We start from the raw sequence: 288,358 nt of genomic DNA on the forward strand, positions 1-288,358 counted from the left end.
TCAATATAGTCTCTTTACAATCACAATCAAAAATGATACCTAACAAGAACAATTGTGGGGTAAATTTTATCCTTCTTCTGAAAATTCTTTGAATATTCTACCATATCTTAATCCAAAAAGCTTTTATATTTTTACATGACCACCAAATATGATAATAAGTAGCATCCAAACATCCACATCTCCAACATTTAGGCTGCAAATCAGGATACATACGAGACAATTTTTGTGGATCAAGGTGCCATCTATAAAACATTTTATAAACATTTTCCCTTAAATTTTGGGCTTGTGTAAATTTAACATTCCTCACCCAAATAATCTCCCAAGTATCTAATAGAACCGGTTCATCAAAATTTTGTGCCCATTTAACCATACATTCTTTAACTAAATCTGCTTCTGAATCCAATTCTACTAACACCCCATAAATTCTCTTAATATGAATTCGTCTTTGATCTTTTATTTGTTTTAACAAATTGTCATCTTCTCTAAGCAATCCCACGTTGCGATCTATCTTCCACCTCTCCACTATTTGTCTATACTGAAACCATGAGTAAATAATATTTTCTTGTGTTAAATCTTCCAAAGATTTTAATTGCCAATTTTTACCATCCCATCTAAGTAGTTGTGCATAAGAAACACTATCCATCTTAACTCCTCTCCTTATCCCTTCTATAGCGTGCCATAGTATAGCCCATAATGGAATTTTAAAATCACTTCTATAATATTTCTTCCAAACCTGAAGTAAAGAAGTCCTTATAATATGAGATTTAAAAACCCTATCAACCTTTTTATTAAAAATTAAATAGGCATGCCATCCAAAAAGTAAATCCCAGCCCTCCAAGAGGAGTATTTCTATATTTGTTAAATTAACCCAATCACTAATTAATGTTAAAACAGCAGCATCATAATACAATTTCAAATTCGGTACCTTGAGTCCACCTCTCTCACGAATATCTTGTATGATTTTAAGTTTTACTCTTGGTTTTTTTCCCTGCCCAAATAAATTTGTTGATACCTTTCTGCCATTCATTTAAATTAACCTCATTCTTTAAAATGGGTATCATTTGAAATAAAAAAAGAAACTTTGGCAGAACATTCATTTTAATCGCTGCAATTCTTCCCAATAGGGATAATTGCAGCTTCTCCCAATTTTCCAAATCTCTTTGTATTTTGACCCACAGCCTTTCATAATTATTTTTATACAATTTTACATTAGAGGCAGATAAAATAACCCCCAGATATTTTACCTTATTAACAACCTCAAAATCTGTCAACCTAACAAAGTCTCCTTATCCGAATTGGTCATGTTTTTAGGCAATATCTTAGTCTTATTATTATTAATTTTGAAACCCGAAACCTGTCCATACTGATATATCAATTGTAATAACTCTATTATAGAATCAGTTGGTTGAGATAAAGTAACAACCAAGTCATCTGCAAAAGCCCTTAATTTATATTCTCTTTAATTAACTTCTATTCCTTTTATCTGCTGTGATTCTCAAATTTTAATCAACAAAATTTCCAAAGTTAAAACAAACAGCAATGGGGACAATGGACAACCCTGTCTAGTCCCCTTCTGAATTGAAAACACCTCTGACAAACCCCCATTAACTATAAGTTGTGCTGTTTGCTTTTGATAAATAACACGAAGAGCTTGTAATATGTTTTCTCCAAAATTCATTTTCTCAATTAATCTTAACATGAATTGCCAATTCAGCTGGTCAAAAGCTTTTTCAGCATCTAAAAATATCAATCCTGCAGAAACTTGATTGTTTTTATCTAAATATTCTAATAGGTTAATAATTTGTCTAACGTTATTCTTCATGTACCTTCCAGTTATAAAACCCGTTTGATCCATATGTATTACGTGATGCAAGACCCTCATAAGTCTATTAGCTAAGATTTTTGAAAAAAATCTTATAATCTACATTTAAAAGAGATATAGGTCTATAATTCTTTGGTAAAGTGAGATCTTGGTCTTCTTTTGGAATCAAAGATATAAAAGCTCTACCCCATGACAAAGGGGTCTCTAAACCCTGTAATATATTGTTGAAAAGCTCCCTTAAAGGTTGAATCAACTCTTGTGCCAAAGTTTTATAATAAATAGATGTCAATCCATCAGTACCCGGTGCTTTACCTAATTTTAATTCTTTAATTACAATCTCAATTTTTTAACTAGTAATCAGGCCATTAATTTCTTGTTTCTGATCTTCTGTTAGTTTAGGAAAATTAGCATCTTTTAAATAATTATCTATATCTGAAGCCTGTACTTTAGTACTTGTATATAATTTTTGATAATATTCTAAAAAAGATTTCTTAATCAACTCCTTCTGATATACCAATTTACCACTATAATTTATCTATAATTCTCTGTTTCTGCTTCTTTCTCAATTGATAAGCCAACCATCTCCCTGGTTTATTAGCGTTACAAAATGTGTTTTGTTTCATATACAGTAAATTGGTTGCAGTTTGATCAGCCATCAACATATTAAATTGTGATTTAAGCAATTTTATAGATTCCTTAATCTTCTCATCTGTGGAGTTTAAAATCAAAGCTTTTTCTTTTAATTTAATCTCATCTTCCAACTCTTACGTTTCTGCACCTGCTTCTGTCTATGAACCTTATTCATTTGTATCAAAATCCCCCGCATGTAAGCTTTACCTGCATCCCAGACCATTGACATTGAAGTTCCCTTATACATATTTAAAGCAAAATAATCCTTTAATTGCTCCTTTAATTTTTGAACATTCTTTTCTTGTCTAAATACATTTTCATTCATCCTCCAAGATCTCCTCTCCTCTTTTTCATTAACCAATTCCATCCAAACTGGACTATGATCCGTCAATGTCCTAGGAAAAATCTTAACATTCTTCACCCTAAAATATAAATCCGTTGTAATCAAGAAAAAGTCAATTCTTGAGAAAAATTGATGTCTGTCTGAAAAGAAAGTAAAGTCTCTCTCCTCCAAGTTATGTTCATGCCAGTAATCTCGCAGCTCCCAGTCCTCTTTCAAATCAAAAAAAGCTTTAGGTAATTTAGCCTGTTTAAAAGAAATAGAGGGTCCTTTTTTGTCTCTTTGTGTATCTAAAACACCATTCCAGTCTCCCATTAATATAACAGATCTATAGTCCAACAAAATTAGTTTTTGATGTAACAGTCTATAAAATTGTTCCTGTTGTTGATTTGGTGCATACAAACCCACTATAAGTACTTTCTTGCCATACAGACCCACTTCAATCATAACATATCTCCCTTGGGAATCAGATTCTACTAAACAGGCTGGTTAATTTTGCTTAACATAAATAACTACTCCCCCTTTTTTCCCCGGGAGCAGAAGATACAAAATGAGATCCCAAACGAACATTAACTAAATATTTTTGATCTTTAGAAATAATATGTGTTTCCTGCAGACAGATAATATCATTGTTATGTTGCTTTAGGTAATGAAATATTTTCTTTCTCTTTTGGGGGGAGATGAGACCATTAGCATTCCACGTCAGGAGCTTTACCATCTCCCTTGACCCCTATACTGGGCCTCTTGTCAGTTAACAGGAGCGCTGATTTACCACCAGCTTATCAAGTACTTAAGAGTAGAGGACTTGACAGCAGAAGGAAAAAGCCAATAGCCAGCCAGCCATACACCAATCAGCCATGGAAGGCATCATATAAACATGACACACAAAATAGCCCAAAGCATGTATTCCAATAGAGTTCTCTGAAGATGGGCTCCAGCATGAGTCCTAAAGCTCGGAAGAGTAAATCTCTGATCCTGGTGATTTGATTTTGCATCATTATCCTGGGACACACATATTTGACTTCAAAAGTAATACAGTTTACCTAACAAATGGTTCAGATTTAGTATATATGATTTGTCAGTATTTAAAACTGATGAGCATGCAGTACTTCATCTCTAGGAGCTAATAACTTATTGTGAAAAGGAGATGTGGCCCAGAACAATGTTGCCTACCAATCAGTTCATGTGTTTGTTAAATCCATGATTTTAACTGTGCATACTGCATTTTGTACTGTAGTATTCCAAGGTTCAGAAAAAAATCTAACTGAAATCTGTGCATGTCAATTTAGAAATAAGCATCACTAACTTCAATGGGGTTTATTGATAACTACAAGGGTAAGCCATTTTAGAATGATAAAACTGATAAGTTCTATTGAAATACTTTGAGTAATAAATATTTTTGAGTGAAGTGATGGAGAAGGGCACAGAGAAGAGGATCTGTTTCGTCTTCTGGAATGGTTACTTCTGAAGACCAAACATGTTACAATCAGGGTATTTCAGAACAAATCTAGAGTCTGTGCGGTTAGTTAATTTCCAGTGAAACTTGAAAAGGTTTTATCAATTAAAAAAAGGGAAAACCCAATTCTCTTTACTTATTTTCTGTGCTAATTGGTTTTACAGATATTCTTATATTCTTGTTTCTCACCATTCTGTGGTGGTATCCTTCTGGTTTTCAGAGTTCTCTGGCACATGCCATATTGATCTAGGCAATCCGTGTCCTGCAGACTGTTTGAAACACTTTTGGGAGCAGTACTAAGAATTTACAGAGGTAGACCTCTATGAAATCCTGATGGCTTTATCAAAACATTTTAACTTTCTGCAAAATCTTTTCCCATTTTTTTCTCCCATAAAATTTCCACAATCTGTTCTTGGTGACAGTTCTATATTGCTTATTGCCACTAGATGGAGGTAGTGCAGTTTCAGAGAGGTACTTGGAAGACCACCCTGTTGTGATCTTTCCATAGTATCATGCAGTATGGAAAATATAGATGAACGAGCAAAATGTTTCTTTAAGAATCTGGTTAAATATTCTACTACAATAAAATGTGATGATTGCCAAAATAAGTAAAAATGGGATTTTGCCAACTGGACAGCAGGAACAGATTTGTTTCATTCCAGCTATATCCACAAGCATGCCTTGTTAAATTTTATAACAAGTATGTTGCTATTTATGCACCTCTGGACAAAAATAACCACTTGAGATAGAATAAAATCTGCCCTTTGTCCCAGGTACTGGGAGAGCCAAACTTCACTTTGCTGGTGAGAGAGAGAGACAGCTACTTCACCCTTAACCTTTGGAAGAAATGACTAGCTCACCTCAGTGTGTGGTCAGTTCCTGTCTGGCCCTACCTAGATTTGGAAGCTAGATGGAGTTAGGTCTGAATGAGTAACCAGAAAATTCCTGATCTAGACTGGGAAGTCGAAAAATGTTCTGGAAGAAGGCAATGGCAAATCATTTTTGTGATCTTGCTAAGAATTATAAGCTGCCTAGAGTAGCCACATGGCAACATAGGCAGCAAGTAAATTCAACAAATCAATAATAATTAAAAACTACATGACTGCTCATTACGTTATAATGAGTTAAATTTAAGTTGAAGTAGAAATTAATATTACGATCACCTAATCAGATTCTAGGTGATTTACAAGGAAAATACAACAATACAAAATAATCCAATATGAACATCAAAACGTTTGATTCATCTTCACCTCAGGATGAAGACTCCAGGCCAAGTAAGAACAGCAAAGAAAAAAATTCATTAGGACTAATGGACATTTTAGTACCTGCAAGTAACAACTATCTAGAGTAACAATTGAAAGAACTGTAAAATTTTGAAAATGAGAAAGGAAAGCTGATAAAATAATTGAGATGCCATGCAGTCACATTTTTAAAATTCTATTGTGCTTCAACAGAATTTTTATTCCAATAAAGGCAAGACACTTTAGATACCACTGGAGAGAGGTATTAACTGTCCTTTTATGGTTTTATGAATATCTCTCTTAAAATACAATGATCTCCAAGGCCCAACTGCTTTTCCATAACTACCTCTTCTGTTGCACTGATACAACAGTTTGGACCTTCTGTATTCCTCAAAGAAACTCATTTTACATGTTTCTAAAGCAAGAACAGCTTTTCCCCCATTCATTAATTTCCTATTCATACCACAGGCTGATATTCAGAATCCTATTTTTACAGCCCTCATTTTAAATAAAAGACTAATTTCAAGAATTACAACTTCAAAGTGTGCACATATAATTGCAATACTTATAAATAACTGAGCACCATATAGCATTGAGCCTTAAATAATTTGATAGCTGCTGGTACATACAATGAGGGTAAAAATTACTTGATCCCTTGCTGATTTTGTACATTTGCCCACTGACAAATTATTAGTCTATAATTTTAATGGTAGGTTTATTTTAACAGAATAACAACAAAAAATCGAGAAAAATGCATTTTAAAAAAGTTATAAATAGATTTGCATTTTAATGAGTGAAATAAATATTTGATCCCCTATCAATCAGCAAGATTTCTGGCTCCCAGATGTCTTTTATGCAGGTAAGGAGCTGAGATTAGGAGCATTCTCCAGCATGGAAGGAATGTAGAATCCACACATGGGTATTAGAAGTCCTTTAGCCCAATCAGACCAAAGAATCAAAGTTGCCACGCCCCACTGGGCTGGACCATGCCCCAGTTTCTTTTTGGTCTCAGCCCAGAAGAGAGCACTTTGGCTCCCGGTTGGAGAAAAAGGCTTAGAACAGGTAGTATTTGCCTTACTTTTGGGTGGATTCTTCATTCCCTTGGCCAGATAGTCAGCGCTGGGCTCAGCGCTGAACTAACCGGCTATCAGCTTGCTTCCTTGCCTTCGGCAAATTCGCTAACTGATCAGCGCAATCGGTTTTGTTCTTTTATAGCCTCTCCTGGTTCCCTTTGCCTTGTGAATTTTGCCGGTCCCTCTTTGCTTTGCTTAATTCTGCCAATCCCTCTTCTGCTGTTTGCTAACAGATTTGTTTCTTTCACTTTCGCTTTCTTTTTCTACGGGCCATCGTGGGTGCCATTTTGAAGCTCGCCACATGTTCGTTGCTTCCCAGCAGAGTTCTATTAAAATTTTGCTGTTCACTCCCTTGGTCGGGGGGGGGGAAACCCCTTCCCTAGAAATTTGAACAGTGAGGGACAGGATTTCCTCACCTTTGCTGGGGTGTAGGGGCTCCTATATCCCCCATTGCGTCCCAGGCCCTTTACTTCCAGGATGCCATTTTAAGCCACCACGTGGCTGATAGTGGAATCTCTGGTTTCACAGTTTCTCTTGTTTCATCTTTATCTGTGCATAGATGTTCATTGGCATTGATCAATTGCTATCTGTTTTCACACATACAGTGTTAAACACCTTCCAGATCCTGCCTGCCAGATTGCTCTGTGTACTACAAACATTTGGGCTGTTTCTTACATTGCCTGTTCCCGCTGTCTGCATCTAGTGGACTGATAATTGCTGTCCTAGCCGCCACTAAGTGAGACACAAGGGTCACACATAAAATAATAATAATAATAATAACAACAATAATAAATAAATTGTTTACAGTACAAAACACCAAGGGCACTGAACAATTGAAATGGGAGAGGGCAGCTCTCTTGGGTGGAGTGTAGCTTATATCACGTTGTGTGACTCCGCGCTTAACGGTGGGCCGGATTTCGCAAACCCTCATGCAGGCCTGTACCACCTGGGTGGGCCGTAGCCTCATCTCCTGCAGACCAGGACAGCTTCAGAGATCTTCTGGAAAACTCCTGTTTTTTTATTCAAAATGGCGGATAACACCATTCCACAGGCTTCCACTTCCAGTGGAAATAAAAAACGCAAGTCGCCCAACCAAGAAGCGGCCGCAAAGATCAAGGCCAACACTAAATGGGCCTCTAAGACGGCTGAAAACCAGGCAGGTAGCAGGCATAGGGCATTGGAAAGACAATTTTCCAAGACCCAACCTGCCTCCCCCCCTCTTACATCTATGACGGGGCCCACAGCCTTCACCCTTGGCATGGGCTTGGTCCCCTGAGCAGGCTCTAGGAGAGGGCCCCTTACTTGGATTCAACCTGGATCACCTTTCTCTTTTTGAACAGGATCTGAGGATGCAGATTCAAGATCCGGTTCCGGCCACCGAAATCATTTCTCCTTCAGTGTCTGGTGAAGCTCCGGGAAGTTTCTCTATTACGGGTCCTCAGATCCCATCGGCATCTTTCATTCCTACAGCGGTGGGGCTCCGGTCCTCGGAGCAGCCTCCATTACGGTTCAGCTCCAGGACATGATTGCGTAGGTAGTGGCTCAAGCCATGGCCTCTTCTGCGAGGGCCATACCGATCCTGGGACCGTCAAATCCCCTTCCGTCTACGGGATTACAAGTTCTCGGATCCGGCCTCACCACCGCATTCTGGTGGTAGCGAGGTATCTGAATATTCTGAGCAGATCCTCGAAGAGGGACTGTGGTCAGATGACGAGGACACCCCCTTGGAGGCCACTCTCCTGGTAGGTGTGTTCAATCCTTCTTCTTTCCCTTCGCTCTTGCTAAAGGCCTGCATCACCAGAAAGGTCAAACCAGTAAAACCACAAGCGCCTGATCAAGATTCTGGCCAGAGTTCTGAGCCGTTGTTTTCGGAACCAGTCATAAAGAGCCAGCAGATACCTTGCCCTCCCATGTTCTTAAAATCCATTCAGGATCAATGGGGTTCTCCTGGCACCTTCTTGGCCCTTGGGGGAATAGACCGCAAACTTTTAGATACAGTCTCTACCCTCAATGATGCACTGGAGGTCCCGGGAGTAGACGAGTCTCTTTCTGCCATTTTGTCGGATTCTAAGATCCCGGGGGATATGTCCGAGGCTATGAAAGCTGAGGACAAAAAATCCAAGGTTTCTTTCCGCAGAACACACCAGGCCTCGGCGTGGGCAATAAGAGCTTCCACATCAAACTCCTTTTTCACCAGGATTTCACTGATGTGGCTTTGTGAACTTCAGTCCAGGATCTCCCCAGACGATGTAAGAGTACACCAGGATGTCACAAAATTACAGGCAGCACTAGAATACATGGCGGACGTATCTTTGCAATCAGCTAGATTCTCAGCCCGTGCCATAGCCTCTAATGTAGCAGTGCGTAGGTTATTTTGGCTCAACAACTGGCATGCTGACACTAGGCACAAATGGAGGGTGACAGCTGCCCCGTATCAGAGCGGTCGTCTCTTTAGGGAGGCCTTCACCCCTTATCTGGTAGAAAACAGGGAAAAGAAGAGAGTACTCTCTCATCTTTTCAAAAGGACTGGTAGGCGTTTTAATGCGTATAATCGCCGTCCTTCCTTTTGGGCAGGCTTAGACCAGACTTTGGGGAGCGTATCTCGGCCCTTTCCAGCAGGGCCGGACCGTTCCTCGGACCGGTCCGGCTACAGAGACAGGCCAAAACCTCAATTTCAGAACAAGCGACCATTCCGTGGTAGGGGAGGTCGTCCCTTTCATAGGTCAAAATGACTCGGAAAGGACTCCTCCCATAGGCGGCAGTCTGGTTTATTATTTCCACAAATGGGAAGAAACCACCACGGACACTTGGGTTCTCACCACCATCAGGGACGGTCTGTCCCTGGAATTCTTAATGCATCCCCCTCGGCAACTAATCGCCTGCCCCCGTCGCGAAATCCCATAAAACAGGGTCTTATGAAGGAAGCCATTCAACATTTACTAAACATAGAGGCCATAGAGCAGGTATCGTTGGATCAATTGGGACAGGGGTTCTACTCCATCCTCATTTACAGGCCCGTCTGAAGTTTGCCAATGAACATCTGAATGATTCAGAGGAGAACTGGGTGAAAGTGTTGCGGTCAGATGAAATCAAAATCGAGCTCTTTGGCATCAACTCGCAGTGTTTGAAGGAGGAGGAATGCTGCCTATGACCCCAAGAAAAGCATCCCCACCATCAAACATGGAGGTGGAAACATTAAACTTTGGGGGTGCTTTTCTGCTAAGGGAACAGGACAATTTCACTACATCAAAGAGACGATGGACAGAGCCATGTACCGTCAAATCTTGGGTGAGAACCTCCTTCCTTCTGCCAGGGCATTGAAAATGGGTTGTGGATGGGTATTCCAGCATGGCAATGACCCAAAACACACAGCCAAGACAACAAAGGAGTGGCTCAAGAAAAAACACATTAAGGTCCTGGAGTAGCCTAGCCAGTCTCCAGACCTTAATCCCATAGAAAATCTGTGGAGGAAGCCGAAGGGTTCAAATACTCATTTCACTCATTAAAAGGCCAATCAATTTATAACTTTTTTGAACTGCGTTTTTCTGGATTTTTTGTTGTTATTCTGTCTCTCACTGTTAAAATAAACCTACCATTAAAATTATAGACTGATCATATAATTTTTATAAACATATAAAATCAGCAGGGGACCAAATAATTTTTTCCCTCACTGTAGCTGTTACCATGTTGACATGCATATTTAACGATCACAAATGATGCTTTGGGAGCTCTTACATGAAGGTTGCTTGATTGATCCAATGAGTAGACAATTGAAAGTGAATGCCTATATATTTTAAAAGTCAGCACTTGCTCAATAGGTCTGTCATTAATTTTCCAGCTAATCAGTGCTTTAGGGTTATTGACCTGAAGCCATTCCCCTATGACAATAAGAAGAGAATACTTCAAGGCATCCAAGTAGCCCTACCTGGGTTATGGAAAGTATGGAGGTATCATCAACAGAGAGATGGAGCGTGAAATTCTAGTTTAGCAAAGGCTTCAGTTACAGCATTAATATATCCATTTAGCAATAATGGGGCTAGTATGCAACCTCGTTTTATACCTTTTAGCTTGGGAGTAGGTTTAGTTAGTTCTCCTGTACAATTTACCTTAACTTGCATGGTACTTTCTAAGTACAATCATATTAATTTAAGAAGGTTGCTATCAATCTTATAGCTAATTTTCTCTGAAGTCTCTCGCATGCTATAGAATCAAAGCCCATCTTTAATTCTATGAAAGCCACATAAAGGCTGCCTTTGGTAAGGCTATTTATCACTTGGGTAATGTAATTTTGTGCCTTGATTCAAAGTTGAATGGCTGGGTGTGAACTCTGCCTGCTCTGATGCCAGGATGCTTTTGGAAAGCCCCCCAACCAGTAAGTTTATAATAGAAAAAACTGGTATATAATTTACTGATTACAGATAAGGGACTGATATGGTGATGGTTTGCATAATCAGATTTGTCTTCTTTCTGTATATTAGAAGAATAATGGAATTATTGTGGAATTGGGAAAGTTAGTCAGGGTAGTGAAGAAAAGAGCCGGAACAGATACCATTGGGTGAAATTAGATTTTAAGAATTTGGGTAAAACTGTTTACCACTCTTGGATGGGGGCTTTGTTATTTTTCAACTGAGAAATTAGTTTTTGAACTTCTGTTTATGAGACCAGGACTATTACAGTTTATTATTATTTTCAGATAATTTTCTTGTTTTTATGATGATCTGGATTGCTATCTGCTCTGAATATTCAGGAATATGAAGCACATAAAATAAAGGCATATAAATAAACATAAGGATCCTCTCCTAATTTTCCTTATAATACACTTTTCTTGTATTTTGATATATTTACAGCTCTTTGTGCTGTAGAAATGACATCATGATGAATAAAAATAGGCTAGCCAACAGAAGAAATAATGAGAGCTTTAACTCACCAATGTCTGGTTTTCCTTCTTTGAAACCTCTGCAAAGTGTGTTAAGGTAGAAAAACATTCCCTTTTAGCAAATCTAGTTACAGGTAGTTCTCAACTTACAACCACAACTGAGTCCAAAATTTCTGCTGCTAAGTGAAAACATTGGTTAAATAAATTTTGTCCCATTTTACAACCTTTCTTGCCACAGTTGTTAAGTGAATCAATGCAGTTGTTAAGTTAGTAACATGGTTGTTAAATTAATCTGGCTTCCCCATTGACTTTGTCTGTCAGAAGGTCACAAAGTGATCACATGACTTGGGTCACAGCAACAGTCATAAATATGAACCAGTTGCCAAGCATCTGAATTTTGATCATGGGATCATGGAATCAAAATTCAGATGCTTGGCAACTGGTTCATGCAACAGTTGTAAGTGTGAAAAACAGTCATAAGTCACTTTTTTCAGAGCTATTGTAACTCCGGTCACTAAACGAATGGCTATATGTCGAAGACAACCCCTATTCAGTCAGGCAAAAGGATGTGCTTGCTAAATTGCAGTGCAGGCACAGTGCAGATTAGTAGCCAACCGGGTGATAAAGCAAGTGTAAGCAAAATCCCAAGATTCGTCAGATCCAATACTCATCTAATCCAACTAATAATTCAGTAACATTGATGTTACCAGCAAGAAAAGATGTATTCAGAAAACATGAACTGCTATCATTTTGTTTATTAGATTTGCAACACACAATTGGTTCAGGAACTCAAGGTAGTATAACAAAATGCCCTACCCTCTCGTATTTCCTCATAACCCGTAAGTTAAGTAAAATGGAAATAACTGAGAATGAGCTCCTCCCTCCTAGTCGTAACGTTAACACTTTAACCACTAACCATAATAGGTCTTTTTTTCTTTTTATTGTCTAGCCTAGGAGGGAAAAAACCTTATAGAGTTCTTTGCAGTTGATTTTCAATAATACACTAAACAATATGGTATTATCTCCAATGCTTCTGTATATCAGATGTTAAAAACAGGAACAGAATTGTTTTGTTCCTGCTTTTGTTTAGATCTTGTGAACAAGATTTTTGGTTGATAATTTATATATGTTCAGCTACAGGTCTTATTGGATTCAGATGCAGCATGTTTCTTCCAGGTAAATTGGCATTCAATTGCAGCTTAAATGGACCTTTTATTTTATCAAGCAAAGCTATATACCCTTGTCATGAAGCATGATTTATATTGCAATAAATTGATTCTCAAAGGTGAGGTGCTATTATTCAACGAAGGGAAAATTAATAACCATTTGCAAACATATTTATGTTAAATAGCCAATCACTGGAGAAATGTACAAAGGTGCTTCCACTTCAATAGAAGAAAATGTGCTTCAACTGTCCTTTAATTATGGAATTTCACAATGGATTCAGGAATCGCATTTTTTTTTAATTTGCAAACTTTGCTTTCTTTAACATTCTTCCATTCTTTTTTGCAGACAAACGTTGTTAAAGAGAACAAAACAAAACAATTTTACCACACCTTTTAGTGAGTACTATCTACAACTGCCACTCTGGGAAAGTAACAGGCCAGGGATTTTGGACAGCTCCTGGCACAATCTAAAAATACTGCGCTATGTATTGCTGCGGAGTTACATCTATGTATCCTTTAAATAAATAAATAATATAGCTTATTGTATTTTTCGGAGCATGCTTGCCAATAAAGCTTGTATGGGGAAATCAATCTGCCTCATTCTCAAACCAGACACTGCTGCTTTCCAGTCACCTCCCATTTCCTACCCAGTGCAATTTTCTCTTATCGCACACAGATCATTGTTCGGGAGGGAAATCTAGACAAGCTGCACCCTCCCCCTCCCCCCTCGGGAATAAGCATTCTAAGATCTGTCGGTGTAGAAACTAAAAAAAAGCGGGAAACGTCACCTAGGGAAAGATACTCTACTCTGGACTCCTTGTAGCATTTGGGGAATGTTGTAAGGTAAACTACCTTCGCTTTTCAACAGCGATACAAGTAAAATTTGACCGGATTTTCACCAGAGGAGGTTAGTTTCTGTCGGGGATAGTGGCGTTCTTAACCTCGCTGCGGATCCCGGAGCCGCCCGCGCTGACCGTTCCGATCCGCTTCCCTTTGTTCCCACTTTGTACCGGATTCAATCCCGCGCTGCCCCCTCTGTAGAGCTCGGAACACTTGTAGCCACCGCCACGCCTCTTTGCGCAGGAAAGGCACACACACCTAAACACCGTGCCCGTTAAAGGGCCTCCGGAGCCGCCACGGCCCGCCCCCTCCCCTCCCTCCGCTGGTTGCCCCCGAGCTTGGTCCACCGGGAGGAGGTGGTTTCCACGGGAAAGGACTCGGCCCTTCGAGGCTGAGGCGGAGCTGTGCTTCTGGGAGGAGGCGGGGGCCGAAGCTGTGTGGCGGGGGCAGGACGCGCCCACGGACGCTGGAGGGGGCTCTACACCGCCGCGGTTCCCCTCCCCGCCTCCCCTTTAGGCGGGGGCCGGAGCGCTAGTGGGAGGAGAAGGAGCAGGAGGCGACGGCAGCCACAGACACCCGGAGCAGCTGCGCCGGTTCCCTGCTCTTGCCTCGACTGGACATCTCGAGCTCCCGCTCCCGCCCCTTAGCCGGGGCGCCTTTTCCCTTTCCTCTGGCGCCTCAGCCATGGCGACCTCGGTCCCATCGCTCTCTCGATATTGCCCCTGTTGCCCTCCTTCTGCTGCCGTCGCATCCGCCCCCTCCTCTGTCTTTTCGAAGACCCTTTAATGGCTCGGACCCTCCAGCGACCGCCACCCGACTTGTTTGCGCCGCCGGTGGCCGCCACAACGAGCAAAGCCTGAGAGGAGCGCCGCGCACGGTAAGGGAGCGCAGGACTTGGAAACAATGGGAAGAAGCGGCTGGGGTGCGCGCGCTTCGGCTGGTTGGCTTGCTTGCGGAGAGGGGGGGAGCCCTTGGGGGCGCGCGGGGAGAGGGGCTGATTGGCAGAGGTCGGCCTGGGGCGGGGAGAAGCAGACGGCGACACTTCAGCGGGGGTGGTGGGGGGGAATCTCTTGCCCTGGAAATCCGCTTTAAGAAGGCTAAGGTGTGTGCGCTGTTCTCTTTCCCCCGCTCTCCAGAACATCTCCGCCCCGCCTCGCCCCGGGCTTGATATCCAAAGACTACTTTGCGAAGTTGGTGCCTTTTGTTTCTTCGGGATTTGGAACTTGTTCGCGCAAAAGGCCTTCGCTCCCTGCTACCCCTTACTTTGCTCTCCCCGCCCTCTTACTCTTTGCAGGATAGACTGCCGGTGGGCGGGGGAGGAGCGGCTGGGAGGGAGGGTGGCATCATCCGAGCCCCTTGTTTTCCCAAGGCGCTGGAAGCGAGCCATTTACACGTTATCACTCTCCAGACAGAGACACTCATCTTTGATCATCCCGACGATCACTCTCTCAGTCAGGTGGGCTGGGCACAAAGGAAGGTGAGGGAGAGTGTCCTGGGTATGAGAAACCAGACCTGGATCTCTTTGGTATCATAGTGAAAGGTCGATTATCGCCCCTGGGAGGCAGAGCGGATCAGGACTTTGGAAAATGTGTTGTGGGAAGGGCAGAAGTGGCCCAGGTAGTGGGACTGAGCAGAATTGGCAGTGTATAAAGCGGTCGAGGTAAAGGGTGGAGGGTTTGGGTTCAGGTCCCATGGGTGGGTGGTGGAATTTGAGTGTTTCTGGGGGCAGGAGAAGCCAAAGGGACATACTAGTTGTGAGAAGTTTTATATGTAAATATATTCTTTGTACTGTTTCCATCTTCCCTTAAAATATTAACAGAATCCACAATGGTCTGAGAATCAGTATCTCCACTAGATAATTAACAGTCAAGCTGAAACTAAGTTAATCAACTAAAATTAGCAAACTTCCTCAAACCCCAAATAAGTTACCCAGACCTAATCCCTATAGCAAAGAATAAGATCTGCAAACATGGAGTTAATTAAATTAGGACTTCCAGAGGAATTGCATGTTCACAAGAATAAACATACCTACATACACATGCCCTCAAGTGTCACCCTAGAATCAGCACATAACTGTCATCCCCTAACCTCTGCTGAAGGTGTTACCTAGCCTGGTAATGAAACATTCAGAAACCAATCCACAAGCTCTGAGAACTAACTTCACCCTCATCCTATACCCTGAGGTGTCCTGCTCCATTAATTATTAGGCAAAAGATGCATTGGGTTGTTCTGCTTCTGGTATTGAAACCTTTTAACTTGATCTTGAAGGGATTGACCAGGAGCCAAATATTTCCTTTAAAAGAAACCATTCCACCCCCCCTCCCCCAGGAAGCAACGGTGTAGCCCAATAAAAGTGCAACAGCTCTCAGTTTAGTGATATTTGCAATAGACATTTAATACCAGTGATATTTGTAAATTTCAAAACTGAGCAGAACAATGGTGGAAGAATTCCTGTAATTGCATGCAGTGGAATAGAATACACACCTGTATGTCTCTGCTGCAGATCAAAATAATGGGTGTATTTCAGTAGAAATGAAATATATTTCATTGGGCAGCCCTTCTGAACTTGATGCCCTTCAGAAGTTTTGGACAACTCCCTGTTATTAGATTAGATGGAAATTAATAAGAATTGAACTCCAAACATCTGGAGAACACCAAGTGAGACTGCATACATGATGAATTGTACAATGATACACAGCTCCTAAATCAGGTGAGCTACTTTCAGATCTATCACAAATAAGCTGTTCTCTTATCACTCAAGTTATCCTATGCCTGATGAATTGTAGCTGATTGGATGGATATTTTATTTATCTAAGTGATTCTGGGCAGTTTACAAATAATTGAATAGAATGGAAAAGCACTGTGACAAGATATAACATGATTTTTTTTTAAAATTCTGGTGACTTAATATTATTTGCAAGTTATCAATGCATTCTTATGTTTTGAATGCCTTTCACTTCTCATTTATTTTATTTCTTTACTGGGGCTTTATGCTACTCTAGTCCAGCAGGACTTTTGGAAAACCCTGCTTGCTCTTCTGCCAGTTATCTATTTTACTCTTTCTCAACTGAATGCTCTTCATCCCCAACAGTGTAACCGGCAACATTTGGAGCATAGTAGATTGAAGAATACTGAAATTTTTAACACTTAGGCATACAATTAATAGAATACATTCACAAAAAATGCATGTTTCTCATCTATCATGGTGAAGAGGTTTTGGATAGCTAGAATGTTTGGGATTAAGGTATTTGCTGTGTTTGTATTTGTACTATCATTGATATGCCTATACCAGTGGTTCTCAACAGAAATTTCTGTTTCTAATGCTGTGACCCCATAATACAGTTCCCCATGTTGTGGTGACCCCCAACCACTTATACATCACCGGGTGCCAGGGGTGTGGCCAAAGAAAAGGGGGAAAAATGGCGGACAGCCTTGTTTGGTGACCCCTGTGAAATGGACATTCGACCCCAAATGGGGTCCCGACCCACAGGTTGAGAACCACTGGCCTATACTATGAATGCAAATCATACATTTTGCCATTCTGTGCAGCCCTGCTCCTTAATAATTGATATGTTATGATGACTTCTGCATGTCAGAGATACATTCTATAAATTAATCCTTTCCCACATATATTTAGATAGCAAGTCAGTGTAATTGCAGTTTGTCATATCTAGGATACTTCCCATATGGCAAACTAGTGAGGCACCAATGCAAAGAAGGTTGAAAGCAAGACAAGACTAGAGTTTCTAGGATGATGCAGACTAGTTTCTTTGCAGCCAAAATGCATACAGGTTTTGAATCTCCTTGAAATAAATTCCGTTTTTTCTTTTGAAAAAATAAGTGGCTCTAGGCTTGGATTCCCTTATGCAATTTGCTGTGACTGGGTCAGTCTCTCTTCCTTAGCCCAACTTATTTTGCAGCATTCTTGTTTCAAGAATAAAATTAAGAGGAAAGCCTCTGTATAAATTCCCTCAGAAAAGGTAGGATATAAATGCCACCAAGAAAGTAATGAGTCAGGACAACCGCTGAATCTATTGAATTTGCTTTTGGGGGAGAAAAGATGTGATAAAGAAACAGGGGTCTTCTGAAGGACAAAAAAAGAAACTCAAGGAAGAGCCAGCAAAGTAACTGCTTTCATGCACTATGGTGGCTCCTCTGGCAGGCTAGAAGGGACTTCACTTTGCTGAGTCCTATCAAGGCATTGCTTTATGAAAGGTATGATTGAAGCAAAGCACCTCTTGGAAGGTTCATGATACTTATTTTAATATGAAAAATACATATTGTTTAGCTTTATTCCCTTCCTTTAAAAAAAAGCATTTATTGCTTTTGACACTCTTTAACCAAAGCATGTAATGAGCTTTTCAGTCATGATCTCAAGTTTACTTTCAAATTAATAGGACTCTGGGGAATGAGAAGATAACTATTTAGGCCCTAGGATTATTTAGTTATTTGTATTTTAATTTTTGGGTATGCATTTTTTGTTGTAAAGCATCCAACATAAATGTTGGAAGAAGCCGTTGATATTGGATATGACCCAGTTTAAATAATATTATAATGCTGTTTTTAACAGTCTCTCCAAACTCTCTTGTTAGTAGAAGTAAGGTGAACAATTATGTACTCACATTAAAATATTACCCTGCAGTTTGGTGTTCAATTAATCAGATTACATATAATGTAGTATCATGAGTCTTAAGGAAGCTTAACTGAATTAATTAATTTAACTGAATTCAATGTTTAACTGGACTGAAATCTGCATTAACTATAATATATAATCTTCCAGCAAACCAGAACTGGCATCTTGCTTTAAAATGACTTCATAAACATGGACTTGTGCTTACTGCTTTGATGACTAATACCTAAAACCATTACTCTTCTCAGCAACAATAGCAGAAGAAAAATGACAAGACCAAGGAGATGAAAATCATAACTAGCTGTAAATTGTTTAGAAAGTTCAAACATGGCTTTATTCTGTCTCTGGAGCAACATCAGCCTATTGCAATATGTGAACTGAGCAAACTGAATGGTTGAGAATAGATTGGTGTATAGCTGCTATTCCCTTGGACATCTTGGGAGCACATGAAAAGTTGCCCTGATAATATTAATTGTATAATATGTGTTTCTTGAGCTTTCTCTTTTTTAAAAAATATTTTATCATTATGTAAACATTGTACAAAGTGGAAGATCAAAAGCAGAGATAGATATTACATAATAAAATATATTGTTAAGAAAAAGATTCAACATTCATTCTTTTTTCCCCTAACAATTAACCACTATTTAGATATTTATACTTTGCTCAAAATCTTTGTAATTGTCCATCTGAGTTATTTTTTTCAGTTCTTTTTCATCTATTTCTCTCTTTTCTTCAAAAGCCATATTCTAAATGTCTTGGCTTATTGTGTGGCATAATATGTTGCATCTAAGGCAGCCATTCCTACCAGAGGCTGGAAGCTTTCTTTAAGGAACCTCACTGGAAAAATGTTTTTATATTATCGGACTGTTTTATAGCATCACTTTATTGCAGTTGGTGTAAAAGTGAATGGGATAATAATTTAAAATACTTCACAATAATGAAAAAGGAGAGAATCTGCTTCTTAGCCCTTTCAGAGACCAAATGAGGAAACAGAGTAAGAGTACTTCAGGTCTTGAATATAGACCAGAGGTCTGCAACCGTGACAACTTTAAGACTTGTGGACTTCAGCTCCCAGAATTCCTCAGCCAGCATAGCTGGCTGAGGAATTCTGGGAACTGAAGTCCACAAGTCTTAAAGTTGTCACGGTTGTAGACCCCTGATATAGACTATAGCAGGGGTGTCAAACGGCCGGCCCACAGGCTGGTTGCATCATTCAGAGGCCACGCCCATCCCAGCTCCAGCAATGCAAAGAAAGTTGTGATACATTGCAGCACGTCACGTGACATGGCGAATTTAGACTATAGTAACCAAATTTTGAAAGTATGGCTGTGTTTGCTCTTCCTTGGGAGACCAGGGAGTTCAGGCAGAGTCAGTTTCTTTCTAATGTTTTCTTCACTAGGAAAAAGAAAATCTATTTCTTTACTGGGCTTTATAGGTATTTCTCGACTACAATTGAGCCCAAAATTTCTGTTGCTAAGCAAAACATTTGTAAAGTGAATTTTACCCCATTTTACGACTTTTCTTGCCACAGTTATTAAGTTTGTAACACGGTTGTTAAGTGAATCTGGTTTCCCCGTTGACTTTGCTTGTCAGAAGATTGCAAAAGTTGATCACATGACCCTGGGACACTGCAACTGTCATAAATATGGGCCAGTTGCCAAGCCTCTGAATTTTGATCACATGACCTTGGGGATGCTGTAATGGTCGTAAGTGTGAAGATAGTCATAAGTCACTTTTTTCAATGCTGTTGTAACTGAACGGTCATTAAAAGAACTGTTATAAGTCAAGGACTACCTGTAATTGTAGTTCTGTACCAGTCGCCATATAATTTCTCTAAGATCGTCCCTGTATATCACCACACTATGATAGAAGAACTGCTAATGGATCACAGGGCAGATGATGGGGATGAGTTTTTCTTTTTCTTTTCCTTTCCTTCCACCCACTTGCAGACCTTGCATCTTTCTTAATCTTTTCTGGAGGTAAAGTATATGGAAGGAATGTGTAGATGTTTTCTTTAAGAAAAATTACATTATTTTATTTAAATCTATTTGGTATGGCTTCAGAAGACCAGGACACTCAATTTCCTATTGAATGCAGCATTGAACTTGGTATTACCTAATTCAGTACATGTGCTATTGATGTAAGACTGATGATTATGAAGATCAGACTGTTAAAAACTATTTTCAAGCTTATTGGTAATAGTGGCAGTAAGGTTAATCAGTTGTTATCTAATGAGAACCAGTATTTTTTTTTATTTATTTAGGTCTCCTCAGTAATATAAGAAGGATACAGATATCCCCCTATTGTTACTTTCATTCTGCTGATGTTTAGTCTTGAAGGGCTGTTCTAGAATTTTTGGAGGATTCAAAATCAGACTTAGCTGACACCCACCATGGAATTGCACACTCAGCACAGAGTTATCCATGCTTCAGTGTTGGTAATTTATGTAGAGCTGATGGCAATCTGAATGAAACTCACTCTGTCTTCCCCAACACTTGTGTATAGGTTCAGCATTTTCCCCATATTTCAAACAAGTGACATTACAAACAAGTGACACTATCTTTTTAGAACTGTATGCATGTTTTCTAAATAATGTATATGCACAATAGACAGAAGAGCTGTGCCAAGAGGCATATAATTGAATTCTTAGCCCAGCTCGTAATCCACAGAAATGAGCATGGAAATGAACTTTCCAGTGATATGACTCTCACTGGACTTAAAATTGCTTAGCTGAAGCAACTGCATTACCTTTAATTATAGCATAAAGAAGAATATGTTCCCAGTTAGTTTTTTAAGTACATTTGTCCAGTGATTGTTGAATTGCAGCTACTTTATATTTCCTCTCTTTTGAAAAAAAGGGATCAACCAAACACAAGTGTACATTTTCCTGCATGAAGTGGGAATGTTAGATTTAGTGGAAAAAAATGTGGGATAATAATAAAACCTGATGCTGTGAACTACTATGAGACTTGGAAAATAGTTGAAAATATATAATCTTGAATTTTGTTAATGTTTTATTTTAACATCCTTTCATTGACCTGTATTTTGTATCATCCAACTGTGATTCATCCTGATATTCATTATGGATTATTTAATTTTAGAAGTGAGTTTCTCGAGTTTTTAAAAATTGGCATAGGTTAATTTGCTGTTCATGTGGATAAATATAGTCAGATTTTTGGACATTGATGGTCATCTTGATTTATTTTCCAGTTTTTTCCCAATCACTGCACTTATTTCCTGTTGTCAAGATTCATATGTAAATGGAAACATCATTTTTTCCCTTTTATTAGGCTTTCATGTTGATCTCTGTTCTCCTGTTCTCAGTTTAAGAAATAGTTTTGGTGCCTGTTAAACTAACTAACTTCCCACTCCTTATAAGTTTTTGCTATTCTTGCCTGGTGATGTCACTAAGTGCTCTATTATCCAGTATGATACATGTGAAATAGTTTACCTCCATATAGATCCAGGTTTTTGTACTCTTAAAATGCAATTTATATTGTAGTCTTTCTTTGAAAGTTCCATTGTTCCTTTCTCAGTGCTGCTTTTGATACATTATTCTCAAATTATTTGAGAGCTGATTTGTAGCCCAGAGCATCCTTTTAATTGTGGAATGTAGAAAGAAAATATGTGCTGATGCAATTTTTATTCAGAAGCCAGATAATGTTAGATTTGTGTTTTTGCACTGCTGTGTTTACACCTTGGTTATATTTGTTACTGATTTGCAATGTTTTGGAAATCTTTAACAATGCAAGGATGGCAGAGATTTTATACTGGTATTCCTTACTTGGAAGTCAGAGAAAACCAAGCTGAACTGAGTGTAACCATATTTCCATGAAAAGCATACTTAATATTTATGGAATGATATTTTCCAACCTTCTCAATCCCTTTGGTGTGCTTGGAAGTGATAGAAGGAGGGAGAATTGGCAGATTTCCCCCTGCTATTGTGTAAATTGAGGTCCTGGAATCAAACACATATCTTTTCTGAATCTTAATGAATGAACTGATTATTGCTCTGGCTTGCTGTAATTTCCTGCAAATTCCAAACTTCTTTCAACAGAAACGGTTATAAACAACGACCACTGAGCCAAATATCGTTTTGGCAAGCTATATAACTATAATATGTTACAGACAGCTTTGTATGCTACCATTAGTGGTGAAATGTTTTTCCCATGGCATACTGTGATATTGGTGAACTGAATAAAGACATTGTGTGCTGGTTGGATAGAGAGGAAAACTAGCATCTTAGTGCTATCAGAATGTGAATTTTGGATTTTCTTCCTATGGCATGCTGATTTGCTGTTCTTGCCTTTCTTTTGGGTAGTCCAGAATTCATGTCACAGCAACCTTGGCTATTTAATGGAAGAGGCTGGAGTTGGTACAAATGGAATTATGGCGAAGAAGCAATAAGGCTGTGGCTAGAAATGAGTGTCTCAGCATATAAAGTATCCTAATTTAGACAATCTAAAATTACATAGTTATTTTCCATTTGAAGTTGGGGCTGATGGGCTGAAGTAGTCAGTGGGTTGTAGCCAGCTGACTGTTGGAAGCCTCCACATGTATTGACACCTATCTAGCCAGCTGATAACTAGAGATCTCCCCACATACAATGACATTTGCCTTGCTACTTCAGCCCCATCTGAACCAACAGTCAACTGGCTTTCTGATTGTTGGCAAATGCTGAAAGTCCCAGATGAGGTAGCAAGTGATTCTGGCTAGTGAATTTAGGTAACTTCTGACAGAACTCCTAATTGACCTTGCTGGTAGACTAGTCTTTGAGAATCTCTGACTTAGAGGGTCTGCTCTTCATCATACAATTTTAATTCCATCCAGCTTGAACAGATTTTGTATCTAACTTGAATTTAACTAAGGTTTGTTGGTTCTGAATTCTTGCACAAGTGGCCTTTCTTTTCCATCCTCTCACCTTTTTTCCATTTTCTCACTAAAGCTTCAACTCTGCATACACTAAAATGAATAAATAACATCTGGGTTCAGAACTCTTTATATTACATTGAAGGATTTCAATTGAAGAGATTGTAGGGAAAAAAATAAAACTCCTGATTGGCCTTAATGGTGATTGTGTCTGAAAGATCTGGTCAAGAATCATAATGTTTCTAGATTTTCTTCATTGCTTCTTCCAACTTCTATTTAGCATTTTATTGATTGAAGATTCTGGAGGCTAGTGATAGTTAATGAGCTGCTTTTGAATAGAAATTCTAATAAAAAAATATTCCTGAAGTAACTATGAATTTTCTCAGCTAGAGCTATTTATTTATTTGTTGAAACTATTCTTAGTTGATCATATAACTTTATGAAATCTCTGTTCACTTATGGAAAGGACATAGCTTTGTTGGTTTTAATTAGAATGACAAAGTTTTAATTTGTTTTGATTGCAACCTAGTTTAATTTGTTTGCTTGTAATCCAGCTCATTCAATCATTATACTTTGAGCAGGCAGCCATTGTAAAAACGGAATATGGAGACACAAAATGATTCAGAATTTGAAAAGGCACTTGAAAAGGTTGCATCCTGTCACCTATGCTATTCAACATGTACACGGAAATAGTTATGAGAAATGCACATTTGGAGGAATCTACCATTGGGGTTAAAATTGATGGTAGAAATAACAATTTCTGATATGCAGATGATACAACATTGCTTATGGAAAGCAAGGAGGATCTGGAGTGACTACTTCTGAGAGTCAAAGATGAAAGTGAAAAATTTGGATTGCAACTTAACATCAAGAAAACAAAGATAATGACAACTGCAGAGAACACACAGGTAGGAGTATAGATCAACAATGAGACCATCAAAACAGTAAAGGAATTCATCTTCCTGGGGTCTAAAATTGACCAAAGTGCTGACTGCAGCCCTGAGATCAGAAGGCGTATAGCACTTGGAAGAACTGCATTGTCCGGCATGAATAACATCTGAAAGAGGAAAGACATCAGCCTCACAACAAATGCAAATTAGTTAACGCAATATTTTTTCTAAATTATTTGCTTTTTGATATGGTGAGCTAAAGAAGTGCTATTACAGTATAGTTGTTACACTATAAGTGTTGAGAAAAAGAACATTCTATTTAGTTGTGTGAAACAGCTGTGTTTAGTCAAAGGATACTGACATTTTTTGAGGATAAATTTTAAAAGAAAAACATATTTTCCAGGAATTCAAAGGAAATACTTAATATGACTGCCAAGTTGGACATTTGCAAACACACTCCCATACTTGTTCTGTGCAATAGAAAATCAATCCAGATTGAATTTTAAAGGAAGTGCTGAAGATGATCTTCATTTCTTACTAATTTTTAAAATATTATGAGATGCTATTAAAGTTTTGGGCTGATTTTTTTTCTTTTGTAGCAAATGAGTTCAAATTGATTTCTGAATTTTGCTGAACGTGATACCCACTGGGGCCTTTTCAAGCAGTTCTGTTGCCAATAAAACTATATTGGATAATGTGAAAGATCCATCTTTTGTATGGAAAAAATTCAAGGAAGAAACATAAAATGCTTCTTAAGGAATGATCAAATATTAATTTATTATAGGACTTGGAACCAGTGTATATTTAGTTTGTAATCACTTTGTAATTAATCAGATTACAAATACATGAATCAAAGTTCCTTGGCTAGGTTGTTGATGAATACAAGAATCTAGTATGCCTTCCCAAGCCAAATAGGCTAACTTTATTAATAAAGGAAAACATTTCAGGTTTTAAGGCTGGGGGAAGCTAGTACTGTACTTTGTATATGCTGTAGCTTCTTTGTGGACCAAGCAGCACACTCTGTAATAGAGCACATGCTTTGCATGCCAAAGGCCAGATCAATCACTGGGATTTCCAAACAAGGTAAAGACTTCCTTGAGTCAATCCTAACCATACTTTGTTTGGCTCCTTTTGCAACAGTATGGAAGTGCATTGTCATTGCTGCCTTTCCAGATCCTGCCCCCTCCTCCTCAGTTTAGCCAATAGCTTTAGGATTTCAAGGCAGGTGGTAACTACCTCTTGACTTTGCTTAGTTTTGGGGATATAAGTCAAAGTTTGCTAAATAGAGCCACCGATTCTGAAATCCTAGAGTTTTACTAGCAGTTCAGATAAAACAACACAATACTTTCCAGATGTGGACCCTGGCATCTCTAGCTCACCATACATGAATACAAAGGGTAGTTTGGCAATATGTAACTAAATAGATTGACAATATGAGTAGAAAGCAAATTTCTATATCACGATTTGTTGAGTTACATATAGCACATATACATCTGAACTATACACTTCTTGTATACCCAAATATTCAAAGTAATTATTTATTACAATGATCAGAAAAGGATTAGTTTAAAAGCATCTCAAACAGAATGTATTGATTTTTTTTCTGGCAAAACTCTATAATTGGGAAATATTTCTTACTAACGTTTTTGGATAAATTTAAAATAGACTGTTAGAATTATTTTTCTTATTTTTTTTAGCATTTAATCAATGTTTCTTATTGTGCAGTTATAGATTTATTTTTCAGTCAGAAAGAATGAAATAATAAGGAGTGATTAGGTGTGTTCATTAGCCACCTAATATAATCTACTGTAAAAAGAGTTTAAGCAACTCTTAAAATTAGCTGCAAATGTTCCAGCAAGAGTGATTTGTATAAGGCTACAATCCTGTTTGGAGTTTCCACTGAATTTCCAAGTTTGTCATGTTTCTGAGTGACATAATATAGCATACCCAGAATCTTTGGAGAGTAACATAGCCAGATGACTGTGAAAACTGGTCTTAAAAGCCTGATTTGCATTTGTATCCATCTTCATAACAACACTTGATTAATAATGTATCCCATCAAAAATATTATATGAGACTTAAAGGATTTTTAAATAGCTGCAAAATTGGTAATATCTAGTGTAGGGCTTGGTAACTGGTTTCTATCCTTTCGCAAGCTTTATTGATTGATTTTGTGCATTTTAAAATATGGATTCATTTTACATCTTAACTTTTTAAGTATTATTTTAAAGGACACTAAGAAATACATTGCAATCTTTTTTCTTTGGCGGAAGAAACCCCCAAATAAAACAAACAAAACAAAAGGGAAAGGAGAGGAGAGGAGAGATTTCCTCTTAATTTTTTCTCAAGTTTTGCTCTCTGAATTTTTGCAGTCAAGGGCAGGCCAAATTTTTGGAGTAGTGACCATTACAGAAATCTTGAAACCACAGTGACTGCCCCTCAGGAGGAGGAGAACATGGCAATCTAGAAACTGTGAGGTGGATGCGGAGAGCGATAGATCTATAATTTATCATAAGACAAATAGCTGAGTTTGCACTCTATTATCTGCTCTGAGTCTGTTAGGGACTTTGTACCACATTAACTTAGCTTATCTCATTTTTTTTTTAAATTTTATTTTCTAAGAAAGATCTAAGACATGTTTTTTAAAACTTGGCAGGTTTCAGTTGTGTGGACCTCAACTCCTAGAATTCTCTAGTCAGCATGCTGGCTTGGGAATTCTGGGAATTGAAATCCATTACTTCTTAAAGTTTCCAAGTTTGAAGAAACATTCATCTAAGCCAGTGGTTCTCAACCTTTTTAATGCCGCGACCCCCAACCAGTCGTAAGTCGAGGACTACTCAACCAGTCGTAAGTCGAGGACTACTCAACTGGTGCAGCACCGTTTGCAGAATGGGACTTTTGGTGGGCTCAGCAGGGCAGAGACAGCCTGGACAATTCCTATTGGCTTTTGAAAGCCAATAGAATTAGACTCTATTCAAGAGAGTCTATTCTATTGGCTTTCAAAAGCCAATAGAATAAAAGGGAGTAGCACAGCTAAGGAAAAGGGGGGGGAAATGGCAGACTGCATTGTTTGGCGACCCCCGTGAAATGGTCGTTTGACCCCAAATGGGGTCCCGACCCACAGGTTGAGAACCGCTGATCTAAGCTACCTGTGTTGGCTGAGTGGCATTATTACAAATAAAAATATGCAAGAGATTTATACTCTACCAGCTTTCAAAATATGTTTTAAGTTAAAAGGTTAAATTAAAGTCAGGCTTCCTAGAAATTCCTAGGAAGAGACGTGTAGATGCTGCAATGTCAGTGAAGGAATAAACTATAGCTCATGCAACCTCCTGACATTATACCTTTTAGCCTTTAAGTTGCTTAATCCTTAAGGATTATTGTAGTGTTTTGCAACTGCAGACTAAAATAACCTCAACAGACTGGAGTGAATTAATAAAGGCAAACATTTCAGATAAGAACAAATGTTTTAACTAAATTTGTGTATTTGATAGGCAATATGTAGTCTTCCAGATGATGTCAGAAGCTGAAAGGATTGATGGTCGAAAGCAATGAAGCCAAATAAAAATTCAAACAGTGCCAATTTTCTTGTATTTCCCAAACTGAAAGTAGTCTTGAATTGCCTCCAAGAATACATTTTGGCTGTTGTTGTTTTTTCAAAATTAATATCTTTCATTGGGGTTCTTTTTCAGATTGCTTCTGGAAGGCATCAGGTCTATATTCCCAACTTTAGGATCACATAGAATAGAATAGAATAGAATAGAATAGAATAGAATAGAATAGAATAGACAACATATGTATCTACAACTGTGTTATAGTTGCAAAAAACTGAAATTAGGTTATTTTTTTCTTAATTTAAATGTTCTTGCCTTTACAAAATGGTGTTTACATTATACCTAGGCAATGAGCCTGCTTATTTTGATATGCCATGAATTATTTTATTGAGAACTGTTAAGAAATTTTAATTCCTTTATCTTCCATGACATTTACTTTAAAGCAGTGGTTCTCAACCTGTGGGTTGGGACCCCATTTGGGGTCGAACGACCATTTCACGGGGGTTGCCAAACAACGCAGTCCGCCATTTTTTTCCCCTTTTCCTTAGCTGTGCTACTCCCTTTTATTTCTATTGGCTTTTGAAAGCCAATAGAATAGATTCTCTTGAATAGAGTCTAATTCTATTGGCTTTTAAAAGCCAATAGGAATTGTCCAGGCTGTCTCTGCCCTGCTGAGCCCACCAAAAGTCCCATTCTGCAAACGGTGCTGCACCAGTTGAGTGGTCCTCGGCTTACGACTGGTTGAGTAGTCCTCGACTTACGACCGGTTGGGGGTCGCAGCATTAAAAAGGTTGAGAACCACTGCTTTAAAGGACTACAGATAGTCCTCAACTAAATACCACTCATTTAGTGATTGTTCGAAGTTACCACAGTAATGAAAAAAGTGATTTATAATCAGTCCTCAGGCATACAACCATTGCAGCATCTCCATAATCACATGATCACAATTTGGGTGCTTGGCAACCAGCATGTATTTTCAATGGTTGCAGTGTCCCAGGGTCATGTGATCTCCATTTATGACCTTCCCAGTTGGCTTCCAACAAAGAAAGTCAATTGGAGAAGCTGGATTTGCTAAATGACCATGTGCTTCACTTAATAGCTGGAGCGATTCACTTAACAAGTGTGGCAAAAATGTTGTAAAATAATGCGCAATTCACTTGACAACTGGCTTGCTTAGTCTTAACTATGGTCTTAACTATGGTCATAAGTCAAGAACCACTTGTACGTAGTTGAATGAATGTGATGTTTTCTAGCTGGTACAAGAGTCTTATTTTGAATAGGGCCGGTGTTACAGTTTTCATATATCTGTGCTTTAGTTAATCTTATCAAAGGAATTGAAAAGTTTGGCTGCAAGTGTAAGCCAAGACTCTACTTCATCTTTTCGTATTCTGGAATAACTGCGAAGTGTTTATTGTAGCTAATGGGTTGTATTAACTACTCAACTGCCTGAAAGTGGAAATTTGTGCTTAATGGTATAACCCAGGGGTAGGCAACCTTGGCTCTTTTATGACTCGTGGACTTTAACTCCCAGAATTCCTGAGCCAGCATGGCTGGCTCAGTAATTCTGGGAGTTGAAGTCCACGAGTCATAAAAGAGCCAAGGTTGCCTAACCCCTGGTATAACTTAAGAGCATTCAGCCAGGAGTTTATTTTATTTAATTTATTAAATTTATATGCTAACAAGTGACTCTGGGCAGCTGAGATCCACAGAACTCAATAACACTGGATTATAATTAAATATTAAATGTTTATGGTTAAACATTTTTAAGCTCTTTAAATGGCTTACTTTGTAACAAAATGTGATACTAAAGAACAATTAAAATATTCATAATTTAGAATTAAAGTCTTAAAGTGTATTTTTTCAAAGAGAATTAAAATAATATACTATGTCAGTTCTTTACATTTGAAATCATCAAGACTTGAACCAGTAAGTGAATACAGATTTGAAAATTATTTTTCTAGAAGCTATGTAAATAAAATAGATTAGTTACCTTTAAATCAATAAAGGGCTGTTTTAGCTATCACTACCTCCAGTAAGCTTGAAAATAGTTTAACTATTTTAGCGGATTGTTCTTCATGTAATCAATCATTTATCAATGTTACATTATTTCAAATTTGATAATGAAGTCCAGTACCATACTGCATTGATTAGGAAATTGGGGTAGGGTTCTTCAATGGTTAAAAAAATAGACATAAAATATGTTGCTTTTTAAAATGTCTTCTATTCTTAAAGAGGAAAATATGGCAAGAGTTACATTTGGTTCATACATGATGAGTGTTAACACAAGCTCATTTAATAAATGTTAGGGTCTTATCTCTTATCTATGTTCTGTTGGATAGTCAGGTCTTCACATTGCTTGGATGTGTGCCATGGATTTACTCTGATAGTTGATTTCCTCCATATGGATAAACTCTTACCAGAATGTATACCTTCTTGTCTGATTTCTCTTATTGTTTATCTTCAATTTCTAACCATGTTTGTATTTCAGAGAAATATTCCATGTATCTGATCATTGTAATACATAAAAGATTACTGATAGATGAAACTATGTTACCATGAAGATGAAAATGTGTATTTTGATAGATACATTTACTCCATCCATCTGAAGAAATAGTCTTGATCCATGCAATCATTATGACAGAATAAAAATAAGTTTGCTTTAAAAGACCTATCAGTGTCCTTATTATTCTTTTACAAACATAGTGTATGAAACAACTTTTTTAGCTTCCAGTTTTAAATAATTTCACTGAAATAACTTGGTGACGTTTAGATATTTTGCATTTCCCTTAAGCTTGGCTATAGTTATGACATTTAGGTTTAGTGGAATTTGAAGGTCAAAGTTTATGGAAGATATCAGGTAGCTTATTGCTTAGATAGTTGAAATGCTATAATTAAGAGAGAGAGCATAGCCTAATATTTTATAATAGGTAATCACTTCCCTATATTGAATGTTCCAGTTGACAGAAGTTAATGTCTGTGGTTTTTGTTCTATGGAAAGTTGTAGTCAGGAATGTAGAATGATTACTCCCACACCTCCAAACAATACATACATTGGTCTAAATCAGTATTCAAACTTGTCACTTTATAGGAGAAATGGGTGGCATAAAAATTTAATTAATAAATAAAATAATAAAATTTACTTCATCATCATTTTAGCCACTGTTTATCTACTGCACGATGAAGGCCTCTTCTGCCTGTTTCCAACCAATTTTCCAAACATAGAAACATGGAAAATTTACATACATTTCTCTAAATCAGTATTTCTCAATACTGATAGCTTGAGATATATGTGGGCTGGGAGTTCTAGGAGTTGAAGTCCACACATCTTAAAACCATCAAGGTTGAGAAACCCTGCTTCCATTTTGCTTACAATGGGTTGAACTGTGAAGTCTTTGGTGTTCTCTGAACTTGGTTGTTTGTTTGCAGACATAGCCAACTAGGTAATATCATCAGTGCAAGCAAGTGTGGTGTTTGCTCCTTGTTTATATACAGCAGTGTGCCTTATCGATGTGGTGGGGATGTTTTTTCTTGATTAGGATATTTTCTGTTTAATGGTTTGTCTGTGTTAATCTCCGTTTATTTCAGTTGGCTACTGAAGAGAATGTGTTCTGGTTGTTTTTTTGCTGCCTATCTTTTTTATGGTCTCTTTTTGAATGGTGTGTAAATGTATCTGCTTTTTATCTCTGTGTGTCTGTTGGTGACTGATATGTCTCAGTGACAAGCTTCCACAAATACCTTAGCATTTTTGCATTTAGCTTGGTCTAAGACACTGACAGTTTCCCATGTGTTGTGAATAAAATGAGATTGAGTAAAGTGACAGGTGGTGACATTTGTATAAGTTACTTTCTTCTTCTAGGCTCTTCCGGTGGATCTGCGCGCGCGATGGCGGCTACTTTGTAGCCGTCCTCCTGGGAAAGTGTTAGAACTGCTATGAACAGCAGACATCAGCTGTTCTGCGGTTCAAAACCTCCTTCCCAGGCTAAGGGAGGAAGGAGAGTATCGTCTGAATAGTGGTAGAGCCTCTTATGCACCCGCAAGGTTTTCTTTTGGGGGGGGTGAAAAGAGTGCTCCCACGGAGTTCAGATTGTCTCCGCTTCCCAGCTGTTTTTGTCTCTGGGGACAAAACAAGCCGCTGCAACCACCTCCGCGATTAAAGTGATCTGGTGAGTTTTTTTTAAAAGCGGACAGAGCTGAATAGAGGATTTTGTTTTTTCCAATTTTATTTGGATTTTAAATTTAAAGATTTACTTTTATTCCCTCTTTTTGTTTTCTTCTTTTGTTGAAAGGGAAAGTAAAATGGCGATCGGTAGGTTTTTGGGTGTTTTTTTGTTTTTTTTTTTAATGACTGGAACGGAATGGAACGGATTTGATTATTTATAATGATTTTCTGATATTGGGTTTGGATTTTAGGAGGATTATTTTCCCTTTCTGTTTAACTTTTTTTTTATTTTTTGAAGGATTTTTTTTGTTTTTTGTACTTTTAAAAAATAACGGAACGGATTTTTTCTATTTTTTCTTAACTTTTTTCTTTTTATTATAATGATCTCCTTTTGAAGGAGTTTTTGATTTTTGGGAGTTAATCTCCCTTTTTTTCTTTTGCTTAACTTTTTTTTCCCCCTCCTTTTTTTGGGTATTTTTTAAGAAGGAGTAAAGATTTTCTAAGATGGCTCCAAAGCGTCCAGTAATTCCCACAGCTCCTAAGGTGGTTTCTTCTTCGGTGATATCATCAGTGCAACAATCTAAATCAATAGTTTCACCCTCTCCTTTGGCACAGTTATTAATGGTAAAGGATTTGCAAGACATAATGGGAAATGCTATATTTCAAATCAGGGGAGAAGTGAAAGAGATTTTAGCAGAAAATAATAGGATTCTGAGGCAAGATATAGTTTTGACTTTAAAAGGATTTGCCTCTGTTCTTGAAAAGTTGAACTTTCGTGTAGAAGAGGTCGAAGACAAAGTGGAGCTGTTGGAGGGAAAACTTGAAGGTATGGAAAAAGAGATGGAAAATTCTCAAGATGAGATTCTTATGCTTCAATATAGAGAAATGGAATATGCTTTAAGAATTAGAGGCTTGAGAGAGTCTCTGCAAGGAGATCTAAGAGAGATGGTTGCAAATGACTTTGCTGTGATTCTGGACAGAGAAAAAGAGGAAATATTTAGTGAAATTGAAAAAACATTTAGAGTTAACTCTGTGGTGGCGAAGCAAAGAAATCTGCCAAGAGATGTGGTAATTTATTTTGGGAAAAGATCCCTGCATAATGAAATTATACAAGCTTTTTACAATAAGAGGTTTCAGATTGCTTCACAAGACGTTATAATTTTAAAGGAGATCCCATCTAAAATTTTAAGAAGAAGAAAGGAGTTTGCTTTTTTAGCAGATGAACTTAAAAAGAGGCGAATGTTGTTCAGATGGGATGTCCCGACTGGAATGGTGGTGAATTAACTGGGGACACGTTATAGACTTAATACTGTTTTCAAAGCAAAAGAGTTTTACACTTCGGTCCTGGGGGTATGTTCATCGCCACCTATCATGTCTAAAACTTTGGAAGAGAAGAAGGCAGAATTGCAGTCTGAAGAGCCTATATTGATGAAAATTGGGAAATTTCAGACTGAGTTGAGATGAAGGAGCAGAGGATAACCTGTGTAACACATAAATGCAAAGAAAAGGAGCAACAGAAGAAGGAGGTTAAGGAAGCTTCACAAGTATCTGTTTCTGAGTCTGCGGGAGAAGCAAGGTCTATAAACTTTTTGGAGCAACCTTTAAGGGCAGATTTCCAAGCACTTCTCTCGAGGTTTTTGGATAAGAGAGATTGACAAAGAATGTATAGATTGTTTTCAGGTTATTGATAGATTACAGTTCACGGTGGATGGAATTGGTTATTGGTAAAGAGGAGAGAAGATTATGGAGATTGAATGAAAATTTTAGATAAGAAGTTTAAGTTTAGTAATTTAAGGAGTATTTAAAAGAGTATTTTGCTTTAATGGTATAATTAACGTTTATATGTTTATTTTTGTGTTTGATGATAAAGAAAGGGATAGATTAGATTTTATATAAGTATGATATTACGGAGATTGAATGAAAATTTTAGATAGGTAGTGCATGTTTAGATATCTAAGGAGCATTTAAAGGAATATTTTGTTTTAAATATGTATAAGGGAATTTCAATGTTATAAGTAATGTTTGTATGTGTGTTTTTGAGGGTGTTTATAAAGAATGATGGATAAACTTTAAATAATATAAGTATGATATTAGAAAATGTTTAGTTTTTTTTCCGAATAATTTACACTTAAAGCTCATAAAATTTTAAGGGTGGTTTAATTTTCTTATTAATTTTTTTGGGGGGAGGTTCTTTTTCTTTTTTTCTTCTTTTAATTTTATTATTATTATTATTATTATTATTATTATTATTATTATTATTATTATTATTATTTCTCTTAGTTTTATATTGGTGTTAGAGTATTTTATAATTTGTCTAATGATTGTAATCATAATTTTTTCTGCTTTTTATATATTGGTCTTAAAGTATTTTATAATTTGTTTAATTATTGTAATTAATTGTTTATGGTTTACATGTGTTTAAAATATTTTCTTTTAAGTTTTAACTAAGCCTGTATTCAGCTCTGGGAAGGTTGGGGGAGGGTTGGGGTGGGTTGGGAGGGTTTGGGGAGGGGAATCTTTTTTTTTTTGTGAAATTTTAAAAATTTTCAATAAAAAAAAAAAAGTTACTTTCTTCTTAGGCCAGCAAAAAACAGAACCTGAGAATACATTACCTTTACACGAGTCCCAAAACTGCACCAACATTTTGTTTTACTATGTTTTTTAGACAGCGAAGCTACCTAAATCAGTAGATTTTTAAAAATCATAACAAGTATAGTTTTTTTCTTTTGCTATTCTTTTCACTATTTGTTCCTACTTATTTTTCTTTGTAACCTTGGAAATAGGTCATTTCAGTTAGGCATTTTTCTTACTTAATATTCTATTGTATTTCTTCATGATTTCAATTTAGGATTTCATAAATATGACCACTGAAGCCTAATTGTAATTGGCAATGATCTCTAATAGTTATAGGAAAATTATTTTGTCCTTTGTTTATATAAGAACACAACGCTGGCTTTAGCTGCTGTGCCTTTAATATTTTATATGATCAGTTCATATTGTCTTTTGGTGACCAGAAGACATTGTATTTTTTTTACTTGTAGAAACTTACAGTATTTTGTACATGTCCTTCTTGTATAAGAGTTATTTTTCCTAGATTCTGGAGACCAATTATTGATATAGTTTGACCCTGAGAGATTAAATTAATTATGCAAAAAAAAAAAAACCCAACCAACCCCAAAAGAACTAACATTCAATCAGTAGTCAGCCTGCAGTTCCAAGTCCTGAAAGCATTCACAGTAACAGATATTCTGAAATTATGAATGTTTTTGTATATTAATAAACGTTATGTGATTTTCAAAGACAGTCAGCCAGGAAAACATTTTATTTCTTTCGTATCTTTCATTTTGTTATATTCTTGGGAATTATAATTCATGAGTGCATAAAAGACATAAAGGATGGCTTATGAGTAACAGCAGAAGACTTTGCGTTAAGATTCGTTTTGGCTATCAGAAGAGCAAAAGAAAAGATGAAATAATGATCTGATATATCAAACAAATAACATTTACATCCATCAATTATAGGGCTAATAGTGTTCCATAGTATCATCTTAACTGTTACCCACAAAGAGTCGAAAATATATAACCTTGCTGCTAAAAAAACCCCAGAAAGTTCAAGAATCAATTCACTTTCAGTAAAATCAGTGGAACAGTTCCTTGCCTGGAATTCCTTTTCCCGTATAAATTAATTGAATTTGCATTAATTAAAAAAGGAAACCACTATTTTAGGCAATATTAAAGCCAAAAAATTCTGATCACCCCTTCATTAATTTTCATGATTTTTCTAGGATTCCAAGCACATTACAACCAGTGACTTTATCATCACTCTTACTTTACATATTTTTGAGCAGTTTTTGTTGTGAACTCTGATTAGTGAATAATTTCATCTCAGACAAAAAATTTTTTTAGCTTTATTGCAAAATATTTCTTTTATTTTTATTTAGATCTACTATGTAACCTGTGTAGCCTTGACTTACAACTATTCATTTAGTGACCGTTCAAAGTCACAACAGCACTGTAAAATATGACTTACAATCAGTCCTCACACTTGCAACCAACCTAGAATCTCCACACAATCACAATTTGGTTGCTTGGCATCCAGCATGTATTTAAAATGGCTGCAGCATCCTGGAATCATGTGATCTCCATTTACAACCTTTCCAGCCAACTTCTCATAAGCAATGGGAAAAGCTGGATTTGCCTAAAATTATATAATTCACTTAGCGACTAAAATGATTCACTTAACAACCATGGCAAAATTGGGCATGACTCACTTAAGAATTACCTTGTTTAACAAAGAAATTCTGGTCTCATTGTGGTCGCAGGTCACTTGAAGTCTTGAAGTAATTGAACTAACATCGTACCATATTTTCTTTGTCTTTGCCCCTCTCTTAGAAGTAGAAGCTTGTCTCTTCAGATATGGGCGAAGTGGAGCAAAAAGCGACAACAGGATCTCGGCTAGGAGTACAGGAGAATGCTGGCATCAGTACTTTGGAACATGGACAGAAACTGCCTTCAACACCTACAGGAAAACTTATTTCTATCAAAGTCCAAATGCTGGATGATACACAGGAAACATTTGAAATTCCGGTAAGGTGATATTCTGAGTCCACGGTTCCTTCTTAGCTGGGGGTAAGGAGGAAAGCAAAAGGTTCACCCAGGCAGATCTGCCTCTAGTTTTGTAACTTTGTATAATGTGATAATAGCTCATATACGTGAGCAGTGTTAAAAATCTTAATATTTAAAAGATAGTTAAAATTGCAATAAGGGTCCAACATCTCATATGTTCCTGGTATCATCACAAACTATTTAGAAAAAATATATTTTTAAGATGCTATTAATTATCTAAATCACAACGTTTTAATACTACCTGAAACTGTCAGTTGCAATATATACTACCATAAACTAGTTAAGAATTATGAAATAACTGAATAATTAGCCTCACAGAGAAAAAAAACTAATATTAACAAATTTAGTTATTTCATTTTAACTATTCTGTAGATACTCTAAAGGTAATTTTGATCTTTGTTACATTTTAAATCTTAGGTATTATATCTAAATAAGGAAATTACATTCTAATACTAGTACATAATTAGTGCACTATCACTTGTTTTATTTATTTTGAAATTTTCTTGTAACAGAATGTGCCTGCTTTAATCGCCTGAAATCATTGGTTTTTAAAGGTTATTTGTACATTTAAATCCATCTTGTCTCTGGCTGCTCAAGACTATATATAATAATTCTCTTCTTGAAAAACCTACAATAGATCTGTGAGATAATATAGCCTTAAAAAATAAATGTAAAACTTTGTGTTTGGGACGTTAGGGCCAACTTTGATTAAGATGCATATTATCTATATGAGTGTGGTTTCTGAATTACTAAGATGTGTTCTTTTACATGCTCAGTTAAAGAAAAAGCATCCCTGTGATAATTGCTGAGCCATGCAGAATTAATCAAGAAAGAACTAACAGATTTTATATCTGTTTTAAACAAGTTCAGCTTTGGTAATAATGTTGTCATATTACAAAACTTATTAGCATTTTTAAGATGTTAGCTTTATGGTCCATTATGTCATTAGATGTTACACTTTAATCTCAGTCTCAATTAATTAAATTTTATGCTCAAACAAGCATCTGTAAAAAAAAACAGTAGCTGATATATTGATGTTATTTGATCCATTGTCATCCAGCGTTCATAAGGACACTAACTTCATTATGTTCCTACATTAGTCAAGCAAAAGTCAACAGTTGTCATTAGTAGAAAGGCTGTATTGCTTGTACCTTGATTGGTTCCTCATAAATACATTCTCTCTGACCTATAAGTGGAGAAGGTTTTTTTTTATTATTCATAAAGAATCTCCTGCATTTTGTCATCCTGAGCAATAGCATATAATGGAAAAAGTCTTTAGGTTCCAACATGAACTGGCTGAGAATTAATTCTCAGAACTAGATCAGTATTTTTAATCAGACAAGAAATGTGGTTTGGGACGGGAGTTTCTAGATGCTCTTCCACTACAGTGTGTCTCTCCCATGGTGCTGCATCCCTTCTTCTTGATAGTATCCCTTAAGGACTAATTCTTGTGCTTCTTTTAAGCCAGACTAGGGAGATGGGTGGGAGAAGAAGCCACAGATAGGATTGATTTATGTCTGGCTGCTGACATCAATATCAGATGAGATGCCATTCTAGTATGTAGGAAACCCCTAGATCTGATAAGTATGTCATGATTTATGATGATAAATCCCTTTTAAAGTTCCTGTAGTAAGAGTGAAAATAGAATCAAGTTAAGCTTTTATAGCAGTAGACAAAGATTTTGAGTTAATTTTAGAGGGGAAAAAAACTCCTCAATCCTCAGTTCCTATAAATAAGTGCTTCAGGGACAAATTGCCTTCTTTGGGATGCACATCTGTAACAAATCTGTCCTTTTAGTATCACATTAAGGTTCTCCATCACCAAGTGTTCAAACATGTTTTTCCTGGTTTCATTTTTAGTAACTCTCCATATGGATTTTAAAAATCTTCTTTGCTTGTATCACTTCCAGTGTATCAACTCTTATATTGTATGCCAACCTGACAGTGCCGTTGAAAGAAGGATATTTTCTAAATTTATTGAAATAAACTTAGAAAGCTTAAGTACATGGTTGAGCATGAGACATCAGGAGTGTTAAGTTATTTTGATGTCATCTTTGTTTCTGTCAGATATTATGATAGCTATTTACCTATGGCTCAGTAGTTTTTTTCATGCAGTTTTACTCACTTCTTATCCTTTACCTGCCCTGTCAAGCTTGAAACTCTAAATCTGGCAAAACTATCAAGCAAAATTTTGTGAAAAACCCATGAAGCAATCTTTTAAACTTTCTATTCCTGTTTCATTGTGGTGTAAATTGATTCTCACTCTAACTTTAGAAGTGAACAGTAAGTCAGGTTCCACTTTTGTTTATCTTTGGCTTTTCTTCACCACACCTGAAAGAATACTATTCATATTCTCCCAATAGATCAAACATTAAAATAATTATGAAAGCAGACCTGAGAACAAGTTTGGCCTATGAAATTAAGAATAAAATCAATGATATTTTTTCCTGTTTATTACAAGGATTATGTTACTATTAATTCTTCTTAGAATGACATAATAGATTTTCTTTAAAGATTGATTTTTCACTAAAAGTTAATTGTTTTACTTAAAATGCAGAGAATTTATGCCTTATCTTTTAAAATGTCAGTTAAAAAACATGCAGTATTGAGAGATTTGATTGTTTAGCTTCACTAGATATGGCAGCATTGTTTTAAATAATTTTATGGTCAGGGATATGCATTTCAGAACTGATGTGTAAAAGGTGTCAATAATTTTCTGTTGTTATCTCCTCTGATTTTCTTTTATGATGGCTCTAACTACTACTATGGATAAATTATTGTTCCCATTTACATTAAGATGTCAAATGATATCCATATCTTAGGATATATCTTGCACAAGAGATTGTAGATAATTTTGTATATATGCTGCAGATGATAAAAATGGTAGCTAAGTAAACTGTAACAGACAAGTAGATTTTTATTGTCAGCATTATTCACAAACAATATCAGTATTATGGTACAAATAGCAAATGTTAGGTTGAAATTTGTGCCAGTTAGCTTCTTAATGCCAAATAGAATAACATGCATAAAATTATCTGACAAAATAATAGCTGCTGTTTTAAAATTTTCTAATCTGTCCCCTTCATCATAAGAGCTTGTATCTTACTCATTTACATGGATTTATTCCATTGATTCTGTTGTTTGGTTTTCTTTTTTCTTGATCCACATATTTCTCATGAAGTTTGTAAAATGGAATTGGTTTACATGAATTATAGATACTATTCCTATTATTTGAATAATTATTATTAGAATTACTTTTTCCTTCTTGATTATTTTTTAATCTATGTTATGCTGGATCCTGCATCTAGATAGAGAATTTTCCCCTGTTCAGTCTTTTTAAATTCCACATAGTATTTGGAAATGGCTGCAGTGTAACTAAGCTTGCTCAGGGCTAAATAATAATATTGGGTCACATTCTGGCAAATCAGCAACATTTATATATTCCTGGATATTTGTTTTAGTCTTCTCGGTATAATCTTGGTTTCACCTTTTGTAAATTTTTTAGTATGCTGTATATAAACATGTTTTATAACCCTATATTGTGTTATATTATTTGTAAGGTGACCAACCATCCTCCTTTAGGGAGGACAGTCCTCCTTTTGTAAGTTCTGTCCTCCCTCAAAAAGTGTCCTCCTACATGTCCTCCTTTTCGATATTTGTAGACTAATCTGCAGAGCTTTTTTTTCCTTCTCATAGAACGCTCAGAACGGCGTTCTGGCACCTTTTTTTGATGGTTTTTTTGTTCAACTTTTGCATGAGCTGTGCTACTCCCGCTATTGGCTTTCGAAAGCCAATAGGAATTGCTGCTGAGTACGCCAAAACACCTGGCAGACTATGCACATGCAAGTTGTCTGTATTATTGTTGCAATGAATAAAATGTTTCTTTTATTTACGATATTTTTTTCTTCAATTTATTTGTGTCCTCCTTTTCATTGTAACAAAGTTGGTCACTTTATTATTTGAAAACTTCATTTAGTGACTGCAACTGGGACCGACAACTTAGTAGTTAAGTGAAGCGGTTGCTAAATGAAAATGATTTTACTTCAATTTTTATTCACTCCTTGCTACTTTCTTCAGATGAATAGGTGAATTCTTTGAGGACATCTTGTTATGAGTTGAAAATACCTGCTGTGAAAGTCATAAATATGAGGACTGGTTGCTAAGTTGTTTTTTAGCATCATCATAACTTTGAATGGTCACTAAACAAGGCAGTCACTAAGCAGCAACTATCTGTATAAATGTTATATTTTGTGGGGGAGGGTCTTTGTGTTTATAGAGCAGTGGTTCTCAACCTTTTTAATGCCGCGACCCCCAACCGCTCGTATGTCGAGGACTACTCAACCGGTCGTAAGTCGAGGACTACTCAACTGGTACAGCACCGTTTGCAGAATGGGACTTTTGGCGGGCTCAGCAGGGCAGAGACAGTCTGGACAATTCCTATTGGCTTTTGAAAGCCAATAGAATTAGACTCTATTCAAGAGAGTCTATTCTATTGGCTTTCAAAAGCCAATAGAATAAAAAGGAGTAGCACAGCTAAGGAAAAGGGGGAAAAATGGCGGACTGTGTTGTTTGGCGAACCCTGTGAAATGGTCTTTCGACCCCAAATGGGGTCCCGACCCACAGGTTGAGAACCACTTTTATAGAGTGTAGACCCTGTATGTTTTTTCAGTTTTCACTACTGCTCTTGGTTGTCAGTATAACCAGCGGCATTTAACAATCACTCAGTATTTCTAAGATTTAAAATCTCCAGTCCTTATTTAAGTTATGACAAGTTACAAAATAAGTACAAATTATTTGATATGCTAGTTGATTCAGATCATTCCAGTAAATTCCTTTCTGTCCCAAAGACCAAAGCAAGGTTTGGAAAATTGGCAAAGTATATTTGTTTCCTCTACAAAACACTTTTTAGAAACATGCTGAATTGTGGGGGAAGGACGTATCTAAAAAAAGTATTAATAGCGCAGACAAGTGGTTGCTTTCAGTTTTAGGGTGCTGAACTATTCTCCCAACCAGCTAGTTATATAAAGAGGAATTCTGGGTTGAGTTAGACCGGGGATTGATGGTGTAACATAAATGTAAAATAATCATGGTGATGCCATTGTGTATATTCTTTTGTTGATGCTGAGAATAATGAGAAACTATAAGTTTTATTTAGATTAATCCCAGATAAAAGCAATTCAGTACTCACTTATTTGCCAGAGCAGACAGAATGGAACCCTTTAAGGCAGGCATGTCAAACTGCTGGCCCACAGGCCGGATGTGTCACGCCAAAACCGCGCCCACCCCATTGCCGACAATGGGGAAAAAGTCCCAATACATCACACAATGTCACATGATATCGTGAATTTGACATGCCTGCTTTAAGGGAAGGGGAAAGGCAGAAAGATCAAGCAGTTCATCATTTTATTTATTTTTTCACTGAGTGAATCTATTATTGGAGTCACTTAAGTAGAAAATAAATGAGAAGGGAATGAGATTCTGGTTGAGAATGCAGAAAGAATATATGGAACCATAATTTGGTAAATTGAGACTGGGTCAGGTGTACTACTTAATGTATCATTTAGGCTTGGAATGTAAATGGGGTTGTCCCTTATTAAGGAAGTTGGAAAATACCCTGGAAGAAGGCAGTGGTAACCCACTTTCATGTTGCTGACAATGAAATTACATGGACATGAAGAGTCCAAGAAACCAATTCAAAGGAGACATAGTCCAGCTAGATAGCAGCACCTAGCCAATCTTGGCTAATCCAGAAAGCTAGGCCAGGTTAGTATTTGGAAGGAAGAAATCCAGGACTGTGGGCTTGACAGTCTGAACAAGAATTCTTGAAGATGACACTGGTCAATCATCTCTGTATCACCGTAAAAAAATTACATGGATTTCTCCATATAAATCACAAGGAGTCATGCTAAATCTGAAGGTGGTTTGACTTTATACTAGGACCAGGAAAATAAAGGTTGAAGTTTACATTGTCACTTAGCTACTTCTCTGAGTAGTTTCTACCACGTAGCATGCTCAAACATTCTCTGGTGAGGGGTAGTATAGCACACATTGCCTTCAGCTCTTGGAAAGAAAAATGACATGAAATAAATTATGCTTCTTTCCTTGTTTCTTACTTCCTTTCTCGCACCACCTCATGAAAAAGAAGCAGTGATGTTCTATAAACAGAACGTTTCTTCTCTTTAGATTTACAAGATGTTTGACAATAAGAATTACCCATGGCCATGATAATAAAAATTGACAATAATTATTAACATGGAATGGAAGTGGTCCATTCTGATTATCTGTTACTGATAGGAAACAGCTTCTGGCTACTGTTTAATGGAGGCAAAATGTGGAACTAGCTTGGTCATCCAGATAATATCCAGCAATGTAATTCATGAAGTTGTGACAACTTGTATAATATATGATCAAACACTGAACTATCCAGCATGGGAATTTTGAAATCCTATCCAGTTATGAGTATTCTGAATATTTTATTTTTTGTGCCTTTGAGTCAGTGTCAATTCCTGGTGATTGCTTAGACCAGACATGTCAAACACAAGGCCCAGGGGCTGGATGTGGCCCGCAAAGTGGTTTTATGTGGCCCGTGAAGCCATCCTGGAAACAGTGAGGGAATGGCCTCCGCTGCGTTGGCCCTGGCCCTGGCCCTGGCCCAGGCCGGCTGGAGCCAATGTACAATTTTGTGGTGGCCATCTGTGCTGAAACACATTCAGTCTTAGCTCCACAAAGCCGTCTAGAAACAGCAAGGAACCAGTCCCTGCCGTGTCGGCTCCGCCCCCTGGGTGCATGCTGGGGAAGTGTCACCCTTTGTGAGGAATGAAGAAATGGACCATGCCTTGGCGCTTGCCCCGGTCCCACCCCTTCTGCCAAAGACTCTCAGATCTGTCCACTCCTGCCCAGACCCCCACAGGCACCCTTGATGCGAACGATGTAGAGCTGGCTATGCCCACCCAGTAAGCCATACCCACTCCATCCACACCCATCCAGTAGAGTGCACCCACCCTGGCCACACCCACCCGGCCCCCCGAGGGCAACCGCAATGCTAATGAGGCCCTCAATGAAATTGAGTTTGACACCCCTGGCTTAGACAGGTTCCTAAAGAGTTCCTGGTATGATTTTCAGAAATGGTTTCCTTCAGAAGTGACTGGCTTAGGGTCACCCAGCTAGCTGGCTTTGCGTCTAAGATAGGACTAGAACTCACAATCTTCCATTTTCTGGTTCCCTGTCTTTGCCACTACACCAAACTGGCTATCTTGTAACAGAGAAAATATTGTATATAATACATCAAACTGTATTGTGGCTTAACATGTTCTGTTTATGGAGTTATTAAAATTCAGTACCAGCTTTGACATAGCTTTATGCCCATGGATTGTGCTTATCTGCTTCAAAGTATGTCCTTTTTCTCCCTTCCTTCTGATGAAACCTGAAATAATGTTAATGTATACTTTGTGAGTTTACAGCTGCATCAGAGATTTCCTTTTCTCCCTGGCCTGTAAATATGTGAATAAAATAATTTCTGCTCTGATGTTATATATTTCTGTCTTTCTCAAGACTTCCTTTCTGAACTGCCACCGAGTCCAGCTGGAATTGGAGAAAGATTTTCTTTCAAAAATCAGATGGTGACATTTGAAAGATAGTTCAGACTATTCAGTTGCAGTCTTTTTGTTTGTTGTTTACATTAAGCTTTACTTTTACAAGTCTATAGAGAATGTGATGTTTGTTTCTATATTGCTCAGATAAATGTGTTGTTAAGATTTAGCTTTAATAGATCCCATCTGGTGCTTTTTGTATATTTTACTCTATATATTAAGAAAAAAGACACAGGCTGCTCTTCCAGTATTTACTTTTGGGATATACTTTTCTAAAACCATCCTGGCAGATTGGGCAGTTTTTCAGGTTTGGTTTGAGTGTTTCTTTTGCTCAGACTAGAATCCATTGTAGACTGTTCTGTTTTATAACAATAAAAAAGCCTAGGAAAGCCATGAAAATCATCACTGTCTTGTTCCTCAGGGGCATTCAGTAACTGAGAAAAGTTTTTTTAAAAAAATCTGTCAGTACCTGATTATTTTTTCCCTAGAATATGAAGTATAGATTTAATAAGTAGAGGTATTATGTCAGGTGCAAATAACCAGGAGCATTTATTGAGTTCAAACCACAGAAGAGTGTATTATTGCTATCTCTAATGAAAGAATCTAGTGAACTAATGGTCAAAGCTAAATTGGCGCTAGATAAGGATCAATAGAATCCAGGAGGGGCTGGACTTGGGTCTTTTGTGGTAATGCAATGACTCCAAGCAGATGACACATTTAATTCTATCTTCTCTTCTCCTACACGTGCTTGAACTTCCTCCTCCCATGATCATTCATTCTGATATATGGTAATAAGGCTACTATCTTACTTAATCTTATTAATGAACCTCTGATAAAACTTCACAATGCATAGAGCAACATGTTGGTCTTTCCATGTGATCATTTTTTCAAGATGTAAACTGGGAGACAAATCCTTCCATTAATCTGAAATTATGTTCCTGCACTATAGGTCCACAAACGGTATCACAGGAAGGACATCCTATGACAATGATGGCGAACCTTTTAGAGACTGAGTGCCCAAAAACCACCCCGCCCCCTGGCCTGCCCCTGGCCTGCCCACTCTGCCCCACCCCGCTCCTACCCAGCCCCCCCCACTCACAGGACCACCCACCGCCTCCATGGCCCACAGCAGATTGCCCAGGCAACCCTGCAGCGCCATGGTGGCCACGCCCTCCGCCTGCACCCCACAGCATCATCTGCGCGTGACAGGGCGCGAGGACAGTCTTGTCCCCTCTGCCCGTCTGCCATGTCCTTGGCTGCGCTGCTCTGCACGGGCTGAGGAGTGGCCCGCGGGAGGAGGCAGGGCTGGGGCGATGGCACAGGTGCCCACAGAGAGGGCTCTGAGTGCCGCCTCTGGCACACGTGCCATAGGTTTACCACCACTATCCTATGAGATGGTGGCACAGGAGGCTGTACATAGGTAAGCACCATCTGATGTTTTAAAATTTTATACCATAAACATTGGATAAGTAAAAAAAAGGGAAGCATTCAGTATCAGCTGTGGTTTGACTGCCAAAAGCTAGGTTATTGTAGAAGTGTGATATTCTGATAACAAACAATGTAAACTAAAGATAGAACTCTAAGCCTCTTATCTCCCAAAACTTACTTAACTTCTCTAATGGCAGCCTGCTAGTAAAGCTGAGAGCACTTATGGAAGAAGGATAGAAGAATGATTGATAACAAGGGGGAGAATTGTTGTTATTATTTAAATACTCAAAATGGCCCTCACAAGAAGTGGCTATCCTCGGCTAGGATTAGGACATCACAATTTTTGTTTAAGCAGTGGCTCAATTGCCCCAAACGAGGCCCTACAGTGTGAAGCCATTCCATGACTGTTCATTAGGGCACTACTGTATATTTTCGACAGAGCTGGTTGAAAGTGGAGGAAACCTAGTTAAAGAATTTGCCCTCATGGATCAACAATCTTACGTATTGATAACAAATGACACTTTCATAGAGAAGAACTGGACTATGCTGTGATGTAAGGAGACTGAGAATAAAAATGACTCTCCAACTGGAAGATTAACGATTGAAAATTCTAATGAATTATTACGATTAGGATTACTAATCTTAACAGACATATTTAGCAAACAACAGAAGCTAAATAGCCTAGCCTACACTTGGGCACAGACCATCTCCATGATGAAATCCTTTTTAGCAGAATGTAAATAATTACTGCAAACATTGATAGAATTGTCTCTTAAAACAATAAATGGAAAAGAACATAAACCAAAAAAATCACAGAACCAGAACTGGAATATCCACAGTTACAGTAGGCTACATTTTTAATTTTGAAAGAGAGGGGATAAAAAGAACTTTCCCACCCCCTAAGCCCCACTCTGAGGACGCTGGCAGAGGACCAGCGAAAGCTAAGTTGTTTTAACCTTGTATATAACTGTTTTTATTGTTTTTAAATGTTGTTTTAACAATAAATAACTGGAGTATACTCTTCCCGGAGATCGAAGATTACATCATTGAATATATATATATATATATATCACACACACACACACATATACATATATATATTTGTTTTGTAGGTAGGTCTTTGGTTATTCGGGTTTTCTCCCGCGTAAAATTGGAAGTGTCTTGGCGACATTTCGACGAAGTCCCATTCGTCATCTTCAGGCTGGTGTTTTCAGCTTCGTGCTTCGAGGGCTAAATTTAGCCCTTTGCTCTGATGATGTTAACAGGTTGTTAACAAAAGCTCAGCAATTAATAAAAAAAAGCCTTTTATCTTACATCCCAGAGCTCTTTATTTTTATTTGATTGACTTTAAACGTCCATACCTAGGATTCCTATATTCAAAATTATTAAAGATATATATATATATATATATATATATATATATATATATATATATATACACACACACACACACACACACACACACACACACACACACACACACACACAGATAGTCCCCGACTTGCAACCATAAATGAGCCCAAAGGTAAGTGAGACAGTTATTAAATGAGTTTTGATCCATTTTACAATCTTTCTTGCCACAGTTATTAAGTGAATCACTGCAGTTTAGTAACACAGTTGTTAAATGAATCTGGCTTCTCCATTGACTTTGCTTGTCATAAGATTGAAAAAGGTGATCCCAAGACATTTCAACAGTCATTAATACATGTCAGTTGCCAAGTGGCCAAATTTTGATCACATGAACATGGAGATGCTGCAATGGTTATAAGGAGTCATGAGTCCAGGAGAACATCCAGATTACACACCAGGTCTGTCTAGGAAAGTGTCACCCCATCCAAGACCAGAGATGGCAATTGTCCATGGATAAAGAGCCCCAAACCCAGAGTCATTCCATCTTGCCAGGGTTCAGTTTCAGCCCGTTGCTCCTCATCCAGCCCTTAATAGCCTAACAGCATCCAGGCACTGCAAGAGGGAGGTTGTGACATCACTTAAATCACCATGGGTTGAGACATATACCTGTGTATCATCAGCATATTGACGATATCTCAGCCTGTGGTAGCAGACATAGTCCATCTGATCTTGGATACAGATAGCCAGTCTCTGTGGGTTCTTTGGTCATTATATTGATTGGGACTGATTTAAGTAAAGAGCATTTGGTATGCTGGTGAAAGTAGGTCCAGTCTTTATCGTTCATTCTTTTCAGATGAATTTTCCCTCAAAACTTCTCTGACAGTTCATTTCCCTTTCTAGTTTTATGGTCATGCCATATTTGATGGCTTGAGAATTACATTTGAAGAAGAAAATATGTCTTGCCAAAATTCCCTGTATTTCAGCTGCAGCTGTGGAAGCTTATGAAGCCAAGTCTCTGAGGACTGAAGGCAGCCAATTGGCTGCACAAGAGGAGATGCTTACTTTCCCCCTTGACCTGAAAGGAGGGAGGGTAATAAGCCAAGTAAGCTGTTCTTCTCCTGAGAAAAGGAGAAAAGGAACAGACTCCTCCTGCATTCCAGAGAGTTTCAAATAATCCCTCAAGTCAAAGGAAGAAAAAGAGGGTCAGGATCTCTCTCTATAGAAATCCTGTCCCTATCCTCTTTTCAGATTTTTGCAGTTCAGTTGGCTGTTGTGTATGACCTTTGTTTGTATAACTGATGCTAATACAAGATTGAGATTTTATCCATCTTTGCAAACTTTCGGTTGTTATCTAGACAAGAGAAAATGGTGAAGGGGATGATAAAAAGGATGGATGGATTTGCCGTAGGAGTATAAAGGCATGGACAAAAGGTCTCATATTGAAAAGATGTGCATTCGAGTCTTGTGTGAGTAACTCAAATTATTATTTTGTTGTCTATGCAAGGTTATGACATTTCCCATGCAATCTTTTTTCCCTTTTTTGGTGTCATTTGAGGATGATTGCATATAAATACAGGTGTTCATTTATATCTTTCCTGCTCTAAACAAACAAGTAATTTTTAAACTATTAATGTTTACTTAAATACTGATGACTAAGAACTGTCAACATTATTTTCCACTATTGAAGGAAAGATACATTTGTTTATCTGCATTGTTATTTTATGAGTGTATTAATGAAATTAAACAAGCAAATTGTGAATATACCTTGTTAAGCATTGCTGGGTAAAGTTCAGTTAGAATTTATGTATATAATTGACAGGATCATGCTAACAAAAGAAACAGAACATTTTTAAAAACATGAAAGAAGCCATTAAAGGTCTGTAATATTGTAAAAATACTGGATCTTTGGTGGACTTGCATAGAGATTTACCAAGCAGTAAATTTAAGACTAGTCAGGTTAAGGAAGTAGATTCTTGCTATGCCAGTTCTGGTCAAACTATCCAATGAACAATTTTTTCAACTGCTTTGAAATTTGAACTGCCTGAAAGTATTTGGATTGAAAGGACAGTGAAAGGTAGAGAAAGGGAAGAAAAAACATTTAAAATACTCCCTGATTTTAATGATATTAATGTCAATAATCAGTTTTGTTTATTTTAAATGCCCATTCTGCTATGGAATAAAAAACAAAAATTGTTAAGAAAACTTTAACTCTTTTAAAATCAGGAATTCATTCTAGGTTAAAAGGAATGCAATATTTTTGTCAGCTGAGATTTATTTGTTTGATTGAATCAGAATGTGCCCATCTTTCCATGCTGTGATGTATTAATATTTAACCAGCATGAGACTTGCAAGTTTTGTGGAAGATGAGATGGCATAAACAACCCAAATCATTTTGCTGAAATTGAGTGGCAAACTGCTTTATATTAATTGATGTGGGAGAAGGAGTGGCAGAACCTGGGGCAAAATTAAAAGAGGACTCAGCCTAGAATCCCCACATACAGTAGCTACAAGCAGACTAAGTCCAACTCTCCTTGAGTGCTGTTGACCCTTATTCTAACTCTAAGCAGGGTCTGACCGTGAGTTAAGAAGATTTTTGTGCAAAGACTATAGCAATAAATCATGTGTGAACCTGGTCTTTTGTGCCTGGCATTAGTATAGCTTTCTGCCAAATACTGGCAAGGAAACAAGTGAGATATACAAAAAACTAGCATTGGTTTTACAGTACCATGGAATCCTCTCAGTCAAAAGCCATCCTCTGACAAATTGCTGAACTTGATTTCATCTTGTTCCCAGCCTCCCCGATTCTATTAATATTTTAGTTCCTTCAACATTACTTACTTCCTGGAACCTTAGGAAGCAAAAGATTTACAATCTCACTTTTAAAAGGTAAGGCTTAAGGAATTCAAGCAATGGAAATACTTCCCTTGAGCATTTTGCTCACCATCCCCCCCCACTTTAAGTGTATTCATACTCTCAGTGGAAAAAAGAAATTAGATTAGAATAGCAATTGTAGGATATCTGATGGGAGAATACAGCAAGAAATGACAGCACCGGATAAATTCCAAGGACCTCTATGATTTTTCAGGAAAAACAGACTTCTTCATTTTGAGCTTCAAGGAAGGAACTAAAGCTAATAAAATTATAGAGTCCTTGTTCTTGTCCTGCTTTATAAGAATTAAGAATAGCATATTTCAGTGAGGGCGAACCTTTTAGAGACCGAGTGCCCCAAAATAGCCTCCCACCCCCACTCCGCCTCCCACCCTGCCTGCTCCACCCCCTTCCCTGCCCACCTGCAGGGTCACGCACCGCCTCCATGGCCTGCAGCAGATCGCCATGGCAGCCCTGCAGCGCCATGGCGCCATGGCAGCCATGCCTCCGCCCATACCCCGCAGCATCATCTGCATGCTATGGGGCACAAGGGTGGAGTCTTGGCCCTGCTGCTCAGCTATGTCCTTGGCTGCACTGCTCCGTGCGGGTGCACCCGGGGGCGACTCTCCTCCAAGGGGGTTGCTGGTGAAGAGGGGGCCGTGGGGGTAGGTGGGGCTGGGGCAACGGCACACATGCCCAAAGAGAAGGCTCCAGGTGCCACCTCTGGCATGCATGCCATAGGTTCGCCACCACTGGCATATTTTTTAAAAAAATATTTAAATGTGAAAGTCATAATAGATATTATATCTGATGTTTAGTTAGAAGCTAGAGCAGGGGTGTCAAACTCAATTTCATTGAAGCCCGCATCAGCATTATGGTTGCCCTCAAAGGGCCAAGTGGGCATGGCTGAGTGGGCGTGGCCAGCTTGGCGTGGCTGGCTCGACGTCGCTCACTTGGTGCAGCTGAAGTCTTTAGTGGAGGAAGGCAAGATCAAGGTAAGCACCAAAGACTCGTCCACCAGAGGAGCCTTGCGGTGGTGGGGCAGGCCTGGCAGCGGGACCCCGAGGTGCAGTGCAAGGGGGGCAGGGCCAAGTGCTGCTTATTGCATATCCCAGGCTCACATCCAGCAGGCCATTGCAGCTGGCCAAGGAGTGGCTGAGAGGCCAAGGAGCTGCAGCTGCTGCTGGGCACTGCCAGCCCCTGTGTGCTCGCTGCCTCCTTTGTGCATGCCCAAGGGGTGGGGCAGGGCTGAGACGGTGAGGGCCCGCCCCTCACAGTCTCCAGGGTGACTCCGCAGGCTAGATCTAAACCCATAAGAGGCTGAATCTGGCCTATGGGCCTTGATTTTGACATGCCTGACCTAGAGTATGTTCAGAGATGAAACCTATTAAATTTTGCTCAGTTTTATTTGATTCCAGCCCTTGCCTTCCTCAAATTGGTATTTTATTTTTATAACTCTAACAACTTACTTTATTTAACCTGGAAGATTAAAATATCGCTGCTGTTTTGTTTCAGGAAGATCCTCTCTCTTTCCCACAGAGTTATGAAACATTTAGTGAGGAAACAAAACCAAAGATTTCACACAGGCTATTAAAAGAGATTAATGCATCCTGTTAGATTTTGCATGTGGAAGTTAGCATCTTTTGTGGCAAAAGAAGACCCAGAACAGCAGTCTTTTTTTAGCTTCTGCAGGTGGTAAAAATAACCCTGTTTCATAGCTCATTCCTTCAGTCAAGTAGGAGACAACAAACTAAGGCAAAGGTTGGATTAATTTATTTTAACTGCAAAGAACCAAAGAAGTAATCCTTAACTTTTCAGACCAGCAAGGATGATCTGGACATTGCTTGTAGCATGTGTTTGCTGGCATTTTGTATTTTGGAAGAAGCTCATATTCTGTCTCGAGGTGTGAAGGATTCAGTTCTGCAGCTGTCAACAGTACTTCAGATCTTGCAAGAGCACAGCACTGCATCTTTTTCAGGGCTCAAATTGCTCTCTCACAGACTCAGGAAAATGCATATTTGAGTTGAGAAAACAGGAGGATCATAAGGTTTGGTTGTATCTTCTTGCCACCACCACAATGGACCCTGAACTCAAATGATAGCAGCATGCAGTTTGTCATGCAGAAAATTGTTTATTCAGGTGCAAAACTTTGCATCCCCTTTGCACAAGGACTGAAATGCTCTTCTCCATCTGCCAATAGGCTTGCAAGCAGAGTTTGTGCTTATATAAATAAATCCTTTTGGACTCTCATTTTCCTGTTACATTATAGCTCGCCATGCCCCTCCTTCAAGGCTTCTATGCATTTCCTCCTTAGGACTGGTATGGCAAGTAGTTTTAGCCAGAGAAATTCCATTTTGAAAAATTCCTTCATTTTGCTTTTAGATGTTTTCTCTTGGGGTCTCACATTTCTTGGATCTCACACCCTTGTCCTAAAGTTCCCAGAAGGCTATCTGATAGCCTTATTTTACCCATCACCTCCAGTTGTAAAAGTTGTTGCCAGATTGTAATGTTCAGTGTGACAAATAGGGAGTATTCCTATTAGCAGTACCTAATTAATTATATTTTAACTTCAAATTCAAAATTAGTATTAATTCGCATAACAGTTACATGAGAGGGAGATAGGAGATGTGTATCCACATAGCTTCCACATTGCTGAGTTAAACTCACCTGATATAATTATTTTACTTATTTTAAGTTTATAAACCAAGTTTTTGGAATTCTATTGCACAAGAACATGATTGAAATGCCAGTGATGATAGATGTCTGTCTTATTTCAAGAAAGTTTACATCATTGATTAGCTTTGAGCTGCGATATTTATAATCTGATGCCCTCCACCTGTTTTCCACAAAAGTTCCTACAATCAGTTGCTATTGGCTAAGACTAATGGAAATTCAACCATAGCATCTGGAAGGCATCAGGTTATGTATCTTTCATCTAAAAGTACAGACTACTGCCAATGGTTGCTTCTGTTTTTAATACCAAGAACAGGACTACTGCAGTTGAGAAATCAGTCAGTTTTTCTTCCAAGACTTATCATCTTGCCTTAGCTAAAATGTTGTATGTCATTGTCTTATTAAAATAAATAACATAATTAAACTAATTAATCTTTTGAAATAAATTAATTTTAGTGAGTTAGATGTAAGAGCCATCATGTTAAGCATATGTTAAAAATACTTTCATGTTAAGCATCATTAATATTGCATTATGCTGTTATGTTAAGAGTATTTTGGTGCATTCATGATACAAAACCATAATGTGAACTTTGTCTGTTTATGGACCCATCAATTATGACTTGGCTATATATGTGTTAGACCTCTATGGCTTATTCAACAAACAGTGGACTCTTGCCTCTTGAATTTAGCTCTGTTTTGATTTTTAAAGCCATAATGTGGCTTGTCTGGGTTTGGCTCTGTACCCTGTATAAATCTGCTATTGTGTCCATGCCATAGTTTATGATTAAATGTGTAAATCCAGCCAGTTATGGTAAGGTTAAATGATTGTTTAACATGAAGCTTAAATCTTGCCATTATGTCATGAATCTCTGTGACAGATTAATAAGACATTAATATCACTGGCATTTATTAGTTGTTTTGTAATAGGAGTAGAAATATTGTAAATAAAAGCTGCAGAAATTAAGATTTGCCACTTGTCTTTTAGTAACCACTACTTAAATTTGATTTGATGGCATATTGATCTTAATTATGTCATGCTATGGTCACATCATGATGAAGAAAGCAGGCAGATTATTATTACATTGTGTTTTATTTCTGAGACAACTGACAAACAATGATTTGTTTAACTACTACCCATGCTGAGTAAAATTTTGCTGTATGTCAAGGTGCAAAAACACAATGGAAGGGTTGGCATATTAATACCACTGCACACATTCATTTGCTGAAGACATCAATGGAGTTAATCAGAAGCTTTTACTGTGGGTTTCATCTGAGATGGCAACATCTGAGCTGAAAAGCTAAGAAGGATCAGGCATGTTTAATACTTCAGTGAGACACCAACAAGGGAAGCTAGACTGAAGGAAAATCCCAGAAGGTGGGTGGTTATTGTTGTTATATTGATTATTCAAAGTTTGAACAACCTTGCCTGAAGGGAAATATGAATTAGAAAGTACATATGTGTGTATGTCTGTGTGTGTGTGTGTGTGTGTGTATTGCCAATTAGAAAGTGCAAGCACTTTCCTTTTATTTCCAAAGCAACAATTGCTTTTTTTAAAAAGTTCTTAGATTACATTGTTATGTAAGAAGAATATTTTGGGGGTTAATAATATTTTGGTGTTTTTTATTGGAAGTACAATTTCCAGAATTCCCAGCTAGCTATTATTATTTTGTTCTCCTCTTGAAAATAAATAAATTTGTTCATATTCCAAAATGACACTACACTGCAGATATAGCAAAGTTTTTAATACACTCAATGATGAAATGACAAAATACTGGAAAGCTGTTGTTGTACAATCATATTTGGTTTTCTTGCTGCCCAATTTCCTCAATAAATCTGTTCTTTGACTGTCCATCCTTTAGAATTCATATTGTCCTACAGATGGTTGAATTATTTCTATTTCATGTTTGTTTATTTGTTAACCCTAGGAATCCTCTAGGCCAGAGATCTCCAACCTTTTGGGCACCAGGGACCGGTTCCATGGAGAGAGGTTTTTCCACAGACCGGAAGGTGCTTGGTTTTGTGTGCTGCCTGCATCCAACAGATAGGGCTTTGCTTGTTTGTGCGTACCAGTTGCTGGCATGCCACAGACCAGTACTGGTCCACAGACCAGGGATTAGGGACCCCTGCTCTAGGCAGCCAGTTAGCTGCAGAGAGATCAATCCTAGCAGCAAAGCAGAATTGTGAATTCTCAGCAGTTTTTGGAATTCATGCTTTTGTATCAATTCTATTTATATCAAAGTTTGATAAGAACAACTGCTTGTATTTAACAAGTTTTTTTTAAGAATCTGACTGAAATTTTCTGTTGGATTAGCAAATAAATATTGAAAATGTCAGCACTGTTTCATAGGGTTAATTCACAGCATTTCATCTTATGTGATTTTTAAATAAATTATACCTGGAAACACTTTTACATTTTCATATGGATAAGATCTCCAAAGATCTCAATCAGTTCTTTTATCTCACGCTTGTGTGAACCACGATTGGCTGGTACTTCTTTCCTATACTTTCTTGTTATTTAAATATGGGGCATCTGAACTGCAGATGAGGGGGAATAAGTAGTTGTAAACCGGCATTAGTCAGAAAACAACAAAGGTAATTTCTTTCAATCATTTCACTTGAGCCACTTACATTTTTGTGCATAAAAACTCAGGCACACATTTTAAATAGCATAGTGCCTGTTGAACATGTGGAAATGAATGCCACTGATGTTTTCAAAGAGATAGCTTATTGAAAGAGAACTAATACATATTAGAGAAATATATTTTAAAAGTTCTGGGTCTATATATAGAAAGTTAAAAGGTATTTTTTTAAAATGGTCTTATTGTTACATGACTAACACCTCATAATGATGTTTGATGTCATCTAAAGGTTGTCTGGATTTGTGCAACCTAAATAATTTTTCTAATCCAGTTGCTTTTTTTGCACCATCAGTATATTACATAGAGCTCTTGTATCACATCTTTGGGCGTTCTAATGCAGTGTTTCTCAACTTCAGCAAATTTAAACCATGTAGACCAACTGCCAGAATTGTCCAGCCAGCATCAACACATTTTAAAATTGGTCAAGCTGAGAAACATTTTAAGGGAGGGGTCTTCAACCCCTGGGCTTCAGCCTACTACCGGGCCATGGCCTTTTTGGAATTAGACCGCATGAGTGGCTGGCCGGAGCATGCATACATGTGCACTCAGCTCAACTTGCGCAAGTGTTGGGCTGGTGGGCACTCATGCGCGAGCTGCAAGTGCACACCAGCCCGCCGCTTGTGCAGCCCAGTTCCCCTCTCCCCCCCCCAACAACCAGGCTGCCAAACCACAAAGATTGGGGACCATTGTTTTAAGGGACCAATTGCTTACATGGAAGCACAAAACTTTTAGTGCACTGGGTCCTGAAGTAGCAACTGAAGTCAGGAAGTTGGTACATTGAATTGCACGATTAATCCATCCACAATAATGTCATGGAGTACCATAGTTCTTTTTAAACTATTCTCTTTTTAACTATAGATCTGTATAAAAGTGATTACTGCCAAGAAGTTTCTTTTCCTATAGTAACCCAAACAAGTTCTTACCTTGATTAAATTGTGCTAATAAAGTCATTGAATGTATTTAAGAATTCTTTAATTCTTTAAATAATTTAATAATTAATAAAATTAATAAGTCAAAATAAATGTATTAAAACAATTTAATAAAACAACTCAATTATTTAAATTATGTAAGTAGTGAAGAATCTCAAAGTATCTAGATAAATTTCTGAGAATCCAAACCAAATGTTTTGGTTAAAGCATAAAATGATAGATTAATTTAATTAATATATTCAATACAATACAATAAAAGGAATTCCAATTTTAGGGAGGGATTTGTATAAGTACTCTACTCTAGATTCAGTGGAGTTGATTTGTTTTCTCCAATATTGAGAACTCTGCTAAAGAAGGATCTTAATTCATAAAAATAATTAAATACCCTTGAGCAGTTCTGAGATAAAACATGCTGATTGCAAATCAATAGTGAAGTACTAACTTCATTCATTATAAATCTGCTAATTAGCAATTAAGTAACTAAACAAAGATTTTTAAATTAAAAGTTAAAGCTTTTAGTTAGTATGTCATTCCTAGAGGGAAATAATAACTGGCATAAATAATGAATAAGCAAAGAGTTATATTTTGTTATTCAGCAAAGCTTGAAGAGGCATGTATGCTGTTAATCCTTTAAAGACAGAAACTTGGAAAGCTGTATACCATGAGTACAATTTCTTTCCATGGATTTGTCTCATGGTTCTTGATTTGCAGTAAGCCAGAATGCCCTTTTATATCTCAGTTGATGAACTCTGAGTTAGTGTCAATTTTTCATTAACATTAACAATATTAATAAGGTACAGAACAATTAGAGAAGGGCAAATAAGGAACGTGTGCTCATTATGATAGTGGCTTCATATATTCTAAATATCTAGAGTGAACATGGTAATATTTCTATTCATTTATTTATTTATTAGCTCACCTTTATTATTTTATAAATAACTCAAACTGGTGAACATACTTGATACTCCTTCCTCCTCCTGTTTTCTCCACAACAACCAGCCCTCCAGGTGAATTGGGCCAAGAGAGAGCAAGTCATCTAGCTGGCTTTCATGTTTAAAACGTGAGTAGAAATCACAGACTCCTGATTTCTATCCTGGTGCCTTAACCATTAGACCAAGCTAGTTCTTTAAATATAGTCTCTGCTTTAGATTGCAATTGTTATATAGTACTAAACTTATTCTTACTGCTTTGGAATTAGATTCTTATTCTGCCTGATCAACATGTAACTGTTACTGTCTTTATTTAAGAACTTATCAATTGTGTTTTAGTAAAAGTTATCAAAGATATTAAGGAGCCAGACCAATAAAATGATTCAAACCAGGAAAAAAGTCTAAATAAATCATGGAATTATGGCATAGCAGAAACAAATTCAGTACTAGTATTTTTACTTGTTTTATTTATATTACTATTGCATTGTATTGTTACATTTACATTATCATTTTACCCATCATGGCACTGGAATGATAGCATTTGATCAAGCATTCGGCTCATTTTTATGCACTTTGTTGTCATTGTCATTGAAAGAATAGCTCGGCATTCAATAGATGTTTTCTACTTGGGTGTAGAGCAGTGGTTCTTAACCTTTTTGAACGAATCACCCCCTTGAGCCAATGAGGAAGTTGTCATCGCCCTCCTCCCCCAACATAACCTCTCAATCACAACATAGGAAATAATTCTTCAATTTATGCAAACACTTTTTTTGTTTTCTTTAAAATTGTCATCAGGACATATGATGCAAATAATTGATTTCCAGTCTTTTCCCCATATCTCAACTGTGTGAAAAATTTTGGTGCCACCCGTCATTTTATTCCCAAACTTCGTGATACATGTATTTCATTATTATCTTATTTATTCAAGACACTTAAATGTAATGACCACTGAAAACAAAACACTGGGAGCCAGAAAACTCTTTTCACATCTAAAATGAAGATAACACTGCATATCTCTCTCCCTCTCTTTCTCTCCCTCCCTTGCTCTCCCTCTTTCTGCCCTTGGTCTGCCACTCCTCTTCCCCCATTCAGTATGTGTTTGTGTGTGTGTGTGTGTGTGTGTGTGAGAGAGAGAGAGAGAGAGAGAGAGGGAGGGAGACACTTGCGCTTCCTCTCTCTCTCTTTCCTCTCTCTTTCTCTCTCTTTTTTGTTCTTTCCTCTCCCTCCCTCCCCACTTATTTCTCCAGGTGAGGAGAGAGAGAGAGAGAGAGAGAACGAAAGGCAGAGGGCACCGAAGGGGCGGGGACGGGGGCAGGAGGCAGCAAAAGCTCCCCGTCGCTACTAGAGGCACCCAGCTCCGCTGCCCTCTGGGCCTGTGGGGAGCCCCAGCTCACGGTCACATTGGCAGGCCATCCCACATGCTGCTGGCATCACTGGGCTCAAGTTGGGGCCACAGGGCAGCTGCAGAATGCCCCGCCTATCAGCTGCATCGCCAAGCCTCCCCTCACACTGCCAGCGTCCCTGGGCTTAAGTCACCGGGCATCCGCAGAATGCCCCCCATCAGCTGCATCGCCAAACCTTCTCCCGCCACTGGCTTCCTCGGTCGGAACTGGGGCAATGATCCGCCTCCTGCCAGGACCAACACTGGAGCCTCCCATGCTGCTGGTAGGTCAGTTGTGCTGGAGGAGCTGGGGCCGCTCCACACCGTGCGGTGCTCCTGGCGATCCACGACCCATCAGCATTGCCCAGGGACCGATGCCCCCGCTGACCGCCGCCCCAGCCGGGGTGCAGCAGGGGGAAGAAGAGGAGGAGGAGGAGGGCAAGGAAGCTGGTGCCAGGCCCCAGGAGGAGGTGCTCCCATGGGTCTGGCTGGGGCTCTTCTGCTGCTGGTTGGAAAATGCCTCCCCCTCCCTTTCTCTCCCTCCCATCTTCTGCTCACCTCACATTCTTCGCTGACAAAGCAGTCGGGATTCCGGCACGCCTTCCTGGCCAGCTGGGTCAACAGTCCCGTGGCTGGGGATCGCAGGGGCTGCTCTCCCTCGGGGCCGCAGCTTGTGGGAAGGGTGGCCCGCTCAGCTGAGGTATGGCAGGCTGCTCCCAGCAGGGATCCCGGGGCTTCCCTGCATGGTTCCCCATCCACATGCACCTCAGACGGGGCCAGCCAGGGAAAGGGACTGACAGAACGTCCTAACTGTGCTTCAGGAAAGCCAAGAAACAGGAACGTTGCAGTATCCAACAACTTTTATTCACTATGTTGAAAACGAAGTTAACACTGGGAGGGACCTTGCTCCAGCGCTCTAAATACATCACATCACCACGCCCAGAGTACACACCCCAATTACCACTCATAACGAGATTCCACCCATGCTACGCCCAGCCACCCCCCGTGATAAAACTCCACCCACACCACGCCCAGCCTAACCACCATGTAAATCCATTATTACATTGAGTCCAAGTGTTGCATTCACACCGTTCTCCTGCTATCCCAGCGTCCAAACCTGTCAGACCCAGCGTCCCAGCCAAAACTATGACATATTACGCTTCCCTAATTCGCCCCCTCCCACTCACGGCAATGCATAGCGGTTGTCCGAACGTCTGCTATCCATGTTAGGTGGTCATATGGTCCGCTCGCCTGCCGCTGTAGAGGCGCCAGCAACAATCTTGTAACAGCGTTGGCGGTGCAGTTCACGACGCCATCGAGATCGACTGGGAGTGCCTGGATCACCCGTCATAACAGTCGACGCTGGACATAGGGATATTAGCAGGTAGGTATCACGCTGGGTCTGACAGGGACTTCCTGGCCGCGCTTCTCCCAGGGGATGGGCACCCAGGAGCAGGGCCAATCAGGAGCCCTGCGAGGGGGCAAATCCTCATGAGAGAGAGGGGGGGCACAAGTGCCTCTTTCTGTCTCTGTCTCTCTCTGCAAATGGTGGAGGAGGCTCGGAGCCTCAGGGGAAGGCTCAAAAGTGTCTCCAAAACCTCTCGCTCCATCACCCCCATGTCACCCCCTTTTCGTTCCTTCACCCCTTTTCGTTCCATCGCCCTCCTGAAAAATGAAATTGCCCCCTGGGGGAGCGATATCGCCCAGGTTAAGAACCACTGGTATGGAGCACCTAATAAATGAAATGGGGGAAAAATAGGGGGGAGGAATCTGGCATTAGTATATGTTGGCCACTATGTAAATAAGCTCATGATTGGGCTATTACTGATTTATTTCAAAAAGCTCATTTCTACTGGCTCACTACAAATTTCTTATCTTCCATTATGTACTGACGTCACAAATCATTTGAATTTATTTATCACATAAATAATACAAAGAGCTTGAGCCCATCCATTCATATCAACACTGAGTAATGCAAACATGCATTTCCATAGTATGTACCATTATGTTTAATAGGAATATTGAAGGAATGTTAAATTGTGAGATTTGAAATGGGTGTTGTTGTAAAGTGCAATGTTTGAATGTAGTCCCCCAATAACATTTTACTCTTTTTGTCTATTTTAACTATCAGGTTCTGGGCATTACATTTTAAGAAGTTAGAAAAGTTGGAGGAGGTATAAGAGAAAGCTATAAGGATACACAGGGGACTGTAAACAGTCTTATGAGAAGGGTCTGAAGCAACTCAGTGTGTTCCGTCTTTAACAGAGATGATTGAAAAAGTATATGACATGTTTTCCAAATACCTGATGAAGCATAATAGAGATGAAGGCAATCTTTCTTGATGCAAAGTGTAGGCAATGCGGTGATACTCTTTTGTTGTACAATTTGACAGTGGTACCAATTATAGAGGGACATAAGGTCTCCTTCATTGTCCTGGGAAAAAAAAAGCTGTCAATTACTAGTTACGGATGCTTTAATTGGGATTCCTGCCCTAAACAGAAAATTGATCTTGATAAATTCAATGGTGGCTTCTAATTCTGATTGTAGGACTCAAATTTTAACATAATCAATGTTGCCAGGAGGAATTTGTTGAAAATTTGGTTGTGGGCCTTTGGAGAAAATATCAGTGGATATTCAGTAACTTTCTTTTATGGTCTAATAGCTTTCAACTATCAATTATTCATAGAATTAAAGAAGAAGAAGAAAAACGAACATTTTCTAAAGTCTGCCTACATTTTTGGTCAGCAGTTTTTCTTTTTCATCCATTTTTTTTTTTGAATTAGCAAAGTTTAATACTGCCTATATCTTGGTTCATTGAGTCTGGTGCACTAGACCATAGATAATGTTTTAGATTGCAGTGACTGGACTCACAAAATCTGCTAAACAAGAGCCAAACCACAGCATGATTTAATGTGAGCTATAAACCAATGATGATGCCTAATAATTTTTCTTTTCTTGGAGTGATTAATCACTGTTTCTCTAGTGCAGTTGTTTCCTTAAATCCCATTTCCCATGTATTATTGATAATGTGCATAAGTAAACTGTTGAAGTATACCTGTTGGGGCCAGAAACTATCAAATATTGTTACCAATTGCACTCTAAGGAGAAAAAAAATAGCCATAGCCCTTTCCAGAGTTTCAGCACAGAAAAAAACAATTGACAGTTGAAAATGCATATTAGGAGAAAACTCTGTTGGGATACCGTAGATTATTGTGAGTAGACCATCATATTTCAATTGCTTGTCTTTCTGATGACCATCCAGAGCAACGGTTCTCAACCTGTGGTTCGCGACCCCATTTGGGGTCGAACGACCATTACACGGGGGTCGCCAAACAACGCAGTCCGCCATTTTTTTCCCCTTTTCCTTAGCTGTGCTACTCCTTTTTATTCTATTGGCTTTTGAAAGCCAATAGGAATTGTCCAGGCTGTCTCTGCCCTGCTGAGCCCGCCAAAAGCCCCAGTCTGCAAACGGTGCTGCAAGTTGTCTGCAGTGAAGGCGAGCTGTCTGGAAGCTTCCACCCCTCCCTGCTGAGCAACTACTAAAAATGTAAGTAAAAGAGGGGCCGGGATGGGAGGTGGAAGGCCGGCGGGTGCAGGGAGGGTTGCTGGCGCACGTGGGGCCCAGCGGGTGCCTTACCTCCCTTGGGCTGGGCCAACTGGTGGCCCAGCCGGTGGTCGCCCTGCGCCATCGCTGCCCCTTGCCAGCTATGCCTCGGCCGGCGTAGGGGGCGGCACCATGCATGCGCGGCGCTCCCGGACAGGGAAAGTCCTTGACTTACGACCGGTTGGGTAGTCCTTGACTTACGATCGGTTGGGTAGTCCTCGACTTACGACCGGTTGGGGTCGCGGCATTAAAAAGGTTGAGAACCACTGATCCAGAGTGATCCTGTTAGCTTTATTGTTAATGTCATTTACTGAATAACTCATGGTATATGCTTCTTGAACCTTGAACATTCTTGATTATAACCAGGAGTCTCCAAATTTGGCAACTTTAAGACTTGTGGACTTCAACTTCCAGAATTCCTCAGCCAGCATGACTATTATAGCCAGACCCCTGATTATAACCAGTGCGTTGTATCAAACCAAATGGAGAATTATAGATGCAAATAAATCAATATAAATATAAATCAATATAAATCAAAAAATGCACTTTCCCCCCTCATCCCTACAAATAACAGTGGCCAGCTTTATGTAATACAGTGATACTAAACCAGACAAACAATAGTATTGATTGACATGATATTGTAAAACATTCAGCTGTTTTACTTTCCCCCTTGTGTCTTCCGATGCCTTTCAGTAAGTTGTTGCTAGCTGAATGAAGGTATTGTTCAACTATATACTCACATTAACTAGGATTAAATTACATCTAAACAAATATGCATACGTAACAGACTTTTTTAATTGATATCCCAGCAGTTTTTATGATGGCTGTCTATCTGTTACTTCTTGTTGTTTTGCTTGTAAATGCTGTTTTGTAAACAACAGGAATTCCACCTTTCCCAAAATTGGGTTGGAAGGGAGAGGGGGAAGAATATTGGTTGTTGTTGTTGTTAATTGCGAAGTCGTGTCCGACCCATCGCGACCCCATGGACAACGTTCCTCCAGGTCTTCCTGTCCTCTACCATCTTCTGGAGTCCATTTAAGTTCACACCTACTGCTTCAGTGACTCCATCCAGCCATCTCATTCTCTGTCGTCCCCTTCTTCTATTGCCCTCAATCTTTCCCAGCATTAGGCCCTTCTCCAGTGAGTCCTTCCTTCTCATTAGGTGGCCAAAGTATTTGAGTTTCAACTTCAGGATCTGGCCTTCTAAAGAGCAGTCGGGGTTGATCTCTTCTAGGACTGACCGGTTTGAACGCCTTGCAGTCCAAGGGACTCGCAGGAGTCTTCTCCAGCACCATAGTTCAAAGGCCTCAATTCTTTTGCGCTCAGCCTTTCTTATGGTCCAACTTTCACAGCCATACATTGCAACTGGGAAAACCATGGCCTGGACTATACGCACTTTTGTTGGCAGGGTGATGTCTCTGCTTTTTAGTATGCTGTCTAGATTTGCCATAGCTTTCCTCCCCAGGAGCAAGCGTCTTTTAATTTCTTGGCTGCAGTCCCCATCTGAGGTGATCTTTGAGCCCAGAAAAATAAAATCTGTCACTACCTCCATTTCTTCCCCATCTATTTGCCAGGAATTGAGAGGGCCGGATGCCATGATTTTGGTTTTCTTAATGTTGAGTTTCAAGCCTACTTTTGCACTCTCCTTCTTCACCCGCATCAAGAGGCTCTTTAGTTCCTCTTCACTTTCTGCCATTAGAGTGGTATCATCTGCATATCTTAGGTTGTTGATATTTCTCCCGGCAATCTTAATTCCAACTTTTGATTCTTCTAGCCCTGCCTTTCATATGATGTGCTCTGCATATAAGTTAAATAGGCAGGGCGACAGTATACAGCCTTGCCGGGCTCCTTTTCCAATTTTGAACCAATCAGTGGTTCCGTGTCCAGTTCTCACTGTTGCTTCTTGAACGAATATTGGTTAAATATATATATATATATATTTCAGGGATGCTACACAAACAATCTATTCTGCTATTCCTCCTCAGAAACACATTCTTTTCCTGGATGACTAATGTCTGTTTACCTATCAGCTGACTAGCAATCTTAAATACTCATTACATCCTATACTTCAGGGGTGTCAAACTTCCGGCTCGCAAGCCAGTTTCATCATACCGAAGCCGCGCCTACCCCATTGCCGGCAATACAAAAAGAGTCGTGATACGTCGCGACACGTCACATGACGTGGCGAGTTTGACACCCATGCTATACTTAATCAAAAACTATCCATTCTATAGGAATTTCAGAATGTTTTGAACTTAAACAAATGTATAGCTAATAACTGTCAATAGGAATTCAAGAGAACATTTTCTTAAAATTACTGAAGATGCTGATCAGGAGGAATGCAAATTCAAGTTGGGTTTAGGTAAGATAAAACCCAAGGCAACATTTTTATTATATGAACTAATAAGCTGCCATTCATAGACCAAAATTGCTTAGCTGGCCTTATATTTCTGCAAAGCTTGACTATTGTGCTAATAGATATGGTGTAAATATCTATGTTTAGCAAAAAAAAACTGAGTAATGAAAATTAGAGGATTATAGGAGAGTGAGATTAATTGTCTAGACAACTTTCCCACTTTTTAATAATTTCATTTTGGGCATACCAAATTTGTATGGTTAATTAAAATTAAGCTTTACATTTGATTGCATAGTATATTGAATTTCTGCTTTTCCAAGATTTCCTTTCAGTGTCATGGTATTGTTAAAAACAAAAAGTAAAGAATTATTATTATTATTATTAATAATAATAATAATAATAATAATAATAATGTTGGAAGGGACCTTGGAGGTCGTCTAGTCCAGTGATTCTCAACCTTTCTAATGCCGTGACCCCATAATACAGTTCCCCATGTTGTGGTGACCCCCAAGTGGGTGTGGCCACCAATAAGAGGGAGTAGGACAGCTAGGGAAAAGGGAAAAAAATGGCGGACAGCATGGTTTGGTGACCCCCGTGAAATGGTCATTCGACCCCAAATGGGGTCCCGACCCACAGGTTGAGAACCACTGGTCTAGTCCAACCCCCTGCTCAGTCCAACCCCCTGCTTTTATGCTGTAGAGCATTTAAGATATCTTGTGGAAGTTTGCAGTAAGTATCAAATGCCATTACTCAAATCTATCTGTTCTTACCATACAAACAGAAATAATCAAGTTAAAAAAAGATTTGCAAAACTAGGGAACAGCTATAAGTATGCCTATATAACACCCTGAAATTACAGCTTTGTGCATTCTACTTACAAATAAATTCCAGTCAATTTGGTGGAATTGCACTCTAGCAAATGAACATAGGATTATATTTTTAGTTATTTATAGACATCCCCCCCCCACACACACTCATTATTTTAGTAAAACATTCAGACATTAATAGCAATAATATTAATAAATCTTGCTGATATTTTGTATTATTATCTTGTCCTCAAATGCTCAAATTTTTCACATGAAGGCTGTAGTTGTCATCTTTTTTACAGAAATCTTTCAAGGTATGTCAACAGTATTATCACTCTGTTATAAATGGGGTAGGAAATTCAATATCTGATGTGAGATTGAAGCTTAGTTTAGACCATCGAAAAACATCATGGGTAAGGTACAGATTGAACTTTGCAATTTGATTTGGAAAAGTTAAGCAGAGTTATTAAATTTTAAATGAAAGATCACTAAGAAATCCTAGGGCTTGAAAGAATATTGTGAAAGAAAGTAGTGGCAATCTACTTCTTGGCAACCTACTTCTTAGCATAGATGCAAGAACCAGGTGACTAACTCTATTTGTTGGGTTTAGTTTCTACTGAACTTGGGACTTTTTGATTCACAGCCTATCACAGTGGCTTTTACACTAAGGGTAATTACCCCCCCCCCACAAGACACTTGTGCAAAACACCAGAATATTTTTTGTGGGGAGAATCTCAGGTGTTTTTCCAAAAGACAACTGGACTGTTTTTTCCTTGAGGAAGAAGAACAAAACATTTCACTTCTCATCCAACAAGCTTCATCAGTTGGATGGAAGGATAGTTACTGTCTGTTGAGACTGGATGGTAAGGGGATGGAAGGATAGGTTTTGACCAGATGGTGGGGAGGGATGGAAAGAGTGGTTTTTTTTTTGCTGTCATCTGGTCGTTAGCACTCTCCCTGAAAGCTCTTGAGGCCACATGCGGGTTTAGCTTTGCACTCAGGGTCACCTGAATCATAGTGCAATTGGTTGTGGAATCTTTTTGGAACTGCTGCAAGAGCTGCATGGTAGACTGAAGATAGGTGGTGCCTTATCCCTCCCCCTGATAACATTGAGACAGGGATGCTCAATGCTAAGATAAAAGGCCTCTTTTACCCCTCTTTAAAATCCATCTCCACACCATCCAGTCTCAATGATCAGTACCTATCTTTCACAACTGTTGAAACTTCTTGGATGAGAAACGAAACATTTTGTTCTTCTTCCTCAAGAAAAACAGTCCAGTTGCCTTTTGAAAAAGCACCTTTGAGACAATTATAACCAGGATGATGGAGAATCTCCACAGACTTGTGAGGAGAATTATTAGACACTGATAAAAGGAGTAATTAGACAGACAATTAAAGAACCACTGGTCTATCATTTACCCACTGTGTATTCTCATGGATACAGATATTGCTGTTTTCATGCTCACAATGCATGGAGTTTGGCTTTGACCATCTCAGGTAGGAAAGTGTCATGACTGCACTTTCTGGTCTTGTTATATTACTGTAGAAGAAGGAATGGCAGAATCTGGGAGCAAAGTGAAAAGGGGTATCAGCCTAGAATCCTTATGTAGCCACAAATGAACTAAGTACAACCTCCCATTGAGTACTCTTGACCCTTATCTAACTAGACATGTGTTGATTGTTAGCTGAGAAGTTTTCTGTGCATAGGCTTTTAGTAACAAATCAGCAGCTTAAAATATGGACCTTTTGTGCCTGATAATTACCATTCCAGTTTATATCCAGTTTGTTTTATTTTCCAAACAGAGACTAACCTCAGCCACAGGAGGCACTCAGCATTTGTCCTGTTATGTGAAATGCTGATACTATGGCACTCATTAAAGCAGGGATTCCTTTATACAACAGATCATGCATAGCTTCACAACAACAGAGCAGTTTGTCCATACAACGTCATAATCAGGACAAGTAAAAAATCTCAACTCCAGAGTTAGCAAGCAAGCAACCTACTAGCCGCTTATTTTTACTTCCTCCTTGTAGTCTTGCTGTGAAATTGAAACCAAACTCACTCAATCAGTGCTGAATTTAGTTGCCATGACAGCGGATGTGTCACAGAGGAGGCTTGTGTGCTAAAACTTCCTGCCTCATTATTAGATTATTTTTGCTGCAGATAAAAGTCTGTTTCACAGTAGATACTAATACAAAGTGCACAGTGCAATGTTGCATATTGAACAATATAGATAAAAACATATTGTAGAAAAATAATGCACTAAATAAATGACAATATACAGACATAATCCTTTGGGTAGAGAATAGAACTTTTCAGGGAAAGCTTTTATATTACACTTTCAATTCTCTCAAGATTTCAGGGTTCTGTTTGCTGCAAATACAGAAAGGAGTATTGAACAATAGTGGTGATGTCCATTGATATTATCCTAGATTGAAAAAAAAATGTGAAGAGACTTCTTATTGTGAGGGTTATTTGGTGCTCTCTGAGCTTGGTTGGGTTTTTGCAGACATTTCATTACCCAAACTAGGTAACATCATTATCAGCACTGATGACGTTACCTAGTTTGAGTAATGAAACGTCTGGAAGAAAACAATCAAGCTCAGAGAGCACCAAGGACCCCTCTTTTCAAGCCTGAGCTACAAATATTCTCCTTTATTGGTACTTCTTGTTTTAAGAATTGGTCAGTTCTAGCTTTAACCCAGTGCTTCCCAAGCATGGGTAAATTGCCCAAAATTAAAAGTGGTTTTTGGGGAGGTTAATGCCCATCACACCAGGGACATTTTAAAGTAAGAGATCGTGAGTTAAGGTTCTGCCTTAGCCATGAAAGGCAGCTATGTGACTTTGAGTCAGTCACTCTCTCTCAACCTAATCCACTTCACAGGGTATTGTTTTGGGGGAAACAGGTGAAGAAATCTGTATTGGAACCTCATCTTGAGTTACTTGCAGAAATTATAAAGGCAGGATGCAAATAAATAAATATAATTGACTTAGATTGCCATATGTACCAAAACATATTTGGAAACCTTATTTAGTATTTCTAATATCCATTTTAAATTAACTTAGTTAAGACAAAAAAATTACCAATGATAATATTGAAATGACATAAAGTCCATTCAAGGATATCGTTTTTATAATACAGGTAGTCTTTAAGATGTGACTGGTCCTTGAAGTTTGATAAGACTTTCTGAACGCGGTTTTGGTTAATGAAGGAAAAAAATTGGGAAGCACTGCTTTAACCACTCAACATTATGCTTCTTCGCATTCTAGATCAGGTCAAGAATTCCACAAATTTGGAGTCCTCCATCCAAGCTCCTTATCATTTATTGTGTCACTTCTGTGAGGGACTTGATGCTTCTGAGTGGCAGAGGTTATCCATTGCTCTGTAAGTCTCTGCCTTCATCATTTCACTCTGTAGCTCCCATATAGAACAACAGTTGTTTTCTCTCCATCCTGGCCCACACAGTGTTTTAGTCATGCCTGGAGGGCTTGTCCTCTGCCCTAGTGAACAAGGCCTCCTTTATTCAAGTGTATAAAAAGTTTTTAGCTTTTTTTCTTTAATGGCACCATGTAAAAACAACAACCCACAGTCTAGCTTAGCTCATTCCTTTTTAAGTCTCAAACAGTCTCCTTTCTAACGTGGCATGTTAAAATTGTAAATGAGATGCCTGAAAGAATTTTTTAGAGAAATAATCTAGTATAAGATGATTCAGTGTGGCAATGTACATAAAAAGGAACACATTTTCAGTTTTAAAATTGGGGTAAGTCTGTCAAAGAGGACCTTCTTTTATTCCTACAGTCCAGCCAGAGAATTCGATGGTGGGATTTTACTCCCTTAATTAAGAGATTCCCTTGAGGGTCTGTCCTGCAGGAGAAGATGGCTCTATTCCCATTCCGTTTTCACTTTGGTTTGGAGAATATAGCAAGTTTACAAGCCATCCATTTGACCAGTGAAGCTTCCAATCTCTAGATTTTTTTCTTATTTCATGCTTTTAAAAGTGTATTTTTTCCTTAGTTCATTTTCTTTGTAAAAATATTTTTAAGACCAGATTTCTTTACCATACTACGTATGTAGTTCCTGTATTTTTTTAGTAAACAATTTACCTCTGTGGGTGTTTAATTTATGCAAACTAGATACCTACAAAGTATTACAGTACTTTAATTTTAATGCTAGTAAAATTATTACACAAATATTATATTGATAAGTTGTGTTTTAACTTGCTTTTTATTATGTCACTGTGTAGCTTGTAACAACTTAGCTTGTCTTGCTGCAGTACAATAATTAAGGTCATCTTTTCATTGTCTCAAATCTGTGTACAGATATGAAGTGGTCATTTAGTGAAGAGATGCAGAGATACAGACCAGGAGTTCTTTTGTCAATGAGATTAAGTTATTTACAATAAAATTATACATGTGGATTTATACCACAGTCTTCAGGCGCAAGAGTCATTTTCCTGAGTTGGGTTATCTTCCTGCCACTTTTCTAAGAGCTAAATTAAAAAATTCTTTGTGCTGTTTTAGCTTTAAAGGTCTCTCAGGGACTTCGTGTCGGGTCTGCCTGAAGTAGCTTGTCTGCCAGCTTTCCATTTGTAGTTTTATAATCCTTCTTAATTGAGATTACATTTGGTCCCTGGATTGTCTGTTCCTAAAAAGCTTTAAAATATCCCAAAACATAGTATGCTGTATAGTTTTGTCCAAATCGAAGCCACAAGGAGACAGTTCTTTGTTAGGAACATATAAATCTATGATTCATAGTGTCATGTTTTTTATAAAAGGTCTGTTTGTGAAATGCACAGAGGAAATACCTGACATTGTTTGTCTACAAAATATAAAAATAAATCCATTTTATGCATGTCAGGAACAGGAAACTTGTCTGGCAAAAAATTCTGTTTCAGCTCATTTGTTGTCATTTCAGTACAAACACTTGCAAAGTATTTTTTCTTAAAAGTACATTCCTTTTTATGGCTTTAGAATACAGAAAAAAAGAACAAAAGAAAAATATGGTTTGTAATACATATAGAAACCATCTCAGATTTTAAATATGGCAGGAAATCTTAACTACAAGACACCAAATGATATTGATTAATATTTCCATTTTATTGATAAACAGTCAGTTCATAAAGATATGTAATCCTGGAATGACTCTGTCTGTCTGTCTGCCTGCCTGCCTGTTTGTCTGTCTTCTGTCTGTCTGTCTGTCTGTCTGTCTATCTATCTATCTATCTATGGGTTTTATACAATTCGAAATCACATTCATATCTTTAAACCATTTTATTTTTCCCAAAACTAATTTAGAATATAAGCAATTAATGAGATATACCCATATCATTTGTGTATATGTATGTGTGTTTCTGTATTCCTGAAATATATGAATCGTCACTTATCTCCTGTTTCAAAAAAGGAACTAGGAAGTTATAACAGTCTTTGTTGTGCAATAATTAAATATTGCACAACATTACATATGTGTGTGTGTGTGTGTGTGTGTGTGTGTGTGTGTGTGTGTGTTTTCTGAGGTTTTCGCAGGTGTTTGTATGTAGGTCTTTGGTTATTCGGGTTTTCTCCTGCGTAAAATTGGAAGAGTCTTGGCGACGTTTCGACGAAGTCCCATTCGTCATCTTCAGGCTGGTGTTTTCAGCTTCGTGCTTCGAGGAGCAATGTGTGGTCTTAGCTGTTTCTTCCTTTTAACTGCCAGTGGGGGTATGAACTGATTGGGTGGGAGCTTGGCTGTGTTCTGATTGGGTGGAGGTATGTTCTGATTGGTTAGGGGCTTGGCTGTGCTCTGATTGGCTGCGGGTTTGGCTGTGCTCTGATTGGCTGGGGGAGTGTTCTGTTTGGGTGGGGGCTTTGTTGTGCTCAGGTTAGTCTGAGTTGCAGGGGGATTTAAGATGGTGGGCTGCCTTGCTATTTTTTGGCTTCGCGTTCATGGTCGTGCCTCATCTTCATGGAGGGTGTCAGTTTGCTTCATGTTTGGATTGGAGGGGTTTAAAGTGGCTAATGATGCAGCTGTGGTCTGGCTTCTGGTTTGTGGTCGTGCCTCATTATCGGTGTGGCTTTGGGTTTGCTTTTTGCGTGGATGTGTGGTGGTGACATCCTGTGTGGTTTTTGTGAGTGTGGGTCTGGTGTCATTTTTTGTGTTAGGGAATCGTTTGTTAATAAGGGCGGGTTTCCAAATGGCTGGTAGGCGGAATATATCATCTCGTTTGTTCATGCTGTGTGGGCATTTTTCTATCTCAATGGCTTCTCTGATTATTCTGTTATTAAAATGTTCAGGATTTTAATGACTGCAAAGGATTCAACTTTGCAGTCGCTCCCAAACACATCCCCACTGAAACCATTATATGTGGAGTTGAAACCAGCCTGACCAAAATCAACCCCGACGACGCTAACAGAATCAGACTCGAAATCACCAACATCCTCTGCACCAGCAAGCCACCCAAAAGCAACTTACCCAAAGAGGAACAGACAGCACTACATAACCTGAAAGAAGATACCAGCATAATAATCCTACCAGCAGACAAGGGTAACGCCACGGTGGTTATGAACACATCTGACTACCAAACCAAATTAACCAACCTACTCCAAGACTCTACATACAAACCCCTAAACACAGATCCCACCACCTACCTGGAAAAAACCACCAGATCCAAAATAAAAGCCCCCCCCATTAGCGAAGAGATCCAGCAAAGAATAATTCCCAGAGAGAAATCATCCAGATGCCCCAAACTCTATGGTCTCCCCAAGATACACAAAGAAGGAACCCCACTCAGACCTATAGTCAGCTCCATAGGCTCACCTCTACAAAACCTAGCCAAATTTCTCGCCAAACAACTACAGCCCTATGCAGAATCCATCATCTCACACGTAAAAAACTCATTCCAGTGTATAGAGATCATAAAGAAACAAAACTTACAGCCCAGCGACCTACTCATGAGCTTCGATGTCATATCCCTCTTCACCCAAGTGCCTATCAAAGAAGCCTTGACAGCTATCCACGACAAATATAACCCCCCCAAACACATCTTAGATCTGACCAACCACTGCCTATCCAACACATACTTCATCTATAATGGACAAAAATACAAACAAACAGAAGGAGCACCCATGGGATCACCCCTCTCACCTGTCATTGCTAACCTCTACATGGAACACTTTGAAACCCAATCTAGAAAAATCGGATCACAAACCCAAACTCTGGCTCAGATACGTAGACGACACCTTCATAATCTGGCCACATGGGAAAGAAAAACTGGACAACTTCCTCACGCACCTCAACAGCCTACACCCCAAAATACAGTTCACCATGGAAACAGAAGCTAATAAATAAACTTCCCTTCCTGGATGTCTTAGTCTACAAGAAATCCAATGGCTCCCTAGGACACACCATCTACCAGAAGAAAACACACACAAACCGCTATCTGCACGCTCTCTCACACCAACACCCAGCACAGATCAACTCTGTAGCCAAGACACTCATCTCCAGAACAAAACGCTTAGCTGACGAACAACACCTAGAAACCGAACTACACACTCTCACCAATGTACTAACATCCAATGGATTCCAAAGAAAAAAGATTACAAACCTAATCCAAAAAGAAACCCCCACTAAAATCCAAGACGAAGAACAAGAAAACGGCAAAGCCCTCCTCCCATACATAAAAGGGACCACAGACAGAATCAGTAAGATCCTCCATAAACACAACATCAAAACAGCATTCTGCACAAACAGAAAAATATCCACCATCCTTAGAAACCCCAAAGATAAAATTGAGTTAGAAAATCAAGGAGTATATGAAATCCCATTCACTGCTTGTCCCAACACATACATCGGACAAACCAACAGAAGAATAAGTGCACGCATTGAAGAACATAAGAACTCAGTAAAAAAAGAGGAACCAACATCTTCCCTGGTCCAACACCTTAAAGCCACAGGACATGAAATTGACTTTAAAAATACCAGAACCATTGCCAAAAGTGAACATTTTAATAACAGAATAATCAGAGAAGCCATCGAGATAGAAAAACGCCCACACAGCATGAACAAGCGAGATGATACCTCCCGCCTACCAGCCATTTGGAAACCCGCCCGTATTGACAAACGACTCCCGAACACAAAAAATGATACCAGACCCACACTCACAAAAACCACACAGGATGTCACCACCACACATCCACGCAAAAAGCAAACCCAAAGCCACAACGATGATGAGGCACGACCACAAACCAGAAGCCAGACCACAGCTGCATCATTAGCCACTTTAAACCCCTCCAATCCATACATGAAGCAAACTGACACCCACCATGAAGATGAGGCACGACCATGAACGCGAAGCCAAAAAATAGCAAGGCAGCCCACCATCTTAAATCCTCCTGCAACTCAGACTAACCTGAGCACAACAAAGCCCCCACCCAAACAGAACACTTTCCCAGCTAATCAGAGCACAGCCAATCCCCCAGCCAATCAGAGCACAGCCAACCCCCCAGCCAATCAGAGCACAGCTAAGCCCCTAACCAATCAGAACACACCTCTACCCAATCAGAACACAGCCAAGCTCCCACCCAATCAGTTCATACCCCCACTGGCAGTTAAAAGGAAGAAACAGCTAAGACCACACATTGCTCCTTGAAGCACGAAGCTGAAAACACCAGCCTGAAGATGGCGAATGGGACTTCGTCGAAACGTCGCCAAGACTCTTCCAATTTTACGCGGGAGAAAACCGGAATAACCAAAGACACACACACACACACACACACACACACACATATATGTGCTAAATACTTTTTATATTCTATATTTGATCAGTTCGTATTACATTCTGCTCGGAATTGGAAGGTTTAAATATAGAAAAGTTGATGGCTATTATATAGTACATTTAAAACATCATAACTCTTGCTTTACATAATAGGGTTATCTTATTATTCTCTTCATGCAATATGCTGACCATTACTTAAAAATAGGACTTTAGAATTTTGTTTATGCTTCTATATAACCTTTAAATAATGTAACATTTTTGGTTCATTTGCATGTTTGAGAATTTGTGAGGTAGACTGATTCTGGTCAGAAGATGTATTAAACAAATCATAACAATGTACATGTCTGTCTATGGAATAAGTAATTTGGCAAGTCAAATGGATTTCTATTTCCACTGTGAGTACAGTCCCATATAGCTACGTGTAGTACTTACATGCTTCATATTTTCTGGCGCTGGGAAAATAATTCCAGCTATTGTATATTAATCTGCACACTCTTTAAATCTCTTTTTCTTTCTGGAGGAGTTATATTCAAATGTTGGCCTCTTCCAATTTGTTAGCCATTGTTTTGTTCTCCAGATTTGCTGGTATGGCTTGTTTAGAATTATTACTGACTCTCCCCTGTTGTTTGGGAAATTTCATCAATTCCTGTAGCTTTCTGATTTGGTAATGACCAGCATGTTGATCTAACTTTATCTTCTAGTATTAGAGGTTCTTGAAAGTAGGGAACATCTTCTAATGTATCTTGGTTATTGACATCTCTAATACACTTGTGCCCTTTAACGTAAGAATTTAAAGTTGAAATCTCCTGATTTTGGAGATCTTTTAGAAGTCTTCCCCTTTTTTTCCATATCTATTTCCATCTTTTTGCTTCACTAATGATCTTAGGAATTCTTTGTTAAGTGCCTTCCTAAGATCTTTGTCTTTTTTGTTTTGTCTTCTTGGCAACTTTCAGGGTTTGTTTTGACATCACTTTCTTTTATTTTTTGATCTTTAGCAGTCTATTTTCACATTCATCTTTCTCAACTTCAAATTCATGCCTCATTCCTTTGGCTGTCCACTCAATGAAGTTCAAAACTTTAACGCAATTTCTAATGAAATGATGGGTATATATTCAAGATCATATTGTGGAAACTGATTGGCTTTCTTATTCTGCTTTAACCTAACTTGAGTTTGTACATGAACAGTTTGTGATCTGTTCCATAATCTTTGCTGAGTATGAAGAGGCATAGTTTTTAAACAAGTTTGCAAATGAGATCAGTATTACCACCTTTTGATTGAAGATGATACTTAAATTGTCATGGCTGTTGTAATGAATTCATCACAGATTGGTTGTTCAAATATCTTCTAATCCAGATATCATTGACACAGTGCTCCCAATATATGTTAGGACTGCAGTTTCCAGGTTTCAAGAATTCTCAGACAATATATCATTCTGACAGTGAATTTTGTAATGGCTGTAATCACTAAAATATACTAGTTATCATCATGTGAATATGTATCATCCCTCTGAGGTAGACCAAGGAAAAGAGAACGCTACAATATTTTATAATATAGACTGAAGTAACAATATCTTGAAAGCCTGGCAGAGTTTCTCTCTCCTTCCCTCTTAGACGAAACAGAGGGAAGGCAGAAGGTCTTGGGTTTCTTTCTCATTATGCAAAGAGATGCCCTCACCATGGGCCAGGCATTTGGAAATTATCAGTAATTGTTAAAGAAAGGATGAGATTAGGGATATCTTTAAAAGACAGCTAATTGTTTGTCTGTTTCTGGATGGCTTCTGAATTACACTAAGCTGTAATATGATTTGATTTCTGCCTAATATGGTATGTGAATGTGACATGCTGCAATTTATTTATTTTTTTAAAAAAAACTATATACATATGGGTAGTGTCATGCATACAATAATCTCACTGCAGTTATCATGTAAAAGACTGTCCATCAGTCCCAAAAGAAAAACCTCTGGCTTCAATTATATAAAGGTAGTTCTTGACTTATGACTGGTTTTTGACTGTTTTTCAAGTTATGACAGCTTCAGAAAGGGTCCTTTGCAGCATGTAAAGCACTTACAGCTGACATAAAATGTTGTGCCATTTCCCCTTCCCAGTCACATGACTGCATTTGAGTTGCTTGGCAACCGGCTCACATTTATGCCTGGTTGCTGCAACTTGTGGTTACATGAGTACCATCTGTAATGTTTTCTGCCACTTTCCAACAAAAAAGGCCCATTCAGGAGAATTGGTTTGCACTTAAACCCCATGATTTGGACTTATGACTGTGTGATTTGCTTAATGACCACTGTAAAAACGGTCATAAAATTGTGTCTGGTCACATGGGTGCCTTAACTTATGACTGTCAGCGCCCCACCAGTGAAAGAAATATTTTGGGGAATATTAAAAAAGCAGAATATATTTTTCCAAAGGAATGATGGAAAATCTTAGGCAGACCCCCCCCCCAAGTCTCTCTGCCCCAAACAGAAACCAGGTCTGTAGAAATGCAGATTTGATAATCCTTTCAGAAAGATTGGAGCCAGGAAGCTTAGAGCTGATGAGATTAGAAAGACAAAGACCCCTAAAATCTACATCCCCCACCCAAGCTCTAAGGACAGGAAACATGAGCTTTAGGACGTAATATATTAACCCACCACCATCAGAATACAAAAAGGGCACACTCAGTCCATGACACAGGAAATACAAAGCCTCAAACAAGAACAACTCCAAACACAAAAGCCCAAGAAGTATAAAAACCCACCACTCCCAGCAACATGTAGTCAGCTGCTCTGGAGCCTCAGGACTTGTGGTTCTGCTCTTCAATAAACTACAACCTTCTTTCTAAAGCAGTCTCCATTTTGTTTATTACCGGCTTGGACTAGACCAGGGGTAGGCAACCTTGGCTCTTTTATGCTGGCTCAGGAATTCTGGGAGTTGAAGTCCATGAGTCATAAAAGAGCCAAGGTTGCCTACCCCTGGACTAGACCCTGATGAAGATTTTTCATTCAACAATTACTTTACAGATACTGCTTATTGCATTTATGAGAAATCCTGTTATTTTCTAAGCAATTGTATTCTGTTGGGTTTTTGCCTTTCTCTCTCCTATGTGGTTGAGAAAGAGATTTCTTTCTGAAATTCTATGTAATTACTGCTAATAAATGGGTCATGGTTGGACGTATCCAATTGTCTGTATTAACATGTAACCACATATTCCTGGTATTTTCCTGTTTTTAAGACACTTCTTTCAAAGCTCAGGACAAGAAATTCAATATTTTTATGAAGTTTGATACTACCATTATTCTCTCTGACAGAGAGTACATATTTCTTTTTTTCTGGTTTTTCACCAAGTAGACAAATATGAAAAGAAACTAAGAGCTATTAGCACAGAAAAGCAACTTGTTAATTTTGCACTGAAGCAGAAAGCAAAACTCAACAGTGCAGATTAATGCCTCAACTGGTTCTGCAGAAAATCCTTCCGGGCCGAAACATATCACATTTCAATCTATTCTAATATTGTTTCATTTCCATTGTCAAGAGAATAGTGGTTTTACTTTGCAAAATGTAAAATTTTGATTCTTCTACAGCATGTCTCCAGAGATAGATAAATAGATAGATAGATAGATAGATAGATAGATAGATAGATAGATAGATAGATAGATAGATAGATAACACACATACCGGCCTGCCATATTTTTTAGAATATAGCATGCTTTAAAAAACAGTTTCTCTTTTTGAAAAAAGAAAAGATTTGAAAGAGAGCTAATATCTATGATGGATATAGATTGTTAACTGAGAAAAGCAGCAAATATTCCTTAATTTTTTAAAACTGCATCCTAATTGTTCCATTCCTCTCTAATTGTTAAATAAATTCATGCTGTGGGGGCCGTCTAATTGCAGAAAACCAGACTTCTGAAATGTACATAATTCTATTGGCTGTTCTTCAATTATATTGGACTGTTGTCTGGTTTGCATTTACCCAGTCATTTTATGTCAGTTAAGGGCACAATGTTTGAAGAGCTGATCAGTATTTTTCTCCTCTAAGATAAGAATTTACTCTTAGCCTTATGCAACATGTTTGCTAATTTGTGAATGTAACAAATGTGTTTCCTGAATGTGAATTAAAATTTTAATTCAATAGAATTGGAACTAATAACTAGTTATCTTATCCTTCCTGTGACTTGAATATATATTTCTGTTTTATAACTTTCCAAATTTAGTGCTGTTCTTCATCTACTTCATGATTGTTAATCATTAAAATCCACCATTACTGAAAGAGTGTTGCGCTATAAATGATTAATCCAATTTTTTAGAAGGTTTTCAACCACGTGATTTATTATTAGTTGTTAATGATAGGCCTATAAAGATAACCACATTGCTGACTGTTTTACTTCATGTTTTAAAACAACAAAATCTCTTTTCTTTGGTGATGCAAGCTGGTACACATGTTTTTGTTACATTATTTTTAATACAGACTATAAGTCTGGAAGCTGTTGTGATTAATAGATTGAAAATTGTGCATTATGAAAAGAATGTAGAAAAAGTAAAAAAAAATCTAAAATGGTCAGTTCTTATTTGTGAAATGTCTATCCTGCTTTTTCATGATTAAAAACAATCTCTAAAGTACAGTATGTTAAAAGATCAGAAAAATCTCTAAAAACATGTTTAAGGTCTTAAATTTGTATTTTAAAAAATTCTAAACATGGAACATGCTCAACGAAGCAGAGCTGCATCTGTTTAACCCAAAGCATGAATGATTTTATCTTAATCTGGCTCCAAATTAAGCAGCATGCCACATAAAGCTGCAGATATGCAATTGTGTGTTTGCATGTCTGAATTTTCCCCTAGCTAAACCCCATTTAAGTATAAAATTAATATCAGGTGGATGAGTTCAGTTTAAATCAAGCATGTATGCAGTCCATGGACTGCATTGATTTTCTGTTCCCAATCTCTGCAATTCCTTAATTCTGGAGGAAAGACCACACCGAATATCATCTTCTCCAGCATGAGGATGGATAATCCACAGATGGGTTTTCCTTACGTTCCTGTCCAATCAGACTAAGTCTTGAAAAAATTTGCCACGCCTCCTGCTGGATGGATTTTGTCCCAGTTACAATTTAGTCCAGTGGTGGCGAACCTATGGCATGCGTGCCAGAGGCGGCACTCAGATCCCTCTCTGTGGGCAAGCGCGCCATGGCCCGGAGATGGCAACCATCCCTATTCAACCAGCCACCTGCTAACTCACCGAGGTCCCACATGGCCGGATGCATCCCAGCATCCATGCGCTCACTGGCCTCTATGTGCAAGGGCTAATGGTGTCAGGCAGCAGCCACCCCAGCCCCTGCCTCAGCTTGCCCTGTGACAATGGCACCCCCTCCCTGCCTCACCTTGCCTCGCCTCACCCTACAGGACGAGCCTACTGCCCACCACCCCACCTGCCAGAGACCCCCTGGATCTCCTCCAACCTGCCCGGCCCACACAGGCGTCCCTCCCCACGAGCAACATCGAGGTGATCACGCCCACCTTGAACACACCTACCCAATCTGCCATGACCACCACAGCCAGGCCCACCTGGCACACAGCAATAAATAAGTGGGTTTTGGGTTGCAGTTTGGGCACTTGGTCTCTAAAAGGTTCGCCATCACAGATTTAGTCTCTGCCCAGTCAAGACGCTTGGTTGACTCCTTGGTTCCAATTTAATCTGTCAGGTTGTATTTTATCCATCCGTGGATTCTCTACCCACTCCCTGCAGTGGGACAGCAAGGCAGCTGTATTCTTCGCTGCCACACTCCGTCCATCTGCCTTTCCCCCCCCCACTCTTCTCAGTGCCTTTATTCCCTCAGCCATCCCAAGCAGTCTCCCTGTTTGCTTTCACTCCATTCTGGTAGCAGGTTTTCTCGGACCCTGTCAGGCACACCAGATCGTGCTGACTGATCATTGTGGGGAGGGCAGCCTCATTACCTCCATCCCTCTAGACCCGTTTTTGACAACTTTAGCGCGACTGTCGTGGCTGCCATTTTCGGAGCTGCACCAAGCGCTGTCATTTCTCCTCAGCAAGCCTCTCACAGCCCATTTCTGCTCAAAAAACAAGATCTTTTGCCAAGCAAGTCCCCTTGCCATCGCTGATTGCTTGGTGACCTGAACTCACTTAATCCCTTCGATCAGGCCCTCTTGTCCCTGCCAGGCTCTCCTGAAGCCTTAGAGACTTGATCTGGTTGACAACACTGCGGGCGCCATTTTGGGTGTCCCGTTTGACCTCACAGGATCATACACAGAGAGTCAAATACAAAGGTACACACAAGGCCTGCGTTTTTCCCAGGGACATAAGCACTGAGACATTGAGGTGTCCCCCCTCCCCTCCCCCAATTAAAAAAATAATTATAATAATAATATTAATATTAATAATTAAATTGAATTAATTATAATTGGATCATAAAAAATTAATCGGGTGAAAATCCACGGAAGGGATAGTGGCCAGGCCCGCCCTTGGCTCCGCCGCCACCACCTATACCTGTGTGCAGCTTCTGATCACCCAGGTGATTGGCCGCAACAGAACATTTCACACATGTGCGGGCACATAACCGGCCTCTGGTTGCCGTAACCGTGTACCTGATTAGCGCAGTGGGAGCGTTATCAGGTTCTACCAGCCATCCGGAACATCTGGGACGTTGGGTCCTTTAAGTTGGCCCATGCATCACCATCATCCAGAGCGCTCGCTGCTTCTATTCCAGCGGTCTCACATGGCTAACACCAGTGCTCTGCTCCTATTTTTCGAGCTTTTCTCAGCACACCACTGAGACCTGTCATTGGAATGGCAGACAACGGGCCGCCTCAGCCGACACAGGGCACCCCTGGCTCCCCCGCCAAGAAAAAACATAAGTCCTCCAACTTGGAGGTGCTGGGGAAGCTCAAGGCCAAGGCCATTTCCAGCAAGAAGCCCTCGAAGGCGACTGAAAAGGAGGCTAGCAGGAGACACCTGGCTCTGGAAAAACAGTTTTCTAGGGCGCAGAGATTGTATTCGAGCGACACGGGCCAGGTTTCCCCCGCTCCACCTGAGGCTTCACACTTTGGGCCTCAACCCCCTCCCACCAACTCACTCACCAATGAGCTTGGTCTCTGGGGGGAAAAGGCTGTGCTAGAGGAAGGGGCACCCCCCATCCAGGGCCCCTGCCCTCGATGGGTGACCCCCTCGATCAGGGATCGATCCGGGCCGGAGGCCATGTATACACCCACGGCAGCTGGACTTCGCTTTACTGAGCCTCAGGGGGCATGGCCACAGCAATTTCAGGCCCTATTGGCCCAGGCCTTTGCTCAGGGCATAGCCTCCTCTTTCTACCAAGGGCCCAGGCATGAACCAACAGTTCCATTGGCCCTGTCTTTTTCCCAAACAGAAGCTCCCGAATACCAGGCTTCGTTGTACTCGGATTGGTCCTCTCAGGACAGGAAATCGGGTTCCGAGGAATATGAGCCAGGGGAGATTCAACTCTCCGAGGATGAAGAATCATCCCCGGACCCTTCCCCATCTGTAGGAATATTTGACCCTGCTTTATTTAAATCTTTACTCCTCACGGCCAGTACTGCCGCTAAGATCAATTCTGAGCTGGAGACACAGCCGCCTCCCACCCCCCAGGGTTCCAACCCACTATTCTCAGAACACATTTCAGGGAAAACCAATTGCCAGGCCGCTTTTCTGAGCAGGTCGACAGTAGACCATTCCAAGTGGCATCTGCACCCCAACGTGTCCACGGAGGCCGCGTGCAAGTTCAGTCTCCCCATACTGAACTTGTTCACCTCTCCGAATTCTCAGCTCCTGAGGTTCTTCTCCTGGTTTCCTTCTCCAGGGGCAGACAGGACAGATGCCCTCCACAGCCCATGGCCCAGGGAACTGCTGTATGCCTTCCATTCTCTCCCTCTGATCCCGGTGGCCATTCGCAAGATACTCCAGGAATGAGCAGAGGTCATTTTCATTGCTCCACGCTGGCCGAGACGTCCCTGGTTTGCTGACCTTGTAGACCTTTCGATCTCCCCCCCCCCATGGAGAATTCCCTCAGACAGCATTGCCCTCAGCCTGGGAGCCTGCAGCATCCAGAACCCCAGTGGCTCCAATTAACCACCTGGCACTTGAGCGGTGACTTTTGACCTGAGAATCTTTCTCGTCAAGAGTAATCTCTATGATCCAGGCATCCAGACGCCCCTCCACCAATAGGATCTATGATTCCATGTGGAAGAACTTTAGTCTCTGGTGTGCCAGGAATCACTTCGATCTCTCGTCAATCACCATCCCAAGAATCCTGGAGTATTTGTTGGAAAGGCTTGACAAGGGCTTGTCACCTAGTACCATTTGCAGACAGGTAGTGGCTCTGTCAATGGTGCTGACATGCGAAGATTTAACCCCCCCCTAGTGCAGCATTCCATGGTGCACTCCTTTATCAAGGGTGCCACTAATTTCAAACCCCCTATGGTCCATCGGTATCCCACTTGGGACTTGCCTCGGGTCTTGCAGGTCCTTACCTACTCATCGTTTGAGCCCATTGCGGACTGTTCACTGCGGCTCCTGTCCATGAAGGTAACCTTCTTAGTAGCCATCACATCAGCCAGACACATATCAGAGCTGGCAGCTCTCTCTGTCAGAGAGGACCTTTGTATTTTCCACAGTGACAGGGTAGTCCTCCGATTGGACCTATCATTTGTTCCTAAGGTCAACACCCTGTTCCACAGGTCCCAAGTGGTGATACTTCCTAACTTTTGCCCTTGTCCATCTCACGGTCTGGAACAACGATGGCACACTCTAGGTGTTCGCAGGGCATTAAGACAGTACATCAAGCGAACTTCTGTCTTTCGCAAAGCAGAAGCGCTTTTCAATTCTTTCCAACCCTCTTCCATGGGACAGAAGGTTTCCTCATCGACCATAGGCAAGTGGATCAAGGCTTGCATTGCAAGGGTTTACCAGCCACATTCCTTACCTGTGCCCGGCCGTATCACCGCTCATTCCACCCGCAACATGGCAACCTCGCCAGCTTGGGCAACGCAAGGTTCCATTGATGAGATCTGCAGAGCGGCAACTTGGTCTTCATTTGGCTGGAGGGTATTGCAACAAGCAGTGTCTTCCAGTGGGACATAGGCCCAGACTGATTCCCTCCCTTAGGGACAGTGGAGCTTTGGTATGTCCCATCCGTGGATTATCCATCCTCATGCTGGAGAAGGGCCGTTGTCTTACCTGAACACCTTTTCTCAGCATGATGATGGAGAATCCACACCCACCCCTTTAGTGCCCGTCAGGTCCTGTGCCAGGGGTAGGAGGAGTCAACACGTTGGACTGTTGTCTATTGCTTCGCCTTCGTCGTAACTGGGACAAGATCCACTCAGCAGGAGGCATGGCAAATTTTTTCAAGACTTAGTCTGATTGGGCAGGAAAACTCATCCATGGATTCTCCATCATCATGCTGAGAAAAGGCATTCAGGTAAGACAATGCCCCTTCCGCAACTAATTTGGGACTGCTTGCTTGGTCATTGTTGGGGGAAAAAAATCAAATTGCAGAAGAGGACCCAAAAGGAGACACACTCAAGATAGTGGAATTCCTGCAACATGGAGAGGAATCCAGGTACAACGAGCACTGTCTATATACACAGATATATATATATATTGTGCACACCTGGCTTCCTTCATCTCACATTCCCCTTAAGACCAAGCAGGTTGCCATCCCATTATATTTTTCTTCTTTATTTGCTGATTTTCTTTGAGTATTAAGGGAGGGAGAGGAAGAAACGTTTTCTTCTTAGGGAAACATTAAGACATATTTCCTGTTGGAGCGATTTACATTTGTAAAAACCATTATAGCTTTGCTGCTTTAAGAAACTAACTTTTACTTGCTTTGATTCTTGAAAGTAAAAACCTTCCTGCTAATAGCATCATGCAATATTCTACATGTATATAATTTATCTTTCCCAAATCTAACTAATACTGCATTCCTCAGAACTTTTCCCTCAAGCCTCTTTTCAGACAACTTGGATTTGTATGCTGATCCTCGTTTAGCTTCCATATTACAAGTGAAATGTAACCGTTGGCAGAATATTAGACAGATTATTGTTTTTAGCTCACAAGATTTTCTCTGTAATGTCAAATCCCTTTTCTGTAGCACACTGAAGACAGGTAACCTTGTAAAGAAGAGATGAAGAAATAAAATAGTATCAATAACTACTGTTTTGAAACCAGCCAAAGTTAAGTACATCTGGAAAGAGAATGCTACTGTTTTATGGTTAATATCTGATAAAGGAAGAGATTACATATAAAGCATGTATATTGAGAATTGAGGCCCTGAAAACATTATTGATTTTCTTATCCTTTTAACTCTCTCTAGGAGAAGATAACCTGAAATGTCTTTATTTTCAAATCTTGCCTCTGAAGAGTAGAAAAAAATAAAAGATTTTTAAAATTCTGCTTCTCGGCACTTTAGTAACACAGTAGTGATTAGCAAAAGGATGCACCAATCTCATGTACGTTGTACCAAATTAAATAATTGCAATTATTGGGTTAAAATCATCAGGTTCTCCTTAATTCACTCTCACCATGGCAGAAAAATTTTGATGATGGTGGGGAAAAGTTTTCTTCTGGGTTCATTCTTTTATCTTATTGTCATTTATTGATGCCAGCCTTTTCCAACCTACTGCCATCCAGATATGTTAGACTATTATTACTACATTCTTAGTTTGCATAAATGATGGGAGTTTATGTAAAATCAATAAATAAATCTGTATCCCATCCCTTTTCCAAACATGTAGTCAATGTTATGGAGGATACCAGATTGAAGGGAAATTTATTTTTAAAAAGAGTAGAAAGGTCATCCTCAGATGTACATCTGGTGAAGACCACAGAAAAGGACTTTATCAGTGGTGGCACCTTCTTTATGGAACAGTCCCCCCCATTGCTTTTCCAAAGGCCTTAATGCTATTGTTGGTGGTGGTTTGCTGTCTGAGATTGCTGTTTAGCTTTTAAACATTTTGGCACTGGGCTAGATGACATCCTCAGTAGGCCTTTGGTTGAAGTGTCTTGTTTCAGTTCTTCACCGTTTTTATTGATTTCATGTGGTCAGTGGGTCATGTGACCAGCTGGTCATGCCGTGTGACCTTAATGGTTTTGTCAGCAGACCTGGGACCACAAATGGAGTTGGTACCAATTAAATGGCTGATTTGATCGTGTTGTTGCTGCCATTGAGGGTGGGTAAGTTTTTCATGAGTTTTTATTATGCAGTGAATTTTTATGGGGTTTTATTATGCGATGAAATGTTGTAAGCTGCCAGGAGTCACCTATTTGTAAGTTGGAGGATATATAAATTTGTTAAATGAAATACATACAAATGAAATAAAAATGAAAACAGTATATAATTGCACAAGGAAACACAGAGGCAATTAATTTTTTTGTGTGTAGAAATCAATCAAATGTCATGAAACTACCATTAGTAAAAATATTTAAAGATTATAATTTCTGAATGTATTAGCAGACATGTTTTCCACCAAAGAAGGACACTGCACCAAGTCCAAAAGATCCGGGACTGTGTGAAGATATGATGTTGTCTTTCTTTGAGTTTATGGTTGCTTCAGAACAGAACAGTTCTACTGCTTTTTCTCTCAAAGTGTTTTCAAATATCACACATTCCTATGACTCAGAAAAGAAAGTGGGAGCTGAGGTGGAGGTTAGATATGTTTATGTATAGACAGCATTTCAGAAAATAGATGAGGTTGCATTAATCATGTGTAAAGCATTCTCACCAGCTTGGAATCTACAAGGTCATCTTTTCAGACTATGGAAAATAATTATTTAAAGTATTTAAGGTTATTCTGTGGGTTGCTTGAGTGAATTAAATTGGCAGAGCGCATCATTCCTGGCAGTCTGCATTTTAATCTCAGAAAAAAAGCTACAAAGCATGTTGAAAATAAATTCTTAAAAGCAGTCAAGAACTCACATTAAGGAATTTATTCCAGAGGGAGAGAGAAAGAGAGAGAGAAATATCAATATTTAGCATTACATAAATTAGTGTTTTTTGGATAACATAAAGCTACTACTGCTACTACTACAATACTACTGAATATCAGTTGTTATTATCTGAAACATAGCTGATGTATCTGTTATAGTTGCAAATCTGCTCTTGGATAATATCAGTTAAGAAGTAATATTTTATAGACTGTGTTTGCTGACCTGACTTTTTCCTAAATATCTTTCAGCCTTGCTATACCTCTTGTGTTGTGAAAAAGAATGGCAATTCAGCTTTTGCAAATAGTAGAACTAAAAGTATTTGTGGGTAAAGCTATCTGCAAAACATTTCTTTTTACCATTGGACACTCCAGTTACCACTACCTCTGATAATCCTGCGTTTCCAGCTTGACACTCTTGGACAGCAGTATATCTGCCAGTAGTACTTGACTTTTTACATTTAAAAATAATGTTTATATAAGAAATGGAAAGCTGGAGCACTTCAAAGTAAAACAGAAAAAACATTTTTATATCCAACAATATCTCCACCACCCCAAATGAGTCCCATTAGCTTTTCTAGAACATAAAGTTGAGTGACTGCAGTCCACTTTTCTATTTTGAAATATAGGTAGTCCTCGATTTACAACCACAATTGAGCCAAAATTTTCTATTGCTAAGCAAGACAGTTGTTAAGTGAATTTTGCCCCTTTTGTCCCAAGTTACAACCTTTCCTGCCACTGTTGTTAAGTGAATCATTGCAGTTATTGTTAGTAACGTGGTTATTAAGTGAATTTGGATTCCCATTCATTTTGCTTGCCAGAAGGTCACAAAAAGTGATCTCATGATCCAGTACACAGCAACTGTCATAAATATGAGTCAGTTGCCAAGCATCTGAATTTTGATCATGTGACCATGGGGATGCTCCAATGGTTGTGAGTGTGAAAAATGGTCATAAGTCATTTTTTTCAATGCTGTTGCAACTTTGAACAATCACTAAATGAAAGTTTGTAAGTTGAGGATTACCTGTACACTCATCTGTTCTAAAAAAAAGACAAAGATGCATAAATTATTTGGGAAAGAAGCTAGGCATGGTAAATGGAGCACATTTGTGTCTTGGAAGCATGTGGTTTGTAAGATCCACCATCGCAATCATGTTGTCAGAGTAACTTGGAGATGCTTTCAGAATTCTAGCCTAGCACTGATGATGTTACCTAGTTTGGGTAATGAAATCTCTGCAAGAAAGCATCCAAGGTCAGATGGAACTAAGGACCCCTAATTTCAATGCTGAGCTACAAAATTCTCCTTTATAGATACTGTACTACTCTACTGAAAGGCTGCTCTGGTTGGAATCATTTATAATAAGAGCTCAAATTAGATGCTTTCTTTGAAGAAATAAAAATGGATGGAGAAATTTTAACATGTCAAGATACCAGTGAAAAGTGGATAATAGGGGGTCGGGTGCCAAGAAAGATTGTTTGTCAAAAAAAGCAAAAATGTACATACAAAAGAGTTTTGGCCATTTTTTGAGAAATTTATGAATTCAGGGAGAATGGACAGCTTAAGCATATGTGGTTAAAGAAATGGGTTTAACCTATAATGAATGGGTTTGAATGAATATACAATATATGGGAAAGTGAGTGACTAGAATGAAAGAAATACAAAAGAGATTTTATCTTATAGACTGGATGAAGATTGAATTGCAAACCAAATATATGAAGGGACAGTGAATGGAATGATGGGAAGGAGAAGATTAAAAGAATCACGGTTATACAGAGTTAATGAGAGCTTCAGAACACAGAAGTGAGGAATTTAAAGAGCAAAAAATAATGCATTCAGTGTATGAATATGATGGAAGCCAAGATGATTTCAAGGCATAGGATATGAAGAGAAATGTTGAATAGTGTTGGTGTAAACTAGATTTAAATGTTATTTTCTTTTCTCTTATCTCTTGCCTTAATTGATTTTGCTTACTATTTCTTATTGCATTTCTGTGCTTTGTATAATCTATATAGTACTAAAACTCTCTTGTTAACTGGGCAAAATCATGCATCATAGGGCAATATTTTTTGAACCAAGATACCTCAAATGGACTAATTTATAGAATGCATCCAAAATCTGTGACCCATGTCTACCAAGGGAAGTTGTAGTGCTTCAATGTTATTGGCTGCTGCTGTGGTTGTATGACATTTTCAGCATTCTGTGGCAATTTCCCAGGTCGTCTTACAATCCCTACCTCCCTGTATTCTCTCATATGAAAAAAAAGACAATTAACTCTTTAATGTGGCTTCATCCTAGTTAGCAATAAAGATTCTTACCTAGCTGCATCTAATTAGATGCATATAACTGGCCACTTTCTGTTGGGAAGCCAAACATCTGGTGACAGAGCTTCCCAGATGGATTTACATGAGAGAATCATTTTGCAATGCAGCACTTATATTTTCCATATAAATGGCAGCCACATTTTTAATAATAGCTTAGAAAAATATGAGTTTGCCATATAACAGATGCAGATTTAGCAAATTGTGGGATGTGATGGTATAATTCAAATTTCTGTTGAAGATCAAGAGACGTCTAAGTAGAGTATGTGTTGTCTTCAATTTATTGATTACACAGATTCAAGAAATAACCTCTCTAGTCCTGGCAGGATTGATTTTTGCCTTTTTTTTCTTTGCAGCATCGAGTTGGGGAAATTGAAAAAAAATAAGTCATTATTTGTTTTGATTTTTTTGCTGAATTAAGCCTGACAGTTATGATTGTAAGTTGTAATTGATGTAAAGCAGGTCATCACATGACCGACCCGATTTTATGATGTTTTTGCAGCAGTCATTAAGCAAATACCACAGTCATTAAGTGAAACTATCGATCACTATGGACCGTTTTTGCTAGAAATCAGAAATAAACAACAGTTTCCGCAAAACTGTTGTAAATCATAGTCACATGAATGTGGGGTGCTGCAAACAATTGTAAATGCTGGCTGGTTGTCAAGCATCCAAAATACAATCATGACCACGGGGAGGGGGTGCAACATTAGAACTTTGAAACTAGGTCATAAATAGCTTTAGGGATCCCATTGTAACTTCAAACAGTAAGCGACCATTCATAAATTGAAGACTACCTGTAGGAAACAGATCAATTCTCCTTCCTTCATTTAGGAGGACATTGGAAGAATAAATACAACAAAGTTTCATTCTACAAGGTCTATCACTAAAATAATTTCTTATGTCCCATAGTTTAATTTGAAGCTAAAATAATATTATTCTAGAGGATTTTCATGGCTGAACTTTTTTCCAGGGGCAAATCACTTTTTCTGTAGAGGTGATCAAGTGTCTTAAGACATAGCACCTTTTTTTGAATTGTATTAACAAACTAGTGCTTAAATCATTGAATTTTGGAGATGACATTGAGGTGTTACTTCAGTATATGAGTTCCAGAATTAATCCTAGTTGATAATTATTTTCATTTAGTGAAGAATTTCTTGACTGTTTGTCAGAATAGTGATAGCTTATAGAAATTAAAGATTTATAATAAAATTTTAATTACTGAATGAAAGTTATACTTGGATGTTTTCGATTAAAAAGCAGTTATTTTGCTAAGATGTTATTACACACAGTCATCTGAGAAAATATGTCATGTTGTATAACAGCTTAAAACTAACAAAATTCTGTATTCTCTCTACTTTTTACTTCAGAATATAAAACTTCAAGCACAAAAAGATAGAACCTGAAAATACACTGTGATTATTAATCCCTTCCTTAGCCCAAAGATTCAAGCTGTGACCTTGATCAGCAATTTTTTTAAATTGAGAAACTGAATGTTACTAATATAGAACAAAATGTATCAAAATATGTTTTCTAAACAATGAACACAAATGTGCATGCATGAATGCACTGCACACAGATACACACACACAGTACTGAATGAGAGAATAAGATGCTCACCTGTTCAGACTATAGTGAAGTTCAAAGATGAATTTGACTTACTTATTTGCTTTTACATTTTAGAGTTGAAAAACGTGTAATCTAAATTGGGGTGATTCATCTGTGGGTTACTCAGGTCTCCCAGCCCTACCTTTGTGACCTGCAATTCAGAGACTGATTTTTAGTGGAATGTTTGGGCTATGGAGGGAAAGGGAATAAGGGGGGATAAAGCGAGGGAAGCAGGGGAAATAATTTTTTTTAAAAACCCCAAAGCAGTGACTTCCAACTTTTTTGGGGTGCAGTAAGATACATAGTAAAGTTATGATATCAGCTTTTTAGCTATGCCAAATAATAACCTCTAGCCCAGTGGTTCTCAACCTGTGGATCGGGACCCCATTTGGGATCAAACGACCATTTCATGGGGGTCGCCAAACAACACAGTCTGCCATTTTTTTTGCCTTTTCCCTAGCTGTCCTACTCCCTCTTATTGGTGGCCACACCCACTTGGGGGTCACCACAACATGGGGAACTGTTTTATGGGGTCACGGCATTAGAAAGGTTGAGAACCACTGCTCTAGCCAGTTCTTAACCCACTTATTTGTCAAAATCCAAAGTCAAAGTTTCATTTTTTTTTCTCTTTCACCCAAAGTCTAGAAGTGATTTCAGTTTCCAAATAACCACAAAACTGTTTGCCTTCACCACGCCTAAGCTCATCCAGAAACTACCAAGCAGCCACTTGCAGCTATCCAAGGAAGGTTGAATTACTGCTCTGTGGAAAATTCCCCCCTCTGCTCTTCATTTAGTCTTTTGACAGATAATAAAGCTGGTCCTCTCCCATTGATGTCTTTTTAACTTGAGAAAATAAAATCATACAGGATGAGCCGTTTATAAGGCACCAAGGGAGAGGACTGTAGGCAGCCCAATATCTGTCTCTAGCACATCCTTTCAAGAAGTAAGGTTAGTCAGGAACAAGAAAAATTAGGATGTCAGATGGGAGGAGGGAGTGAATCTCTGTGATGAGTCTTTGTATCAGAAGCATACAACTTAAGGTCCAGAATGTTTGAAAGCCTGAAAGCCATGGATGTTTCTAGATTTTATTAAAGTTGATACTAAATTTTAATGTTTGATACTCAGCTGTGAAATATCCAGCTGGATGGTGGTATAATGGCAAGTTATATTAGTTGTATAGAAATTTTCCAAAATCAGTCCTATTGGATGTTATCTAAAAACAAATCAGATACGGAGATTTGGAAGTCCTAATGATTATCTTCTTGCCACAAAGTTGAGTTTTTTAATTAGAAAAGTCACATATGTCTTTTATTAGGTCTCTGAGTCTTTCTTGTTGGGGAATGTTAGGAATTCTAGTTAATAAATCCCTTATTATAGTCATTGTCTGACCAGATTTTTTCTTACAGTTGGATGGAATTACATCAGTCCTCTGCTATCTGTTTCTGGGCTTACTGCCAAAAGTAGCCAGCAATTTCCACAGGGAAGTTGCTGGTTTATTGGTGGTCTTTAATGCAGAGATACAGTTGTCGTATAATAGCCCCAGTTCAGACATCTTCGGATCAGGAGGACCTGTTGCTGGATTCTACTTAGTGTCAGAGACAAATGTGGGTGTGTTATGGTATATCAACTTTTTATTCTATCTCTGATTTTCTGTCAAGCTGTTTCTGGTAATCTGGAACATTGTCATAATGGTTTAAAGCAGTATTTTTCAACTTTGGCAATTTTAAGATGTGTGGACTTTACAATTTCCAGAATTCCCCAGCCAGCTTGTAGTCAAAGCCCATACATCTTAAAGTTGCCAAGATTGAGAAAGACTGGTTTAAAGGAACATAGTAGAATTTTTAAAAAGATGCTATGCCTGCCTACTTGTTTATGTCTTTCACTATTATTAAAATTTAAGTACAGATGGTCCTCGATTTACAACAGTTCATTTAGTGACCATTCAAAGTTACAGTGGCACTGAAAAAAGTGACTTACAATCCCTTTTCACACAACCTTTGCAGCATCCCCATGGTCATGTGATCAAAATTCAGATGCTTGGCAACCGACTCATATTTATGATGGTTGCAGTGTCCTGGGGTCACGTGATCACCTTTTGTGACCTTCTTATAAGCAAAGTCAATGGGGAAAGCAGATTCACTTAACAACTGTGTGATTCATTTGGCAACTATGGTAAGAAATGTCGTAAAATGGGACAAAATTCACTTAACAAATATTTCTCTTAGCTACAGAATTGTTGGGCTCAGTTATGGTCATGAGTCGAAGACTATGTATAGTACCAAAGCTCGCATACTGTAAATTGCAGTTTTATATCTATTTCCCAGACAGCAGATCCCCTTGAGTGAACTTGCTTTTTAATGAACGTGCATTGGATTGTGCTGTTAATTATCAAATTTATTTCTGTAAATGACAAATAATATCTCTCTTTTTATGATACCAGTTGTCTTTAATAATGTTACACTACATCTCTGTCAGCTCTTTGAGATAGTCCAGGTCAGGAAACAGACATTGCAAAGATTAAAGGAATACTAAATTGTTGTAGGATATAGTTAGAGAATCTTGAAATTCTGCCAGAACGTCAAGCAGGGGTTATTTTCTTTCTCATGCCACCCCTTTTCCAGGAATGAGGGGTTTTTTTTCTCTTTAAATGTTCCTGGAGACCCCTTATCAAGAATATCTTCACATTCCTCTATGTGAGTTGTACTGAGTTGCTTAATTCTGGAAAAAAGGATGAAGCCTGGAGGATAATTTGTGTCCTTTCTGCATTCTCCAGTACAGGAGATGGATAATCCATGGATGGGTTTTCTCTGTCTGCCTGCTCTTGAGACCAAGTAGCCAAAGCTTGACACGCCCCCACTTCCTGTGGAGTCCATTCTTAACTGGGTCTCTGCTCGGAGAAGACTCGTTTTGGCGTGGCTCTCAGCTTATCAGGTTAGACAAGAAATCCATTGATTGATTATCCCTTGATAATTGGCTTCCCCTTCCCAAAAAAATTTTCCACCTATAGGAATTTAACCACAAAATTTTCTGGGGATCAGTCCTGATCTCAAACCTAAAATTAAAAAGGGGATTGGTGGGGAGGGAAATTTCCCCACAGATATCAGCCAGCCCCAGGGCTCTGGGGGGTGAAAAGGGGGGGAAGAAGGAATCAGCAGAGACTACTTGCTGAACCTTTTCCCCAACCACTAAGTTTTCCTTGGGATCATCCCTGATCCTATATTAAAATTGAAAAAGGGGGTGTGGGGGGGGAAAAACTCCCCACGGATCCCAGTCAGCCCCAGGGCTCTGGAGGTGAAAAAGGGGGGGGGGGAACAAAGGCATCAGCAGAGACCACTTGCTGAGCTTTTCTCCCCAACCTTCCAAGGGATTTTTTCCTCAAATTGGGGGAAAAAATAACAATCTCCAGGTCCGGATTCAAACTTGAATTCGGATCATCGGAGATTCCCTAGCAGCCCAGGGCAACCGCGGGCGCCATTTTAGTTGCCGTTTTCAGACAACAAAGGCAATCCCTGGCTGGGATTCCCTTAAAACGTCACAGCGCGCCAAATTTAAATCCCCGGGCACAAGCAGCTTCTGGGAGGCTGCGGAGCTTATCTTCAGAGGGAAACGAAGCACAGGAAGGGAGTAAGCCCAACCAAGAAACGGAGGCTAGAGAACCCTCCTGGGATCTGCAAAGCCCTTTTTCAGGGAGAAACGAGCTGTGACTGCCATCTCTTGCCAGAGAAAGGCAAACCGAGCTTAAGGAAGCTCTACATCATATCTGGAATCACTGATAGAGGCGGAATAGGAGCACACAACCAGCGCTCCACCCCCGATACACACATATAATAATAGGACAAAATATAATAATAATAAAAATAGATACATAAATTTTAAAAATAATAATAATAATAATAATAATAATAATAATAATTAAAAAAAAATTTTTTTTTAAAGCTAAAAATTAAGCGACTGCAGGGCCAACAGGCCTAAAGACAGAACACACAATATTATCATCATCACCATTGTTGTTGTTGTTATTATTATTATTATTTTACTATTATTGTTGTTCCTATTATTAGTATAATAGTAATAGTATTAATAAGAATAAATTCCGCTCTAGGTGACCGCCATTTGATAACTGCTGTGTATTAAGTCAGGCCTACAGACCCTTTTGAGGTCGCCACTGATATTTTTTGCCTCCCTTTTCCTTTTTCTACTGGTGCACGTTGCCTGGTCACCTAAGGCCTCCGGGCGGAACCCAAAGAGTGGTTCCAAACGTGCCTTCGGTACCTCCCTCAGCTACCGTGACCTTAGCCCAGAGAGAATATTTTTGTTGTGGTCGGGTGATCAGGGGAACAGTCCTGGTACTTGTTCCAATTTCGTTCCCGCCAATACTTGCCTGCCTGAGCGTCTTCTCAGTTTTTCTGGGACTGCTCAAGCGGAATGGAGGGACCCTCGTTGCCTCAATCCATGAGCACGACCCTCCACCTCCCAATTACGGCTGCAACACACCTTCTGACCAGAAGGCGGCAGGCAAGTGCAAAGCGAAGACAAAACACTCGCTCAAGAGGCCCTCCAAGTTGGCGGAAAAGCAAGCCAGCCGTAGGCACCAGACCCTGGAGAAGGAGTTCTCCAGAGCGCAGAGGCAGGCCCAATTGGAATTGGTTCAAATAGCGGCCACCGAGATGGAATTACCATTGGGTCCATCCACATCAACCCAGAGCGCGTGGTCCATTCCAGGAACACCGCAACCACTGGATCCGCCATCTACATCAGCCCAACAAACAACCACGGCGGCAGGCACAACCACTGAGTCCAACTCTCCACCTGCGGTCACCACACCCAAAGGTAATGACATAGGGGACATCTGGGCAGATGGACGGCTAGAGGCCCTATTAACCAAAGTGGTGGACCGAGCCCTAGCACAGCGCTCCGCCCACCACGACCAGGGGCCCTCCATCTCAGCCATGCCACACTCGGAACTCCCCTCAGAGTCCTCAGGCATTCAGGAACCCGTCTCCCCGGCCCAGTCCTCCATGAGTGGTTATTCTTCACCACAAGAGGAGGATCAACCTGGGATCTCTATGTCAGAGGATGAGGAACTTCCCCCTGAGCCCCCCTCAGGGGGATTATTTAATCACAACCGCTTCCTCACGATACTACGCAAGGCCACAGCCATTGCGGACATGGGGACGGATCAGTTTTCTCAGCCGCAAGCGACACCGGCCACCACATCCAGAACCGTATTCGTAGAAAAGGTGACAACGCAACACCATATACCTTGCCCCGCCATTTTCCTGAAAGGGATCAAGAAGCCATGGGACTCTCCCGCTTCCTTCCAATCAGTGAGTGGTACGGACAAAAAATTATACAGCACTGCCACAGACCTCAATGAGGCCTTAGAAATTCCTAAAGTAGATGAAGCCTGGACCCCCTTGGTCTACCAGACAGCCATGGCTGGGGACCTAGTGGAGGCCCTTAAGGCAGATGACAAAAAGTGGGAACAAGCCTTTCGCAAAACCCACCAGACAGCGGCATGGGCCATCAAACCAGCCACCTCGGCCTCCTTTTTGTCCGGGCCACCCTCATCTGGTTGCAACAACTACAAACCATAGTTCCTATGGAGGACATACGAACACACCAGGACCTGGCTAAGATGGTAGCAGCCACGGAATACGCTGCAGACGCAACGTTCCAATCGGCCATTTTTTCATCCAGATCCATAGCATCCAACATAATTGCCAGGAGAATGCTATGGCTAAAACACTGGCAAGCTGACACCAAGGCTAAGTGGCGGCTAGCGACCGACCCTTACTCAAGCAACGGTCTGTTTGGGGAGGCCTTGGACCCCTATCTTGTAGAGAACAAAGACAAGCGGAAGGTCATGGCACACTTGAACAAAAGGTCAGACAAACGTACCACACCTTACTTTCGTAGGCAGTCCTTTCGTCAACCGACAACCACGCCTATCAGTCAGGCACCCAAGCCATTCACTCCCAGGCAGAACAAACCGTACGGCCGCCCCTACGACAGACCGGGGTTCCAGCCCAGACAACAAAACCAGTCGAGACGACCCTTTCGTGGAACGGGTCGTCCGTACCGGAAGACAAAATGACTCCTACATAGACCTACCCATTGGAGGAAGACTAGCTCACTTCTTCCACCAGTGGGAGCAGACCTCCACGGACAACTGGGTACTACAAACCATCCAGTCCGGGCTGTCCCTGGAGTTCCTGGTCACACCCCCAGACCGACTCATCAACTGCTCGGTCTCCAGGAACCCCACCAAACGCAAACTCATGCAGGAGGCCATCCAACACCTGTTGGACATTCAAGCCATAGAACCGGTCCCAGCGGAATACAGAGGCAGAGGATTTTACTCCATCCTCTTTGTGGTTCCAAAGACTTCAGGAGGATGGAGGGCAATCCTGGACCTAAAAAACCTCAACCGCTACATCACATACAAAAAATTCAAGATGCAATCCCTTCAGTCCATCCTGGGAAGCATCAGAGAAGGAGACTTCCTGGCATCGATAGACCTCACGGAAGCCTACCTTCACATCCCCATCCACCCAAACCACCGCCGGTTCCTACGTTTCTGTTATGGGGGAAAACACTTCCAATACAGAGCTCTCCCCTTCGGTCTATCTTCGGCACCCAGGGTATTTACCAAGATACTAGCAGCGGTAGCCGCCAAACTGAGAAAAATCCCAATACGCGTCCAATGTTACCTAGACGACATACTAATCCAAGCAACATCCCTACAGACAGCTCAGGCGGACGTAAGGACCGTCATTCGCGTCCTCCAATTACACGGATTCTCAGTAAACTTTCAGAAGAGCCAGACAGTTCCCTCGTCCAGGCTGCTGCATCTGGGGGCCATGATAGACACAACCAACTGTATGGTCTATCTCTCCCAAGACCGGGTGGCCGGCATCAGGGAACTGGCTCGCTGGGTTCACAGGCAACGTTCAGTTCCGATACTAACACTTTCCCAATTATTGGGCAAGATGGTATCGGCCATAGCCATTGTACCCTGGGCCAGGCTCCACCTACGGGAACTACAGTGGTTTCTGCTCCCGTACCAACGGCAGAACACCAGCGCATCCAACCACCTAGTCAGGGTCACGGCACAAATCCGCAGGGCGCTACGCTGGTGGTGCTCTCGGGCCGTGACCAAGGGGTCACCCTTCAAGGAACCAGTCAGAGTTACCATCACTACAGACGCCAGTCTGTATGGTTGGGGAGCCCATCTGGACTCCCCGTTTGTACAGGGACGTTGGTCCGCCACGGATCTGAGAAACAACATCAACTGGCTAGAACTCAGGGCTATCCACCTAGCCTTGCAACAATTCAAAGACAGAATCAGAGGCCACCACGTTCTAGTCCTAACAGACAACGTAGCAGCCAAGGCGCACATCAATCGGCAGGGGGGGACCAGATCAAAAACCCTGATGACAGAGTCACGACTCCTATTCAGCTGGGTAGAGCCCAATCTGAAGTCACTAAAAGCGGAACACATATCGGGGGTCAACAACCAGCAAGCGGACTTCCTAAGCCGCACCACAGTGGACCCTTCGGAGTGGGGGCTACACCCGAACTTGTTCCTAGACATCTCCCGCAAGTTCGGGTACCCGATCCTCGATCTGTTCGCATCATCAGACAATGCCCAGCTCCCCAGATTTTACTCTCGTTACTTCAACCCGCGAGCAGAGGGGACGGACGCTCTGAGAACTCAGTGGCCTCAGGGTCTGCTTTATGCCTTTCCCCCACTACCACTCATACCGGCGGTCATCCGAAAGCTGATTCAGGAGCGGGCAGAAGTGATCCCAGTAGCACCATATTGGCCACAGAGACTGTGGTTCGCCGACCTGATGAACCTGTCTCAGTCGCCCCCATGGAACATTCCCCCTCATCAAGTGTCCCTACACCAGGGAACCATCAGTCACCCGGAACCCCAATGGTTACAACTGACCGCCTGGCACTTGAGCGCCAGATAATGGCACAGGAACTATTCTCTCCCGGGGCCATTACCATAATTCAAGCTTCACGCCGTCCGGCAACAAACCGCATTTATGACTCCACTTGGAAAAATTTTTGCCTTTGGTGCAGGGAACGGCAGTTTGACTTACACAAACTCTACATCCCTCAGATAGTAGATTACCTCTTGGAGGGACTAGACAGAGGCCTCGCCCCCGCGACCATCCGCAGGCAAGTGGCGGCCTTGTCCACCCTCCTCACCTGCATGGATTCGGTTCCCTTAGCTCACCACCCCAGGATCCGCGCCTTTATCAAGGGCACCTATAACACCAGACCTCCAGTAATTCACAGGTACCCGTCCTGGGAACTACCGCGAGTCCTTCACGCACTCACTCGGTCACCATTTGAACCATTGGCGACCGTTTCCTTGCGACACCTGTCGCTAAAGGTGGCGTTCCTGATTGCCATCACATCGGCCAGACGAATTTCGGAACTGGCCGCACTGTCAGTCAGAAACGACCTATGCATTTTCCACAAGGACAGGGTGGTCCTTAGGTTAGATCCTGCCTTCATACCGAAGGTGAATTCACTCTTTCACAGGACACAGGAAGTAATTCTCCCAAACTTCTGTCCAAATCCAACACATGACCGGGAGCGGCAGTGGCATACATTGGACGTCCGCAGAGCCTTGCGGCGTTATATAAAGCGTACAGAACCCTTCCGCAAATCGGAGGCCCTATTTGTGTCCTTCCAAGCGGGCACCTTGGGGCGGAAAGTTTCCGCGGGCACCATTGGAAGGTGGATCCGAAGCTGTATCGCAGAAGCTTACAATGTATCATCCCTGCCGCCCCCAAGTCATCTCACAGCCCATTCCACCCGAAGCGCTGCAACTTCGGCGGCATGGGCTACCCAGGCGTCAATCGAGGAAGTTTGCAGGGCCGCGACATGGTCCTCGCCTTCCCCGTTTATACGACACTACAAGATAGACCGCTTTGCATCGGCGGATGCCTCCTTTGGTAGGAGGGTCCTCCAGCAAGTTGTCTCAGAGATCAATCTACCGGCCTTATCTGTTTCCCACCCCTTGGGACAGTGAGGCTTTGGTACGTCCCATCCATGGATTATCCATCTCCTGTACTGGAGAAGGGGCGTTGGTCTTACCTGAACGCCTTTTCTCAGTACGGAGATGGATAATCCACACCCACCCCAAGGCCAGCAGGCCGCTAGTAGGGAGCTGAGAGCCAATACCTCGTCAATCATCAGCCAATTCGCCCTCGTTAAGAATGGACTCCACAGGAAGTGGGGGCGTGTCAAGCTTTGGCTACTTGGTCTCAAGAGCAGGCAGACAGAGAAAACCCATCCATGGATTATCCATCTCCGTACTGAGAAAAGGCGTTCAGGTAAGACCAACGCCCCTTTTCTCCCATTTTGTTCCTCTCTTTGCTTGTTTAGCAAACATTTGCAACTTTACCAGCTGATAGTAGCTATACTAAGTATGTGGAAGTGATAAATAAATACTTAAGAAGAACAAGGATTTCAAATAGTGCAGTAGTGAAATCCCCCTTTTTGGATTACAGTACTAATTAATTCTGTGTAAGTAGATGTTGTTTCTGCTTTTTAAAAATTATTTTTATCTGTTATTTTTATAGTATTTACAAGAATGAGACTGAAAAGATAAAATAATTTGTAATAGTATAAATGTAAGGTCTATTTAATAGAAAAGAAATACGTAAATTAGGATAAAATATATTGTTCTTCTACTTGTATGTATACTCAGTTTCAAACATTCAGCGATTGGGGGAAATAAGACTGCTTGAAACAAAAGCAAAAGAAATGTAAAACAAGTATGATAAATTAGAATGCCTAACTGGGAGAAAATTTGTGGGAATAAACCCTGGATTAATTCATAAACCAGGTTTGTGTATTTAATTAAATTTGTGTCAAGATATTTTCCGAATGGATCTATTTTTCCCTCATGTTAGAAAATAATTAGAATAATCTAGAGAACTTACAGTTCTTAATGAGCATTTTCTTGTCTTAAAGTATAGGTAGTTCTCAGCTTACGATTGGTCATTTAGCCCTATAGCAAACAATTGGTTGCTTAATAACCATGGATGCACTTCATGACCATGGTAATTTACTTAACAACTGCCATAAAAAATGTAAAATCAGATCAGTTGCATAATGACCACTTTATTACCGTAGTGACTTATGATCATAGTGGGCAGGCTCCATTATGGTTGTAAGTTGAGAACTACCTGTAGTTCCTACAGCTTCCCCACCATCAAGTGATCAAAATTCAGGCACTTGGCAATTGGCATGTTATGATGATTGTGATGTCCTGGGGTCATATGATTGCCAGCTTCCAACAAGAAAAGTCAATGGGGGAAGCCAGATTCGCTTAACAAACCATTAAGTTATTAAGCCATTGTGTGGCATGGTGGTTAGAATGCAGTATTGCAGGTTAATTCTGCTGACTGTCAGGAGTTTGATCCTTGCTGGCTCAAGGTTGATTCAACCTTCCATTCTTCCTAGGTCAGTAACATGAGGAGCCAGATTGTTGGGAGCAATATGCTGACTCTGTAAACCACTTAGAGAGGGCTATAAAGCACTGTGAAGCGGTATTTAAGTCTAAGTGCTATTGCTATTGCAGTTAACTTTTGCAAGTGATTTGCTTAACAACCATGCCAAAAAATGTTGTAAAATTGGGTATGACTCATTTAACAGCTGCCTTACTTAACAGCAGGAATTCTGATCTCAGTTGTGGTGGTAGATTGAGGACTACCTACATTTTAACCAACTTGCAGGGCAGGTGTAAGAAGACCCTCTGCAGCACAGCTTGAGTCCTTATAGAACTGGGGTTCCCAACCTCCAGTCCGTGGACCGGTACTGGACCGTGGTATGCCAGCAACCGGTCCGCACAAACAAGCAAAGCTCCACCTGCAGGATGTAGGCAGCACACAAAACTATGCACCTTCCTGTCTGCGGAAAAACCTCTCTCCATGAAACCGGTCTTTGGTTCCCAAAAGGCTGGGGACCTCTGTTTATAGAACATCTCTGATAGGAGTTATTTACTGTGTGGTATATAGTCAATTAACACTATTCTCTCTATATATGAGACCCAGCTACTTGATATACAGTAATTGGGTCTCACATAATAACATTAGTTGCTGCTACTTTTCAGATTTTGAGAATTGTTTGAAAATGTATATTGCCATTCATTTTACATATGAACTCTGGGAAGCAACCCCCCCCCAAACCCAATATAATAAAACCTTTATAAAGCAAAACAATTAAAATATATATTTATTACATTTGTTAAATTTATATGCTTCCCATCTCACTATTGAAGCCACTCTCAAAATAATCTTGATCATAATAAAAGATACCATATAACAGTCTCACCTCATAAAATAAGCCTATGCAGTATTGGGCTTATTTAAGATCTTAGCTCAGTGCCCGGAGGAAAATCTGGGTCTTTATGATTTTCCAGAAGATCAAGACAGTTGGGACTTCTATGTAACATTGCAAGTTTTATTGATTTGTTGACCGATTGTTAGAACACAATGTTCTAACTCTTTTTTACAAGGATAAAGTATCAACAGTGCAACAATATACTAAAATAAGACTATAAAAGAACATCATTCATTTAAAAACAATGGAGTAGCAGCAATGAATGTAAGAATTAAAGAATGAGGCAGGTGATTAAAGGTGCTTTTACTGTGCAAATTCTGCATAAATGGATGGGTGAGGGAATTATAAAATGAATTTAACGGCTAACTCTTGAATATGATTGCTTGTATGATAGTTAAGGTAGTTAAAAATTGCTGAAACCATAAGGTTCAAGAAAGCATTATTGTCATTTTTGTTTTTGCTATATCGTAAGCAGTTTAAAAAGTGAGATAGGAAATAGCTTTTGTAATACTTTGCTCCAAAACAGATGTAGTATAAGAAACCGCTGCCTTTTAAAGCTTTACAAATTTTACATGGCATTTAGTTCCTAAATAATCTCAGAAATACAGTAAAGTCTGGATGCCAGAAACTATTTAAGACTGATATATCAAATTTCAATTGGATGTAAATTGAATCAAATTTATTGTTGAGCATAAATATATACATGTGACCTATTGAGAAAGAGAGATGGCAGACCTAGTGACCACTGGACCAGTCCCTGCAGTTTTCTTGGCAATTTTTTCAGAAGTGCTTTGCCATTGCCTTCTTCCTAGGGCTAAGAGAGACACTGATTCCAGGTCATCCAGTTGACTTTGTGCCTAAGACAGGACTAGAACTCATGATTTTCCAGTTTCTAGCCTGGTGCCATAAACCACTATGCCAAACTAACTCTTTGAATGAAGGTTTACAACAGTTGAAATCCAACATATCTGGTTGCCATTAGATGGGCAAGGCTGATAGGCAGATAACTATAAATTTGAACTCTGTTCAGGAATTATTCCAACTTGTTTGTTATTATATTATGCAATGTTAGTATGGAAGCAGAATGATAAAATACTGTTTTAGTAGATGGACGTATATGTATTTATATCAAAAATTATCCAATAGGATAAAATTTAACATAGGTACAGCATCTTTCATTGCACTATAGAGATGTTTCAAGTTCAAACTGTTTTACTGTACATATGTTAATATTTGTATGCAAAAGGGATAGTATTTGTTGTCCACTTGCAGATACAGAACTTTGAGTATACGAAACTGCTTCAAAAGTTCTTGAGTGCGTCTAGTGGTGTGCAGGCAAGCATTATTGTGAACCAGCACTACACCAGAAATGGAGCCATAGAAAATCCCGCCAAATGTGAATATGCCAAAGGAATACTGCTAGTGAAATTCATGGAGCATGATTCAACCATCAAGTCAGAAGTCTACTGTGAAACGTTATGAAAACTCAAGACACATCCAAGAATTTTTGAAGCAGTTCCATTAGGATGTTTTTGATTACCCCACTATAGCCCAGATTTGGCACCGAGCAACTATTATTAAGGAATTTCAAACTTTGTAAGATGTTATGACAAGTGCCTCCGTTTGAATGGCGATTATGTTGAAAAGTAATGTAATATTGTAGTTTTCTAATGTGTACAATAAAAGTTCTGTATCTGCGAGTGTCTGTCATTGACAACCAAATGGAGGTTTATTTCCGAATGGCCCTCGTATATGAGCCAGGGGTCTTTTTTTGCAAGTGCCAGTCCAGTCCAACTGGAACTGAATCCATTTAGAGTGATTGAAGAAATGAATCATAGTAAAAACAACATAGCATTATAAATGGGACTTTTTTCCTAATATTGCTTAGGATTTGGAAGCATAGTATTAAATCTAATTAATGAAATGGTATAGGGTTTCCTGCCTGAGCAGTATTAGAAGACCTCCAAGGACCCTTCCAACTCTTTCATTCTGTCATTCAGTATTATCTCAAAGATGCTTTTTTCTTCAAAAGGCAACGGGACTGTTTTTTTTCTCATCCATGAGGAGAAAGAAGAAGAAAACGTTTTCTTCCTTTTCCTCAAGGAAAAAATAGTCCAGTTGCCTTTTGAAAAAAAAAAAAGCACCTTTGAGACAACTGCTGTATGACCTGGATTACTGAGAATCTCCACAGACATTAATTCAGTATTAGCTTCTCACGAGCCATTTCTGCACTACTATACAATAGTAATGCTCTAGGGATAGCAGCTTGATTTGCTAGCAAGCTGATCTACTCTCAGCTGCTGAGTAAATACACTATTCACAGGGTGACTCAAGGTTGAAAGAGGAGGAGGAGGAGAAGGCAAAAGAACTGCTTTGCAGCTGTTCCCACCCCTCCCCCTTTAGAAGGCAACAACAGCAATGGCACACTTTTTGCAGTTTATTTGAGCATAGTTCAGCTGAGAAAAAACTGGTGGGGGGGATCAAGAAGTAATTAGAGGATGTTTGCATAGTTGCCTAGTAACCACACAAGTAATTCAAGTTTATTTTCACCTTCCTAGCCTCTCCAGCATTAACTCTTTCTCAGCACTTGAAAAGTGTTACACCAGTGGTTCTCAACCTGTGGGTCGGGACCCCATTTGGGGTCGAACGACCATTTCACGGGGGTCGCCAAACAACGCAGTCTGCCATTTTTTCCCCCTTTTCCTTAGCTGTGCTACTCCCTTTTATTCTATTGGCTCTTGAAAGCCAATAGAATAGACTCTCTTGAATAGAGTCTAATTCTATTGGCTTTCAAAAGCCAATAGGAATTGTCCAGGCTGTCTCTGCCCTGCTAAGCCCGCCAAAAGTCCCATTCTGCAAACGGTGCTGCACCAGTTGAGTAGTCCTCGACTTACGACTGGTTGAGTAGTCCTTGACTTACGACCAGTTGGGGGTCGCGGCATTAAAAAGGTTGAGAACCACTGTGTTACACCATCATGTCAGACATCCATCAATTTATGCAATAGTTGGAGAAGTACTGTTAGACTGTTTACTCAAAAGTGTGTTTCACTAAAGACTATAACAGTACAGGTAGTCCTCGACTTACGACCCCAATTGAGCCCAAAATTTATGTTGCTAAGTGAGAAGTTTGTTAAGTGAGTTTTACCCCATTTTATGACTTTTCTTAATTTGTCAAGCAAATCACTACAGTTGTGAAGTTAGCCACATGGTTGTTAAGTGAATCTACCTTCCCCATTGACTTTGCTTGTCAGAAGATTTGAAAAGGTGATCACATAACTCCAGGACACTGCAACTGTCATAAAAATGAATGTGAATCACATGACCATGGGGATGCTGCAAAGGTCATAAGTGTGAAAATGGTCATAAGTCACTTTTTTCAATGCCATTGTAACTTCAAACAGTCACTAAATGAACTGTTATAAGTCGAGGACTACTTGTAGTGTTACAACATAAGTATCTAATCCTCTTTCAATGCAGGAGGACTTTGCTGGAAGAGCTATGTTATGTTTAGTTAAGGAACAAGCTATAGTAAAGTATACAGAACATTTTGGTGCTTTTTAATCTTTTCAATCTTTAGATGTACATCAACCTTGTTTATTTTAAATCTTGGAGGTCTTAAATTCATATTTGTGTCCCCTAAATATAATTTTAGGTGCTATCAAATAAAACAGTAATGTGAAGCCATGTAAGGAACTGTTGCTTAGCTAGTATTTTTGAAGTCAGTCACAGAAGTAGATTCTATCCATCCATTCTCCTCCAGATGCAGATAATTGCATTAGTAATCATTTATGGGCCTGTTTTCATGAATAATAGTGGAGTTGTATAATTCTCATTTAAATGTAGCTGCCTTGCTGTATATAACTGAGGGACTATCACTTGGCAGTCACATCCAACTGACCCACTAGAGCGGGGAGACAAGGAATGTTGCGGGTCCCATCCCCTAAGGAGGTACTCCTGGCAGTTCCCAGAAGAAGGGCCTTCTCTATGGTGGCTCCCTCCCTCTGGAACATCATCCTTCCAGAAATTAGACTGGTCCCCACTCTGACCCTCTTTCGGAAACCCCTGAAGTTGTGATTTTGCCAGAGTGGAATGGAGCCCATTAAGTGGCTGATTTGAGTGTCTGTTGTGACGAAGGGAGGGTGGGGGTTATTATTCTATTATTTTTATTTCTTCTACATTGTGTTTTTATTTTCTGTAAGCCACCTAGAGTTGCCATGAGTGAGTGGATGGTTATATAAATTTTCCAAAATAAATAAATAACAACTTCCTTAGATAGTAAAAAGGAAAAAAAGTATTTTTGTCCTAAAAATACATTTAATTAAGACAACTTGGGGGTGCATTCAAGTGATTACATTACCTAGCTATAATTTCTGAAAGCTCTATGTGCAATCAGTTAACTTTTCCAACTTTTATTTCTAACCATTCAATCTTCTGAAGAATGTTTTCATTCTACATACGTATGCCAAATGCTTACACTGCATTTAAGTCGTAATCAGTACATACAGATATAATAACAAAACTTCATAAATAATATCTAACTGCAGAAATTACAATAAACAAATTGTTTACATAAATCTGATTACGTTTGATAGATCCCAGGAGTGCCTAGAGTTCTTGCATAAAGTTAAATGTAGCATATCTAATTATTATTGGGTCTTCATGAATGAAATAGGTGAAATTGGGTAGAAAAACTAGTCTTTGTCCTGTTCTCAGAATTAGTGATGGAAGAACGAGGAGGAATATTCAGCTTTATTTATCAACAATAGTATAGATATGTTGATTAATCTGTCCATAAGATAGACTGGTATATAAGTTTAATGGCCAGAATCCAGGCTGGTATTCATAAGGGTTTTATAACAGAAATCCCTTAAGATTGGCAGGAAATATAAGAAACAAATTCTTCCTCCTCCTCCTTTCTCATAGGAGGGAGGTGGATACTGCATCTTGACCTTGCTATCTAATCTACTTCTGTTTCTTTCTTAGAAGTACTCCTCCAAAGGCTAGAATCTTAATACTGAAAATAGGTTCAAAGGAATTAGAAATGTGACTAGACTAGCATTGTGCTTTGCGCATTTATTCAAAAATAATATGGTATCTGTTCAACAGTGCTTACTCTGATATCATGTATGTAGGAAGTTGCAGTCCAATTTTTTGGTTTGGGCAACAGTTTCATATTCTGGATTTGGGATTGTATAGTTTTCCTCTACCTCAGGGTAGGTTGTTTTGTACATGAAAGGATCATAAACACATTTTAGGATTTGGGTTTTTTTGTTTTTCATAATGGCAGGAAACATTGTTCTCAAAAGAGATTGCAGAAAAAAAGGCAGTTTGGGGATTGTGCGTATTCCTTGAGTTCCAAAGATTGTCTTTCTGATTGTGTATATTCAGGAGACTCCAAAGAGGCTTAATTTGTATTATTTATTTATCTATTTTTCATTCCATTTGGTGACCAAAGAAATTCAGACTGACTCTGGGCAACTAGGTTAAAACTAGAAGCCGAATGACAGACTGATAACAGTATTTGCTTAATTGGGACTTGTTTTAGAGTTGCAATAAACTTTATGGAGCACAAATGTTCCAACTCAAAAAAAAGTAATGTAATTGCCTATTAATAAATATTCTATTCCATAGGACTTCACCCCAGTTTTTATTGTCAAGGTGATCTATTGTTTACTAACCATATTTTTGAATTCTGTGGAATTAAATTGTATTTTCATCTAGTTTCTTAGCTTTTAGATGGTTGGTTGTTGTGAAACTTTCAGTTTGAAACAGAGTTTAGAACAGGGAAGTTTTAAAGCTTCTTTCTTAGCCGGTGCTTCTTTTGCTATGAAGTGTACCTTCCAGTAGTACTTTGCAGCTGTTCAGGAACAACTGAAAGTTTTGATTCAAATCTGCCAGTAAAATCCATAGTTCAGTCTTCTAACAGACTGGGAAGAAATTATAGTCTGCCTTTCCATTAGGTGCTCAAGGGTACCATTCATAGCACTCCATTCTCTCATTTTACCCACAACAACAATTCTGTGATTGCATATGTTGTGACTTTGTGAAAACAACATTTTAAGGTTCTTTCATGTCCTCAGCAGGGAGGGTAGGGTAGGGAGGTAATAAATGCTATTTCCTCTGACATTTAAGCTTCTGTATCAGCCTGATTAGTGAAAAATGGAATGATTGCATGTAGATGAATGGAGTTTGTATCAGCCCCTAAGGGAGAAGTCAGAGGTTAGCTTTTATCTCTAACTTATTTTCATGTTTATTGTAGCCGCTCCAATGGTACAGGCCTTCCTTTTCCATTTCCCAGCAATCTGTAGTTAGTACAAAATATGACATGGTGTCATTTCTTCCCTCTCATTGCTGCTATTTACAGGAAAAATACACATTCATGATATGAAGCATTACATTTCATTTATACTCTTGCATCAGATGAAAAGGGAACCAATAAATAAACATATATACATATACACAAATATACTGTGTGTGTGTGTGTGTGTGTTTGTGTTTGTGTATACATATAGAGAGAGAAATACAAACACAAGCATATCAGCAGCAGCTGTGCTATCTCCACTTTATCTTGCTTTATTTATCCTTAGTTCTGTATAGTCAGAGCTCTGTTACTTCCTCTAATAATTTAATTGCTGGATTTAGGTGACCGCAGTAATCATAGTGGAATCAGTCAAAAGAGAAAGTGAGACAAGAGAAAGATAGGCTAAGATTTGAACACAGAAAAATCATTTATGACATTTGGTTAGGCTATAGACTGTATAAAATAAACACACAGCAAATAATTTTTGTCCATCAGATGCATATCGTGGGGTAAGAATGAATGAGAAATTAGCAGTGTCTCTTTATACTATGTTTGCTGCATAGATAAACTGAACTGAATGGTGCTATTATATTATTCCCCTGAAGTTACGGACGATGAAATTGAATCTCAGGTTTTCCTAATAAACATTCTGAAACTTGTTTTAGGTTTAGTGAAGAAAGAAGGAACGTAGTGTACTTTTGACTAGCTTGGAGGCCAGGGGAATACATTTTTTTTTCAGTACTGTCAGGAAATATTGAGGAAGGAAAACAAATGGCTTGTTTGTTGAAGATGAATATGCTTGTTATAAAATCAGCACTTTTTTGGGGGGTGGAATGAAATTTTAAAAATAGGTTAATTAAAATCGTACAGGTTGCTTCTTGAGTGTTAACATATTTCATTCCAATTAAGTTGCATAAATGTCACTTCATCTATTAGTGCAGACCACCATGCGAATTTTTATTGATCTCTGTGTCAAAAGAATCACTAACATTACATCCTGGTAGGTAAGGCAGCCTGTCTTGAGATGCCAAGTTCTGGGGTACCGTTAAAGGGAGGGAAATGTCACCTCCAACTGATGTATTATTTCCTCTGATGACATTAGTGAGTGGCAAGGTTGATAACATCTTTTCAGTCAAAGGCATTTGTGGAGGGGAGTCAAATAAGTCAGGATCAATCCCTCCTTTTTTATATGCAAACATATCAGCAGACAACCTTGTTTCCTTCCTGTTGGAATGATAAGAATTGGCTAATGATAGTGGGTCTTTTGGGCCTCTTCCTTAATGCTCAGAGGCTCTTAGGAATACATGGGTGTTGTTTTTGTAATCTATCAGGACCATTGTTATTGACCTTACTTGCCATTTCCAAGTAAGAAAGGATGCTTTTGAATATGCTCAGATGAGTAATGGCCTTAATGATGAGACTCATATTGTTATTGGTTCTCCTTATTGCTTAGCAACTGGTGGATAGATGGAGAGAAGTAAATTAGATCCAAACTTTGAAGTAGAGTTGGCCTTTGCTTATCACAAGCCTAAGATTTCAAAAATATTTATTATCACTTTTCATGCTAATGATGTAGGGGAAGGACTGGCAGAACTTGGGGGTGGAGTTAAAAGAGGGATCAGCATAGAATCTTTGCATAGCCACAGAGGACTATGTCTAACCCTCCTTGAATTCCTTGACCCTTACCTAACTCCTAGCAGGTGCTAACCATTAGTTGAGAAAATTCCTGTGCATAGGTATGAGTAGCAATAAATCAGTATACTTAGACCTTAATGTGTATTTATACATTATTCATGAAGTTTCCCCATAATCCATTTATATATTCCCAAATAGCAACCAATATTTTAATTAGAAGTGAGGGAGTTTGATGAAAATAAAGCCAAGGAATCAAAAACTAGACTAAAAATATTCCAGATGTTTACTTTTCTGTGCTTGTTAAATTATCAATATCTGTGCAGGAATGAAATTGAGAAAAAGAGCAGGAAAGAAAAAGTTGTACAATGTCGTTTCTTTAAGAATTAAGGGAACACATTCTCTGAGAAACCAAAATTGGAAACAACATAACATATACTGAAGAAGCTCAAGATGTTCTGTTGGGCAAAAGAAGAAACAGAAGTGCCAGAACCAAAGTGGGAGAACACCATGAATGTATGGTTGTAGAAATAGGAAAACAGACCATATTTAAAATAATACCAAAAAAAAGCATGCAAATTTTTGTAGTTATGATCATTGGAAAGAATGGAGATGATTCAAACAGGAAAAAATATAGCACAGCACATCATGTTAAAAGAATAAATAACAGTTTTAGAGGGACTTTATCAGTGCCTATATCTTTTTTAAGTATCGCATTTATACTGCCATTTTAAAAGGTAATTTTACAAAATTCATAAGAATTTTTGCTGAAGTATAATGATTCAATAGCTACAAAAAAACTTTGCTTTCAAAAATCTATCTGAAATTACTTGCATTAAAAGCTTATTAAATATTGGTAGTTCAGTCTGATCAACGTTATGATATATTTTCATTTAGAATTCTTTTACTTGAAACAGATGATTAAAAAAAAACCTGAAGGTCATGTGTTATATCAACATTACAAGTTTTTTTCCCCTCCATCTCAATCCTTTCTTTATTAAAAGGTCACATTAAAGAATGTAGCACATGCAGTAGCACATACAGTCTAGAGTAGCAGATCATTTATTTATTGATCCGGAATTTCTTTAGGGTGAGTCAAACTTTGAAAGTACTATAATAGAGTCTAAAAATGCAATGTGCAATGAAAGAAGAATCAAGATCCTTATTCTAAGAGGGTGTTAAGAAGAAGGGATGGAATGAGGAAATCTGGAGAATGCAGATGAAAAGCAACCTAGAACTAAGGAGAAACTTCCTGACAGTTAGAACAATTAACCAGTGGAACAACCTGCCTCCAGAAGCGGTGAATGCTCCAACACTGGAAGTTTTTAAGAAGAGACTGGATAGCCATTTGTCTGAAGTGGTATAGGGCACAGGTCGGCAACCTGCGGCTCCGGAGCCGCATGCGGCTCTTTGAGCCTTCCCCTGTGGCTCCCAGCCTCCTCTGCCTTTTCAGAGAGAGACAGAGAGAGGCAATTGCGCTTCCCTGCTTCTCTCTCTCTCTCTCTCTCTCTCTGTGTGTGTTTTGTGTGTGTGTGTGTGTGTGTGTGTGTGTGTGTATGTGTAAAAGAGAGTGCACTCACATTGTTCTCCGAGGAGCTGAAAAGCTTTCTGGGCGGAGCTCCTCCCTTTGCTGCGTCTCTGCAGGAAGCAGGAAGCAGGAAGGGCAGGAGAGAGCTAGCTAGCCCAGCTAGGCTGACTCAGGAATTCTGGGAGTTGAAGTCCATGAGTCATAAAAGAGACGAGGTTGACTACCCCTGAGATTGTTGGAGAACAACTTGAAGCTTGCCAGGTGAGCAGCAGATGGGGGGGGGAGAGAGAGAGAAAGAGAGAGAGAGAGGGAGGGGGAGAGAGAGAGGAAAGAGAGAGAAAGAAAGAGAGTGGGGGAAGAGGAGTGGCAGACCAAGGGCAGAGAGGGAGGGAGGGAGAGAGACACAGAGAGAGAGACCCCTTTGACATCTAAAATGAAGATAACACTGCATATATCCTTTTTTTACCTGTGTGTGTATGTAATTTTATTCTCTTAAAGCATTCTCTCGGTGATCATTGTTTTAATAGTATGGATATTCCCAAGAGTCATATTTTTACTTTTATTTTTAATGTGTGTGTGTGTGTGTGTGTATACACATACACATACACAAACACTCTCTCTCTCTCTCTCTCTCTCTCTCTCTCTCTCTCTCTCTCTCTCTCTCTCTCTCTCACACACACACACACACACACACACCTATAATAAAGATAAAAAAGGATATATGCAGTGTTATCTTCATTTTAGATATCAAAAGGGTTTTGCGGCTCCCGGTGTTTTGTTTTTGGTGGGAAACGGATTCAAGTGGCTCTTTGAGTGTTTTGGGTTGCCTACCCCTGGTATAGGGTTTCCTGCCTGAGCAGGGGGTTGTACTAGATGACCTCCAAGATCCCTTCCAACTTTATCATCATCATTGTCTTCGTCATCGTCGTCATCATCATCATCATTATTATCATCATCATCATCATCATCTAGCTAATATCCCAAAGAAGCTTTTTTCATGAGGCAAGTAGACTTTCTTGATTTTTCTTTGAAGATGTTTCATTTTTCATCCAAGAAGCTTCTTCAGCTCTGACTGGATGATGGGGAATGGAAACATTAAGATGACCATCTAGTCAGAGCTGAAGAAGCTTCTTGGATGAGAAGCGAAACATCTTCAAAGAAAAAACAAGAAAGTCCAGTTGCCTCGTGAAAAAAGCATCTTTGGAATTACTGTGACCTGGATGACTGAGAATCTCCATAGACATTTATCTATCTAATATTTTGGCTGAAATTCTAAACATAACTGCAGGAAAATAATCAGAACTAAATACTGGGAATTACATCTGAACAAATTTACATAGGGCATAGGCTTTTATGGTGAATCCTGAAAACCTCAATGTCAGCACGGATGCCTCAAGGTTTATATAGGATAGTTTACAATTACAGTACCGTAAATGCCGGCGTACAAGGCGACCCGGCGTATAAGACGACCCCCGTCTTTATAGCCGGGCCGTATTCCTAGACCCCTTTATGGATTACTGCCTTGTCGTGGCGAAGGGGCTTGCGTAACTCAATGAAGCTATAAGCTATGCCGTGCAGGGCCACCCAAGACGGACAGGTTATAGAAGAGAGTTCTGACAAAATGTGATCCACTGGAGAAGGAAATGGCAAACCACTCCAGTATCTTTGCCATGAAAACCCCATGGACAGTACTAAAAGGCAAAAAGATATGACGCTGGAAGATGAGCCCCTCAGGTCGGAAGGTGTCCAATATGCTACTGGGGAAGAGCAGAGGGCTAGTACTAGTAACACCAGAAAGAATGAAGCGACTGGGCCAAAGCCGAAAGGACGCTCAGCTGTGGATATATCTGGTGGTGAAAGGAAAGTCCGATGCTGTAAAGATTTTTTCTCCATAGGAACCTGGAATGTAAGATCCATGAATCAAGGCAAGCTAGACGTAGTCAAAAAAGAGATGACAAGAATGAACATCGACATCTTAGGAATCAGCGAACTAAAATGGACAGGAATGGGTGAATTTAACTCAGATGACCATCAGGTATACTACTGTGGGCAAGAATCCCTCAGAAGAAATGGAGTAGCCTTCATAGTCAATAAAAGAATAGGAAAAGCAATACTGGGATACAATCCCCAAAATGACAGAATGATCTCAATTCGAATCCAAGGCAAACCATTCAATATCACAGTAGTCCAAATCTATGCCCCAACCACTGGTGCTGAAGAGGATGAAATTGACCGGTTCTATGAAGCCCTACAGCACCTTATAGAATTAACACCAAAAAATGATGTCCTTATCATCATGGGGGATTGGAATGCTAAGGTAGGAAGCCAAAAGATAACCGGAATAACAGGCAAGTTTGGCCTTGGAGAACAAAATGAAGCAGGGCACAGGCTAATAGAATTTTGTCAAGAGAATACGATGGTCATAACAAACACTCTTTTCCAACAACCCAAGAGACGGCTCTACACATGGACATCACCAGACGGTCAACATAGAAATCAGATTGACTATGTACTCTGCAGCCAAAGATGGAGAAGCTCTATACAGTCAGTAAAAACAAGACCAGGAGCTGACTGTGGCTCAGATCATGAGCTTCTCGTTGCAAAATTTAGGCTTAAATTGAAAAAAGTAGGGAAAAGCACTAGGCCACTCAGGTATGAACTAAATCATATTCCTGATGAATATACAGTAGAGGTGACAAATAGATTTAAGGAACTGGATCTGATAGACAGAATGCCTGAAGAACTATGGATGGAAGTTCGCAACATTGTACAAGAGGTAGCAACTAAAACCATCCCAAAGAAAAGGAAATGCAAGAAAGCAAAATGGCTGTCTCAGGAAGCTTTGCAAATAGCTGAGGAAAGAAGGGAAGCGAAAGGCAAAGGAGAAAGAGAAAGATACACACAACTGAATGCAGAATTCCAGAGAGTAGCTAGAAGAGATAAGAATGCCTTCTTAAATGAACAGTGCAAAGAAATAGAAGAAAACAACAGAACAGGGAGGACCAGAGATCTCTTCAAGAAAATTGGAGATATGAAGGGAACGTTTCATGCAAAGATGGGCATGATAAAGGACCAAAATGGCAGAGACCTAACAGAGGCAGAAGAGATTAAGAAGAGATGGCAAAACTACACAGAAGAACTATACAAGAATGAGCTTAACATCCCAGATAACCACAATGAGATGGTCATTGACCTCGAACCAGACATCCTAGAATGTGAAGTGAAATGGGCCTTAGAAAATCTGAGCAACAACAAAGCTAGTGGAGGTGACAGTATTCCAGCTGAGCTATTCAAAATCTTAAAAGAAGATGCAGTAAAAGTGCTACACTCAATTTGCCAGCAAATTTGGAAAACTCAACAGTGGCCACAGGATTGGAAAAGGTCAGTTTACATTCCAATTCCAAAGAAAGGCAATGCCAAAGAATGTTCAAACTATCGCACCATTGCACTCATTTCACATGCTAGTAAAGTTATGCTTAAAATCCTACAAGCTAGACTCCAGCAGTATGTGGATCGAGAACTACCAGAAGTACAGGCAGGATTTCGAAGAGGCAGAGGAACTAGAGATCAAATTGCCAACATACGCTGGATCATGGAGAAAGCTAGGGAGTTCCAGAAAAACATCTACTTCTGCTTCATTGACTATGCAAAAGCCTTTGATTGTGTGGATCACAACAAATTGTGGCAAGTTCTTAAAGAGATGGGAGTACAGACCATCTCATTTGTCTCTTGAGAAACCTATATGCGGGTCAAGAAGCAACAGTGAGAACCGAACACGGAACCACTGATTGGTTCAAAATTGGAAAAGGAGTCCGGCAAGGCTGTATACTGTCGCCCTGCCTATTTAACTTATATGCAGAGCACATCATGAGAAAGGCATGGCTAGATGAATCAAAAGTTGGAATTAAGATTGCCGGGAGAAATATCAACAACCTAAGATATGCAGATGATACCACTCTAATGGCAGAAAGTGAAGAGGAACTAAAGAGCCTCTTGATGCGGGTGAAGGAGAGTGCAAAAGTTGGCTTGAAACTCAACATTAAGAAAACCAAAATATGGCATCTGGCCCTCTCAATTCCTGGCAAATAGATGGGGAAAAATGGAGGTAGTGACAGATTTTATTTTTCTGGGCTCAAAGATCACCTCAGATGGGGACTGCAGCCAAGAAATTAAAAGACGCTTGCTCCTGGGGAGGAAAGCTATGGCAAATCTAGACAGCATACTAAAAAGCAGAGACATCACCCTGCCAACAAAAGTACGCATAGTCCAGGCCATGGTTTTCCCAGTTGCAATGTATGGCTGTGAAAGTTGGACCATAAGAAAGGCTGAGCGCAAAAGAATTGAGGCCTTTGAACTATGGTGCTGGAGAAGACTCCTGCGAGTCCCTTGGACTGCAAGGCGTTCAAACCGGTCAGTCCTAGAAGAGATCAACCCCGACTGCTCTTTAGAAGGCCAGATCCTGAAGTTGAAACTCAAATACTTTGGCCACCTAATGAGAAGGAAGGACTCACTGGAGAAGGGCCTAATGCTGGGAAAGATTGAGGGCAATAGAAGAAGGGGACGACAGAGAATGAGATGGCTGGATGGAGTCACTGAAGCAGTAGGTGTGAACTTAAATGGACTCCAGAAGATGGTAGAGGACAGGAAGACCTGGAGGAATGTTGTCCATGGGGTCGCAATGGGTCGGACACGACTTCGCAATTAACAACAACAACAACATTCCTAGAACGTCGTCTTATACGCCGGAAACTATCAGTATTTCCGGCGTATAAGACGACTCGGCGTATAAGACGACCCCCGTCTTTGGCGCCGATTTCAGCGCTCGCGGAAGTCGCCTTATACGCCAGCATTTACGGTACATTGTCAACAGGCTTATCTGAAATGGAAATTTATGTTTTCCAAAACAAAAAAACAAAAAGAGTTGGGAGAAGAGATTAAAAATATGCTAAAATTCAGATTATTATAGTGGGGAATCTAGAATCTCTTTCATGGTTATTGTTGCAATTGTTCCCTTTTTATCTGTGTGTGTGTGTGTGTGTGTGTGTGTGTGTGTGTGTGCGTGTGTGTGTGTAAATTTCAAACTTAGAAATTAGTGGTACTTTTCCCTCCTATTTCTTAGAGGGAAAATAGCTACCTAGCAGCTGAAGAACTAAATGGAAGAGTATGCAGCTAGCCTACCTGGTGCCTTCCTCTCCACTCTTCAACTAACTCATTCTACTATAAAGTAAAGCAGAGACACCATAGGGCCTTCAATACTTTGACATTCACCTAAAAATAGACTGTGCACAGGAAAACATGATTTTGTTATCTACTCGCCTATATGTGAGAAGACAAAATAATTTGAATTTGAAATGGATTTTTAATGTGGGTTTTTCATTTTTACATATATTATATATAATATTTGTTCTTCAATGCAGCAAAGAGCTCCCGGAAAGATTTTATTGGATGCAGTCTGCAACCATCTGAATCTTGTTGAAGGTGATTATTTTGGCCTTGAGTTTCTGGATCATAAGAAGGTCATGGTATGTAAAGATATTTTGCCTAAATCATCTCTCCCATGATATCATTTTATAATCTGTTCATGCTCTTAAAAGTTTGCCACTTCCTATCTGCCATAAAATATTTTCTAGTTTTACTCACTTGAAAGCAAAGTAGATATGCAAGAGCATATGAGTAAACATTGTTTCCTAGCTACGTGATGATGAGGAAAGTTGTATACAAAATTTATCTAAAATAGACAGTGTAATTGCAGCTTTCCATCAAACACATCACAATTAATCAATCACAAATGTGCAATATGCTTGTCCATAAATAATATACACAGCAGTAGAGTAAAACATATTATTATAGACTACAGAATTTACACTTCTGTTTTACTAAAATGTGTGCACATATCTATTGGACAGGGTTTTTTTATTATTTCAAGAACAAAAATCCAGTCTTGATGGAAAGATATTTAATGATGGACTGAGTGATAGCTATCCAGTTCATTATGTTTAACATTATGAAAATAACATGTGTTTGTCCTTTTTTTCCTCTCTTCTACTGAAAACAAATCTGTTGTACCTTGACAATTGTTCTGTATTTTAAGCTTTTGTAAGAGAGGGTCACTTGCTACTATAGAGGAGTGTAATCTGTGCAGTTTTTTTTCTGAGTTTATCATCTCTGTGCCAGAAATAACATGGTAAAGCTTTCCACTCCTGTGTTGGGTATCCATGCAATTGTAACTGGATTATATTACAGTCATTTTGTAACTGGATTATATTTTAGTCATTTTAGTCATTCTTTGGCCATGCACACATTTTTCAGCGTGCCAAATGTGAAGTTCAAAACATAACATTAATAGAACCAAGAAACACCAAGATCTGTTTTTTTTAAAAAAAAAACACCTAAAAACTGATTTTTCACATATGAATATAAATGACTAAGACATAGAAGTTTTTATTGGCTAACAAAAACAATTTTAAAATAATTGTTTTTTCCTCAAAATAATCAAAATGTATTAATGGTCTAGAACTTACACACAATATATTATTGTTGTTGTTGTTGTGGGTCCTGAGGCTATTTTTCTGAAATGAGGATATATGCTTTTAACTTGGTATAATGAAGAGCTATTCAAATTTAACGTGAATAAATGTATGATTCTTTCAAGCCCTCTTGTTCAAGATAAAAGTGAGATTTCTTTTTTTGAGAAAAAAGTTTGCCCTTTTACTATCTAGGAGTTAAACATATTTAACTCTATGGGAATCTCTCTGTGTGTGTATTGCATCCACAAATACATTAGTATGAATGCAATATACAGTGGTGCTTAAAAGTTTGTGAACTCTTTGAATTTTCAATATTTCTCTATAAATATGATGTGAAAGTGATCTGTTCTTCACACAAGTATTAAAAAAAAATAATACCAAATTAAATAAATGAATCATAAACATTATATTTGTTCATTTATTTATTGAAAAAAATGATCCAAAGATATATATTTTTATATCTTGTGGCAAAAGTATGTCAACCTCTTGGAATATGAGCTTATTTGAAGGAGACATTAGTATTTTATTTATTTATTTATTGTAAACATTTTATTAATTTTCTAATTTTACAATAATAAATACTTAATAAACATGTTGTCTGGGTCCATTGGTAATTCAGTGGTGCATATTAACTTTCTCAGTCTAGTTCCAATAGTACACCATCCAATGTTTCTTTGGTCCTCTCTTCTTCCGGTCATATGCATTTTTCCACACTGGGCAAATACAATTCTTGTTACTGTTAATATATATACAATTAAATATAGGCATCTTCATCTCATTTTTATGGTATTATACATAATATCAGTAACATCAGTTTATAATTTTTCTAGCCAAAACATATCTCAATTGGATTTGCACTTAAAATTCATTTGTTCCATCAGTATCCTGTTTTTCCCGCTTTTTCAAAAAAAAAAATTCCCATCAATGTTCAAAATATCTCTATTGCTTATATTTTTCTCATAATATATTATATTTGGATAACCAAAAGCTTCCCTTATTCAAACCCTTTTAAAATTTTCATATTTCCCATCTCATAACAAAATATAATATTCTAGTTAGAAATCCTATCCTTCTAGTTATAATAATACCTTTATTTCTAACAGTTATCTATTTTCTTAACCATATTCAAACATCTGTTTAATAATATAATATCCCATCTCTATCACTTATAGTTTTCTCATAGTAAATTATATTGGGTAACCAAAAGTTTCCCTTATTCAGACCCTCTTGGCATTTTCATATTTCCCTTCTCATACCAAAATATAGTATTCTAGTTGCATATCCTATCTTTCTAGTTATAGTAATACTTTTATTTCTAACAATTATCTATTTTATTAGCCATGTTGAACATCTTTTTAATAACATAATATCCTATCTAATGGATCAAAATCTCTATTTTCTTCAGTCTTACTCTGGCTTTCTTCCTTTGCTAACTAACTTTCCAAGTCAATGCATTTGAGTCCTCAAGTAGTTCTTCCCCTATTTTTGTGTATATTGTTTGAAGTAAGAAAGACAATTTGACTAAAGTATTTTTGGAAGAACACTCAGTCCATTTATATTAATTAAACCGCCTCCCTCCTCCAATATTCCACAATTCTCCTGACAGCTTTATCTTCCATTCAGTCAGCTCTTCTTCCTTATCCTCAAATGTGATCTGAGATCTTGACAAGTAAGATAACTTTTCAATTTCCGGCATTATCGCTGCATCTTCTAATTCTTCGTTTGTCTGAGTCTCTCTGTTAATTCCTTCCTTTAGGTCCTCCATCTTTGGATCTGCTTCCTCTAATTTTCCTTCTATTTTCTGGGTTATTAATTCCCCTTTTGTAGTCATTTTCTGAATTTGTAAGTTTAGATTAGAAAGTTGTTCTTTTATCTCCTTTGCCTTATTTTTAGTCTCATCATGAGCTAAGACAATTGTCTCTTGTATTGATTTCAACATCGAAAGAATTTCTTTCTGAGATTCATCAACATTTTTTGTTGGTATGTGAAGCTGGGGGTTTTGGAAACAAATGTTAGAGATGTTTTTTTACCATTTAAGACTAAGTGTGGAACATCCATTTTGTTTTTGTATGTCATCTTTATAGTCCAATCTATTTTGAGATTTAAAAAGTTTCAGTCAATTGTCATTTGAACTCCAAATTATCCAGCCAGCCTGTCAGTCCATCCTTAGGCCTCCCCTAAACAAATATAAGCAAAGTCCAGATTTTCTGTCCAATGAAAAACATATCCTTTCTGTCCAGTGAGAAAATAAACAATTAAAAGTTATTCATCAATCAAAAGTTTATAATCCAAAGTGTTCCATCATCTCAATCAGTCATGCCTATTTCTTCTACAGGGGAATAGTTCCATGACACAGCTCTGAAAGTCAGTTTTTATTTATATTCATAATCCAAGCAGGCCAATTTCAAAATAGATTATTGTCTCTGCCATGCAGATAAGCAGCCCAAGAGGTTTTTTTTCCCTTCCAAGGACACCTAAAGTCTTATCTGAGTCTGGGCTTCAGGCCAAATTTCCTTTAAGCATAATAAGTTGTAGTGCCATGGTTCGCCACTAGATGTCGTTAACGCCTTCTTCCAGCTTCAAACTTATATTGCAAGCTTTTCAAGTCTCTTTTCTAAAAAAAGTCTCAAAAGCACTTTTAGTCCCCAAATTTCAAGGCTATATATCTATATTGATTCCAAATTAATCTTATAATTTTCTCCATTTTCCCCCAAGCAGTTAGTCTGCTGCTTTTTTTCCTGGGGGAATGGGGCAGAAATTCCCTTTCCCTTTCTCATCGGGGAGGATTCTTTGCTTTGGGCAGTTTTTTCCAGGAAAAAGTCTTATAGTTATAAAGAGAGGATAGAGTCACCCAGTTTTATCCACGTTGCTCAAAAGTTCTCATTAGTGCTTATTTCCTTCGGTTGTCTGATTGTCTACACAAATGTAGCCAGTCTTTCCCCCGCCAGTTTGGAGAACTTCCTCAGATCAAAAGGAAGGACCTCTGCCCTTCCGTGATCAGCAAGGGTCCCCTCCTTCGTCACCTCTTCAGGATGACTTTTGACCCTTTTTAGGGTCCCCAGCGGGGCGAAATCGAACGCAGAAGGTGGAGCCCTGTCTTCCTGCATCCGTCACGCTGTGACATCAAATTGAAAGTCGAGAAATTAGTATTTTAATCAAATGATGATTACCTGATGTTAATCAGGTATGAGTGTGGGAGATTCTGCCTTATTTAAAGAACAGAATTATGGCTGTTTACTATCAGACTGCTCTTATTTATTTATTTATTTATTTATTTATGAGACTTATATACCGCTTTAAGTGCAAGCACTCTCTGAGCGGTGTACACCAGTAAGCAATGTATGTATATATTTACATTGCCCCCAACAATCTGGGTCCTCAGTTTACCTACCTCGGAAGGATGGAAGGCTGAGTCAACCTTGAGCCGGTGAGATTTGAACCACTGACCTGTTGAACACAGTCAGCTAAAGTGGCCTGCATCGGTTTGTGCAGTGTGTCATGGCTTGAACAATGAACATTTCTTGAGACCTCCAAAATACCCTGGTTGATGCTCATCAGGTTAGAAAAGATTTCCTGAGAGTTTGAACTCCACCAGTCCACTGTCATGCTGATTGTATAAAAAAGGAGACAATTCAACATCATTGTAATAATTCCGAGATGTTTTCAAGAGCCCAGGTAATGTCTAAAACTAGAAATTTTGGCTTGTTGTGTTTGGTGAAAGGCAAATACTGCATTCCAGCAGGAGAACCTTATCCCATTTGTATTGGGATTAGTATCATGGTGGGCAGTATCATGGTCTGTAAACCAAGATGGAACTTTGAACTTTGAATTCTGAATTGTTCCAACCAATTCTATAGGATGTTTGTAATCTGAAGCTTAAGAAGAAGTGGGTCATTCAGCAAAACAGTAACCCAAAACACACAAGTTGTATAACCAACGAAGCAGAAGAAAGTTAATGTTTTGGAATACCAAATCAAAGTCCTGATCTTAATAACCCTAGAGAAATATTGTTAAAAGACCTGAAGCAGGCAGTTCATGCAAAGAAACCCACCCACATTTCAGAGTTGAATCTAAAATTCCTCCAAATCAATGAAGGACTGATCAAGTATTATCAGAAACTTTTAGTTGCAATTATTGCTGTCCAAAGGGGAGCACAGTTACTAAAAGCAAAGGTTCACATTATTCAACCACACACCTATATGCAACTTTGGATCATTTTCCTCAATAAATAAACGAACAAGTAAAATGTTTTTGACTCATTTGTTTAATTGGGTTCTCTTTGTTTAATTTTAGTAGTTGTGTGGATAATAGATCATGCTATAATTAGTTTGGGGTTTTTTTGGCAAGATATCACTATTGTTAACACATTTTAGTTTAGTACAGTTTATATCCTACTATGTGTATGATTACTCCTTGAGTTTGTAATCCAGATTTGTGTCTCCTGTCCTGATTGCACTCTGTCCAATGAAATTAGCTGTCTTCTCCTTCATCTTAAAATAGGGCTATGAAATCTAACTTGGAAAAAACTACGATGATTGCCAAATGCAATATCCATTGATCATCTGAATTTATACAGTTCAGATCTGGTAAAATGATGCAATCTAGGAATGATTGGGTTAGAAATTAAACTGCAGAGCTCTGTTTTTTGTTTTAGCTGCATCAGTGATTGTATCCTTTCTTTTCCCCCAGGTTTGGCTGGATCTTTTGAAACCTATCATAAAACAAATCAAAAGTATGTGTTGACAGTTTTCTTTTGGTACAAATATAGATCCAGTTTCAGATAATACTTAGCCTTCCCTGATTTTATTTGAACTATTAAATGTATAGACAAAATAATATGTATAATTGAATTTTACATGCTTAGGCCATATTTGAACATTGCCCTGACTATAAATGTTTGAGAATGTTGGAGTATAAAAATGTGCCAGATAAAGAAGATTAGATGCACCTGTCCTTTTAGCAGATGGTTAGGACAAAGAGTATCAGTTAACACCAGAATTTATTTGATTTAGGAGAGAAAAAAATGTTATTTTTGAATACTGTATATTTATTGGACCTCACCTTCTGTCTTTCTGCCTATTACAGCATACAAACTTAGGCAAGGTTTACTTCTAGTAATATCTTTACTAAACCAATCCTGAGTAACAATAGTGATACAAGTTTGTTAATTGTACATTTTCCTTTTAATCACTTAAATATTTAGTTCAGGAACTAGGTAGTCTGAATTTTTTGAGCAGAGCGTTTTTTGTCTATGTAGATTAAAGAAGAAGAACAAGTATAAATAGCATATAGCCAAAACAAAATTTCACATATTTTCTCCTACAGTGAAAATATTCCTTATTCCCAAAAGGAATAATGTAGCGAATCACAAGGCAGCCGACACTGACAAATTCTAACTTTGTGCATTGACTACCAAGTAAGCAATGAGTACTGGGACAAAGTTTTCTCATCAAAATGCATTGAGTACCAAATTCTATAAATTTCAAAGCAGTTGAGTACCACTGTACTACTACCTTGGAATTTAATATTTGATGGAATTCTCATATAAAGTGCTAAGGTTAAAAAACTAAAACAAAGGGGAAGAATACAAGGTGATTATTAATTATTAAGGACCATGTTAGGACCAAAGAATGAGGCTTACAAATACCTGATTAACTATATGGTTTTCAAAGTAGAATATTGATGGTCATATTAGGGGCCTTGGACAGGAGGAAGAGCGCGGCCGGGCGGGCAGGCAGGTGTCTTGCTCGGCTGTGGCGTGGGGGGCACTTGTTTCAGTGCCATTGTAACTTCAAACAGTCACTAAGTGAACTGTTGTAAGTAAAGGACTACCCATACTTTATCACTTTTTTTCCTTTTGGGGGGGGGTCATCAAGTTTTTGACACTTTGCTAGGTGACTGGTGGTACTTGGATATTGCCATATCCTAAAAGTGGTACAATGGATGAAAAGGTTGAAAAGCCCTGACCTAGATTATGCTGTAGTCAAAAATTGCCTATATCCATAAAAAAGAGTTCAATTTGGCACAATTTTCAAACAAACTTCAAAATTTTAGTTTCTTGAAGTCGTATTTCTTCCCACGTAAACTAATATGAGAAAAGTGTGACTTCATACAAAGAATCAGAGAAATAAATCTTCCTTGAATAAAACAGAGATAGCTCCTCTGTATAAAGTTTGAAAGAAAAACCAGAGACTGAAGTTCATGTTTCTATATTAGACATTTATGATTTATGAAAAATGTATGCAAATACTAGATATCAGATGGTCCCATTAGCTGCATTATAGGGGAGATAGTATATAAAAATGTCTTACCACTTACATTTTTGTTTTAATACTAAGTCAATTAAAGTATAGTGGCTAAAGCACAAGACTCCCACAACAAATGGAGGACTATAGGTTCTAATCCCCTTTTAGACAGGAAACCAACTGGATGACTTTGGGCCATCATACTGTATCAGCCATAGGAAGAAGAAGGTAATGCAAATTTCCTCCTCCATTTGGCCAGAAAAACTGCAGGAACCTGTCCAGGAAGTTACCAGGAGTCAAGAATGACTTGAAGCAATAAAACCCTAACCATCAGAATATTTTTTAAGATATTACAAATTATTATTTGATTATTAAAAATCTCAAAAATCAGAGATTAGTATTTGCAAGATAATTTCATATAAATTGGTTTGCCCTGCAAAAAATTGACTATTGTTTTTTCAAGTAAGATCCTAGAATTATTAAAACAGTGGCTACATTTCTTTTGCTCTCTCCATTTCAGTCTGAGACATAGTTTGGTTTAGTCAATATTATATTTGATTTTGCATTGGTTAACTTTTTACTAATATTACATTATTCAGTCACTTCTAAAGACATACTATGGATGAAATAATTTTATGCAATATATGTAAACAATAACTTCATGACTTTTGTCCTTCAATTTGTCTCTTAGGACCTAAGCATGTCATTCTAAAATTTGTGGTAAAATTCTTCCCACCTGATCATGCTCAGCTACAAGAAGAATTAACAAGGTTGGTGTAAGCATCCATTTTAAGTTCCTCTTCATCAACCTAACAAGAATGGAAATATTCATACCAAATTTTAAAATAAACCATTTTAAAGTGAGGTCAGGAGTTTACTTGAAAGGATTCCAGGCTTTCGAATGACTGATCTAAAATTTGGTTTAATTTGTTCTGTTGTTATATTCAGATTTATTTTTTAACTGGGAATAGAGCTGATTTTTATTTCCGTAGCCCAGTATCTTCATATTTTAAAATGAATTGTCAGCACTTGCTAATATTATAATTTAATCCATAATTGTTTATTTCATATTGCTGTTACCCAGCATGCTAGATTAGTCACTGGCATCTGAAGAGTAGTTAATTGGGAAAGGCTGCTCTTACCAGTATGCATTCACTGAGGATTTTATCCCCACTGATTTTTTTCCGTCCCTTTTCCTACCCCTGATTTTCCATGTTTTAAGTAACCTTCTGCTGAATAATGTCTGTCCACAGCTGTGTCCATTCTCTCACTCTCTGCATAGAGAAATCAGAGCTTGAGAGATGGCAGGGAGATTTCCTATTACTCTCAAAATCAACGGAGTGATTGTACGAAGGTATTCCTTGCCGAATCTTTGGATCTTATGACATCTTTCAAAGAAAATACTAAGTCAAATGGTGTTCTCTAATAACAATGAAAAGACAGTTTTTTTCATGATGCAGAAATGAAAATTGTACTTCATCATTGACTGAAGTATCTGGTAGTATTTTCCCCTCCTCTAATAGGGCTAAATTGATGGTCACAGTTGTGAAATTAATAATCTAGGGTGCTTATAATTTGTAAAAACATTTTGTGAAGTTTGTTGTGCAAAAAATGTTTTGGTTATAGTTACAGTTCTTGTAAGGATAAATTAGTGTTATATGAACAATATACACATTCAGAATTACAAATAATAACATAAAAATTAAATATTTAGAAATGGAAACTTTAAAAAAGTTTACACAAAAATGGGGAGATGCTTGACTGGACACCACAAATATTCTAATAGTGTCAGCAGTGAGACTTCCATAAAGAAGATATTTCAAGGTGCTAGAACCACAAAGATACAGGCACACTTTATATGTAAATAATGTATCAGGTTTTCAGAGAAAGACCCCACCTGATAACCCTAATGTATGGACAGGTTGTTCATCCTAAATAAACTTGTTAGTAAGGGATGTGTAAACATTTTGATTTTATGAACACTCCTTAAAAGCATTAGTAATATTTTCTTTTTTACGTGCCTTTTCAGGTACTTATTTGCATTGCAAGTTAAACAGGATTTAGCACAAGGAAGACTAACCTGTAATGACACTAGTGCTGCTCTTTTAATATCACATATTGTACAGTGTAAGTAAAGCTTTTTCATCTTTTACCTTCTGCATTTTGAACAGTGTGATATTAGGCAACATTTTCTATAGACTACAAATCTGAAAATAAAGCTGTTCCCAGAAGTTTATTTTTTTTCTTTCCTGTATTCTTGTATCTCAGATACTATGCAATATTTACCTAAAATATTTGTACAGTGGTAGTTCCGCAATGTCTATGTTTAGAGGGAAAAATTTCTAATAAACTGTTTCCTTGTTTATTTTCAGAGTTACATTTGTTGACCTTCTAAAATCACTGACTTTATCTCCATAACATTAAGGGCTGAAGCTGTAAAAGTGAGACTATACTCAATCTTTAAAAATAGAATGCAAAATAACAATGGGGGAATGTATAACTACCTTAGCCAAATCCCAGCTTTTTCTTATGGGTGCTCGCTTATATTTTGAAAAAAAAATGTTTCATTCTTCTCTCTAAAGTGGTCTTAAAGATTAGTTGCTTTGCATTTAGATGTGCAAGTGTAAGACCAAACAGGAGCTACTGGAAATAATCAAATAAAAAACATTTCAGTATTCCTGGCAAAAAATCTGTTGTATAGAATTTTAGATTAATTTCATTATCTGAATGTAGATCAGATGGCTGCTACAAATAGAATCAGCACAGCTACTGTATATGTATGTAATTTTTTTGAAGCCCATAACAATAGATGACATGCTGAAATAGTATGCTGAAGAAAACTCTGTGATTTCATTTTCCAAGTCTTCTATCTCCATATTCCAAGTATCCCAATCCATGAAGAGCTTTGAATTGACACATGGAGATCCATCTTCCTTTTCTAACAATTTTAAAACTTTGGAGATCAATTCTATTGGGATTAATGAAACAAAGTGAAAAATAAACTACATGAGGTGCTGGAAATCAAAATCCTCCTACAAAAGAACCAGTAATTCTTCAGTTTCACTGAAAATGTAAAGGACGAAGGTCTAGTCATCTAAGTGATCTGAAACTCAAGATTTTGGATATTTTAGAAAGTAATCTTGCTTTTCAGAATTGGCTTTCAAAAAGTGGTTCTGGTTGGCAAGAAGAGTTTACCTATTATACCTGTCTGGTATCATATTTATTGATATATTTTATCTATGATATATTTTATCTATTATACCTATCTGATATATTTATTAGTTACACATGCAAATTAAAATGATATTTCTCAAGTACATAACACAGTACCATTCTTAAAAAATCCTATATACTTGTGATAATTTTGTCAATGAACAAAGAGGATTTAAATATCTGACAGCATATGATTTCCATAAACACATAATCAAATTATATTCTTTTTTATGTAGAAAACATTGTCTATTTAAATTTCTGTATTGTTTGTAAGCTTACCAATCCATAATGACGTGAATTTCCCAAAAGATTTCCCTTTATAATAATTGTTGGTTTACATTGAATCAAGCCTTGTGTGGTGTCTTAAGTGTCTAAGTCTAAGATAACAGATTAACCACTGATAGCTAGTATTTACATTAAGAGTTTCAAATGGAAATCTTCAAGATGTGTCTTAATCATATCTGATGATATCCACTGAAACTCTAAATGTTGTAAGAAATCAGAAGGACTTGGGGCATTATGATGGTTATGGTGTATGTGTATGTTTGGATGTGTGTGTGTTTGTCCGTGTCCATTTGAAACAAGGTGTAGATTTTTTTTTTATTTCCTAAATTCATGACAACTGCAGTTGCCCAGTATTTTATCTATGTGTTTTCACACCTTCACATGAAAAATACATTGAAAATGTAAAATAAAAATTGAAAATAAAAATTGAACACTCTGGAGGGACTACCTGTTGAACAAACTACAATATATTGCTAAAGTTCATAGAATCAGGATGATTTATATCTTCCAGTGGAAGTCTCCTCTCCAAATTTAGATTTTTATTCACTGAGTATTTTTTTCCTTTAGCTGAAATTGGGGATTTTGATGAAACCATTGATCATGAACACTTAGCAAAAAACAAATATATACCTCAACAAGAAGCTTTAGAAGACAAAATAATGGAATTTCATCATAATCATATGTAAGTACATTGTACTTAAGCATGACTATTGCATGATGTTGGAATGCCAATGATATGCTTAATACAGTGGAAAATATATAAAGGATATTTTTATTTTAATTATAAAATAAGTCTGAGAAATATAAAAGGAGGAGGCGATCTGGATATGATGATATATCAAGTAGGGAGATTAATACAAAATATTTGCATTATTGATGAAGAACCTTTTTTAAAATTAGAAATCAATATCTTTCAAATTTGGAAGAAGCATTAGGTTGCTTTGCAGAAGAGCGGGAAGACAAGGTGATTATGCTTCTGGTTTATTGCTCTTATATATGAAACTCTCCGCTCTGTTAAATGGTATATTCTAGTGGATATTGTACTAGACAATATGACTTATAAAGTTAATTTCTGTCTTACAATGAATAACAGAGTTTGTTTGAGGCGGAAACAGTATTTCCTTGGAAAGCCAGGTTCTTCAAAACTACTTTCATTTAACCTTGTGAAATGCATTATAACTCCTTCAGTGGTCAGACACCAGCAGAGTCCGATTTCCAGCTGCTTGAAATTGCCCGTCGTTTGGAAATGTATGGAATGCGGTTGCATCCAGCTAAGGACAGAGAAGGAACGAAGATCAATCTAGGAGTGGCTCATACAGGCATTCTGGTGTTTCAGGTTCGTAAGTGGTTCTATTTTGCAATCCAAATTGCAAACAACAAAGGTTGGGTTGTTGTGACTATTTCTCCAGATCATAAATCACTGGTAAAATTTGTGGTAGAAGTAAGATAAGCCATGTCTTTGTTAATTTGGCATGGTTAACAAGATCCAATAGCCATCTACAAGGGGATTTTTTATTTATTTTTTGTTTGATATGGGACAGTAATGCAAACTGATTATCAAATACCTTATTTTACTTCATTATGTATCATTATTAGGGTTATACGAAGATAAATGCATTCAACTGGTCTAAAGTTCGGAAACTCAGCTTTAAGAGGAAGCGTTTTCTTATTAAACTACGGCCAGATGTAAATGTAAGTCTCTAAAAGGGCAGACCCTCTGGGGATTTTAGTAATTTAGGATACTTTTCATTACTTCTTTAAATTAACTCCTCATTTATTCCTGGCATATTTCTGTGCCCCACGTTTCTCTCCAAATCACAAAGGTGCAAGGCAAGAGTAACTTAAAAAGGCACTGTTTTCCAGGTCAACTTTCTGCCTTCCAACTGCTATTTCACCCTGGCAACGCTCATTATGCCCATGTCCAGTTCACTCTCGAGCACAGGGCAGAAATAACAATCTGAGTCCCAATTGCAAAGCATATATTTTTCTCATAAAGGACAATAGAATGGCTATTTCACAGGTGAGAAATTGTTAATAGTGCAGAAAAATACACAAGCAAAGCAACACACAACCACCTGAGCCGAGGTGGCGCAGCAGTTAGAGTGCAGTACTGCAGGCCACTTTAGCTGACTGTGTTCAGCAGGTCAGCGGTTCAAATCTCACCGGCTCAAGGTTGACTCAGCCTTCCATCCTTCCGGGGTAGGTAAAATGGGGACCCAGATTGTTGGGGGCAATGTAAATATATATATATACATTGCTTACTGGTGTACACTGCTTAGAGAGTGCTTGCACTTAAAGCGGTATATAAGTCTCATAAATAAATAAATAAAATAAATTTTTAAAAATGTGATTGTCCTTCAGAATAAGCACAACACAGAACAAAAGCCAGTACAATCCTAAGTTGCATTAACAGAGGGTTCAATCAAGATCATGTGAAGTACTAATACCACTCTATAAAGCCACACCTAGAATTCTGTAACCAATTTTGATCTCCACACTATAAAAAAGACGTTGAGATTCTGGAGAGAGTGCAGAGAAGAGCAACAAGGATGATTAAGGGACTGGAGGCTAAAACATAAGAAGAATGGTTACAGGAACTAGGCATGGCTACTCTAGTGAAGAGAAGGACCAGGGGAGACATGTTAGCAGTGTTCCAATATTTGAGGGGCTGTCACAGAGAGGAGGGAGTCAACCTATTTTCCAAAGCACCTGAAGGCCAGACAAGGAATAACAGATGGAAACTGATCAAGGCAAGATTCAACCTGGAAATAAGGAGAAATTTCCTGGCAGTAAGAACAATCAACCAATGGAACAGACTGCCTTCAGATGTTGTGGGTGCTTCATCACTGGAGGCTTTCAAGAAGAAACTGGACTGCCATCTGTCAGAAATGATGTAGGGACTCCTGCTTGGGCAGGGGTTGGACTAGATGACCTACAAGGTCCCTTCCAATTCTGTTTTTCTATTCTATCCTATCCTATTCTCTTCTCTTCTGTTCTACTCTATTCTACTCCATTCCATTAGCAATCATCTCACAGGTGGAAAAAACCTATGCCACAAAAACTCACAACAAAGCAACTACAGAAATACATTAGCTACACAATCACATACAACTAATCCCAGGCACCTAACAGGAATATTCCTTGTCTTCCTCCCAAGAAACAAGCATGGCCTTAAAAATGAAAGAAAAAAATATGAACAAAATAAAGCTAGGCATCAGTCTTTAAAAAAACTACAATAAATGAAATACACAACACACATAAACACAAGGCCAAACATATAGATGCAACATAGTTCTTTATTGCTGCTGGGATTTTGGGAGAATCTAACAAAAGAAGTTGAGGTAGAACAATTTAGAATTGACAAAAAAAAGTAGTAATGTCTTCACACTTCTGCAAAACTGCATCAGGGGAAGATGACGTTAGCCAGTAATTAAACTTACAAAGCATTGCTTTAAAGAAATGAAAGTGGTCATGTTAACATTGTTGGACTTTGCACAAAATATTCCTTTAAAATTCACATGTCAAGAAAATTCCTGTCTATTCTGCTTTTCACCCAAAAGAATAACAGGAATAATATATTATTTCATCTGGGTCTTGTCTGGACGCTATCTACACTTAGGAGGAAAACAAGCATAGATCCAAAGAATCAGTCTCATGACACATAATTATAAAGGTTTTCATCTTCATTGCAGACAAAATATATTACATCTTCAAGTACACTAGACAGCCAAAGAGAAAATGCTTATTTCAAAAGAAAAAAAAAACCCTCTCTCTCTTTGATATGTTTTTATTCCTTTTCTTTTTCCAATACTAAACCTAGTTTAATTATTTTTCAGAGTAACTTCCAGGACACATTGGAATTTCTAATGGCTAGTCGGGATTTGTGCAAGGCATTTTGGAAAATTTGTGTAGAACACCATGCCTTCTTCAGGCTGTTTGAGGAACCCAAACCCAAACCTAAACCTGTTCTTTTTACCAGAGGTTCATCTTTTAGGTTCAGGTAGGATTTTGTTTTTCATTACCATAATCATGAAATAGTTTGTTCATTCCTTTTGAGAGAGAATGGGTTGATTCAAATATAATGCTCTTTCCCAACAACCTATGTTAAATTTTAATATTCAAACTAACTTTTTCCCAATTTGACTTAAATCTACTAGGACTGCTACAGGTTATCAGATTCATAAACTATTTCAGAGGTTTTCCAGAGCAAAATGAAACCACAATGGCAATAGCGACTGGAATTTCCATCACTAAGTGACACTTTTATAAAACACAACATCACATGGCTGCCCCACTTAGCAATGACAATTCCAGAGCTTCCAGTTGCCATTGTTAAGCAAATCCCACATTGTGAGTAAATGAGGATGTCATGTGGTCGCCATTTGCTTCCCCATTGACTTTGCTTATAGGGCAGTGGTTCTCAACCTGTGCGTCGGGACACCATTTGGGGTCGAACGAACATTTCACGGGGGTCACCAAACAACGCAGTCCGCCATTTTTTCCCCCTTTTCCTTAGCTGTGCTACTCCCTTTTATTCTATTGGCTTTTGAAAGCCAATAGAATAGACTCTCTTGAATAGAGTCTAATTCTATTGGCTTTCAAAAGCCAATAGGAATTGTCCAGGCTGTCTCTGCCCTGCTGAGCCCGCCAAAAGTCCCATTCTGCAAACAGTGCTGCACCAGTTGAGTAGTCCTCGACTTAAGACCGCTTGAGTAGTCCTCGACCTACGACCGCTTGGGGGTCGCGGCATTAAAAAGGTTGAGAACCACTGTTATAGGGAGTCAGCAAAGAACATCACAACTGGCAGCCATGTGACCACAGGAAGTTCTGATGGCCAGAACTTCAAGGACCATTGTATGTATCACTTGTTTGATGCCATTGTACATTTAAATGGTTTCTGAACAAGTGCTTGTTAAATAGGTATATTGTATATACTCAAGGATAAATCGAGAATTTTAGGAGCCAAAATAGACCCCCAATTGGATTTGGTTTATTCATGAGTATATATGGTAATACCTTTCATAAATACTTGTACACTCCATATATATTTGCATGTAAGCCCATCCATGACTAAGCAGACCCTCAAAGTACCATGGGAAAAAAATATGATGAGCTTATCCATAGGTGATTGCATTTTTCATGGTATTTTGGTTAAACAATTTGAGGGTCAGTTTATCCATAAATGGATTTATATGTGAGCATATGTGTTACATCATGATGTTATCACAGAAATATGGTAATTATGTGCCTGCATAATGAAGTTTGATGTAAGAATGCAAGTTGTAACATTTGTACTAATATCATGATGCACATTCCATCTTTGTCCCATCTCGCCATCACCTGGATACTAGTAGATGTGCAACCCTTTTCTTGGGATAATTTGCAGAATAATAAATGTAAAAAAACAAAATAATTGTAAAACTACTGGAATTTACAATATATAGTACTGTTACCAATCTCAATATTTTTTGCAATATTTGGTTTTTGTTTTCTCCATCTCCTTAGAAAGTTTTTGAGCTCCCTGGGGATCTAACCAAAGGATTGCATTTAACATTAAGGCACTCAGTTGTTGCCAGTGCCTACAAATAATATAATTAATATCTGAGCCTCTTAAAGTTCATAAAACCAGTAGACTTTCTAATATTGTTTTTAGAGTAGTTGACTTAACAGCACAGAGGTTATTTTCAGAGCCACAATTAGGATGATAACAATGCATACTGCACTTTTCATCCAATATTTTTTCTAACATCAGCTACTGCCCATAAGAAAACAAAATGCGATAAGAACATATAGGAATAAACCCCAAAAATAATGTTATTAGTTATTAATTTTCCATTTTTATAATTGTTTCTTTCTCTCCCTCCTTCCCTTTCTCTCTCCTTCCTTCCTTCCTTCCCCTTAGTGGCCGTACTCAGAAGCAAGTCCTTGACTATGTTAAAGAAGGAGGACATAAAAAAGTGCAATTTGAAAGGTTTGAGATACTTTTGATGATGATGACAGTGATGATGATGATGATATATCATTTTTTTTAAAGATCTTTCTCTTGTTCAGGATTTTTCTTAGTTAGCCACATGATAGCTAGAAGCAGTTGGGATAAAAGTTGGTTGCACATTTGCTGAAAGAAAAGCAACCATGAATGCAGGAAAAGCAAAGCATTGCATATTTTTCCCCATCCAGAAGCCTTTAGCTACTTGCTCCTCTAGCAGAAATAGTGGTATTTTGACTCTGAGAATATTTGTTCAGTGACTAATTGTATTGCTCTTTGTCCCCTTTGTTTGAGTAAATAGTTCCAACTTGCCAGCTCCTGCATGTTATCTTTTTATTAGAATCACCTCTTCTGAAACTTTTAGCAAGCATAGTGCTTCCGCTGGGAGACCTCTGACTTGGCTGGCAGAGAATTACGCTAAGAGCAGAAGAGGTTTTCTGTCCAAAGAAGGTAGCTCTGATGACAGATGTTCCAAAACACTCTTTGGATTATACTGTTACTAATGTTTAATGTTTTTCTGCTTTAAAAAAATCAATTTAACTACTAGTAGTGAAATGTTAGACAATAGTAGAGTGGGTTTTGGCCGTTGCCAAATCTATTTCCAAAGACCTCTGTAACGTGATGAGTTAAATCTTGATTTTAACAACAGGTTTTACATTCTGAGTCAGATTTTGGAATCAGAGGTCCTCCTTTTCTTAAGTTTTTGTAATATGTTAGTGAAGTATGTATATGTCACCATAATGACACACCCCATATACACACCCCAAAAGCAATATGTTTATTTGAGGTTTTTGTTTTCCATAATTACTACAAGAGTTAAGGAAATTGAGGAGTTGGGTGCAAACATTTTTAATTTTCAATTAATTTTATTGGTTAATTTTATAGTCCGCCTTTCTTCCAAAAGCTCAAGGCTTTTGTCCCTGCTTCAGTTGTTCTTTTTCTCTCCACAGAAAACACAGCAAGATCCATTCTGTTAGAAGTCTGACTCCAAAATCTACAGAGCAACTTTCTGTGGTGCCAAAACAAGTCAGTTATTTTTCATGCTTTTGCTAACTAAAAATCCAAATGCTGTTTTGTTCTTTGTTGTGTACTGTTATTTAAGGAGTGCAAATAAATTGCTTGAAAGAACAGTATACATCCCTCTGGTTGGAATGCTGTTGAATAAATGGAAAATGCAAGCAGACAGAAAAGATTTAACTTCAACAAGAGCTTTACCAATAAAAATACTGAAACTGAGTATTTAGCAAATTCACACAAATCTGGGAGGTCTAACAGGGGTGTGTGGCATTGTTTGTAAGGACAAAGAAGAGGAGATGTAGACACATTCCCAAAGGAAGTTGACCAAAATCAATCTTGAAGAATTATTTAAACAAATGAGGTCTAAATAAATACAGTTGAAACATTGTGTACAAAGTAATGTAAATGCTTGGAAATGGATGTTGGGGAAAGAATAGATCAAAAAGATAATAAAAACGTCAAGAATAAGCAATGATGACAAATTAAACGAAAGAGAAAGTATGTCAAATCTGTTCACTAATAAGAGGATATGCCAGTGCTCAGAGACTAAGCAACAATGATGAGATACTTTAAGTGAAACACACTTATTTTTTACTTCTCTATCCAGCTCTTCTTAAGTCATTGCGACCGAGGCAAATAATAGGAGTGTGAGCTCAAGATTCACTCACTTTTAAAACAGAACAAATGATCCCTGAATCTCGTCCTCTTAAATCCTTCCTTTCCCTTTCCTTCTCCTACTCCCAACCCCAGTTCATTCTTTTCTGTGCCATGCAATTTTATGGAAGCAGGTTTTTTTTGTTATGGTATTGCTTTTGGCAGTTTCATGAAAGGGTTTCATTTGAACTGGGATAGATTGAGTCATTTGCTGTATTGGAATTTTCTGTCAGTGTTTTCAGTTATCGTCATCTGTTTTCTGGTTTGGTCCTTGCTTGATCCAAAGCTTACCCCTAAAGCCCACAAACAGGATGTGTGTGAGATTGCATTCACTCATTCATGCTGCAATGAGACCTGTTGCTTCTGTCTGGATTAATATAAAACCATTGTTAAAAATGTGAATCCTGGGCATATTTGTTCAATAACACAGCCTTCAATCTCTGGGAGAGGTATAAACCAGATGTTTATTGATAAAAAGATATTTAAAAACAATAAAAACAACTATTTACAATGTTAAAAGAAACAACTTAACTTTCGCTGGTCCCCTGCCAGCGTCCTCAGAGTAAAAGAAAGTTTTTCAGATAGACCGGTCTGATTGATTGCACCTTGGCATCAGACCGGTCTGTCTGAAAAGCTTTCTGTATACTCCCTTGACTCAACTGACAAAGAGAGGAGGAGAGCTGGTGACCTGGTGGTTAATACACTGCCTATCATGTAGACTGCCCTGGTTCGAATCCCATAAAGGGTGTGGCTAGCTGATGAGGACAAATGAGTCCGAAATAGCTATACTAGTCTCCCACTTAAATCTTTAACTCTTGTCAGCAAAAAGAAATCTCTCTCTCTCTCTCTCTCTCTCTCTCTCTCTCTCTCTCTCTCTCTCTCTCTCTCTCTCTCTCTGTGTGTGTGTGTGTGTGTGTGTGTGTGTGTAGGTCTTTGGTTATTCGGGTTTTCTCCCACGTCAAATTGGAAGTGTCTTGGCGACGTTTCGACGATGTCTCATTCGTCATCTTCAGGCTGGTGTCTTCGGCTTCGTGCTTCTAGGAGCAATGTGTGATCGTAGCTGTTTCTTCCTTTTAACTGCCAGTGGGGGTATGAACTGATTGGGTGAGAGCTTGGCTGTGTTCTGATTGGGTGGAGGTGTGTTCTGATTGGTTAGGAGCTTGGCTGTGCTCTGATTGGATGGGGGGTTGGCTGTGCTCTGATTGGCTGGGGGAGTGTTCTGTTTGGGTGGGGGCTTTGTTGTGCTCAGGTTAGTCTGAGTTGCAGGGGGAGGTGAGATGGTGAGCTGCATTGCTGTTGTTTGGCTTCGCGTTCGTGGTCATGCCTCATCTTCATGGTGGGTGTCAGTTTGCTTCATGTATGGATTGGAGTGGTTTAAAGTGGCTAATGATGCAGCTGTGGTCTGGCTTCTGGTTTGTGGTCGTGCTTCATCATCGGTGTGGGTTTGGGTTTGCTTTTTGCGTGGATGTGTGGTGGTGACATCCTGTGTGGTTTTCGTGAGTGTGGGTCTGGTGTCATTCTTTGTGTTAGGGACTCGTTTGTCACTAAGGACGGGTTTCCAAATGGCTGGTAGGCAGGAGGTATCATCTCGTTTATTCATGCTGTGTGGGCGTTTTTCTATCTCAATGTCTTCTCTGATTATTCTGTTATTAAAGTGTTCAGTTTTGGCGATAGTTCTGGTCTTTTAAAGTCAATTTCATGTCCTGTGGCTTTAAGGTGTTGGACCAGGGAAGAAGTTGGTTCCTCTTTTTTGACTGAGTTCTTATGTTCTTCAGTGCGTGCACTTATTCTTCTGTTGGTTTGTCCGATGTATGTGGTGGGACAAGCAGTGCATGGGATTTCATAAACTCCTTGATTTTTTAACTCAATTTTGTCTTTGGGGTTTCTTGGGATGGTGGATATTTTTCTGTTTGTGCAGAATGCTGTCTTGATGTTGTGTTTGTTGAGGATCTTGCTGATTCTGTCTGTGGTGCCTTTTATGTATGGGAGGAGGGCTTTGCCGTTTTCTTGTTCTATGTCTGGGATTCCAAAGAAATAAGATTACCAAACTAATCCAAAAAGAAACCCCCACTAAAATCCAAACACAGACAGAATCAGTGAAGCCAAACAACAGCAATGCAGCTCACTATCTCAAATCCCCCTGCAACTCAGACTAACCTGAGCACAACAAAGCCCCCACCCAAACAGAACACTCCCCCATCCAATCAGAGCACAGCCAACCCCCCATCCAATCAGAGCACAGCCAAGCTCCTAACCAATCAGAACACACCTCCACCCAATCAGAACACAGCCAAGCTCTCACCCAATCAGGTCATACCCCCACTGGCAGTTAAAAGGAAAAAACAGCTACAATCACACATTGCTCCTAGAACAGCGGTTGTCAACCTATGGGTCGCGACCCCATTTGGGGTCGAACGACCATTTTACGGGGGTCGCCAAACAACACAATCCGCCATTTTTCCCCCTCAGGGGGCGGCGCCGTGCATGCACGCTGCTCATGGGGGGCGCCGCGCATGCGCCCTGCACACGGGGGCGGTGCCACGCATGCGCACTGCGCATGGGGGCAGCGTCACTCATGGGCCGCCGCCACGCATGCGCACCGCGCATGGGGCGCCGCCGCACATGCGCTCCGTGCCGCACATGCGCGCCACGTCCGTATGACGGGGGTCGCCGTCACACAAAGGTTGAGAACCGCTGTCCTAGAAGCACAAAGCCGAAAGCACCAGCCTGAAGATGACGAATGAGATTTCATCGAAACATCGCCAAGACACTTCCAATTTGACGCGGGAGAAAACCCGAATAACCAAAGACCTACATACAAACACCCGCATATATATATATATATATATATATATATATATATATATATATATATATATATATACCTTCATATTGCAGTAGTAAATTACATGAGATTTATTTAATCTGCATATTTCGATATAATTTGGTAAGAGTTAAAGCTATTTTCTTCCAGTATTTTATGGAAAGGACTAAGATATTACAGAAAGAAAGACTAGAGAATGAACACCCTAGATCAGAGGTGTCAAACTGCCCGCCCATAGACCGGATCATAGCGAAACCGCGCCTTACCCCATTGCCGGCAATGGCAAAAAAGTCACAATACATTGCGACACGTCATGTGACGTTGCAAGTTTGACACCCCTGCCCTAGATGTAATATCCAAGGTGGTTTTAATGGGGGGCAGGTGAAAATAAAGAGTTTCTTATACTGAAGAGAGTCTTATTTATGTTGAATTTGTAAAACAGTTGCTATAAAGATTAATGATAATTTATTGCCTCTTGTATCACATTTCTTCCTTTCTCTTTCCAGAGTTCTAGTTTTACCTATGGAGATGGTGCTGATTCCCTGGTTGTGGAAAGCTGCCAACAGGGAAAGGAATTAAATATTTCAGTGGAAGATGGTGGACCACACACAATTCCTTCCCAGAAAAAAAGCCCTAAGGAAGGCCAGGGGATAAATGGTACTACAATGGCAACAATGGAGGAGGAAGAGGAGGTCGTAAAGGACAGGTCACAGCTCAGCAGATCTCAGACACAGCAGCCAAGCACAGGTCCTGCATCCAGAGCTACTCATGGCAGTAGCACATCAATACCTTTTATTGACTGCAGTGATGTAGATAGCGAGTACGATCTCCTCAGAGGGCAAATGAGTCAGTCACATTCCCAAACAAATGACAATTATGAGGGTGATTTGACCAGTGGAGTTTATGTTGATTGTAGGGGTGAAAATCATATTAAAAATAGGTACAAGGAATCCTCTGCCTTCCCTATAAAGGCATTCTACAAGGTCATGGAAGACTACAGTGATAACACCTCTGGTAATATCTCCTTTTCTCCTGGTGAGAATCTCAGATTCCCACAGCATAGTACACTGGTTGAAGAAATGTTTAATGGCCCAGATATCCGTAGTCCACTGACTACTCCCTTGCATTCGAGCAGCAAAAGATCAAGTCCCCTCATGAGTATTGGTAGTCCAGGTACTCAAATCTCTGAAGAATGTAGGGCGAAGAGGAAAAATAATGATGGACATACTTTTAGCTACCATAATTATACCAGGTTTTCCCCAGTTTTGCAAAGACCCCCATTGCAAAGATGTAAGAATGCTTGTAACAAATCTGAAACAGATCCATTTATTTTGAGCCAAGGATCTTCAACTCCAGCTCAAGAATATACAGCAGAGAGGTTTTGTAAAAGGCAAATGGTTAAAATGGTCCCCTTAGAAGGGAAAAGTATGGCAAATGGTATGCCAGCAACTGCACCATCAAAACAAAGTCCCATCATGCAATCCTTGTATGCCAGGGGTATGTCTACTATACAAATGACGGAAGGGTCTACAAGCAGTGGAACAGAGTCTAGTGACTCTGATTCAGAAATGGTTAATCCTCTCACACAGCCTCTTGTATTTAGTAATCCCATAGTGCTGAATTCAACTCTAGGATCTAGAAATAAATATCTTTCTAGCAGTGTTCAGTTAAGTGGAGAAGCTGAAGATGATGAAGAGGGTGCTCATGTCTTCAGTTGTTGAGATTCTTGGACAGTCTTTCTTAAGTCTAAGAAGAGGCTAAGGAATATCCAGTCAAATCACTGTTGGAGTAGCTTTCCACAGCTTAGCATTTACAGCTTATATTCTGTCTCAATAAGAGACTAACTATATGAACTTTAACTGGGAATTGTCCAAGTTATAAGAGGATGCCTGCTGATATTTAATTATCAAGAAAAAAACATTGACTTTTAACATTTAGAATGATATTAATGAGATGATAGATGAAGAATTTGATATGGTAGTTTAAAGTGATTTACAATAAAATATAATGGTGGCATATTCTTTATTTGTTTTTGAAAGAGAAGCTAATCTTGGCAGTAGATTTTTCATTAAGAAAAAGGACTCTGTTGCTATAAATGGTGCACTTAATGAAGTCTAAGCAGGATAAACAGAAAGAGATGACTTGCAAATCAGTAATGTTGGTTCTTATTTAGAAATAACTTACCACTTTTCTCATTAGGATTTATCCCTGAGTAGATGTGTTTAGGGCTGCAGCCATTGCTGTTTTTGAAACAGCATAATATATAAATATATATTTCTCTCGTACTGAGGGGAGCTTACTGTTCAGTGCCTCTATTTCAAGTTTTATACTGCAGTCAAAATGAAAGAAATTTGATATTTAAGCAAATACTTTTTACAAAGTTTGATTATGCATCTTTATAAGAACTAATGCATTGTATTATCCATTAACATTATATATCAGACATATTTGAAGTATTACAAATGTCAGGTTTTTATTTTAAACATCTAACATTTCTGTTTGGATATACTGAAGTAACAGAAAAGACAAAAAACTGGGATTTTAAAAATGAAACCCTGGAGCAATTATTTGAAAAGCCTCATGGTTTCTAGAAGAATTTTAGAACTCTAGAATTTTGTTACAAAATTAAACTCGGCACAATTGATTCTGCAAAATTCTCAACAATAGTTAAGCCATTCAGATGGGAGTTAAAAACATGGAACTAATTTTCACACATATATTCTCAGCTGAGTGAGGAACGATATGAACCATATGTGTACAACTTCTGTATACATGCTATATATATGTAATACAACTTTTTCAAGAGAAAAATAATACAGTCTCTATCCTATGTCTAGTCAGCATAATGGTTTGCATGCTTACATATTTGTCAAGGCATAAAATATTATTTCAAATCACATTTAATGATTTAACAAATACTGGAAGAGGGAGTATAAACATTGAGGAGTTCATTAAATGAGCAGCATTTTAACTGAATTTTTGCATTTAGAGGAACTTCCTTGATATAAAAATTTATGCCCTGGCAAAATGAAATGTTTATTACTTGTCTTTAGCATTGTTATGAAATGTGTTTTTGTGGGTAACACTGAAAGAAAAGCATCAGAAATAAGAAATGGAATTAGCAGATTTTTGCTGCATGTAGTTGATTCTATATAGTCTCAGAATTGTTTTAAAAGCAGAGCTTTAATGGCTTCCTGGATTTATAGAACAGCCCCAGGAAATGTTGGTAACTATTTCTGAAGCCTTCAAAAAAGAAATAGTAAATCTGTATAAATATTTGGATTAAATTCAGTATATAGATGCCAAATGTGATAATGATTTAACTCTTCTTACGAGAAGCAACTTTTTGCACTAAATTAGCCTTCTCCAAAATTCACCAATCTCTTTTTGGATTTCAGTTTATATCTGTTTCAGCTAACATAAGAAAAATTGATATCTTGTAAGCAAAATTATCTCTGTAGTTATGCAGGCCGGCTGGAAACTGAAAATTTCAGATTTCTGTAAAAAATCTCAAAGGATTAGCTTTTAAAAAATTTTTTACCAACTTGCTGTCCAGCTTTGGGAATTTGGGCATATACATAGGGACATTTAACCTGCTCAGACTTAATTATGTTCTCTTTTTCTACCCTAGTAACTGCTTAATATGGTTACTGCCTTATAAGCATACAGTTCAGATAATTGTTTAGGCAGTAGATAACAAGAAAATAGATAGGCAAATCTACAACTCTGTGGTTAGAAAAAATGAGGTGAAGATTTTATTTCACGTAGTCAAGGGAATCAAATTGGGGCTTAGAATAGTTTGTCAAATTATTGCCTTTAATTTTTGAGTTTGACATCTGTGCTATAGAAGTATAAATCTAATGTTTTGTATGGATTAGGGATTCTCATTACCACTAGTTACTTCAATTATTTCTCTAAGCATTTTCAAGTGTATAATTTCCTTTTTAGAAAAAAAATAATCTCACAATTTGTTACTTTAATCAGAATTGGCAAATCAGATCCATGAAATATATCTAATATTAATTTTATATGATTAAGAATGTTGATAAGCAGCAGAAGTTGCATTTACCAAATTGTTGTGTCCGTGGCGGGAAAACAGACACGAGAAGCAGCTGGAGTTCTCAGTTTCATTTATTCAGCGTTCAGCTTACATGAAGATGGCTTCAGCCTCGCCCAAACGCCTCGCAGCCTCTTATATAGGCAACTCCCGGGTAAATGGGTTACTTTTCCCGCGCCAGCACCCGCGCATGCGCACGGCGCTGGCGACAGCCTGTCTGGTCCCGGGCAGCTTTGCACCTGCCCGGGACTGCCTGCAAACGCCCGAGCCGTTTGCAAAGGCTCGGGACATAACACCCCTTTCCCCCGGGCTAAAACTACTACCAACATACAACATTTATTTTATATGACATTTTGCTCCCCAGGGCTCCCACTGATTACTGGCTTTTGCCTTGCCAGCAATGTTATGTAATCTTCTAGATACTTAGGAGATTTCTTTGCTCTCTGTGACCTTCTTAGCTCTGGGTTACTGGCATAAGTCCCCTGACTGGAGGGAGGCGTGAGCCTGTTCTCTCTATTGTGTCCTGGTGTCTTCCAAGGACTGTGCCCCGATGCCTGGCCTGCTTGCTTGCCCACCGGGCTCGTCAGGCCAGGGCTTCTGTTACTTTGTGACCTGGTTGACCTACCTAGCTGTAGACCCTCAGGCCCCTTGAAGTGATAGCCACTGCTGGGCGTCTCTGTAGAACCTCCTAGGTCAGTCCAAGACCTGTCAGGAGGCTGTCCATTCCCTGAACCCCATTCTGTGTTCGGGCTCGTGTGGGTTTCTGTACTTTCCCAAAACTCAGGTGTTCCCTGATTTGTGCTAGGGTTGTTGTAGTCGGGACTTGGTTCCTCGACTAACTCTGTGTATGTTTGACCCCCTGTAGGATTTGGGGTAAGGTCAGGCCAACCTTGGGAATTGTGTGCCAGCTCTCTTGCGGGGAATGATTTGTTGGGATGCCCCCGGGTATCCTCCGTTGGTGGAGTGCTGTGTGATGTGTGTGGAAAGTGAGTATGCCCCCGGGGTGACTCCCTGGCTGGAGTAGGCGTGAGTGACTGTTGTGTGGGTAAGCTCCATGACTTTCTTTTCGGAGCAATTGCAGAACCTTGGGACGAGCCGTTTGTGGCTCCCTCAGTGGAGATGGGCAGTAGCTCTTGCCCTTCCCTTTGCTCCAAAGGGTCCCCCTCCCCCCCCCGGAAAAGACCCAGGAGTCTCAGCAGAAAAGTCTCGCCTAGAGCGAAGTTGGTCGATGTGCCGACGCAGGACACGACCGTTGTCCAGGGCAACCTCGTAGGAGAGAGGACCTGTGATCCTGGACACAGAAGCGGGGACCCATGTATGACCAGGCCCGTAATTGCGAGCCCAAACCGGGGCACCCACAAGTAGTTGTCTAGGTGCCCTAGGATGTGAGGTAGATGAAGGCAGTCTGTCCGGATGCAACCGGTCAAGTCTAGTAGTAAGTTGGCGCCCCCAACGAAGTTCAGCTGGACTTCTCCCTGTAGAAGTGGACGGTGTGGTGCGATAAGAAAGGAGAAAGTCAGCCAACCTGTGATGCCAGTCCCCGTAGGTGAGTCTCTTCAAGGCGTCCTTTGCGATGCACACCATGCGTTCAGCCATACCGTTGGTGGACGGGTGAAAAGGCGCAGACGTGGCATGACGAATCAGGTTTGCCTGTAAGAAAGCTTGGAATTCGGAGGAGGTGAATTGAGGGCCGTTGTCGGACACAATGACATCTGGCAGCCCGTGTGCAGCAAAAATCCCCCTCAGTACCTGAATAGTCTTTGCAGTGGTGGTGGATGAGACAGGCACAACCTCAAGCCATTTTGAATGGCTGTCAACAAGGACCAAGAAGAACTGGCCCTGAAAGGGCCCAGCGTAGTCAATGTGCACCCTAGACCATGGGGACTGTGTTTCCTCCCATCTATGCACAGGAGCTTGGGGCATCTCTGGGCGAGATCGTTGGCACAGGTGGCATGCGTGTACCTTAGCCTCAATATCTTTATCTAAAGCAGGCCACCACAAGTGCTGCGTGCAAGAGCCTTCATACGAACAATGCCAGGATGACCCTCGTGGAGGGATTCTAAGACCCTAGTCCTCATTGAGGTGGGAATGACAACTCTGTTTCCCCAAAGCAGACAACCCTGAGAAAGGGACAGTTTTGGACCAGAAACTCTGAAACTCAGGACTAGGGCAGTGCTCAGGCCACCCGGACAGGACCCAGGAGCGGACACGTGAAAGTGTGTGATCTGTACCTGTTTCAGCGGTAACATCCCTGGCACTAAGAGGGAGCTCGGGCAAGGCTTGGATTGATAGAATGTTGACAGCTGGCGCGGGGTCAGCTTCTACTACTGGCAGAGGCAATCTACTGAGGCCATCAGCATGGCCCATTTCTTTCCCAGGCTTGTGGAGTAATGAAAAATCATATGCAGACAAGAAAATAGACCACCTAAGCATTCTAGGGGAAATGATGTGGGGAGTCTGCTTACATGTGGTAAACAGTCCCAGCAGAGGCTTATGGTCAGTGAAGACCGTGAAATGCCTGCCATATAGAAAATCGTGGAATTTTTTAATTCCAGCAACAACAGCCAGAGCCTCCCTGTCTATCTGAGCGTAGTTGCGCTCGGCAGAAGACAGTGTTCTGGAGTAGTATGCAATAGGAACCTGAGTTCCATCAGACCTGAGGTGACTCAGGACAGCTCCAACCCCGTAGGGGGACGCATCACAAGCGATGCACACAGGGAGAGACTCGTTGAAATGTGCAAGAACACTGTTAGAAGTGAGCAAGGCCTTGACTTCTTTAAAGCAAGCCTCATGCGCTTGTGACCACAGCCACACAGCCTGTTTGTCTAGTAGCCTGTGAAGAGGCTCAGCTACACTAGCTTTATGTGGAAGAAAAGAATTGTAGAAATTCAGGAGGCCTAGGAAGGCCTGAAGTTCGGCCTTAGACTTTGGCCTGGGTGCATCTAAAATAGCAGTTAGTTTGGATTCAGCAGGATGAATCCCAGCAGCATCAATTTTGAATCCCAGAAATTCAGTAGAAGGCACCCCAATCTGGCATTTGTCTTTTCTGAGCTTGAGGCCTGATTTCCTGAATCTTAACAGGACAGCCCTAAGCCTTTCAGCTAGAATGTGTGTGGAGTCTCCTGCAATCAAGACATCGTCAAAGTAGGGGCAGACCCCTGGTATACCTCGTAGTGTGTTTTCCATTACGCTTTGGAAAATCCCAGGAGCGACATTCACTCCAAACTGTAGCCTTTTTACTTTAAAGGCTCCCCTGTGGGTCACAATGGTCTGAGCTATGGCAGCATCATCATCAACAGGCAGCTGTTGATATGCTTGAGCTAGGTCAAGCTTTGCAAAAACACGCCCCCCCTTGAGAGAGGCCAGAATGTGACTGACCACAGGAACAGGATAGGCATGTTGCTGCAATGCCTTATTGAGTGTGCATTTGTAATCAGCACAAATGCGAATGTCCCCATTTGCCTTTAGAGGCGTGACAATGGGGGTCTCCCACGGGCTGGAATCAACAGGTTCTAGGATTCCCTGTTGGATTAGTTTGTCTAGTTCAGTGTCAATCTTACGTTTTAAAGCAAAAGGGACCCTTCTTGCTTTAATCCTAATGGGAGTGACAGTGGGGTCTAGCTTTAAGGACACAGGTGGTCCTTTAAATGTGCCCAGCTGGGGGCTGAAAACATCTGCAAATTCTTTGCAGACTTCCTGTAGGTCGAGTGTTTGTAAGCTATTGAGTCCTGTGACGTGTATCCCCAGGGCCTCAAACCAATCGAGTCCTATGAGACTCGTTCGTTCACCCCCTACTACTAATAAGTCTAGTTGACCTTCAAAACTCTTGTATTGCACGTTAAGGGTGGCCTCCCCCTTAACACACACTCTTGAGTTCTGAAAATCTGTTAATACAATATCAGAAGGCCTTAACTTGGCCTTAGACCCACTACTGGAACAAATCTTCCTAAATGTATGCAATGAAATGATGGACAGGGCAGACCCTGTGTCTAGTTCCATAGATAATGGAACCCCGTGTAGCTTCACGTTGAGTGACAGCTTTTTCTTCATGGGCTTGTGTGTGCCTGTTCTACAGATGCTTCTTCGCGAAGCGCAAAACCCTACCCTATTCTGGCTGGGGAATCTGGTACCTTTCAGGCGTTCTTCTTGGGGTTGTGCCTTTCGTCGGCTCAGACACACAGCTGCAATATGCCCTTGTTTGCCGCATGCCCGGCAGGTAGCGGAGCGGAACTTGCAGTCGGTTCTCCTGTGGCGACCTCCACAGCCGATGCACTTGAGCGGAGCCGAAGAGCTTCCCTTCTGGTTTTCTTCCCTCGCGGGGTGTAGACGGTCGACTTCCTCGTCCGGATCCTCCTCGGAGTTTCGTCGGACGTCTTCCTGGTGCACGGACGCACCCTCTGCACTGTTTCTGATCGGCCGCATGTTTTTGAGGGCGCCGCCTGCTGCTTCTTCTGCGGTGACTTCCCTTAAGGCGTCTTGGAAGGATAATTCTTCCTTTGCGAAAAGTCTCTGTTGTAGCTCGCGATGCCTTAACCCGCACACGAATCGGTCCCTCAGTCGTTCCTCGCGGTCCTTGAACTCGCAGGGCTTGGCGGCCTTCCGTAACGCGGCGATGTAGTCCTTGGCTGACTCACCGGACCGTTGATCTCTTTGTTCGAAGGTGTGGCGCCATGAGATAACGGACACCCTGGGGTTGAAGTGCTCCTTCAGCAGCTTCTTCAGGTCTGCGTAGCTTACAGACTCTACTGGGACAGGTGCTGCAAGGTTTTCTGCGATTTCGAAGGCGTCTTGGCCGCAAACGCAAAGCAGGGTGGCCGCCTTCAAGCTATCTTCCCTCACTTGGTTTGCCTTGAAGTAGTTCTCCATTCTGGATACGTAGGACTCCCACCGCTCTGGATGTGAGACGTCGAATTCCGAAAGCCTTCCGATTTTCGCCATCTTCGGATCTTCAGGAGACGGGTCTATCAGCCAGCCTACCCCCGAATGCGCACCGGATTGGCGGGCAGCTGCCGAGTCGACGCCGTTCCTCTTCCGCCGCTCAGGACTCCTTGGGTAAGCTTACACTTCTTCCTTTCCAGGTAGTGCAAGGCATCCCACCTTCGTCGCCAGTGTTGTGTCCGTGGCGGGAAAACAGACACGAGAAGCAGCTGGAGTTCTCAGTTTCATTTATTCAGCGTTCAGCTTACATGAAGATGGCTTCAGCCTCGCCCAAACGCCTCGCAGCCTCTTATATAGGCAACTCCCGGGTAAATGGGTTACTTTTCCCGCGCCAGCACCCGCGCATGCGCACGGCGCTGGCGACAGCCTGTCTGGTCCCGGGCAGCTTTGCACCTGCCCGGGACTGCCTGCAAACGCCCGAGCCGTTTGCAAAGGCTCGGGACATAACACAAATATTGTAAGAAAGATTAAGAAATATATGGGATTTTACATGTAATTCAGTGTTCAGGCCAATTTGGTCATATAAATGCCAGCCATGCATATTTTTAAGTGATAGACATTTCGTATTCATTATGCAAAACACAATCTTGTGATGTAACTTAAACAGCTCCTTTTCTGTGATTGAAATAAATACACTTGCTTTATTATTTTAGATGAATGTGCGTAGTAGTAGTAGTAGTAGTAGTAGTAATAATAATAATAATAATAATAATAATAATAATAATAATAATAATAATAATAATAATAATAATAATAATGTCCTTGGGAAGAACTCATTAGGTGGATAAAAATGCCAAGTCCCGTCTGAAAATCTGGCTAACTGTGCAATGGATCATAATAGTAGTTCATCTATATTCTTCAGTCAGGTGTTCTTAATTCCAGCAAATAGTGGTTTGGGACTTGGTGAGCGTGTATTAATACCAATTTATCATTTTTCATCCTCTTTTAAACTTGGGTCTTTGACACACCAGCTAGTGTCTAGGTAAGCAAGTTAGAAACTAGAAACTCTATTAAAAGAAGCCTGGTGTTTTGTAATGATGCTATAAATATGTAGGGCATCTTTGGCATAATACTCATGGAACTGATGCATGCAACAGACATGAGTACTTGACTGTAGCAAAGAAACAGTCATCTTCTCAGACTTAAATTTCTTTAAATCACATTAAATGTTATTGCTAGCATAAAATTATGAACCATATCAAGAGACATTCTAGATTTCTAACTGATTCAAAAATATAAAAATTAGAATCTCATGGCCATTTCCTTGTCTATACTTGTTGTGTCTCTTTAATAGATTAAATATTATTTAAATTCTGTAATAAAACAATAAACATACCTTTTAACAGTAGGGAAAAGATTAAAGAAAATGTTCACTTTGATCATTCATGGAAACAGCAGTCCCCCATTTTCCCTGGTTTTTTGGGGGTTTTTTGCTAAAAAATTATTTCTGTGTGCGTGCGTGTATACACAAAAAACACATATATTCCAGAGGGAAGGAAATTCATAATGATTTTCTTGAAAAATCATATTCCAGAGAAGGGAAACTCATTTTTCTATTCTCCCAGAATACATCATCTTCTTTTGTCACTTCTATGAAATCTATCAAATATTTCTCAATTAAAAATGATTTTTCAAGAATGTCATTATTTCCTGACTCTTGATATGCTTAGTGGTCCATGAATGAACTGTTGCTTGCATGTTTATTTCCTTATGAGAGAGAATCTTTCCATGGCTATTCTTCCTTCCCCCCCCCCATTTAAAATAATACACATGTTTAATCCATCTGGTAATAAGAATTAAGGTACTATATTATTCATTATTTGGAGGATCTGTCCTCCCCATATACCACATATTTTAATTTAATTATTCCTATTTAGACATCAACCATTATTAAAGGGATGTGTGAATTTAGTAGTTTCTATAAAGAATAAAATGATGACATTTTTAAAACTGAAAAAGCCAGTTTGGTCTAGTGCAGGGGTGTCAAACTGCTGGCCCATGGGCCAGATGTGTCATGGCGAAACCACGCCCACCTCATTGCAGGAAATGGAAAAAAGTCGCAATACATCGCAACATGTCATGTGACGTTGCGAGTTTGACACCCTTGGTCTAGTGGTTCAGGCACCATACTAGAAATCAGGAAACTATGAGTTATAGTTTCAATTTAGGCATGAAAGCCAGTTGGGTGACTTTGAGCAAGTCGTTTTCAACCCAACTCACTCCACAGGGTTGTTATTATGGGGAAAATAGGAGGAGGAAGGAGTATTAGTTATGTTCACTGCCTTGAGTTATTTATAGAGAGGGGGATTTAAGAAAAATCTGGAAAAAATAGGGTTATTCCCAATAAAATCAATATGATCACTCTTTTTGGTTTGGGCAAAAAAATATTTGTACATATCTACTGCAGTGAGATAATTTGTTATTTATTTGCCAATATTCTTTCCAAAGCAACTCTCTGCCGCTGCTTTTCCCCAATTCTGCTTTCTTTCCCCCATAGAACATTAGCAGTTAAAGCAAATTTATCATGTCACTTTTCAAAACAGGGAAAACAAAACTCATCAATTTTATCTGCATATGTAAATTAGAAGCAAAGTGTCATCATTCCTATCTTTAGCGGATTATGTTAAGGAATGCTGAGATTCCAGTGTGAATAATGCGGATTTTGGCTTTAAAAAAATCATGAAGCAAAATATGAAGCCCCCATCAGCTTAGAGAGCTCTTGCTCATTAGAATTTCTTAGATTGCCCATCTTTTTTTCTTATATTGCCCAACTAACAAAATCTGAGATATAAATTACTGCCTTATTTCTATCATCCATTTCTTTTCTGGTCATATTACAAATTCTAAATCTAAGTCTAACATTAAGATCAGTTTAAAAATTGCTGGGATTTTCATGCTCATTCTTGTCATTTGTTTAATAAGGTTATAACTTCTTTTTAGTTATTTCACTGTTTGCATTGTTTTATCTATGTAAGGAAAAAGCTTTTTTGCACTATTCTATCTTTATACTAAAAGCATGATATATCTTATGTTCTTTGCATTGTTTATCACCCCAATTGCTCACCCCAATATCCCTTTCCTAGAGGAAGACATAATGCAGAATGTTACTGTGATTCATCTGTAAAATTTTGCGTTTTGTAGGACCCTGCTTTGCAAAATTCAAAAATGAAAATAAATATGATGGGCAATAGTGACTTCTGTATTAACTCTGTGGAACATTTGGCCCTTCATTTCTTAGTAAAAGAAACATCAGAATTTCTCTTAAGCAAACTCACTGCTCTACTGAGAGAGGTTAAGCCAAAATAGAGAGTAACTATAGCTTGAGCTATAATTTGGGTCCATAGCCCATTATGCATAGATGATTATATTAAGCACTGTTCAATGCATAGTTATTTTGTTTGGTTTTGTATTTATATTTAAAGAAAGGGTCATCTTTTTTCAGTTTTTCTCAGTAGTAGAAAAAATAAAGATAGAAAAGAGCAAAATCTTATTCTTTTAAACTCACGCATCCTATTAGAAAGTTTGCAATGCCCTGTCATTTTTTTTCTGTCAAAACTATTCAACTATACTCTTAACTGCTGTGGTTACTGTTAAGTTTTGTACTTGCCACTGTTTAATTCTATTTTATATCACTTTATTGTGAAATTTGTATTCAAGAGGTAGTGTTACTGGCTACTAAATCTAGTTATGAATTTGCTGATTGTTTGTAAGCATGTCAAGAGAAATCTATTTATTCACCTATATGCATGATCTTAAATTTGTTTTGCTTTCTGTTACTTGTACTGAAAGTTTCCCACTCTTTCTGGCTGATATCTTGCTTTAAAACACTCTCTTGCTTATTGTGCTCTGAAATTATTGGCTGAATTGCTTGACCAAGTATGTGTTCTCAGTATGATCTTCCAAATTCATATACAGTATCATTCACCATCACCATTATCATGGTTTTCCTTGTTAAGCTTAGGAATCCAGCTTTTTCTTCCTTCCCATTTTTCCCTGTGGGTAATACACTATATCACTTCCCGAGCAGCAATTATTATTATTATTATTAATAAAGTCAGAAAAATATTTCTGTTCCTTTAACACTGTAATAATTTTGCCCAAATTGAATTTCTTTTTGAGGTGGGGAGAAGAAAACATGAGCACTGTTCCCTACCTCCTAACATGATACTTTTTCTCCATGGGAAGATACTGTATATTATGCCATTCTGATTCGGGGCAGAATACGAATATTGATTTCTTAGGCTCTACGGCCCTTTTTATCCCTTCATGCAACTTTCTTGTATGATTGAATTAGGAAGAGATTCAATAATAATAATAGTAATAGAATTTATCACAGGCTTATAATTAGAACCATCAAGGGTGCCAGCTTTTGAGCTCTGATTTTGTACCTGCATTTTTCATTGTGATTTTGTACCTGCATTTTTCTAATACATTCTTTGTTGAATGTATCTTAGCTGTATCTTTCTTTGAAGATGTCCATTTGGAGCAGCTAACAAAAGTTTTGGTTTTGGTTCTGGTTGTTTGTCAACTGAAAATAGCTCTACTTAATAGACCAATGCAAAGTCTATTACAAAGATTCTTGAGCACAATTAAAACATCTCTGTTCAAATGGTTAAAAGCACCATACTTTGTATACATGCAGTTTATGAAACAGGCATGCAAAATTGTGTAACCTCTTTCTAACGTTTTCCAAAACCATAATGGTTAAATCAGTGTAACCATGATTCTACCTTCCCAAACATAGAAGTTTCAATTATTGATTGGGGAAAAGAAAGTACTGATGGTGATATGCAATATCGTAAAAACACAAGTTATTTTCAGATCACAGCACCAATAAGCTGTTTGATTGGCAGCAAATTACTTCATCTGCTATTTATGAACATGAATGTGAAATACATTTCCATTTCTCTCTTGAGTTAATATCAAGCAAAATTTGAAATAATAAATATTTATGAGGTCTGTAGGAACATAATCTAGGAATGCTCAGAAATATTCTAATTTAATGACATCTAGAAGTCTAAAGGAAAGCTTAACCTTTCATACACTTGTGAAGAATTCTTTTAGGGAATCATGCATTATCTGCTATATTCTTCTGGACATCTGATTTTGGAAAAGGCCTTGTTGCACAGGCATAAAGCAATGAAACATCTTCAGTCCTGTGAATAAAGTAAAAGATTGAATATTAATTTATATAATGATGCAGCCCCTTAAAGGAATTAGCGCCATTTTTACTACTGTGGCAAAGCTCTACATGAACATAATCATGAACGTAATCATTTATTAACAATAAGTTCCCTACATTGCTTACAGGGAAAATAACGCACATGATATCAATTTAAAATTGAGGTGTGATTCTTGGGGGCACTAAAATGTCATTGGTTTTTATAGAAATTTTACATTTGTGCATAAAAATATGCAGCGCATAGCAAGCATTTCACACCTTCAGATTATAATAGTATAATAATGTTTTGCATAGTATAATAATGTTTTGCATTATCAGTTTTTTACATGAAGATTATTCCTTGTAAGAGCTATTCAAAACAAAAAAATCCCAACTGTTGTTAAACATAGGAGCTTTCTCCCTTTGAAATGGTTTTCTTAGAAGCAAAGTAGAAAACACTGATATGCATGATCATTTTGATAAATACAAAGTAATCCATTTATTTGGCATGCAAAGTACAAAATATTAATTTTGCTAGAAATGCATATTTAGAAAAGAAAAAAATTAGAACCTAAAAATCTATTATAGTTGTTACCTTTTGGCCTAGAATATATTCATGATCTTTCGATTTCCAGATATTTTGATAAGTGATCAATATTGAGTAAAACTTCTAGGAATGCAATCCAGATACGTTTGGATTCATCCATTAATTGAGCCTTCACTGCTCAATTATTACAGTCTCCCACCTATCAGCTTAATACAGATAAGTGCTTAATGCCAATTCTTACAATACTTAGACTGGGGTAATGAGTTTCTTAGCTCCCTGGGGCAATTTGGATTCCTGTATGTGGGGCTTCTGTGCAGCCCCAGTAGAAAGGTGAATCTGAAAGTTCCCCAAAGCCCTATACGGGATACTATGTAATACCAGAGCTTTCGAACACCTTTGGGGTAGAACTTCCTTTTTTTAAGCACTTCCCAGATAAATAGAAAATGATGTGTATTTGCCATTATTTAAATTTTTCTCTGGCAAGTCTATAAAAATTTGAGATTTAGACTATGTTTAATTTGGGTACTTTAGATATTTTCACAATGAAATGTATGTTTTCATCCTGTAATGAGACCAGTATAACACCAGAATTCCTGCCTTTTTACTTTCATATTTAAAATGACACCCTCATTTCCTTAGTAAATGTAGTTTGAATATGTACTAGTTATAAACTTAGAAGGTATCTTTTTATGAGTATAAATCCTTTCCTCTCTTTTTTCTTATATGTGGACACTTTATTATGAAAATATTGTATAAGGTTGTGTACTAGTGTCAATAAAATTGACATTGTGTTAACAAGCTGTGACTTTTCTGTCAGATTTTTAGCATGTTAAGAACAAAAGTAATGCAGGCAAATCTCTCATTGTAGTTTGGGGTTGGAATTTGGTGCTGGAAAAGATAATGGGATATGAATCTTGGTGATTTACTTAAAGATGCATTAATTACACATATTACTGAAAAATAAATTACTCCCAGATCCTGCTCCCGTCAAAATGCCATATTTCCCTAGTATTTCCATGCTCAGGTGCAAATTAGAATTCTAACATTATTTTCAAAAAAGGAAAATTTATTTATGGATGTGAAACATTGCAGAATTTCACTTGAAGTTAGCTTTGGGTCTTAATAACTTCCTAGCTGACAGCATACCCACTTTTCTAAATTAAAATCCTGTGGAAAGTAAGGGAAATAAATAATAATAATAATAAGTTGGAAGAGACCTTGGAGATCATCTAGTCCAACCCCCTGCTCAAGCAGGAAACCCTATACCATTTCAGACAAATGGCTGTCCAGTCTCTTCTTAAAAACTTCCAGTGATGGAGCATTCACCACTTCTGGAGGCAGATTGTTCCACTGGTTAATTGTTCTAACTGTCAGGAAGTTTCTCCTTGGTTCTAGGTTGCTTTTCTCCTTGATTAGTTTCCATCCATTGCTTCTTGTCCTGCCTTCAGGCGCCTTGGAAAATAGCTTGACTCCCTCTTCTTTGTGGCAGCCCCTGAGATATTGGAACACTGCTATCATGTCCCCCCTCGTCCTTCTCTTCACATAAGAAAAGTTATATAAAGAAATGGCTGGTATCATTATAAAAACCTCCATAGATTTTTATGCTGTGCCTTTGCAGAATGTGTAACCCACTTGCCTTCTAAGGAAAGGGAATTGAAACTTATTTCACTGTTTTATTTTACATAGCCATAAATGTATACTGTCAGGCACTTAACATCACTCTGCACATTTGAAACTGTCCTATTACAAGCTTTGAAATAATCCATCTTCTATTGTTGCAATATAGCATTTCTATCCCAAACAATCAAAGGAGCAACTCATCAAGGTATACTGTATTAATTTTCTTGGATGTAGCCAGAGTAGTTTACTTCATCTGTTCTAGATGTGACTTTCTCCTAGGCATTTCTTTAGCACCTTGTGCAGTAAAAATGACAGGCTGCATTAGTAAAAGGGTTTTCAAAAATTACAGTAATTCCTTCTTTAATTGAGATATTAAAAACTGAAGATAGAAGTCTGAAAAAATATATAGCAAAATCCTATTTGGATGTGATTCTGCCCCCTCATGAAACTGTACACACATAGGGAGTCTAGGTTGCTTCTAGGAATTATAAGTAGTGGCTGAAATTAAATATTCCTTTTAATCTAAATATGGACTTCCTTATCTTATGACTTCACCATTCACCCACTTTTCAAGGAATGGATCAAGTTATAAGGGAAATGTATGGAGAAGATGGAAAGTTAGCTGCGCCTCCTTGCTATGCATGTAATGACTAGGATGGGGTGGGATGAATAAATCACAGTCGTTGTTTCTCTGGATGATATAAATTAGATAGTAATTATTAACTGATGGTAAACAGTAATTATATTAGTAGAGAAATTTGACTTTTTTACTTATAAATGATTTTTACTCAACTTCAGTTCCAGGTAAGTAAGCATAAACAGTGCAAGAGTCTTCATTTTCCTTTTTCAAAAGAAAGGATGTAGTGTAAATTGCCTAGTTGTGGTTTTGAGTAAGCAACTATTTCCATTGTATTTGGTTACATAAATATGGTTTTGTCTCATTTTAATTAGTTCACAAACAGTGATGTGAAAAATTTGGATTAATCTTGGATTGGACATTGAACAAATCAATTGTTTTATTTAGGCATAACATAAAACTAGTTTGTTCAAAACTATAATTAGAGACATTATTTTTTTCCTGCTATGCATGAAGGAACACAATAGGAGAAGTGTTTGAGGACAGGTGTAGCAACTTCACTGTTTACAGCAACCTGTTTGTTATGTGAGATCTAAGAAAGGCTTATACATCTTTCACAACTATTCATGATGTCTAGAGCTGGTTACATTCAATTCAATAGAGACTAAGAAAGCAGCGAATAATAAAAAATTTTCATTGCTACAAGCAATGTGAAACTTATTCCAACCAGTTATCTGTATCCAGAACAGTTTTTGTTACTACTTAGAGAACTCTGCCAAAAAGATTGTAATCATTTAAATACCAATAGTTCCTCTGAACCTTATGATGCCCTATTACTTAAATGGGTTGAAGGGATTTAATCTTCATATCTACTAAATTAAAGTTTTCTGAATGTATTGTATTGTTCCTTCGGCAGGCTCTCTTGCTGGCAGCCCTCACCTTTCAGAACTGTCAATCAATTCTCAAGGTGGATCAGCCATAGCAAATGCAACTTTGTCTCCTAATTTGAGTCCTGATAATAGGCAAGCTTCTCCATTGATCAGTCCCTTGCTGAATGATCAAACTGGAGTCCGCACGGAAGATGAAGAGGAGGTCAGGAGAAAGGTACTGATGTTGGCTCTACCTATTAGGTATGCAAAGAACATTTAGCATTTTTTCTTTGCTTTCAAGAAATGAGTTCTTTGCTTTCAATAGATGAGTTTTAAAAACGTCCATGCTATCTCTCACCATCTTAAGCTACATAAGCAATAGGGCTTAGAAGTGATGGCAGAGTTGCCTCTATTTATATGCATATATACCACTTCTGACTCTAGAACTGTTTTGTAAGTTTTATATTTTTGGAATATAGCTATTCCTGTTTGCTGATCTTGGGAATTTTTCCTTAATTCTCTGTAATTTTGCAGCATCCAACTCTTTTAATTTCAGAGGTTTCCAACTGACAAAGCATACTTCATTGCTAAAGAAGTTGCCACTACAGAACGGACTTACCTGAAAGATCTTGAAGTCATCACATCGGTATGTTTCTTTTTTTCCCCCTTAAATTAAAACTTATGCAGCCCATTTTTTCCTAAATATTTTTCTTCCTGTCTTTTACTACATCTCCCATTATCTCAGTCAGCATAATCTCTTTTTTTAATATATATTTTTTATTTTTACAATAACAATCTTTACTGCTAAGTAAATAGCGTGTTGTCTGGATTCATATATTTAAAAAACAATAATTCATTTCTATAATTCCATAATCAATCTATTAATTAATGATATATTTCCTTGATCTTCTCTTCTTCCAGTAGTATTCTCCTTTTGTCAACATTAAACAAATATAGTTCTTAATACTTTCGATACGTACAAGGTTGAATAAACATTTTTCTTGTGTTTGTACAAATAACAGTAACATCAGTATATAACATCTTTTCTAATCAGCTCAAAGTTAATTACCTTTAAATATCCAAACTTTTCATTCACATACACCATCCCAATATTTTTACATTCATATATTATAAAAAATACTATACTACTTGTATATTTTATCCCCCTTGCTGTAGAGCCCCTTTATATCCATAATTTATCTATTCTCTTAACCATATTCAAACAAGTGTTTAATCATATAGTACTCCATCTGGTAGGTCAAATCAAATCTCTTGAATCTAACTCTAATGTTCATAGTGTTTAGCTTGCCAGGGGATTCTTCCTGTATTTTTGTGAATGTTGTTGGGAATAGGAAAGACCTGTTAAATAGGATGTACGTTTTTTGTCTCCCAAACTCTAATGATTCTCCTGGCTGCTCTATAATCCAATTTGTTAAATCTTCTTTCCTATCTTCAAGTTTATTTTGAAGTCCTGAAAAATAAAATATCTTTTCCATTTCTATTGTTATGGCAAAGGCTTGCATGTTTTCTTTTGTTTGCATTAAGCTGTAGTTCTCTTCATTTGTAGCTTCCCTCTTTGGGTCGCTGTCCTCTAGTTTGTGTTCTGTTATCTGGTTTGTTTGTTCATTCTTTGTCATCAATTTCTGAGGGTTTTTAAATTGTAAGTTTAGGTTAAAGATGTGCTCATTTATGTCATCAAAGTTGTTTTTAATCTCATCATGATTTGAAACCATTGTCATTTGAATCTATCACAGCATTGCATACATTTCCTCCTGGAAAATATTTGCCTTGTCTTGGAGTATTGCTCCTGCAGATCTCTGATGTTCCAGGCTGGGGCCTTCAGAAGGAGATATTAGGTGTGGTTTCCTGCACATTTAGATAGGTATGCAACATCCATTTTATCTCCCCCCCTCCAGATAGTCTTTCACTGGTACCATAGTCTCTGTGATTAGCCTTGTCAAACCAGCCAATCTTAAAGTCCAAACAACCAAATCTTATATAGTTTTTATCTATATATATGGTTTTTATAATCCAATGCATTTCCAATTGTCAAAGCACCACTAAAAGCAGTATTTTATAACAGTTCTTCTATTCAGGGATCTTACAATTATCAGCCAGCCAAAATTGCAGTCCAGAATGTTTAACCACCAAAGCACCTAAGAGCTTTCCAGTAAGTTCCCCCGTAGAAGATTAGCCAAAAGTCAGGGTTTTTCTTTCTTTGCAAACAATTCTTGAGCTTAGAAATCACAGCTCAGTAAGTATTTATAATCCCAGAAATTTAGCAGCTTTTAAAACAAATATAGTTCTCACTCTGTAGTAGGTGGCCCAGTGTATTTTCTTTCCTCTGTTCCCAGCTGTTCTCTATTTGGCTAGAAGTCACTGAGGTTCAAAGAACAAGTTGTTCTTTATTTCTGGGCATCTTATCAATTTCTGAGTCAATGCAGCTGTTATTCTATGCTATAATCCTCCACTAGATGTCAGTAGTTATTCATTTTCCAACTTTTAAAACTTTGGTTTTTTTTGTAATTTCATCAATACTCTTTCAGATGTGAAATCTTAACAGTTTTCATAATTTTCAGATTTATCCAACCTGTAGTATTATTAACTTCATTTCAATATATTTCTGTCCCCCATAAAAATTAAATCGCCACTTCTATCTATGGACAGGTGGGGGTGCGGTCCTCTCCCTTCTCACTTTTGGAGGATTTTTTGCTTCTTGGGGATCTTTTTCAAGAAATTGGTTACAAAACAAGAGAGAAGATCAATATTCTCACCCAGTTCCAAGCATGCTGTTCACAGTTGTTCTGGTTAGTGCTTTTGGACTTTGGCTGCCGGTAGCTTGGTCTAGTCACTGAGGTGTAGCTAACTTTTCTCCTGTCGGTTTGGAGGGCTTCCGCCGGATCAAATGGATCGACTGCTCATCAGGGGGGCCTTCCTTCGCTGCCTCTCTGGGGTGACTTTAGACCCATTTAGGGTCCCCTAGCAGGGCAAAACCAGCTGTGGGGTGCGGAGCCCAGCAATCCCTTGGCCATATTGCTACGACACAAGACCGGAAGTCCCCAGTCAGCATAATCTTTATCACAGACATATTCAATCACAAAATGTTTCTGATTGGTTGGAATTTCATCTAAGTAGCAGAGGATAAACATTTAAGTGTGTGTGTGTGTGTGTGTGTGTTTTTAAAAAGCACAATGGATCATTTAATTTCTGATAGTTTTTTTCCTTTTATTTGGAAGAAAATCAAAGGATGCCTGCTTAATAAGCAGAAAAATTGTTTAAGTAACAGTATCCTAATCTGTGTGTTCCCAGAGTTTAGCTTTCTACAATGGAATTCAACAGAGGCTGTACAGATAATAACTTAATTTGGGATTCTATAGCTTTGTCAGTTCTGTCTACTCTACAACATCTTGCTAAATGGAGTAAAAACACCAAATTAACTGAAACATTGCTCAGCTGCTCTTTTCCAGTAGAATCCTAAAGAGAAATATTTTTTCTCAAGTACTATCCCATAGATTGTGAACTTTATAGCTTTCCTGGATATTTGAACTCAAGGCTCTGCATTAGAATATGCTTAGATATACCATGAAGAGCACTGAATGGGAATATTCAAAACAACCTCTTTAGAAATCTTTCCTTTTCCAAATACAACATGGAATTATCCCACTGAATAGTTTTAATATCTAAACAGAACACTACGGATAGTTTCTTCTTGGTGATTCTTCTGCTGATTCTGGATAACTTTGGTATTTTAGAATGACTGCACAACTCAAGAAATTTAATGTTTTTTGCATCAATGTACACAAACCTATCAAATATGGAAGTTGCTGATTAAAAAAATAATGAGATATTAGATATTTTCCACTTATTTTAGGTCAGGAGAACTTTAGCTTGGGGTCTATTAAATGTAGAAGCATGTTTCTTAAATAAAAGAAGCTGTCCCATTGGCAATAAGCTAAAAAAAAACCTAAGTTCAATGTTATAATACTAATTTATTGATAGTTACCACTAAACAAGTAGTGTCTGATTCCCTTATACACACATCCTAACCAGGAATATCTGTGCCAAGAGTTCCTCTGATTACTATGCTTGGTTTTTCTAGTGGTTCCAGAGCACAGTAAGTAAAGATGACTGCATGCCAGAAGCACTGAAGAGTCTCATCTTTTCAAACTTTGAACCTTTGCACAAATTTCACACCAACTTTCTAAAGGAGGTAGAACAGCGAATTGCTTTGTGGTAAGAATTCCAGCAGTTATTGTAATAAAATGACATTTTGGTGCTAAATATTTTACATTCTATTCTACCATGTCCAATCCAGAATGGATATACTGTCAGTTCCAGCTTGATGAAAGTCTTAAAGGCTATGAATTCTGTAGCAGATTCCTGTATGACTAACAGTTGCTCCTAGATATTTACTTTTAACCATTTAAAATAAGACAAATTTCAATGTAAGTAGACACTTGAGCAAAGATATTGTTATTTAGACTATTAAGAAGCTTTTACTTGACATTTGCAATACAGAAGTATAATTTTTTAAAAGTATTTTAGTGTATCTTGAAGTATCTTACTTTCTTTCTCTTTAGTATATACCACAGATTTAATTTCAAATTCTAGAATAATAGTCCAACTTAAAATCTACTTTGATTTCATCCCAACAGATGTGTACATTTCATTCAGTTTTACCCACATCCTTCTTCCTTATTTATTTTTTTATTTAATTTATATGCCCCCCCCCTTGCAATCAAGATAGACTCTGGGAGGGTTTCTTTTCCATTAGAGCTAAATATATGTAATGGGCGTATGCCTCACCTAGAATAAAATGTGCAGTGCTTTTCTGTACTAAACATTTAGTGCTAAAGTTAACAACAGGACTAGAGTATAAACTTCCCCTCATTGTGTTTTGCCAGGGCTTTCTAATATGGGGGTATGTTCATTGCACTGTGAAACAGACCTATTTTGCTACTTCCTTCTCCTAAATATCGGTATGTTAATACTGATTCAGTCAGTGCACCACTAAGAAAACAAGCTATTGAGGTTCCAAGTTCTTTAAAGTAAAGGAAGAGTATAAGAGAATACAGATAATTGAGGTATGGGAGTGAGTCAGTGTAATACAGTGTAATACACCAGATAATGAGGTGTAGTTGTCTGAATAGTACAGGTAATCCTCAACTTATACCCATTTGTTTAGTGAACATTTGAATTTACAATGGCACTGAAAAAAATGATTTATGACCACTTTTCACACATATGACTGTTGCAGCATACTCATGGTCAGGTGATCAAAATTTAGATGCTTGGCAACTGGCTGTTGCGTGTTCTGGGATCATCTTTTGTGACCTTATGACAAGCAAAGTCAATGGGGAAGCCAGATTCACTTTACAACTGTGTTACTAACTTAATTGCAACGATTCACTTAACAATTGTGGCAAGAAAGATCATAAAATGGGGCAAAATTCATTTAATAACTGTCTTAACTTAGCAAAGGATAATTTGAGCTCAATTGTGGTCATAAGTCAAGGACTACCGCTAGAAGAAATATTTTCTTAAAAAATTATTCCACTGAAGTTAGTGGAATATGAGCTGTTAGATTTTAATACAACACTACAATGGCATCACAGTTAGGGCCAAGAGCTTTAATTAAAATGATTAATAAGAACAACAGATTGCACAGTATAGGTACCAGAGCCTTTTTAAATTAGTTTTAGTTTTGTTGATCTATATTCTCAAATTATTTTCTGAGGAATATTTGATTTGATTGCATTGCTAATAAACAAAATTGTTGTTATAGGTTTTCAAATTAGCATCTAAAATGTATTTTGATTGCTTTATTGATTAAAAGCAAGTTAGCAGTAATAAAATCATACTAGTCCAGTGAGACGTTTTATTTGTAATAAATATTTATCAAAAGAGACTTTCTTTTATCAATCAACTAAGCACATTTAGAATTTCATTGCTTTTAATAAGAATCTCTTTATTCTTTCATCTTCATGGATTAGGAGAGGCTGTTTATTTTCATTCCTGAAGCCAATACTTATATAAAGGAACAATAATCTTTCAATCTGAATTACTGTAGATTGCAGAAGAAAAGACTCTGATCTAATTCACTATGCTTTAATCATCCCTTCCAAATAAAGCCAAAAATGGAAGTGAAATAGTAGGATGCTGTTATTTATTATATGATATATTTTAAGCCTATGAACTCACCAGTAGTATGTGCATCTATTATCACTCTTGCAGTTACCTATTACTTGTAGACATATGTTTGACTAGAGATTTTTCTCCAGACTGTTTTAGTCAAGAGAAACTATGATCTTTAGATGTAGTTTTTTATCTTGTTCCAGCCATCCTTCCCTAGGTTTCCTACATGGTCTTTAGCAGTGAGGGAACTCTGATTCCCTGCTTGTTGGCTATAGATTATGATCTGTTGATGGAGGGTAAAGCAGATGGATTTTGTTAGTGACAGAGTGACTGAAAACAAAATTTGGACCACATCTGAGCTTTATGTTATAAGGCAGCAGTAATATCAAGTGAAGAAATAGGATTCTAACTGATTTGAGCAGCTGTTGTACTTTTTAAAGCGTGTTAAGTCTCCTTTTGTTTTGTTTTCCACCAAAAGTCAACAGGAAAGGATGCAGCTCATTATTTCCAAAGCATTTATTTTAACACAACTCAAAGTTAAGCACAGTGCAGTAAACAAAAATTTTTCTCCCACCTGTTATGTGCTCCTGGCTACTTTCCTTCGTGACCAGAGGCAAGCTCACTTGACCAATAACCAGCCAAGACACAGTGAAGGCCTTTTGTTTCGTTTATTGCAATAAGCGGGGAGAGAAGCTATCAAAGCTTGCTTCTCTCCAAAGTTTTAACCCAAAATATCTCCTTCTTTTATTCATCCCTATCACCGGCCACTACAGCCCTCCTCTTTCCCCATTGGCTGAGGTAGTATGAGGTTACACTCTTTCCGTCCGCCTATACACATTTCCTGATAACATACTAAATCATATTCACATAGACATGTAAATGGTTATTTTAAACTTAGTATATATTTATATCTCCATTTTAAACAATAAGTTCTTTTCCTGCTTTTCAATTCAATGTGCCTCTCTTCTTATCTTATTCGGCTTATTTTCCTATTCTCCATTCAACCTTCCTTCCTGGCTAGCCATTTCCTATAAAAAAACTATTTATCTATTTTATGACTTCCCTCTTCCTTTCTCAGACCCAACTATTTTTACCTATATGTTTTATCTTACTTCCTTAATCTCTTCCTGACTCTCACCATCTGTATTTTTCTTATTCAATTAGTTTCCATTGTATTGTAGGTTTAACTGACTGAAGATTTATCATATTGATGCATATTCATCACACCTTAGTAATTAGGAAGACCCTGTTCAGATTACATCTCCTCCTTTCTCTGGATCTTGAAATAAAATGACCTTAAATCATGCAGATGTCTGTTCTGGTTTCATTGCTGCAAGCACCTGAATAATCTAGATTTTAAGCCAGAATTATTTTTGTTAGGTATAATTGTAGGAACGTATGAGGAGGAATGTGTATACTTAATGTTACACATGTTAACTGCAGCAAGAATTTTATTTGCTCAACATTGGAAAGATGAAGAATTACCAGCAGCGGAAGAGATGATTAAGAAAATTTTAGATTGTGCAGAAATGGACAGACTGACACTGAAAATGAAAGAGAAAGACGATTCAGAATATTTTAGAACATGGGATACATTTTATCAATGGCTAGAAAAATGAGGTAGAGAGAAAGGAGTTTAACATGTATTAGTAAGCTAAATATTGAAACTCAGACAATATGTTGCTGATAAAATATTAAGCATTTGTGACTATAAAAAAATTAATAAAATATTAGGGAGGGAGCTAATCTTGCTAAGAACTAATTGAATTTTGCTGCAAGAAGGTGGAACATGATTTGGTTTTTAGTAAATCTCAGATAATTTAGAAATGACTTGATTATTTCAGTAATGGTCAGAATTTTATTTTAATTGTTGTACATTACATAGCTATCTGGAAAGAATACATTGAATTACAAATTCTCAAGTACATTGTGGCAAAGTGAGTAGTTAAAAATAGTAAAGCTGATTTTTTTTAGTATATTTTGTGAAAGATGTGTCCTGTTTGCCAGTTATGAGCCTCAGTCAGAGACCTGATTGAAAATTAATCCTGTGTTTAAGGCATCTATCATAGCAATTAAGTAACTATAAAACAATGGTGTTTGACTGCATATTAGGAAACCTGAGGTTCCTGTGAGTTTATTAGGCGTTCCACATTTAAAGAATCAGTAGAATTAGCTATGCTGCTTCTATGTCTGTTTCTATATCATTTTCAATCTTCTCTATGCAGGGGCATATTAGGTAATTTTTAAGATTTTTGCCAGGTTCCATCATGCAAGTGGGGAATTCATGATAACCATGGACAGGCAATATACAATAATGCTAATGCTAACAAATTTGGACTGCAGGAATCTCTCCAACCATCAAATGGCAGGAAAGACAGGGAGAAAGTGAACTATTTCCTATCCTACTGAGGTCATCCATATTTTGCAGTTCAGGTCTGGTAGCCTTACACTCTAGGTCTAGGACAAGGGTAGGCAACCTTGGCTCTTTTATGACTCATGGACTTCAACTCCCAGAATTCCAGAGCCAGCATGACTCAGCTTGGAAACCTCTCCCTTTCCCCTCAGCATGACTGGCTCAGGAATTCTGGGAGTTGAAGTCCACGAGTCATAAAAGAGCCAAGGTTGCCTACCCCTGGTCTAGGATAACCTTATTTGGGATTATATTCAGAAGCTACTGGAATTACTAGATGAACTAGCATGGAAAGAGTCTGAAAACAAAAGTTTAGAAAAGAATATCTTCAGCAGTCATGTTTTTAGAAAAGTAATAATTATTTCACAACTCTTATGTTATGGAATCCCCTGTGTACAGGGGAATTCAGCTGAGGAGCTTAAAACACTTTCTAAAAACAGAGATAGAATTAGGTCAGAATGGTTTATAGAATTCATAAGTCTTTTTTACACTAAGATCAGCTGCAATTAGAAGATTTAGTGACTTCTCAGAATGTACTAAACATTTAAGAAACCCTTTCAATCATGTATGATATTTCTATTTTTCTTGTTCTGGTTTATAAAAGAATAGTCTCTACAGCAGGGATCCACAACCCCCAGGCTGCGGCCACTACTGGGCTATGGCCTATTTGCAACTGGACCACGTGAGCAGCAGGCCAATGTGCATGCATGTGTGCGCAGCTTGACTTGCATGAGCAGTGGACAGCGCGCATGCACAGATGTGCACAACTTAACTTGTGCAGGTTGAGCTGCGCATGCACACTGCTCTGCCTCTCGTGTAAGTTTTGCTGTGTGCTTGCATGACTGGTTCCCCTGCCTCCCCCCGCCGAGCCACCAAGCCGCAAAGGATGGGAGCCGCTATTCTGCGGAATTGCGTTTTAATCTTTCAGGTTTATAGAATCATAGAATCACGGGGCTGAAAGGGACATTGGAGGTCCTCTAGTCCAAATGCCTTCCCAAGGCAGGAGTCCTTATATCATCCCAGACAAATGATTGTGCAATCTTTTCCTGAAGACCTCCAGCGATAAATGCATACCTGGGAGTAAGAGGGAAATCTGTGCTCTTGGACCCAGTGGAGAAAAATAACATGCTGAAAAGAGCAGCTTTATTTACATTGCAAAGCTGTGCATTGCAATAAAGGTCACTGTTATCTTTAGCCAGCATATCCAATATTTCTGGAGGGTGTAGAGTTGGAAAATACTGCATTAGTATTCATAAAAGAAAAAAAAAAGCCAAGCTACAGCTTAACATACTAGATTTCCTCAAGTGAAATATAAAGTTGTAGTTTAAAGATACCTTTAATTTCTTATTAACTTTTAATTGTAATGTAAATAGCCCAAGATGGGCCTGTAATTGGTATGAATTTTGAATTAATACATTTCACTTGACTAACAATATCATCTATTCCAGAAAAGAATAGATTATATTGGTAATCTTATGCTTTGCTGGGGTTCCTTGAGGCTAGTTATTTTATTTATTAAATTTTTATGCTGCCCATCTCCCCTAAAAGGGCGGCTTATAGATTATAAAAAAACAAATAAAAAAATTAATTAAAATATATTAAAACTATGCAAATTAAAATTTTACAAAAACCAAAATTTAAGAGACAGACAGCATGGGGATGAAGTCTTTTTACCTTCTTCAACCACCTCCAGTGGTGAATACCTCCATCAGGGTTCTAAACCAACCAACAAAGCCAAGTTTTAATACTCTTCTGGAAGGCCAAAAGGGTGGGAGCAGTTCTCTGAGGCTAGAGCAGGGGTAGGCAATCTTGGCTCTTTTATGACTCGTGGACTTCAACTCCCAGAATTCCTGAGCCAGCTATGTCCACGAGTCATAAAAGAGCCAAGGTTGCCTACCCCTGGGCTAGAGTATTCCACAGTGGAAAAGGCTATTCTCCTTGACCCCGCCCACTGGGATTCCTTAGCAGATGGGTTGCCTTGCAGGCCTCTTCCTCTGGCATGGGTAGGATATTCCCCCATTGGGAAGAGATGGCTACTTCGTTAGTAGCCTGAAGAAAGCATTTCTTGGAAGGGACAATGAAACAAGACTTAATCAGATGCTTAAAAATACATGAATTAGAAATAAAAACATTAATTTTATTATTTAAAATAGTCCTTGTAATTATTTGTTTACAGCAGAGGTGGGAAACGATGGCATGGCTGGTTCAGGAATTCTGGGAGTTGAAGTCCACAAGTCATAAAAGAGCTATCGTTCTCCACCTCTGGTTTAACGTAATAAACTTAAGCTGGTTACTTTTCTTTCAGATAATCTCAGGTATTTTTCTTTCAGATAATCTCAGGTAAAAATTGTGCTGCTTCATGTTTTAATACATGCTATTCCTCATCAAGGACTCCATTCATGCATTAAAAAACTGGATCATTCAACATATGAATCCAAATGACCATTCATCCCCACATCCTGGCTGAAGTCCCCACTGCTAATCTGGACTGTGGGCGGGCAGTGGCATATTCAACCTGAGCCAATATTATCTGAGTGACACAAGGGAAACAAGATTTGGCATTTCAGTTTTTAAACATGTGGGCTACTTTTATCATGTTTTTTTTAAAATCATAAAATAACTGTTATTTGTGGATCCCCATTTTCCTCTACTCAGTCTGTTATTTTGGATTTGTAGAGTGATCTCATTTTGGCTGTGACAGGCATGATTTATTTGCCTTTCATCCAATACTTCCTGGGAAATTGGCGCCTGCCTCCCACACTCTTTTGAATGTAGGTTTAGAATTCTTAAATTATTCCTTACTCTCTTTTTATATTCCACCTTTCTACCACGAATAGCTGCTTTTGAGACACGGCTGTCACTGGGTGTGCTAGTTTTGACTGTCTCAGCACTAGAATTGACTGGCTGTAAACTTAATAGAGGTCTCTTTGCTGTTAACTGCAGTTAGAACCTCAAAACTTGACAATACAATTTGTGTTGTCAATAAGCATTCTCTGGCTATAAAATCAGTAACGTTTTCATTTTTAAAGTCATCATCCCCTTGTTGTACAAGCCCTACAGCAGCTGGACAAATGGCTATGATCTCAGGCAGGGAGTTTCATCAGACATGGAAATGGAAAGATCTAAAAATTGGGAGCAACTCCATTTGTAAATCCCATATAAGAAGGTGATGATGTCTTTTAGAGAAGCTCCTCTGGTTACTTACAGCAAATAGCTGTTTGCTTTTTAGATATCAACTACGAGCTGTTTGGTAGGCTTAACTGAAGTTTGAGAAGCAGAATATGAGCACTGGCTTTTTTTCTTTTCCTGTACAAATACAGATCTTTGCTTTGATCTCAAAGTACGTCCAAAACTCTAGCAGAACAAGAATGAAAATAAAATAAAAGCAAAAGAGCAAATTAAAAATTGATTTTAAAAGACACTCTTAACAATAGATACTACCCTGGACACCATCTTTCTGGCTACTTTAAATAGATCAGCTTTAAATAGAGAATTCACATTTGTTTGCATGTGCCCTTTTCTAAATATTTTGAAAAAATTAGTTCTTTAATGTACTTGTCGGATGATTTTCATGAATATGAGCAGGTTTGTTCAGTTTCTTTTATTTATTTATTTATTTATTTATACACATATATACACAAACAAACATTACTAGTTCAATTATTGGTTCAAAAGATAAAATTAGAGAAGTACAGAATTCTCATAAAAATATGAATTAAATTGTGAATTGGAAAAAAACCCCAGCTCATTGCTAAACAGAGTACAAAAATTATACCCAAATGATGGTATGTAGCATGAGATCTGTGGGAAAGATGATTATAAGGGAGAAAATAAACTGACCCATTTCTTTGCAGAAGCCCCTCCCCCACCCTAGTGCATACTTGTATGTTTGTTTTCCAGCATTAGAATTAGCCCAGACTTACTGTCTCTTATTTCAATATTAAATATTTTCATGAAGGAGCCAGCAACTTGGGACTGGCAATAATTGGGACCAACAATTTGGTCATTAAGTGAAACAGTTGTTAAGTATGCCCACCACTGTGGCATATAATTTCCTTCAGTTTTTCTTTGCTTTACAGATCTGCAAAGGTTGTAAGTGTGAGTATTTATTCTAAAGTTATTTTTTTAATCACTGGCGTAACTGAGAATGGTTGCTAAACATGGCAATTGCTAAATGAGAACTGTACTATATGTACTACCTGTACATCACATTGACTTTCTATGATCTCATATTTTATAAAATTTGAGATATTTTATATTTCTCTGAAGATATGCTTAAATCTCCTATTTTTCTTGTTTAATTGCAATCTCAAATGTATGCAGATCAGGCATCAATGCCTTGCTAGCAGCCCACTTGTACTAGAATCAAGCATTATTATCTTCCAGTATGCAGTTGAGTAAATATTGCAACATGTTCCTCCAACTGTTCAGTTTTATTTATCCAAAGATTGACTACTCTCATTGTTGAAACAAGTTAGCCAGCTTACTGATTTCAGTGAAGCAATAGTTCATATTTGCAAAAAAAAAAAAAAAAATAGCAAAGTATTTGTGTCCTGCTACTCTTCCAGTATAATCCCATTAGCATTAAAGATCTACATGACAGTATTTGGGAGATACAGTAGAGTGGAGTTGTGGAGTAGTTTTTCATAGATTCAAAAGATTCCATCTGCTATATGCAATAAACTACCCCTGGTTTATATGTGAATATATACAAAAGTATGTTCACAAGGATATTTTTCTGTGCTTCTGTGTATCAGCAAAGAATATTAAAAATCAGCTCTATTCAAATTTACTGTTCCTCTGTAATTCTTGTTATTTTCTAAGTAGGATTTTTCTCTTTCTTTCTTTCTTTCTTTCTTTCTTTCTTTCTTTCTTTCTTTCTTTCTTTCTTTCTTTCTTTCACAGAAATTAACAAAAAGCCTTGGCAACAGGAAGGAAATCCAAGTTTTGTTTCTCAATTATGGAATCATAAAGATTGGATTTAAATGTGGTCTTTGACATGGAAAAATGTTTTATCTTTAGAAAATCACAGTAAATTATTATTTTACAATATGTATGTTAGTTTGAAAACCTGTCTCTTTTTACATTGTACAATGTATCCCTGGGAGAAAGAATGATAGACTAAAAGAGAAAATATAAGTGAGGGCAATCAGTTTTCAGGGAATCATTGCTTTTCTTTGCAAAGGATATTTCCCAAGTGGTCGAGTTGTTGCTCCTTCAGATGTTTACAAGTGGAAATGAATCCAATCTCATGTTTCATTACAGTGAAGCCTTCACCCAAACGAATGTCTTTCTGTGCAGATGTTTTGGTTGTCTAGACAGACATTTTAATCAGTGAAATGTGCTCTGCTCACCCAGGTTTGCGAATATTCATTACAAGTGCATTTTGGAATAGAATTATAAACTCTACACACGACATGTTTGATTGCTTTGATCTTCTTAAAATGAACATTAATTAATTAATGCATGCTTAAGTCACCATCACTTATTTAATAAAATTTGAAAACGTCTTTGGTAAACTAGCTTAAATGGATGAAATATTTTTCCCTTTTGTATTTTTACAGATGGAAAATAGATTGCAAGTATTAGTGAGGACATTTTACACAAAGATATTTCTTCATGAAGAAAAAGAGCCTCAATTTTTAAAATTCTATATCTTAAGTAATGCAGATATAGAACATCCAGTTGTATAAAAATGAGTAAATCAACAATGAATAGCACATCCTGTCAATCATCTCTTTGAATCCCCAATCACTATACTCTTTTGGACAATTATGACTTTGATGTGTGTGCTTGTATGCTTTTGTTTATGTGTGCAGTTTAAGATAGAAGTTTGTTCCTTTGAATCTTTAGTTGGAAGTGAGATTAATTTTTCTTAGTACACAGCTGGATTCTTAATGAAAATTTGAACTATTTGAGAATATATTTCAAATATTCCAGAAATTTTAATGCCACTGAATTAACTGAAAATAATTTTAGATCAAGTTTTAATTATGTTAAATGCCATTAATTTAGACATCTTGGTTGTAACTTTAATTCTCAAACTCTATTGTAGCCATGCAAATTCAGACAATCATTTACACTACAAAAGTAAAGCAACTGTACCTCCCATGCCCATTTGAGGTAAAGTCTGCTCACTGTGAGGAAAAGTAAAGTATTAGTGGAAGAGGTCATTATTGCCATGGGTAGTTTAAAAGATCATTCTGGTTTTTACCTTGGTTAGATATACCATTATAGAAATATCTAATTAATTTTTTGGGAAATCAATCAAAAGAGGTGAGAAAATCAGGACCTCCGGAATGAGATTCCCTCTGAAGTTTGAACAATCCCCCCCCCCCCCGACTAGTATTTTGAAGGGCCCTGAAGATGTGGCTCTTCACCCAGGCCTTTGGTGGGAATGATTGGTGCCCCTTTTCTTTGTTCTCCTTGTTCCCATCTGGGTTTATGTTCTCTGCCATCTTTGTTTTGTGTTACTTGTATTATTATTTGTTTTTAAATGTTTTAACAGTTGTAAAGCACCCAAAGTGCCTAATATATATATAAGGACCTGAGATAGCAGATGTTGTTGTTTCATGGTGTTAAAGCTATCCTTGCAGGATGAAAGCTGCCTTTTGCAATTGATTCGAACCATCATTAAAACTGTACAAAAAATAATGTTCTTCCTGTATCAACTCAGGAAGCTCAGATTGCCCAACGATTTGCTGATACAATTCTACAGAGGTATTATTGAGTCTTTCATTTGTACCTCTATAACTCTCTGGTTTGGCATAGCAACCAAACAGGACAAGAACAGACTTCAACAGATAGGACTGCAGAAAAAACAATCGCACTCAGCCTGCCTTTCATTGAGGATCTGTGTACTACATGAACTAGAAAGAGGCTGAGAAAATATCTACAGACCCCTCACGTCCTGGACATTTTAAATTGTTTCAACTTCTCCCCTCAGGATGTTGCTATAGGGCATTGCATGTCAAAACAGCTAGACACAAAGATAGTTCTTTCCCCCATGCCATCACTCTGCTGAACACCTAACTCCCACAGTACTATGTTAAGGATTAAAGATATTTACCCATGTAGTAGGCTGTATTACTAATTATCCTTCTCATCTTTCTCATCTTCTATTTTCTCATCTTCTCATCTTTCCTACTATCTTCTCCTATTGGTATCTTATGTTGTTTGTATCTTATGATTAATGATTGTAACTATGATTTATAACTTATGACCTATTACTTGCTGTTTCTATGTACACTGAGAACTTATGCACTGGAGACAAATTCCTAGTGTATCCATTCACGCTTGGCCAATAAAGAATTCTATTCTGTTCTATTCTATTCTATTCTATTCTATTCTATTCTATTCTATTCTATTCTATTCTATTCTATTCTAGAATTTCAAGAGTTTGGAGACCTTAATGCAGCTGGTGGAAAAGGTCATTTTAAAAAGACTCTAATACAAAATGCTCTGAGGTCCATGGAGCTGTTTTTGGAAATGTTCTGCACACTATAGTTGGAGATATTTTGGATCCACAGGATTTAAACTCATTCTTGGGATTCTTAAAGAAAATATCCCTCAAGTCATGTTCAGTTCTTGATTACCTCATGAACATATTTATCTAGTATTCTCGGCAATGATACATAAATTACTATTGCCTGTCTTTGGGATTTTTTAAAAAAAAGTCTGCAGTCTAACTTGCATCCCTGGGATTTCCTGAAAGTTGCCCATTTCAGCACTTTCTATGTCCAACCCTACTTCGCTTTTTCAAAATCAGCCATCAACAGTTTCATGCTGCCACCTGCTGTTAACAAAATTAGGGCCTGGCCTTGGGGCTAGAACATTTACCTGAATCAATAATTATAACATAGTACAAATATTGTTCAGGGTGTCTCAAAAAAGTGCTAGCTTTCAAAGAATCCTCTAAAATTAGAAGACATACCTATCTTCTTCATTATTTGGATTCATATGCAAATAAAGTATTAATTTTGTCCAACCTAAAAGTTTTCTCTCTATTACTTGCCATTATGTAGGAGTATTAGTGGGGAAAGGGAAGGGTAACTTCCCCTCCTCTTTCTCCCTTTGTTTTCATTGTTTTGATGTTTCATCTAAAGTAGGATTTGATGTGCTCCTTAGGAATAGCACATGTTGCACTCCCACACTCTTTGCATCTAGATATGGAGTTGCATGTGGAAAGACTGTAGGGTAGAAGGAACAAGGAAAGCAAGTTCTCTCTTCTTCTTCAGACATTGGTCCTTCTTCAGAAGACTGTTTGGCAGGAGGAATGGAACTTTTATTTCCTGAGCAACTCTAATTGACTTGTGAAACAAACTGATTTGTGTGACTTTATATGCATGAGTTGAGGGGGGGTAAATCAGTTGTGGTTCTTTACTACTTCAAGATTATTATGGTGCAGATGTTAAAATCAGTTATTAAACGTGTGAATGCTATGAGAATCTTTATTTTCTAGGCTTTTTACTCTCTTTTTTTCCCTTCATTTCATCACAAGTCACAGCCCATTTTGGTGGTATCTGCTACTTCCGGTCACTTGTCAAAAGAGGGGGTCAGGTTTCAGACATACTGTTGCAATTGTCATCTTGACCCCATGTCCTATGAATTCCCTACTTCCAGCATTGCCTACTATTTACTATCTCTGTTCTGTTCATTACATAGATGATTTTCTAAGGTTTGACTGATATGGATAATTCTATTTTTGGCAGGGAAGGCCGTTCTAATGCCCACTTGAAAGGAGATTTCCAAAAAATTGGAGATGTTATGCTAAAGAATATTCAGAATATGAAGGTATGAACTAGATGTGTTTATGTGCTAACCTTTTCTTGGAATGATAATCATGCATGAGCTTCTGCTCTATTTGCTCACTGAAATTAAAAAATATCAGCGTATATCTGAACATTTGGTCTGAAGAGTTAACAAATCTGTCTCTGTGAAAGCCTTGTTTAATTCTGCTGTGTTCCAGACTGATTTATGATCCAACACAAGTACTGACTGCCTTTTTCCTACACCCCATCTCCCCAAGGCCTTCCTATTCTTAGCTGTGCTTGGTGATCCTATGGTAGCTGGGTCCATATATTGCATTGATCAAATGAATAAAAACATAGTGGTTGAGTTCCCACATAAAATTAAGCCAAACTCAGTCAAATTGTATTACGCTTGTTGGGGATGGAGCATTGTACTGGGAAAAAGCTGCCCTTAGGCTGATTCTGCTCTTTATGGTGGCCATCACATTTTTAAAGCAATCGGACTTCAAGAGCGTGTGAAAAAGAAGACTCATAAAGCAAGAGTAGAAAATTCGTGGCTCTCTTAATATGGTTGGATTATAATAATCATGGTTCCTGGCCACTGATTACTTTTCTGTGACCGATGGGATTTTGATTCCAATAATATGTTAAGAACTCAGGTAAGGGAGAAATTCTGTAAAAGATTCTAGGGCTAGATCAGACATGTCAAACTCGAGATGTCACGTGATGTCGCTCGATATATTGGAGCTTTTTCCCCATTGCCGGCAATGGGGTGGGCGTGGTTTCCTCGTGACGTGTCTGGCCTGTGGGCTGGCAGTTGACACCCCTGGTCTAGATCATTTCTGTGAATTGGTTGCCCTTCTGTGTATCCTGGGAACTCTGTTAGAAAAGCAACAGGATACCACTCTTTTTGCATTTTAAAACTGGACTTTGCCAGTCATCTCAACCATAATTGATAGTATAACTCCAGGGGCTCCACTTTGGAGTTAGAATGAAGAGGCAAGTAAAGTTAGATCCTTCTCAGTTGTGCTCCCCCCCACACACTTCTATAATCCCCCTGTGAAGGCTTGCCTAGCCTTTTATCTCACCTTCTTTCAATAGTGGACAAGGCTCTTCTCAGACTTCTAATAGCTGCTGAACTCCCTTGGAAATTACTCTCATCTCTTCTATGTTCGATTCATTGTCATATTGTATTACAGTGTGGCTTTTATTAGGTTGTGGTTTTTTTTTAACCAAAAATTGCATCAGAGCAGATATTATGTGAAAATAAACCTAAATAAAGAATTCTTTCCTACGTGGACTTATTCTTTCTCTCTTTCTATCTCCTCTAGCAACTAACCATTCATTTGCGAAAGCATAGCAAAATACTGCTAGAACTGGAAAATGGAATCAAGAGCTCTCGCAGGCTTGAGGCCTTATGCAGAGATTTTGAGATGCAGAAAGTCTGCTACCTTCCCCTCAATATCTTCCTTCTCAGGCCACTGCATAGACTGATGCACTACAAGCAGATAATGGAAAGGCTCTGCAAACATTATCCACCCAATCATGGGGACTTCAGGGACTCTAGAGGTAAATGTGTGAACTCTTCCTGTAGCAATTCTCTTAATTTTAAATTTTGGAGGAAGTGACTTGACTGTTTTCTTGGAGAGCAGGAATCTAACCTGAGTAACAATGAGTATCCTGTATCTTTAACAGAAAGAAGATTCATTACAGGGAATTAAAACAAACTTCCCATGTTATTGTTTGGTATTTTGCCTTTGCTTTATTGTTTCTGTTGAGTTTTAGTTGTAAGTTCTGAGTCTTTTCAGTTTGGCAGCATTATAAATTTAACTAAATAATAATAACAACCACACATGAAGGGAGGGCAGGCAAAGTCTAGCTCTAGCTAGGCTACATCAGGCAGAGAGTCAGACAGTAAATGAGCCTGGAAAGAAATTCCTTGAGATTAGCAATTTCACAAAAAAGGGCAGGCAGAATCAGGTAAATCAAGGACCATAGAAGAAAATTCTAGATATCTGCAACCAGAGTAGATTTGCTTTCAGATGTATGTGCATGATTGGAAGAATCTTGATAAATGCATAAAGGTGGTAAATATGTCTAGTAATTTGTTCCTGAATACAGATACATTATGCCTTGGCTTCAAAGGGCAATGATGCCCTGATCAAGCCTAATTCTTAAGTGCAGGCTATAAAAATGAGATTTTTTTAAATAAAAAAAAAATCACATTGTTTTAGGGGCCAAATCAGTTAAGCCTGTTAAATAATTTATACTCAATTATACAGCAAACATCCATGGAAACCTATCATCTCCAAGTGAAATTCAGAAATATTTTGAGAGGGCAGATTCGATTTGAAACTGGAAGTCTTATGGATATAGATTCTATTTCATTGTTAACAAAACATTAAACATTGCATGTTTTTTCTATTGTTCTTCAGATTTCTAATAGAGTAGCTCTACTTGATGGCATAATTTCTTTGTTTGTTGTTTTTCCCCCTTTCACAGCTGCTCTGGCAGAAATTTCAGAGATGGTGGCCCAGCTCCATAGCAGTATGCTAAAAATGGAAAACTTCCAGAAACTGCATGAACTGAAAAAGGACTTAATAGCTATGGACAATCTAGTGACTCCAGAAAGAGTACGTCCCCACAGTATTTGGAATAAAATATTTGGCTGAAAAAATGAGCAATTGCAGGATTCTTGTCAGGATATGATATGCTTTCTCTAGAATCTACGGAATTAAATTTTTAACCATGTTAGATGCTAGAAAATCCATCAACTGAACTTGTGCTTAAGGTCAGCATGTCCAGAACAGATGACACATCATTTTCTCATTAACGTTTCTGTTGGCTAATAGTAACTGTCTTCTTCAGATTAACTTCACATTATCTGCCTGCTTTCCATTTATTTTTCTATCCAAAACTGATACAAGATATTTTTTTCAGTTTCCTTGATACCTGACAAAAAGAAGTAGCTTTTTCTTTTCATTCATGCTTTGTGACCACACCCCACACCCCAGGTGACCTCCCCTAGGAAAAGACTAGAATCCTGAGAGAACCCCTAAGCTAGTGGACAAGAGAGATCAAATCATATAAGTACAATTACAGCAGATAGGAAGAATAAAACAGAACGATACTCTTCTCCAACAGTATCAAGGACTCCATTAACATCAACCTGGATGAATTTTTCCTGACTAGCTCCTGGAATCAGTCCAAGCCACTTAGATTTCTATAGCTAAATCCAAAAGAAAAAGCTCTATTTATTCAATCTCATAAAAATGCTCTCTTAACACTAAAAATAGGGTAAAATAACTCTTTTCTTCCCCTTTGGTTGTGTTGCTCTACATCTCTTATTTATTCTTTGCCAGCACTGATGGCAAAACGAGCTTCATTTGTCGTCATAGTGGTAGTAAAGTAGCAATAATAGTTAAACTATTATATTTGAATATATCCTGGTCTACTTTTTAGAAGTCGTAGAGTTGTAGTAACTCCGTCTTGATTTCTCTTTATTGCTTATTATCATCTCCTGTATTGTTTTAATTGCATACTGTACTGTCTTCTAGAGTTTCCTTTCTTCCCCAATGCATGAGTGAAGAGTTGGCAATTCCATTTACTGCTTTCATTCCCTGATATTTTCCATTACTTTTCCTTTAATGCCCTATTATGGCTGTGTGGAGTCAGAGAAAAGCTAATACTCTTGTTTACTGCATGCCAATGGCTGTCATTTTTTTATTCATTACACATAAGGTACTTTTCACTTACATATCTCTCCTCAACTGCATCATATCATTAATTCAATAATACAGCATTAATGAATGGAACTGGGAAAGATTTATATTTATATTCATTTCCCTACCCATTAGAGTGGAAAGGCATGGAATGTTGCAGATCCTGTCCCCTAGGGAGGTACATCTGGCAGGACCCAGAAGAAGGGCCTTCTCCATAGTGGCTCCCTCCCTCTGGAACATCATCCCTCCAGAAATTAGATTGGCCCCCACTCTGACCCTCTTAGGAAGGTCCTGAAGAGGTAGTTTTACCAGCAGGACTGGGGAACCCAGAGTGGGATGGAGTCCATTAAATGGCTGATATGAGTTTGTGTTGTCCCCAAGGGAGGGTGGGGGTTATTATTTTATTATTATTTTATTATTTTTATTTCCTCTACATTGTGTTTTTATTTTCTGTAAGCCGCCATGAGAGAGTAGATGGCTATATAAATTTTCCAAAATCCATCAATGAATCAATAAATTTCCAAAAATAGGCTTGGGAACACAAGGGGGCAGAAACAAAAAAAATCCCATCTAAAACGCTTTAAAGCATGCGTCTTTTTCCAGGACCACGGGACAGCTGCAGGGTTTTGGGAAAAAGCGTAAGTGCTATACTCTGTGTCTTCCATAGCACGTTTTTGGGGAACTGAATCTCAAATGCTGCCAGCCTTATTAATTACCACCCATGCCAATGTTCAGCCTGAGGTTTGATGTTTTCTATTTTGTGTCTATTCCTCCACAGGAATTTATTAGGCTGGGTAGTCTCAGCAAACTGTCTGGAAAAGGCTTACAGCAGCGGATGTTCTTCTTGGTAAGTGGCAGGAACTGTTTAGAATGTGTGCAATTAAATACAATTGTGCCACAAATACCAAGGGAAAAGAAGGAGGAGGAAATTCACAGGAGCAGTAAGATGCAAATTGTGGAGTAATCTGAGAAGAGATCTGCAGTTTTCTGTTCTCCATGATGAAAGGAAACTCAGCCAAATGTTAAATAAACCAACAATAGATGGAATAAATATAGAGTGATTCTTAAGAAATCAAAATCTACATTCACACAGTCTGCATTTTTTTCTGCTCTTCCTGAGAATTATGAAATAAATGCAAGCAAATACATAATTTCAGAAAATGATGCACCCTGGATTAATTTAACAGAGAAACTGTCAGCCGTCCCAACTTGGTCAATCAAAAAGACTCTCACAGCTGTAGCAGTAAAAAGTATACTTTATTGAGGCCAAAGCCAAATCTAACTTTTGGAGCCCAAACCAAGTAGTTAACATTTCCCCTGGGATTCATCCCCCTCCCCTCTTATCATAGAGTGACCAATCACTTTCAAATAAATTGATTTGGTAATAGTTCCCAGCTGTGTGGGTTTGAAGGTGTTGTGTTCCATTGGGTGACCTTGGAACAGGCTACAGCTTCCATGGGAACAGTGCACAGGCTTTTGCTTTTCTTTCTTCTTCTCCCCCCCCCAATTCACCCACCCCACTCCTCTCCCTCCCCCCACCACCTTATTTAAGACAGCCTGGCATCTAGCTAAGCAAGGCCTGCACTGTGAGAGGCAGACCTGACAGAAACTTTGACTTGGACCACTATCTTAAAAGTGTTTTGAAGTAGGATATGTAGGTCTGCATTACACTCCACACAGTGCTGTGATAAACTTTATTTTGGCAATTTAGGCTAGCTCACTGGTCCCCAATCTTTGCAGCTTGGTGGCCCAGTGGGGGGAAGGGGAGAGGGGATCCAAGTGTGCAAGTGGTGGGCCAGCACGTGGGTAAGTCGAGCTGCGCCTTCATATGCATACAGGCTCACGTGGCCCGGTTACAAATAGGCTATGGCCCAGGAGTGGGTCACGGCCTGGGAGTTGGAGACCCCTGAGCTAGACAGTCTGTGGATCATAGTTTTTTTTTTTTTATTAGTTAACTTACAGGACAAACCTGACCTATAAAGCACAAAGTGTTATCACACAGCAAAGAAAAATGCCTTAATAGGCATGACCTGATCAGAAATCAGCTATTTGGAATATAACATGAAAGTATTTGTTCTACATAGAGAAGAAATCTAAATACAGTATGGAAAGTAGGAGAATGAGTTGAATCTTCCCAAGAGCCAAACCAGGCACTGTCTGAATTTAGCCACTAAATCCTGACTCTACTAAAAGCTTACAATATGAGATAATTCTTTGTCATTCAACTTAAATCTCCCATACAGAAGAAGGATCTGCATGTTTTGTCTCAAGGAAACAAAGCTAGCTTCTAAAATACCAGCATATATTACACTTCTTTTGAGGAAAAGCTCTTGCATCCCTAGTGAATGGTGGTGAAGATAAGTGTTTGTGTGTGCTTTAAATAGTTTTGGAAGAAAATGGGAAACTATTGTATTATTGTAGGTATTGGATGGAAACATTCTCAAAATAATGATTGGATGGATATGGTTTTCTGCCATGTTCTTAAGGGCTAGTTCATATGATTGATCCTCTGGGTTAAAGCAAATATACTAGGATAACAGTCCCAAATTCATGCATGTTATCCTGCAAATAACATAACTTGTTTAGGGCTGCAAACACCAATGATCCCATTTATATTAGGTCACGTACAGAATATTTGGGGTTCCCTGTCTCCTCTGACTATATTTTTGCCTTACGTTATGTTTCAGTTCAATGATATCTTGCTGTACACAAGTCGGGGTCTAACAGCATCGAATCAGTTCAAAGTTCACGGGCAGCTTCCACTGTATGGCATGATGGTAAGTACATGCTGAGTTGAGACTGGATTGGTTACTGCTGAATCTTTTAAAACGTAAAAGGCTGTGGATCGTATCTACTGTTTAGAAATATAAGCCTTCTCAATTACTCTAAATAGAATAATTAGAAATTTGAAGGAATAAATGCAACTGAGAAGAAAATGAACGTTTGAAAACTTAATGGGTTTAACTTCAATCATAGCCATCCTTTCAGATTGAGAGAATTGTTAGTGATGGCATCTTGCTCCATAGAGTAGGTTTCGATAATCTTTTCAGATCTGAAGATCCATTGGGTTCTAGATTAGCCCTTTGGAGACTTGCATAGGAGGGTCTATGTGAACGTTTGCTTTTGAATATGTACACCCAAACATCACCTCCTTCAAATATAGATTCATTCAGAAGATAACATACAAGCAATGCACAGGATTTACACACAAATGGAGAAAGGGAAAAGAAATGAAGGGAAGGAAATGTCAATTTGCCACAGTGATTTGGAACCCCTTGCTGGCAGAAAACAAGCCAGAAGATTCACGTCTCTCTTCCAGGACAGTGGGTGAAAACTCATTGTGATCTTACTGCAAATCCTGGCAATGTTTGAGCTCTCCCGTTGAAGGGGATAATTAACAAGGCTGATCCCTTCCACACAATGGAGAAGAGCAATAAAAGGGGGAGATCATCATCCTGTTGCTTCCACTGGCAAGGACAATATGAAGCTGCATTTTCTTTGCTAGAAAAAAGAGAGAGAGTGAACTCGATAGGGTGCTGCACACACAAGAATGGCAGCAGGCATAGATGACCCACAGATTCTTCTATACCAACTGCCAAGCTTTAAAAATATTCAGAAAATTTGCCCTTAATTTGACATCATAGAAAATAAAGCAGCTGCCTGTATTTCAACCCTGAGGTTGGCCTGTGTTACACCAATGGTGTGGTGTATATGATTCTGATGCCCGTATTCGCGCTTTCATTGATTTATTTTTAATTGTGGCTTTTAATGCATAGAGATATGCTCCAGATCTCACCGGAGTATTGTCTGCAGCTATGAGTTTTGCCACTCCTAAATATTTTCTCATCCACTAACTGTATATTACCAGGAATGGCTAATAACCTTGGAGCAGCAGACTTTAAATAGCTATTATTGTAGAATCCTTTGTGCTCTGTGAGTTTAGTTATTTACTTGCCCAACTAGGTAATGACATCAGTTCTAGTGATTGTGGGGTAGGTTCCCTGTTTCTATGCAATAGCCCAGTGTTGGTGGGTGTGAGGTTTTTCTTCTTGGTATTTCCATGAAGAGGGTAATGTTTTCTGCTTGATTGTTTGCCTGCAATTATCTGGGCCCTACTTATCTGGATTTTGTTTGCCTGAAAGGGTCTGTTTAGGACTTTTTGCTTCCTTCTTAATGTTTTTATTGTCTCTTTTAAATGGTGTATAAATGTGGTATATCTCTATGAGTCTATTGATGGCCGATTTGTCTGAAAGTCAAGCTTCCTGTCTAGGATGCTCACAGTTTCCCAGTTGAAACTATTGTTGAGTTTCTTCATGAGTTGTGAGATTAAGGAGTTTTCATTGTATCTTCTGACTGCTAGTTTGTGTTCATAGATATGCTCTGCTAGTCTTCTGTTTGTCAGTACTAAATAGTGGCTGTTACATAGTAACAGCTGTTATTATTTCTTTCCATAATTTCCATATTGGTGAGAAGAAAACAAGTGTTGCATTCATAGTGAAAAACAATCAGACTGTGGTAGCTTGAATTTTTGTAAATTATTGTCTACATGTGTTTGAAAATTTATTTTCCAGTTGGACGATGATGTCTCCATTTTTATTTTCTCAGATAGAAGAGAGTGAAGAAGAATGGGGGGTTCCCCACTGCTTTACACTGAGAAGTCAACACCAATCCATTGTTGTTGCTGCGAGGTAATTACCTTGGACCATGTGCTTTTAGAACATCTATGTAGGGATTTGAGAAAGTGTGCCTGTTCTACAGAAGATACACCTTGAATTATTATAGGTATTGTAGCTAGTTACAATGGTAATTCTGAATTCATTTGTAATCACTCTTTTGCTATAAACAGGCAGTAGTTAATATAAAGTAAAGTAAGCTTGCAGAGCAGAAGGTGATAGTATGCTTTCTTGTAACTTTATCTGGCCTGGTTATAAAGGTTCCCCACCCCCCAAATAAATAGTCTGAAAGCAGATTTGGCTTAATTTTGCCTAACTTGTGAAGCTCACTACTATTTGCAATGGGAAAAAAAAAGAACTACCCTTTTAGCATTCATAGGACACTGTGAAGACCTCTTCTCCCAAGTATTGGGCTAGTTGGGAAGCTGTGTGGGCTGGCACCTGAGGGAAGGGTACTTCTGTTTTTATCTTTGCTTTTATGTATAGGTGTGAGCTGCCTAGAATTGTTATATGAGACAGGCAGCCATATAAGTCCTGCAAATAAACAATAAATAAACCTCTATTATTTTCCTAGTAACCGCATTGAAATGGACAAGTGGACTGAGGACCTTCAGATGGCCATTGACTTGGCAGAGAACTGTAATAATCCTGCTTCTGAATTCCATGGAAATAGTCCACCTGACACAAGTAAGTCCAGAACAAGAAAAGGTGTGTGTGTGAATCCTACAGCTCCAAAACATCATTATATATGTAGTACATGCTGCAGGGCCCCTGCTTTAAAAACAAGGAAAATCAGGTCTTTTCTTATCTAATTTCAGTTCAGATAGATTATATGGCAGCTGGTTTGTGGGTATCAAATCCTATATTTTATTCTCTTTTAAGAATTTTAGAAATGTGTTTAATGGCAGTATATGGAATTGTATGCAAAGTAGTAAATCAAGTAACCCTGAAATTAAAGAATGCCTTCTGTGTTCCAAAACAATAATTCATGTTTCACTGATGTATCTACTAAATCACTCTATTTAGAGCACAGAATTACTAGGGCCTAAATTGTAAATCAATGTTTCTCAACCTTGGCAAATTTAAGACTTCAGCTCCCAGAATTCCCCAGCCAACGTGGTCCATGGGGAATTCTGAGAATTGAAGTCCACACATCTTAAACTTGCTATCATTGAGAAACACTGTTATAGATAATAATAATGTTCCTATGCACAGTCCCATAATGAATTATTGATTAATCAATTGGCCATTAATTTCTTGTTGGGATGCTTTCCTCAGGGAAAAAATATCTTAATCTCCTTCCCTATTCATGTTTTCCCTATACAACCAACTCAAAACAGACAAGGCACTAAGATGGCTTCTTCACCATTTTGGAGATTTCCCTGTATCAGAGATAATATTTTGCTTATGATTTCATGCTCCGTATTTTATACAAGGGGGGAAAAAAGAGGCTTTTCCCCTGCATTTCGTAGAGTCTCCCGAGGAGTCCACTGTAGACCAGGAATCGGAGGACGATCTCAATGCATCCCGCACCTCGCTTGAACGTCAAGCTCCTCATCGTGGCAACACTACGGTGCACGTCTGCTGGCACAGAAATACCAGTGTCTCTATGGTCGACTTTAGTATTGCAGTGGAGGTATCTGGCTCAAAATGGCTTGGACTGCAGCTCGAAAGAGCCATCTTCCTCAGGCACCGTTTCCTTTCCAATCATTGCTCTCTTGGTTAATTGGAAACTACATTAAGTCCATTCAAAAGACATTCAGGCAATTTATGAATAATTTTACTTTTCATGTGATACCTTTCATGCGTCTAAATTAATTTCTATATGTTGATATCAAGAGGGGTTCTTCTGAGTATTTTTTTAAAATCCTCAGTATATTTGGAAAGGGCAATAGGTCTGTCTATGAGCTGCAGTCTGAAATGTGCAATTTGTTTTATTTTCTGCTGTCTATTATTCTCTGGAGTCTTACAATATTCCCCTCTCAAGCTTATCTGCCTCTCTCATGTTTTCTTTATCAGAGAAGATCTCTGTGTATTTTTAAAGATGCATTTTGGCTGTAGCTAAACCAATTAGATACAGATTAATGAGGTATGGAATCCAAAACATTCTCATCCCAAATCAGTGAAATTTGCACGGAAAGTATTGCATTCTCATATCAATTCATGTTAGCTTTTATGTGGAACTTCAGTGTTTAATTTTATCAAAGATAAAGGGGATATTTGTGGAGATCATAAGTCTTGTTCTGCTTTTAGTTCTTCATAAAATAAGGCTCCATTCAACTCTGTTGAAAAGTAGAAGAAAACAGTTCTTCTGAAGCACAGTTTTTTATAAAATTGAGTTGAAGATGAAAAAATAACATAGAATTTCATTTAAATTATAAATTGGTTTAGCTTCTTTAAGGTACCTGCAGACACCCATTTCCAAAGGAATGCCTCTAGGTTGTTTTGGTTACATCAAGGAAAGCACTGGATATACATGCCTTAGTTTTATAAAATAAAAGGTTCTAGAGCTTTAAAAATAAAAATTTTAAAGAACTAAACATTTCCCTTGGATTCAGACATACTTGGTTGTAATTCTCTCTGAATACATTTGATCTTACTTCTGAGAGTGTGTGTGGCATATTCTATCAGAATCATCCTAATACTTCACCTCTGGGGATCAATAGGGTGACAAATGTTGCCGCCAGATTGCCCTCACATACTTGGAATTTATCACATCAAACAACCTAGAAGCAGATCCATCTGCACTTACACAACTGTCTTTAGTTCCACAGCTTTTCCCATGACCGGCAAGTTACAGTCATACTTTCCTAATTCTGTGTTTAATGTCACATCAACATTATAGTTTATGCTTTCTCTCTGTGTCTTTCCTTCTTTCCCTCCTTCTTTCTCTTTTTCTTGTGGTAGAAGACCCTCTCACTGTCAGTGATTGTCCTTCCCCACCTGTTGGACTGATCAGTGATCAGCGGCCTGTTTCCATTTCATATGTCTGCTGGTACCGAATGCAAAGCCTGTCCTTTTATGATACCCTTCAGAAAATGAGGTAACCAAAATCAAAAGTAGAGAATTAGGACTACATGTGTGTTATTGTATTCCAGTACACACACATCCTGTCTGGTTTTTTGAAACTGGAATGGGTCAAAATGAAAGCTTTCAAAATACAGTAAAAAGCTTGTTAGCCCTGTTGACAATTTGGAAGGTAATAGTGTTTCCTTTTAGCTGTTTTGATAAGCGCCTAGTTCAATATGCTGCTAAATGTCAAGCAGAACAAAAAGAATAATAAAATTTTCCACTAAGAGAACAAAGATTCGGCAAGACTGATTATTTTAAAGCTAAAGTGTATGTTTATCTTCCCTTTGTCATAATCATTGGATATATTTGATATTTAGCATTAGCTTCTTTCAAATATATGGTAGGCACACATTTAATCCAAAGCACCTTAATTTAACTATTTCATCAAAAAAAAGTTTTCAAACACTTAATTCAAATCAAAGCCTCTCATTTATGCAACTTTATAATCTATTTAAGTTTTACCTATTAAAATCAGTGGGGCTTAAGTTATTGTGATTAAGCTATCTTTCTAAAGATGACTTAGGAAAAATACATTCATTTTTCTGGACCCTTTTAAAGAGTGGTGTTGTGTGAAATATTCTTTATAAATTTTCCCACCAGCACAAAGAATTATAATTTAAAATCATAGTAAAATTGTCTTCCAGCCACACACCCTTAAAAATAAATACTCCAGCATCAAATGTGTTTCAGCAAGTGGCTGCACTTAGCTGGTCTTGGCTGATCTCAGGAGCAAAGCAGGGCTAGTAGCTCTGGTAACTAGTTGGAAGAGAGTGTTGGAATTTCAGGCCCAGAACATAAGCCAGGAAGTCAAGAGACCATTCTGGAAAAAAAAGGCAAGGGCAAAACGCTTCTGTAACTTTGTCAAGAAAATTGCATGTCTGCCAACACCACCTCAATTTAAGTGGGGCTTCTAATAACGTAACAGCAGATAATTTATTTCTTGCTAGATTCAACTTACAAGCCGACCTCACTGAATGAAACAGTTCAGAAACTTGAAATGCGATTTATTACCACTTTCAACAGACAAAAATAAACTCTTTCAAAATGCCATTCTACATGAGCCTTGCCTGCTTTCCATCATCTTGTTTTACCCTCTCCATGTATTTTATTTTGTTTGTTGTACTATTTCCCTCCTTTTTTCAGAACCAACTCTCTGGAAACCTTCTGCGAAAATTCAAAAACAGCAATGGGTGGCAGAAGCTTTGGGTGGTGTTCACCAACTTCTGCATGTTTTTCTACAAATCTCACCAGGTAATTGATTCTTCTGAAAGCAGAAAATAATCTTTATGTTACCTTTTTCACACTAGAGGATTGAAAGGCTGTTTGATTAGCCTCAGGAGAGCTAGTATAGATAGTCCTTGACCTATGACAGCAATTGGGATAAGACTTTTCATCATTAAATAATGTAGTTGTAAAGCCTGACTGCATCACTGAACAATGGCAATCTGTGTAGTCTTCATTATTACAGTCATTAGGTGAGACAAATTCTTACAGCTGTCCGCATCCTACAGGCATAGGAAAGGCAGCAGGAAGTTGCAAGTTATCCATGGGCAGATGAGTGTCTGTTCCCAGGTGAGGGATGGAACAAGGGGATAGGGGAAAGGGTCAGAGAGAGAGTGTGTGTGAGACAGTGCAAGGGATTGTGCAAGAGTGTCACATGAGTGGTGGAGAGAGAGGGGCTGTGAGAGACGCGCTGTGTGGGCCGAAGAAGACAATAAGGGATGTGAGAAGGTGAGTGAGAGGTATGGTATGGGTTGGGGAGAGTGCAAGGGAGTGTACTGGATTATTGCGTGGGTCAGGTAGTGTGTGAGGAGATGCGCAAGAGATGTACAAGGGGTATTGCATGGATTGGGGAGGATATGAAGGGTCCATGAGAGGTGTTCCGTGAGTTAGGAAGGGTAAGAGACTGTGCGAGAGGGTGCACAAGATGTGTAATGAGAATCAGGAAGAGTTCAGGGGGTGTGCAAGAGCTGCTACACAAGTCAGAGTGGGTGCGTGGGGGCATTGTGTGTGTTGGGACGATATGCAGGGTGCACAAGTAGCTGACAAAATGCAATTGCAGAGGATCTGGGGGAGGGTGCACAAGTGGAAAGACCTACTTCAGTGACTAGCAATCTTCCTGCTGGCTTCCATAGACTTTCTTAGGAAGCCAGCAGGAAAGGTTGCAAATGGCAACTGCATAATTGTGGTGTGCTTGGCAACCGGTTGTAAGTGCAACTGGGTTGCCAAGCACCCCAATCATGATCACATGGCCATGGGGATATTGGGACTGCTGGAATGCCAAGGACCATCATTTGTTTAGCCCCATTGTAACTTTGTTGCTAATAGTTGCTGATTTATTTATTACATTTTAATATTGCCTATATTACTGTTTATAAGTAACTCAGGGTGGTATACATAATAGTCCTTCCTCCTCCTCTTTTTTCCTCACAACAACAATGGTGGATTGGACTGAGAGGGAGTGACTGGCCCAAAGTCACTCAACCAACTTTCATGACTAAGGCAAGACTAGAGCTCACAGTCTCCTGGTTTCTCACCTAGTTACCTTAACTACTAGACCAGTGTTTCCCAAACTTGACAATTTTAAGGCATGTGGACTTCAACTCCCAGAATTCCACAGCCAGCAACGCTGGCTGTGGAATTCTGGGAGTTGAAGTCCACATGCCTTAAAATTGTCAAGTTTGGGAAACACTGTACTAGACCAAACTAGCTCTCAGCTGAATGAATGGTTGAACAGTTGAAACAGGTGGTTTGAATGGTGACAAGCCAACCAAGGTCAGCCTGTATTAGAAATTTCTGCAATGAAAATTGTGCACTTTCATAAGTGCTGTTTGAAAGTTGCTATTCTGTTAATGGTGGCTTTGGTTCATACATTGCATTTCTCTGAGGAAGGGTACACCCAAGGATATTTGAGATTAATTAATATGAAACACTTTACAGAAAATGGATTAGCTTCAGGGATAATTAATTATGGATAAACAACTTGGAGAGAAAAATCGGCACTGAATTCTACAGTTTGATGGATTTCTGGGAATTCTAAATGCTTCAGTATTTCAGAATTAGCCTGTTTAAGTGGAAGTGTGTAGTTAATAACTCTGCAGATAAAAACTAATCCAATTTTTATCTGCAGAAGTCTGCACCGCCAAAAAAATCTGCTATCCAGACCTCTACTAACTTGTAGACAAGTTAGTCCTTTTTTTAAAAAAAACAACAACAATAGGTACATACTCTCCACTCTTGCCTGCCCCGAAAAGAGAAGGTTATTTTTAGTGTGATATTTTGCTATTGGAAAAGGTTACGTTTATAGTAAGAGAGTAGCAGTTGAAATGTGATGTCCAGATTTACATTGGCACAGATATGGCTGTGTGTGGAAAACAGAGGAATTGAACAGATTGGGAGCAGATGGAGCACAGAAAATTAATGAAGGAACAGAATAGGCAATGCAGCTTCATTCTTTCTGCTTTTTGCCTTCTTGTTCTGTGTAGTGGGTTCTTTGTGGACTCTGTGCATCACACATAAGAGTGTTTGTAAATCTACAGAGGCCTCTCATAATGTTAGACTTTTTAGCTCTCTTTAATCTATTGCACTGTCCAACAGCATTGTAATGATTTGTTTCATTACTAAAACATCATTATCTTGAGGATCAGAGCAATTACCAGAACTAGAGGCTTTTTCTTGAGAAAATCCTTATTGAGCTACCTTCAAATATACTTTTGATGTCAGCTAAGGAGGAGGTTCAAGAAGATGGCACTCTCCCTATTTCTCCTTGCCATGGCTTTGATGTGCTTCCTATCTTATGCTCTTTAAGATACTGTGCCATAAATATATGAAATGCTGTAGTTAACTACTTCGCTTGGACAAAGATTTCTTATGGAAATTGTATGTGTGGTGGGCTTTTCATAATTGTCCAAATTTCATGAAGCAAGCCCATAAAAGCTAATGCTAGTCCAGAATCCCCATCACTAAGCAACATGGTCATAAAGTTGAACATTGCCTATTTGTGCCACTTAGCAATGGCAGTTTCTGCAGTCCTATTTGTCATTAAGTAAGGACATCATGTGACTGAGACTTCCAACTTCCTTCCAGCTTCCCCATTGACTTTTGGGAAGCCAGCAGGGAACATCAGAAATGGTAGTTACATGACCACTTTCCTGTTACTAGCATAATCACACTATTTTTCATGTATAGAAGAGCTAACAGTTTATTCTCAGTCTCTTCCTCGTCAATCTCTCTGCTCTGTCCTCCTTTGCAGAACAAAGAGATTGGATAGAAAGAGATTTCATGAAAATATTGCAAGCTGTTTGCATAGTGCATTTGTGGGTCCTAACTCCAGGCTGCCAGTGCAGTTGCATTGTTTTTGATGTGTAGAAGAGCAAACAGCTTACTCTCTTGCAATCCCTTCCTCTCCAATCTCTCTCGTCTCCAAGTGGGAGAAAAAAAAACACAGATCAGATTCAGAACACTACATATTGACTGTAATAGTGTTCATGAAGTGAGGGATACTGCAACAGTAATAAATGGTCATCAATTGGTCAGATAATTATTTTTTCAGCACCTTTGTAACTTTGAATGGTTGCTGAATGAATAGTTGATAAGTGAGGATGTATGTACCTGTACGTACTGTGGAAACTTTGCTTGCATCAGCTGGAGAAACTGAGATAAGGAACAGAGTCACCAGTGATCGTGCATTGTGGATGATGGTAGTCATCCAAGAGTTTACCAGAGCCATAGAATATTTTGACCATCCTCTCCATGTCATTTTCCATATAACTCACAAATAACCACTTGAAGGCCACAGAATGATGAGCAGCCTCTTCTTTCCACTTGCACATCTGGTAAAAAATAAATACAGTAGACAAAGGAACATGAGAAGCTATGTTTACAGCCACCATGTTATAGGGAGTGTAGTAATTGTGCCAACAGTGGTTCATATTTAGGTGCAATATGTGTGGGGTCTCTTTCACAGAAACTCTTAGTTCCAGTGAGATACAGAATATGGGGCCTTCTGCACTTGAAAATAGCCTTTTGTAAAGCACCTGGTTGTTTCCTCTAAGTCAAACTGGCGGCCCACAGGCCAGATGCGTCACATGCAGACCACACCCACCTCAGTTTTACAAAGGCAAATTTACATCACACGATTGAGTTTGACACCCGTGCTCTAGGTGTTGGTTTAGGACAGCGGTTCTCAACCTATGGGTCGCGACCCCATTTGGGGTCGATCGACCATTTTTCGGGGGTCGCCAAAAAAGGCGATCCGCCATTTTCTCCCCTCAGGGGGTGCCACTGCGCATGCGCAGAACGTTTGTATAACGGGGGTTGCCGTCACACAAACGTTGAGAACCACTGGTTTAGGAGGTTAGGTAAACTCTGTTGCTGATTTTTATGATCAGGGTCTTTGTTTTATCCTTGGGTACTGCTCAGAGTCAGCTGTATGAGATGAGCAGCCATATAAATCATGTAAATTCATTCATTCACTAGGCTCTGAGTGTAGTGAAGGTGCTAGTCTAGAAACCAGGAGACAGTGAGTTCTAGTCCCGCCTTGGGCATGAAAAAATATCTGGGTAACTTTGGGCTAGACACTCATTCTTCATTCACCAAACAGGGTTTTTCTGGGGAAAATAGGAAGGAGAATTGGTATGTTTGCTGCCTTGAGCTGTACATGAAAGAAAAGATGTGATAAAAATCTAAGAAAAGAGAAGCTTGGGCAAATCCAAACCTATAAGCCTGTGTGCAGTGGCAAGACAAGAAGCCAATGTCTTTTGGGGAGGACCTTCCTGGGTTTTGTCTTTTACTTGAAACATACTGGGATTTGATGGTAGGAAGATAGTTTTGAAGTTCTTTGCATGCAGTTTTATTAATTTGTGAAGCGGGACTTTTGCTATTGCTACAACTCTATTGCCTTTTGTTTTCAGGACAATCATCCCTTAGCTAGCCTTCCTCTGCTGGGCTATTCTCTTACCATTCCTTCTGAATCTGAGAACATTAATAAAGACTATGTCTTTAAGCTATACTTCAAATCCCATGTGTACTATTTTAGGGCGGAGAGTGAATATACATTTGAAAGGTATGTTTGTTTATTCTGATTTTACTACATGCTATGTTGTTAAATTCTATCATTAAAAATGGATAGGTAATAAGTACTGTTATAATCCAGTCAATTTAAGTAAAGCAGCATGAAAATATTCTGTAGCAAAATCCATTTCAATATGTGTCTTACTCTATAACAGTGATTCTCAACCTGTGGGTCGGGACCCCATTTGGCGTCGAACAACCATTTCACGGGGGTCGCCAAACAACGCAGTCCGCCATTTTTTTCCCCTTTTCCTTAGCTGTGCTACTCCCTTTTACTCTATTGGCTTTTGAAAGCCAATAGAATAGACTCTCTTGAATAGAGTCTAATTCTATTGGCTTTCAAAAGCCAATAAGAATTGTCCAGGCTGTCTCTGCCCTGCTAAGCCCGCCAAAAGTCCCATTCTGCAAACGGTGCTGCACCAGTTGAGTAGTCCTCGACTTACGACCGGTTGAGTAGTCCTCGACTTACAACCGGTTGGGGGTCGCGGCATTAAAAAGGTTGAGAACCACTGCTCTATAATATAGGTTAAGTTTAGTTTACAAATGGTAGTTAAGTGCAGGGTTTCTCAAATTCCACCAACTTTAGGATGGGTGGACTTCATGCTGGCTGGGGAATTCTGGGAGTTGAAGCCCACATCTCTTAAGACTGCTGAGGTTGAGAAATCTCAGAAACCTCTTGTACTTAACCATTACTATCCTCTTTTTCCCCTCTGCCACCACTCTGTTCAAAGTAGAGGTTTTAAACTCTTCCCATATGAGATCCCATCAGAATCCCTATGCCTAGTTGCTTGTCCCAGAGAGATGAACTTGAAATGGGTGGAACAAAGATTGGCATTCCAGGTCACTTTTTTCTGTATCCCACTGGGGTCCTCTTAATCTCAAATTGCTTAGCAAGGCTATTAGGATGGGAAAGACAACCTATATCTTTGGGACAACCAATGGGAAGAGTCATCTCCATTGTTCTTCCCCAACTCCATTCCATTCTGGCCAACCAGATCAGCTGTTGGAAAAACAGGCTGGCATAGAATTGGGAAAGAACATTCTGCCTTATGCAGACAGGAGACCCACCTACTCCTTCCCTTTCCCCATCCTACTGATCTCTCCCAAATTCACCTAATAGGCAAATGTCTTCTGTGAAGCCACATCCACAATAGAAAAGCTTCCCACCTGTAATAGGAAGTCCTGATGTTTGTCTTTCTATTGCTTAGGTGGATGGAGGTAATCCGAAGTGCCACAGGCCCAGCCTCGCGTGTCCGTGTATTAAGTCACGAAGAATCCCATGTTTATTGATGGCTGAACTCCAAATGGTTCATTCCAGCAACTGCTGCTTTTTTAGAGGATATTTGAATTTATTTTCCCCTTTTAAGATTTAGTAAAACACAAATCTATTAAAAATGTTTTGGATCAGCTTTTGAAATAATGCCTCTACAGGTTTGTTTACTATTATCAGCCACGTGAGGGTTTCATGTCTTGTATTTGTTCTTTGGAGTGTTTTTTTAGCTTGTGCCAGTATTAAAATATTGTCCTTGCGGAGTGCCAAATGCCAAAAGATATTTCTTCGCCTCAAAAAATTTGCACCAGAAATATGTAGACCAATTTTTGTAGCAACTTCATTTTTTTAATACTTCCTTGAAAACCTGATGCCTCTTCTTTAATATACAGACCCTCAAAATGAGTTTAGGACTGATTTTTGTTTTGGTTATTCTTATCTATTCACTTCACCACCTCAACATAAATTTTCAAGGTAAAGTTCTTTTATTTTTGATGTTTCTACACAGTTTGCTAGTAAGAATTAAAACTGGCAGCCAAATATGTAGTTTGTTCAATTCATCTCACTTCTGAAAGTTGGAAATATTTCCTTCCGATATTGTCAGATGGGTTTGCCTGCTTTTTTCTGATGAAAATTAATATTGAGATAGAAAATCATGCCCGAGAAACTGTTTACGTATTTTACTCCATGAAGTACTCGTAACAATGTCTTAGGAAATTTAAGATGGTATAATAATTTGTGTAACAAAATGTCAATATCTGTGTTCTACAAGGATTGTGGCATTAATTTTTTGTCAGAAAATTGGTGTTTCAATAAGAACAGGTGCAGGTGCATCTCTTCAAAGGAAACATTTGTTTCTGTAATGTTTTGTCCCAATATACTCTGTGCTTCTGCACCTTTATAAGTGGTACTATAAATCCATTCATATTTTGTCTGTACAAATTTGGAAGCAATTAGATAGCCTTAAATATGTTCATTTAATCAATGTCCAGCCCGATTAAGAATCCAAAACAGCTTTTCTCAACCATTTTCCCCCTGGAGGAAGCCTTGAAATAATTTTCAGGGCTCAGAGAACCCTTGCATAAAAATTATTCTATCTAAAGCTGTCTATGATTAGCAGCATGTAAAAATTCCCACCTTTGGAAGTGTTGACATTGCATGGCACACAAAATTAAAAAAAAAAAAAACCAGTATTTTGTTAATATAATAATGACCTTTCATGGAACCCAAGTTGAGAAAGGCTGTTCTAAAGATTTGATTGAGAATATAAACTTTCCAGCAATTGAAATAGATTCATTGTGTATTATTAGATGTAATATGAATCCCACCACATGTCACACATTTTAAGAAAAATGATTTCTACTGTATCAATCTCTTGCTTTAAGAGCAGGTTTGGCAAATATAGAGGCTCTGTTGTATAAACATGTTTTAAGATTTGCTTACAGAAAAGGGAATAAAATACCTCAACAGCTTTAAACAGTGTATAGCTTTGAGGGTTTCTTGCCATGATGTTTGTTCCTTGCCATTTACAAAAACTTATTTTGAACATGCATAATTGATAACACATAATTTGTATGTGTGCACCTGATTTAGGCAACTTTCATAGGTTCATCAAAATGAGACCATGAAAAGTTTTCCAGACATTTGCACAAACCTTTCTTTGGCCTACATATCCCAACATGCATTTTGCAATCCAGGATTGATTCAAAACTTTTTCTCTCCAATACCTCTCCCCTCCCCCGGGCTGTGGTTTGATTTTTCCAGCTAAGCCATTAGATCGAAGCTGAATCCTGGAAGATTGTAGACCCTTGTTGCTGTAAAAAAAGGCACTCCTTTTTAATTGTTATTTTGTTTTTAAGTGGTGGAAAGAAGACGAAAAAAATCAACTAGGCTGCTGCTGACCTCATTATGTCTCTCCCAGCTCTTTTGTTTCTTAGAGAAGTAAACAACTACAAATAGATTGGGAAAAGAAGGAAGTAAAAACAAAACAGCTGGAACTATAGAGTAGGTTTTGCAAATAATTTTGAGGGTCATATAAAATCATTGTGCAAACTTATGACCACCAAAATTATTTACTGGATGCAGCTTTTAGCTTGTGCCTTTTTTGTTCAGCAAGGTTTGCATAGTCTGGTTTTAGCAGCTGGATTTGCTTCCTAGGGAGTCACAGTATTGTAATGTTAAGGGTGGCAGAGGTTTTCAGTTTTTGCCACTATCTTCTCAGGGTATAAATACCATGAGCACAAATCACTTATTCAGTGTTTTCTATTGTCTATCAGAGACCTCTTGCAGGAACATTGCTTTATAACTATTTTTGCTTTCAGCTCTTGCTGTTTAGATTTCCATACAAAATATAATAATCACAGCTCCTTTTTTAATATTAATGTTCCTAAATAATGCAGCAGCAGCAGCACTGAAAGTGGATATAAGGGTTTTCCCCACTTTATTCCAAAGGTATACGGTATAGTTATGCACTTCTATATTGGTTTCAAATAATTAAAATTAATTAATAATTAACTGAAACAGTTTGTGCTAATTGCATTTCCTTGATTTTTTATATATAAATTGGACTAACTAAAGAAAGGAACTAAACAACCCCCTACTGACACAAGCCATCCTCATCAGTTTGGCAAGATACCGTGTGACAGTTTTACAAAATGACTGACTGGAAAACTGATAAGCACATATGTGGTGTGGGTCTAAACTTAGTCATATATATGCATGACACTTCCTATATCAAAACTGATTTCAAAAAGTATATATACCTCCCTTGTGTCTGTTTTAGTCGAGTCATGACTGGGAAAAAAAAACACTCAAAATTCTAAGGCCATACTTCCATCTGTACACAACCAACAGTTTGATAAGAATATTTACATCCATTCTTCCAGAACAGGGCAGCCATAACAGTATCTGGAGTTGCAATAACACAATAGCTTATGGTTCTGTTTTTCCCTTTAAGTGTTATTAAATTCTGAAGTCTACTTTCTTGTAAAGTGTGTGATATAAATACGCTGCTCAATGACATATCAAAATGGTTGTATTTTTTTATTTCTGTGTCATGAAACATACAAGGTTTTGAGAATAGGCTGATATCTGACATAAGCAAATATACTGTATACAGGTTATAAACAGCAGAATTACAGAAGTAAACAGAGCCTGATCAAAGAATAGGTCTTCGTTGCATATGTCACATGATGGCTAAAAATGGGACTCCATGGATAGAGATTAAAAAAGGCATTCCCAGATGCTTATGAAAAAAATAAGCCAGATATTAGACTGCTATGTTGTGCATTTTCAAAAAGCAACTGTTGGCCAGAGTTAGACCTTTGCCATAATTCAGCAAGGAAATCATAATTTTATGCTTCTCTAAAAAAGCATCAAGTTCATACTTAGAATATTTTATCCAGCAACTGTGAATTACTCAATTATGTAAATGCTTCATATATTCAGACTCTTTACTAAAAGTTATTAGATGACAGAAATATACAATTACTGCTCTTTCTAGTATCAATAATTTTAAATCTGAAGACTTTTAAGGTTGATTTATGGCTCTAACAAACATCTCTAATTAAGAACATTTCTAGTTCACCATAATGTACAACAGTAACTATGCTAACCTAAAAGAGCAAAAATAAAGTCTTGCGACATCTTAACCAATTTATTATGGCATAAATTGGATTAGAGACCAGTGAGATTTACTACAGTGTTTTAAATTGAAAACTTTCCAGGAAATATTCTGGGATGTTTAGTGTAATTTTCTGAAATATTACAAGTATTCTAGTGTACAGTGTTATATACCCTTTATGTTGTGTATATAATGGAAAGGAGGATTTTATATGCTAATTAAAGCACTTTCAATGTTCTATGCATCATATATGAACATATCTTTTTAGAATAACCTCTACCTCTCACCCCCAAACCCCTGTGTGAAATGACTTGTTTGGACAAAATGAAAGAGCCATAACTTACATTGCTAATTCATTTTATAAATTTTGGGAATGAAAACCAAAGAAATATATCCTTTCCACATTGCTGGACTAACCTTCTACTTTGTCAAGTACACAAGTGTTACTAAGATTTTGTATACGTCCATATACATTATGGGTGCCAAAGGGGGGAAAATCAATAGATGGAAAAGCCGCAAAATTCTACATGTAACTTTGCAAAATTCAGTTGTCTGCATTCTACCAGTACAGGTATTTCACAGCATTCTAAACCCACAAATAATTGCTGACTAGTAAAATTTCATTTGGTTGTTAAAACGGACTCCTGCCCGTGAACATTTGTATAATATCAGTAAGCCTTTAAAATGCCAAAATAACTGCTTTGCCATTTTGTGTATTTATGACTTCAATTCAGTAGCAGATTACAAGAACACAATGAAGTCTAGTTTTATATTTGTGCTTTGGCTCACTGCCTATATATTTCAGGACTTTGTATCCAAAATACCTGTCATCTTTCAAGTTCAAAATTAAATTCTTCCATTCATTGATACATATATAAGCCAAAATACAATACACCCGTGTGCACTAATGACTGCAAAATTCCACTATTATTGAAAGCACCACTATTATCAATGGGTTCCAAACTATTACAAAAATATCAATACTGAAAATTATGTAACATACAAAATGCTTCATATTAGGGTCAAGAACCAAACAAAATATAGTGCAATGAACTCCAAGGGGTGTATGCGGAGGGTGGCACCTCAATGTGAGTAAACAGGAACAACTTCTCACAATTTCACAAGAAAAACCAGTGGTCTCAGAGTTCGTTTACAACTGTGTGGCTATGATGGAAATATATCTTTTAATTAATACTTAAAAAGTGGCCCAACAGACCCAGATAGAAAACCTTTGCAGTTTGAAAGACTTGGCTTACTTTCTCCACTCTACATCAGCAAATTTTGGTGCCCTTAAGTAAAATGGTTACGACAGAAATATTACCTTAGTTAATACACAGGAAACTGCTATCAATTGCCAAAGAATAATCCTGAATACATACAACACTGCAATGCTGGATTTTTTTTAAGGACAGTTCTAAAACAATGTTTAAAGGATCAATAAACAGTACTCTAAAGTTAAACAGTCAGAGTAAAAACGGACTCAAAACAACAAAAGGTGTTTTAGAATTTAAACTTCATTACAATATAATGCAAAGACAATTTGCTTTCACCAAGTTGTTTCATTTATATCAAACGATGTCATTTTAAAATTCTATGCATATTTACAATTTATTGGGATTAAGTCAAACTGATATTTAAATAAACTGCACTGGCTCAAACAGCAAACTGGCAAAATAGTAATCTTTTAACTGGTTTAAAATAAACTGTGTTTGTTGGAAAAACCGCATTTGTAAAAGAACATAGCTCTAACAAAATATTAATTTACTAATTTTAAAGAGCAAGTCATTGAGGTTTTTTGGTTTCCATTTACAAAATCTTTCAGTCAACATTCTTGCAATCAAAACTCTTAAAAGGTTACCAGATCTGGGACTGCATATAAGCTTAGCTGAAAACTCAAAAGAGATCTCTCACCTATCTTATCCTAATTCAACATGTAGCTTACATCATGCTAAATTTCAGACTGTAAACATTGGGGTAGAAATTAACACAAAATCCATTCCGTTAACATCACACCCACTCTAATGGGATGGCAGCATGGCTGACTCAAATATAAGGCAGTAAAATTTAGTAAATAGTTCAATCTTTACACTGATGAGGATATTACAGGTTCTAAACATGCAGTGAGTTCATTTCCATTGACACAATGTGCCTATCCCTTAATCCATTATGTTTTTCTCAAAACAAAGTAGAAAGGAGATTTTCACCCAAGCCTTGGTCATAGGGTGAAATCGTCTATAGCAAGTTGTCTTTTAGAATTACTGTTTATTTTTTTAAGATTACAATACAGATTTCACGTTGAAATCAAAACAGCGTAAAAATATTGAAAACATTTTATTGTAAATCAACAAAGAGCAAGCCCCTTCTAAAATTCTTGACTAACCACACCCTTTTAACTACATTTTATTCCACTTTTCTCCAAATACCTCAAAATAAAAATTCAGATGGGATTTCTATCATGTATTTATTTTAACAATAGACAAGAATTATATTATACTAGTTCTTACCTGTTAAAGGAGTGGTTATCAACCTTTTTAATGCCGCGACCCCCAACTGGTCATAAGTCGAAGACTACTCAACCGGTCGTAAGTCGAGGACTACTCAACTGGTGCAGTACCGTTTGCAGAATGGGACTTTTGGCGGGCTCAGCAGGGCAGAGACAGCCTGGACAATTCCTATTGGCTTTTGAAAGCCAATAGAATTAGACTCTATTCAAGAGAGTCTATTCTATTGGATTTCAAAAGCCAGTAGAATAAAAGGGAGTAGCACAGCTAAGGAAAAGGGGGGGAAAAATGGCGGACTGCATTGTTTGGCGACCCCCGTGAAATGGTCGTTCGACCCCAAATGGGGTCCCGACCCACAGGTTGAGAACCACTGTGTTAAAGTGAAACTGCAGTTTTTTTTATTTTAGATCTTAATGACATTTCATATATCTTCCTCTACCATACAATGAATTTCAGATACTAAACTAAGACCAAATTCTGATTTCAATGATTGTAACTAAAGTTGCTCATATTTTTAAAATTCTTTTTATAACCAGCATTTTGCAAAACTGCCATTATTTATCCAGGATTTCTAGGAAGCATATAAAAAAGTGCCTTTTTTCAGTTATATGTTAAGATTAATTCCAAAAGAAAACTATTAAAAAACAAATTTAAACTTTGGATTGGCACAATTTTAAACAAGATATAAAACCATGAAGATAAGCGAAACTAGAGAACTCCAAAGAATATGATGTCCTAAATTAAAACAATCAGTTTCGTACCATGATTAGAAACAAACAAACAAAAAATGCTGCTGTGTAACAAAAAAAAATCTGCATCTGAGGTATAAACCAGATTTTTATAGCACGGCTTTATTTCTGACCTATAAACAAAGGTCAAGCAAAACCTGCTATAATACAATTTAAAATTTTCATAGAAACAAAGACAAGCCTATAATAAGTTGATCTATCTGTCAAAATATTTACCTCACTAGTATCATCTACAGAAGTACTTGGCAATTTGTACAGAGGAATCCGTATGCATGTCAAACAAATTTCAGTAAAAAAGTGATTATATACAAATTTGTACACAGAGCCAATAATACATCCAATTCACATATTTTTTTTACTTAAAGCGGTTGCCTTCAACTCTTTCAAACCCCAAATCCATGTTAAATGTAAACATGGAACATGGGATTGAATTCCAGGCTTCCATTTCTTTCTTGAAATAAAACCTTAAAACAAAGTAAATGGTGGCAGTGCCACTAGTGCACACATTTCAGGTTGAAATGCCACCCATCTATGGATCCTTGAGCTGAAGGCCAATGACTTAACACAAGATACCTGAGATTTCACAATAGCTTTAGTTCCTAACTGAAATTCTAAATTTACATCTCAGAAATGTATAAAGATACCTCCTTTGAATATGTGCATTATTTTTCTTTTTTTAAAAAAAACCTATACAGAGTTGAAAAATAGTGCTCTTGCTAAAACACCTTCTTCTGTTGTTGATACACCTTCAGGAATGTCCATGTGATTGCCTGCCAATTGTGGAAGACCAACCTGAGAACAGGTGCCTGCAGGAGCCTCAGTGGAGTACCAAAAGTGGTCACACAGTCAGACTTCAATGGGATGAACTGCTCCCTCCAGATACTGAATACCTGGGAAGGGAAAAAGCATGTCATTAAAACAAAAGTAGTGAACAAGATGTTTTACACAGCAAATAAAAAATATCTCTGTTGCAATATTTTAGAAAAATATACTCTTGCACTTAAAAGCAGAGTCTTGAGCAAGAATTAAGGTTGGGAACCAGCTTTCCAAAGCTACCTTTCTTATAGGTTTAAAAAAAAATTCTAAACATAGAGTACCAATGGCCAATAAATGCAATACACAGTATATAAAACAATTTTCACCATCAAAGAATATTATGAGCTTTTTTTCCTGATTTTATATCTGAAATTGAGATAGCCAAAACACATTGGCTACTCTGGAAGGATCTGCGACTTTCAGCAGGGATGCTTGCTTAACTTCCCCAACATCAAAACAAAAAGGCAAATATTTCCATCAGTAAAATACATGCTGACCCTATTCTGATAGAAGCTAATATTTGCTACGGTCCAATAGGAACAGTCCAATAAAAATTAAAACTACTTTTAAGTTTATGCTGCTATTTTTAGTACATTAACAAGTATTCTACACATTCTAAGAATATCATCGTCATCATCCTTTTTATAAAGACCGAACACAGCTCCAATGATTTTACTATGAATAATGATAGGAAATGTGTGTAGTAACTGTCCAAAATGAATGTTGTTGCTGTAATTGTTATTATTATTGTAATTAATTATTACCTCTGAATCCGCTGTACTAGTTCAGACACCATAGTATCTGAAATTCCTGGGCAAGCTTCTTCAGCTAAATAAATAGCCTCTCTCAGTTCTTCTATGGAGCCCATGTTCCCCCCACAAGCTTGACTTCTCTCTTTCAACTAAAAATCAGAAGGGGATTAGTTCTAAGCATCTGAAACATTTGCAAAATAAATGTGTATGGATAAAAAATAATAACAACAGAGCTCTGTGCTTTGTCTAGAGATTGTGTGGTGCATATAAACCATTTTATAGAGTCTGAATAAGCCTTAAATCAATGCAAATTAGAAAATACACATTTTCTATGGAACTCTAGGAAGGAAACGAGCTTTAAATTAGCACCCGTTTGTCAATTTACATAGGAGCCATAATCCAGATGGTACACTGCTAACACAACAGTACCATTTCTGTTATTTTGATCACAACTACTACTCTTGCTCTTTACCACTCCTCTTTCCCTACATTAGAAATCCTTTTTAAAAATAGAGGGAAGCAATACAAGTGAGGCTGAGGTGTTCTAAAAAAAAAGATTTATTACACCTCATCATTTTCACTACATTTAAAATCCTACTAGCATTTGAAACTGGAAGTGAACTTCCTCTGGTACAATCCACAAAAAGATATTTTTATTGCCTTTTTAAAAGGAAGATCTTACTGTTGACCAACACTCAGCATGAATAACCGTTTAAGAAACGGCAAAGTAGGAACTGCAGTACTAAATGCCTAGTTAAGTCTATGTGGAACAGCTTCACATACGACAGCACTGGGAGTTTTTTTTTCCCCTTGTGGCATCACAAAGGAAGACGAGCCAAGTTCTCCCACTGTTGCTGGTTTCTCGACCCACCCTGCTCTCAATTGGCCTTAAAGCCATGGGAAAGAAGCAGGCTCCTCTTTCTTCTTTCAAGGCCAGTTCCAGAGAGAAGTCTAGCCCTACCCCCCTGCATGTGGGATGTCTCAGAGCTTGGCAGACTCCTCTCTCCTATTTAACATTCACATGAAGCTGATGAGGGAGGTCATCTGGTGACACAGATAACTCGGCTCCTGTTTCACCTAAGTAATGTCTTCAAGGCTCCGTCTCCATTTTGGAGGTTGTGAGGGTATGGATGGAGAAAAGGCTCAGGCTCAGCCCTAACAAGATCAAGCGCTGTGTGATTTAGAACGACTAGATCACGGAGATCCTCTGTCTTTTTTTGTGGAGAGGACTGGGCTGCCCCAGTCACAAATTGTTGGCAATCTGGGGATACTCCTGGTCTTGCAACTCATGCTTTTGGAGCAAATGGCAGTCTTGGCTAGAGGGCTTTTGCCTAAATCCATTTTGCATGTCTATGGCAACCATGCCTAGACTGGGAGGCTCAGCTATTGACACGCATGCCTTAGTGACTTCTTCATGGGATTATTACAAGGCGTTCTAAATGGGACTCCCTTTGAAGATCACTTGCATGCTACAGCTGATTCACAGTTCAGCAGTACAGGTAATTATGGGTATATAATACTTTTTATCAGAAGGTTTCTAGCTGTAAAACAAGGTACTGGTTATCTATCATGCATAAACTCCTCCATGGTAAACTAGAGGATATTTAAGGGGCTATCTATCAGTGTTGCTGCCTACCCAAAAAGTTTGGATCCCATCAATTAAACAGTGCATCAAGTGGGATTTGGAAAGGCCATCATTGCCCTGAGATCTGGATGCTTCCAACCATGCTGGTTTTTAGAAGTGACATGGCTCTTCCCCTGGACTCTGGGCCAGGAGACTGAAAAAACCATGTTTTGATATTAATGCAAAATTAATTTTGACCCCAGCACTACAAGTTTATGTGTATGTATATACACTGAACTAAATATAATTAAACTAAAACAAATACATGTTGTCACTCCAAAACGTGGCACTTGCCACAATTTTGCTGTGACAACCACCATGTCAAGATCAATGTATGCTCCCCCCCACCTTACACCTTTGGTGGAAGCAATCCTGGAGTCAATAACATGGATGGCCTTTTAAAAACCCTATCCAGGATCCCCAGTTGCTCTAAAAGAATGCAATTCAGGGCTTTTCTGAACACATCAAAATCTTTTATTTAAAAAATTTGTATAATTGCCCATCTTATATCAAAATCTGGGCGGCTTCCAAACAAAAATTAAAACAATAGCAAGAAAAACAACATAAAACCATACTAAAATCATAAGCATTAAAAAACTTGGCACCAAGTTAAGCTTCCAACATGCAATCATTCATTAAATCCTCTTCCTATGTATCACAAGAGTTGAGCAGCTTCTCTTTCAAAATGCTTGAAAGGTACGCTTATAAGAACATAATTTTCCCCTATTTTCTCCAGCTTTTTCATACAATCTCTATATGGGAGAAGAAATGATTAATACAATGATATTACCTCTGTGAATAATGGCGATATAATTGTAGATAAGCATCGAGATGCAGGGCGCCTTTGAATGGTATTTTCCTTTCAGGAAAAAAAAATACACTGCAAATTAGTTAAAGGAGAATATAAAGACTTGTTAAGAAGCCAGATTGCCTGTATAATTGCTTATTAAGTTCTTACGCTACAAAAAATTAATAGATATATATCAAATTATGTGCAAGGCAAAGAGCCTATTAGAACTGAACAATGCATTCAATCCTCAAATGAAAAATTAAATGTAGCAAAATACACATATCTGATGGAACTTTGGAATAAGCTGATTTCCTGTCAGTCAGAAAGAAAAACAAAATAAGAGAAGGGAATACAAGAATAGAGGTTTACACCGATTCTACAACTGCTGTTTTTTTCTCTCCAACAATAGGTCTTCAAATGTTGAATCAAGGATTCTTTTGAATCGCCTCTTGAGCTTTTCATTGGAACAGGTGGTCAACTGCTCTCAAATCAGGTATGAGAGTTTCAGAAGAGTAAGCAGGGCCAGCATTTCCATCTGTTTGGAAAGGGGAGGTTGGGTGGAATTTGAGGATATAAACATGCAACCTTTATTTTGGCCCTCAAAAAGAGAAAAATATTGCTGCTGAAAACTTTTGCTAACTTTTCAATGTAATTTTAGGGAGAGAAAGGCTTTGCTGCTAAATTGCAGTGATAGCAATCTAAGGATGCTTTGGGGCAGTGTTTTTCAAATTGGCAAGTTTAAGATGTGTGCTTCAACTATGAGAAAACTACAAGTTTAAGATGTGTGGACATCAACTCCCAGAGTCAAAGTTCATACATCTTAAACTTGCCAAATTTAAAAAACACTACTTTAGGGATTGCAAAAACAGAGCTGGAGACAATTGGGCTCATGGTGTTTTGGAGAACATAAGCAGACTTCCAGTTCTTTGGATTTCAGCCACTGCTGCCCTTTCAACTGACTCTAAATAAGATGATGACTGTCCAGACTTTCCAACTTGCAGGATAGACAACACATAAGAGCTAGCAACAGGTAATCAAACAATAATTCATACTGTACTTTGTGCTGCTTTGCAACAGCCAACCTTGAGAAAACAATTTGTCTTAAAGAAACAACAACCTTGGAAAACAGCACAAGGTTTTTTACATTTGAGTTTTCAATCTGCATAGAATTGGATCCTCACAATTTAGAAAAGACCTCAAGATAAGGCAGCCATCAAAATAGGCATTACTGTTTAAAATACTACAACAATAATAATGTTTCACAATATTAATAATAGTAAAATACCTTGTTTCTTTCCCACTCATGGAATTGGGTCGCTCCGTTTTCTAGATTCTTAGGATCTTTTTCTCGGATTGTGAATATCCAGTCACCCGAATCACTGCCACCTGATGCCTGCTCATCTGTTTCACTTTAACACAAATAAATTTCTGACATTTACAAAATGGTCTTGTTATTTACGATGAACTGATGACAATAGAAAATCATGTTTTAAGCAAAACAACAAAAATCTAAATTATATTAGAAATAAAAAATGTTGCGAGAGATGCTTTTATTAATTAGGAATTAAGGCTCCTAAATTTAGCTCAGATAACAAGCCTCCTCTATTTTTATATCTCTTGGAAACTTGTAGGAACCAAATTAAAGCAAGCAAGCAGTATAGTAGTTTATACCACCATTATTTGTCTTGATTAAAGTGTTAATGTCTGTTCAAGTTAAAATAAGTCATCTCTGGAAGTCTGTGAGCAGAAGGAAAAAGCTTTTAGTAGCAAGTCAAAATGCTACAAAATGTAAGATTTTGTATTTGACAAAGTAATGTTTGTATTTACTTCGCCAAATTTTGTATTTGGCAAAATTTTACAAAGTAGATCACAACCTGCTTCTTGGTAAGCTAGAAAAATGTGGGATAGACAGCATAACAACCATATGGATTTGTAATTGGCTGACAAACCATACTCAACGTGTAGTCCTCAAAGGAACTACATCCACATGGAGCAAAGTAAGTAGTAGGGTACCTCAGGGTTCAGTTTTAGGCCCAGTACTCTTCAATATCTTCATAAAGGATTTAGATGAGGGAATAGAAGGGGAACTCATCAAATTTGCAGATGACAGTAAGCTGGCAGGAATAGCCACCACCCTAAAAGATAGGCTCAAGATCCAGATGGATGTCGACAGACTTGAATACTGGACCCTGTCTTATAAAATGAAATTCAATGTAGATAAAAGGTTTTACACTTAGACAAGAAAAACCAACTGTACAGTATAGACTAGGTCAAACTTGGCTGAATGCCAGCAATTATAAGAGGGATCTTGGAGTCCTAGTGGATAATCACTTAAATATGAGCCAACAGTGTGCGGCAGCAGCCAAAAAAGCCAATGCAATCCTAGGCTGCGTTAATAGAAGGACAGAATCAAGATCGCGTGAAGTATTAGTACCACTTTACAAAGCCTTAGTACTTAGTACACATGGAACAATGCAGCCAGTTTTGGTCACCACAATATAAAAAAAAAATGTTGACTCTGGAAAGAGTGCAGAAAAGAGTATCAAAGATGATTAGGGGGCTGGAGACTAAGATATATGAAGAACAGTTGCAGGAAATGGATATGTCTAGTCTAGTAAAAAGAAGGACTGGGGAAATATGATAACAGTGTTCCAGTATTTGAGGGATTGAGGGGGGCAAACTATTTTCCAAAGCACCAGAAGGCAAGATAAGAACCAATGGATGGAAACTAATCAAGGAGAGAAGCAACCTAGAACTAAAGAGAAACTTACTTACGGTGAGAACGATCAACCAGTGGAATGCCTTGCCTTCAGAAGTTATGGGTGCCCCATCACTGGAGGCTTTCAAGAAGAGACTGAATAGCTTGTCTGAAATGGTATATACTCTCCTGTTTGTGCAGGGAGTTGGACTAGATGACCTTCAAGGTCTCTTCCAACTCTTTTATTCTATGTTCTATGTATCATATTTGTGAATATATAACAATCAAGCTGTTCTTTCAAATAGATACAATATACAATAGAGAATAACCTAACATTTATCCTGTTTTCTCCTTCCCACTATAGAGAATATATTTATTCCCTACATTTTCTTCTCAAATTATAAGATCAATTTGTATGATTCATACTAAGAATCAGTAAGAAAGGGAATTGGATATGGCCAGTGGAAAGACTAAGGTTATGGAGAAAGCCTCTAAGAGAAATTCAAGAAATTTTCAAGACCTTGAAGACACCCTTCAAAATCAAGGATGATGGATAATAATTCAGTTTTTAATTTCTGTACATAAAGTGGTAACAGAATTGAGTTTTACATGAATGCCACAAAATATTTCAGAAGATTAATTTCCCCAAAAAGCATCAAATAACCCTTACAATAGCTTAATTAGAATGTTCAGATAAGGCAATACCGTATATGCCGGCGTACAAGGCGACCCGGCGTATAAGACGACCCCCGTCTTTATCGCCGGGCCGCATTCCTAGAACGTCGTCTTATACGCCGGAAACTACCAGTATTTCTGGTGTATAAGAAGACCCCTGTCTTTGGCACCGATTTTAGCGCTTGCGGAAGTCGCCTTATACGCCGGCATATACGGTATTTCTCAGCCTTTGCAACTCTTAAGATGTATGGACTTCAACTCCCAGAATTCCCCAGGCAGTCATGAGAGTTGAAGTCCATCTTTCTTAGAATTGCCAAGAATTAGAAACACTGAGATAAGGCATGAGATGTTCTAGATTTCTCTAAAATATTCTATTCTTAGAATGGTAGAGTCTGCACATACTTATTTGAATATAATTTTCAAGAACATATACTAAATATTAGCCATAAATCTTTTGCTACTTTTTAAAAGATTGATTTGAACACATCTAAGAATAGATTTCTGAACCTCACTGTGAATCTCATCCATCATATCTGAAGTATTCCTTTATTCTCAAACACCAAATTGATAACTTTTGGACTCACACTCACCCATCTGAATCTTCAGAGCTGGAATTATCATGATTCTGCTCAGCCTTCCATCTTTTATGTCTGTCAATGAGATCTGTCAAGTAAGAAGTTTTCTTTGCATTTCGTATTATAAATTTGTGCTTCAGGAGTTCTTTGGCTGTTGGTCTCTTAAAAATAGAAAGTAAGTTTCTTTACTAAACTGTTCAGTTATAATACGGCTAAATTTATTTATCTGCTTACTTATTTTTTAAATTTATTGGCCAACCATCTTGATAAGAGTGATAAAAATTTCCACATGTTTTGAAGCAATGGGGGAAGGGAATCAATGAAAATAAAAGAGCTATTATTTATACAGCTCTTGTTATCAATCCTATTGATCTCACCTCCATCCATTTATTCATGCCTCAGAACCTCATATAATCAGAAAAAAAGATTTTGTTCTGCAGTTGCTCTTTATAGATTGTGTATAATTTGGTTTTATTACTAAAAGTACATTTTTCATATAATGGAAAAGTACCATTTATTCAAATAGCAATTATGCTTATTTTGAATTTACATTATAATGTTTTAATTCTTGTGGCAAAATAAGCGGGTAAACTCTCAGGAGCTTCTCTTTTTGTTTAATGTGGGGAATAAGAAACCATCAACGCTGTAAATCAAGATATGGATGTTTCTAAATATTTTTTTTACAATTTTATCAGACAGATACAGAAAGCTCTGTTTTAGACGTAAGTTGTGTAGAAAGAGAATACATGTTTTTCCAAGTGAAACAGTCCAATTTGTCTCCTGTAATGAATCTGAAATGTTACCATTCCCAGCACTTACTACTTCTCATTCTTTATTGATACTATTTTATTTTCATGAGTTTCTATAAATATAAGTTTTGCATAAACTGTATTTATAAAAATATATTTGAATATATTTTTCCACTTTTCCCCTGTTTATTTCTTGAGTTGGTATATTTCTTTCACATCTTAAGTGCCTTATGTATCATTCAAAATAAAATATTAATATTTCATAAAACTTTTTTTCATTTCCCAGTTTTAGGGAAGGAGAAAATCTGAAACTAGAAAAAATAAAAATGTTTTTATTTCAGACCTTCACTGTTTCAAACTTTCCACAAGTTTTCAATTATGGAACAGTTCCAAATATCCTATTTTATACAGAACGTGAACAAACTGTGAGTAGGACAGAAGTAAAACTTACAGCAAGCTGCAAAAGCCATTAATAAAATGAGTGTAAAGAAGTGCCAGGCTGAGAAACACTGGACTGAAATAGAAAATGTATACTTCTTCAAATGAAGATAGTACACCATCCTTGGTTTTGAGTAACGAACATAAAACTTGTTTAGATTTAACTCTTAGCTGGTATGCTTTTTATTTTTAAAATAAATATTAAATGGCATGAACATTCATGTAGGTTTATTCCTAGGAAAACAAAAAAACATGGAATCAGCTCTTCTGCTGCTACAACATGCACAGACATCCACCAAAATCTAGTAACTTACAAAACTGGGGTCTTTGTTCAAGCAGGCCTCAACGAACTCCTTTAAAGGTTTACTGTAGTTTCCTTCTAAAGTTGGTGGGTTGTTCTTTGGGATCAGAAATAAAACTTTCATTGGATGTAGTTCGGAATGTGGTGGTTCTCCTTTCGCAAGCTCTATGGCTGTTATGCCCAGGGACCATATATCTGCCTATTAACAGAGGGATGAGTTTATTATTTGACAGAAATGAAAAAGTGAAATCATTTACATGCTTCCTATCTTTTTACCAACTTGTTGTTGTTGTTAGTTGCAAAGTCGCAACCCCATGGACAACGTTCCTCCAGGCCTCCCTGTCCTCTACCATCTTCTGGGGTCCACTTAAGCTCACATCTATTGCTTCAGTGACTCCATCCAGCCACCTCATTCTCTGTCGTCCCCTTCTTCTATTGCCCTCAATCTTTCCCAGCATTAGGCTCTTCTCCAGTGAGTCCTTCCTTCTCATTAGGTGGCCAAAGTATTTGTTTTACCAACTACTCATTTTCAAATGTACCTGTTTTCCTCTCTGCTTCTTAATTTTAGCTACAAAAGTAGAATATGCATGAAATGCTTATAGTCAACTTTCTGAGTCAACTTTCCAAGGCAGCTACTTGCAAAGAAATGCCCAGGGTTGCAAGCCTGAGCAAGTGAGCTTGCCTTTTACATTAACCTCAGTCAAGGAACACCATATTAGTGAAAAAGATGAAAAAGAGTTTTAGCCAAGGGTAGAAATGGATTTGGGCATAATATACATATTTCACAGAGGCCAAATCTACTTCTCTTAGTAGACCTGGTCTCTAGAAATGATACAACTGTTCTCTGATGCTCTCCAGGATTTCTTTATAATGAGCAACCTACATATTGTAAATGGCAGCTACAAAAGAATTGTTGTCATCAGTTGCCTATCAGGTGATATAAAAACTGCATTATTTTAGCTGGTACAAAAATAACCAGCAGTTGACAATAACCAAAGAAATCAGTTTCTTTTCATTTCAAATTTTAAATCATCATCATGCATTTATTCATGTCATCCGGCCTATTGAAGAGCCTGCCTATAAGTTTCTACTGTTATTCTTCATCAGAGCAATGTATTCAAAATGAAGAAAATAATTTTAATATGTTAAGGATGATTCTCATGACACACCAAGTAAAGCCAATACCCTTGAAAGAATCTTTTACATACTTTCTCCATTTTTAATAATAGTCTTCATTCCAATAAAATAAAAATTTATTGGAAATCCACAGACCTTTTCTGTAAAGCTCATCTATTGCCTGAGCAGGGGGTTGGACTAGAAGACCTCCAAGGTCCCTTCCAACTTTATTATTATTATTATTATTACTATTATTATTATTACTGCTACTACTACTATTACTATTACTATTATTATTTAGACCAGCTCTCAATCTCCTACAATTTTCTGCCACACAGATTAAGTTTCTAAAGTATTTCAGAATGTGACTGAAACCATAACACAAACTACATGGAAAATACAGATCTTTTCCAGCATTCCCATATCATTCCACGTGTGGAAATTACAATTAGAAACCATGGAATGGCTGTGCTCTCTTTTATAAAAATTCCCACAGATGATTTGCCAAATGCACATTTGCACATCTCACAGTGCAAAATATGTTTCTGTCTTCTAACAAAGATAAAAGAATACAGCTCTGAGTGATGCCTGAAAATATTAAGTAGCACATTAATCTTACCTTTGAATCATAAGCTGATTGCTTTATTACTTCTGGCGCCATCCAAAATGGTGTGCCCACAAATGTATTTCTCTTTATTTGTGTATCAGTTAATTGTCCGGCTACACCAAAGTCTGCTAGCTTGACTTCCCCTTGTTCTGAGAGGAGCACATTAGCAGCTAGAAAATATTTTTAGAAGAAATTTGTAATTTGAAAAATTAAGCTTAAATTGTTAAAATGCTAACAGAACCTCAATAGTTTTACCTTTAATATCTCTATGAATTTTCTTTTCTGAATGCAAATAATCGAGTCCTTTCAGAATCTCTCTTAATATTGTAGCAATCTGGATTTCATCAAGTGAACCTGGTTCTAACTAGAAGAGATACATTATTTTCAGGACAAAAGTCCAAATAATTAATGATCAATAACTAAAAACAATGAAGTCCAATAAAGTACATTTTTATTTATTCTAATTTTATTAAAACTTGTTCTAATGCTCAATAATTCTGTCAAGTACCCAGAAGCATTCTTGCCTGAGAATGCACTTGAATTTAGGTCTTTCAGGTTTAACATGTTAATCCCTCAAATATTTATTTTTGGGTGTAGCAAACATGCATGTTTCTATGAGGCCCATCCATGAATAGAGTTGCAGGGTATGGTTTGCAGGTGAAAGACCCATCCATCTGCACTTTGACTAGAAAAATAAACACTGCAATTTGATACCCATAAGCTAAACAAGTTTCTAATATTATTCAACCAAGATTTTTTTCAGTAATGCATGTATAATTCTCCCTTGCTACATGAATAATTAAAATTCTGTTTGTGAAATTTACATGTTCAGTGGCCATAGATCTATTTTTATGATGTATATAAGACAAAAAAGCCTACAAGACAATATTTAAAAATTCAGAAGAATTATAGAAATTGTAATAAAAACTGGTTACTTACAAGGTCAAGGGCAGATCCACCACCAAGGTATTCCATTATTATCCATAATTTTGTGTCCTGTTGATGTATACAAAATGACATTCAAATAATGAAGAAACTAATGTCATCATAATTTTAACTGTTTATTATATTATGCCTGCTTCATATCGTGTCTGTGCTTAACAACTTAAAGAAAGCACATAGTGAATGACAAAATAAATATGATTTGCCACCATAAATAATGGCTTATTTGTCACGGTAAAATAAACAGATAGTCCTTAACATATGACCATAGCTGGGATCAAGGTAGTTGTTAATTGAGTCGTGCCAAATTTTACGATCATTTTTGCCATTGTTTAGCAAATCACCGTGATTGTTAAGTGGAGCATGCAGTCATTAATCATATCCAGCTTCTCCCATTGATTTTGCTTTTTGGAAGCTGGCTGGGAAGGTTGCAAGTGGCAATCCCATGACCTTGGGACACTGCAACCATCATAAATCCATGCCAGGTGCCAAAGGCCTGAATTTTGATCATGTGACTGAGACACAGTGAAGGTCAGTAAGTGCAAGGACCAGTCAAAAGTAAGTTTTCAGTGCTGCAACAATTCTGAACAGTCACTAAACAAATGTTTGTGAGTCGAAGACCATTGTAGGTCTTATAGAATTAAAGGACAAATTTGGAACTTACAATAAGCATTCAAAAATAACTCTGAATTGTTAAAAGTTTTACTATACAACAGAAGCAACTAAAAAAAAACTGAATTTCAAAAGCACACAAATTTTTATCTTCTGCAAAATAGTCTTAGTTACAAGTCCTAATTTAAGTCATGAGATGCAACCACACTTTGGACTGAAAATGCCCCCCAAAGCGCTTTTTAAAAGAACTTGTATTTTAAGCAACAAAGAAGCCTTGGTGTGAAAAAGCAAGCTACCCTGTCATCTCATTCTCTGGCTTTGACAGAATGGCTTTGGACTCAGATCAAAAGGATAGACCAGCAGGAGGCCAGGCAGAGTGGAGAAAAGGCAAGACAGCTCAGGGAAGGGATAAGCTGCCTGAGTCACCTTAAGGAAGAGGAACCTACGGATAGGTGTGAACATGGTTCATTTCTCCGAATCTGTGTTTTTGATGGGGTGAGAGTTTAGGTTGAGCCATATACTAAGCGTGCACTAGGAAACAGTCTCTTGCATTATTTGGGGAAAATCATTTATCATTTTTAGCAGCAATATAGAAAATGTATGCAACTTACTCAGCATTGCTTTACTTGTATCTACAAAACAACCATCCATTGGACTACTTGTTACAATCAAAAGAACAGTAAGTATTCTTAGAAATGGCTCTATGGTTGGGTTTCAAAGTTGAAAATTCAGTGCAATGCCATCTATACTGCAAATGGTAAAGTGAAATTATGGCATTAAAATACGTGCAGGCTAATATAAAGCAAATAAGAAACTGGAAGGGACCCAAATCAATACAAAGCTGTAATAAAATATCACTTCAATGGCAAAAGATCAAGTAATCCTTGCTTATTTTTTTAATGAACATGAGTGAAGACTTTTAAGTGTTCTGCTTACATCCTTGTATTTGCTAGAGGTTTAGTATCATTTAAAGAAAAAAAGCAAATTATCTTTAGAGCCTATCCACTATGGCATGAGAAAAATAGGGAAGACATGTAAGATGGATTTATTCTGCCTATTTTCTTCCCACTGCATCTATATGTACTATAACATCTCTCACATAGGACTTTATCCATCTAATGAAGAGGACATGGCCACAAAATAAGACGCCACAAGACTCCTTGTTTTGTTTTTATTAAAAGAATCTAATCCCAGATAATGAGTCAAATCCCAGATCAAATGAGTCCAGTTTTTCAGCTATATTAGGGGGAAAACTGTTGAACCTAAGAACAGGACAATCTAAACCCACCTGAAGTTTTAAGATCAGATCTTTTGTTTTGTATTATATTGTTTTACAAAAATCTCCAGATTTTTAATTACTTGACAATACAAAAACTGAATAGCAAAGGAATCAGCTTCTAAGGCAGCGGTTCTCAACCTGTGGGTCGGGACCCCATTTGGGGTCGAACGACCATTTCATGGGGGTCGCCAAACAATGCAGTCCGCCATTTTTCCCCCTTTTCCTTAGCTGTGCTCCTCCCTTTTATTCTATTGGCTTTTGAAAGCCAATAGAATAGACTCTCTTGAATAGAGTCTAATTCTATTGGCTTTCAAAAGCCAATAGGAATTGTCCAGGCTGTCTCTGCCCTGCTGAGCCTGCCAAAAGTCCCATTCTGCAAATGGTGCTGCAAGTTTTCTGCAGCGAAGGTGAACGGTGTGGAAGTTTCCACCCCTCCCTGCTGAGCAACTACTAAAAATGTAACTAAAAGAGGGCCACGGGTGGGAGGCCAGTGGGCGCAGAGAGGGTTGCTGGCGTGCGTGGGGCCCGGCGGGTGCCTTACCTCTCTTGGGCTGGGCCAGCTGGTGGCCCAGCCGGTGGTCGGCCTGCGCTGTCTCTGCCGCTTGCCAGCTACGCCTCGGCCAGCGCAGGGGGCAGCACCACGCATGTGCGGCACTCCTGGGCAGGGAAAGTCCTCGACTTATGACCAGTTGGGTAGTCCTCGACTTACGAGCGGTTGGGTAGTCCTCAACTTACGACCGGTTGGGGTCATGGCATTAAAAAGGTTGAGAACCACTGTTCTAAGGACATGGTCAATTCTGGGATTTTTTGACATTACAATTGAAAGCCATATATAGATTTATTTGTCCCTCTACTCAGCTTTCTTGATTTTCACAATCTGAATTAGGAAGATAATGTTTTTCTCTATCCTTCTCCACAACTAAATTTCCTGATTTGGAAATCCTTGCCAATCTATAGCAACTGGCCAAAAATATACTACTACATTTAAATTTATTTTAGCCTGTTCTATACCAAAGAACATGTTCAACAAACTTTAATTGAATTCTTTCAAATTGACTTAGTCCATTAAGCTAAAGTTAAAAGCAGCCTAAAGACACTTAACTTCTCAGTTCAAGGGCATTCAGTATTAAAATTAAAATAGCCAGTGCTAGACAGAACTCTTGTTCTTCAATGTGACATTTGTAATTACTTAAAATATTTGCATACTCAATTCAGTAAATAAGGATTCTGAAAACTAACATTAATAAAACAGGATTGGCAACTTATGGAATAGCATTCCCCTAGAGATTCAGATACTCGTGATCCTATTAGCTTTTCACAAGGCAGGTTTTCCTAAAGATTTGGGTCAGGAGGTTAGCTGAATTCTGTTATTACTGATGTGTTTTTTATGAATAGAGACACTGTTTATCCTTGAGTGCCAGGGTTATGGTTTTCAAGTTTTTAAACCTTGTACGCAAGTCACCTGGTGAGATGGGCAGTCATATAAATAAATAATAACCTGCACATAACCCTAAAATCTCTTCTTCAGTCTCCAAAGATTCTTACACCAAAACACAGCTTCCTAGAGCGTATTCCACATATTTAAAGTCAGGATAGGCTTCATCCATTTTTTTAAAAGACCTGCACTGCAGTGCTTGGAAACAATGCAGTAAACACATTTGGTTGTGTAGTTGTGTACTTCCACAATAAAGGATATGTGGCAAGACTTTTTTGAGTAACACATACTGTTCATGACATGTCTACCAAAGTAAAGATTTCATAGGAATTTAATACTTGGCTTCCGCTACCTTAGAACAACTTTAGTATTAGTATTAGATATATGCATATATGTGCGTGCAAGTATCACATACATACAAACATGTTTATCTTAATCTCTATTCTAGACTTTTGACTAAGGGCAACACTGGAACCTTTCATGCAATATTTTTACAAAAACAAAATGCAGATTTATTAACAAATATTTTGGATTACAAAATGTGGGTTTGTGTTTCAAAAACAGGAACTGTTTCTTGTAATAAACTCAAAATAGAATCTTAAAAGTCCACAGAAATATAAGCATCTGCAGAGAAGAGCTTGCTTTGTCAGAAGAACAAGTAAAACCTGTATTTGTTCAGTTACTGCTGAAGCTGCAATGAGGTCAAATAGAACTGAGAAAAAAGGGAACAGCAAGCATTTATGAAAACCTCTCAGTTCTGATATGGTGAATCAGCAGGACATCAAGAATTAATGCCAAATGTGAAAGCCGTTTTACTTCAAATTCAAGTGCCAGTATGGTCTTTTAATAACTTGATATGAAAAATCTCTTTTTCTCTATGACTGAATTAACCTTGTCAATAAACATTAATAAACATTAAAACATTAAACAATACCCTTGAGAGATCTTTAATCTTTATTATTATTTAAACCCTTGGTATCATGATGATCAGCTGCCCTCAGATATTAGTATCTCTTTGAGGGGAAATATAGATTAACTTCCAATTTATCTTCTGAATGCTAATCTTTGGCACTAGCTATATAAAATATCCTTGCAAGAAAATAAATATTAGTGTCTGTCATGTTTAGTTTTCCACCCATCCATAAGGTCAACCACAAAGGAAAATGCACATCTTGACAAGCAATGAAGAATACATTTGGCAAAACATAATTTAGAGTTGGAGACTAATAAGGAAGCTGTAACACAAATAGCTTCAACGTGATAGGAAACTGATATTCATATGAATGTTTATTAGTAAAACCAATCAATTTGTTAAATTGGATTCTTAGTCAAACTTTGAATTTATCTACATTATAAAAACCACTACAAAAGACCTGATCTGCCTAAGCAACATATTTTCTGTATCTTTCTACATTGCAGTAAAATCTAATATACAGATAGGGAGCCTGTAGACTTAAAATGTCTTTACGCAGGAATCATACCATACAATTGTTGCTTGTTTTTTTAAGGATTTCAAAATTTGTGGCATGCAACAAAATGGGCTAAAAGTGAAGCCAGCCCTGCCATTCTGACATTTTAAATCTCACAATTCATTGGACAATTATTTCCTTGCTACTTATTAATTACAGCATTCAGCTTTTATTGACAGACCTAAAGCTATGCTTTTATTTTGTTTCTTTCCTTTCCCCCCCTCCCGTAAATAAGGCAATATTCCCTTAAAGATGGTCCACACTTAGGACTATTCAGACCAGCAATTCTGTAGCTAAGCAAAACATGTGTATGATTGAGTAATAATGTTATTTCCCGTTTGGTCATTAAGCAATTCACCATGGGTTATTAAGCAAGACATCACATGACCATGACATGAGATTTTTACTGCCAGCTTCTCCATTGACTCTGCTTGTAGTAAAGTGCACAAATAGCAATCAAATTACCATGGGACACTGTCACAGTCATACATGTGAGGATTGATTGCAAAAAGTACTTTTTCAGTACCAAAACTTCGAACAATCACTAAACAGAGTACTAATTAAGCAAGGTATACCTATAATACAATCCCACAATCAGTCCTATATGACCAATCCAACAAATTTGGAAAGTATCTACTGTACTTCCAACTAGAATATAATCAGCCATATATCCTCAGAAAAGCAAAAAAATAAAAAGAGAAAACAAGCAGAAACAAACTAGATAATCCTAACTTTGTCACTGTTCAATTATTCTATACATAACTTTTTTTAAAATCTCTTAAGAAAAGACCCTTTATGGAAGACTTATAAAAAAGGAGAAGAGGTTATGGCAACAGTCCCTAGATTCTATATCTGTAGTGACATCATAAGCCATTCACTTCATTCTGAACATCTATCATTAAGCATCACCCCACAACTGTCTTTCCAAAGCAATCAAGAGCTTCAGATACTTTTATTCTGCATGCTATCTTACATTTCTAACATAGTTCTCTCTATAAGCTCTCAGATATACGAACCATCTGAGTTCAGTAAGCCACGGTTTTGTGCCAACTGAGTTCTGAGAATATTTTATTTAGCATCTATTATCTTCTGTAAATTATATTTCTAAAAGGTTTGTGGCTATTTTGAGGATTGCTTATTTTGTCTACATTTTTTTCCTAAGTCTGTCAGTGGGCATTTAAGAGCACAAGGCAGTTTGACACTTTAGCCCCACCTTCTGGGAACATAGAAGAATGAAACAGAAATAATGATCCGTTTCTAAGGTCTCTTATGAAGGATAACTATACTGCAGACACATGTTTGATACTGTTTGAGGAAAGCCATGAAATCCCACTGTACCTTGTTGGATTAGTGCAAAAGAAAAAAAATATCTGAAACCAGGGATTCCTAGTCACTGTGGTGGTAGGGAAAGCAACAATGATCCAACACTTAGCCCATCCATGCTATTATCATGTGGATCTTCTTCCTAGACCTAGTTTAAATATAGACACTTAGACTACATAGTGTTAGGATACTACAGGTGAAAAATTCAAACAGTAACTGAAATGCCCTGTGTACTATGTACTGACATGATTCTCCAAGACAGACCTAATGACCTTCAAGAACTAATTTTACACGTTGAAAACATTTTGTTCTCCAAATGACAAAACTCACCCATGATCTGTTTCTTTTAATACCAAACTCAGCAGAATTTCTACAGGAAACTACAACCACTTTTATACCGAGCTCTGTTTCTACACTCATAGGCCCCTGAACGTTCAAGGCAAGGTTTTAAAGATTGAAGTACAAAACCTGGATACACTATTAGCAACTGAGAATTGCCTATGGTAACTCTGCCTCAGCTACTCTCTCTAGACCAGTGGTTCTCAACCTGTGGGTCACGACCTTTTTGGGGGTCGAACGACCCTTTCACAGGTGTCGCCTAAGACCATCGGAAAACACATATTTCCAATGGTCTTAGGAACCGAGACACCGCTCCGCATGGCCTCCTCCGCCATTTGCAGAGAGACAGAGAGGCACTTTCGCTTCCCTTCTCTCTCTCTCAGGTGGACTTACCTCCTGCAGGGCTCCTGATTGGCCCTGCGCCCAGGTGCCCCACCCCCGGGGAGAAGTGTAGCCAGGGCCTCGTGGCCTTGGAGCTGCCTGGGGAAGCCCCAGGATCCCTGCTGGGAGCGGCCCGCTGGAGGCTCCGTTGAGCGGGCCAGCCCTCCTGCAAGCCGCGGCCCAAGGGAGACCAGCCCCTGCGATCCCCAGCTAGCCCGACCATTGGACCCGCTGGCCGGGAAGGCACACTGGAGTCCAGGCTGCCGGGAAGGAAGAAGGAGATACAGCAAAGGTAGAAGAGGAGAGCCGCCTCCTGGGGCCCGGCACTGATGGCGTCTTTCTTGCCCTCCTCTTCCTCCTCCCCTTCTTCCTCCTGCTGCCCCCAAGGCGGCTCGGGAGGGTGCTGGGGCAAGAGGGGTGCCTGGGGAGGGGAGTAGCCAAGCTGGCAGAGCGGCTGGCAGGGGCCGCACAGCACCAGCCCCCACCGCGGCTCCATCAGATGGGTGGAGAGCGAGGCCGAGCAGCGTGGAGTCCTGGATGGGGCGGTGGCAGCGGTTTCCTCGCCCTCCTCCTCTCCTTCTTCCTCCTGGTGCCCCCGAGCAGCTTGGGCAAATGCCGGAGCAAGAGGGGTACCTGGGGGGGAGCAGCCGGGCTGGCAGAGGGCTGGCAGGCCACGCGACACCAGCCCCCACCGCAGCTCCATCGATGGACGGAGGACGAGCAGCGCGGAGTCCCGGCTGGGATGACTGCTTCCTCTCCTTCCTCCTGCTGCCTCCACCGCAGCTCCATCAATGGGCGGAGGGCAAGGCCGGGCAGTGTGGAGTCCCAGCGGGGGCAGTGGGGACCCCCGACGATGCTGCCGTGCCACCACCGCTGCCTCCCGTCTGCTCCCCCTCCCCGCCCGTTTGGTTGAGGACACAACGGGGTGGTGGCCAGGGGCAGTGGTGAGGAACCCCAACGATGCTGCCGTGCTGCCGCCGCCAGAGCCACTGCCTCCCGTCCTGCTCCCCCTCCCCGCTTGTTCAGCTGAACGGAGACCCCTGACGATGCTGCCGTAAGAGAGAGAAGGAAAGAGAGAAACAGAGGAAAAGAGAGAGGAAAGAAAGAGAGGAAAGAAAGAGAAAGAGGGGGAGAGGAAAGAGAGAAAGAGGAGAGAGAGAAAGAGAAAAAGAGAGGAAAGAGGGAAAAAGAGAGGAAAGAGGGAGAGAGAAAGAGAGAGGAAAGAAAGAGGAAAGAGAAAGAGAAGAAAGAGAAGAGGGAGGAAAGAGAGAAAGAGAAAGAGGAGACAGAGAGGAGAGAGGAAAGAGAAAGAGAAGAAAGAGAAAGAGAGAGGAAAGATAGGAAAGAGAGAGAGAAAAAAAGAAAGAGAAAGAGGGAGAGGAATGGCGCTTCTTTAACCAGGCTGGGCGGAGCGGCCTTCCTGCCCCCCCCTCCCCGGCCAGCTGGATGGGGGGTTGGGGGTCACCACAACATGAGGAACTGTATTAAAGGGTCGTGGCATTAGGAAGATTGAGAACCACTGCTCTAGACATATGCAAAAAGAAGAACCATGCACAGATCATGGCCACTGGTACTTGATGTCATATGAGCCCTACAGGAATTTCCTTGATCAACTCTTACACTTCTGACCACACATCTGAAAAATCCACCATTGACCACTCCTATACATTCCTAAATATTAGACTAGATAACATCTAAAATTTATTGCATCAAGAATTACTGGGAGCTTCTGCTTTGCTCCTTCAAATTCTACATCAAAATTATTATTTATTTGATTTATATCCACCTTAACTATCTTAGTTACCTTCAGGATAGACAAGTTAAAAATATCAACGTAAATAAAATCTAATAAAAGCAATTACAACCAACTATTAGCTTATTCCGATGAACAAGGATGCTAGCTGGCTAGGAATACTTTTCTTAACCACAGTAATATTTGGTACTGAGAACATCACCTAAGGGAAGTACATTCCATAGTAAAAAGCAAACAGGAAAACTTTTAAGAGAGCCTTTTTGGCTGATCTTAATGTCAAGAACACTTCAACAGTGAGGGAGATAGTTCCTGAAATTGTCAGATCATAAGCTATTTAAACACAAAACCAAATCTTCTGAGGCTTACCAAGCTAAAGAAACTTTTAGTGTTGATGAAAGGTATTGCAAATGAAGAGACAAGAAATGAGCTTTGTGCAAAAGGACCTCCCTAGCTGCAGGAACAACCTGCAAAATGAGTCAGGACTATCTTGCAGTCTGGATGCTTTCCAAATGACAACTGCTAAGATTCTTCATAAGGAAACTAGTAATTAAAAGGTTAAATTAGCACTGACATTGTATTTATTCATACATATATACATGTATATAAACGTATATACACCCTCTCTAAATATCCTGACTTTATAAGCACACAGGTATTTTCAGCATATGTTGATGTCTCTACATAAACAAACAGAAAGGTCTTACAGAATGAATGAACGTTTCATTTTGTCTAGGCTTCAAAATGTCAGATGGCTTCATTTCAAGATGTTTCACAAATACTCCAATTCATAAAGCAGACACACTGCGAAGTAAAGACTTACCTTTAAATAAGATCCATAATATTTGGTGACATATGGACTGTCACACTGACTGAGAACTGTTATTTCTTGCTGTATATCTTCTATTTCATCTTCAGCTTCTTCAAGATCAATAATTTTTATAGCAACAACTTTCTGTGTTCGATTGTCAATGCCTTTAAAAACTTCACCAAATGAACCTTTGCCAATCTTCTCCAGTTTTGTAAAGAGTTCTTCTGGATCTGCCTTCAAATTCTGGAAGAAATATTTAAATGAACATAATAAATAAAGTTGAGGTTATTGAATTCTAGATTGTTCCACTTAGAATGGAAGAAATTCCAGAAACAAGAAATATAAAGGACTCAAAACAATGGACCCATGAAAAATAAAGCAGAAGTAGAAAAAAATAGATTTGCTTTTTAAAAATTATGGGATCATTATATTTGGGGGTTTGCAAAACTGAAGGACTTCAGAAAACAACCAGGATGTTGGTTAAAAACAAAACAAAATTAGAAGGGGACGTGAGAGACAAAGGTAAAGATTCTATCTCCGCAATTATTTCGAAGACTGAGCTTTACATGATTTATTTATTAAATGTTTGCCACCTATCTCACCAATTTAAAATTCGACCTACAAACACAATAGTATAATTTCACTTCTTTTTTCAATAAGCATCTGAAATTACAACAAAAATGCAGTTTCACACTATGGGGTCTATTATTAAATGTACTAGTGCTGTAATTGGTCTTTTTATTATAAATAAAAGGGAGCGGGTTGATCACAGCCAAGTGTAACTTAAAAATTCCACAAAGTTAATACCATTATTGAAGTTCCATTATTTAACATTAAAACACCATCCATATTTGGAAGGGTTACAAATCTTCATAGGTAACAGCCATAAATTGAAATAGTGGATTTTTTAAAATAAGAACCAAGGATTAGGAAAGCAGTTCAAAGAAAAATAACAAGCAATCCTCACACTCCAGCAGCCTGCCACTGTGACTTCCACAGAATTGATCCACATCACCAGCTACTGGAAGATGTATTTTAATTAGTCTGTTTTTGTTTTCAATATTTTTGCAAAAGCACAGAATGAATATATTTGATTTATAATAAAAAAAGTATGTAAGGATGCTACTTATTATCATATCTGGTGGTCGTGCAAAAATATAAAAGCTTTTTGGATTAAGATATGGTGGAATATTCAAAGAATTTTTAGAAGGAAGGTAAAATTTACCCCACAATTGTTCTTGTTAGGTATTGTTATTGATTGTGATACTAAAGAGACCATATTGATGTTAAATTTAATTACAGCCGCAAGGTTGTTAGTAGGACAATGTTGGAAGAAGGAATCTTTGCCTACTTTGCAAGAGTGGTTTCTTAAAGTTTCTTATTTGGCAGAAATGGCAAAGATTTCGGCTTTTTTGAAGGATCAATCGCAAGTGAAGTATTTTGTGGTATGGAAAAAATGGATAGATTTTATACAATATAAGTTGGATATAAAAAAATATTATTTAGTTTTTCAATAACTTATATTTAAAATTTAAAATATTTTATAGACTTTATTCTTTTTTTATTTTTATTTTTTATTTTTATTATATTTTCTTTTATCTTTTTTCTTTTTTTATTCTTTTTTCTTTAAAGCATTTTTCTTTTGGTATTTATGTTTTTCTATACATATATTATTGTTAATTATTTTATAATTTGTTCAATTAATGTACTTAGATTTATTCATGGTTTATATCTTTTTTAAGATTTTTTGAAGAAATTTTAATTAAGCCTATATTCAGCTCTGGGAAGGTCGGGGGAGGGAATGGGAGGGTTGGGGAGGTTTGGGGAAGGGTTGTTTTGTTTTTGTAAAATTTTAAAAAATTTTCAATAAAAAAAAAAGTATCTAAGCAGTTTAACTCTAGTTTACTTTGGCTGATGTCAAGAAAATTTAAGCAGGATTGAATCACCAAGAGGAACCCTATGGGTTCCATGGTTGAAACTAAAAAAAAAAAAAAAACACCACTTCCTGGAAGCAGCAGTGCTAAACCATTATTGTCATACTCATGAAATCAGCAAGAATCAGTTCACACACCAAGAAAGTCTTTTCCTTCTATGGTTTTGTGCCATAAGCCTTTTGGAGAAAAGTCTGGATCTATTCTCAGAAAAATGTATTTAAATGCAAAGATCTAGGTATTATTAGGACAGGAAGACCTGGAGAAACATTGTCCATGGGGTCGCAATGGGTCGGACACGACTTTGCAATTAACAACAAGGTATTATTACAAAGAAAACCACCAAACACTCATTGCAAATATGTAATACAGAAATATATGTGTTTCAAAGCAATATCATAATGATTATAGTTTATAGTTAGATTTATGTTAATGAATATTTTTGGAGTTTAGCGGTCATAAATTCCTTTTTCTTGAATACATTATTGAAGGAAAAGTTAAATTTCAGTCAGTTTGGTCAAAATAATTTAATCAATCTTTTTTCTACCCACGTACGGAGAAACCCTCAGACTTAAGAAATCCAAGTTTGTGTCACACACTACGTGCAATTATAAGTAGTTCTCAACTTACAACTGTCCGTTTAGTGACCATTCAAAGTTACAGAACTCCAAAAAGTGACATATGACCATTTTTCACATTATGTCCACCACAGCATTCCATAGTCACGTGATCAAAATTCAAGACACTTGGCAACTAACTCATGTTTATGACTGTTACAGTGTCCTAGGGTCATGTGATCACCTTTTGCAACCTTTTGACAAGCAAAGTCAATGAGGAAGCCAGATTCACTTAACAACTTTCTTACTAACTTAACAGCTGCATTGATTCTCTTAACTGTGGCAAGAAAGGTCATAATATGGGGCAAAACTCACTTAAGAAATTTGTCACTTAATATCAGAAATGTTGGGCTCAATCGTAAATCGAGGACTACCTCTACAATTATGCACAGCGCAAATCACAGTTGGCCAATTGGCACCTGCATAGGGAGGTGGGTAATTTTATTTTTTCCATAAAGATAGTCCCCAACTTACAACCACAAATGGGATTGGCATTTGCATCCCTAACTGATATGATCATAAAGCAAAATGTCATGTGACTTGGAAACTGCAATTCCAGTCCTGGGTCCAAAAAGGAGCCAGCAAAAGCAATGAGGCAAAGCAAAAGTGGGTGTGCGGAACGGGAGAAAAGGCAGCTGGGTGAATGAATGCTTGCTGGTGCTTCCTGGGTACTGAGGCTTAGTGCTAAATGGGGCAGTCTGGGTTGGCCATGACTTCCGGGGGCTGCTGTGGCGTTGCACTGTGCTGTGACTTAGGTGGTTCTTGCAGCCCTAAAGCCAAATGGTTGAGTCTGCATGCAAAGCAGGGTGCAGAGTGCAGGTGGCTAAAAGAGCAGAAATGGGGAGGGGATAGGCTGGTGGGGGGAGCTGAAGTGCAAGTGGGCTGCCAAGCACCCAAATTTTGATTACCTGACTGAAAACCCTTCAACTTCGGAGATGGGTCATAAGTTGATTATTTTTTTGCAGTGCTATCGTAACTTTGAACAGTCACTTAACAAACAGTTGTTAAGTCAAGGATTATCTGTATTGCTAAACAATGACCTAACCCAGGTTGGAGGCATCATGTATAGCAGGCATGTCAAACTGCTGGCCCATGGGCCGGATGCGTCACACCAAAACCGCGCCCACCCCATTGCCGGCAATGGGGAAAAATCATGTGTGACGTCGCGAGTTTGACATCCCTGATGTATAGGATGAAGAAAGACTAACTCATCTCTCAGACCCTAAACTCTCTTATACACCATGAAGAAGGAAAAGCTCAGTACAGGTAGTCCTTGACTTACAGCAGTTCATTTAGTGACCGTTCAAAGTTACCATGGCACTGAAAAAGTGACTTATGATCATTTTTCACACTTACGACCGTTGCAGCATCCCCATGGTCACGTGATCAAAATTCAGATCCTTGGCAACTGGTTCATATTTAGGACGGTTGTAGCGTCCTGGGGTCATGTGATCAGCTTTTGTGACCGTCTGACAAGCAAAGTCAATGGGAATCCAGATTCACCTAACAACCATATTATTAACAAATATGATGATTCACTTAACAACTGTGGCAAGAAAAGTCGTAAAATGGGGCAAAACTCATTTAACAAATGTTTCACTTAGCAACATAAATTTTGGGCTCAATTATGGCCGGAACTCGAGGACTACCTGTACTGTCAGAGGCATGGCCCCACTTAGTGATTATTTCTAATCTCATTTCTTTGGAGAATAAATGTCTACTTAAGCATAAGCATCAATTCAAGTTTAGACAACAATCTGTCTCACAGGCTGTGGAGAAGAATGCTGGGAATTCGTCCTGAGAGCCAAAGGTTTTCCAATTTGTCTTACATTAATCTGTTAGACTGAACACTGAAACAGGTGGTAAGGAAACAAAGTGCAACGGAAAATGGAAAACTGATAAAGCATGAAGATGATATTGAAATTGTGGCTTTGAACAGTTAGCAAGTAATTTATAACCATACTGCATGAAAGACTATTCAGGATATAAAATTCCTTGTCCAATAGGCTTTTTGGTGCTAATCCTGATGGATATACACAAAAATCCAACATGCCAAATATAAATATAATGCTTTGATTGAATTGACCATCTATGTCAGGGCTTTTCAACCTTTTCAACCATTGCACCACTTTTAGGATATAGCAACGTCCGAGTACCACAAGTTGCCTAGCAAGGTGTCAAAAACTTGATGACCAAAAAAAAAAAAAAAAAAAAGGAAAAAAGTGATAAAGTACAGATAGTCCTCAACTTACAACAGTTCGCTTCGTTCACTGAAAAAAGTGCCCCCCAAGCCACAGCCGAGCAAGACACCTTCCTGCTGTCCGAAGTTTTCATTGTTATGAACATTTCTGTTGAGAATTGGCAGCAGGGATGGGATGGGGTGTGTTTGGTTTTTATTCTCCCCGTCTGCTGGGTGGTTGCAGGTTTTGGACACTTCACATGACCCTGGGACACTGTAACCGTCATAAATATGAATCAGTTGCCAAGCATCTGAATGTAAATCAGAACACCCTGGAGATGCTTCAACATTCCAGCTGATCAGCGCTTCTTCTGGGCTCAGGAGAAGCATCAGGATCAGTGCTGCTTTCCAGCTGATTGGTGCCTCTTCAGGGCTCAGCAGAAGCACCAGGATCAGCGCCGAGCTCCAGGTGGAGCCTGGCACTGATCCTGGCATTTCCAATGAGCCCTGACAGCCCAAAAGAAGTGCCGATCAGCTGGAAAGCGGCACTGATCCTGGCGTTTCCGCTGAGCCCTGACAGCCCTGCAGCTCCAGCCATCTCTCGCTCAGGCTTGTGCGGTGCTGCCACCGGTTCAGCTCATTCCCCTCCCCCGCTACCACTTTTCTAGGATGGTCATGTATCACCTGCCAGGTGCAAATGTACCACAGGTGGTACCCGTACCACTGGTTGAAAAGCCCTGATCTATGTGTGCGTGTGTATGTGTATGTATGTGTGTGTAGGACAAGATAATGATGGTGATGGTGACATCTAAATTCCTAAATTTCCTCTATCATGGATTTCAAGGTAATATACACACAGAACCAGATAGTTTCAGCAAAGTTCCTGTATTTTTAACTTGCTCTTTGATTAATCCTATTTAAAAGTAAATCCTATTTTAATATATTAAAAACCCAAATTAATTAAGCAGCAACCACACATTGGAAAGTCCCCAGCAACTGAATAGTTTGTTCCCTTTCCTCAAGACAACTGGAACACAAAATGATTCACCTCAATCCAACAAAATGGTGTTGAAAGGAACGCAGAGAAAACCAGCATGCAAACCCTATATTCCCAGGCACAAGAGCTACACAAAGCATTTTAAAGAGGCGTTTCCCAGAGTATTTTAAAATAAAGTAAGGATCTCTCTTTGGTACATTAAACTAGCTACATCTTTTGCAAAGCTCACCTGTCCTCAACCATCTCAATGTGTGTGTGTACAAGCAACATTTCCTGGTAATATCAGTGAAACTGTTACCTGCAAATGCACACACAGACAACTGGGGACAGATAACAATACATTTAAAGATTAGTGCTGTAATAAAATAACCAGATTCATTTTCTTTGGACAGGCAAGTCTTTTTACGAGTAGTAGTAACTTTTTACATTTTTTCTTTACCTAGAAATGCACAGAATCCTAGGGATGTATTGTTGAAATAGCAATAAAAATAAAAAAAATATACAGATACATATTCATCCCAGAGTGGAAGAGATAAATGAATAAAAAGGATACAGATTCACCTATCGCACTGATTTTGCCCTTTTTGTGCTTCCCGAAATGTGAGAAATTTTTACTGGGAAAAGTCACTTAACAGCCACTAAAATAAAGCCGCGGAATTAATTATCTATCTCCATTGTGTGGTCTTCGTGCTTGATTTTATTGTACTGACTGTTGACTTGTTTAAGAACTATATGGGTTGGCTTCACTGGGAGCCTCTGAAGTATGTAATTTTAATAAATAAGCAAACAATGTTGCTTTAACCAGTCTGATGTCCCCTCCAGGTATGCTCAACTAAAGTTTCTATCAACCTCAGGCACCATGGCCAATACATAAGTAGGACAGAAATTGCATTACAAAACACCTGGAAAACATTTGGAAATGATTACATAGCAAATTATTTTAGATGAACAAGAGGGAATATTTTCCAAAGGTTTTAATTGTGAGGACTTTTCTCCCTTAAGTTAACTAATATAAGAAATGTAGGCTAGGAAGTTTTGAAGAATTGGTAGTTTCAATTTAAGATATGCAAAGCATTGTTAAAAATAAAATACATCTTAAGTTACAACAACACTGAAACTACTGATTTAGGACTATTTTTTTTTTCAATTATGACCCTTGCAGCATCCCCATGATCACGTGATCAAAATTTAGTCACTTGGCAACTAAATCATATTTATGATGATTGCAGTGGCCAGGGTGATGTGATCACCTTTTGCAATTTTCTGACAATGGGGAAACCAGATTCACTTAACAACTGTGTTACTAACTTAATAACTGCAGTGATTCATTTAACAACTGTGGCAAGAAATATCATAAAATGGGGCAAAACTCACTTTACAACTGTCTTGCTAGCAATGAAAATTTTGGGCTCAATTGTGGTCATAAGTCGAGAATTACGGTACCTATATAGAATATAGTTGCAAAAAATTAAGACAGTACATCTAAAATGTAAAATAAAAGGACTTACTATATGAAGATATTATGGAATGTTGAAAACTCTTTGAGAAATGATTTAAAAGAATTGAGATATAGATTTACAAATTGTACTGTGGAGGGTAGAAGACTAACAGGCAACCTATATGTAATTTTCTGATACAACTTGACTGGGTACAAGATTGATTCATTTAAAAAAGCATATTTAAATATATGTTTTAAATCCTTTTTAATGGTATGTTGGATAGGTTAAACTATGAATTACATTTTTATAAAATAAAAATGTCCTATTTTTACCGTTCATAATTCAACATCAGGGTAAATCTCACTTTCACCAACAATTATACCTATATGTCAAATCATGTAAACCATGTTGAATCCAGGTGATAACACAGAAATCCAACACTCCCCACAGAGGCTCCTGGAAATTAATCATAAATGTTTTTTGTACTATGATCCTGGATCCATCACTGTAGTGGACTCTAAGACAGCTTACCTGCCAGGCAAGAGCAATGTAAGTAGGCATAAATTATTTTGGCCCAGTTTGATTCATACATCTAAGATTCCTTGCCCAATTTAAAACAAAATAAAATTCCTTTGTTTTTGCTCCCTCTTTTGTGCTAGCTTGATTTGCATTATACACAATGCTGTAAGACATACATGTGTATATCAGATATACACAACCCTTGTTTATCAGAGCCCTCCAGTACAGGTTATTGGAGGAGGCAGCAGAGAATGAAAAATAACCAAAAGATAGGAGAAAACAGAAAACATGGAATCTTCATAACTTCTTAGTCAAACACTGATAAGATCTAACTTCAGGTTCTGATTAATGTCTTTAAAAAAGATGAAGAAAGTGACCTTTGAGAGGAACTATGAGAAAAATCAATGATCTGAGCAGAGGATCTGGACATATAACAAGCTTGAGGTCAGAGAAATTGGGTAATATTCTGGATACTATGCAGAGTCTGTTTGTTAATTGAGGAAAAATCTTTTTAACTGATGGTTCAACACTCGCCCTCCCCCTTCCATCTTTGATGAACTGGGCACAAGGTGAGGACTGTCTTCCTCTACAACCACATTTCAGAGCTCTGGAATTCACAGGCTTCCGAAAGTACACAGGTCATTGAGGATTTGAGTTATCAGGCCCAGCAAGTCCTAGAATTCAAATTTTTTTTAAAAAAAAGATACAGTACCCTGGAAGTACATTACATAGTGTTTTTTTCTAGCTACAGCTTCCCTATTACCATTCAATCTCTCTAATGTATATACACAGTACAAATACCACTTATAAAACATAGCCATCAAAGTAGAAGAGCCTGAAAAGATCCTTTTTTATTAGTGATTTTTCTTAACATGTACATTTTAAACTCTCTGCCCATCCCCAAAAATTACCTCAGGAATGCCATCCCAACGCCTTCCTACATCTTGATTTTGCTAACGAATACCAAGCAAAAGAGCAACTGAAGATACAAAGCGTCTAAAAGGGAGAGAGGGAGAGGAAGAAAGACAGAGGGAGGAGGGAGAGATGGGTCCCCAAATAACATCTGCGGTGTCCTCTAAATTCAGCTCCAAATGAGAAGCTGGGCACGTACACAAATGAGCAGCGCAGGACGCCCTGAAGGTCAACCCTTCTTCCAGCAGATCAAGAGGGATCTGCAAAGGTGGTCTGTTGGTTTTTTTTGCCAACCCCACACTTAGGCAGAGAGGCTCCCCGGGCAACTTAGTGGGCAAGAGAGGAGACGAGTGGGGTAACCCGCTCTCCTCGCCCTCCCTCGTTGCCAGGGGCGCAAATGGAAGAGTGGCCGCAGCCCCCGCCTCCCCTCTCCGCACGTGCCTCCCCCCCCGCCCGCCTTCCCCCGCCCTCTCCCCGCCTGCTGCCGGCGCCCGTTCCAGAGCTGCGACCCCCCGAGCGAGGAACCTCGTGCCAGCCCCCGACCAGATAGCCGCAGCGAGCCCCACCAACCCCTCCTCCCGCCAGGACCCCAGAGCAGCTTCAAGCAGGGGAAGCCAGGGAGGCGGGAAGAGAAGGCCGGTGTACGTGTATGTGTGTGTGTGTGGGGGGGGGGTGCTTACTCACCTGCATCCCCGGCAGGCCAGGCTGCTGGACAGGGGAGTGAGCCATGATGACGGAAGCGGCAGAAGCAGCGCTGCTCTTCTTCCTCCTCCTCCTCCTGCCCCCCCTTGCGCCCCCTCCCCCTTCCAGCAGCTCCAGGCAGGACCCGAAGGATTCACATCAGCCTCCACTCTGCACAAGCAAACCTCCGCTCCCCTCCACCCCCCTCCCCCGCCAGAAAGAACCACGGACCGAGTACGGAAGGAACGTGAGAGAGGAGGCTGGTTGGCTGCTGGGCTGCGTGCGCGCGCGCACAACAGCCGGGTGGGAAAGGAGGAGGAGCCAGCGCGGCCCCTCCTCCTGACGGACGGTGCGGGGGGGGGAAGAACGCCGCGAGTGGGAGGAGAACGCAAGCCGGAGGAGGAGGGCGGCGCGCGGGATTTTTCCGGGTTTATCTGCCAATTCCCCCCCCCCCCAGCTGCGCCCTGGGAGACCTTTTATTTTATTTTAATTATTTCTCGATCAAGGTGGAGCTGTCGAAGGGAAAGGCTGGCTCCTCTCTGGTTCTGCAGGAGGCCCCAATCCAGCGGTGTCAAAGGAGAGAGCAGTGCGGGGGCATCTTTAACGCTCTTGATTCCCAGCCACGTGTTAGGGACGCGTCGCAAGATACAAGGGTAAAAGTCCAAGCAGAACCCTTTGCAGAAGGAGCCGCTTCGCCCTGTACCGCTCCAAGGTGCTTTCTGTGCGCCCAACCTGGTCCACCGCAGCCCTTTCCTGGGGTTCTCCCGAGTCCTAACAAGCTCTGACCCGCATACTTTGCCAAGGTCAGCTCCGGTGCTTGGCACTCGGTGCGACCTGAAGGGCCAAGGTGGAGATTCCAAGGGAAACCCGCCTGCAATCTCTGCAAGAGAAGCGCCCGGAGAGACTTGGCCCTCTAATGCGGGCAACAGCTCCGCCCTCGAATTGCTGCCTATTCCTCACTGCTGACCCCCGGCCGGAGGAAGGTGGAGCAAGCGCCCTTGAACGGCCGCAAGCTGGAAGCGAGCGTGGAGAAGGAGGAGGGCTGGACCGCTTCCTGCTCGCCTCCCGCCACCTTTGCCGCAAAGGGCGACCTTGGCTGACTCCCGCTGCAGCCCGAACGGGCACCTGCGCCTGCCGGGGGCTCCCAACTTGAGGCAGGTGCAGACGACAAAAAACCCAGTAGGGAGCTTTTTTCCAAGGGCTGCGGGCTTTCCAAGTCAACCCGATAACCAAATGAGCCCCTTCAGTGCCGGAGGGATTCATTTTTTTTCTTTTAATTGCCCAAATTAGGAATAAGACCCGTTCAACCTCTCCTTGGAATACAAGGGCCTTGTTTTGGCTTTCTAAAGTGTTGATGTTCAGATAGTCCTGGACTTAAGACTACAATTGAGCCCAACATTTGTGTTGTTAAGTGAGGCATTTGTGAAGTGGATTTTGTTCCATTTTATGACCTTGGGTACCTCAGTTGTTAAGTGAATGACTACAGTTAAGTTGGTGACACAGTTCTTAAGTGAAACTGGCTTCAACCATCATAAATACGAGTTAGTTGCCAAGTGTCTGCTTTTTGATCACATGACCTCGGACACTGCAACGGTCATAAATGAAAAAAACGGTCATAAATCACTTTTTTCAATGCCGTTGTAACTTTGAACAGTCATTAAATGAATTGTTCATCAAGGACTACCTGTATGTTACTGCAGTCCCTTTTTCAAATATCCTCTGATGGTTAATGTTCTGATGTGTTTGTATTTGTTTGCTCCTTAAAATACAAACAAAAATTACCAGTTTGCTCTCTTTTTTTTTAACTTAATAGCAGGATGGATGGATGGATAGAGAAGTCGAATTTCCAGGTTGCTTTGGAATAAAGGGATAATCCTGAAATAAGTTTAATTCACTCTCGGGCACTGTCTTGTTTGGATCTGTCTTCATTATTAGATGCATGATTTTATCCTGTTTCAGAAAGTTGTTAATGTAAAGAGTGAGGAGTGAAATCCAGGATGCTGGAAAATCAAGAGTCAAACTTATTGAGATCTTTTTTTGTTAATACAAAAAAAGAGAAACTTTATCTTCATTACTGATGGGAGGATTTTCTGAGGAAAAAATGGTTACAGTCTGGTAGAGTTGGCCCATTCCAAGTTGGCCCATTTCCAAGTCTGATAGAGTTGGCCCATTCCATTCCATGTGCATCATATGTTCTATGATGCACATGTTTACTATTTCATTGCAAAATAGTAAACATGTGCATCATAGAACATATATTTTCATGCACACAAAATGCAGCTGGGTAATATTAGGAAATAATTTGATGACCAAAAAACATGCTTTGATTTTCTCAAATTCCTGTGAACCAGCATAATATTTGTACCTTTTCAATCTCTAGGTTTTGCCATCCATTTTCAGTATATTTTCAGTGATCTGGAGACTGCAAAAATAATCGATGTCGGTAGTGTTGAGGAGTCTTCTGATTAAAAGCAGTGCTGGACTACATGAGACATGACATCTCACGCACAAACACACACACACACCCCTCAAAGAGAAGGGCCTTGCACCACGACACCATAATTTCTGATTTTGACATTCTGACAAAGCATGGCCCAAGAGATTCCATGGTTGGCCCCATTCCTAGTGACAGTTTGGTTTGGTTCACCTGTCACATAGTGGTGCTTAAAAGTTGGTAAATTTTCAATATTTTTGCATAATCTGACCTTCAGTGTGATTAATTCTCTACTACAAGTCCTAAAAATAGACAAAGAGAATACAATTAAACAAGTCAAAAATATTAGATTTCTTTGTTTATTTCTTGAGGAAAATTGTTCAAAGCTATACATTTGCTTATATGGATTAACAGTAATTAATGAATACTAAAAGTAATCAATGTGATGTAATTTCCATGGAACTGCATGTATTTGCATACAGTTTTCCTTGAGATATAATTACTGGTAGTCTTTGATTTACAGCAGTTCATTTAGTGACCGTTCAAAATGTCACACTAAAAATGTGACTTATGACCGTTTTTCACAGTTATGATCTTTGCAGCATCCTCATGATCATGTGATCAAAATTCAGATGCTTGGCAACTGGTTCATATTTATGACGGTCATTGTATCCCAGGATCACGTGATCCCCTTTTGCAACCTCATGACAAGCGAAATCAATGAGGAAGCCAGATTCACTTAACAACTGGGTTACTACCTTATCAACTGCAGTGATTCACTTAACTGTGGCAAGGAAAGTCGTAAAATGGGGCAAAATTCACTTAACAAACAGCTCAATAACAGAAAGGGTTGGCTCAATTGTGGTTGTAAGTCGAGGACTACTTGTATATATAACTTATTGGTGAAATATTGATTATAGTAATGGATAAACTGACACATGCTAAATTATAACATAATTAAAATAATTAATTTGGCTGAATGAGAAAAAAGGAGCCAAGAAACTTTTTTTATTCTCATTTGGGGAGTTTAACATTTCTCATTTATAGAATTTATACAAATTATAGTAACATGGAATTTTTGGAATTTTAAATTCTAGATTGATCGTTTCCGTTGTTCCCCTCTCTGTTCATTTATATTCATTTCCCTCATTAATGAAATACTCATAGCTATCTGATATGAGTGTCATTGTGCAAATGCTGCAAACTTCATAATTAACATGTTTTGTATGATAATGTAATGATTTACTCCCCTTGCACATACAAACAGCCTTGCTGCATTTGAAGGCTCTCTTCATTCCTTCCCAGCCCTGTTGCATAGAAACAGATGTCAAGATATAATGCCATATTTGCTGGCCCCTCCATTCTGTGCATTTGCTTTGCAATCTGAGAAAGAACTTGGAACTTTGCTTATTGTTAATTCTTGTATTCATAATAAAGCCATGTAGAATACAATACTTTTGGTTATCAAGGAGCAAGTTTTAATTGTTTCAGAGATATTTCCTTATCAGATTCCTCAATTCCTTCAACAATGGCAGAGCTTCTAATATACTGGAAAAGTTCTCAAAAGTTCAGGGAGATATTCAGAGATGAATCTGCTTTGAAAGTAGCCCACGTTGAACTGTGTAGTACTGTCATACATTAGGAGTTGGCCATAGAAAATGCTTCATGACATTTTGTATTATGTCATAAAAAACTTTGCTAATTGTTTTATGGAATTCTAAAATGTGCCAAATTTCAATTTCAGGAGAGTCATGGGTCCTGGATTTTGGATGCTTTCTGTAAGTTTAGCCCATTTGAGATAACTTGGTTGAAAAGGTTTTGTATTTTGTCTGTGATGCACCAGTTTAGAATATTAGAATAGAATAGAGCTGGAAGGGACCTTGGAGGTCTTCTAGTCCATCCCCCTGCTCAAGCAGGAGAACCTATACCAGTGGTTCTCAACCTTTTTATACGGCGACCCCGGTCATAAGGACGCGCCCCCATGCGTGGCGCACATGTGCGGCGGCGCCCCCATGCGCAGCACGCATGCACGGCGGCCCCTGAGGGGAAAAATGGTGGATCGCGTTGTTTGGCGACCCCCGTAAAATGGTCGTTCGACCCCAAATGGGGTCGCGACCCAAAGGTTGAGAACCGCTGACCTATACCATCTCAGACAAGTGACTATCTAGCTAGCCTCTTTTTAAAAATCTCCAGTGATGGAGCGCCCACGACAAGCTATTCCACTGGTTAATTGTCCTCACTGTCAGGAAGTTTCTCCTTAATTCAAGGTTGCATCTCTCTTTGATCAGTTTCCCACCATTGTTTCTTGTCCTGCCCTCTGGTGCTTTGGTGAATAACGTGACCCCCTCTTCTTTGTGGCAGCCCTTCAAATACTGGAATACTGCTATCATGTCTCCCATTTCTTCTTTTCTTTAGACTAGCCAAACCTAAATCCAGTTAAAGATCACAGACATGAGAGTTTTAGTACAGTAGTACATAGATTATGTGCCATCAAGTCATTGTCACTTCTTAGCAACCACATATATAGATTTCCTCCATGACAATGTGTCCCTAACATGGTCTTCTAATAGTGCACCCATCACTCTTGTAACTGAGTCCATCTACCCTGCTGCTGGTTGTCCTTTTCTACTTTTTCCAGCATTAGAACCTTTTCAAGAGATCTAAGTCTTCTAATTGTCCAAAGTACAATCATTTGAGCTTGAATATACAATACACTGGAAGAGAGTATAAGATTTAAAACAAACACTTAAGGTTCCAAGGAATAGAAGCTACGTAATGCAACGATTCTATAAAGAAGTAGATGCAATTAAAAACAGGGTACTTCTTGATTTCTTCTGAACTAGTCATTGCCTATTGAGGGCTATATAGAAACTTTCTTTGGACATAATCTCCAGCCACTTCAAGATGTTACTATCGTTCTGGGCACTAGCCAAAAATATGTATCTACTGCAAAATCCCTAGTCCTTTGCTTCTCTGGCAGAAGAAAATATTTTTCTTCCACCCTATTCTATAAATGGATTGCACAAGATCATCCTAGGTTGTGTAGATGCCCTCAAGATGTCCTACAGTCCAGCTTGAGAAAAGACTGTTTTCTTGTGTTAATTAAAAGACAAAAAGGAAAATTGACAATGTACCAGCTGACTGATCCGCCCACCAGGAACGAAACAGAGCCTTTCTTTCATCTGGAGCATTGTGTAATGTTGCTCCTTGATTGCTCAGGGTAATTCTAAACATGTTTGAGGTCCCCGAGTGGTGAGGACAAAGTGGAGAAAGTAGATAATGATGTGGAGCTCCGTATGTATATTTAATAAGGCAGAAGGGTGAAGGAGGGATAGTAGACCAATTTCTCCTCCTTGTGTGGTGAATGTACCTTCTAGGGACGTGAAAAAGATTATTCACTAGCAGAGAGAGAAATTTATAAAGTCATCCCCAAGTTGTTTGGGGAAGTGGGAATACCTGAAATTTTAAAAAGTGTGTCATGTGTGCAGTTCCAAAATGGAGAAGATTGCTTTTCAATTCACACAAAACAATAAAAATCATATCATGGAACACTAACTTACTTCAAGGAAGAGTATAAGTTGATAGCAAGGAACATCCTTTTCACGAGCAGCCATTATTTTGATGGGCTATGAACATCCACTAGTTGATCTCAAACAGCGGACTTTTCAGTTCTACATAGAAACACCTTTTTGAGCCATTCTGCACATCTTCTCCAACAAGCTAGACATCTTAGCCACATAACAAGCCCAACATTCAGGAGGATTTTATCTTTGGCCAGATTCAATGCCCTCTTAATAGCTGTTACTGAAGGAAAATACCGGAAGAGCTTTGAGCAGAGACTGTGTTCATGTGGTGAAGGAATAATTGAAATATGTTATTGTGTATTGCCTCCTCTGTGCAGATACTGGGATACTCGCCAGGAACTATTATCTCCATTCTTTACTAAATAACCTGGTCATTCTGATTTGTTCTATCTTGTTATTATTGGATCAGTCTAATTTTATTTCCTTGGCCACAGCTACAGTAAGTATTGTCCTATATTATTATTTATTTTAATCCTCTTTTTAGATATTTTAGAACAATGTTTTTTATTAATTGCAGTGGTGGATTATCTGCTGATCAATGACTGAATAAAGATTGATTGATGGAATACCCTTTTTTACCACTGATGAACACACTTCCCAGGACTTTGGGAGGAAAATGGGGAGGTGTTCAGTGAGGTGCCTCTGAGCACTATTTTGGAAATTTTAGTATTAGAAATATTTACATGAATCCATGTAGGGGATGTGGTTGGACTAGAAAAAAGTAAGATAAAAATAATATATATAAAAATAATATATATATATGCAGACAGGATAATAATGCAAGAATGCTCACATGTAGGCTGCAAAGGTCTGGACTTTTGCAGTCCAGATTTGTTAGCTAATGAAAAAAATAATATCACTAATGTACAAAATATATAAAACTTACATCTGCACCTGCATCAAGATTAGGGAAGATGAAAGATGTGTAAAGTCCACTTCTTGTGATGCTATTTAAAAACCCACAACCCAGAATGTTAATCAGGAATACAACAGTTACCTTCTAAATAAAAGTTGGGTTTTCATAAAAAAAACAGTTGGAAGGTTTCCCACAATGACAGACTTAGCACCAATAAAAACTACATCTGTGCAATCAAGAGGGCTGCTCAAGGGGTCTGGGTAATACTGAGTGGGTGTAGAATACTTGAGTGAGCATGTTATCAATGCATTTAATGTGATAAATGTAATATACTAATAGTTAATTTTCATTTAAATTATAAACTAACTACAGAATCTTGGTTCACACAAGGTATTGGCTAGTTTGTAGCACAGAGTGCAGGTGAATACAGGTAGTCTTCGATTTATAACCACAGTTGGAACCCAGAATCTTGGTCATTGAGCAAAACAGTTAAGGAGATATCATCTGATCACTTGACTCAATGTCTGCAATCCTTGCATTCCCGATTGCGGTCACTAAACAATCCTATGGGTCATTAAGCAGAGACCTGGCTCTCCATTCTGTGTCTGCAAATCCTCCATGTAGAAATTAAAGCAGGATTTTCAGTCCAGAGCAGAGTCTGAAAATTCAACTTGAATTTCCTCCAAAGAAGGAAGTCCTCTCGGTAGGCGGCAGTAGCTTTTGACCTTCCCTGCCAGCTTCCCCATTCACTTTCTGGGGAAGATTGTAAATGGCAATTACATAATCGTGAGGCACTGGCAACCTATTGAAAGAATGGGTTGCCAAATGCTCAGATTGTAATCATGTGACTACAAGGGAGCTGCAACATATGTAACTTTGGTCCTAAGGACTACCTGTATAGATATTTATTTATTAAACAAACTTATATGGCTGACCAATTCAGATCTGATGACTCCAGGTGGCTTAGGTCTTCGTCATAAGTTCTTGCTAAGGCAGCCACACTCAACATGCACATCTGAACTGTACAGAGGAAAAAGTTCTGGAGATTCTCCATTCAGAGATATAAAAATAAAGCCTGGAAATATGGCAGTGTTTCTATCATCAGCACCCCCTTCCTTCCTCCATGTTTTGTTGTTTTATTTTCATAATCTAAGCCACTCTGAATTACTGGGTGGCGTGTGTGTGGTCAGTGTGATACTGGATCACACTGCTTTAAACAGAAATGAGGATTGATTTGAGTGTAACATTAAGCTAATGAATGTTGTACTTAAAAAGAAGCCGTTACAGCTTCTTCACTACAACCCCAACCAATTCAACTCAATGTAGCAGGATAGAGCTTCAATTACGTTATTCGAAAGTACACCACTGCAAATGGTAAAACCTGATTATCTTCTTCTGAAAAAAATCTTGGACTCTAATGGTAAGAACCAAGTTTTATTTCACTTGTCTTGATTGTCTCACAATGCAATTCCTTTTTTCCCTCATCTCAACCACAGCAACTGTATATAAAGTTAGACTTGGCAGAATCCTCTGGCAGAAAATGAAGGTGTCTAGTGCAGTACCCGATTGTAAACATTTAGCTGGCTCAGATCGATCTCCAGGAAAAAGTATATATATAACATATACATTATTGGTATGGCAGCATAAAAACACTTGCAAATCATTGGGCCTATGTATAGCAGGAGACATAAATGTCTATTTGCTATGAGCATTTATCTTCTTCCATATAAAATTAAAGTAGTTCTGTATAAAAATAACACTCTGAATGTCTTTTCACAATGGTCAAGTGCAACTAGATTCAGATGTTATCTAAGTGCAGCCTTTTGCTGACTAAGAAAATGAAAATCTCTGTTCTTCACAGGAGAACTGATTTCTTAATCTCCAGCCACAGGCATGGGTATTCATTTTTTGGTACTCTTTGCTCATTCCTGTTCAATAAGACAGTTTATCCAGCTTGTCCCTTGTGAATCTCAAACTTCAGGTGCAATGTTCGTGTTAATTTACATTCTTATTCTGATTTCAAACATATTTTCACATCTTAGTTTGTAGCTCTGGTGCAACTTCATTTTCATATGTATGTTTTTCTTTTTCCAGTTCTTTTTCTTTCTTCTTCTCATCTTCTGCAAACTGTGCTTCAACTTCAGCTGGATCAACATAGGTGTAAAAATAGGCCATAATAGCAAAAATTATAGTAACTGCAAACAGTAAAGCTGCAAAGAGAATATATTCTGCCCACTGTGAAAGAAGAAGAGGGGGAAAGAAAAAAAGATGTAAACAGGATTTTTGCACATTACAGTCTTGTTAATGAATAAGCATGTTTACATTGGTTCAGAGAACAGAATGGTCTTATCTTTTCTATAAGGCAAAAATTACTATCTTTTAGGCTTCAGAATAACCTCAATTCAATCAAGTAGCAATTTGAATTCTAAGGCAGTTGCAGGAACTAGTACTAATATAGCAAATTAAAATGGTGTTTCATATTTGGATCACCCTGGAAATCCTTTCCATTTTCTACATTTTAGTAGAAACTTTCCAACCTTTTCTTTCATTGCTATATCTAAAGCACCACAAGTTGTATGTATGCACAATGTCCTTCATTATCTTACAATCACATATCTGGGAGATGATATCACATTGCATGATTCATTTTACACCATTCAGATGTCACTAGACTTGTGAAGTACACCTACAACATGTTAATAGTTTCTAGATATTAAAAGGTCTTCAATTTCTCACTCCTCAGCAGTAAGAGCACTGATCTTCAGTTCATGATATTTACATTATAGCCCGCAGTCCACCTGGTATGAGCCAGATTTGGGGAAATTCTGACCCAGTGACAATTCTCAGCGTCTGACCATTCAATGACATCTCTCAATACTGGCTGTTCTGCCTTAGGCTTCAGGTAATGCTAGATCATTAACATCAGGAGAACCTGATTCCCCTACATAATGTAAACCATGATCATCCTGTGAAGTAAGGCTCAATTAGAACATACAGTTAAGGCAAACAATACACATATTCTTCTGGACAAATTTGGCATACACATGAAGACATTTTTAAAGGGATTAAAATTTACTGAGCAATAAAGGGGAAAGTATCATTTGAAAAAGGCTTCAACTTTAGTTCCTTTGGAATAAATATATTGATTTTTCAGCAACCATGCCTAAAATGGTATCATTAGTCTTTTGATTAAGATAGGGAATTGCTTGCCTAAAGATATGTCCTAGCTTACAGCCCCAATGGTAGAGCAATTAGGCTTAGTTTTTTTAAAAATGTTCATTTTTGCAAATAGGGTATTTTAATATAAAAAGATCATCACTTGCCAGCTTTATTTAATGACACTATCTAGAACAGGTGTCAAACTGCCGGCCCGTTTCATCATACCGAAGCCACATCCACCCCATTGCCGGCAATGCAAAAAGAGTTGTGATACGTCGCAACATGTCACGTGACATGGCGAGTTTGACACCCATGATCTAAAAGGAGACTGTCTACCTGCAATGATCCATGTGCCATAATCTCCCATTTTGATTGCAATACTGTAGAGTTCTTCATTGTATATGAGATTCTCTTTAAAACAGTCTTTTACAAAATAGATCTACAAGTAATATTTTTAAAAAAATACCCAGACAAGTTATGTTCATAATATGTTAGTCTACAAGGATTTCTTTTTTTTTTTCAGGGCCAGTTCAGTTCAATGGGGTTTGACCATTAAAGTTCCACATATACTAAGAGAAGAACTCCCACACCTTATTCATAACTTATCTTTTTTTAAAAAAAAAAGCCTCTTCTTTTTGGATCTCACATGTAGCAACATCAAGGAAGTCTTTGTTGATAGGTATTTTGAGGTACCCATCCCTAGGAAATCCAACCACCATCAACATGTCAGTCTTTTTAGTCCTAGATAAAAACATTTTTTCTAGGATTTAAGATCTAATTTTTCTTCTTAATACTATTTGTGGTTTTGTTTTATTGATTTTATACAATATATTTCTGTTTACTGTATTTGATTATTAAGCAAATAAGTAGTTTATTGAATGAGTTTCCAGATCAATTCAAATATAGATAACAACTATATGCAGGTAACAACAATACAGGCATATCTTAAAATGAGACACTAAAACTAATAAATTGTAGAGATTAATTCTATATTCTTTGTTGATTAGCAAGGTTTATCAACATTTTGTTTTGATTAATCATTTACCTGTTCATCAAGTTTTGAAGCACCAGCTATAATAAGAACAATGATATTGCCAAAGGCCACAGTCAATAGCCAGCCAGCTTGCAGAACAGACTTCATGTTGGTAGGTGCCTAACAGAAATAAGATATGCAATTCAATAGTTTTGAACATTGTTTCAAAATCTAGTAAGATATATTTAGTTTTAAAGATTTGCAAAATGCTTCAGATCTACATAGTCCTGAGAACTTCATTGTAAACAAAACTCAACTATCTCACAGTGGCCTGTTCTGAGGAAACCATTTAGAAATGGGTTGTTGTGGTTGAGCTGAGTTTTTTCTCATGATAAACCAAACTCTACATTCAGATTTTTCTGAAAAAGTATCTTATACTGTCAACGGTCTTTTGATACTGTCGATGGGGTTTTCATGGCAAAGATACTGGGGTGGGTTGCCATTTCCTTCTCCAGTGGATGGGGAATGCAGCCAAGAAATTAAAAGATGGACAGTCCTAGAGATCAACCCTGACTGCTCTTTAGAAGGCCAGATCCTGAAGCTGAAACTCAAGTACTTTGGCCACATAACGAGAAGGAAGGACTCACTGGAGAAGAGCCTAATGCTGGGAAAGATAGAGGGCAATAGAAGAATGGGACGACAGAGAATGAGGTGGCTGGATGGAGTCACTGAAGCAGTAGGTGTGAGCTTAAATGGACTCCAGAAGATGGTAGAGGACAGGAAGGCCTGGAGGAACATTATCCATGGGGTCGCGATGGGTTGGACACAACTTTACAACTAACAACAACAACATTGTCAACAGCACAACATTCCACACAGCAGGACTGTTGTAAAGCCAAGCGAGATACCTGTGAATATGAAAATTCGAGTCCAGTCACTGAAAAGACAACTTCAGCACAAGTAATAATGAAATATTGGGGGATTTGCCATGCCATACTGACTGTGTTGGCTTGAATATCTTCAGTGTAGTTAATGTTTAATTCTTTTCCAGTACACTGAAAGAAAGCAAAATATATTACTATTCATATAGTACCTTTTCCTAAAATAAGGAAAAAATACCAAAATGTAATTTCTTTTATTGTCATTGTCTCGTTTTTATCTGAAAGGTAGGCAGTCTTGAACTGAAGATGACCTCCTTTCCCTCCATAAAAGAAGAATAAAATAGAAAAACATCATATATCTCCATAATCATATTGTCACTCAATCTAAGCAAATCTTTCCATTTTAAACTTGCAGCATAGAGGGGAAAATCTGTTGCCCTCTCAAGATTATACGATAATTTCATATTCCCCAAGTCAAGCCATACAGAACACAGAAAATCATAAAAAATGAAGAATTTGTTTTCCATAATATTTTTTGAAGCTTTTCAAATTAATTAGTTTTGAACGTCACACAATTCCTTTGGATCAGCGGTTCTCAACCTATGGGTCGCGACCCCATTTGGGGTCGATCGACCATTTTACGGGGGTCGCCAAACAATGCGATCCGCCATTTTCCCCCCTCGGGGCGGCGCCACGCATGCGCGCCGCGCATGGGGGCACCACCGCGCATGCGTGGCACGTTCGTGTGACGGGGGTCGCCGTCACACAAACATTGAGAAACGCTGCTTTGGATAGATCATAAATCATAACATAAAAAATAAATACAACCCCAAAACAAGATAGTATCTGGGCAACATGTTCTCATAAAAACCTATGGAGAGATTTCTGACTGTTTATCAGGGGTGTCCTCAGGGAGTGAATCAAGATGGTGGCCAGAACCAATATTTAAAAATGGCAAGGCTGTTAGGGACACCATATTCAAGTGATGACCAAAAGCTTTTGTATTATAAAAACCCACTCCTTATTTACATTACCTGTATTTTCCATTACTAACCACAACAAAACTTTCATGAAAACACATCTGCCTATAAAACAATACAACTTTAGTCTTTTGCTTTCCTCTTTTATTTGACACCTGTGACAGTGTAACAACCATTAAGATAAGAAGGTGACTGCTAAAAATTCAACTAAGACCTTATTTTAGGTGTTTAAATCTTTGACTGGCTATGTAGTAAATATTTTGTCAATTTAGGCACGAAGTTTAGAACTTACCCCTTTGATTATAATAGTGTAAGCACTGCCATAACCAAATGGCATGGATTGAACTGTACACTCTTTATTATCAATGTTAACAGTAATAGTATTTCTAGAAAAAGCAATAGGAAAAATTAGATACTGACAACATAATTTCCAAACAGAACCTTTTTTTTTTAAACTATACCCAAATTTTGGAAAGAATATCAAAAATAAATAAAGCTGATTCATATTATAAGCATCACCCCAAGGTAGGTTTGCAAACATTAATTCCTGATCATAAAATGGGTGTAGCAGACACTTTTTAAAATAGCTTGTGACAATTCCCAACATATCATTACATGTTCCTACTACCTGCGCAACCGGCACAACATTCTTCCAAGTGTCTCATTAGAATGTAGAAACTTGCCAAGCTCTTTTACATAATCACAGAAAGAGCATGCAATGTACAAAATAGGCTGGCTGAACAGGCAGAAAAGAAACAAATGGTGATTAACCCAAAGCAGGCAATAATATTCTACAAACCAGGATCCAGTGAACAACTAAGAACTTTTCCTTTCTTTTTGTAATTCAGCAGCTGCTTTCAGTGTTTTACCAAGGTATAGATGTTGGTAAGCCTGTATCTAGGATTCTTTTCAAATATTCCATTAATGAAGTAATAGACATCATTTGTTTCACTTTTTCTATGAAATATTTTCGTTTCAAAATCAACCAGAATAATTATGTTTTATTTCAACTCAAATATTATCTTGTTCAGTGTTCACCACTTCACCTCTTTTCACCAATGATGAAAAGAAGTAATGGGCATAGGTAAGAAAGTTTAAAAGGAATTCTTGTCTCCCTCCATTTCTACTTTTTTTTCTTTTCCTTTCCCACTTTTGATTGTCCTAGAACTTGTTTCTCAAAGGTCCATTAGTTTCATTATTCATTCTTCTCATATTTGCTTTCTCATATTTTTAAAATCATTTTTGTGCCAGCTGTGACAATCATAGCAATTTTACCTACTCATGTGTGATACACACTGAATTATTTCAGGACAAGATGGAGAAAATGGCCACCACCATTCTTAGGGGAATTGCCACTGTGTTTAGAATACCTAGACTTTGATGATTATCTAATCAAAAGTTAGACCCCCTAAGCTGTCATTATCTCCACCCAAGGCTAAAAACAATTTTAGAATCCAGTGTAGATAAGAAAAATGAGACATGAACTCTTCAGCACAGTTGTCAATCAGCCAGTAGATCACAGCTTAAACCCAACTTTATTATAGGTAAACTTACTAGTGAGGGGTCCTTGGTGCTCTCTGAGCTTGCTTGTTTTCTTGCAGATGTTTCATTACCCTGACTAGGTAACATCATCAGTGGTAATCCCACTAGTACTGATGATGTACCCTAATTAAGTAATGAAACATCTGCAAGAAAACAAGCAAGCTCAGAGAGCACCAAGGACCCCTCATTTCAACCCTGAGCTACAAAAATTCTCCTTCATTGAAACTTACTAATCCAGTGATGGTGAACTTTTTAGAGAGAGACCGAGTGCCCAAAAACCGCCCCCCACCCCTGTCCCCGCTCCACCCTGCCTGCGGGCCACCCACCTCCACAGCCCGCCACAGATCACCCAGGCAGCCCAGCAGCGCCATGGCAACCACACCCTCCGCCCGTGCCCTGCAGCATGATGGGCGCAAGGGTGGAATCTTGTCCCCGCTGGGACCATGTCCATGGCTGGGCTGCTCAAGTGGGCCGCGCCCGGGGACGACTCTCCTCTGGGAGGGCTGCTGGTGAGGAGGGGCCATGGGAGGAGACGAGGCTGGGGCAACAGTGCATGTGCCCACAGAGAGGGCTCCAAGTGCTGCCTCTGGCACACGTGCCATAGGTTCGCCACCACTGTACTAGTCTATTCTGTGAGATATACACATTAATTGTACCTATTTTTTTATGGACTAACAGTCATTTTATATCAATTCCATCTTACCAGCATACTTTCCCATACTGATACCCTCTAGGAACATTGCATTTGCAACTGTTAGTTTTGAGAACTGAAGTCCCAACACATCGAGCAGCACCAGTTAGAGGAAAGCTGTTCTATCATAATGTTAAAGAATACTTACGATCCACTTTGAAAAGCAGTGTAGTTGGTGACTGAGAAATTCATCACCTCTCCAAAAGCCACATCACCCATAGTAATATTAATAACCGAATCCAAACTGTTTATAAATCTTTAAAAAGTTAAAAAGTTGCATTAAAAAATTGAAAGGTATTTTAGCCATTTATTATCATTAACTGGTATTTTCTTAGTACTGATATTTTATTCTTAAATATTATTAACAGAGATTTGCAAGTGCTTAGTAATACTATAGCAAAAGCTTTCTTGCTCCAAAATTTTTTTGACAAGATATAAAATTTAATTATGCAGTTAATGGCATTATAATTTAGATTAAATCTAAAAATCTAAAGAACTGTTGCCTTTAAAAGGTACAGCTCTCCTTCCACTCTCTCCCACCTACAATCTAGAGATGCTCTACATACAGTACATGATATCTCAACTTCTCTTGTCTTGTTTTTGCAAGTGACAGGCTATTACAATGGAGTCTGGTGTAGTTTCTTATAAGAGAGAGTGACCTGCAGACAAACTTGTGGTTTGTGGTGTATCATCATACCTAGACAGTAGAGCCTTCCAGGACTGGCTTCAATGTCAAAGCAACTAATCCCTGCCACAATATTTGGTTCCAGACTCTTATCATATGAATATCTTAATAAAAGTAAACATTAACTACAATAAAATATAAATTCACACAATTAATCTTTATTACCTGATCATATTATTGCCTTGTTCTGGTTTTTCTGTGATGCCATCTATAAACTAAGAGGAGAAATAGCTTGAATAATGTAATAAAATCCACATGAAACAGTTATATTTCTTTACATCATAGGCAGCTTTCATGATTTTTGTTCACAAACATGCTTATATCTCAATATCACAAATATTTAATTAAATGTTGTATAACTAACTCAAATGACTAAATCAAACAAAAACAATGGTTGTTAGTTTGGATTGATGCACATTCTGTACCTTGCTTTCAACTCCTCAACATTTGTATTGCTTTCTGAAGTAAATACATCTATCAATCTTAACTATGTTAACAGATATATTAAACTTTATTTTAACCACAATTAAGATTAGAACAAATCCTGCCAATCAAGATTTTAAGCCAGCCCCACCCTGATAGAGAAAAGAGCCTGATTAGCTTTCCCTATAGACAAAGACATGAGATTATAGGAATAATAAGGAATACAATATGTATATTAGTTCCAGATTTTAAAATACATAAACACATACCATTCATGTAAGCAAGAGATGAAAGGAGATCTAATGAAATCTAATTTATGGTGGCACTAAAATATATCCATGCCTTTCTGCATTCGCTTCATATTATTATTATTATATTTTGATCCTATTTTCAACCTTACCTTTATTAATAAAGTTCATAAAAGAATACTATATATCATTTAAAAATGGTCCTGTAATACATTTTTGATATGTTAACTTTTCCACGGTTATCATATACAATACCGTACATAATTTAACCATTTACCAAATGAAGGGGAAACTGATTTCCAGCATTGGGCTATAGTCAATCTGGGTGCAATCTTCTCTTTTCGAGGGTCTTGTTAATTCCATCTAGTCACAACTTTTCTGATACTTTCTTTCATCTTGGCTCAACCAGTCTTTCTTCAGATATTTGTGTTGTGATTCAATTATCATTTATTCTCTTCATTGAATCAGGCCACCTTAATCCATTTCTTTTGTATTGTTTCTCTTTTTTGTATTTCATCTACATTTATGCATTCATTTTTGACTTTATCTCTTCATGCTTTACCACTTACTTAAATATCCTACCCTATTGCATTCAACTTGTATGCTTCCCTTGATATAATCAACACTAATTTCCATATAACATTGGCAGATGTCTTCTTCCTATGAATACACTCTTTATGTTTTGGTGTATAATGCTAAATACAAATTCCCACAAATGGGAAGGCAGAAGAATTAAGCTATCATTTAGACACATGAAACTTTATTTTAAATATGGTTCTTTTGTGATCTTTTATCAAACTTATTCTGCTATTTTGTTGTTTAATTCATCTGGATAGAGTTTTTTTATTTAATTATTATAATTATTTACATACTGTCCATATGCCCAAACTGTGTATACTTAGCAGCAACAGTCCTATTATAGCCTCTGCTATTATAATTGAAATGCTATCACATTTTTACATTCTGTAACTCATACACCTAGCTCTAACTTTTTAATAGACAATAAATGATCTAAACAGAACCTGGAATCTTTAAATAAATTTACCAGATTTGCTTCAATTTGGGGGTTATTTTTTATTGCAAGAGTGTGGCGTTGTTTTCCCATATTAATCATTTTTTCTGTTAGAGATCCATTTAGATATGCTATGTCAATATTGTTTGGCTTGTTCATTTCATATGTGATATAATTTGTCTGTAAATAAAAAGAAAAAACAATAAAACAACTGGCATTTCTTTCATGTAACTGAGTAGTTTGCATATCTGCCAATTAATTATATTTCCTATTTTAGGGTTTTGATACCTAGGCAAAAAAAATTCCTGCATTTGATCAGTTAGAATTGTTGAAATATGATCAGATTTTATTATTATTAATTTCCTTCCAATATAGATAGTCCTCAACTTACAACCACAATTTAGCTCAAAATTTATTTTGCTAAGTGAAACATTGTTAAATGGGTTTTGCTCCATTTTACGGCTTTTCTTGTCACATTTGTTAAGTGAATCACTGAACTTCTTAAATTAGTAACATGGTTGTTAAGTGAATCTGGATTCCCATTGACTTTACTTGTTAGAAGTTCGCAAAAAGGAGTCACATGACTTGGGTACATTTCAACCATCATAAATGTGAGTCAGCTGTTAAACATCCAAATGAAAATCACATGACTGTGGGGATGCTGCAATGGTCATAAGTGTGAAAAGTGGTCATAAGTCACTTTTTTCAGGGCCACTGTAACTTTGAACAATCACTAAATGAACTGTTGTAAGTCGAGGACTATCTGTATTGTATCTTCCCAACCATTTCAGCTGTACACATGAAATTTAACTTCTGAATAACTGGTTTCATTTCCCTTCTGTGTTGTGTGATGTTGGCAAGAGATGAAATCCACTGTTTGCTTTCCTAGCATATATATACAAATAGGTTCACCCAACTATGGATGATGTGTCAAAAACAAAGAAAACATAGAAAATGCTGCCTTGAAGTGCCTTACACTGAGGCATGAGGGAAATTATAACTTTATAACTTTGTAAGAAACTTAAAGTGGAGCCACTTTACAAAGCACCATGCATGCCTAAGGACTAAAAGTGGGTAATGTGAATGGGGAGACAGAGTATTGTTTTAAAAATTACTAATCCTAAATTTTGTTCTACATAACGAGAAGGAAGGGAAAACAGTACAATAGTTAGAAATACTGATTTCAGTAGTGATGAGATACAGTTTATAGGCTCCAAAAGATACTAATTTTCATGCCAAGTTCCAATTTAAAAATGGGCAAGTTTAGGCATGGTAAACACATCCCAAAGGGAATGACGGCGTAATTTCAGAAATGTAGAAATTGTTAGTATTAAAACAGAAACTGTTCTTTTTTAATTATGAGATGGTGTATAATGTAGGAAATCATGATATATGCATGAGAAGGTGCATATTCCCAAACTGTATTTTGACTAATAGTATATTCACTAATTTCTAATTAATGCTGAGAAATTTTATCCTATTAAAAGTACATCTGTTTTGAAACTGGAATAAAACTTAAATGAAACATACCGCATTAAATGGACTCAAGTCAATGCTCTCTCCAGCAGTAACAACTGTTGCTTTAGCATCTCCGAGATTTATTATTTTGACTTGAAACTGGTTTTCTGAAGGAAAGACTGGAAGAGTTTTCTGTGGTAGACAGGTGATAAAGTGCTATTATGTCAAACTTCACCTTGAAAGTATCTTGAGAATTAGTAACATATATTTACATTCACAAAATGTGGCTTTGCATTACTAATGGCAGTTTACATTGTAATTACACTATTTCCCCATCCATTCACAAACAGCTTCACAGTAAAATGTCTTTCATCTCGGACTTACAACTAGGGCTGAGCTTCAGAGTCAAAATTCATAGATCTATAATTCAGGTAATAACAAATGAACTACATAGGAGTCCTTAAATCACCTCTCATTGATGCTGCAATGGACAAGGACAAAATGGACCATCCACGAAAGGGTTGTGCTAGTATTCAGTGGGACTGCTCATTCTTTTTTATTTTATTTTAAAGTATACTGTCTGCCACAACATGGTTTTTATTCTCAGTACATGCTGCAATTCTGAAGGAAACTTCCCATGAAATTCACAGTCTAAAACAGGGTAGCAGCTTGCAACTGTGGAGTGGGTCTTGCTCTGTGCTCACTGGGACCACTAGTTTGAGGAGGAGAGAAAAGATAGGGGAAGTCTTCTGGATGTAATTTTGTTAGACAAGGGAGCAGGCACACCAGCCAATATTATTTACTCATCAGCAAAACTGAATTGTTAAAAAAATCATCAATAAAACAATTTCTTCCTTACTTCTTAAATATAGCTAGAGTAAAAATGACAGGAAAGAAATAAATTTATCCTGTTTCTTAATAATAGGATCAATTCTTTGTCTCTGCAGTCTCTCTCCACTTTTCAAAAATAAATCTTTGTCAAAGACTTAGACCTAATCTAAGCTAGAGATTTTCAAACTTTTTCAAGAAAGAAAGGAAAGAGAAAGAAAGAAAGAAAGAAAGAAAGAAAGAAAGAAAGAAAGAAAGAAAGAAAGAAAGAAAGAAAGAAAGAGCCCCAATCAAGTTCGGTGGGGCTTCTAAAGTCTAGCTGACAAAATCTGCCCTACCTGCTATCCCGTAGTGCAGGGGTAGGCAACCTTGGCTTTTTTATGACTTGTGGACTTCAACTCCCAGAATTCCTGAGCCAGCATGTCTGGCTCAGGAATTCTGGGAGTTGAAGTCCATGAGTCATAAAAGAGCCAAGGTTGCCTACCCCTGCCATAGTGACTAAAGGGAAGAATATCTCTCCAAGAGACTTAGGGAGTCTTTTGGCAGAGAGTTAAAATAAATAAATAAATAAATAAATAAACCTACTCTCTCTGCAATGGACCAAGTGGGTGTGGAAATCTCTTCCAGAAACTCAATTTGAAAAATATTGAGTCTAGGTCGTTTTTTTCCAAACCATTTGATTGTCAGTTATCTTTAAATGATATCTATCCCCCATATAAGAAAGATATACAGGTGGTCCTCACTTAATAATCACAATTGGGACAAACAACTCCATTCCTAAGCAACAGCGAGACATCACATGACCATGAGCTTCAATTTTAATGCCAACTTCTTCTTTGACTGTGCTTGTCAGAAACTGGTTGTGAAGTTGCAAATGGAGATTATGTGATCACAGGATATAGTGACAGTGCACCAACTGCAAAGTGCCTGAAGCCTGATCACATGACTGGGGGAATGCCACAATGGTTGCTGTATTCTGGGACTGGTCATAAAGTCTTGTCTTCAATACTCTTGTCACTTTGAATAGTTGTTAAACAGGGCAGTTAACCAAAACTATTCCATATAGCAGTTCCTCCTCCCATAATGCAAAATCAGGATTCTAAATCACCTAAGAGATTTATGAATAGAATGCCCACCACTTCAAAAGTTTAAGTCTTATAATTTAAAACATCCCGGGACAGAATTTGGCTCTAATTTTACTTACATCAATTTCAACTTGTACCACAGCAGCAACAACAAAAGCCAAAGCTGCCAGTATCATGCCAACCGTCATCTTTCTCAGAGGCCTGTGAATGAAGGACACAGAGCTATTCAGGAACACTTTAAATTAAACACTACAAACATTAAAACAACATTATTAAAATAAAAATAATTATGGACTTGTAATTATTAAAAGAATATACCATAATACATAACTAATCTATACCTTCTTTAAATTCTCCCTTTCATTCAACCTGACTTCATTATTCATAAAAAAATCTCCTAATTGAGTCTAAGCTTTTAGAAAACCAAAGCAAACCTTTCCAAATTAGTTTTAAAAAGAAAATTATGATGATGATGGTGGTGGTTAATCGCATAGCTGGCCATATATCTAGACTGGATTTGGCATTTTTGTCCACCTATCAAATCTTTCCCAAGCACTTGAAATAGGCAGATTATGTTTTAGTTAGTTTCACAGTCCAAGACTGATGAAAACTTAATTCAAGTCTTAATCAAAGACCTAAGAATTACTATTATTGTTCACAACAATATGAAGTCACAGCTGCCAGTTCTTTAGCTGATGTTGGTCTTCGTACGCATCTTCCCAACATAGATGTGCAGATCAAGCAGTGTGGCCTTTTGCAAGTAACAGATGGAAATTTTATAAATGTGCAGATTTTCTAAGAGCTATCCGTCGCTTTTTTGATATGGCACCCATAATAGTTCAATTTTGATTTTCAGATCTTAATATTTTGTGATCTCCTCCAATTCTTTGTCTTTTATTCTACTATCCCCTGGATTGTATCCCACATCAATTATTCACACTTTTATCTTTTTGACCACAGTCATATCACAGATTTTATCAGTCTGTATTCAAAAAATATATATTTTAACTTGCTCAGTTTCAACTACTTTTCGATTATGTGTTCCCAACAATTTTTCATTACTGTTAATTTTTTAAGATATTCCAGTGAATTGTTTTAGTGACTGTGTTATGTCATTATTTATAATCAATTTATGCAATCTTCTTCTCTGAGCTGAGTATATGATCAACATTTCTTCTGCTTCTTTGTATAATCTATACTTTGAATCATTTGATGATTTTTCAATCCTGACTTTGATTAAATTGGTTCTTACAGCTTGCTCTTGTGCAGCCAAAATGGAGCCTTCCATTTCTTTTTTTAATGTTCCAGCTATAAACTATTGGAAGATTTTATCTTTATTAACTTCCCCTTTTGTACAAATTGACTGTGTAATGCTTTTCCTTGCCAGCATTCTGTTCATGTTTTTATTACATTATTTTGATATTCAAGTTTTGTTTCCTGTACATTTATTAAATTCCAATTTTTAACTTTCATCAAGAGCACACTCCATTCTGATGTGGCTTCCATAGTCACAAAAAATTGTGTGAGAACAGGGATGCTTTGGAGAATAGTTGTTGGATGTTAGTAAACATGCCACGTCGCCCAAAACATTGTGGAATGTCACATATGTCAACTTGCCATCAGTGCACTAATATGTCTGTCACTGAAAGTAGTGATGCATATATCTTATCTCTCTGAAAACATATTTCCGTTATTGTTGAATCTTTGTGTAGTCCCTCAAAACCTTTAATACAGTATGTTGCAATGTTGAGGAATACACATTTAATCTAAAATGCCATTTTGCAATACTGAAAGACTTAGAACAGGTTTTCAAACTGGTGCCTTTCAAAAATGTTGGAATACAATTGTAATAACTCCTGAGAGCAACACCAAATTAGAGGAATTAGACACAAATCATGTTGAATCAATAGATGTTTTTTTTTCTTTTAACCTTTCTTTATCCACTCTTAGAACAACACAGACTTAATAACTGAATACTGAAAGAAATTTAGCAAGATACATAACTCAATGTTATCATTTGATATATGACAAATAATTTTGAAGTGTAATTTTCACATTTTTAATAGATTCTAGCATGATCAATTTGTTATATGTAAAAGTTGATACAAATATTAACAGGAATACGTTTTCTCATATAGGTACACTGAGCACATCCTACATCCTTCTCACTTGCAAAACACTAAATTAAGATTGTTGCTTTATAAAGTTACTTTAATTATTAGTGAAAATTTTGAATGATGCTTATTTATTACTTACTGCTTAGTTGTTTGTGCCCTACCATCAGAAGAAAGGTACTTATTTTTCATATAAAAGTATTTTTACTAGTTATGTCACCTTTATAGTTTGATTTGTAAACTAAGCAAAGTCATTCATGTTAACATTACTTAAGTTAACTTTCATGCATTAGAATTTAATGCAATTTTCTACTTACAATTTTTAGAAGTCCATATTTACTTACGTGAAATTTATGTGACACTTTTTAATTAAAGGGTAAACAACAGCATCTACAATTGGGACCATGATTACAATGAGAATTGGGTTTACAGTCTGTTAAAGAAGAAAAAAATAAGAAAATTAATAATGTTCAGAAAAAAGTAAAATGATTTTTGGAAATAGCTCAAACCCCCGAAAAGTATTCAAAAAACTGCTGACTGTACCTGCATCTGGTCTGGCTGAATCTGAACAGAACCCTAAAATGAAAAAAAAAAAAGAATAGTTGCATTTCATTTTTAAAATCTCATAAGAACTTAATTTAATACTTTGAATTAGTTTAATTTAAATATCACTGCCCTAATCCAGCAAGGGGAATAGAAATGGATATCTATCAATTGAATGCTTATCACCTGCTGTGCAAGGAGCTATGGATAACTTTTTAGGTAAAAATACATAATAAAGACTCAGTCAGAATTTGATTGAGGGTTCTTGAATAAGAAATAACTTACAAAATTTCCATCCATAGTGGTGGCTTGCAATGTCCATCGAGATCCCTTCAGAACAAAAATACAAGTTTTTAAGCAAATAACACTAATTAAATATTAATTGTCTCACACGCACAGTAAGTATATTAACAATATTTAACAAGTCAGTGGTAGAAGGAAAAGAAATTAAGAGCCCACGTTGTTATCTGGAAGTGACGGGCACGTATGTCAGGAAAATATAAAAGTAAATTGAATGCCACATAAGAAACTTTGGTAAAACCTAAAAATATAGGATCCAGGATGAAAAGGGAATATGAATAAAACATGAATTGAATACTAAAGTGAATGACCAAAATGAAATAAATACTTTGAGATAGTTTGATCATATGGAGAGAATGAATGAGGACTGAATTATAAAGCAAACAATGGGTCAAGAGGAAGAGAAAGTCATGGTTGGGTACAGTTGATGATATCCTCAAAAAGAGAAAGGTAAGAATTTTAAAGAACAAAAGGTACTGTGTGAAGCAGTGAAGCATGGTCCCAGTAGAAGTGGCAATGGTTTGCAAAGGTATAGAGAAATAGAATGAATGTTGATTTTTGTCTTCTATTGTGCTCTTAGTTTTGTTTTTGTTTACTACTTTATACCCATTTTTGTGCTTTGTATAAGGTACTTTTCTCAAAAGGGAATATTGTAGGATGATGGGAAGTGAAGGAGCAGTGAAGGATTGGACAATGGGTAAGAGCACATAGTTATAATTGGCTGAAGAAAGCTGACCACTGCATGAGGGAATCTGAGCTGTGATTGGTTGCTTGAGTGAAAAGGGGGAGTTTCCTTGTGTCCTGCCTTTTCCCTCTGTGTGCACTATGTGCTCTCTGTAATTTACCTCATGATGTTCCTGCTGTGTTGAATTACCTGATGATGCAACTATTTGTAATAAAATGTAATAAAAATGTTCACATAGAGTTTTTTAAGTCTATTTCCAATACTAAATCCTAATCTACAATTATAGCAAAAGCACTGCACGGCCATATGAACACCCAAAGGAATAACAATTTCTTCTCTCAACTTACCTGCTGGTCAAAAAGGGCCCAAAACATAGGAAGAGGAATGTACAGGAACAAAACTTTTAAGACCATCTTAACCTCAGTAATAAGCCGTTTCTGTAACAAAAGAACGAAACAAGAAATGTTAAATAGATATCTTCCTTATTCATTTGCATTTATGTGTCAAATATTAAATATTTAAATTCTGTAAAATGAGGCCAATCTCCATATACAGATTGAAATAAGCAGCAACAATGCATCTAATCTACTGAGAGTACCAAGAGATAAGGAAAGTATGAGGAATAGCAGTAGATATGGAAGAGGACTTTATTCATAACCATATTATAAAGGTGGGATGTTTTACCCGCCCCTCAAAATAAAAACTATACTAAAGGTAGTTCTTGGTTAACAACCATTCATTCAGTGACTATTGAAAGTTATAGTAGTGCTAACCAAATGGTACTTATGCCCATCCCCTGAAGTCATGTAATCAACAAGTGTGTACTTGGCAGCCCATCAGCACTTTCCTTCAGGAAAGGAAGTACTTCTGCTTAGTGGATATTGTCATCTGCTTGGGTTGCTATAAAGGGGAAATAGGTAAATTCATGGAAGCTAAAGTAACCTGATCCTGACAGGTAGACATTTCAGTAACTAAAATCAGTATTTTTTTCTCAGCATCAGTGTTGATTGAATGGGTATTAGTTAATTATAAGACACTTACTTGTCATATTAACAACACTCTCTCTATTAAGTGTTTATTTGCATAAGATCATAAGTGTTATGTTTGCTTATCTCAACTTGGCTTAATATGTTTGTAAGTCCACCCTCATTTGGTTAATTTAGCAAACTCAGAAAATAAATAAATTCCACAACCATATTGTATAACTACAACCAAAATTGGATTAAGCTTTATTTTTATGCCTATAATTGAAACCTAGGTGAGTCATAATTACATAATTGATGAAGCAATGAAATGATTATTTTTACATCTCAAAATTTTGTAACTGAGAATGAGTAGTACATCACCTGATGTAAACAAAAGGTATGCATGATTTCTACAAACAACAGAATGCTGTTTTTTAAAAAAGCAGATATGTCCAAAAGTTAATTTGAAAGTTAAACTTATTAGACCCACATTTTTAGTCAGATAAATATAATGGATATCTATCTACAACTAGGTAAACTGCTTTTGTTTTGATCAGCCTATGGACATTGAAAAAAATATTAAAGCATTGTTCATTTGTTTGTTTGCTTATTATTACTATCTTATGTGTGTTTTCAAAGTAAACTGATACTAAACCTAACTTCCCAAATGATACACAGGATGCTTTAACCTTTATTCTGTGTTTACTTAAACTTGTTCAAATTTCTGAACTTTGGGGGTTTCATGCCAGTTGTTTTTCAATTATATGTGCTGTCATGTTTATCTTTTTGAAGTTGCATGCAAAATTTTAAGGCCACCAGGGGCCTTAAATGGTACAATGATAGCAATCACTTAATGAAAATAGGTCAATCCACAAAGTAAAACCTAAAGCAAAGCTGTTGTTATAGTAGTATGTAATGAAATTCAGTACCAGCCAATAATACAACATACATCATATTTTTCAGTAGCCCAGTCCAACCAGTGTTCTCTCTTGGGAAATTCTTTGCTGCGATGTTTAAATCTATTTCGAACAGCAAACTGAAAAAGAAATAATTTGCAAATTAATTAGAACACAATTCTTCTTTTAATTACATTCATAAATATTTGGGGGAGGTGAGTACCCCAAGTTAACTGCCTGAAATACCAAAAGTTATGGGAATAGAAATGGTGCTAACTGGATGTGAACAAAGTTCTCGATCCAAGAGGCGATCCAAGTCCAGCCCCCTTCAAAATTTGTTAACTCTTATTTAGCACCAATTCAGTGCTGACAATTAGTTAACTAGGTTCTTGTGAATAAGTGTGAGGAATATATCTTCTTAACTGGAACTTAACGTGTAGTCCTGATTCTTCACACTTGACAATATTAACTATGGTAATAAACAGTAAGGATAATACAAAAGACCATTTCCAAAACAATCAAAGACAGCCTAGGCTACTTCCTTGAGCATCCTTCCTGATGCTCTTCAAATATGCTGGATATTTGATTCCCCTTTTGGCTGGAAATTATGGGAGTTCCAATCTAACACTTTCAATTTCTTGATTAAAGAAATTGGAGGAAGTGTCATTTTTTAACTTTTTTTTACAAATACAAATGGAACAAAAACTTCCAGCAAGATGATAAATTTAAGGAACCCAAACAGTTATTTAAAAGCTGACTTATTAAACCAGTATTTTTCAACCTTAGTGACTTTAAGATACACGGATTTCAACTCATGCTGGCTGGGGAATTCTCGGCGTTAAAAGGCTGCACATCTTAAAGTTGCTAAGTTTGAGAAACACTGCAACAGATGCTTTATTTAGGATATAAATCTTCCTTTTTTATTGGGGAACTGTGTCAAATTTTTGTACAACATAGCAGTGCCCCCAAAGTAGATGCCATGTTTATCCCAGATGGAGTTCAATTTCTGTTTTCCAAAAATACTTTTCCCATTAAACTTTTTAATGCTATGGTATATAGTAACTAGTCTGTACCTTAACCATATATCCACAATATCTTTAGGACTAACAAATCAGTCAGTAGATAGCTGCTGATTTGCTGGAATATTTAACATGAGCTCTCCCAGTGATATTAGCTTTCATTTGTTCTCCATTTGCAGAAAAAATAAATATAGTGCTCAAGAAACAATAAAAGAGGAAAAAAAAGAGCGAGAGTACCATTTACTGTCAAGCATAAAGCCAAGATGCAGCCTTTAAAATACTAAAAGCTAAAAACTTATTCAACCAGGTAATAGGTAACTGGTTTGACTAGGCTGCTTACATATTTTAAAGAATTCTGCATATATTTCTTTCTCCCTGCCCCCCATACTATTTTATGGAAACATTTGATTTAATTGGTGAACAAGGTAGGAATAAATTTTGTTCTGGTTTTGCAAGCCAACGCACAGTCTTTTCTTCTTGGATTTCAATTTGTCAACTTCTGTGTTTTTGGCTTTAGATAGGAAGGTCTAAACTACAGATAATCCCTGAATTAGGAACTTAACGCTCATTTGAAGTTATGTGATGAGCATCCCCTAGTGTTTACGAGCAAGTCCTGAAGTTATGAATATTGCAGCACCACGGCAGTCGTTCACTTTTACGAGCAACTTGAGTGGCACTGCAACATTCACCCTATTTCCCTCCCACACTCCTCACAACTGCTTCCCCTTCACTTCCTGCTAGGCCGGACTCACTTACCTTACAAAACTCCTCTCTGCCATGATTTGTTTCCCTTTGAAAAAGAGGAGAGTTGGCTTGGAAGTGTTTTTTGCACCAAGAATGGAAGTTTCTGCGGTCTATGATCTCACGCGAGAAGTTGAAGTTGCGCCAAATCACGGACCACAGACACTTTCATTCTCTATGGAAAAGGTGCCTGTCTCTGCTCCTGCCCCAAGCTCCTTTCTTCCTGACAGCAGGCCTGAAGCCTTCAACTGAGGGAGAAGGCCAGGCTCTTCACACCCACATCCAGCCTGCCGAAGCTCACTGCACTGGGGGAAAAAGTGACCCCATTGTCCCTGGAGCCTTCCTCCAAGCATGCCTTTAGAGAATCAGGGCCTTGGAAGCTCCGTTCTGGGCAGCAGCTTGCAACAGTCCTCCAAAGGCTGGTTCCAGCCTCTGGAGGCATGCTGTTGCCACCCAGAATGGAACTTCCAAGGGCCTGATCGAAACGTCGGAGGGGTTTTCCTAGCCATTTGCTCCAGGAACAGAATGTGGGGCGGATTTCTGCATGCCTCCGGAGGCTGGATCCAACCCTCAGAAGACTGCTCCAAGCTGCTGCTGCTTGGAACGGAGCTTCCAAGGGCCTGATCCAAGCCTTGGATGTGTTTTCCCAGCCATTTGCACCAGGAACAGAGGTGTGTGGGGGGGACTTCTGCATGCCTCTGGAGGCTGGACCAGCCCTTGGAGGACTGCTCCAAGCTGCTGCTGCTGCTTGAAGCAGTCCTCCAAAGCCTGGATCCAGCCTCCGGAGGCATGCAGAAGTCCCTCCCAACCTCCGTTCCTGGTGCAAACAACTAGGAAAACACCTCCGAAGCTTGGATCAGGCCCTTGGAAGCTTCTGCACCCTCCCATAGCCCCATCCAGGCTCCGGAGGCCTTTTCCAGGCCTCTACCACTGGATCTGCGGCTAGGGGAACCCTTCTGCGCCCACCATGTGGCCAATCTGGGCTTCAGAGGCCTTTTCCAGGCTGCTGTGTCTGGGAACTGAGGCTGGAGGCTTTCGCAACCACCCTGAGGCCCGATCCAGGTTCTGGAGGCCTGGAAAAGACTTCCGGAGCCCAGATCCATGGCCATGCAGTGATTTTGCAGCCCCCCCAGTGGCCGCGGAGCACGCAAAATCATTCCACGGCCATGGTTCCAGACTCCAGAGGCTTGGAAAAAGCCTCCAGAGCCCAGATCAGGCTGCAGAGGAGCCGCAAAATCTCTCCGTGGCCATGGATCCGGGCTCCAGAGGTCTTTTCCAGGCCTCCGGAGCTCGGATTGGGCTGCGGGGGGCTGTGGATGCATCCCTTGGCCTCAGATCGGAGTGGCATCAGGAACCACGGCAGAGAGGAGACAGACCTTTTCCAGATGAGTCCTGCGTGGCAGGAAGGGAGGGGGAAACATGAGGTATCTTAGTGGTTCGGGGAGGCCTTGGGGGCCTGTTCCATCACTAGGCCCTCTATGGCCTTCCCCACCCTGAGATGTTTACTTAACGAGCTGCGTGCATTTTAACAAGGAAGACAGTGATCTTGCTAAAGGAACAAGATTCACTCTACAAGTTTTCAATTTACAAGTGGAATGGGGAGGCTCCATTACACTCGTAACTCGAGGACTACCTGTACCTTCCTGTTTATTTTACTACAAGATGAACTGAAGGGAGATGTCTTTGGCAGAAGAGCCAAGAATTCTTCACATGGAATATAAGAAGGTTTGATCTGCATATTATGATTATATATGCAGATCAATTGCATAATTATAAGAGCTGTGGTGGCGCAGTGGTTAAATGCAGTATTGCTGGCTAACTCTGCCCATACCCAGGATTCGATCCTGACCATCTTAAGATTGACGTAAGCCTTCCATCCTTTCGAGATCAGTAAAATGAGGACTCAGATTGTTGGAGGCAATGTACTGACTCTGTAAATTGCTTAGAGAGGGTTGTAAAGCACTATGAAGCAGTATTTAAGTCTAAGTGCTATTGCTATTGCTTTATTCAAAGAACCCTTGGAAGAAGAGGCCTGCCAGTAAGCTTTTTACACTATTTCTCCTCCTAGTTTGTAACAACTCTGGCTTTATAAATGTAGATTAGGCTTCAAAGATAATGAAAAACATTTTAGGCAAACATCAGGAAGAGGAATATTTCTGATCAGCAAGCAAACAATCAGTCTAGAGCTAAATCCCACGCTGTAATAATTCTAGGTGAGGAACTAGAATTGCTATCCAGATGAAGGATTTTTATGTAGTTCAGAATAAAGGGGAACCCTGAGACAACTAGTAAGAAAATAACTGGATACAGATTTAGTTGAATGTCAAGTTCACAAAAATAAACTGTCCTTGAAAATGCTAGTCTTGCATTATATATTGCTTACTGAAATGCATTTAGTGACTTGGACCATGATGTTGCCTTCAGGTTTAACTTTCTTGTACATTGTGCTTCCAGCGATGAACACAACTGCAGACAGAAACCAAAAGATAGCAAAATTTGAAAAAATGATTAAATTTCAACAAGGGGGGTTGGGGAGTTGGATAGCAAATCAATTTATAACCAGTTTAAGAACTTTAAGAACTTTTGTTTAAGAAGTATTAAACAAATAAGAAGAGGGAGAATCTGCTATTAAATTTAAGATCTATATATTTTCTGATATTGTATTATTCTTTTGAAAGTTATCTCTCATGCACAATCCGTAATAGGTCAATATGGTCAGGAAACTATCATAATGAACCAGAATACATTACGGGTAGTTGTGACCATAGTTGGAACTGCATTTTTGGTCGCTAAGCAATGCAGTCATTCAGTGAGTCATCTTATGTCTAGACCAAGGCTTTTCAACCAGTGGTACGGGGACCACCTGTGGTACATTGGCACCTGGCAGGTGATACATGACCATCCTAGAAAAGTGGTAGCGGGGGAGGGGAATGAGCTGAACCGGTGGCAGCACTGCACAAACCTGAGCGAGAGCTGGCTGGAGCTGCAGGGCTGTCAGGGCTCAGCGGAAGCGCCAGGATCAGCACTTCTTCGGGGCTGTCAGGGCTCAGTGGAAGTACCCGGATCAGCGCCAGGCTCCAGCTGGAGTTTGGCACTGATCCTGGCACTTCTGCTGAGCCTAGAAGGGGTGCTGATCAGCTGGAATGTTGCAGCATCTCCAGGGTCTTGTGATTTACATTCAGATGCTTCGCAACTGATTCATATTTATGAGGGTCACAGTGTCCCAGGGTCATGTGAAGTGACCAAAACCTGCTGCAACCACCCAGCAGACGGGAGGAATAAAAACCAAACACCCCCCACCCCACCTCCACTGCCAATCCTCAACAGAAATGCTCACAACAATGAAAATCTCAGACAGGAGGAAGAGCGCCATTGTAACTTTGAACAGTCACTAAGTGAACTGTTGTAAGTCGAGGACTACGTGAACTTCATCACTTTTTTCCTTTTTTGGGGGGGGTCATCAAGTTTTTGACACCTTGCTAGGCGACTGGTGGTACTTGGATATTGCCATATCCTAAAAGTGTACAATGGGTGAAAAGGTTGAAAAGCCCTGGTCTAGACCTGATTTTGTGACCATTTTTATCATGATCATTAAGCAAATCACATAGTTGTTAAGCAAATCCAGCTTCCACAGCTTGTTGGAAACTGGCTGGGAAGATTGCAAACCATGATCACATGACCTCAATCCACTGCAATCATCATAAACCCAAACCAATTGCCAAGCGACCAAATTGTAATCACATGACTGGGAGGGTTACAATGTTGTAACTTCAAGAATCAGTCGTAAGTCACCTTTTCTGAGGCCAGAGGCCATCATAACTTAAACAAATAGTCCTAAATTGAGGATTACCAGTATAATTATATCACTGTAACAAAATTAATCATATGGGAGTAAAAAAAGCAGTACATCTGATAAACTGTCTGACTTACTCAGTGCAACAGCCATTAGGGCAGCAGGAACACCAAATGCCAGAGGATAACATTTTTGTTTGTCGTGAATTCCACATTCCACTCCTGTACAAAAAAATAAGTGGGAGGCATAGTTGTGGCTTTTCTGTAACAGTAGCCTGAAAGAACAGGTCTTCCCTATCAATTATTCAGTGAACTAAATTACATATTATATTTGAACAAAGGTTTATACATGGGAGTCTCATTTGGAAATATAGGCAGCTTGTAATGATTTATAGACTTAGGGCACATATATAGCACATTCTTTGACTGTTCTATTGTCCCATCTCATGCCATCTTTATACTAAGCTATTCTAAAAAAAATCCTCTCTATACAGAGAAAATATTTATGGTAGTCTCCATGGTGGACTTTCTCTTTAGACAGATCTCCTGCTGCTGTGTCTTCCCACCCTTGGGAAAATAATTCCCAATTCATTTATTTTCTCTGGGCAGATTTTTCTGGAGAGATAGAGTGATAGAGAGCACACAGGTACATATACATACACTCATACATACCTTACATTCAGACTAGCAACTATCAATGGATCTCAACAATCCCATTCCAGATTCAGATTATGCAAGGAAAAAAATCCATGCAAAGAACAAAGGTCTCTTCTTTTATAGATGCATGTTTACATTGAATAAACAATATATTTCATCATTGTTTGGTGCAATTACTTTGTTATACCACATTATGATTATATTGATCTTATTAATATAGCCAAACATAGTTTTTATAGCCAGGGCATTTGTATTCTGAGTTACATAAACCCAGTGCTTTTTTTTTTGTAAAAAAAAAAAAAAAAAAAAAGTGCCGGAACTCACATCTTGTTAATCTTTTATTTACCTTTCACACATAGTCAATCACTGTACACATACCCATACATGTCAATTGTGTAATGAAACATAATGGTCGCTGCCCACAATAAGCACTCAGCATGCAACCACACGACCAATCACAAGCTGAGCAGTGCCACAAGCCGAGCAGCCAGACAAAGTACGCATGCATCGGACTCGATACACAAGCAGCCCGCATGCACCATTTTAATGATTTTGCCACCAAGCTGCTATGCTCAATAGGGCGATTCAAGTCAACATGGACCAAACATCAAATTTTCAAAAGTTACTTTTAAAACTTGGAAAATCCGTCAAAAAAAGTTGCTGGAATTCTGTTCTGGTGAGTTCTATGACAAAAAAAGCACTGCATAAACCCTTCAATTGTTGCTATTAATAATGTCCACACTATTACTAGAGTCTGTGGCTTGGATTCCAAATAAGATCCTATATAATGAGAAATGACATTTGACCTGTGTTAGAAACAGTAGGGAGAGAAAATGGGCTTTTTACTGGATGTCTACTCTAGTTTCGCTTGCTGAGATTTATACTTCTGAGAACTTCAAAATAACAGAGTTGGAAGGGACCTTAGAGATCTTCTAGTCTACCCCTCTGCTCAAGCAGGAGACCCTATACCAGGGGTGTCAAACTGCCGGCCCATGGGCCGGTTGCATCATGCAGAAGCCGCACCCATCCCAGTTCCGGCAGTGCAAAAAAAGTCATGATATGTCACAACATGTTATGTGACGTGATGAGTTTGACACCCATGCCCTATACCATTTCAGACAAATAGCTGCCCAATCTCCTCTTAAAAACCTCCAGTATTGGAGCACCCACAACTTCTGGAAGCAAGTTGTTCCACTGATCAATTGTTCTCACTGTCAGGAAATCTCTTAATTCTGGGTTGTTTCTCTCCTTAATTAGTTTCCATCAATTGCTTCTTGTCCAGCCCTCATATGCCTTGAAAAATAGGTTGACCCCCTCTTCTTTGTGGAAACCCCTCAGATATTGGAACACTGCCATCATTTCACCCCTAATCCTTCTCTTCATTAAATTAGATCAGGGGTCTGCAACCTTGACAACCATCAGCTATGCTGGCTGAGGAATTTGGAAGCTGAAGTCCACAAGTTGTCAAGGTTACAGACCTCTGAACTAGACAAACCCAATTCCTGCAAATGTTCTTTGTATGTTTTAGCTTCCGGTCCTAATCATCTTTGTTGTTTCTCTCTGCACTCCCTAGAGTCTCAACATCTGTTTTATATTGTGACGACCAAAACTGGATGCAATATTCCAAGTGTGGTCTTACCAAGGCATTATAAAATGGCTCATATATAAGTGATTGTTCACTGAGACTCCAAGATCCCTCTTATAGTTACTACTATTGAGCCAGGTACCACCTATTCTGTGCATTTGGTTTTTCTTTCCTAAATAAAGAACTTTGCTTTTCTCACCATTGAATTTCATTTTGTTAGATAGGGCCCAGTATTCAAGTCTGTCAAGATCCTTCTGGAGTATTAGCTATTCCTACCAGTTTGGTGTCATCTGCAAATTTGATGAGTTCCCCTTCTATCCCCTCATCTAAATCATTGATGAAGATATTGAACAGTACTGGACTTAAGACAAAGCCTTGGGGTATCCCACTGCATACTTCCCTCCATGTAGATGCAGGTCCAAGCGTTGAATGTGGCTGGTTAGCCAGTTACAAATCCATCTGGTAGAACTGTCTAACCCACATTTTTCTATCTTGCCAAGTAGCAGGTTATGGTCTACTTATCAAATGCTTTACTCAAGTCCAAGTAAAGGATATCCATAGCATGTTTTGGTCCATTAATTTTGTCACTGGTCCACTAATTTTGTCAGTTCAAGAGTAGATAACAAAAGATTAAAACAATCATAGATTGTTTCTAATAAGAAGTATACTAGTTCAATGACAAACACAGACCAATATTAATACAGACCCCTCAATGGCTACTCTTATATTTGTATGTTTAGCAGACCCCTTACACGTATCAAGATAAACTTATTGGTCTGATGTAGAAAAATTTACCTCTAAGTATTGGGGTGATGATAGTAGAAAGAAGGCTTCCAGCATTAATGGAAAGATAAAATATAGAGAAGAACCTGCTTCTTTGTTTTTCCTGAAATACAAAGAAGAACCTTATTATAAATTAGTATTTGACATTCTTTTGATATAAAAGTGCAGGTTGTCTATAAATAAATGTTTTTGCAAAATCACTTATATAGTTTTTAAAAGTTTCATAAAAGAATGTTTATAGGTAGTCCTTACAACTATTCATTTAGCAACGTTCAAAGTTGCAAAGGCACTGAAAAAAGTGACTTATGATTGGTACTTGCACTTATGACTGTTACAGCATCCCCACAGTCACAAAATTTTAACATTTGACAATTGGCATGTATTTACATCAGTTGCAGTGTCCCAGGTCACATGATAGTCATTTGCGACATTCCAGCAAAATCAATGGGGGAAGCAGATTTGCTTAATGACTGTTTGATTCACTTAACAACTGCAGTGATTCACTTAATATTTATAGTAAAATAGTACTAAAATCAGGTGTGACTCATTTAGCAATTGCCTTTCTTGGCAATAGAAATTCTGGTCTTGAATTGTTATAAGTCAAGAACTACCTGTATTGTTTTAGTGTACATGCAAATAAGTTAGATAGCAGAGGATTACTGGGACCAAAATGACTATGTTTGTTCCTCAGGAGAAAGTTGCCAAGTGTAAGTTTGGCTACAGAAATGTTAGCCAAAGTATAGCTGTGACAAAGATAGAGTACTGGAAAAGTATAAGCTGCATAAGCTGCATGGTGAAGCGGGAGGAAAAAAAGGCAGTTTTTCAAGTATTCTAGTCAGAAGTTGATATGAATCTTGAAATATTATGAAGATCTGCTGTACTTCCATTGAACCTCAAGTTGCATATTGTAAATAAAAGGACAGAAATCTCCATAGTGCCACACACCCCCCAAAAAAATTCAAATGAAATCCATGTGTAGCTCCATTTCTTGATCTTCTATTTCCTTGATTAACAATACAGTGACAATATTGCCATGCAACCAAGAATCAAACCAAAGGATGAGAGTTTACAATATTTGTAAGTAGTTAAATAAAAGAAAATTGATACCTGGTCTTCTTCAAACTGATCTCCCCCAAAGGCTGCAACACATGGTTTGATTCCACCAGTTCCCAGAGCAATAAGGACCAAACCAATCATAGAGAAAGCTCTGCAACAACAGAAGTAGATTGACCATACTAGGCGAGTGATGCAGAGGCTCCCTGGTCCTTTCACTTGTATTTTTCTATCTATGTTTTACTCTGAGTATTGAAATGTACTTGTTAATGGGCTACATGAGCAAACAGCTGAGGCACATAATAGGATATCTGAAAATCCCAAAGGGATCACAGCACAAAATATATCTAGTCACCCTGAAGATGACCCACTGTGAAGATAGGATTGGAAAAACTGGAATTAAAAAATGTATTATGAAACAATGCAATATGGCTAATACCCTATCCAAAGCATATTTTAATATGGTATAGATTTAGGCCTAGACTAACATCATAATGGTGATTATTGTGATACATTTCAGATTCAAATTATATGTACATGACCCATAAACTCAAAGCCAACCATGATAAATAATAAATATTAAAGATGAAGCCGGATAGCATGTAAAGAAAGAAAACCCCTGACCAGGGAGCATCTGCGCAGTAAATATGCACCCTTAGGAAAATAATGAAGACATAAATAAGATTACAGATCAAAAATGAAAACTGACATAGACACTGCTATGCTAGGCAAAAGTTAAAAGCAATGCAATATTACAAAAGTATTTCTGAATATCCAGAATTTTCTGGGATAATCTGTAAACATGTAGAATGTTCATCCAAAACTCTTCCATTATGTTTCTGTGAACCACTTATTTTCCTGTCCATGTACACATTTATTAATATTATAAAGTAAAATTTTGAAAGATTGATTTTATAAGGGACAAGCATCTAATTTAGCCATTAGTAATATGCAGAGAAAAGATTTCTTATATAGTAATTTGGAAGAGCAGAATTAAAAAATTAGCTTGTAGCTAACAATTAATCTTTAAGAATGTACTATAAATTTAATCATTTTCTTTGTAAATCAAGAGTGCAAGGTGACAAAGTTTCCATTTTGAAAAACCAAACAAACTCTTGCAAATGGTTTTCATAGCACTATCAAAAGATTGTAATGGAAGCACTTTGTCTAAAAAAGCAGATCTGCGATCTGTTGCTACAGCAGAAAAAGGCTCCTTGGACTTTGCCACATGATAGGGTCATGGGATGATACAAAGGGAGGAACCAAGGCTACAATAATTAAGCGCACAGTAAACAGATTTATGGTACACTGAATGCCTAATAGGTCCCAATATGTGTTCATGTAGAAGATAAAGATAAGTGCAACTTACATGGGAATGTTAATGTCATCTGGTGCACCATCGTGATTTCCATCCATCAAGTCATTTATGGAACTTATCGACAAGACTGCTTGCCCAACTGTGTACACAATGGACAAGGAAATAATAGTCCTGTAATGAAGGACACAGACAGAAGATGTATTTTTAATGATGTCTCTCTCTCTCTTTAATACAAGAATATTACGCTGGTTCACTCAGTTTAACGTAGTGTGTAATAATAAAAAATGAGCATACTCAATTGCACATATGTAAATATCACTGAATGCTATTCAATCTTTGATGGTTTTTCTATTTGGGTTGTCAATATTAGTAGCTGCTTAGGAGGAGATGTCAAATATTGATAATGGAGTGAAAAAATAGTAAAACAGTAAAAACTGTCAAATAGAATACATCTGGAGACTCTAGGGACTTACATACACAGTATGTGTGTATGCCCATGCATTTCTGTATTAAACCTTCATATAAATGTGGCTTAAACCTCATGTTTGAATATTGGCAATGAAGAAGCCTTCTGAAAAACTGTATTTTCTGTTCTCTAAGTATATCTGCTGTACTTGACAATCTTCTGTAAAAAAAAAATCTAGGGATGTTAAACAGTAATGCCCACTTTTGAGAAAATATAATTATCATGTACATCTGGTATTTAAAATAATTATGTCTGGAAATCAAAAGACTTTACTGTATTTGTTTTGTATGTGATTTATAAATTCCCAATAAAATACTTTATTAAAGTATAAAACATGGAATTTACATAGCATTTGTTCATTTATTGTTCATCTTCGTATGTTTGATTAGGCAGCAAAGATTCTAAATTGACAAGTTCAGTTGTGCCTTTTCAGAAATATCAGTTCTTCTTCCATCAATGAATGTACATACAGTATTTCCTGATCATATGTTAGTAGTCCCACTGGAAAACAGATCAGGGAAATCTACTGATATTTTTCTTATAGAGTTTTTCACTGATGCACTAATAAGATCATGAAATATCAGACATGTCATCTCTGATCTCCCATGAAACCAGTATTCCCAGAATAACAAAGTTGGGAATAACTTCCAGGTGACACCCTGATAGAAAACAGAAACAAATGGCGAATGGCAACATGAAATCAAAACATCTCTTTAATTGATGTGATTAACCTGCTTGATGCTCATTATAATAATTAAAAAGATCTTACATGTAAATTATCTCTGACATAATTGTGTAACTTTCTTTAACAATTTTTTTTCTGAAAAGGATAGTTTAGCTGAATTTTATAAGTAAAACAAAGTATGAACTGGAGTTTAAGATTTGTGGGAAATATAAAAATATTATGTTTCCTAGGCATTGTAATCTTTTTCTTCCACCTTGGGCAGATTGTCACAGAAAAATCTATTTATGTGGGGTCTACGTTGACAATGACTTGATCAATGGATTTTGTAGAAGCAAAAAGTTGAAGGCATGTATATTCCTCCATCACTGCACCTTGATTAGGACAGCAGGATCTGGGATTTGAAGGGAAAAATATGGGAGTATGCATATAGGGACTGTTACACCTGTCTGCAATTTTTTTAAATTTCTGTTTTTTCCTGGGTTCGTGCAATTGCCTTCTAAAGTGGCAGTTCAATCCTGGGAAAAGCTGTGTTTGACTTAAGAGTTGGTGAGAAGTAAGCGTGCATTGTATATGGTTGTAGTCCACTTTTCTCCTTAGAATCCAGAGAACTAAACTACCATAATCTTTTAAAAAAGAAAAATTATATTATTCACTGGATAAGAATTGAAAAATTGCAGCAAAACGTACTTCTTTTAGTATTAAACTAAAGGTGTGCAAACAAGGACCTACAAGCAATGGATATGCTCCCCCATTTCTCAAAACATTGAGTGTAATTTTAATATGACAGAAGCAGAATGATACCTATATTTAATTAATTATTTTAAATAAATCAAATTATTTTTCTGACTTTAGGCCTGTTACTACCTACTTACTGGAGTACACAGAGCCCACATTATGCTTGAAAGAAAATATGCTTCCCTCTATTAAAGTCAAGCTTTGGTTGATTAATGAAATGTCCAGTAATTTGATCCAATTCTGAATTAAGGAAATTAATCCCACCTTCAAATGCCCCAGGGAAAGCATTTGAATCTCCTAACTGTGCTTTCCCACCTATATACACTCACTTGAATTTTCCCAGCCAAGAGTCAGCTATGAGTGCTCCAAGGATAGGCGTTAGATAGCAGAGAGCAACAAATGTGTGATAAATGGCAGTAGACAGATTATCATCCCAGTGGAGAAAAAACTTGAAATAGAGGACAAGCACAGCTAAAAAAAGAGAGAAGAAAATAATAAGAGTGGTTAATGGGAAAATCAGCAAGCAGCTGCATCAATAGTAGTCCAACCTAGAATATAATTTTTTTAAATCACCTCGCATTCCATAGTAGGAGAATCTTTCACAGAATTCATTGATGACTATGAAGAAGATACTAAGTGGGTAGCCAAAGCAACCAACCTGAGGTAAAATAAAAACAACAAAATTAACAGTAATGTTTATAAAACTATAGAAATGTTTTACCATAATCTAGTCTCCTTCAAGGAAAAAAAATTCTGAAACTACACAATACTTATAAACTGTTTCTTCTCCAAGTACATTTGGCCTTTTCAAGTTACCTAGAAGTAGCAAAGATTCAGGAGCACTAATGGAGCATCACTCTGTAACTGCTCTATAAATTAAAATGGAGGGGATGATGCTTCATGGTTATTTGAATATGATATATGCTGATGTCCAGCCTCTGACAGGATAGCTTAGTACTACAAACAAATTCATTAGATAAATCCACTAACATCATTAAAACCCTAATAAACCCTAGTTCATCTCTGGGCTATACTATACTCTGATTAGAGAACATAATTTTTGCTAGATTTAATTCAAATCTAAACATATATATTAATTATGGATTAACCATAATAGGTTAATCAGAAAAAAAATTCATAACACTTTGATGTAATCTGTTTTGCTTTCCAAACTACTAGTAAAATAAATCAATAAATACATAAAGGCTACATTCAAAGAGATTAGGTTGACATAACCTTATAGACAAAGACCAAAATCAGCCCTGGATTTTGCACTAGAATCTGTCAGAGATTATAGAGTGCAAGTAATGTGTTCTTAGAAAAAAGAAAAAGAGTCCACTAAGAATAAAACTTCCACATTTTTCAACATAAACACTTACCCTATGTTTTCCTTTACTTTCCTCTGTAAAGGAAAAGAAAAACAAAAATGAAAAATAAGCACTTTTGATAAAAGTAACAGTATGGAACAACAGTCATTTTTTACCGAGAGAATGGAATTTTAGCTATAGTTTTGTATTACAGGCATTACATCAGCAATATTTAAAGTTGATCCTCTATTACATATCTATAAAATATAAATTTAAATGGGAATACTGTAACTTGAAAGATCTATGGAAAACCTGAAAGGTTATCATATTAGTTACATTTCCAAACTGCAATTTGAAAAAGGCCTACCCTTTAAAGATGCAAAGCAGCTTTTTTTACTTATATTAGCCCTTCTCAATTACCACCTGTTCTGGATAAGTAATTATACAATATATTAGGGGAACACCAACTTGGTGAAGAGCTCTACTTGCAGATGTTCCTGCACATCTCTGGCTATCATGAGCTTTGTTTTCCTGGTGGACTAATGTCTGCATAATTCTAAAGCAACTATTAATCTTGGTTCACATAATGTCTGTCATGCCCAATTCTATTTAAGTTTAAAGTATGACTATTGTGATTTATGAGCTCTCCCCTAATGTGTTTCTGGGTCCAGATAATAAATCTCAATGCCAAATGAAAAGTGAGATAGTGTATTAAGACCTGTTATGGCAAACGAAACAAATTGAGCAATCTACATCTTAGGACACATCTGAACACAGACAATATTATAGCGATGATTATGACATGCTCATTCTTAGTTCAAAATTCATACAATTCTACAAATATATTCAATCCTGCAGGAGAAAATGATGCTGTTCTTATCTGTGCTGAATATTGTCTATCAATGTCACTTTAAGTACAGTTCCTCTCTTTGGATTGGGAATATGGAAGATACAAACTTGGAACACACAAAAAGAGCCCTAATATTTGTGTCACAGTGATTATTTTGCTTCTTTCACTGAATTCTCTAAAAGTCTGAGCAGTGCTGGACCGTAGAAATTATCACATTATATATCACTTCAGAATTTTAAAAGTTGGGACAATATCAGAATTCATGTCAGCATTTCTTAAGCACCTTTGCACCCTGCCTTACTATCTTGAAGATAAAGCACAAGTACAAGAAGGCTCTGTACTTTAGAACACTAAATTGTGGGGTAAGCATATCTATAGTTATTACAGGTCTATTTGTGATTATTCTAATAGCAAAGGGTTCATAGTTCACAATGCATGAAAAAACTAACAGTGCTGTTAGCTATTCTTAAGCATCACACTGCTGCACTATGCACCAAACACAAGAAATCAATCGTCAGAAGTTATACAACTAAGTCTCTAGTGGTGCCCATTGCAAAAGGTTTGGGAAAATCAACTTTCATTCATTTTTGACTTTTGCTGGGTGAGGTCGTCCAGTGGTTTGGAGTGAGGCATCATCAATATGCTAATGATGCCCAGCTTTATGTCTCCACCCCAGGCCACCTGAGCAATGCAGTAGATATTCTGTTGCAGTGCTTGGAGGCTGTAGGGATCAGGATGGGGTGCAATGGACTTCAACCCATGCAAGATTGAGTGGCTCTAGGTATCTGGGGCCTCTGATGACAAGATTCTTTCCTCTTTGGTCTTGGATGGGATGGCTCTGATCCAGATGAACCTAGTGTGTAATTTGAGAGTCCTCTTGAATTCAAGGCTCCTGCTAGAAAAGCATGGAGCAGCCATAGCTAGGAAGGCTGTGCTCCGTGCTCTGCTCATGGTCACTCACATCCTCATGAACTCGTTTGGATTACTGCAAAGCATTCTTCCTGGGACAGTCCTTGAAAAGCATTAAGAAACTTTAATTGGTGCAAAGTACATCTGTATAGATAGTAAACGGTGTCAAATATTTGTCACATGTAATACCATTACTACATGATATTCATTGATTGCCTGTGTATTTCCTGGTGCAATTTAAGGTGCTGGTTTGCCACCTTTAAAGCCCTTCATGACTTGGGATCCTAATACTTAACATCCATCTTCTCCCAGCGGTTTCAACCCATTCAATTCTGTTAGGCAGGTTGGGCATGATATGAGTCCCATCAGCCAAGGAACTGCGACTGGCAGGGACTCGAAGATGTGCCTTTTCTTCTAGCCCATCCTCTAGAGCAGTGGTTCTCAACCTTTCTAATGCCGTGACCCCATAATACAGTTCCCCATGTTGTGGTGACCCCCAACCACTTATACATCACCGGGTGCCAGGGGCGTGGCCAAAGAAAAGGGGAAAAAAATGGTGGACAGCCTTGTTTGGCGACCCCGTGAAATGGTCGTTCGACCCCAAATGGGGTCCCGACCCACAAGTTGAGAACCACTGCTCTAGAGCATTTTACTTCAGAGCTGAGGATGACCCAATCCTGTAGGCTTTTCATAAGGCCTTGAAGACTTTATGCCTGGGCCTCGATGTGAAGGGTCCTGTTTCCTGGCTATATTGACATATATGATGACATTTTTTTCTCTGCTGCCCTATATAATTTGTACTATATTGTAATTGATTGTATTACTATTTGTCATACAAAGTCACTTGTTTGAGATGGGCAGCTATAGAAATTGAATAATAAATAAATAAATAATATAGTTCTGTGCATCCTTCAGCACATGAAAATTGCAAACAATTGTCAATGTTGAAATGCAGCAGTAGTTACCATATGGTTAGGAGATAATTAAACACTTATCTATAATTTTAAAACAACTCATTATTTTCCAATAAAAACTAGAAATATAAAATCACCTAGTATCTTTCAAAAAGGGGAAAGAAGACAATGTTCAGATGAGTGCTTATCTCCACCTTTACTATAATTTTCTTTGATCTGATGGCTTCTTTTGTTCTGAATGTGCATGATTTATAAAGTATGATGCTCTAAACTGATGCAAATTTGCAATCAGTTATAAAGGCAATGATTTCAACACAAATGGGAATAACAAAGAGGTGACAATTTAAGAACAGTAAGTTCTGAATGATGAATCCTTACTGGGCAGCAGAACTGACAGCTTTCTGGAGTGGCCATAAGGTAGTTCAAAAATAGTAACAATGGAAGTCTTGTACCCACAATCAAAGCTCTGCACCCTTTGTATATGTATCAATTTAACATCAGGCATGTGTAAAAAATGGCAATGCTTCACTCACAAACTCTCAACTGTCACCTTGATTTTTTTATGCCATAATGGCATATGCCTCCTTACATATGCCATTATATCTCTTATATGTAATCTGTCAGGCAGAGTTCCCAATTGGCATCTGTACAAGGACAGTTACATGCCTTGTGTCATGTACCAAGTCAGACTACCTATCCACTTGCTTTCTGCTGCAGAGGAAAAGGCTTTGTTCCTTGAAAAGACTGCAGGTGAAAATGAGCAAGACGACATATACCTGTGTCTTAAAAGAGAGGAGGAGTCTAGTCAGCCTCTGACAAAAATATACCATACAATTACTTTTTATTTTGACATTATGTGTGTTTAAGTCCTTTATGTTTTTTCTGATATTATCGTTTTCTGTAAGCTCAGTCCTTGCACATTTTATATGCATTTTTTTGTAGTGAAGTTTGATTCTATTCATCCTTTGTGAGATTGGTCCACCTGCCCATAAGCACAAGAGGAGGACAGACCAATTTGCTTAGTCAAACACATCAGTGCTACAGAGCCAGAAGGTGGTGCTATAAAATTTATTTTCTTTTTATCACTTATTTCCCTTTCATTTGCCAGTACGGAATTCAGAATTATAAAGCTTTCTTTTCTCACATAATGGAATTAGAGAGGAGGATGCTACATAAAAGCACCCCCTGGAAAACAGTAGTAACTGCCAAGCCCCACATCAAGAAGAGATAGTTCCAGAGAATTTTTGATGAATGTAAGATTTCTAACTTTACACTTTTTTCACTGAATTTTAGGCAGATTAATGTGAGGAACCCAAGATGTACATTAACTTACAAGCTGAGATATAAAAAAGAATGACACCCATCATAGAGCTCTTTTAGATATAACACTTGTGACTACAGCAGGCTCCAAAACATCTTGGATTTTTGGGCTACTGATTGGTCTGGATTAAGGCACACTAAACCTGGCCTCATATCAATAAGGTGGATCAATCTTTAGTTACAAAACCCATTTTATATTGACAAGGTATTGTGAAAGGAGAAAAAGGAAAACATTACCTCCAGCATCCCTAGCTTATTTAAGGATATTCAGATTCAGTCTAGCCTTGTAGAAATTTGAATAAGCAACAAACTTATTAAAAAAATGGCCAATTTATCTAAGGTGCTTTAGTTTTTGGAACATAGTATTCCATAAAACTTTATGGGTTCCTTAGGCAACAGAGGTCACATATAAAATTATAGCAAATTCACCTGAACAGAATCAATTTTCTAACACGTGACATTTGCCTCTTGATCATGGATTTCATTAAACCAAGCTTCCTGTGAGTTGACTAAACTTGTGAGCTCAGCTTTTCTGGTTAGTTTATGGCTAGGTATTTCACAAATGCAGAACATCGGCTTAGGAAAGGCTAGGTCTCATCCAGGAGAGACTGACTGTTTTCTCAGCAAATGTAATGTCAGTTTGGCATGGTTTTATCTTGACACTGTATAGGCTGAACACTAAATGTTTAAAGATAAGCTTTAAACATGCTCTCAGCAAATATCTACCGGAGCATTGTTTAAAAGCTTGCCTAACAATTAGCTAACTTTGTTGATGAAACACACCCCCTTCCTGCCTTCTAGTATCTAGTTGCTTAGTAAGCAAGAACAAGAGAAAGGCATTTAAACTAATTGCACCAAGTCCTCTTGTGAAACTCAGTTCAATAGTCCAGTGTTTATTGGAGAGCAATATCCATAAGCAGCACAAGCATTACACTAGAGATTCTGGATCCTTCAGAAAAAGCAGGTGCTTATACAGGTAGTCCTCGACTTATAACAGTTTGCTTAGTGATCATTCAAAGTTACAACACTAAGAAAAGTGACTTATGACCATTTTTCACACTTATGACCATCGCAGCATCCCCATGGTCACATGATTTACATCCAGATGCTTGACAACTGACTCACATTTATGGCAGCTGCAGGGTCCCTGGGTCATGTGATCCTCTTTTATAACCTTCTGACAAGCAAAGTCAATGGGGAACCAGATTCACTTAACAACTGTGTTACTAATTTAACAACTGCAGTGATTCCCTTAACAAATGGGGCAAGACTCACTTAACAAATTTCTCACTTAGCAGCATAAAATTCCAAGCGCAGCCACAGAGCGCTTCACTTTTTGCAGTTTATCTGGTCAGAGAACCCCCCCCCCCGCGCGCGCACCCTCCGAGGCCTCTCCTCTCCTCTTTGGACGAGGGTCAGGTGCCCACTGGTTGTCCAGGAGCGCGCGCCTCCCCAAAGGGCGGGAGAGGAGCGCCTCGGAGTTTCGGCTCCCGAGCGAGGCAACGGGCGCGCAGATTAGCAGCACCTCGCCCCCCCCCCCCTCCATTTTAACCTCACACCCCGGGCTTCGTTTCTCCCGCAATGTGTCCCGCCCAAAAAATGAAACAAAAACAAAAACGGGGTTCCTTATTAATTAAACCACGTCTGACTGAACCTCAGGTAAGTGGGTCAAGTGAATCCAGCCTGGGGCGAGAACCAACACGGTTGGGAAAGCTCCGCAGAAGCGTAATGACGTGGAAGCAGCCTGCTTTTCTAACGCAGCTGTGCTTGGCGGTGGAGTTCCTCGACTCTAAGGATAGCCGCCGAGGGACCGGTATTGCCCTCCCCGCCTCCCCCGAACCTCTTCTCCCCCGACGGCCAGTTCTTCGCTGCCGCCTGTTGCCCACAAACTCCTGCCAATCCTGCCCCGCCCCTTCGCTCCTCGAAGCACCTGGGCGGCCGCGAGCGCTTGCGGTCTCACTCGCGCGACGGGCTGGCGAGCGCTCTCGTTACTGTACGAGGAATCGAATTAAACGCGTGGGGGGGGGGAAGAGAGAGAGAGAGATTTAAAAGGGAAGCGGCCACCTTACTTTTCCTTTCTTCACGAGTTTATTTACGCGGACGTTCCTTAAGCGGAGTCAGGATTTTCTTTAATTTTGCCGCCTACCATTCGCCACGAGCGAGCGCCGCTTTACGGGGAATACAAGCGATCACCCCTGTTTCCCGCGACCTCCTCTTGGGAGGGAGAGGGGTAACCTCGGACTAAAAAAAAAAGGTCCGGGGAACCGCCTAGCATCCTCACCCCACAGTTGTCTCCTCAGAAGTCACCACCTGTGGGCTTCCTCGCAGAGAACCGGATAGAGCACAATCGCACCCTAAGGGCGCAGAAGTGCTCCCAGGCGCCCTAAACGCGAAGAAGCGACTCCCGACCCGGCAAAGTAACGGGGGGGGGGGAACGACGCCTGAGCGAGGGAAGCAACCCGCCGGCTGCCGCCCATTTGCTCGTCGAGGCCGGGAAACTTGGCTCGGTTGGGAGACCCACCCGGGATCCCTCTGGTCCAGCCGCTGCGCCAACCCCTTTCCTTTTCCATACGTACCCATTTGGGCCGCCCTGGGTGGTGTTCTCGGCGGTCGTACTTGGGGCAGATGCTGAGATGGAAAGAGACGAAGGAGACAGAGACCGGTGTCTTTAAAGCCTCTGCCTTGGCTGGACTCCAAGTCCTACCCCTACCTGGCCAAGAAAGCGGGCAAGGAGGTAGGCGGCGGGCAAGGAGGAACTGGGTCTACCGCCGTCACGCCCGAGAGCGAAAAAACACTCCATCGCCCCTGGAAGAATTTGTAGGGCAGGGAGTGGGAGGAAAGGCCGGCTCTCGACCTCCGCGCTCCTTGATTTGGCACATCGTTAGTAAGCAATTGAGAAGGGGGGGGGACAATCAGCCCATCCCCCCCCCACAACCATCGTTGCCTTTATCCCTTGGTCCTCCTGTGCCTTTATATGTATCATGATTGGACAGAAATCCAACAGGTGCTGCTTCTGTCTCATTTGCTGGTCAAGAGGCACCTGTTGAATCCCAAATCATCTTGTTGGATGGGAAGAGAATTACAAGTATTTTAGGTAAACTTCTTAAATGCTATCCACGAAGGGGTGGAGTTGTAAGAACAGGAGATGAGGCAGGGAAGAAAAATAAGCCTGGAGACAGCAAACAGAGATTTAAGAAAAAATATAAAATGATTAAGAGATATGTATAAACCATTTGATAGAATAAAAGGCAGTGAAATCGAGATACTTGTTTTAGTACTTTCATTTTTTTTTTTTGGCCTGAAAGTAAGGTAAGTTAAAAAAAAAGCTGATTAAAAAATAGATTTCTTGCATTCTGCTAATGTAGAAGCTCTTTTATTATTTAATAATCCATTTTAGTGTTGTAATTGTTTTTATTGCTAATATTTGAAGAAACATAAATAACATGCATTAGCCAAAAAGTAGTAAATAGCGAAGAAAACAACATGTAGCAAATAATATCCTAGATAGTATCAAGTTTTGTTTGTTTTGATTTATATGTGTTTTGATGACATTTAATTCAAAGTAGCTGTGGACAAGAGCCAACCCAATTTGTTTCTCAATCTTGGTATTTTTGAAACACCAGTAAATGGGTCTTTCTTTGAAACACTGCATCTTTATGGTGCTTATGAGTATTCTGGCAAATAGATAAACTTTTTTTTGGTCAAGTGACCAGTAAAAAATGAATTCAATAAAACAAAGCAAAGTTAACTCCTAACATCTAAGACTGCCTGTGAACGCTCTATTTTTTTAATCTGTATGACTTTTTCTCAACCTTCTTCCCAGTTTCTTCCTCTTGCTTTCCAACAATAAAAATGGCTTGACACCATTTTAACTCTCCCATAAAAAAGCCTTTTAATTAGTGACTTATTTAGCATGTTACCAAACAAATATGTTGTTCGTCCATCGATTTAGATTAAGACCTTGACATCTTGTGGGTTATGAGCCATCAACGATGGGTTCGTAGGTGGCTAATAAGACCAATGTTAGCACGGAATGTTCTGCCACATACTGAACGAAGAAATGTAGACACTGTTAATTCAGCATTTGCAGCTCTGGCTTTGCGGAGTGCTCGCTTTTCTTGTGCCAAGATTGTCCTTCTGTGTTCATATGTCTGGCAACCCTGGTACACCAAGGTGCGCCATGTCGGTCAATCATGCGCCAGAAGTTCCCAAGAGATGGTGTTAATATCCAGGGACTTAAGAGAAGCTTTTAACGTGTCTTTGTATCGCTTCTTTTGTCCCCTGTGTAATTGCTTTCCTTGAGACAGCTCACCATAGAAGAGCTGTTTAGGGATGCGATGATCTGGCATCCTTACAACATGGCCCGCCCAGCGCATCTGGGCTTTCATCAACAGAGTGTAAATTGATGATAGACCTGCTCTGGAGAGGACATCTGTGTCTGGTATCTTATCCTGCCACCGGATCCTCAGAATTCTACAAATGCAAGTCATGTGGAAGTAGTTCAGTTGCCTAACATGCCTCCTGTACACTGTCCAGGTTTCACTAGCATACAATAGGGTAGTTAGCACTGCTGCCTGGTAAACTTTAAGCTTGGTAGCAAGACTTATTCCACGGCGGTCCCACACGTTAGTCCGCAATCTTCCAAATGCAGAACTTGCCTTGGCAATTCTACAGTTGACCTCGATGTCAATTGTCACTGCACAGGAGAGGGTACTACCAAGATACTGCTTGCAGCTTTTGTCCCTTTACTGTGATTGTAGGCTCTTGATATTGGGCTTTTGGAGCTGGCTGGTACATCACTTCAGTTTTCTTCGTGTTGATGAAGAGGCCGAAGTTGTCACAAGCGGCTGTGAATTTGTCCATGCTGGCTTGCATTTCCTGCTCTGATCCTGCATTAAGGGCACAGTCATCAGCAAAGAGATCTCGTAGCACAGTCTCCTTTACCTTGGTGACAGCCTGAAGTCTTCGCAGGTTGAACAGTTTCCCATCGGTTCTGTACCTCAGATTAACTCCCACTGAGCTGTAACATGCGCAGCGGCCACACCCCGGGCAACAGCTTCGACAGGCTGACCAAACCAGGTTGAGAGTAGCCGTTGTGTCTTCGACACTCGGTGAGCAAGGGATTTGTCTATCCCAAGCATGTGAAGACAGACTCTGGTGGAGTGAGCGGATGAGATCTATTAAAATAGAACCAACGGTCATGAAGGCAGTTTCTGCAAGTGACGTGGTATGCTGAGAGCACGGCAAGACACAAAAGACATCCTGGTCAACCACTGCACCCAGCTCATCTCCAATTGTCTCAACTTTTGTCCTGCCATTGGAATAAGATGGAATCTGGGAAGAGAGAGTGAGGCTGACTATGCGCACCTCTCCCTCACTTAAATCCAATCCACGCGCAAGTCTTGACAAACAAATATACCTTGGATGTGAAGGGGATATTGGAGAACAAGCCATTTTTAAAAATGTTCTTGTGCTTTGTAGAAATAGGAGAATTTTGTTTTACTCCTGAATTGGTGGACACTTGAATTTAGGCAATGATGTTGTTGTTTTTTCTCAGTGTTCTGAGGCCTCCAAAGGGAACAATCATAGATCACCTTCAGATTACTTTTGAAGAATTGGGAAGTGGAAATAGCGGAGTTGTGGAAGTGTCCAATAAGTCCTCTGGCACCTAAAGCAAAACATTTCTTACAACATATGGCTTAATTAGATAGTCTACATCATTAATTACAAAGTACTTAACAATAATAATAGTAAAGTTGGAAGGGACCTTGGAGGTCAAATTGTCCAACCCCCTGCTCAGGCAGGAAACCCTACACCATTTCAGACAATCTCTTCTTAAAAACTTCCAGTGTTGGAGCATTCACTGCTTCTGGAGGCAGGTTGTTCCATTGGTTAATTGTTCTATCAGGAAGTTTCTACTTAGTTCTAGGTTGCTTCTCTCCTTGGTTAGTTTCCATCCATTGCTTCTTGTCCTGCCTTCTTTTACATATGGTAAACCACAGCTATCACTTGTTCCTTAATTATGCAAAAAGTTGTACATCTCTGAAAAAAGTATTATTGTTCCTTTAAAAAATTGCTTATACTTATTATGAATTAAAAATCACTAACCAGAACCCATACACCCACAATATTATTCTGCTTTTACTTTTTGGCACCCTATTGCTAATATCAACTTAAAAGGATACTAATCCTAAATTTATATATATTTATCTACCAAATTTGTAAACTTATCTAAATCCTTATTTTCAACCTTACAATAGAGGAAGCAGATCCTTACAGAGTTGAATCCTATGTATTAAACAGGTCTGCTAATTAATGTACATTCAGCTGGAGAACATTTTATTTATTAGATTTGTATGCTGCCCATCTTACCTAGAACACCTTTTCAAAAGAATATACGCTTGTTTTAAGTGGTTGCATTCTTTTCTTCCTGTCTCCCTCCCTCAATGGAAACTGGATATAACATCAATAAGATACAATATAAACTTTGTCTCATGATTTAGCTTGAATTGCTTGTATGTTGGGCCCCAAATCTATCTCTCTGCCCCAAGCAAGAGCTAGCCCCATACAAGTGCAGATGTAAAACCATCAGAAAGTTGAAGCCAGAGCACTCAAGAAGACAAAGAGAAAATCTGCATGCCCCACCCAAACTCTAGGAGTCATTAGCCCCATCACCTGGGAAGCAGGATATGATAATAGGATTAAACCACAGATATCAAGGCCTAGAAAAACACTCAGAAATAGCCTCAAGGTTCATGCCACAGGAACAGGAAACTATTCCAAACAAGGCTAGAGGGGGTATAAAAACCTGCTGCCCATGTACTCAACTGCTCTTTCCTTTCCTCTGCTCTTTCTTGCAAGGACCATCTTTCTGCTTCTTCAATAAACTGTAACCTTCTTCCCAAAGCAGTCGCCATGTTGCTTATTTATCCCCAGCTTGGATGAACCAGGATGAAGACTTACTTCTGACAATGTGTATATATATTCATCTGACTGGAATTTTAATGTGTTAACAATAAGGGACTTCCATATTCATTCCAGAGTGAACAACTTTTTCTACAAGCAACACAGTTTAAAATAAAATGTTGAAAGAACAAAACGCCAGAAAGTACTGATGCAGCAATTTTGGGCAATAGGATTTAATGAGAGTTTGGTTCATTTTGTTATTTACAAATAGTAAAAAGTACAATATGTATTTTCTAAAAATGTCGTGTAGGCTTTTGAGTAAATTTTCAACTTTTCAAATCTCAGACAAACAAATTTATATCCTTGTGCATGCATTCCAAATTTAGATACATCAAAGAAACTGCAGCAAGTAAGGTGGATGAACCAGTTTTTTTGCTGCAGTGATTGTGGGTATTTGTTCTGTGTTGCTGCTCGGCTGCTATTTTATGTTGTTTGTATTTATAGCTTTCTGTTTTTGTTTTTAATTGTTAACTGAGGGGGTCCTTGATGCTCTCTGAGATTGGTTGTTTTCTTGCAAACATTTCATTACTCAAACTACATAACGTCATCAGTGCCCTAACCCTAACCCTAAGATAAGGAGTGGGGTTTGCTCTCAGTTTATATTCTAGTGGCTTCCCCTGTTGGTGTTAGTGAGGATGGTCTTAGAGGTTCTTTGGTAGGGCTGTTCATTGTTGGCTTGTTTGGCAGTTCCTTGATTGGAGTATTGTTTACTTGATTGTTGGTCTGATGTTAATCCTGGAGTTAAACTATGCTCATCTAGGTGCTGCTTGCTGGTGGGGGGTGCTTTGGATATTTTGTTCCTTTTTTGGGGGGGGCTGGTATATTGTCTCTTTTGCATAGTATGTAGATATTGTTTATGTCTATATGTCCATTGATGGCTAATTTGTCAGTGTGCCAGGCTTCTAGAAATCCTGTCGTGTATTTGTACTTGGCTTGGTCTAGGATGGTCACAGTTTCCCAATTGAAACTATGGTTAAGTCCTTCCATATGTTGTGAAATTAAAGAGTTTTCATCATGTCTTTTGACCGCTAGTTAGTGTTCTTGGATGCTAGTTGGATAGTCTTCTGCCTGTTTGTCCAGCATAGTGGCTGTTGCAGTCATTAAACTGTATGTTGTAGATGCTGCCTGGGTCTGCTAGGTCTTTTGGTTTACTTGGGATGTTTTGAAGAGTTGTAGTTGGCTTGTGTGCTATGCTAATTCTGTGTGACTGTAGTAGTCTATTGGTAGTTTATGAGATATTCTTGATGTATGACAGTGTTATTCTTTTTAGGGCTTGTGTTGGTTGGGCTGTATTGGGCTGAATGGCCAGGCACTTTTTGAAAAAGTTGCATGGATATCAATTTTCTTGGAATATGTTATATAGATGCTCTGTTTCCTTTGCCTGCTGTTCAGGGTTGCAGTGAGTTTGTGCTTATCTTAAATAAAGTTCTTTCATGGCTTCTCTTGTGGGAGGTTACGTTGTTACTCTGATAGTGGAGCATTTGGCTGGCGTGGGTGATTTTTCTTCTGTTTCTAGTTTGCCATTGTGGTCTCTGCTGATCAAGAAGTCCAGGAGGGGTAGAAAGTTGTTGTTTTCTTCTCTGGTAAACTGGATTTCTTTGACGATGATGTTGATGGTTCTCTGGGTGTTCTCTGATTGGTCCTTTTTATTATGGTGAAGGTGTTGTCTACATATCCGATGCATATTTTGGGTTGTATTTGTGGCAGTGCTAAAAACATGTGCACAAACCTTTCATAAATATATTAATTGCTAAGAACTATATTGTAAGAATTTATCATCTTATGACTGCAAATTCAGTGTTCTTGACGTACAAGAGAATGCATTGTTCATTTTTAAAAAAATGAAAAATGGGTTAATAAGTTGTCCTAAAAGATAACTATGGCTGAAAATATTTAATACATTGTGCTTGTAATACATTTCAGCATATAATATGAAACTTATGTTGGAATGCATTTGTTTTTTGCCAAACATTTTTCATTCAAGCCAAAAAAATCTTTTTGGTGTCATCCATCCACTGAATATTTTTCCAAAAGGCTTCCAAATGGTCTTTTATATTACCACTTCAAAGTAGCCCAGAAAAAACACACCAACCACAAAAATTATCACTACCTTTATTGAGATTATAGTAACAGAATCTTCAACTATAAAAGTACCTCTCCCCTCGCCTCAAAAGAACCAAAGAAGGTCAATTTTGAGATGTTTTCTCCACCCTCAGCCCCTCCTTTGGGCTCAAATTTTATCAGACTATTATCCATGCTGCGACTTTTTCTCCTGCCTCCTTCAAAATGTAGAAGGCAGCAATGTTCATTTTGGAAATTAATGATTTCTCTTTGCAACTCTGCCATGCTGTTGTTCAAGGCTCTCCTGCTGGGAATCTCATTAACACCAACAAGTGCACCTTTAACTTTTGTAGATATTACGCAAACTCTTGGAGACCTCCTGAAATATTATACATTTTGCTCTTGGTGTGATCTTGGTTGATTGTCCACTCCTAGAGAAGCTAACAATAGTATTGAATTGCTTCTATGTGAACACAATCTGCCTGTTAGTGGATTGGCAGAATCCAAACTCCTTGGAAATAGTTTTCATAACCTTTTCCAGTCTGGCAAACACTTACAACTGTAACATAGATGTGTGTGTGGACAGGAATATCAATCTTGCTGTCAAGCAAAATCAAGCTTTTAATAGCGAGTGCAACACAAAGTGCACTAACCAAACAGGTGCTAAAAAAAAAAGGAACTCAGACACAACACAGGTTATGTAGAAAGTAAACACAGGGTCAATTATAAAGGACTCAAATGTCTGTACACCAATGCACAGAGTATGAACAGTAAACAGGGTGAACTAGAAATTCAGGTTAATGAGGGCAGATATGATATTGTTGCCATTACGGAAACATGGTGGAATGAAACCCACAAATGGTACACAAAGCTAGAGGGATTTAAAATATTTAAAAGAAACAGACCAAATAAAAGAGGAGGCGGAGTTGCTCTCTATATAAGAAATAACTATATCTCTACAGAAATAGAGCACAACAATGATGAAAACTGTCTTGAATGCATTTGGGTCAATATAAAAGGGGGGGGGGGAAATGACATTGCCATAGATGTATACTATAGACCAACCAGAGGAAATAGATGCATTTTTTGCTAGTCAGCTAACTAAGGTATGTAGGAAGCACATCACAATAGTGATGGGGGAACTTTAATTACCCTGACATCAACTGGGAGACAAACTCTGCACCAAGTGGAAGATCAAACAGATTCCTGACAAACCTAGCAGACAACTTTGTCTCCCAAAAAGTAGACAAGGGAACTAGGGGATTGGCCATATTGGATCTAATTCTCACTAACAGAGATGAAATGATAGAAAGTGTTGAAGCCACAGGGACCTTGGGAGGAAGTGATCATGCAATATTGGAATTCAACACTATGGAAGCACAAGCAATAGAACACAGTCAAACTAGAGTCTTGGACTTTAAGAGAGCTAATTTCAATAAGCTTAGAGAGGGCTTGGGAAGAATTCCATGGATGAGAATCCTCAAGGGGAAAACAATTCAAGAAGCTTGTGAAATTTTGAAAAAATGAGATAATAAAAGCCCAGTCTAGCGCAATACCAACAAAGAAGAAAAATAACAGCTCTCAAAAGAAACCAGCATGGCTGCATAAAGAACTCTCTGATAAATTGAAAAATAAAAAAGATAAGTATAGAAAGTGGAAAGAGGGGTACATAACTAAGGCAGAATATCAGCAAATAGCCCGAGCCTGCAAAGATGAAGTGAGGAAAGCTAAGGCTCAAAATGAACTAAGGCTTGTGACCAAAGTCAAAAATAACAAAAAAGGCTTCTTTCAACATGTAAAAAACAAGAAAAAAGTGAAGGAAATGATTGGTCCATTAGTGGGTGAAAGTGGCAAGAAGGTGACAAGCAACAGGGAGAAAGCAGAACTATTTAACTTATTTTTTGCACCTGTCTTTACACAAAAGGAAAAAACAGACCAACCTATCAAAAATAGTGGCATAAAAAACAGAATAGAAACACAAGATAGGCAATAAAACGGTAAGTGAGCACCTGTCCAGCCTAGACAAGTTCAAATCACCAGGACCAGATGGACTATACCCCAAGGTTCTCGAGGAACTGGCAGATGTGATCTCAGAACCACTGAACTATATTTTTCAAAGATCCTGGAGCACTGGGGAACTACCAGACGACTGGAAAAGAGCTGATGTAGTTACCATCTTCAAAAAAGGAAAAAAAAATGGATCCAAGAAATTACAGACCTATCAGCCTGACCTCAATACCTGGGAAGATTCTGGAAAAGATAATCAAACAACGAATCAGCGAACACCTAGAGGCAAACAAAGTCATTACTAAAAGCCAACATGGGTTTGTCAAAAACAGATCATGCCAGATAAATCTTATTGCATTCTTTGACCAAGTGATAAAATTAGTGGATCAGAGGAATGCTGTGGATATAATTTACTTGGACTTCAGTAAGGCATTTGATAAAGTAGATCACAACCTACTACTTGATAAGATATAAAAATGTGGGTTAGACAGCATCACCACCAGATGGATTCATAGCTGGCTAACCAGTAGTGCTCAGTGTGTGGTCCTCAATGGAACTGCATCTACATGGAGGGAAGTGTGTAGTGGGGTGCCCCAGGGCTCTGTTCTAGGCCCAATGCTCTTCAACATCTTCATAAACGATTTGGACAGGGGGATAGATGGGAAACTCATCAAATTCGCAGATGACACCAAGCTGGCAGGAATAGCCAACACTCCAGAAGACAGGCTTAAGATACAGAAGGATCTGGACAGACTTGAATACTGGGCGCTATCTAACAAAATGAAATTCAATGGTGAAAAAAGTAAGGTTCTACATTTAGGCAAGAAAAGCCAAATGTACAGGTATAGTATAGATGGTACCTTGCTCAGTAGTAGTAACTGTGAGAAGGATCTCGGAGTCCTAGTGGACAATCACTTAAATATGAGCCAGCAGTGTGCTGCAGCTGCCAAAAAAGCCAACACAGTGCTAGGCTGCATTAAGAGAGGGATAGAATCAAGATCACGTGAAGTATTAATACCACTTTGCAATGCCTTGGTAAGGCCACACTTGGAATACTGCATCCAGTTTTGGTCACCACGATGTAAAAAAGATGTTGAGACTCTAGAAAGAGTACAGAGAAGAGCAACAAAGACGATTAGGGGACTGGAGGCTAAAACATATAAGGAACGGTTTCTGGAATTGGGTATGTCTAGTTTAATGAAGAAAAGGACGAGGGGGGACATGATAGCAGTGTTCCAATATCTCAGGGGCTGCCACAAAGAAGAGGGAGTCAAGCTATTTTCCAAGGCGCCTGAAGGCTGGACAAGAAGCAACAGATGGAAACTAATCAAGGAGAGAAGCAACCTAGAACTAAGGAGAAACTTCTTGACAGTTAGAACAATTAACCAGTGGAACAACCTGCCTCCAGAAGTGGTGAATGCTCCAACACTGGAAGTTTTTAAGAAGAGACTGGACAGCCATTTGTCTGAAATGGTATAGGGTTTCCTGCATGAATAGGGGTTTGGACTAGATGACCTCCAAGGTCCCTGCCAACATCATCATCATCATCATCATTATATTATTATTATTATTATCGATCATCGCACAGTCAGCCAGATGTTCAGACTGGATTTGGCATTTTGTCTACCTATCGAGTCCTTACCCAGGACCTGGGATAGGCAGATGTGGATGTTTGATGGTATTACAGATATCGTCGCAGGATGGAAGCAGTTCCTAATAAGGCCGCCTTTTGCAATGGACTAATAGCGAATTTGTCAATGCCAATGGTGTTCAAGTGGTGCTCCAGTTGTTTTGGGATTGCACCCAAAGAGCCTATCACTATTGGTACTACCCTTGCTTGCTTTTGCCACAGTCTTTCTATTTCTATTTGTAGGTCTTTGTATTTTGTTATCTTCTCCAGTTCTTTCTCTTCTATTCTGCTATCTCCAGGCACTGCCACGTCCACTATCCAGACTTTTTGTCTTTCTTATCGACAATTGTTAAGTCTGGGGTGTTATGTTGCAGGTGCTTGTCTGTTTGAATTCTGAAGTCACAGAGCAGTTTAATTTTATCATTTTCTATGACTCTCTCTATTTTATGATCCCACCGGTTTTTGCTTACAGGCAAATGATATTTTTTGCAGATCTTCCAATGCACCATTGTTGCCTATGCTTGTCATGACGCTTGCTGTAATCAGTTGTGGACAATCGTCTTGCAACAGCTACCAAGTGGTCACGTTTCTTCAGCTTCTTTGCCATAGGACGGAACTTCACTGTCTGTTGCTGTCTTCTCAATTTGACTTTGTATGCATTTGTCCTTAAGGCTTGGTCTTGTGCAGCCAGAATTAGTCCCTCGGTCTCTTTCTTCAATTTTCCTGCTCTTAGCCATTGCCAGGTTTTATTATTATCTGCTTTCCCCAGCTATTTTTTTCATGTATTGGCCATGTAGTGCTTTGTCTTCCCATGCCTCTATTCTGTTCTTCATTTGGTCTTTCTTGAAGGCCAGTTTGGTCTCTCCAGTAGTTAGTAAGCCTTCCTGATATACTAATTTCAGTGCATCTTCATCATTGTTCTTCAGATATTCTTCCAAAGCCATTTTTTCTTCTTCAAACATCTGATGTACTTGTAGAATTCCACGCCCACCTATTTGCCTTGGTAGATAAAGTCTGTCAATGTCACTGCGTGGATGAAGGGCATGATTCATTGTCATTATTTTTCTGGTCTTCCTATCCATTGCTTTTAGTTTTGCTTGAGTCCAGTCCACTATTCCAGCTGTGTACCTAATGACTGGGATTGCCCAGGTGTTGATTGCCTTTATGGTATTTCCTCCATTGAGTTTGGATTTTAAGATCTTCTTCACTCTCTTGATGTATTCACCTCTAATCTTTTTCTTGACTTCAGTGTGCTTGATGTTGTCAGCTTGAAGGATACCCAAGTATTTGTAGTACTCTTCCTCATCCAGACTTTTAATGTTATTTTCTTGGGGCATCTTGATTCCTTCAGTTTTCATTATTTTTCCTTGTTTGATAGTAAGTGTGGCACATTTGTCCAAGCCAAACTCCATTACAATATCTTGGCGATATATACAGACAGTGTTGAGCAGCGATTCTATTTCAGATGATGTTTTTCCATACAGCTTCAGATCATCCATATAAAGGAGGTGGGATAGTCTGGCAGATGTTTTTGATGTTTGATAGCCATGTCCTGAGTTATTCAGTATTGTTGACAGAGGAAACAGTGCAATAACAAATAGTAATGGTGATAATGAATCTCCTTGAAATATTCCTCTCTTGATATTAACCTCTCCCAGCCTCTCACCATTGATCTGCAACTGTGTCTTCCATTGTGCCATCGATCTTTGCATTATTATTATTATTATTATTATTATTATTATTATTATTATTATTATATTGTCTGTTTTTTGAGCAGTCCCCAGTAATTTCCTTTGTTCAAACCATGACTCAGTCATATGTTGTGAGATCAGCTTTTGACAATGAATAGCTAGAATTCTGTTCTTTAAATAAGGCAGGATCTCCCACATTCACACCTGATTATCATCCCATTGATTGAAACACCTGACTCTAATTTCCCCTTGGAATGAACTGATATTCCTAGGACCTAGAGGTTCACATATATATGCTACTAAAAAATATGTAGCAGCTTGGGTTCATTGTCCCCAATAAATAATTGAACAAGTATAAATGTTTTGATTCATTTGTTTAATTGGTTTTTGAAACTAATTTTAGGACTTGGTGGATAACACATCATGTTTTAGATCATATTTGTGCAGAAATATTAAAAATTCAAAAGAGTTCATAAATTTTAGGCACTACATATATGTTAGCAATCTTTCTTCCTGGATACTTTGAATCTATTGAAATTGAAGATTTTTTCCCTGAAAGTTAAATAGTGAAACATCTACATCAAGGCTTTTCAACCAGTGGTACAGGTACCACCTGTGGTATATTGGCACCTGGCAGGTGGTATGCGACCATCCTAGAAAAGTAGCAGGGGAGGGGAATGAGCTGAACCGGTGGCAGCACCGCACAAGCCTGAGCGAGAGATGGCTGGAGCTGCAGGGCTGTCAGGGCTCAGTGGAAGTGCCAGGATCACCACTTCTTTGGGACTGTCAGGGCTCAGTGGAAGCACCAGGATCAGCACCAGGCTCCAGCTGGAGCTCGGTGCTGGTCCTACCGCTTCTGCTGAGCCCAGAAGAAGCGCCGATCAGCTGGAATGTTGCAGCATCTCCAGGATCTTGTGATTTACATTCAGTTGCTTGGCAGCTGATTCATATTTATGACAGTCACTAAGCTAACTGTTGTAAGTCGAGGACTACCTGTACTTCATCACTTTTTTCCTTTTTTTTTTTTGGTCATCAAGTTTTTGACACCTTGCTGGGCGACTGGTGGTACTTGGATATTTCCATATCC

At 38.5% G+C, this 288,358-nt stretch overlaps 3 protein-coding genes across 10 annotated transcripts; 1 reads left to right on the top strand and 2 right to left on the bottom strand.

Moving 5' to 3' along the window:
• Positions 1–13,882: 13,882 nt before the first annotated feature.
• FARP1 (FERM, ARH/RhoGEF and pleckstrin domain protein 1) lies at positions 13,883–194,465 on the top strand. 4 transcript variants are annotated; one of them, XM_039335738.1, is made up of 28 exons: positions 13,883–14,321; positions 35,938–36,132; positions 47,893–48,003; positions 115,605–115,709; positions 121,404–121,446; positions 123,651–123,729; positions 124,989–125,086; positions 127,025–127,139; positions 127,646–127,793; positions 128,054–128,149; positions 130,294–130,457; positions 132,360–132,428; positions 133,394–133,469; positions 137,445–137,595; positions 154,755–154,942; positions 155,264–155,353; positions 158,807–158,940; positions 171,964–172,045; positions 173,334–173,571; positions 174,505–174,635; positions 176,503–176,571; positions 178,412–178,501; positions 180,330–180,412; positions 180,972–181,084; positions 181,870–182,033; positions 184,613–184,720; positions 189,382–189,533; positions 190,750–194,465. In XM_039335738.1, the coding sequence occupies exons 2-28, from the start codon at positions 35,962–35,964 to the stop codon at positions 190,829–190,831; spliced, it is 3,150 nt and encodes a 1,049-aa protein (XP_039191672.1). In that variant the 5' UTR covers positions 13,883–14,321; positions 35,938–35,961; the 3' UTR covers positions 190,832–194,465. The 4 variants fall into 4 exon arrangements, with proteins under 4 accessions (XP_039191672.1, XP_039191670.1, XP_039191673.1 ...); XM_039335736.1 differs by having other exon boundaries at positions 13,885–14,321; positions 137,445–137,685; XM_039335737.1 differs by lacking the exon at positions 13,883–14,321 and adding an exon at positions 16,017–16,154 and having other exon boundaries at positions 137,445–137,685.
• STK24 (serine/threonine kinase 24) lies at positions 149,920–228,613 on the bottom strand. Of its 5 annotated transcripts, none has more exons than XR_005555830.1 (12): positions 228,444–228,613; positions 219,178–219,408; positions 209,764–209,820; positions 209,080–209,188; positions 208,837–208,994; positions 207,115–207,300; positions 205,629–205,774; positions 202,951–203,074; positions 201,666–201,734; positions 199,264–199,400; positions 198,476–198,573; positions 149,920–151,089 (listed from the first exon to the last, which is right to left on the bottom strand). XR_005555830.1 is itself a non-coding variant. In XM_039335740.1 (11 exons), the coding sequence occupies exons 1-11, from the start codon at positions 228,486–228,488 to the stop codon at positions 198,537–198,539; spliced, it is 1,299 nt and encodes a 432-aa protein (XP_039191674.1). In that variant the 5' UTR covers positions 228,489–228,611; the 3' UTR covers positions 197,766–198,536. The 5 variants fall into 5 exon arrangements, 1 of the variants encoding a protein (XP_039191674.1); XR_005555831.1 differs by lacking the exon at positions 149,920–151,089 and adding an exon at positions 178,530–179,225; XR_005555829.1 differs by lacking the exon at positions 149,920–151,089 and adding an exon at positions 183,281–184,289.
• Positions 228,614–236,732: 8,119 nt separating this feature from the next.
• SLC15A1 (solute carrier family 15 member 1) lies at positions 236,733–275,624 on the bottom strand. Its single transcript, XM_039335742.1, has 23 exons — positions 275,493–275,624; positions 268,996–269,018; positions 268,190–268,274; positions 267,946–268,087; positions 265,782–265,901; positions 264,467–264,566; positions 263,372–263,462; positions 260,473–260,556; positions 258,926–259,008; positions 254,836–254,922; positions 253,269–253,358; positions 252,222–252,266; positions 251,937–251,969; positions 251,738–251,826; positions 249,399–249,480; positions 247,439–247,558; positions 245,942–246,088; positions 244,391–244,440; positions 243,689–243,796; positions 241,600–241,693; positions 240,355–240,501; positions 239,519–239,626; positions 236,733–237,549 (listed from the first exon to the last, which is right to left on the bottom strand). The coding sequence occupies exons 1-23, from the start codon at positions 275,494–275,496 to the stop codon at positions 237,346–237,348; spliced, it is 2,136 nt and encodes a 711-aa protein (XP_039191676.1). The 5' UTR covers positions 275,497–275,624; the 3' UTR covers positions 236,733–237,345.
• Positions 275,625–288,358: the final 12,734 nt, after the last annotated feature.

Source organism: Crotalus tigris, unplaced genomic scaffold (genome assembly GCF_016545835.1).
Source record: "Crotalus tigris isolate CLP2741 ecotype Arizona unplaced genomic scaffold, ASM1654583v1 scf7180000017658.5313226, whole genome shotgun sequence".
In the NCBI taxonomy this organism is placed as follows: Eukaryota; Metazoa; Chordata; class Lepidosauria; order Squamata; family Viperidae; genus Crotalus; species Crotalus tigris.

Bases quoted from the DNA above. Each gene is read 5' to 3' on its own strand.
- SLC15A1 (XM_039335742.1), bottom strand. The intron at 263,463-264,466 runs GTATCAATTTTC...TTTGTATTTCAG, and splicing joins ATCAGTTTGAAGAAGACCAG to GAAAAACAAAGAAGCAGGTT. The intron at 254,923-258,925 runs GTAAGCAATATA...TTTCTTTTTCAG, and splicing joins AAGTCACTAAATGCATTTCA to TTTGCTGTTCGAAATAGATT.
- STK24 (XM_039335740.1), bottom strand. From the start codon at position 228,488: ATGGCTCACTCCCCTGTCCAGCAGCCTGGCCTGCCGGGGATGCAG. The intron at 219,409-228,443 runs GTGAGTAAGCAC...TATTTCTTCCAG, and splicing joins CTGGCCTGCCGGGGATGCAG to AATTTGAAGGCAGATCCAGA. The intron at 209,189-209,763 runs GTAAGTAACCAG...TATCTCTTCTAG, and splicing joins GTGGATCTGCCCTTGACCTT to TTAGAACCAGGTTCACTTGA.
- FARP1 (XM_039335736.1), top strand. From the start codon at position 35,962: ATGGGCGAAGTGGAGCAAAAAGCGACAACAGGATCTCGGCTAGGAGTA. The intron at 121,447-123,650 runs GTATGTGTTGAC...TTTGTCTCTTAG, and splicing joins TATCATAAAACAAATCAAAA to GACCTAAGCATGTCATTCTA. The intron at 189,534-190,749 runs GTATGTTTGTTT...TCTATTGCTTAG, and splicing joins AGTGAATATACATTTGAAAG to GTGGATGGAGGTAATCCGAA.